Source organism: Peromyscus leucopus, chromosome 15 (assembly GCF_004664715.2).
Source record: "Peromyscus leucopus breed LL Stock chromosome 15, UCI_PerLeu_2.1, whole genome shotgun sequence".
NCBI classification, from domain to species: domain Eukaryota; kingdom Metazoa; phylum Chordata; class Mammalia; order Rodentia; family Cricetidae; genus Peromyscus; species Peromyscus leucopus.
The window spans coordinates 23,142,901-23,431,258 of record NC_051076.1 but is presented as its reverse complement, the minus strand read 5'-3'; the positions used below and the strand labels follow the sequence as shown (position 1 = coordinate 23,431,258).

Sequence of the window (288,358 nt, the reverse complement as noted above, 5' to 3'; positions counted from 1 at the left end):
TCCAGAGCCATTTGTATTTCCAGGTGAATTTTAAGATTTATTTTTCCATTTCTGTGAAGAATGGCGTGAAGATTTTGATTAGAATTGCATTGACTCTATAGACTGCTCTTGATAGGATGGTCACTTTAACAATATTAATTCTTCCAATCCATGAATATAGACAATCTTTCCATCTTCCAGTGTCTTCCTTGAGTTTTCTTTTTCTGAGTTTAAAATTATTTATTGTTGAAGTCTCACATTTCCTTGGGTAGGTTCACTTCAACATATTTCATTTTGTTTTGGTTTTTTGAGGGTACCATGAAAGACAGTCACTATATTAAACAAGCGAGAGAGAGTAGATAGTGTAGCTGGAGGGCTTCTCTCCAGGTTCCCCAAGCCCCGCAGTCCCACAATCCACTTATAAAATAATCACTCAGACGCTTATATCACTTATAAACTGTATGGCCGTGGCAGGCTTCTTGCTAACTGTTCTTTTATCTTAAATTAACCCATTTTTATAAATCTATACCTTGCCACGTGGCTGGTGGCTTACCGGCGTCTCTACATGCTCTTCTCCTGGCGGTGGCTGCAGTGTCTCTCCCCCAGCCTTCCGCTTCCCAGAATTCTCCTCTCTCCTTGTCCCACCTACCTCCTGCCTGGTCATTGGCCATCAGTGTTTTATTTATATAGAACAATATCCACAGCACTTCTCCTTTTTTCTTTTTTTTAAAAAGGAAGGTTTTAACTTTAACATGGTAAAATTACATATAACAAAACAATTACCGAGCAAGAATTATAGTTACAATATTAAAGAAGATGTCCTATCTATCTTATATTTGTGAGTTTAAGGTTTTATATCTAACTTATCTTTTATCATAACTGAGGAAATTACAACTATCTAGTTTTCAACCACATCAAAGACCTGAGAAGGAACATAATGGTACCTGAGAAATGGTAGACGGATGCAAGCAACTTCGGGAATCTTGCAAGAGTAGACCAAGACAGCTGGCAGCCTGGACAGTCACCTGATGTTTCTCAGCATTGTTGGTGCATTCAAATTGGCTACAGGCCTAGAGTATCTGACAGACCATTTTCAGAAGCAGGAATTCTGAGAGACCATCTTACCCTGTCTTGGCAGAGTACAGTGGTCGCTTTCCTTGTGTCCCGCTTGTCCAGAAAGGACAGCATTGCATTTGTACTGTCAGCCGTCAAGGCAAGGGCAGTTCTTTGCCCAGTAGGCCATTTTATGCCAAAAAGACAAACTTCCAAATGGAAATGTCTTAGAAGCCCAACATTCTCTCGGGATCAAATTGGTGCAGCCAGGAGCAATTGTGTCTCACGTCAACAGAATTCTAAGTTATTTAAATGCCATATTCTCCAGGTCTATGAAGTGTTTGAAGATTACCTATCTATCTGAAATATATCTATGTATACCTAGAAGACTTAACTAACATGGCTACAAATATGATTATCATAGATGACTGATTATTAATCTATTTTTAATCATCCATTACAATTTTAAATGAGTTAAACATAATACCTCAAACAAGAATAGAAATATATATATACAGTATAACAAAATTAACTTTAAGTTTGTATTAATAAACTAAAATTTTTACCAATGTAAAACATTTTAAACATAAACTAAAATCTATACCAATGTAAAACATTTTAAACAAGTTGTTCTTTAAAAGTAGGTTCATTAATCTACCCTTTTATCTTATCATCTCCATATCCTCCTATATATCTATATTATATCCCCTTTTCTTTTTTAGAAAGAGATCACATTTATAATCAACCTGTTTTAAATAAAAATATTGGTTTCTCTCTGTCCCACACCAGAGGGCTCTTCTGATTTGGGACACAAGAATCTCTTAACCATTTTTTTTTAAAGCAATATGTCTGGGTTTAGAGGGGGAGTGAGCCAATTCCACCTCTAAAGCCAGCTTGGTATATTTGGGAATTTGGGCGTAGCATGTCTTACTACTTCCTGCTGGAGGGGGGCGCTGTATCTTATGGGGATGTAAAGAAAATTTTAGACCTATGGGGTAGTCCGTGAGGCTGTATTGTTTGAACCAGTTGCCTTGAAACCGCTCTGGATGTTGGATCATCTGGGCCATGGTGTCATCGGAGACCTTTCAGGGGGTCTTGGCTGGTGAAACCTGATGTATCTTAATCTGGAACAAATCCATAGCCTCTGGCTTTCTGTGGAAACAAAAGCAGAACCTCTTTTCCAAAGCAACATATCCTTAAATCCAAATTTTGAAGTCAAGTTACCTTTAAAATATACATATTGGTTTAATTCAACATCTTTTTTGATCAAATGTTTTTTTGCAGTTAAAAATACCAAAGACAACACAATCCAGATTGTCTGTGTAATATTCATCTTTACGTGTCTTTTTACATTAATTTTTTGTCTCTTTCAAGCCTACGTGTATTTTACACACATTGTAAACGATGTTATCTGAATCAGTCTTTTTGTGAGCCTATTGCTTTAAACTGCATCCTTCTAAGCCTGAAACAGCGCTGTGGCTGCTGGCTCCGCCCACTTCAGCTTCCCAACATGGCAGTGGTACGTTTTCCGCCAGCTCTGGGAGTCATCAAGTCTCAGAAATAGTGGGTCTAAGCTTTTATCAAAGCAGCATGTAGCCCAGAAACCTTTTTTTAAAAAAAATACTAGTAAAGACTAAATCTACTACACAGCATAATGTGCCTCTGGCAGACCCCTCATTCTCGCCATACTGCCGGTCAAACGCACTCGCCAGGAACCCGCCAGTGTTCAAACCTGCGTTTTGCGGCGTCTAGCTGCTCATATGAGACAAGAAGCAGGAACCTGGTTTTGGCTCTGTTTAGAATTGGTTATTAAATATTCTCAGGTTTAAGGTGGAAACTCGAGCCGTTGGGCGCCATTTGTAGCCAGAGTTTTCCAGCCTTGCCCACAGTCAGGACAAATCTCTGCCACCCGCCAATCCCACAGCCGCTCAGACCCAACCAAGTAAACACAGAGACTTATATTGCTTTCAAACTGTATGGCCGTGGCAGGCTTCTTGCTAACTGTGCCCACAGCTCAAATCAGTCCATTTCCATAAATCTATTCCTTTAAGTAATCCATTTCTACAAATCTATACCTCGCCACGTGGCTGGTGGCTTATCAGCGTCTTCACATACTGCTGGTCATGGCGGCGGCTGCAGTGTCTCTGGTCATGGCGGCGGCTGCAGCCTCTCTGGTCATTGTGGCGGCTGCAGCAAGTCCTTCTGCCTTCCTGGACCTTTTATTTCTCCTCTCTGCTAGTCCCGCCTATCTTTCCTGCCTAGCCACGGCCGATCAGGTTTTATTTATTAACCAATCAGAACAACTTGACATACAGACCATCCCCCAGCACAGCCAAGTGCAGACCATCTCAAACACCTGCACTCAGGCCCATGGTCCTAATCATCCTCTATGCGGACCTGCTGGGTAATGCCACAAGGAACCCAAGAGGGGCTCCCACAGGACATACAGAACATCCCACAGCACTTCACTTCAACATATTTCATTTTGTTTTGGTTTTTGAGGCTACCATGAAAGACAGTCACTATATTAAACAAGCGAGAGAGAGTAGATAGCCTTTACTTGTTCCTGATTTTAATGTGAATGCTTAAAATTCTCCGTTTAGATTCACATCAGCTGTAGCTTTGTCATGTGTGTGTGTGTGTGTGTGTGTGTGTGTGTGTGTGTGTGTGTGTGTGTGTGTGTATGAGTGTGTGGGTAGCCTTTATGTTAAGATATGTTCCCTTCATCCCTATCCTTTCCTGGCATCTTTTTGTGAAGGGATGTTGAATTTTTCAATAATCTTTTCTACATCTATTGAGATTATTTTTGAGATATGGTCTTGCTAGCCTGGAATGCACTCTGTGGCCCAGGTCAGCTTCACGTACATTCCTCCCTGCCCCTGCCTCCCAAGGGCTGGGATCACAGGTGTGTGCTGCAATACTCACTTACAGGCAATTCTCATAACTTATGCCAAACAGGATTCACAATAAGGAGTTTGGTTTTCTTTTCATTTAAAAAATTTAAATTTTATTGATATCATTACTATTGTGGTTGTTAAAAAAGGGGGGCAGTGTTAGGGCACAAACATGCTATGGAGGTCAGAGGTCAACTATCAGGAGTTGGTTCTCTCCTTCCACCATGTTCCAGCAACAAGTCAGCTCAGGTCCTCAGGCCTGCTCTGCAACTACTCTCATACACTGAACCATCTCACCAGCGAGCTTTCTTGGCAGCGTGATTAGTTGCATCATGGATTCAAAGCTAAGATTATTAAACAATAGCTTGCAGGTGATTAAGTATATTTCTTCTTACCTAAGGTGCTGTTTCTCTTCCCTAAATCCTTAAAGAAAGCAGAATCTAACTAAATAATTTTTCCTATTGACACCAATAATTTAGTTCATGCATTTAAGAGTTAAGGAAAGTCATGAACCGTGGAGTTCACACATTCAATCTGCAAGGGCGGAAAGTAACTGGAGAGGATGAGGTCATCAGACAAAAATGAGGACATCTCTTTAGAGATGCTTGTTGCCGTGTTGTGTGTGGTGATGCGACAAAACAGAAGATAGCCCACGTTCCTCCAAACTTTCTTTGAAATTGTAAACATAGCCAGGCATAGTGGCTCAGGCACCTAATGCCAGTCCTCAAGTGGTTGAGACAATAGGATTGCTGTGAGTGGTAGGCCAGCCTGGACTGCACAGAGTAAGACCTGTCTCAGAGAGAGAGAAGAATGTGAAGGAATGCAGGGAAGGAGGGAGGGAGGAAGGGAGGGAGGGAGGGAGCAAAAAAAGGAAGGAAAAGGGAAGGAAGAATTACTACAAGACCCCATCTCGTGAGCTACTGCCACTCACACTTAGAATTAGTCCTCTCTCCTCAAACAACCCTTTCTGGAAACACCCACATAGACATGCCCAGAAATGTGTCCCCTTGGCCATTCCAAATGCAGCTAAGTGACTAATGAAAATTAACTATCACGGGGTGCTATGGGAAATGTCTCTCTGGGAACCAGGGTTTGTTTTAGTCTGCTCTGGCACACAGTGTACTGAGCTCTGATAGCCTCAGCGTCATCCAAACCCAGCTGCACCCTTGCATACAGCTACACATGTGCATTATGGTTGATTTGTCTCTTAAGGGAGAGAAAACTGACCTTCTGACATGTGAAATTCTAGTCTTCGGGGATAGCCAACAAGAAGATTCTTCACATAAGAACCACCTGAAGGCACAAATGGGTGAGGAAAACTGTCCTGGAGTGTGTTTGACATAAGACCCTGGTTTGAGCAGTGGAAGTATTATGTTTAGTTATCTTCTCCGAAGTGGCAGGCTCTCAGGATAGGGAAAAGCTGAGCTGGTTTGAATGATGTTTTAGTGATGGCCAGGCTTTGAACACACGGAATGGGGTAGGGGTGGGGTTGTGCCGCATGGCTTCCATGTGCTGCTCACCACTGCCTGTTGTGTGTTCTTGTCCTTGGTGATGGGTCTGCACTTCATTTGTGAAGTAACATCTGAGTTTAATAAATGTCTGTGTTCCCCCAAACACAAAGAGCATCACTCATGGACATGTTTATGCCTTGAAATAGAGTGAAGGAACAGAGGGAAAATGAACAGAAAAGGAAGAAAGGGCCCTGGGCTACAGGACAGGGACAGAAGACCTACAGCTCCTCTCTTGTACCCAGCAGACAAATGTTACCTAGACTTTTTCCCACCTGTATAGTTCTCACATTCACAGCACAGGAGTATGTTAGTGCTGGTGTCTTAGAAATTTTTACTACATTTGATAATTTTTAACATAAGGAAGGGGAGAAAGAAAGGGAGGGAACTCTAGCTTATTGCTACAAGTATTTATTGAATGGTGCTTGTGCTGTGTGCTGTGCTCATAGGTTCACTAAATCACATATAAATTCAATGAATATGTGCTGTACCCTTAGTATGTGGTACAGAGCATTCCTCGTATGGGAAACAGTAGGTAACAGAACAAAGTCCCTGTTCTTACGGTGGGGCCATGTAGTCAGTTGCCACCCATTGTTCACAGTGTTGCATGTTGGAATAGATGAGATGCCCAGGTTCCTCCCAGACCTTGGGCTTCCTCACTTCTGCATATTGTGAATCAGAGGTTGAGTATTGTCCTAGTTAGGGTTTCTATTGCTATGAAGAGACACCATGACCACACCAGCTCTCATAAAGGAAAACATTTCATTGGGTGGGGTGTCTTACAGTTTTAGAGTTTCAGTCCATTATCATCGTGGCGGCACATGGAGGCATGCGGGCACACATGGTGCTAGAGAAGGAACTGAGAGTTCTACATCTTGATCTGCAGGCAACAGGAAGTGAACCGAGTTCCACATTGGGCATAGTTTGAGCATAGAAGACCTCAAAGCCCACCCCAACATTGACATACTTCCTCCAATGAGGCCATACCTACCCCCAACAAGGCCACACCTCCTAATAGTGCCACTCCCTATGAGCTTATGGGGGGGGCAATTACATTCAAACTAGCACAGGTATTGAAGGGACAAAGGTCTACTTAATCTTAACCTCTAGTACCTTTAGGAGCAAGCTACCCTTCCCAACCATTTAACCCACCAAGAGGGCTGTAAGCATTGAACTCTACATTGAAGAGTAAATAAACTTTCACTATATTAACCCTTGAAAGTAAACATTTGTTCATTATAACAGCTACTGACCTAGAGCCACCAAACTGACTAACACCTACTGAGACAGGGCAATGTCTTGGTGACTTATATTAGCAGCTTCCTGTTTCAAAAAAAAAAATCTTTCCTGAACACACTCCCTTCCTTGCATATTGGTTTCAGTGCACTCTTTCATAAGCTCATATTTCCTTTACTGGTTGTGTATTTTTAAATTAGACATGCATTTTTGTCTCCACTGAAATGTGAGAACCTTGGGGGAAAGTTACAATTTGTTCTTGTCTTTCTGGAATTTAGGATTGAGCTGACACACTTAAGTATAAAAGAAGAACATTTCCTCACAAAATCATATATATATATATATATATATATATATATATATATATATATCATGACAATATATTTTAGATTACATATGGCTAATTGTATATATTTGAAAATTTAGAAATAAGTCCCTTACTCTGAAAATTGGGAAATGTTGTATTAGAGCACAACAGGGAAGTAGTCATTGTTTGAGGAATTTTTTATTTATATTACATCTTTACTTCCTTATTTGGGGTGCTTAGATGTGAGTGTGTATGATGTAGCCACAGCATACATGTGGAGGTCAGAGGACAATTTGAGAGTGTCAGTCTTCCCCTTCTACCATGTGGGTCCTAGAGATCAAACTCAAGTTGTTAGGCTTGGTGCCATCTCACTGCCCCCACCCCTGAACATTTTTGTAAACATAAAACTCACAATAAGCCTTTGAGGGAAAGATTGAAAAAGCATTATATAGGATTCACCAATTTGTCCAGTTAAGAACATACATTTTTCAATAAGAATCATTGTATTTCCAAACAACCACTTAGAGAAAATTCTTGGGCTGTGGGAGGTTTCTGAAGCAGCTAAAACTCATCTTTTGATGCATATGCTGACAGTCACTGTGAGGAAGTTATGCTACCTCCTTGGCGGTGTTTTCTCTTCCATGAAAGCAGCTGTAACTCACTAAACAGCAGATGTAGAGGCTCATGGCACTCAGAAGGGACTCAATGAACATAAAAGCTTTTCATTCATTCATTTACCTAGAATGTAAATTAGGGATATCTGTAACACTTATCAGTCTAGATTTCAGTCATCTCTTTGTTGTGTTGATTTAAATGATGCTTCTTAATATGAGCACATCTCTTTGTGTAAGCTTTCATTTATATATGTCATGGTCCACATATTTGCATGGCAGCAATTTGAGCCGAAATGGAGCTATTATATGCAAAACCTCATGTATATGAGTCATCACAATTTGTTATATCCTATTGGTCAGTTTGTGCTACATAAGATGAATAATTTAGTAGTATAACAAAATATGTTTTTATATAACTTATGATTCTGTGGATCCCAGATGAGCCAGCTCTCTATCTAAGGTACATTAGTAGCTAACGAGACATCTTGGTTTATGTGTCTCATCATCTGCCAAGTTATCTGAGCTTCTTTCTCATAGAAGCCTGGGTCCCCAATTGAGCAAGTTCAATGTGCACATGCATTTCAATGCTTTCTTTGTACAATGTTTGCTAATATCCCATTAGTGCACACATCATTCAGGTCAACCCTGATTCAAGAAATAGATGCATGGATTCCATGTCTTTAGGAAGTGGGGAAGACTGGCTCCTTTCTTCTCTACCACACACAGCCATCAAGAAAGGCAGCGATAGGCCAGGTCACCCCCCCAGCCCTTTAACCCACCAAAAAGCTATAAGCCTTTTAAACTCTAAAGTGAAGAGTAAATAACTTTTTACTACATTAACCCCTGAAAGTTAAACATTTGTTTATTACAACAGCTACCAATCCGGAGTCACCACACTCACTAGCACCTACCCAGGCAGGGTGATGCTTTGATGACTTAGAGAGAGATTGCATGGTTGTACTACCATTGACCCATAGTTCGAAGCCCCATAGAGCAATCCATTGCCCGGTGTACACTGCATACATTGGAGGTCCTGTGGGTCTGAGAAGGTGGCTTTTGTGTCATGGCTTATTATGGGAGTGCTCTGAAAGGGTGTCTGTAAGAAGATGGGTACAGGATGGGGCAGATGCAGCAGCTGAGCAAGGATGAGACTTCAGTTGAAGCTTAGCCTGTCTGAGACATAGAAACCACACCACAGGGTCCTCCTGGATGGAAGCCATGGTGCCAGGCTTCTCTTCTTGCTGCATCACTGCATCCATCAGCCATAGACAGGGCAGGATGGTGCTTTATTTCTCAGGTATGTCCCAGTGAATCTGTCCAACTCCAGACACAGTGGTTCTATCGAACTGAAGAGAACCCTGATGAAGGCAACTAATGTAAACCTGTCAATCTTTTTTAAGCTTCAAATGTGCCTGCCTTGCCTGAAGAATGGGTTCCTCCTCTTGGACATGTTCACACTAAATGCCAGTCTTGGAAGCTTTCCACTGTGGTCTTTTTACTGAGATGAGATCCCTGGAGGGAACTGCATATACCACTCGAGACAGCTTTTGTTTTTGCAAGCTGTTTTCTGGTGTGGATGAAAGATTCTCTCAGCCTCTAATATTGCCTTGTATTTTTCATGAAGCTGCCAAATTTTTCTTTTGAAATTCTCATTTACTGTGGAGACGTATTTGATCGGTATAATGAAAATTTAAACATGCACTTACAAGTCAGCATGTGCTAGAAATGCTCTTTTCTGGATGACCACATCAGTGAGTGGAGAGCTTGGTGGAGCAGAAGCATGAAGGTCATGGTCTCTACTGACTGACTTTATGGTAAGGAGAGGGAGTAAACTAGAGAGATGAAGCAACTGCCACATGGAGAACACTTTCAGGCAAACACTGGGGTATTTTTTTTTTTTTTGCAATGTTTTCACCCCCTGAATACTTTGACAACTAAGAGCCAGGAGGTGGAAGGGGAGACCGTGGGCTTGGCAGGAGGCCTTCAAGATGATTAAACACCAAGACTCTCCTTAAGTGACGTGCTGGCCAGAGTAATAGCAGCTCTAAATATGAGGACCATCAGAGGGACACAGACCACTTGAACACAGAAAGTAACCTCAGGTCACTCCCATTCAGAGTCCAAGTTCTCTATGCCCTTAATGTCTCCATGCATCTCAGCTTGATTCACTTGGAATGCAGAAGTAAGAAGTGGTGGCCCAAAGGGTCCCGGTGAGAGAATAAACCACTGTTCTACAGTGTGAACGTGTTGACAGGACAGAAGTTGGTGCTAGAGGCGCAGTGTTACACAGACACCTTCAAACAAGGAAGAAGCTTTGACACTGGGTAGTGGCTAGTGGGTGGAAATGTTTGAAAACACATGCTAGAAAAAAACCTGGATTGTCATGCATAAGGCAGTGGGACATGGCTACAGACAGAACCAAACTCTTCAAAGAAACTGTCAGAGAAGTTGTCATCAGAATGTTGATATAAATAGAGACTGAAAATGATACTTTTTGAGATCTTAGGAGGAAATGGGGACTGTCTTACTGGAAACTAAAAAAAGAGGTTATTCTTATTACAAAGTGGCAAAGAATCTGACTGAATCAGATGTGTGTTCTAGTGCTTTATTGTAATCAGAATTTGAGTGATGAAGTAGGATGCTCAATGGTTAAATGTGGTGGTATTGTGTTCCCCAAAATATTGTGCACCCTAATAAACTTATCTGGGGTCAGAGAACAGAACAGTCACTAGATACAGAGGTCAGAAAATGGTAGCACACACCTTTAATCCTAGCATTCCAGAGGCAGAGATCCATCTAGATCTCTGTGAGTTTCAAGGCCACACTGGAAACAGCCAGGCATGGTAATAAGAGCCCTTAATACCAGGAAGTGATGGCAGGAAGCAGAAAGGTATAAAAGGCATGAAAACCAGGAACTAGTTGGTTAAGCTTTTAGGCTTTTGAGCAGCACAGTTCAGCTGAGATCCATTTGGATGAGGACTCAGAAGCTTCCAGTCTAAAGAGATAGAATCAGCTGAGGAACTGGCAAGGTGAGGTGGCTGCGGCTTGTTCTGCTTCTCTGATCTTCCATCATTCACCCCAATACCTGGCTTCAGGTTTGTTTTTTATTAATAAGACCTGTTAAGATTTGTGCTACAGTTAAGGGTACTGGCTTCTCTTGCACAGGATCCAGGTCCAGTTCCCAGCACCCACATCAGGCAGCTCATAGCTACCTGTATCTCTAGTTGCAGGGATTCCAATGCCTCTAGCTTCTAAAGGCACCTGTACTCGTGTGCACATATGCCCCACCAAACACACACATATTCATGTAACTCCTCTCTATGGCAATTTCTAGTGGATCCATGGAAACAGGTCACCATTGGAAGTCTCCATTGGATAAAAGCCAACAGAGCCAAAAGTCCAGGAATACCTCAGAGAGACCTCCCACAGACCATGCTTAGTGGAGAGGTTGGGGCAAAGAAACCAACACAATCTAGGCCCTCAGAGTCAGCAGCTTACAGTGGTAGCTCAGGATGAGCCAGAGACCTAGACTCCAACCTGAGAAAAATATAATATATGCTGCACTCAGCAAAGCCTTAGGGAGAGTTTCCCTGGAGCCATGGAGCCCCAGCCCCAAGGTAGCTGGAAGACCAGGCATGGAGTCAATGATTACTTGAGATTTCAATGTCATTTCATTTATTGGAAGTTAGACTTAGTTGAGACTGGTTACTCCCCCCTTTTCTTTTCTGTGGTTTCCATTTGGAATGACTGTGTTTATCACTTACCAGGATATTTTAGAAAGCACATAGATTTCTTGCTATCAGACTCACACAGCTGGAAGAATGTTGTATAACTACTTCCCCTGAACTGAAACATTCTCTCCTGGAGAAAGTAGGGCAATTCCTAAGTTAGGGAGCTAACAAAACTTAGAAGAGCCAGGAGGTCACGACACTTAGGAAGCTGAGGATGCTCAGAAAGTTTTAAGGCTGGCCAGACCCTTCTTTATGATTTCATGAGAAATGGATACTCTCTGGAGTGGAGGCGAATCGTCAGCTAGGCAGCCTGCACACTGGGCAGGAAGCTCCAGGAATGCAGCTTCTCTGAGTCATCACCCAGGCTAGGGTGGGCTTGTTGGTGATGCAATTTATTTTGAGCCACCCATGTGTAGCACAAATCCTAATTGGTCTTAATAAAAAAAATTAAAAACAAACAAACAAAAAACGCAATGCAATATCGGGGTAAATGCTGAAAAATTAGAGAGACAAAGGAGCAAGCCACAGCCACCTCTTATCTCACCAACTCCTCAGCCTGAAAAGGGGGCTGAGCTCCTGTCTCTCTGCCTGCCTTATCACTTCCTCTCTCTGCCCAGCCACATCACTTCCTGTCTCCACCTCCCTAGTGCTGGGATTAAAGGTGTGAGCTTCCACCACCTGGCTCTGTTTCTCTTTTAAACTGGATCAATCTCCTGTAGCCCATGGTGGCCTTGATCTCCTGATCTTTCTGCTTCCTCCTCCCAAGAGCTGGGGTTAAAAGTGTATGCCACTACTGCCTAGCATCGATGGTTAACTAGTGACTAGCTTCTCACTCTGATTTCCAAATAAGCTTTATTTGTTAGAGCACAAACAAAATAGCACCACACCCATGTTCCTGAATGCAAACCCAATAAACAAGTGGTTTCTCTAACCTAGACATGAGTAAACTTGTTTCTTTAGTCTTTTATCAATGTCCTATCTGAAGTGAGCAGACATTTTTTTCAAATCACACTTCAGGTTGTGTGTGTGTGTGTGTGTGTGTGTGTGTGTGTGTGTGTGTGATCTAGATGAGACATGAGACTCTGCACTTAGATTTTAAAAATTGATGCTGGTATCCCCTTTGGTGATGGAGTAGATGAATTTCCTGTATGAGAAGAACATGAATTTTAGAAATCCAAGGGTAAAATAGTTTAAATGTAAAAGGTGCCATCTTGGGAGAAGGCACAGCTCCCACTAGAACTTAATACCAACACCTTGAACTTCCCGTCATTCAGAACCATAAGAAATCAGTTTATGTTCTTTATAAATGACCCAGTCTCAAGTATTTTGTTAGCATCACATTGGAACTAAGACAATTTTGGGGAGGGGGCATCCATTCTTCTTGTTGTCCCGTTCTGCTATGTCTCTATGGTTCTGCTATGACTTTCATAACTCCAGGTGGATTTTCTGGGATGATTCCTGAGAAGTTCTTCACTCTGACAAAGGAAGTAGAACAGACCACTAAGTTAGTATTAAACCAACTGGGAGAGCCATGAAAGCTCATGCAGAGGTACCAAGGGGTATGAGATCATCTGAGAGTTTTTGTTTTATTTTGTTTTGCTCTTAATTATTGGAAATATTGTTTGATTTTTCAGGACTACTAAGTTTGCAGAAGGGATTTGTGTACACAAGTTGTCATTTGGTATTCAGAGTGACTCAGAGCTTTCTTAAGGACACATATATACATACATACATACATACATACATACATACATACATACATACATACATGCACACACATGCATTGCTGGCCCACTCCTGGACAGAGCATAGATTGCATTTCCTGACTTTTTTTGTTTTATTAAAGTTATTTTGGTTTATAAATCCTCAAGTCTTGATGTTCTGAGCTGCAGGGAGGTCCAGGGAACATTATGACTCTTATGTCATCTCTAAGTCTCTTTATCCCTCCCCTATAACCCAGGAAGAACATCTACTAACTCTTCCTATCTGCAGTTGGTGGGCATCTCTAGTCATAACCTTCTCTCTACCCTACTGACTTCAGCCATACCATACGTGACTGCTTTTCACTAGGGCAGTAAATCTAATTAATTGTATTTAGTTGTGGAAAAATTTTTTGGTGTGCTTGTGGTGGGGGAACTTCCCCTATAAAAGAGAAAATGCATTCAGAAAAATGTTAATTATGACTTCTCTCAAAATACAAAAGATGATCCATGCTTTCTAGCTCCCTTCTTTCCTTTGTTGATGGAGGTATGAGAATCCTAATGTGGTTGGGTGGTCTTAATTTCTAGTTTAATAGGATCATTGCCACATTGCCTCAGGGAAGCTTGTGTTCCTCAGAATGAATGTCTTTAGGTCAGTAGAGCACAGGGTCATAGGGACAAGAAACATAAAATGTCAAGCTACATGGAGACACCATCTGGTGCCTCCACTTTTCTCCCAGAAGAAAATTGGAGCTCAAATAGCTTGTATTGAGTAAGGTGAGGGTATCTGATCAGACTTTTTTGTTTTCCTGTCTCCCTACAGATGACAAAGAAGTGGTTCATTCGTGCTAGTTTTATTAATTTAGAATTATTTAAGCCTCCTTTAGAAGCCAGGCCAAGGAGAGTGCTAGTAGATAGTAACTAGCTATAATATGAAGGGTAAATAAAGTCTGAACTGAACTGAAATCAAAGACCCACCATTTCCTGGAGTATATCTCAGGTACAGATTTCTCAGTCTCTTCAGCCTTTGGGTAGTGCTTTGGAACATCATAAGAGTGTTGCAGGATCTAGTCCAACATTCTTCATGAAATGCCTTACACAGAATGGGGGCACAGCAATCTCTTTGTGGGCTTGTTTCCATGCCTCTGCCATTGTCCTTCATTGGACAAAGTAAGAAGTATGTCCCCTGGGAATTGAATCCTTGAGCAGCCAGGGAGTCTTCCATTTTCTGGATATCTTGCCTTATGCCTGGCAAGCTGTACTGATTAAAAGTTCTAACAGAGGAAGAAAAAACTAATTTGGAAGGAGTAATCAAAACTCTCCATAGTCCAAAAGAGATGATTTCCCGGTTGTGCTGAGAACCAATAAACCTCCATCCTGAAGACAAAAGTAATTTAATGAAATGATACAAGGTTTCTCTGGAGAGGGATACTTCACAAAGCTCAGTGGTCACAGCTGTGCTGTGGAGCCAAACTACCCTGGATCTGTGCCAACCAAGGAAAGACTTCCAGTATATTCTGTTAAAGAAAATCACTTTGTTTCAAGTCTTAACATACTAAGGTTGGCAGTGTTTGCCAAGGAAATAGAATATATTCACAGGTGCATTATGTATTGAATATTATGTGTCCAATGTATCACTATCAATAGAACATATGTGTAATATACATTATATAATATATATTATTTATGGGGGTCAAGAGGTGAAGAAAGGGAGGGAGAGATGAAGGTAGAGAGAATGGAGGAACAAAAACAGATGGCACACACATTTACAGGAATTGGCTCACATGATCATGGAGGCCAAGAAGTCCCACAATCTCCGATCTTCAAGGTAGAGGAACAGGAAAGCCAGTCATGCAATTTATCCTGAATTCTGAGAGCCAAGAATTGAAATGGTAATAGTGTAAGCCATGATCTGAGTCCAAGATCCGAAGACCGTTTCTGGACACATGTCCCCTTTCCAAGAGGAAAGAGAGAAACTCAATCTTCTGTGTTGTTGTTCTTTGCAGGTCTTACTGGAGTTGAGTGATGTCAACTCACATTGCTAAGGGAGATTATCTTTCTCAGGCCCACTGACTCACACTACATACACACCAAGTGAAATGTTTGGTCAAATACCTCGTCACCTCTTACCCAATCAACAGATACTGTTAGTTATAAGTCCAACCCTTATCAACCAGACACCCATACACCTCCTCTTAAAACACATTTTATCTTGAAACAAAGACCGTAACAAGTTCATAATGCTACCCAACAGAAAACAGCTTCCCTGTGCAAAACTAAAAGTGTACTCATCCCTTCCTCAGAAAAGTAGAGAAAGTCCTTGAATGGTGTTTACTTTCCTCCTGATACTTAAATACTATGCTCAAAAATTCACTATATTTAAATACTGATGGGAAGTTTAAATATCTTTTGTTATGTGATAAAGGAATAAGAAATGAAAAAAGCAAAGATGCTTACTTAATATATGTGTACAAATGATTATAATCAGTAAAGAGATGCTGATGACGATGACAATTACAATCGTCATCTCATCAATGTAACTGGTCATTTATTATCATGTACTTCTGATATCATTTTATGTTCCTCAGGAATGTATAGTAGTTTGAATGTAATTGGCCCCCATAAGCCCATAGGAAGTGGCACTATTAGGAAGTGTGGCTTTATTGGAGTGTATATGGCCTTGTTAGAGGAAGTGTGCCACTGTGGGGGTGGGCTTTGAGGGTTCCTATGCCTAGGATACCACCCAGTGTCTCAGTTGACTTCCTGTTGCCTGCAAGATATAGGACTCTCAGATATTCCTCCAGCACCACATCTGCCTGCAGGCCACCATGCTCTCTGCCATGATGATAATGGACTGAACCTCTGAAACTATAAGCAAGCCCCCTCAACTAAATATTTTCCTTATAAGAGTTGCCATGGTCATGGTATCTTTACATAGCAATAGAAATCCACACTAAGAATGCCTAGGCATCTTAGAAAGCACTTTATAGATATTTGAGAAACTTCTCCATGTGAATTGCTGTCTTTAGGACATCCTTGGGTCTGATTACATATACATTGCTTCTATATGAAAACAGCATATTTATGTGCACACCCAACTTAATGGCCTGGATAAAACAGCATTTAGCTCATAATAGTCATCTCAGTTTCCATGCTGAAGTGGTTCTATGTGGTTCATCTTTCAGTCACTACTAAGGCTTCATAGCAGGCAAAGAATTGCCTCTCAAATGAAGAGATGTTTGGAGACAAAGACAGAACCTTTCTCCAAAATCTTCAAGGTCTATGCTTTGACTCATTGTACAGGTCTGTCACAGACTCCAAACAGCTTCTCTTCATCCACTTTTCCTTTAGTTACCACTGTATCTGTTTGGTCATATGGTTCAAGTGGTAGAATAATGTATGGAGTTGCCTGGCCTATGACATAGTAGTAATTGGTCTAGGCTCTGCTCAAAACTGGAAGCTTTTGGGGTCACTCACTCAAAAGTAAAACTTCAAAGAATACATGGCCTCTGAAATCCAAAGGCTGCCTAGATGTTGTGCCTCTTTCCTGTTTGCAGCAGGGGGCGCAACACTGGTCATTCACCTCAGAAGGAGCATCTTGGCATGTCCCAGGCAACTGAGCACACAGAAATTTTGCAGAAAGCCAAACCCCTATAGATTTATCTCCTATAACTTTTCCAGTAAGTTTAAAGTAGTTGCAAATCTCGTTCACTGTGCTTAATCAGCACATGACCAATGTAATGGATTAGTGTGATGTCTTGCAGAAGAGAAAAGTCATTGAGGTTCTTGAAACATAAGAGTTGGGGAGGTAGCTCAGCAGGAGTGTTTGCTTAGCATGTGTAGGGACCTGGATTCTACCCATCCAAACGTGGAGGGCAGGGATAGAAGGAAGGGAATGGAGAAGAAACGAAAAAGAACAAAAAGAGACTCTGGGCTGGGAAGCTGCAGAAGGCAACTGCTCCCCTTATTGGTTGTCACCTTAAGAGCTCATTTTCTGTCTCCTGCATTTTCTTAGCGGCCCTTGGAGACTCTTGGGAAGGATGCACGGTGTCTAACTTTCATTCCTTTTGCGGTGACAAACTGTTCCAACAAAAGCAACTTAAGAGAAGGAGGGTTTGTCTGGCTCATAGTTCCAGATTCCAGTCCCTCTCCCCACCTAAAGGGTTCCGACTCCTCTGAATTCCCCTCCTCCAACAGAGACAGATCTTTACATCTCAATTTCCATTATTAAAATAATCTCCCACAGATATGCCCATAGGTAAACCTAATCTTGAGAGCCCCTCACTGAGACTCCTTTTCCAGGTGATTCTAAATTATGTCAAGCTGGCAGTTAAAAGTAGTCATCACACATAGGTCGTTGCTCAGTTTGAATGACATCAAGCCTCTAGCTTCCTATCATGCCACACTTACAGATACCACCATTCTGGCCACTTTACTAGGCCACATTTGATTACCAGCCATGAACCACTGAAGGGTCAGAGTGGAAAACTATGGTGACAAGCACAACTAAATTTGTAAACAGGGAAACATTTTATATTGCTTATTTTAAAGTGAACTCTCAGAACAATGGGTGGCAAGAAAGAGGAGGGACTGTATGAGCCAGAGATGTTGAGACCATGATTGGAAAAAGCACAGGGACAAATAGCCAAACTAATGGAAACATATAAACTATGAACCAACAGCTGAGGAGCCCCCAACTGGATGAAGCCCTCTGGATAAGTGAGACAGTCGATTAGCTTGAACTGTTTGGGAGGCCTCCAGGCAGTGGGACCAGGACCTGTCCTTAGTGCATGAGTTGGCTGTTTGGAACCTGGGGCCTATGCAAGGACACTTTGCTCAGCCTGGGTGAAGGGAGGAGGGACTGGTCCTGCCTCAACTGAATCTACCAGACTGAGCTGAATCCCCAGGGGAGTCCTTGCCCTGGAGGAGATGGGAATGGGGGATGGGTTGGGGGTAGGTCGGGGGGGTGGCGTGGGAGGAGGAAGGACAGGGGAATCCGTGGCTGATATAAAAATTAAATTATAAAATAAAAAGAGAAATAATAAATACTAATTATGGAGGGTATCTAGTCCCCATATAAGAGGACAATCAGATAAACTCTAGGGGGAAAAAATCAGTCTGTGCTAAAGAGGCACATGTGGTGGGGGGAGTCAGTAATTCTTCAATGGAAGCAAGAGATGTTCTCTGTGGAGAGAGGCCAAGCTTGAAGAAAATTTCAGGCTCATCAATTCACAAAAATACAATCATTCTAGCCCCAATTTATCCAGCAATCCACAAAACCTAAGGTGAAAGTACTGAGAGACCTCGGTGACCACACTAGACGCCGAGGATTTAAGGCGGGTACAGCTGAGCAAGAGGCATTAGGGCAGGCTCTTAGAGGAACTCCATAAGGTGATTTTCTAGAATCTTCCAATTACAATGTGTTTCTGGGCAAGTTACCAAGACACCATGAGCCTTGGCTTTCCCTCGGCACAGTCCATAAGAGGGAATCATCTTGAAGAGTTGACTCACCAACATTAAGTTCACGGATGTCCAAGGCATTCTCTGAGAGTTTATAGAGAAGGGATTTGAATTTCTATTTTCATTTTTTAAAATTATCCTCTAATATTTCTGTGTGTGTGTGTGTGTGTGTGTTTTAATGCATTTGATATTTAGTATCAATATACAAAAGTACACAGATAGTTTAAGAATGCTGGAGCTAAATGCCATAGAAAGCATTAGCTGGAAAGTCTGAGAAGAAAGAGCAGCGTCTGAGGTTCTGATCCACCATATTGTGGTTGCCTGAACCCAGGAAAGTGCCTCACATTCACTGTGTGGATTCCGTGGATAATAATAGCATAAGATTCCTGCAAAGATCAAGTGACTGCTTAGCATGCTGCCTGGCAAGACATGTGTGTGATACAGATAATGGCTTGTATTACTTTTCAGAGAAAGGGAGATTAATTTTTTTTTCTTGCCAAACTTTGTAAAAAAGTATTTCCTTGGTGTGCTTTAAAGTATTATTTTTTAACTGCTTATTGAAAAATGTCATTACCCCCCTCCTCCAGGGCTAGAAGATGAGAATGTTTCAATCTACACATATGGAACCCTTTTTCCTTCCTTTACAGCATAAAGTCAGCCTGGGAGAGCTGGGAAAAGGCATCCAGGGAAACCGGATGTTACCTGGGTAGCCGCTGTGACCTCTCTGAAGCATTCTGTTAACCTGCTTCAGCGTTAGCATTTTCAAACTAAGACCAGAGCTCTCCAAGCTTCTTAGCCTTTAGAACTAGACTAAACGTTTGAGGTTGTTTGTTCATGTGCAGCCACGCTTTGAAGAACACAAGATTTATGCATTTAATAAGAGCCACAGAACGGTGTGATTTGGTGCCAAACGAGGTTTAGGAACTAGGGCTGCCTCCCACAGCAAGCTATTCAGAGGGAAGAAAGTATAAACAACTTAATTCCAACTTTCTTTGGGTCTATAAATTATTTACAGCTGAGATCATCATTTTTTTTAACTTTAGTAATATATCACTCTGGTTGGCAGAACACCGAATAAAATGAGGAACATATTCTGAGTTCCTTCTTTGAATCATCTCCACTCCTGTCATTCGATGACCCACAGGAAGTGTGACAAAGTAGGACTTAAGAGTCTGTGACTTAGATAGCAGATGGCTACACTTGATGATGGGAGGTGGGCGTTAGAGAACAGCCTCTCCATTAAGTCTGAGACTGAAAGGGAAAACTCAGTGACAATCACCATGCCTGCTATCCTCTCATCTTACAGGGCGTGAATGTCCTCACTATGACCAAAACCCTGTGGTTTGTTAACAGTGTGAAAAATAGTAGCAGTCAATAGTCACCTCTCATCAAAAAGACCAGCCTCCACGTATGACTTAGACAAGATTCTGGATAATGTCAGTGTACCTATGACAAAATCAGACAGGGCCTTCTCCCGGGTCTCAACGCTTGTGTCCCCCAGTGTTTGTATGCTGAAAATTCTAATCTCCATGGTGATGACTGTAGCTAGAGTTTTCCTGCCTTGCCCACAGTCAGGACAAATCTCTATCACCCGCCAGTCCCACAGCTGCTCAGACCCGACCAAGTAAACACAGAGACTTATATTGCTTACAAACTGTATGGCCGTGGCAGGCTTCTTGCTAACTGTTCTTATATCTTAAATTAATCCATTTTCATAAATCTATACCTTGCCATGTGGTTTGTGGCTTACCGGCGTCTTCACATGCTTCTTGTCATGGAAGGTGGATGGAGATGACTGTTTTAAGGTGCTGAACCTTTGGGAGTGATTAGAACAAGAAGGTAGATAATGGAGTTAGTCACTTATAATATCAACACAAAGATGCTCAGTTGACCTTCTACCATGCAATGTTCCAGGAGAAAGGTGCTACTTGTGAGGCAGGAAGTAGGGCCCCACTAAACACCTAGTCCACCAGTGCCTTGATCTTGGATTTCTAGCCCCAAAACTATGAGTGATAAATTACTGTTGCCTGTAAGCCACATACTCCCCACTCTGTTGTATCAGCCTAACAAAGTGAAACAACTCTTCCAATTCTAATTCTTTGGTCATCACTGAGTGATCTGGGCAAAGCTCCTACTAAGCCAACTTGATAAAACTTCTCTCCTTTCCCCCAGGTCACAGATCTTTCCTAAGATGAAGCACATATCAAAATGCAAAACTTCCTGTTCACATCACCGTGAGCTAGCTCATGCCACTTGTATATATACCATCCACTCAGATTCCTCACTTCTCCCCAGTGAGGAAAACTTTCTGCCCCAGACACTTGCAGACTTTACAGAGAATCTCCGGGAAGTCATAGTGCCCCTTTCCTTTTGCAATGGTCCTTATGAATTTAATTTCTCTCCATCTAAGTCCAGATTTCCTTTTTCAGTTGCATGGAGAAATTGTACTTTTTTAACCTACTCCTGATGCCTTAAGTGTTTATTTTTTTTTCTTGAACTTATCTCTTAAAGACATATCCATATATCAAAATACATATCATATCCATATATCAAAATACATATCAAGTTCACACTTGGTGCTAGAGATAAATAAATGTTTCCACTCTGCAGAAGATGAGATAAGATATAAATAAGAAACAAGTATCAAATGATATAAAGTACTGTGTAGAAAAATGAGGTGAACTACAAGTAGGAAGATTGTGAGATACATGTTATTTAGGGTATTCAAGAAATATCATAAGTGACCATGTGGCTGGTATACATCAAAAAGAGGACATCTGATCCCCTAGACTTACAGGTGTTTGTGAGCCATGCAACACAGTTACTGGGTCTCAGAGTTAAGTCTTCTGAGTTTGAACAGTATGTGCTCGTAACCACTGAATCATCTCTCCAGCCCCTACCTACAGGTGCTTATCAGTTCCTCAGAAAAGCATTTCCTTGTTTCAGGGTCTCATTATGTAGCCCAAGCTGGCTTTGAACTTTCCATCCTCGTAGCTCAACTTCATAAGTGTTAGGGGTAACAAATATAAACAAAGTTTATTTGAAAACAGATATAACTGAAACTTATCATATCCCTTTGTCCTAGTATTTTGGGGAATCTCAATTTGTCTTTATCTGCTTGATTTTAAGTTTTTCAAAACTTATTTTGAAATACATTTATCTAATAAATCTTTACTGTTGTGGAATATTTAACTAGGCAAAATGTGTTACATTTGTATATGCTACAGAGTATTAATTTAACTGTGTAAAAGTGTGTTACATTTGTTTATGTTGCATTTGTTTAATAATGTAAGGATGTGCGTTTTAATTATGTCACAATGTGTTGCATTTGTTTCACCTTGTCTGCCCTACAGCACCTAACTGGTCTAACAAAAAGCTGAATGGCCAATAGCTAGGCAGGAGAGGATAGGCAGGGCTGGTGGGCAAAGAGAATAAATAGGAAGAGGATTCTAGGGAAAGAGAGAAGGAGAGAATGAGGGAGGAAGAGCGGGTCACGTCTGGGGCCAGAAGCCAGGCAGCTGCCAGACAGACAGACACCAGAAGCAGTGAAAATAAGATATACAGAAGGAAAAAAAAAGTAAAAATCCATGAGGCAAAAGGTAGATAAAGAAAAACAGGTTAATTTAAGTTAAAAAGAGCTAGTCAGAAATAAGCCTAAGTTAAGTCAAGCATTCAAAACTAGTAAGTCTCTGTGTCATGATTTGGGAGCTGGTTGGTAGTCCAAAAGAAAAAGCCTGGTGTGCTTTACCCTTCATTTTAATATGTTATTTTCCTTATTATAATTACATTCCTTATAAACACTGGGGTGCAGATTAGGGATTTTTTTATTTATAATCAATGTAAAAAGTTTTCATTTTCTCAAAATTTTAATCTATTTATACTGTCACCATATTTAGTTCATGCCAGTTGTGACTGTTTGTTTTAATTGTCAACATGATACAACTTGGAATTGCCTAGGATGAGAGTGGGGGCTTGATTACATTTACTGAGGAACAAAGATCAACCCACAGTGGGCAACACCCTTCCCTAGACAGGCAATCCCTGACTGTTAAGTGTAGAGAAGGTTCTGTTGGGAACAGGCAAAGAGCACCTTGTCCTAAGTACTACCAAATTGACTCCAGACTCCATTTTACCTGTAGGGTGAAACAAAGTTCAGGTTCCCAAGCCCTACGGAAGCTGAGAACCTTCCATTAGCTGACCCACCTCCTCCTTAAACCATAGAAATATTCGTTATACATCTTTAGTTCTCTAGAAACATCATGGCTGGCCTAACAACAGAAGGAACAAATGAATCTGATTGGCTGGATTGAAAAGCTTGTGTTGTACGTTGGTTGGCAATGATGGACCATTCAAGGAAGCCCCTAATCTCTAAATCCTGATTGGTAAAAACCGCAACTGTAACTTAGCAACAAATGTTTGTAAACGTAAATACTTGCTTCAACTGACATTTGGGGGTCACAGTTCAGCTCTGGAGTCTGTTCTGTGGCCCCCATGGATCAATACCCTTCCCTTCCTCCCTTCTTTTGTACTGCCCTGCGTTAAACCTTGCTTTGAGGTAACCTCTTGTGTCTGCTTGGGTTAATTCAGAGCCTCAGACCACAACATTTTGGTGCATTGTCTGGGAATCTCAATGCCTGCCCACGAGAGCCTACAAGGCTGATTTGGCAGTACGTGTACCCTCCTGAGGTAAACCAACCTTTCTGGCTTCTGGCTTCTGGTTTCCGGTGGTGCCTATCTGGACCCAAAGGAGAAACTGGATGCTCTTAGGGTCAGAGGATGGGAGACATCCGGTTTCCTCCTTGGTTCCCATTGGAGGAACATCTGGTTATGGTTTTGCATCTCCCCTAAGTGTCTTTGTGTTGTCCTGTCAGTCTGTCCCTTACTGTCAGCTTTGTTTTTTGGTTTCACTTTTCTATGTCTGTCTCTGTCTTGTTTCGTACTTTGAGATCATAGGACAAGCTTCTTCAGCTTCCTCTATTCCCCTAGACCTTGTCTTACAACATTTCAAGGATTTCCAAGAGAAGGCCAACAGTTCAGGAGACTCAGTCTTCCCAAGGATGAAGCCTCATCTGCCTCTTGGGTGGGTTGATGGAGTGGCAGATGTCTGGGTCCCACTGGCAGGACATCCAGTTCTCTCCCATCTCCTCTCTCATTCTATTGGTTGTCCTTGGTGTGCCAGTCTGTCCATGTGTGTCAGTTTGTCGTTTTGTTTAGTTGCTTAATTGTTGCTGTGTTTCATATTTGAAAAGGAAAGAAGAAATATGTGGCTTCTTCGGAGAAACTGTCTCTGCTATTGGAGCTCTGCACAGACAGCTCTTTAAGCTGAGCATCATCGCTGCCCAGAGCTGCAACCTGAAATAATTCAATGACAGTGTGTGGTTGCAGAATGCAGTACTTGGGTTTGTGGACAGCTTTCTCTGGTGCTGTGAGGATTGGAGCCAGTGGGTAGCATGGCACCCCTCCTTGAAATTACAGCTGGAGAAAATAAGAAAAGTTTTGTTTGAATGCATGAAAATGGCCACTGCACATCTGTGACTGGTCTTGAATGTATGAGTTTACTGTGTTCTGTGTGTCTTGGTTACAGCTCAGCTGTTACTGTTGCAGCCAGCCACCTGGGCACAGAATTTATCTCTGGGCATTCTGGCCATTGGAACTAATGTAATAGGGATTCAAATGTCAATTGGATATGGATAATATTAAAGTTGTTTTGTGCTGTTCTGCTTTATTTAAAGGCTGGCTCTAGAATTAGTTTATGGCCCACTATTTTTCAGACCCAGACTTGTTTTTAATGTCTCTGTGTCTGGGATCAAAAATTGGTGGGCATGAACAAGAGCAGAATAGCTAAGGAATTATTGGTTTGTAAATTTATTGGGCATGGCTAACAATCTGTAATATTTGTAACAAAAGAAAGTTAACTCAAAACTTTAACACAGGGTTAATAAGCAAAAGTTTACATAGGTAATCTTAAAGCAAAGGCCTAATCCATCAATGTCTATAATTCTGGACAAACACTCAAATGTGTTCACCTTGCTTTTTAAACCCTTTAATTCTGCTTCTGACTAACGTTTTGTCAACTAAAATATGTCAACCCCCAAAACATGGTTTTTATGCTTAATGTCTCACCCCGAGAAAGGCTCAAGACTACACTGGAATCTCAAACACCCAATGTGGTTAACTGGCCAACTAAAGCCAGTGCCCCAGGTAAGCACCAGAAACCGGGATATTTCTATGTTGTGATAGAGTAAGACAGTGATTTAAACAGTCTGGCAAAGGACTGGTAGCAGTTTCTCAACCTCGAAACCATTTGGGGATCAAAAGACCTTTTGACAGGAATAGCCTAGGGTCTCCAGTATGTTAGACGTTTGCATTGCAATTCATAACAATACACCACACAAAAAAAAACAAAAAACATTTGCTTAAAAAATGTCTCTCCTTACTTAAAGTTTATTCAAACTTTAAAAAAAAAAAACTGGTTTAAAGATATATATCTAACCTCTTTGTTTTTCCTAGCATTGCTAAGCTGTAGTTATTTGGGTAAACTGAGTTGTACAGGAAACTGTTGTGTTCTAAAATGGTACACTATATATATATATATATATATATATAAAAGGACTGGAGAAATTCCAAGTCTTTTTGTAGACTATATTTATGAGTTAAAAGTCTTATCTTGATGCCAGAAAGAGCTTCAGCTCAGAAATTTTCATTTTTAAGGCTAACTTATTGTAAACTACTAAAGATGATTAAGCCTTGAGATGTTCTGAGCTATACTTATAAGTCATGCTAAGTACTAATGCAGTCAAGTGCAGGAAAACTTTATCTAGCCTCTTATATGTTTTCAGAGTATAGCCTAAAACAAATAACTAAAAACAAACAAGGCTTGTTAGGATAAAGTCCTTAGACTGTCAGAGATTTGCTGAAGATGGCATTTAAGATATTTAAACTCATTTGACAGACAGAGATCCTAGCAATGACTCCCAAGGGCTCCAAGAAGACAATGGACACAGCAATGGGCAACTCCACCTGGACTATGGTAATGCTAACCAGCTGACCACTGGGCAAGCTTGCCCCAACACCTCACCTTCTGCCAAAGCTCAGCCCAAACTGTGGACAAGCAAAACACTGGAGAGTTGATTTTCCCCATTTTGCCTAGACAAGGTGAGGCCAATCTCCCCATATTCCTCCTCCCCAGGAAAGCCTCTCATCCTCTGGGCCTGGCAGCCAAGACTGCTGTCCTGATGACTCTGTCCTCATTGCCATGGAGACCACGGGAGCCTGGGATATGTGTCTAGGTAAAGGACTATGAACTAGCCTATGTTAGTTTGGTTAATCCTTCTCAGATCTCTGACATTGACAGCTAAGGTAACTGTAGCTTTGTTAGCTGGGAAACAGCAGACAATCAGCTCCCTCTCTCAAGGCTGCAGTGATCTTGTTGGTTCATTAGTCAGTTCATCAGTTAGTTAAGCTACTAGGTCTCTTGTGAAGAAAAGGCAGGCGGGTTTGCCTTGCTCACAAGCTTCATATTAAAGAATAAACAGGTTTCAGATGTTAACTTTTTATTAAAGGAACATGCCTTGCAATGGCAGTTCTCAATGATTACTACTCCTGTCCTTGGTAAAATATATTTCCTAATGATGTTGAGGGAGAGGGTAATAATAATCAAATTGGTTTGTATATAAAACATCAAATGCTAGTAAGTATAATACACAGAAAATAGAAAAGAAAAGAAAATTCCACAGAGAACTGGAATTGGCTTGGTCTAGCTACCCTGAGAGGCATGGATCATAGGTTTTCCTGGCTGTGTTTCTCTGTAGGTTCCCTTAGTAGTCAAAGAAGCATGAAAATTTGACAGGACAATTGGTCTTAGACATGAATCTTATACACCCTGTATGGTTTGCAAACTTCACTAAAGTATATCGTTACACTGAGATTTCAGAGGTTTAGAGTTTTAACATTAATAAAGGGAGTTTGGATAAACTGATAAGAGCACTGAGCACTCACTGTTCAGTCATAAGCTCAAGATTTTAAATGTCCTTTGGTTGTTTTCTAAGTAGAGACTTAAAGATATTTTTCATCAGGCTAACCCAAAGCCATAGCTTTTGCTATGTCTCCAAGCTGTTTTACAGACACTTGACTGTTTTGTTTTGTTTTGTTTTGTTTTTTACAAATATGGATTTCAGTAAATGAAAATGCTACTATATCTAGAACTTTTATCTCCTTTGGTAAACTAAAAATTCATGCAAGCTTCAGGGAGTCAAAAAGCTCTTAAGACTTGAACCCACCTGTCACAGGTCAAACAGACTCCAGATAAATAAAAGTTCCAAATATAAAGTTTTCTTTTAAGCTCCTAAATTTTAACTTCTGTTCTTAGTCTATATTTGTCTCAGCAGATTTAACAGACATCATCTCAGGAGCACCTGTGGACTGCAAACTGCTGAGCTCTGGACTTGCTGAAAGCTGATGTGAACCAGTCCAGCCCATGTGATTGTTCCCTGTCCCTGCACCTGGATCAGCTAATCAGACGCTTCTGATAAAATGTCCCATCACCCAGTCTTTGATTAGCCTTTCAGCATTCCTGGGCCCTGACACCCCAATTTCAGCTGGAAGACAGTACATTGCTCCCTGTCCCTTTAACAGGCTAAAAATGCTAAGTCAAAGGCAAATTCTCTTTGGGGAAAACCTGTTGCTTACATGTCAATCATTCTGGGACAGTCCAGCAAAAGTAAAACAAAATGTGTTGGATAGGGAGAAACAAAGGAGACATTAACTAAATTAACACTAGAGACTGGTGAGGACTGGACGACATTCCTTCCCTTTGCATCCTCCAGGTCAGAAATACCCCTTACATGGAGGGTATGGTCCCCTATGAGATAATGTTTGGGAGTTCCCCTCCAATCTGCTCAAGACTCAGGTCTGATTTATTTGCTGAAATATCTAATTTTGCCTTACTCCAGTTAGTACAGATGTTACAAAGGACTCAGGATGGACTGTTTACTCCAGTCAGGACAGATGTTACAAAGGACTCAGGATGGATGATGTGCCACCTGTTAAACCTCATGACTACCAACCGGGAGTCCTAGTCTGGGTGAAGCATCATCGAAAGGAGACTCTGTGTCCCCACTGGAAAGGCCCTTGCATTATAATCCTGACCACTTCCACCACTGTCAAAGTTGATGGCATTTGTTCCTGGATACATCACACCCACATGAAACCTGTCCTGACAAAAGCTGGGCACAGATGCTGGAAGATGGACAGTTCAGCAGGACCAGCACAACCCACTAAAGATAAGACTGATCAAAGGCTGGTCCCTGTCCTTTTTCCCCCTCTGTCTGTTGGTTTTAATCCCCTCTTGGGTGGCCCCGAACTAATCAATCTAAAGTTTATGAATAGGAGTTGAGAACCACACAAACAGGTTCAAAGGAAGCAGAGGGGTTCTGACACACCCATCCAGCACCACCTGTTTTTAAGATCAATATTTCCACTCTAGGGCCTGGATTAGGTAACAATGTCACATTTGCCACAATAGGGGTACCAGACTAATCTCACTGGCATAGATGTGGACAACAAGAATTTGAAAAGTCTTTACGGAGTACTTTATGAATGCCCTGCTGAGCCTGGCTTTACCTATGAGGCTAGAAGTGAATACTATTGTCATCATTAGGGTTGCAAAGCATGCGATAAGTTCCACCTAGAAAACTCTTGGAAAGGAGGGCACACTTGGGTCTCAGACAGTAACAAACTGGCCCAGACTCAGGAATAGTGTCTGTAACCCAAACACGATTGATTACCATGGTTGATCACCCTATTGACTTCTCTAGCTAGACCTTTTGTGTTGTTCTTTTGGCCCTCTTTATTGGGCCTTGTGCAATAAATGTTTTAATCAGGCTCATCCAAGGTAGAATAGACTCCATTAAATTAGTAATTTAAAAAAACCATCATGATCCATTGCATACTTTGTTCAAGATCGTATAGGTACTGTCAAGCTTGATTCTAAGGGCATGGTAACAGTCCTTATTTGAGCCCCTAGACAAAGATTCATCTCAGTGGTTACAAAGACAAGGGGGAATGTTGGAAACAGGCAAAAAGCACCTTGTCCTAAGTACTGACATTTGGACTCCAGGCTCCATTTTACTTGTAAGGTGAAACAAAGCTCAGGTTTCCAAACCTTAGGAGAGCTGGGATCCTTCCAATAGCTGACCCACCTCCTCCTTAAATCATGGAAATTGTAGCTGAAGTTTTTCCTGTGCTCTCCTGGCACCAAGGACCCTGCAGCCACTTATTAAATAATTACTCAGAAGCTTATATTAATTAAAACTACTCGGCCATTAGCTCAGACTTATTACTGACTAGCTCTTACACTTAAATTAACCCATAATTCTTATTTATGTTTAGCCACGTGGCTTGGTACCTTTGCTCAATTCTGCCTTCACATCTTGTTTCCTCTGTGTCTGACTGGCCACTCCTGACTCTTCCCAGAATTCTCTTCTCTGCTTGTCCCATGCATACTTCCTGCCTGGCTACTGGCCAATCAACATTTTATTTATTAACCAATCAGAGCAACACATTCACAGCATACAGAGCGATATCTACAGCAGGAAACAGTCGTTATGCATCTTTAGTTCTCTAGAAACATCATGGCTGGCCTAACAACAGAAGGAACAAATGAATCTGATTGGCTGGATTGAAAAGCTTTTGTTGTACGTTGGTTGACAATGATGGAACATTCAAGGAAGCCCCTAATCTCTAAATCCTGATTGGTGAAAATTGTTACTGTAACTTGGCAACAAATGTTTGTAAATTTTGTGATTAAAGACTTGCTTCAACTGACCTTTGGGGTCACAGTTTAGCTCTGGAGTCTGTTCTGTGGCCCCGATGGATCAGTACCCTCTCCTTGCCCCCTTCTTTTGTACTGCCCTGCATTAAACCTTGCCTTGAGGTAACCTCTTGTGTCTGCTTAGGTTGATTCAGACACTTGACCACAACAGTTCTGAGCACAAGCAAGTATGCATTCCCTCTCTTTCTGTTCCAAGCAGCAGACGTGATGAGCTGCTTCAACCTCTTGCCTGGTCCTTCCTATATGGACTGTAACCTGGGATTGAAAACCAGATCAAACCTTTCCCTTCAAAGTTACCTTTGTTGGGGTATTTTAATCAAAGCAAAAGAAATGAAGCCAGGATGCAAATTATTGCCCCTGGGTATCAATATTATTTTTCTATTTTTTTTTTTTTGTACTTTATGGAGTGTGCTTTGAAACCTGATTTCCATTATGTAGTTTTCTCTAATTCCATCAGAGATCAAATGTTAACTTGATTTCTCCTCATTATTTACAACTTAGAAATCAGTAACTTCTACTCTGTGCCCTGACCTAACTAAGCCTCTTTGTCATGGCCATCATTTATGTTTATCCCCATATAATCCACTGCATCCTTAAAACTGTCTTCACTACACAGTATTTACTATAATGCATGCAGGCAGGGGGTCAGAATATTGTTAAGAATTAAATTCCCTTTCCCATTCAAGCAGGAAGTCCATTTCTGAGGAAGCAGGTTTGCTTATTTCTGAGTGATCCAACTACTTGTGTCTGTACCCTATTTTGTAGGCCCCATGAAACATGATTGAACTGTGAAACTCGTGTATTCTGTCCAAATCCTACCGCTGAGGACAGAGAAAAAAGTGTTCAAAGCTTCTTCTTGCCAGCAGTTAGTTCTTAAACTTCATAACCTGACAGAGGAGCTCAGCAGGGCATTTTGCTCATGTACTTCCACAATACTCTAAACCTCTCAAAAATCACTGAGAGCGCCCCTCCAGCCCCAAAGGTAAGTTAGGGATGGCGTTTGTCTGTGGTTTTCAGGTACTTAGAAGTTATATTGGTATATATGTCAATAGAAATTTGGAAGGTAGATCACCAATGCCAATCCTTCATGTAGCTATCATGCCCAGAAGGAATTTCTTTATATTATACTCAGGACTGGGCATGTTAGAAAAACAATCAGAAAAAAACAATTCTGGTGGCCAACTTGTTTGTTCATGTTCAGCAAACGTATTGAATGCCCTTATTAAATTGGTTATGGTGGCTGCGGGTACACAAATATCCAGACATGTTGTTCAATTTCTCTAATTCTGCAAATCTAAGTGGATAGAAATGGATTTGGACTGGGTAGGTAATAGAGAAGAAGGGGGAAAAATCGATCCAGATAGTGTGGCTTAGACAAGAGGATCTAGAGTTCAAGATCAGCCTATGTTCCACAGAGGGGCCATCTCAAAGAAACAAGCCAAAGAGAAGAGAAAAACAGAGGCTGGAGAGGTGGTGCAGAGGACCGGAGTGGAGTTCCTAGCACCCACATCAGGCCACTTACAAGTGCCTGTGGCTCTAGCACCAGGTATTCTTTGTGGTTTCTTCAAGCACTTGAACATGCACATACCGACACCCGTGCACATGCACATGTTAAAAAAAACAATCATCTCTTTAAAAGAAGAGAAAAAGAGCATGAACTTAAGATGAACTTAAATTACCAGGAAGCAAAAGGTCTGAGTGTAAAAATAATGACTTTTCTTCATTTCTATTGTCCTTCATAAAGCAAGATACAAATAAGCATGAGATTTATTTAAGAGTCATAGCAAGAGTAACCTGAAGGGCCTGGAGAGATGACACAATGGCTGTCACAGAGGACCTGAGTTCCATTCCCAGCACCCACACCAGACAGCACAACACCTGGATCTCCAGCTCCAGGGCATCCTATGGCCTCTGCTGCCTCCCTAGGTACCTGCACTCACACACATGCACATAATTTAAAAATAAAAGTAAGTCTTTTCCTTTTTAAAAAAAGAGTAAGCTGAAGAACAAAAAAAGAAAATCTGTACATCTGTTCTCACATTCTGATCCTGAAGCAATGATTGGCCTTCATGTCTCCAGCATGTAAAATCAAGTGCCAGTTTCGGTCTCATGCTGTTCACGGCGATTCATCAAGGCAGAAGTAGATGCATTTAAATTGCCCTAAATTTCCCCTTCTAGTTGCCTATTCATTACGTTACTCATCTTCATCTTTTTTGCCAGAACTGTGGGGAGACAGTTCTCAGCAAAGTAAACAACAGTGGGTGTCATTTAGACAGCTGTGAGGTGTCAGTGGAGGGTGACGTGGCTGACTTACACAGCTAGCTATCTCTGGCCATGTCAGTCAGAGATCTGGGCATTATTCAAAGCTAGACGAAGGCCCTTACGAAGTTAACCCGAACAAACAACCAATCCCTGCGATGATAAAATGCATAATTATCAGTGATAAGTTATATAACTGCATTATTGACAACGCACCCATGCAGGCAAGAGGCAGAGCTTCTGGGCCTTTCATTGGGTTTGCTAATGTGCTCACAGATGGTAACTATGGGAAACATAAAACCCAGAGAAATTGGCTCTCAGAGAGACTCACTGGCTTGTAGCTGTAGCATGTTGCTGTATTAGCAGAGTCTTTCAGGCAGGGGGGGGAGGGGGGAGTATTTGGAAGGGTAGAGTTCATCGTCCAAGGGGGCTTTAGGTACCAGCAGTCATTGTAGTCTACCAACTTGTCTGCAGACTCAAGTGCCTGGAGCAGGGGGCCCAGAGGATCAGCAAACAGTGGGTACCAGGGGCGGAATAGGAGCGCAGAAGGTATTGGGGAGGCGTGGGGGTGAGCCAGCAGATGGAGGGTTGGAAAATGACTTGGAGGTTTAGCTAATTTCCCCTCGTTCCTAAGAATAATTCAAAAGCAAATCCAATTTAAATCTGAAGCATTTTATTTTTGAAAACTAAGAAGTCTTTCGTTTCTATTCATATGAAAGTCCGAGGTGGTGCCAGATATACACAACGTGGGACTGCAGACCCGGAGTTCTATGCGTGAGCTGCTGCTGTCTCAGTAAGCTTGGCTGGGACATGTTTTGCTCACAATTACTAATGCTGAAATTTCCATTGGAAACAGCCCAGGTGCTTCACAGAGAGAAAAGAGCAATTTCATTTCTGTTACCCTGACACTTCCTTTGCCCTAGTCTAACAAGGTGGCCTAGATTCAAGTGTTGAGTTGGCTGTGAACCTTAAGGAGCATCCAACTTCTACCATTTTATGGATGACAAAACTTGGGATCAAAGAAGTTAATGAACGTGGCCAAGGTCAATACCTACTTAATATAGAGCCAAGACTAGAACTCTGATCTCTTATATCCTTGACTTGTGCTCTTTGAGTTGGGAAGGAATGTTTTCTTCCAGGACATTATAAAGATGTCATGTTGCACCGAGTTCCACAACATATGCTTTATGTACAACTAAGTAAAAGAAAAAAGGTCACCAGACAAAAAAAATGTCAGTGACTAAATGTTGCATTTGGTTTTAGGGAAACAAAAATATTCTTTATGACATCTTAGAGCTGAATTTAAAAAAATACAATAGGCAAAATCAGGTATATTCGGGGTAGTATGGTACTAAACTGGCTCCAAAGACTTAATGATACACTCATGCATCAGTGTGTCACTCAACCCTCATCAGAGAAGCTTCTTCTTGTAGTAGATGCTGATTAACCCAGAGACCCACAACTGGTCAACATGAAGAGAATAAGAAACCACAGAGTGCACAGCCCCAAGTGAGACATCTATAACATACCTACCCCCAAGGGTTATCAGGGAAGGGGAAGCCAGAAGAGTACAAGAGCCAGAAGCAATGGGTGACTACAATGGAAACTGTTCCCCAGACAACAGGACAGATGCACACATGGACTCACAGAGATTGTGACAGCACACAGAAGACCTGTGTAAGCTTAACTCAGACGAAATCCCATCGTGAAAGAGGCAAGAAGTCCCACCACTAGCTGAGGGGCTATTGACTTGTGATAGCCACTAGGAAAGAGAGAGTCTGCTTCCTTTAAGGCTTAATCCCTGCTATGTCAACTAGACTCCAGGAGTTGGCTCCACACCCCATAATATTTGGGCAACACAAAATGCACTCCATGGGCAGAGAAGAAGGATCAGGAGGAGGAGGAAGAGGAAGAAACAAGGTTGCCTGGATAAAGAGGGGCAGATGGGTCTCAGAGGACATTCAGGGTGTGTGAATATGGCCAAACTACATTGTATGAAATTCTAAAAGAATGAATTAAAACATTATTGAAAAATGAAATAAGAACAAAAACATTTCTAACACTAATTTCTAAGGTTCCCTAGATGGTTTTCAAGCTGGGAATGCAGGGGCTTTGGAGGAGACTTACGACTGGACCATGGCCATAGTAGAAGGCAATATGAATCCTTCACACACAGACACTGACAACTTCTTTGGAGACATCAGCCAGAAAAGGCAAAATGTCTTCAGGCTCCAGGGGTGAACTCAAGGGGACAGGATGACTCCCTAAATGGCATAGCAGACCCATAGCCAAGTCCACAAATAAACTTTCATTTCTCCTAAAATCAGGGGGAAAAAATCAGCCTTTAGATTGTTAAAAGCAAAATCTAGAAGGCCACTGGAAAAACAGAGTTTAGAATGACAATAATTACTCAATCAAGTTACTCATTGCTAACCCCAAACCACCTTGTTATCAACTGTAGTGACCTGATGTTAACCAGTCATGTCTCCACTACCCCCTCTCCCTGACCCCTTTAAAGGAAAGTAACTTGGAAATAGCCAGTCTGGTTTTTGGTTCTGTTTCTGCTCTGCCAGCCTTTCTCTAGCCTTAAAGCCAGAAACTAGGGGCACTGGCACACATATGCTATTTTATGGCAAAAAGTATTGCTGTATTCTAGAATGGAAAATAAAGCCAGTTGGAATCTTTACAAACCCAGAAACATCAGTGTCTAAATTGTAGATGTAACCATCCGTCTTATTAAAATAAGAAACACAGAACCAATGTAAAAGAGAAAGCCGAGAGGTCAGAGCTCAGAGCTAAAATCTAACCTCCTGCAGTGCTCCTACCTCCCCGAAAGAGAGCTACTTCCTGTGTGTATGTCTTTAAATAGTCTTTCTGTTCTGCCTTCTCATTGGTTGTAATCCCAAACACGTGAGTTCCTCGTCACTGCCTGTAAGTACCGCCCTCCAGATCTTAAAGGCGTATGTCTCCAATCCTGGCTGTATCCCTGAACACACAGAGATTACCTAGCTCTTCTACCAAGTGCTGGGATTAAAGGCGTACGCCACCACCACCATGCTCTTGCTATGGCTCTAATAGCTCTGACCCCCAGGCAACTTTATTTAGTAACATACAATGAAAATCACATTTCAGTACAAATAAAATACCACCATACTAAATAAGTCAGATGATCAGAGGAGAGGATTCCATTCTTACTCTAACACGATGTCAAGAACCATATGAAGCCAAGTGTGTCTGCCCCACAAACCCCCAGCCCCAACAATGAGGGAACTGAGAGGCCAACAGTTGTTCAGTCCACAATGTTGGGTACCCCAACTGTCCCAACCTGAAATAAGACCTGGAGAACCACTGGTCCTCTGTACACACTGGATGTCCAGAGAATCTGGTTCTCATATCAGCAAAGGAATTAGTAGCATCAACGGGGATGGTTGAGTGAGCAGAGCAGAAACCAGGTATCTTCCTTCTCCTATGTTCTTTTTGAATCTGGGCTGCTGCTAGACGGTTCCACCCACATGGTGGCTGGGTTTTCCCAGATAAATTAAGATAATCAGAGTCTTCCATGGATATTCCCATAGGCCAACCTGATGGAGGCAATTCTGAAATTGAGGCTCCTCACTCAGGTGATTCTATGTTGTGGCAAGGTGACATTTAAACCAACAATCACAATAGCTTATTTCTTTTTTTTCTCACTGTGTAATATTCCATTGTATGGATGCACCACATTTGTTTATTCTACTGAAGGACAGTGGTTAGTAAAAGCATTGAGCATCTCCAATTTTTTGTTTATTCATTAAGTTCATGCAAACCTCATGTGCAAGTTTTTGCATAGACATGTATCTAATTCACTGTTGAAAAGTTAAAGAATGCAACTGCTCAATCATATGATGGCAATGTTCAGTTTTATAGGAACCGCCAGCATCTCAGATCTTTGCCCTTCTCACGGATGGGCATGTATCTGTTTGTTTCATGTTGCAACTCCTTCATGATGACATTGTGGAGAGGTACAAGTAGTTTTCTTCAGAATTGGAGATTTATAATAGAAAAAAAAAGCAATCTCTAAATAGGGAAGTATATTCCAGGGCTGTCTGAATTGTAAGTTGGCCTGGATCAGAACTTCGCAGGCAGCAAATGTCTTCTTGTGACCAGCCAGTTGAGTGACAGTCCTTCCAGCTTTATCTACTTGTTTCATGGCAGTCAGAAGCAATAAAAATATTTTATAATTATCAGGCAATTTATACAAAAGATGGATTTAAAATTGTGGTTGGATATAAACATACCATTTCATAGTGTGTATCCTCATGGCACATCTGAAAAAGGCCAAAGCAGTATCTGCCAGTTTCTTGGAAAGTAATCAAAACTGATTGACAGAAATGGTTAATTTTTAAACTAAATTAAATAACTGACTGTCACAGGCAAGTGCCATCAGGTCCAATTTAGAGTCTATACAGTGTGTGTGTGTGTGTGTGTGTGTGTGTGTGTGTGTGTGTGTGTGTATACATATACCACAATACGGATGTTGAGGTCAGAGGACAACTTTTAGAAATAGGTCCTTTCTTTCCACCATGTGGGTCCTGAGAATTGAACTCAGGTTGTCAGGCCTAGAGGCAGCTGCCTTTATCCTCTGAGCTATCACTCCAGCCCATATACTTCTCAGTCCACTTGAAACTAATAATTTATAGTGAAATTGTAGGGGTGGTTGTCTGTACTTTATCCCTGAAGAACTGCCCCAGTAGGCAGCAGATAACTGCTATGTACCTGCCTCCCTAGCCCCAGGGCATGGCCAAGACAGGGATCCCTTAAGACCTGGGATGTGACATGCATACACACTCTTGATTACCTCATGGCTTGGATGCTGGATGCTCGTGCTGCAATCAAGGCAGAGTTCTCTAGAGAACCGCATTGGACCATGCCCCACCCCTCCTGAATCCCATGACCAACACCTTTATGCTTGTTGTGAGTTAACCCAGAATAAATCCCTTTGATTATCAGATAGTTTCTGTGGAATTTCCTCTTTATCTTCCAAAAATGGGGAGATGGGCAGTGCTTGAGGGGTAATGCATAGACAACCAGCCCTACATGAAATAGCATTCACATAAGATTATATCATAATCCATCATAATGTTCACTTAAACATTTGGACCTCCTGTACACAGATGTGGAGGTGATGTCATCCTTTATTTCACAGATCAAGGAGCATATACTCACATTTCCTCTTTTCTACTACCACCTTGTAGGGATGTGGTTTAGTTTTTGTACATTTCCTGACTCTAAAGCAAAATTAAGGACACATCGTTTATTTCTCAGGGTACTTCAAATACTTATGAATCAAAATATTGTGTCAAATCTATGTATGTATTAGTATATGTACATATCTGTATACATATACTAATATATATATATATATGTATGTATGTATGTATATATTTGAGATTATTCCAAGTCTTAATAAAAATCAATTTAAGATGACTCTGGTTTCTAAAGGAGAAAAGTAAAGGAACCAAATTTACAATAGATACACAAGTGTCTAATCTTTTCTTGTTTTCTTAATCTTTAGAAAAATGATGGGAGTCCTGACTCACAGGCTGAGGCTGCTGTTGCTTCTGCTCCAGCTGTTTCTACCCTCCATCTGGGACAAGCTCTGGATTCTAACCAGAGTCCCAGAGACTCTCCTGAAGCTGTGCACTGCCTGCATACTCTGTAAACCTGGGGTTCTCCTCTTTGACCAACTCCTCCAGACTCAGACACCTTGGAGCTGTTGGGGTGGGGACCTCCATCTTTACCTTTCCAAGCACCAGGCCCTGAGCTCCTCTCCTTATGAACATCCAGGGTTCGCTTTTCTATACATCTAGATCTTGAAAAATAATCATCTATTTAGGATTTAAGATGGCTCATTCCCATTTTTCTGTGTTTCTTTATTAGGCTACAACTCACAAATAAGACTGTTATAACTCATTGGGCTGGTTAGTTTTAATTGTCAACCTGACATAGTCTAGATCTAGGAATAGAGCCTCCAAGAGAGGCTCAGAATGGCCTGTGAACACATCTATGGTGGATTGTCTTGATTTGCATTAACTGTAGGAAAGACCCAGCCTAAACGTGGGCTGCGGCATTCCCTGGGTTTGTTCTGGGCATGCGGTCTTTGATTCTCTCTCTTTCTGACCGTGAGTGTAACAAGCTGCTTTGAGTGCCTGCCTTGACTTCCCCACACTATTAGACTGACCTGTAATTGTAAGACAAATAAACCCTATCTCCCTAAGTTGTCTTTGTCAGGGTGTTTTATCACAGGAACAGAAATGACATGAGGCATTTACTGAAATCAAAGAGAGGCCAGAGCTTGATAGCACAAAGCTATCTACACTTTCTTGACAATGAAAAATACATGTAGTTGGGTTCTCATAGTCACCTTTTGATGTAACCTTATGGACTAACCATGGTGGTTCCAGTGTCCTTATGAATTTTTACACGGTCGGTAACACCTTTGCTATTGTAACTACTACTACCAACTCTTGTCTATTATCAGCAACAGCACTTTTTTAAAAGCTAAGGATAGGGATAGTGTGCACAAGGTCCTAGATTCCACCTGAGAAATGCACAAGATAAAAATAAATCAGAAGCCCAACGCAACATGGCTACCAAATATTCAACACTGCTCCACCATAACAGCATTAAAAGACACTAGTAGGCCCAAAAGTATATGGATGGAAAGAGTATCATGCAAAGAGTAAGAATGCTAACTTTAATAAAATGATTACTGTGAGCAACAAATGAGATCTACTTGCCATGTTTGCATACAATTCTTTTGTGTAGATTTTTCAGCAATATGTCACATGTTACTAATGACAGTCCTGTTACGAGTCTGCTGATCCTGGGTCTGTCTCCTCCATGTGAAAATCCACAGGTGAGAGCTCTCTTTCACCTCTGATGAGGGACCAGACCGGACCGCCTTTAGACTGCTCTGGCTTTAAGCTCCTGTTGTGTACAAGAGGACATTGGGCCTCCTGTCCATTCACAGTACTTAGTCCTCCTGTAGAATAATAGCCCTAGTCCTCATTCACCATTCTTATGGAAAGAAAATTGAATTATGAAACTACAGTGTCGAAATTGTATATCCCTACAGCCAAAACACTCTATTTGCTTGAGCTTGGCCTTATAACAGGGCAGCTGAGTATTAGGAAACCTGGGAATAAATAAATAAATAAGTGTTGAAAGATGTGAGCAACGATTCCAAGCTTGTGATTCAGCAGTGTTCTCCCAGTGTGCAGCTTTTATCCCATATCCTGCCCCTCCACCACCTCCCCTTCCACCACTAACCATAGGAATGATTTTCTGACTAGGACTGGTGGCACCATAGTGTTCTAGGGACAGAGTGACAGTCTGGTGACTCATCAGCCACTAGAAGAAAAATATTCAAGAAATGCAACATCATCGACATTAGAAATATTTCAATACTGTGAATCTCTTCCTAAAAATAAGGACAACAAAATAACTTTATTCACTGACAAAAAGCCACACATCCAAGCAACTGTGATAGAGTATAATTATTCAAAGAATCATCATGATTACTCATAAAAAAATAAATAATTTTAAAAATCCTTAACATTTGCCAACCATTTTTTCTTGTCAAAACACATTGTCTCTTGTGGGGTTCAGACCCTCAATTTGCCCAATTACCCTCCATAAATGTTCTCTTTGGTGGCTGAAACACACAATACCATTCAGATTCTAAAAGCTATGGGAACAACATTTGAGAAGCAGATAAATAGATTTCAAAGGCGATTTTACTTAAGATTTGTGAGAGAAGAAGAAAGTTGGGGGGGTATCTGGGAGCAGGGTCATCTGAGGACTTGGGCCTGTTCTGAGGAAGCAGCAGGTTCTGTGCAGAGCAGGCACGCTGGATGAATGGCAGAGACCATCACACAGGCAGCTGCTCACCTTCCTCTACTCCATGTTTCTTTCCCTTCGTCTCTTCTCCTTCAAAACAGTCCACATTTCTCTTAGATCTTTTCCTCCGGTTCCCTCCCCCTCTGCCTCCTTTTCCCATGTTTTCTGTGTGCATGCTGGCTTTCTGAGATCTAGTCTCCTAAGGTAAATGTGTTGTAGACCCCGCAAAATATGGGTGCCTATCCCTTTCTACTATGTGCCTAAAACATTAATTGTAAGATGCAATTAATTCCATAAAATCTTACTCCAAGTTGGACAGAGACTATTGACACTGAGTGGGAAATCATCCATATCTGCACTGTGATGCTTCTCATGCACCCTCTCCTGGATTGGGTTTTTCTTCCTATAATGAGCCTTCTCTGACACCCTGCTAGTTGCTCAGCCACCATCTGCCCCAATACCATAGCCATACTTTTTGCTTTTTTGCCTGACAACAACAACATCTTATGACCTTGACCTTCTGCCATCCAACTGTGTCCAGTTCCCCTAGGACACTGCTAAGGGTGAAGCTAATGTGATTGCTTAGTATAAGCCAAGACACTGATCATTGAACAGATACTCTCTGTTTTATCAGGGCTTTGTAAACTTTTGTTGTTGTTGTTGTGGTACAGCTACTGCTCTGGTTTGAATGGTAAATGTCCTCCAAAGGTTCATGTATTGAAGGACTAATCTCAAGTGGCACTGTTGTGAGGTAGTGGAACCTTTAGGAGGTGGAGCCTTCAGGGAATTCCTCAAATTATCAGGGAGATAGCCTTAAATGGGGTTGTAGACTATGAGACCCTGTCTCTTTTCTCCTCTACTATTTCTTATAAATGATTTTATAAATGTACTAGTTCTTTGATTTTCATACAATATATTTGGGTCACATTTACTCCCAACTCCTCCCCTTAATCCTCCTCTGCTTTTATTCCTGGCCATGAGTCACATGGTTTTGCATTACGAAACACACCCACCTTGACAAGCCACCAAAAGCCCAAAACAAACACCTAACTGTGCGAGAAAATAACCTTTTCTTTTAGTAAGTTAGCCATCTCGGGTATTTCGTTATAGCAACAGAACGTTAACGAAGACAAACACTTTACCTCTTCCTTGAATAGAGGCTCCAAACCCCTTCATACTGCACCTCTATGTGTCAGGCAATGGGTCAGGTTTTGCACAGGTAGAGGTAGACAATGCACTACCGTACCCATGCTTGGGGTTTTCATAGGCAGAGTTGTTTTGTTTCCATCTATTTTGTCTGAGGCAGGTTTCATACTGTAGCCCCACTCAGTAGTCAAGTTGGCCTCAAGCTCATGGGGATCCTCCTGCCTCGGTCTTGCAAGCGCTGGGACTATAGTGAGAGACCCTCTGCCGGGCTCATGGGTACCTATCTCTTGAGTATCCTAATGTGAGTCATCAAGCCAGCACACTAGATTGGCTATCTCTGAACCCGTGCTATTACTCCACATAGAAGAGAGGTACATCCTTTCTGTCATGTTACGGACTATAGACAATTTTGTATTAAAGAACTCTCTTCTGCGGCTTATTCCTGAACAAACAATAAGCATGTGGGTTCTGCTGCCATTTAGCAGAAAACAATAAAGCTAGCTTTACAAAGGTCAGCCTTCTCCCAGTGGCCACAGGACAAGCAAGTAGCTGTGTTGAATCTGGATGGAAGTTTGGACACCAAGTGTAGCACTGTTCACTCCACCACTGGTGCCGTCTCACTGTGTCAACCAGCCCCCTTAGATAGGCCACCTATCTAAGATTATCAGGATGTGCACATGTCTTCAGTGTCTTAGAGCATGCATTCATGGTGAGAAGAATAGATGCAGAATGGAGGCTTTCAGATATTATTGTTGCAATAGTCTCATGCTAAGACTACATCATCCTTGCTGCAGAAAGCTTACTGGCTAGTATCATCTAGCTAGCATCCTACATGTCGTTTACCTCCCTTGTTCTTTAAGGTCCCATAAGTCCTCCCCACAAATGTCAGCATAGCTCTGGAGTTTGCCTGAGGTCAGTCTTTTCCAATCTGGCTCTTTATCTTGAGGTACAGTGACATTCATCACTCTCCTCCCTCAGATGTCAGCTTGTTGACAAGATCCTCAGCCCACCAGCTTGCCTTCTTTGACATCATTCCTTACATTCAAGAAATCAAGCCGGGCGGTGGTGGCACATGCCTTTAATCCCAGCACTCGGGAGGCAGAGCCAGGCGGATCTCTGTGAGTTCGAGGCCAGCCTGGGCTGCCAAGTGAGTTCTAGGAAAAGGCGCAAAGTTACACAGAGAAACCCTGTCTCGAAAAACCAAAAAAAAAAAAAAAAAAAAAAAAAAAAAAAAAAAAAAAAAAAAAAAAAAGAAAGAAAGAAAAGAAATCAAGAGTTGATGTAGCATGAAAACGTTATGTGAAGTTGTATAAATGAGGCTACACTGGTGCTGTGCATATCGCTCTGTATAAATAAAACACTGATTGGCCAGTGGCCAGGCAGGAAGTATAGGCGGGACAAACAGAGAAGAGAATTCTGGGAAGCAGAAGGCTGAGGAAGGGAGACACTGCCAGCTAATACCATGACAAGCAGCATGTGAAGACACCGGTAAGCCATGAGCCACGTGGCAAGGTATAGATTTATAGAAATGAATTAATATAAGATATAAGAACAGTTAGCAAGAAGCCTGCCACAGCCATACAGTCTGTAAGCAATATAAGTCTCTGTGTGTTTACTTGGTTGGGTCTGAGCTGCTGCGGGACTGGTGGGTTAGAGAGACTTGTCCTGACTCTGGGCCAGGCAGGACCAGAAAAACTCTAGCTACACACTGGCCTCTCTGCATTGGCCTTTGGATTCTTTACTATTATTTATTGACAATATTAAATTTGTATGCAGTGTTGTGTGATTGCATTCACACCCCATGTTATTTATTAAGCGGCACAATGTTATTTATTAGGGGTGTTACTTATTAAGCAGCACTGTTTACAGTACGAGAGAAGCCATGAGGCACAACAAAACCCACTATAAGAGTTTATTAAGGGAAGGGGTGTGCATGGGCTTATGGAATGACCGTGCAGGAACAGAGACAAGGAATAGGTGGAAGCTGCTTTTATAGTTCACACACACACACACACACACACACACACACACACACACACACACATGCATATGGGCTTATGTAGCTATACCATGCATGCACATAGATTACGTGATCACACAGTGCACAGATTACATAGGACGTAAGGCCCTGGGATAACTAAGCATCTTGTTTGGCTACCGGACCATGCACACGTAGCTAGGGGAGTGACTAGGAATTCTAACATTCCCACTACCTTCTCTCATTCTCTCCTGCTAGCCAAGTCCCATCCTTTTCCTAGTCTCCCTCCCAGCCTCAGGTCCACCCTTTCCTGTTTACTTTTTAGATCCCACACAGGCATCCCAGCGGCTGTATGTTCGCCATTGTAGTGGACACGCCATACCCAAAAGACAGCACCCTACCACACTCCTCCCATCCTTCAGCTCCCGCAGTCCTCTGCCTCCTCTTCCATTATGTTCCCTGGCCCTCAGAAGGGGTAGCATAGATGTCTCAGTTGGGATCAAGCGCCAAGGGAGTACTTATTCTTAGTACTTTAGTCAGGATGTGTCATCAATTTGTTCATCACCCAAGGCCAAAAAGAGGCTTCTCTAACCAAGGCCAAGATCTGCACTACTCTCTAGGTATAAACATAAACATTTTGAAGGACGTTTAACTATATGTCCATCTGGCAAAACATCATTAGCAGCTTCCTCCGTAGGGCCTGTGACTTCTCTAGCCAAAGACTTTTGACCAACCAGGCATGTATTCCCTCCCATGGAGTGACCCTAAAATCCAATCAAGAAGCCACTGTTAGACCAGTGGGCACACTTATCCAGAAAAATTGTATTGTATTTTAAGACAAGCTTATATTGTGAAACCTAAGCTAGGAATTACTTTAATATCCTCCTGCCTCAGCCTCCAGAGTGATGGTATTAGCCATCATGCCCCATTATGTCTGGCAGGCTCTTCTTCTTTATGATCAGACACCCTCTAGTTCAAAAGCCTGTCATCTTTAATCATCTAGCCCATCTAAATAATCAGCCTATATAATTATAGCTTCAGCCATTTGGAACTTATCTGTGTGCACTCTCCGTAAAACACACCCAACCCGACGAGCAATAGATAAGCTAAGCTGTGGGCTATAAAGACTCCAGACTGCTACTGTGCTGTGGAGCCCTCTGACTCTGGAGTATGTAAGCCCCTTTCTTTTCAGCTGTCTGTCCTCTGGGAGTCTCTTTGATACCTCCTTCCCAAAGGGATAAATCCTGGACCTTAGACTAGACCACTTCTGCCTTGAACAAAGGTGTTGCATTGTATGTGCTTTGGGCGCCTTGTGCTCATGTATTTTATTTTTTCAATCAGCCCTTCGGGTCTCTCAATCCCTATAGAGTGATCTAAAGTTGTTCTAAGTTCTCTGGGAGATACATAGAATGTATACCTAATTCCATAAGCAAAGATATGAATTCAGTTTGTTATTGTCCATTTATAGGTGGCTTAGGAGTAAATATTATGTCACCTGATAGTATTAGGTGATAGTAGAACCACTGAGATTCAAGTGCTTCTTATTTTACAGTTATACAGCATATAATGGAGATGTGAACAAAATCCTACCAGTTGCCTTAATTAATCATCAGGTTTTCCACTAAAAGGTCATACTATACATCACAGAACCAGTTTTATTACATTATAAAAACAATGAGAAGTCATAAAGATACAGAATCTTGTGGCAGCTGAAAAGTGAGGAGGAAACACATGAGAGAGAGAGAGAGAGAGAGAGAGAGAGAGAGAGAGAGAGAGAGAGAGAGAGAACTAGAAGAGTTTGTCAAAAAATAAAAATACAACCTCTTACCTGAATGGCCAAATTCAGAGCAAACCAAGTGACAGAATAAGAAGTGAGTATTGAACCCAGGATAAAACAAGTTCACATCTATATTAGTTATGTCCTCACTGCCATGCCAAAATACTTGAAAAATCATCTTAAGAGCGGAAGGATTTATGTCAGCTCACAGTTGCAAGGGATACTGTCCATAATGGCAGGGGGGCATGGGCTGGAGCATGAGGTTCACACTGGAAAGCAGGGATGCTCAGCTCCCTTTCTCCTTTTTCTTCAGTCCAACACCTGAGCCCACGGGATGATGCAGCTCACATTCATGTATAACTCTTCCTTCCTCAGTTAAATCTCTCTAGAAAGATCCTCACAGATGATTTGTCTCCTAGGGGATTCTTAATCCCAGCAACTTGAGATTCAAGATTAACCAACACATTGTCCTTCCATAGTGTCATAAACAATAAACTAAAGAAGGTGATGCAGTTAGCTTCCATGGTCAACTTGACACAAGCTTAAAAGTCACCTGTGAAAAGGGGAACCCCAAGTGAAGAATTGCCTCTGTCAGACTGGCCTGCAGGTATATCTATGAAACACTTTCTTAGTTAGCAATTGATGTAGAAGGGACCCGTCCACTGTGGGCAGTACCATCCTCCAGGTTCCTGCCTTGATCTCTTTCCCTGGATTCCTTTGATGATGGACTGCAACCTGTAAGATAAAATGAACCCTGTCTTCCTCAAGCTGATTTTGGTCATGGTGTTTGTCACAGCAATAGGAAAGCAAGCTAAGGCATAATCAGTGGGGAAGGAAAACCGATCTTCCTTAGAATTCCATGTAACAAATTGTAAATGGAAAGTAAGAGGCATGGAATGGTTAACAAGCAGCTGACACTGCAGACAAGGTTCACTGATGGGTGAAAAACATGAGCGAAGGCTTGAGAACAGCTATGGTTTTGATGTCTTGTCCCAACATGCTTGCTAACTGCAAGAGAGAAATAGTCACTTCACAGTACGGAAACATGGCTGGTACCCTCTTGATTGAACATGAACACCACCCATGAGACACACCAGGACACTGTAGCCTTATTTCCATGGTATTCCTTTTGATTGGTTGTTGTATGACTGTTGCTTTTAAAACAGGGTCTCACTCTGTAGGACAGCCTGGCTTCTAACATGAAATTCTCTTTTCTAAGGCCTTTGAGAGATGATATCATAGGAGTGTGGCACCACACTCCAAGCAACACAACCGAGTGTATACGTTCTCTGCAACCAGAATGGTCAGAATCTATAGAATTTTCCAGAATGGGGGAGATTCTGTAAAACGATGGATCCACCCTCTGAATAAGCATCTAGTGACAGAAACAAGAAGCTGTGACAAACTGGAAGAGACAAAGGGCCATTTACAGCTAAATACAGTGTTGGGGGGCCTGGGTAGAACCCCAGAAAGGAGTTGGGAAAATACAGGAAGCTGGAGAGAAAGTCTGCAGTTTAGCTAACAATGTTGTACAGATGTTCATTTCTCAGCCTTCACTATTGTACTAGGGTTATGTAAGATGTCAGCGTGAGGGGAAGCTGGGTGACGATACAGAGGAGCCTTTCATCCTGGCCTCTTCCCTTTGCTGTGAGCCTAAAATAGGTGAAAAGAGAGAGAGGTTTAAAAAATAAATTACATAAAAATAGCTAGTGGTCAGTGAGGCAAACTCCCAGGGAGCTAGTGTCATGGCTGGGAAAACTGAATGGGATGAAGAGAGCTCGCAAGAAGTCTTTTGTCAAATTTTTCATGTTAAAAAAGAAAACAAAAGCAAGAGACTGAAAAGAAGCATGATTGAACCCAAAGCAACTGAGACCCAAACACCTTGGTCTCCCACTCTGGCTTTTCTGCCTAGGATGCTTATTCCTTTTCCAAAGTAACCACCAAGAAGCAAAGTGCCAAACATGGATATATGGGATGAAAGGATATTGCATGAACTATTTACTGTGTTCTGCCCTTTGTGACTGTAAGCAAGAAATGAATCTAGGGAAGAACGAAGAAAATGACATTTATTTGAAGACAATTGGGAGGTGCAATCCCAGAAAACAAAGATCCAAACAGGATTGACACGGGATCCAAGACTTACAGAATGGCAGCAGCTTCGAACCACAAGGGAGCTGGTAAACACCACGCATGTTCACTGGGAGTGATGACAAGTACCAGCAAAAGCTCAACTGTCAATGGGTGACAATGATCCTGAGAAGAGACTGTCTCCCTTCCCCTGCCCAAGGTTATTTGCTTTGACTTTAGAGAACATGTGCTAGGCAGTATGCCCTCCATTGGATGTGCTATAGATAACACCTCTGAAGCATGCTAATTATATTAGTCACCATTGCATCCTGATCACAAAATACCCAATGGAGCAACTGAAAAGGAGGAAGGCTTTATTTGAGCTCACAGTCTCAGAGGGTCTAGCTTACCGTAAGAAGGCATGGTAGAGTAGAATGCTTCATGCCCCAACAGTCCAAGAAGCAGAGAGTGTAAGGCATGACCTGAGGGTCAGGTACAACCTTCATGGTCTGTCTAGTGACCCAATTCTGCTAGCTTGGCCACTTTCTGAAGGTTCCACAGACTCTCAAAACAGCACCACCAACTGGGATTGAGTGTTGAAAACATGAGTCTCTGGTGGGCATTTCAGATGCAAACAGTAAAAGTAATGGATACCTAAGTTGTTTTCAGGAACACTGAGGCAGCTCAAGTTCACCCTTGAACTTGTACAGGTAACATCAGAGAATCCAACAGTACCCTCTTAGAGCATGCTGGTGCTGCCATTTTGTCATCACCTGTCCTGTGGAGAGCCTTTTGCTTTCACCTCTATAGACTACTTATGAGTTCATTTCTCCCATCAGTCACTGTCCTCTGTTTCCCTCCCACAAATATCCCCATCTTCCTTTTCTCATTGTTATGACCCAGAATCTGACAAGAAACAACTTCATGTTGGGAATCAACAAATTAGGATGAGGCCTCCCACCAGAGTCAACCAATCTAGAAACTCCTTCCCTAGTATGATGAGTTACATCTAAGTGATTCCATACCCAATCAAGTTAACCATCATAAGTCAGAAACATACATTAGGGAAAAGACAACCTCTTTAACAAACGGTGTTGGGAAATCTGAATAGCCACATGTAGAAGAATGAATCTGGAAGCATACCATTAACCTAGACAAAAGTCAGCTCAAAGACCTCAGTGCAGGACAAGAAACAACTGCAACTGATAGAGGAAAACATAGGTAAAATATTTCAAGACACAGGCACCATTAAAAACTTTCTAAAGACAACTTCAAATAGGATAAGAAATCATCTCAAGAATTAACCAATGGGATTTCAGGAAATTTAAATGCTTCTGCACAGCAAAAGAAACGATCACCAACATAAAGAGGCAGGCTGAAAAAGGGATAATTATTTGCTGACCGTACATCAGACAGGAGATTAATATCTAGAATATATAAAGACTGCAAAAATTAAACACCAAAAAAATTTTTAAATCATTTAATCAATACATGAGCTAATGGGCTAATAAACGGAATAGATAGTTCTCAAAAGAAGAAATACAGTCAATCAATATTTGAAAATTATTCAACATCCTATGAGAAAAATTAAAATTAAAACTACTTTTAGCACCAGTGAGATGGTCCAGTGGGCAAAGGTGCTTGTTGCCGAGGCTCAATGACCTCAAGGCTCTGAGTTCAAGCTCCAGAATCCAGATAACTGACTTCTGTGAGTTGTCCTCTATTCCACATGGCATGTGGACATATGTATGCATACACACATACAGAGAGAAAGAGAGAGAGAGAGAAAGAGAGAGAGAGAGAGAGAGAGAGAGAGAGAGAGAGAGAGAGAGAGAGGCAAGTGGTGGAGAAACACAAAATAAAGAATTCTGCTTTGAGATTCCATCTCACCTCAGTCAGAACAGTGCTAATCAAGAGAACACGTGACAACAAACTCCAGCAAGGGTGTGGACAAAGAGGAACCCCTATGTGTTGCTTCATCCTAACGGCTCCCTGGGCGGGGGTGGGGGGCCGTGTATGAGAAGGTACGGTGTCAATGACCCAGACACAGGGAGTCATTTGAAGGCAAACAGCAGACTCATTTATTCAAAAAACAGGGAAGGCCTTATATACCCTCCTCCCAGCACCCAGGCAGTGTCCCAATCTAGTGACATTGTGTGGCCGTCCCTCATTGGCTGGGCACAATTAGGAACTCTGACAGCACCTGTTGCTAGGCCCTCAGGCAGACTCCAGCTTGGCTCATAAGGAACTATGTTATGTGTATGCCTTGGCAACTGGTTTGAGCCAATTTCTTCAACCCCATGGGCCTATCCTACTACACTCACACACTGGCAAGAATTGGCTCACTCCCAATGGAAGTCAGTGTGGAGCTTCCTCAGAAAACAAAAAACAACAATAAAATCCCCACTACCATGTGACCCAGCTATACCACTCCTGGATATATACTCAAAGGACTCTAAATCAACATACCACAGAGATATTTCATAGGCCTGCTTATTGTTACACTATTCCCAAATACTAAAAAAAAAAAAAGTAACCAGCCTAGATGTCCATTTAACAAATGACTATATGGGACTCATTCATGATCTTTTTGGCCCCAAAGGGTTTTCATAGACACCTCTTTAGTTCCGTCATCCAAAGCACACACAGCTTGTCTAACAGGCACAGGCTGGCTCCACTATACACCTGCCACTGCCCTTGTCGGTCATCCCCTGGTCCTGGTATCTCTAATATGCTAAATGCTCCACAGCAACTGAGGCTGCACCTTCACTAATGTCTTCCAGGCTTCTCTGCCAGAAGTCCATTCCTGCCACACGGTGCCAAGCTTCATTTTCTTTCCATGACCCTTGAAATCCTGCAGCTTATATGACACCAAAATCAGTACTATGTGAGAGACTTTCATTTCTTATTTCCAAGTTTAGTTGCCAGGTTGGGCTGTGGCCTTGGCCTGCTCTGGTGCACAACTGCTATATGCTGCCTCTGAGGAAATACTCCCCAGAAGCCTTCACCTCAGTGATGCTGGTCTCTTACTCATCACAGCAGTTGACTCTTCAGTTCTGGTTAACCAGCATCTATTGTCCGGGCAAAGCAAAGATTTCACTTCTGTAGCCTCTTAACCCAAAATTCCGAATCACATCTGATAATCTCGCGTCTCTCAGAAACCCCACGAGCCAGTCCTCTGCCGCCAGCACTGCTCTCAGAATTCTCTTCCCATGTTTTCAGCACAGCTTATTTGGGTCTGAGCATTCTGGCTTTTCCAGACCAAAGCTCCAAAGTCTTCCAGCTTTCTCTACAAAACCACCCAGGGCATAGGTCCATCAGAGCCATGCTCACTCTGCTAACAATTTCTGTTCGAGTTTGCCTTCCTGTTGCTGTGATAAAACATTCTGGTTAAAACCAACTTGGGAGGGATAGGATTTATTTCAGCTTACAGGTTGCAGCCCATCATCACAGGAAGCCAGGGCAGGAACTCAAAGCTGGAACTAGAGGCAGAAACTGAAGCAGAGACCATGGAGGAAGGCTGCTTACTGGCTTCCCCACAGGGTCATACTTAGTTACCTTTCTTCTATAGCCCTGACCCATCTGTCTGGAGGTGGTATTGCCCAAAGTGGGCTGGGCCCTTCTGCATCAACTAGCAATCAAGAAAATGTCCCCACAGACTCATCCACAAGTCAATCTGATGAAGGCAATTCTCCAAGTAAAGTTCCCTCTTCCCAAGTTAACAACTGACTTAGTCATCGTGGGGGGGGGGGAGTAATGGAGTAAATATAACATAAGAGGAGAAGCAGGGATAATTTGGGGGGGGTGAGGGACAGGGGAGTGGAATAAATAGAATGAAAGTATAACGGCATATGCATGAAAATACAGTAATGAAACTCTTAGTGTGCTAATTTAAAATTTAATTTATAACATATAAAAGATGTTACAACACATAAACCTGTCTGCGCTATGGTGCTCATCTTAATCTCACTCTCTTAAAATCTGTGAAGAAGTATTTGCAGTTTCACCTATTTCTCTTCAGAGAGTTTAGAAAATGGAGGCACAGTATTTGTGCTGGGTATTTCATAGATACATACAAACTCGGGAACATAAGTACAAAATGTGTATTGGCAGCTGTGCAAAGGGTAAGGAGGTGGGTTATAGACAGAGCAGTGCCCAGGCCAGTCTACCAGTCTCCTGTCTTCCTCAGCATCTAGAAGCCGGCACCCAATGCCATCTCTTCTCCATCTCTGCATCTTTCCCTTCAGTGGTTACCTCCCATCTTCCTTCTGGTTCGTTGCCTGTTCTCCTTTGAGCTTCAACCCCTCACTTCTAAGTCAATATGATAGAGCCCAAGTTATTGAAAATTATTTATAGCTCTCAAGAACCCCACTTCCTAAATTCCTTCCTCACCTGACGGAGGCCAGACTAAGCATGCTCCACTTCAGGCTCTTAAACAGTCCTGCATGAATACAAAGCAGTGACACAGGAAAACATCTCTTCACTTCATCCTCGGGATACAGGGCTTTCCCTTCTACACTGATGGGTGATATTAGACGCTCATATAGCAGGCAGGAGGGAACAAGCAGCTTGGAGCCCCTTAGTCTTTGGGGAAAACCCAGGATCAGGGTAAAAATCTCAGCAGTTCACAGTGGTTTCAGCTGCCTGTACTCACACAATGCCTTGTGATCACCCCTTTTAAAGCTTAAAACAAAACCAACATTCAATCGCTTCCTCCTCCTGCTCATCTTGATTCCAGACAAAAGTTCTGTTAGGTTAACCCGACAATTCAATGAATTTATTCCAAGAAGTTGAATCATTTGGGCTTACCAGTTTTAATCTTTTCTTTAAAACAATTACACTGGACTCCCCGGCTTCTCCCCATCATTTCAGACCAGATAGTAGAAGAGGAAGAAAGGGACACACCATGTAGGAGCGTGGTTATTAATAGGTGTAGGCCTGAAGTCTCCAGTGTTTGTGATTTCTCTATTTTTTTTTTATGCCAGCCAGACTAAATATCTAAGAAATGAGTAAGTCTTACTGTCTGTGAATTCCTTCACAGACAGCTCCAGAGGGACCTGTTAATTTCAGTCCTCTGATTTTCCTCCTTTGACATGTTTTGCTCAAGAAAACCCTCTACCAAAAGTGGAACAAGGTGCCAGGTATCTGTAATCTCAGTACTCAGGATACTGCGACAGGAGAATCATACCTTTGAGGCCAGCTTGAGCTCCAAAGCAAGACACAGCTGAAGAAAAAAGTGAACAGCAAACAGCCAAGAATGGAAAGGAAGGGCAAGTTTGTCCATGTTTGTCCACAGGTGTCAAGGGACTGTCTACTTCTCTATCCTAAGCCTGGCAGTTTTGCAAGACTTTGACCCTGTTTGTGCTGTTGTTTTGGTTTTTTGATTTTTTTTTTTCTTTTTTTAAAGACAGGGTCTCACTATGCGGTCCTGGCAGGCCGACTTCATGGAGATCCTTCTTCCCTTTGCCTGAGTGCTGTGATTAAAGGCCACCATTCGCCATCTGCCTATCTTTACTGGGAATAGGATCTTTCCTATTAGCCCCATGGAGGAGGGGAGGGAGAGAGGAATGGAAACCTAACTGAATAGTCTGAGGACTGGAAAATGCCCTTGGAGGGGGCTCTCCTGTGCATCGTGTTCACAATCTCTCTGGCTTCAACCAACTAGATTCCTTCCACAGTTGTGACACCCAAAGTCTCTGGACTTTGCTAGATGTCTCCAGAGGACAAGTTTCCCAGTGGAAACATAAAGTTAACCTTCAATTTGAGCATCCAACAGAGAATTCTAAAAAGCCTTTTTCTATGACATCACCCTGTACTATTTTGCTTTGGCACCATCAGAGATGACTGTCAATTCAAAGGATTCCTTGGCCTGTAATATGCTGGGCTGAATCAGTCATACAAATGCTATTTGAGAGGCTGGGAACCTGATGTGTTGTTATCGGTATTACCTAAGCGGTCTCTAGACAAGCCCACTAATGACAACCTGCTAAGGTAGACATCAACATCTGAACAAATATGTCACAAAGATTAAGTCTCACAACTACCAGTTATTTGCAAGTTTGGTTGTTGTTATACAATCCAATTGATTTTTATTAATTTCAAAACATTCCTTAGAAGAAGGAACTAAGAGAAATCACACCCTATCCTAAAGCAAGCTGTAGAAGTATTATAGCATCACCATTTAACTATCGCTGGCAAAGACAGAACTAGAGGTAACAAAGTATCTCAGTGGTAAAGCCTGCCTAACACGCTTGAGACGCCAGGGTGAATGTCCCCCCCCACACACACACCACATCACTCATATGGACTAAGAAGTACATCCTTACAATTTCTGCAGTTATATAAGAAAAAGTTTGAAACTCTTTATAATAAAAGTGCCAAGGGCTGGAAACATACCTTGGCTGTAAAAAGCACTGGCTGTTCTTCCAGAGGAGCTGGGTTCACTTCCCAGCACTACACAGTGGCTCATAACCATCTGTAACTCCAGTCCCAGGAAATCAAATGCCCTCTTCTGGCCTCTGGGCACTAAGCATGCACATGATACACAGACATACATGCAGGGAAAATACCCAGACACATAAAAATTAAAAAAAAAAAAAGTGTAATGTGATTCAGCCTTAACAAATTAGAATTCAGCAAGCTGTGGTCCGTCCTGTAGTCCTAGCCCAGGAGACCAAGAAAGGAGACTTGCAAGGTCATCACCTGCCAGGACTACACAGGCAGTTCAAGGAAACTGGGCAACGCCATGAGGCCTGGTCTCAAAAAGGAAGGCTAGGGATAGAACTCAATGGGAGAGTGCCCAGCATGAGTAAGGACCTGGGTCCCACCTCCAGTACCATCGGAAAAATAAATTCATCTTCCTTAACATTTTTAGATTAGTTTTAATTACTCATTTCTTCTATATAAGCAATATAACTTTAAACTGCCAGAGGAGTTGGTGGTATAATTACTTTCCCAACAACAAATTTTAAGGGATTCTTAGCCCAAGCATACCAGTCTTTATATATGTATTATAGCATGTACATGGTTTTAATTAATCCTCTCTCTCTCTCTCTCTCTCTCTCTCTCTCTCTCTCTCTCTCTCTCTCTCTCTCTCTCTCGCACACACACAATTAAAAACACAGTCTTATTTTTTAAATTTCATACAAGTTTACTTTAATATAAATTTATTTAAGTCACTTTGGACCCAGCATGTCCTTGGGTTTCACCCACTCATCAAACTGCTCTGCTGTGAGATAGCCAAGTTCAATGGCCGTTTCCTTTAAGGTTGACCCTTTCTTGTGGGCTGTCTTGGCGATCTTTGCTGCTTTGTCATACCCTGAAGAAAAGACACACAGCATAAACATTAGTAGTGAAATTTTTCTAAAACAAAAGGCAGCCATCATTGTTTACTGATACTGATGCTACAGACCTCTTAATGATGTATTCTATTTTAAACTATGTAAGAATGACCATGCCAATAACTGTCATGTCTTCTATAGAATACAACCTTGATGTTCTTAGGAAACAGACTGAAGCATACCTCATTTTATCCAAGATTTGTTGCTATGTTGAAGTGGACCAACAATCAAAAGAGAACATAAAATATTGAAAATAAAGTACCATGGTATAAAAATCCACATTTGGGTACATTGTGTGTGTCTTCGTGGCGTGCACACACACACACACACACACACACCACACAGGGGTTCTCTATGTAGCCCTGCCTGTCCTGGAAGTCACTCTGCAGATTAGGCTGGCCTCGAACTCATAGAGATTGCCTGCCTCTGTCTCCTGAGTGCTAAGATTAAAAGCGTGTGCCACCATGCCTGACCATATTTATCTTTCTAAGGAAGCATGAACATTTAAATGTCACAGGCCTGCAGAACAGACAGCCTTGTAACAGACAGCTGTGAGGACTGTCCCTGGAGGGAGAGCTAGGGAGTCCTTGTTGAGGCAGGAGCAGCTAGACTGAGAGGGTGCCATTCCCTGACATCTGTTTAGATGTTACAGGATGAAAAGGGGAAAGTTTTAGCAGAAATATGTATTTGGACAAAGGAACCCAGGCAACCCAGTGCACTGTAATCCTGGCATCCAGGAGATGACAGTGAGTCTCAGCCCCTGCCTGAAAACAAAACAAAAGATCACCGGCACTGGTTTACTTCAGCCATCTGCTTTTGAAATAAAGGTGGCAGTTCTCAAGGTTGTTTTGACCTTAAAAACTGGCAGTTTTAAAAAGACAGAAGGCAAAGCAAGGACAATGAAGTCAGTGAGGGAAGACAGAAATAAAACTTCCAGTCAGAACTATGACCATAGCAGGGGAGCATGTGAGGCAATGGAATAACCAGGGGTAAAGCGGTGCATGTCTGGACACAGCCACGAGTGAACCGGGCCTGCCTGACTTCATTCTCAGATGAACTAGGAGTGCTCACTGAGCTGACAAGGTTGTGGAGTAACCAGAAAGAACATGCACATTCAATGCTTGGATCAACCTGTTTCTGTGCTCGTTATGTGAATGAGGCCTAAAACATGAGCATCTCTGCTCACCAGCACAAAGCACTGTTAGCCATCCATTAGCTTCTCGCATCGCAAGACCCTTGAGAGCCCTGACCAGGACTCACTCAGCCAGCTGGTGAGGTGGTACTTGGTGAGCTCATGAGGCACACCTGCCAGAGATGCTGCCCATCCTCACAGGTGGATCTGTCCTCAGAGTCCAGGAAAGCTTCCCAGACATTCTGCTCAGACAAGACCTCTTACCTAAAAGTGTCGGAGTGTCTGTCGCATGAGCCTTTGGGATCACTTTGCACCTTTCCAGGTGAATATTGGTATATAACAATTTTAAATGAGTCAAACCATTTTACCAACTTTATAAAATGAGGAAAGCACAAATAAAATCTGCCCCAAAAGGTCAGGATTATAGAACATTCTAAAGTGGGAACTACGTCATACCACATAACTGCACCACTCATTCAAAAACAGACCAAAGCCATCTATCTGCTCGGCAGAACGAACATAACGCAGTGACTGCCTCAACCTGTGGAAACCGGAGCAAACGCCTATGGGCTGGGCAATGGCAGTCAGCCTGCGACCTAAGTCTGTATAAAAACAGTTACAATCTGGAAAAAATGAGGAACCCAAGGGTTAATTTCAGAAAAAGTATTCAGTTTTCTCCCCTTTCCCTATAAGCATCAAATATTTTGCCATTCTCTTTTAATTAGTAATATTGCATATCTGAATTGGATAAAACAATATCCAAGTATTACATAGTATCTAGAAAAGGGAAACAATAAGTGGATCCATTTGCTGTTGGTAATCCGGCAGTGCCACCTAGTGACATTGCCAACAGCGGGTCGTAGAGACAACCTTCCCCAACTGCATGCAGCACCCAGCATTTGAGTCCATCAACACCAGATAAGGGCTAGTGGGAGAGCTTCGTGTGTAACGGTGCTCTGCCAAGATGGGGGGCCGAGTTCTGTCCCACAGACGCACGTGGTGGAGGGAGAGAGCTGACCCCTGCAACTCTTCTCTGACGTCTGCGTGCATCCCATGAGACAGATGGACACACAGACAGACACACAGATAGACAAAGATACTCATGTGCACACACACACACACACACACACACACACACACACACACACACACAGAGGAATGTAAAAGGTTTTTTTGTTTTTGTTTTTAATTTTTTTAAGGAGAGTTTAAAGCCATCCTAAGCCTTATACCTGTAACCCTGTCCTAAAAACAAGTCACTTGAAACTTTTGGGACCAGCAAAATGGTTCAGCAGCAAAAGGCCCTTGCTACCAAAACTGCTAACCATACATAGTTCCAGCCCCAGGATCGACACAATTAAAAGGAAAAACCCAACACACACATGTACACTATGGCACACATGCACACATACAAACACACACACACACACACACACACACACACACACACACACGCACAATCTTTGTTTTTAATTTAAGGCCTTTTGGTGTTTTGTTTTGTTTTTTACTTTTTATTATTATTATTATTATTATTATTATTTTTTTTTTTTTTTTTTTTTTTTTTTTTTTTTTTGGTTTTTCGAGACAGGGTTTCTCTGTGCAGTTTTGTGCCTTTCCTGGAACTCACTTGGTAGACCAGGCTGGCCTCGAACTCACAAGAGATCCGCCTGCCTCTGCCTCCCGAGTGCTGGGACTAAAGGCGCCACCACCGCCCGGCTGTTTTTTACTTTTTAATGCTGTTTTCAAAATGGCATTATCCTCCAAACTCACCTATATGAGGATTAAGAGCTGTCACCAACATTAAAGACTCATTCATTAGCTTGTTGATCCTCTCTGTGTTGGCCTGGATCCCCACCACACAGTTTTCCGTGAAAGACACTGAAGCATCCCCCAGCAGCCTGGCTGAGTGTAATACATTCTTAATCTGTCAGAGAAACAGAGAAGATGAAGGAAAGAGAATCATTTCTCAGCCTCAGTTTCTTTTGTTTCGCTTTTGTCCAATGACATGTGTTATTTGATGTTCCATGATGGATATTCAATAACCATACATCACTCCTACAAACTCTGCAGTATATACCCAAGAAGACAAGTGAAAAAGTCACTGAGAACACAAAGTTACAAATCTAAAAATGATAGAAAAGACATAAGTGTGAGTAATTAACACAAGACAACCCATGATGGATAACTAACACACGATAGGCCTCAGTGAGTGACTAACACAGGATAACTCATGGTGGATAACAAGACAGTCCATGGAGAATAACTAATGCAAGATAGCCCACAACAGATAACTAACACAAGATAGGCCATGGTGGATAACTAACACAAGAGGCCCATAAGGGATAACTAACAAAAAATAATATAACCAATGACTGATAACTAACACAAGAGAGGCCACAGTGAACATGCAAAACAGGTGAAGTGTGTTGTATCCACAATCCAGCAGGAGTCCTACTAGACACAGATGAAGTGGAGAGCCTAAGATGGATGAAGATTCATCCCTGCAGGGGAAAGAGGTGCAGAGGTGTAGAGGCCTGAGACAGTTGCTAAATGTAGGATTCTCTGGTTTTATGCTTAATGGAACAAACATTGCAGGACTGTTTTAAAGTAACATCACACGATGCTTCAGATCATATACAGCCAACTGGTACTTAACTGTTACTTCTTTTGAGCAACACTTCTCATATATACCTAACACCCCAGGAAGATCTGAAAGCTATACTTCCACCAATGGACTCTAACAGAAGCTAGACATTAAAGCTTCATTTGATCCTAACGACTTAATTGTAAGTTAAATATCATCTTGATTTTCTAATTAAAGCCCAACTTTTTTCTTCTTCTTCTCAATTAGGTCTATCCCTGCCCATAATGTTCTCCCATCTCTCAGGAAGATGTAGCAGTTTTACTCTATGCGATGGAAAGACTGTGTCTACCAAACTCATTTTTTTTCCTTCTTCATTTTTATAAAGGAATAAGATGGCATTACTTTTAAGACATAGTAAATTATTAAAAATCTAGCAATAAACAATTGTTATACATCTGTACATGTCAGGCAGCTGGTATTAACTGTTGGAAAGATGGCCTTGATGCAAAAGTATATAGATCTGAAGTTCACTTTGGCCTGTCTTTTATTTACCAGTCCCAACCAAAAAACCTCATTATGTTTATTGTTTTACTGTGAACACCTAAAACTATGTGATCCAAAGTGAAACTTAAATGAATATACTAGTAATAGTCATCTGCATATTCTTATCAATTAAGACTTTATGCCACAAACCAGTAAGAAATAAGCCTCTAGTGTATTTCAGATTCAGCACTGTACAAATACAAATGAAGGACCTAATGGTGACACAGCACAGCCGTCTGAAGCTCAGGAATCTGCACACAGGATGCATGACACCATCTTGTTCCATTTTTGGATTATTGAAGGAAAAAGGAGAAGTTCGGAGGACAGTTTCTGAGGTACATGGACAAGGCAAAAGGAAATTAAAGAAAGCCTTGTTGGAGACAGAAAGTCTTGAAGAAATGAAGAGACGGTCAACATGTCATCCTAAGAGAAAGGGGGATGTCCACTAGAAGGTCACTAATGACGGAGAACCATGCAAGCAATGTGAAAGGGCTGAGGCTGGACCACAATGATCAAGCCTAAAGCAAAGTGACAATGGCTGTCTTTCCCATCCAAACCTAAGGAAGGCACAAAGCAGCAGGCTGAGCAGGAGACAGGGCTGTAAGGAAGGCATACTTTTTAAGCTAAGCAGACCTGAACTGATTTCTAGCTACTAGCATTCACAGTGGGAGGGGACAAAGGAACACCCTCCACCCAGAAGCTTCTCCAGTCCTACCCAGCGCCTCATGGTCCCACAGACGCTTATAAAATAATCACTCAGAGGCTTATATTAATCACCAACTGTATGGCCTATGGCAGGCTTCTTGCTAGCTAGCTCATTCATCTTAAATTAACCCATAACTATTAATCTATATATCACCACGTGTTCTGTGGCTTTACCTGTGGTCTATTACATGTTGTTCCTTGGACAGCAGTTTGGCGTCTCCCCCCTCCTTCTCCTCTCACTATCTCTCTTAGATTTTCCTGCCTGGCTCCATCCTGCCCTGCCATAGGCCAATGCAGCTTTATTTATCAACCAATCAGAGCAACACATATTCAGTGCACAGAAAGACAGCCTACAGCACTGTCTTACTTCCAGACTTCTACTTAAAAGCGCAAACAATCAAATCACTTGAGCTGAGTAAGACTGAATCCCAATATCCCAAGTTATTCCAGTAACACTTCAGTGCATTGATTTGCAGTTGCTACATACACCACATACTACCACCTAATGTGGAAGCTCCAGAAATTTTCAGGAAAGACAAGAGCACTGGCAATTAGTCTTCAATCAAAAACTGCTAAAAATCAAAATGAAAGCTTACCATCATTGGTTTAAAAACGTTCAACTCAAAATGTCCATTGCTGCCTCCAACAGTAACAGCAACATGATTCCCCATGACTTGGGCTGCAACCATGGTCATCGCTTCACATTGAGTAGGGTTCACCTTTCCTTTGAGAAAACAGTGCAGAATCTCATCAAATATGCTCATGGTTTCCCATATCACTTAAGACTGTTTTTTTTTTTTTTGGTTTTTTCGAGACAGGGTTTCTCTGTGTAGCTTTGCGCCTCTCCTGGAACTCACTTGGTAGACCAGGCTGGCCTCGAACTCACAGAGATCCGCCTGGCTCTGCCTCCCAAGTGCTGGGATTAAAGGCGTGCGCCACCACCACCCGGCAAGACTGTTTTTATATCAAAGAAAGAAATGTAATATTATTAAATAAAGACATAAAATAAAAGAAAGCTGACGCACAGGCTTCTAGTCACTCAGGAGGCTGAGGCAGGAAGATTCCAAGTTCAAGGACTACCTGAGTCAAGGCCAGACTAGGCAAGATCTCTTAATAAGATCTTGACTCAAAACATAACAAGAATTCTAGGGCTACACCTTAAAGATAGAATACTTGCCTAACATAAGGGAGGCCCTAGGTTCAACCCCCCAATATCATAGACACACAACAGTATCAGAGAAAGAGGGACACACAGCCACAGAGAATGAAAACTGATGGAAACACATGGTTTTCCATCTTTAAAGCTTTTGTTCCTATGTAGGCATTTAGGCAACAAGGCATAGAATGCACAATTAAAAAGACAAAGACCCCACCTCCAAGACAGTGGCAGCCAAGAAAAGCACTGGCAACTCCAATAAATAAGGGGTCCACACAGAGAAGGGCGTGCTGCCATGCAGCGCTGGGCGAGATGCTAGGCTGGAACTCTATATGCCACCCAGGTCCCCAGGGCTCTAGCTCCACGGTGCCTCTTTTTTTTTTTTTTTTGGTTTTTCGACACAGGGTTTCTCTGTGTAGCTTTGCGCCTTTCCTGGGACTCACTTGGTAGCCCAGGCTGGCCTCGAACTCACAGAGATCCGCCTGGCTCTGCCTCCCGAGTGCTGGGATTAAAGGCGTGCGCCACCACCGCCCGGCAACACAGTGCCTCTTTAATAAGCCCAAATCCAAGCCACACACAGCAGACTGCTCTATCCAGTGTCAGGGAATGCACTGGAGGACTGTCCCTTTGTCTATGACATTCTTCCCTTTGTTTTTATTCAGGAAACAGGTTTTTGCTTTAGTTGCCCAGTGAGGCCTAAAATATTGTTTGTAGCCCAGGTTGGCCTTGAACTCATAATCTTCCTGCCTCGGCCTCCTAAGTGCCAGGATTAACCACATGCATCACCACAGCTGGCACTATTTCTCTTTTTAACAATTATTTTGAATTAGCAATCAACTAAACCTGTATGTCATTTTTCAACACAAAGTATTACAAATCGAGATCTTTTGGTCTATGTACACATATACAGTTAAAGGTCTAAGGAAAGCATTTTCTATATAGTAAACTATTAAAAGTTACTTTGTCAGTTTCAGTACAACTCAACTGGCCTCCAGAGAGTCTGTGAATCTTGACTCTGTTATACAACATACTGCCACCTCAACTTTTCTATCCACTAAGTGATTAACAAGTGTTCTTGGTCTCTACCAGGTCACCAGTAAAATGCTGAATGGTTAGAGTCCAGTATCAAGACATTTCTCCAAATAAAGTCAACTCATTAGTCACTCCCTTAAATGTCTCTTTGCCCAACTACATTCGCCTCCCAGATTCCAGTGTCTGTCATTTCTATTTAACAGGCCAGAACCTGAGGCAAAGATGATGTGAGGACTTTGGTAGGGGGCTCATATTTATTCAACCCAGCCTGACTGTTTAACTCTGTTGTTCTCTTGGCTTCAGAATGAGGATTCAACTATCACGCAGGCTCCAGTATGAGAACCTCAACATGCCCCTAACTCAAGTCATTTTCTTGGCTTGGTAAGTCATATTCCTACAAGTTCTGCAATGATCCACATAAATACTGTGGAATAAGTGCTCCTCACATGTCCCCATCACTTCAGGTGGCAGTCAGTGAAAAGGCATGTTCTGTGATTGAGAGTCCCTAGGATCTAGTAAATTCCAGCTCTAGAATTCATCAGCTATGGGCTCACCTGGCATGATGCTGCTCCCTGGTTCATTCTCAGGCAAGATCAGCTCTCCTAGACCTGACCGAGGCCCGGAACCCAGGAAGCGGATATCATTGGCTATCTTCATCAGGCTGCAGGCGGTCGTGTTCATGGCCCCACTAAGCTCCACCAGAGCATCGTGGGCAGCCAGGGCTTCAAACTTATTGGGGGCAGTGACAAAAGGCAAGCCTGAAGGAAGGAAAGAGTTCTGAGGGTGAACAGGGAAAAGTAAACACACCTGCCAACCTGAAGAAGGTAAACAAAGTCCAGCATACACAAGGCGAATTGGAACAGAGGGCTGGGAGTACAATTCAGTGACAATGATCGCCTAGCACGTGCAAAGTGCTGGCTGAGTTTAAGTCCCAGGACTACAGACATCTAGAACTCAATAATAAATAAATAAATGTAAATTTTCACTTGAGGAGAATGCTTAAGAGTCAATCTGTGTCAACACTCCTTTAAGATATCCCAAAGGGCTTAACATGACTCTAACATGTGAAGGAAGCCAGACTACTTTCAAGTAACAATGAGAACTGTGAAATTTACTCTAGTTTTTGTCCACACTCGGATCTTACATAATTTTTTAAAATCTCTTTGTCTACCCCAGTCTGTTCTACTAGAGAGAATAGGGAACACAGATAAGCTATGGTCTCAGTCCATCCATCCCACAAGCAAAGATTCTAAAGTCTGTGTACTCTAAATCCTAACACGGTTCCTTTGTATTAGAACATGATTTTCAAAAACAAACAAAGTCAGCTGGAGGATAAGCAACTATGTGCTCAGCCATGGAAAGCACATCTATATCACCTCTACCCCAAGGTTCAAAACATCTCAGAAGAAAAGGCAGGAAGAATGAAGAGCTGGAAGATGGGGAGGAGCGCTGTGAACTGCTGTCCTCTGGACGTGGACGTGAACGTGAACACACATCAGCGGTGGGTGTCTCACAGATCAAGTCAGTTAGAAACCCTGCACGGAGCACCCCACCCCACATGAGGAGCTATCGCAGCACTTGGCTGCTGGAGGAAGGAAAGCCACTGTTCTTTGGGGGATGGCTACCAGGGCAGCACCAACTGAACTTGGGGATACACTCAGAGAGAGCGAGGGGGGACGGGACCTGAAAGTTGGGAGGGAGACATATTTGGGGGGGGGGGTCTGAGAGATGGGGGCTAAATATGGTCAAGATACATTATATACATTTATGAAATTTTAAAAATTTTACATGCCTTTAACCCAACACTCAGGAAGCAGAGACAGGTGGATCTCTGTGAGTTCGAGGGCAGCCTGGGCTACAAAGTGAGTTCCAGGACAGCCAAGACTGTTACACAGAGAAACCCTGTCTCAAAAATAATAAATAAATAAATGAATGAATAAACAAATAAACAAACAAATAAATAAATAAGAAACGAATATTTTAAAAACTCACCTACTGGCCTGTGGTATGTATTATATAGTTACCACTACCCTAACCTTCTGGTAACAACTGCATCTTAATCGGTTTTCTGGACATGACAAGTTGGTTCTAATAACAATAATAACAGTAATTATTATTCAGATTATAGCACTTTTCTGGTGAGAAGACAGCATTTAAAGATATTAAGGCAAAGAAATACCACAGTGTGACATAAAAAACACTAAGCTTATGGCAGTTATCATCTGGTAAGTTTCCCAATAGTAACTGTTTTGGCTTTTGAAAACTGTTCTTAAAATGGCTTTGAAGGGGAAGGACCGACAAGTACCAGACTGCACACAAAGCCAGCACGGAAACGTAACTGCATGCCCTTGAACTCCTATACGGAAGACTCTAGAAAGTAAAATGCACTTGATCGACTTCGGAAATGGACACGTTTAACAGGAGCACGTTGCTCCTGCATTTCAGGAGAATGCAGCCTAGAAGCATCTAGCCAGTGCGTAAGCTGGCATAAGACAACGAGCAGTGACGCGTGCGGCCCCCACCTGTCAGGGCGGCCACCTTTGCAGCCACCTTCTCTGCGAAGCCGACCCTGGTGTTTAACCCCGTCCCGACAGCCGTGCCTCCAGCAGCGAGCTCGTAGATTCTCGGCATGGCAGCTTTTATTCTTGCCATTGCATACTGGACTTGCTGGACGTAACCACTGAATTCCTGAGAAAGACAATCACAGTAAGAACAAACCTACTAACAGCATACCACTTCCTCTAATGGCGTCAAACAGGAGCTTTTTAAATGCACTTCAGATTATTAAATTACATGCTACTCAATGTTAATTCATTCACACAATGAAGTAAGAGAAAGGAAGAAGGGATACAAATCTACAAGGCAGGACAACGCAAATAAAAACATGCAGCTGAGTCTGTTCATAACTTAATGTTTTAACAGTCCAAGAAAAGAGCTATGAAATAAACCGTTAAGAACAGTTGCACTACATTAAACTACTGCTCTACCTACTATCCACCCAATGAACTGATCCCCCCGCCCAATACTGAATATTCTCCAAAGAAAAAAGAAACTGAAAATATTTTCTATACAATTTCACCTGAAAGACCTGAGAGGGAACCCAAGGGGCTCCTTTACAGGGACCTGAGAGTGAAGCAACTCATTCAACAGCCTGAGGGGGTCGCAGTGGGACAGGCTCATAGCGTCACTGTACAGTGTAACTCTGCTACAGCGTAGTATGTATTACAGTGTAATTCCGTCACACTGCTTCCCACACTACAACACTTTAAAGCAACCCCAATCTATCTATCATGTTTTGATCACTGTGAACCATTAATAATTATGTAGAGACAAAAACATCATGCCCTTTGTGTTTTATAATGGGTCTTATCTGGGTAAACCAAGATATACACATAAACTAAATCTTTTCTTTTACCTGAAAATACTGAAAAACTGAATACTTTATATTATGATTAGGGTTTGTAGTAGTTTGAATACAATTGGCCCCCAAAGCGCATAGGGGGTGGCACTACTAGGAGGTATGGCTTGAGAGTGGGTGTGGCCTTGTTGGGGGAAGTGTGTCACTGTGGAGGCAGGCTCTGAGGTCTCACGTATGTTCAAGCCATGCTCAGTGTCCCAAACTACTTCCTGCTGCCTGCGGATCAAGATGTAGTTCCTCCCCCACTCTCAGCTCCTGCTCCAGCACTGTGTCTGCCTATAGGCCATCATGTCCCACCATAATGATAATGGACTGAACCTCTAAAACTGTAAACCACCCAATGAAATGTTTTCCTTTATCAGAGCTACCATGTTCATGGAGTCTCTTCACAGCAATAGAAACCCTAATTAAGACAGGGTTTCATTATATTCTAAAGAAAACATTCTCAAAGGTAGACCTAATTCATGAAACTGCAACCTTTTCTCATTCTCTTCCCATCTCCCCATCTCTCCCACAACCCCACATGACATATATACATCAGCAGTATGCACTTAGAAAATGGATATTGAAAACTGCAAAAACTCAAAAGACAATTCTAATCAAAGCAAATATACATGTTTCTCATAAAGTAAAGAAAAGGAAATAGAATTGCTGTCATGATAAAAGTGTGATGATGTCATATAGGAGACAAAGTCATGGCGCAAACGGATTTTTAACGTAGTGGCTTTCAACATGCAACATATCAAAAGGAAAGTAAAAATTAGAAACCAGGGGAAACAGACTAAAATGCAGATATTGTTCCTCCTTAGAAATTACACACAGAACTAAGGGCTAAGGATATGAATAAAATGCCCAAAGAAGCAATTTAATCCAGTGGGTCCAATTTCATCTCGTCATTCGTTTTTAGCTAAGCCTTTGAAGTGTTCCTCATTCCTTCTGTAAAAATTTTGCTAGATAATGAAGCTTTATTTATTATTTGCCACAGAACAACTGAGAATCCGTCCAAGTAGGCAGCAATCAAGTCCCCACCCTCACCCAGTTTTCATGAGACTCTTACTTGGTAATCATCAGTTGATATTGGCAATGGATGGCTATCTCTTGACACCTAAACTATATAAACTCTGCCTCCCAAACTGGAGTGTGAGTTGAGACAAAAGTATTTCATGAATTTCCTTTTGTTTCTTTGCAATGCACATTACTAGCTCTCCCTTCAGCTGCTGATACAGAGACAGAAAAATATTCTCTGCTATCCTGAAGAGTAATATCTCTTCCAATGTAGTCAAAATAATTGTAAAAGGGAAGATCAGCCTCACTTAATTACTTTTTAAAACTCCGTTGTAGTTAAATAACTTCTTAATTTAGAGCCAGACAGATGAAGCATCATGACAATGGAGTGAGAAGATGTGTACCAGACATGGCTCTAGATACTCTTTGTTAACCAATTCGCTACAGCCTCACAGCCATGCATTCTCTTCACTTTACAACCCAGAACACTGAGGCACGGAGAGCTAAATAACTTCCCTGCAGTCATATAACTGGTCAAAGCAAAACTTGAACCCAGTGGTCCAACTGAGTCCAGCTCACCGCCAGCACGCTCTCATCTCATGTGGGCACTACTAAAAGGTGCCAACTGGTTAATTCAGAAAATCAATACTGACCTTGGTTGTTATAAACTTGGCCTCTACTTTAAAGGCAATTTTGAGGGAAAACACTGACAACTGGTATCAATCCCTAAACTGAACAAAATGAGTCAAACTCCTGTACCTGCCCAAGAGTAAGTGGAACAGCGTCCTGCGTGTGCGTTCTCCCAATTTTGATGACCTGCATAAACTCTTTGGACTTGGCACTGAGCGCATCGTGCAGCTTCTGTAGTCCTGGTAACAAGACCTCATGAACTTCCACGGCAGCGGCGATGTGCATTGCTGTGGGAAAGGTGTCATTTGAGCTCTGTGGGGAATTTTTAAAAGAAACGGAAGGTGTTAACTCGGAAATAGGACTTCACAGCCCAGCATACACAGTCCATGGGGTAAATAATAGGGCAGTTGGTGAAGTGAAAAGCCATCTGGCTTCTGTAAGGAACATACTCAGTACTCTCACATACAAGTGCACTTGACATACTTATTATAACTAGGCATCTAAATCCACTATACATTACAAGTGCTCCCTAAGAAAAGACAGTAGACCCAGGGGTTAAAAAGCACATGTGAAGGGAGTAATGTGTCCTAGAATGCAGCCATTCTTTCATAAAACATTTACTTAGTAAACTTGAGAAAAATCCTGTGAGGCAGAAAGCCAAAATAAGCCAAGCTGTCAAGGAGATAATGTGACCTGCAAAATATTTAGAACTTGTGGAACTGACAACCAGGTGCGCACACTCAGTACACAGCTGTCCTCGTACTTGTAAGGTATGATGTAATTTTAAAATACTTATTCACTATTCAGATATTTCAATTGGTTTTTTTAAGGCAACCATCAAAGCACTTATACAGTTCAGTGAACAGTACAATGGCCACTTATCCACCTCCCCCTAAATCTAACCAGAAATCCAGCAATGTGCATCAGTGTTGTGGCAGCTGCTTCCTCATCCTGTTACACCATTCTGAAGCAGAATTCAGACTATAAACCACATTTAATAAAGCCATACTTAGAGGCAATACTGAGTTTGAAAAGCACTTTATAAAATGAATTATATAAAAGCTTTGCTTTTGCTGAGGGCGGAGGGCAGATTTGAGACAGGGTTTCTCTGTGTAACAGTCCCGGCTGTCCTGGAACTCACTCTGTAGACCAGGCTCACAGAGAACTACCTGCCTCTGCCTCCCAAGTGCTGAAATTAAAAGTGTGTACCACCAATGCCTAGCTTTTTTGGTTTTTCAAGTTTCTCTGAGTAGCCCTAGGACTCGCTCTATAGACCACGCTAGACTTGAACTCAGAGATCTTCCTGCCTCCGCTTCGCCAGTGCTGGGATTAAAGAAATGCACTACCACGTTGCTTAAGAATACATTAGACCTAGCACCCAGGCCCTTGCTTCTTAAAAAAAAAAAAAAAGAAGAAGAAGAAGAAGACCTTTTCCACGGGCTGGAGCAAGGAAAATACGTGATAATGGGCTTGGTTATCTCAGTGGGCTTAGATATCTTACCATGGCAACACGTAAGGGTGTGGGTTCAGAGAAAAACAGAATAGCATGCCTAAAGGACCCAAAAGCCAGCTGAACAGGGCCCCCAAACTCAGGCAAACTTAATAATATAAATTATTAAGTTTAAGGAGGAGACAGGTTGTGGATACATGGCCTGTAACCGTAGCAGTGCCTTCACTTGGTGTGCAGACAGAGCTGGGGGCTGCTAGAGGGACTGGCTGTCCCAGACACGAGAGAGACCCTTACTGCGACCTGTCGAGTACTCGATGGCAGCCTGACTTGCCGTGGTGATGTTATGCTTCATCACTGGTTGTAAGGTGACGCTGCTAGGTGTCATCACCGTTACATTGTGTTTGTTTCCATGTGTATTTGTCACTCTTTGCCCCCATTTCTGGCAGGACACTGGAGTACCAGTTAGAGGAGAGGTAGAGGAAATTTGTGGGTATGTGTTAGATTCCCCGCAGAAGTTGCCGGAGATGCCTTGAGACTGGAAATACGAAGCTGTTGTCAGTGGGTCTTACCCAGTGACCACTGTGGTTGGTTGTCGTTTTGTTTTATCGTGTGTTTTAGTTGTCTGCAGTGCTGGGGATGGAACCCCAGGCCTCAGCGTGCCAGGCAGCCGTTCTACTGCTGAGCCCACTGCCATGGTGTCTGAGTGATTTTCAGTTTTTCTTCTGTTCACATTTGTTAATGGGAGTTTTTCTCTGAAGCACTTTTGTTCTCCCGTTTTTTATTTCTTAGTCATGTTTAGCACTAAATTCACAGTGGCTTGCTATTCCTTTGGTCATAACCCTGTATTTTATTATTTATATTATTAAGTTTGCCTGAGTTTGGGGGCCCTGTTCAGCTGGCTTTTGGGTCCTTTAGGCATGCTATTCTGTTTTTCTCTGAACCCACACCCTTACGTGTTGCCATGGTAAGATATCTAAGCCCACTGAGATAACCAAGCCCATTATCACGTATTTTCCTTGCTCCAGCCCGTGGAAGTGGTCTTTTTTTTTTTTTTTTTTTTTTTTTTTAAGAAGCAAGGGCCTGGGTGCTAGGTTCCTTTTGGGAACCCTAAACTCAGTGGAAAACACTCAGTGGAAAACTGGGGAAATCCTAAAAGAAGTCTGTTTAAGAGTACTGTGCCCAGAGCAACTTCTTTGTTCCAGTAACTGAAGCCAGTTATAAGAGACATCAGCATTACAGGAAGGTAGCAAGCGAGCAAACTATCTTTACAAATTGATTTTGAAATAAAGAATGTTCTAAATAAATGAAACAATGAAAATATATTTATACACTAAGCCAAGATGTCCTAACAGTGATTGTTTTGTGAAGTTTGAAACCAGCCATGATTCCTGGAAGAAATAAAAGTCTTCTCTAGAAAGAACACAAGCTGGACAAACTTTCCTCGTCAGACAATCACCTACTTGTCTCCAAGCACATCTCCCATACGCATCTCAGTCTGTCCCGACAGAGCAGAGCATGCACCCACCTGGCTCTTATTAACATGATCGTTGGGGTGCACAGGCTTCTTGCTGCCAAGTTCACCTCCTAACATCTCAATTGCTCTATTGCTAATGACTTCATTTACGTTCATGTTTGTCTGGGTTCCTGATCCAGTCTGCCACACCACCAGAGGAAAGTGGTCGTTTAGTTTACCTTCAGCTACCTGCAGGAAAGAAAACATTAACAGTAAGTCTTTTTAAAACAAGGAATACTGGGTATTTGTTTAGCTGTTAAAATGACCATGATGGAGTAAAGTTCTGCTTACAGAATTATTTTAAAGATGTCAGTTTCATATGCCGAATGGCTTGCTAATGATTTCAAGACAGTTTAGGGGCAGCTGTAATACAATCCTGATATCTGTGGCATCACTTTTTCTAGTTACAGTTACTTTGACACACCACACTTTACACATTCTGAATGATGACAACTCATGGCTTCAAACAGAAACTGAAGGAAAGCCATTCTCTTGTTTTCTTCCCTTTACGTGGAGTCTGGGAATCAACAGGTCTTTGGGCTCGTGTGGCAGGAATCTTTACCCACTAGGCCACCTCACTGGCCCAGCGAGACTTTTAAATTCTCAACTTATGTGACAGCTTTTAAATTGTAGGCTTCCTAAAATAATGACTATTTAACTTCACTACAAAACACCTCAGAAGATCAGAATGTATTTCAGCTCCATTAACCTGAATAACTGGCTCCTTTTCCAGGTCTATGAACGTCACCAGTCACCTGCCCCGAGAACTCTGAGAACAAAGGGAAGTGTAACTCCATCACAGGTCCAGTACTGCTCCACGTGCCTGCCAGCACCTGCCTCCCTCTCCCCTGCACAGCGTGCTCATGACGGCCCTCAGCAACTGTGGACTCCACCTTCATGCATCCAACCAATCACAGGATGAAGACATCCTCTGGGAACTGTTTAAACGCTGCAGTTGTACCCTTACACAGCATTTACAGTCTCGCTATTACAAGTAAGTGAGAAACAAGACATATGACAGGCATGTGCAGGCTTTATCACATATTTTACAAAAGGAACTTAAGCATCTGTGGATTCTACTACCCAATCTGGGGGGGGGGGGGATAGGGAAACACATTTTCTGTCTACTTTCTTCTTCTCATCAAAATCAAGACCCTAAGATGTTCAGACTCTGTTCTATGCCCATCTTTAAGCACTAATTTCTATTGCTGATACCATAACCAGGGTAGCTACCTTACACACACAGCTGTAGTGATGAAAGCCCTTCCTTTCCATCATCACAAACACTGTAAGGCGACACTGTAAACAATGTGTCAACTCACCTCTGCCCACTTCTTAAGACAATGCTTAAGGAGATTATATTCTTGACAGGTACAACCAAATAATCAACTAGTTTAAAAGGAATCATTTATATATGAGATAAAAACCTAAACTTCAAACCATCTGTTTATTTTTTCCATTTATTTATTTATATTTTATGTGCACTGGTGTTTTGCCTATGTCCCCTGAAACTAGAGTTAGACAGCTGTGAGCTGCCATGTGGGTGCTGGGAACTGAACCTGGGTCTTCTGGAAGAGCAGTCAGTGCTCTTAACTACTGAGCCATCTCTCCAGCCCCCTCCCCCCTTTTTTAAAAAAACTATATAAATCACCAAAGAGATTTAATAAGATGCAAAATTTCCTAGAAGTGTCATTGCAAGATGATTTGAGCACTGTATTAAATCCTCACTGAATAATACTGCCACCCTACCCTGAAATTCATTAACCTGAGACTTCAGAGTGCCCCTTCCTGCAGGCAGAGCTTCCTGTCACACAGTGGACCTCAGGACTTTGATGCCATTGTGTAAGCACGCTTATCACCTCCTACCTCATCTGCCGCCTTCATTATTGCGCTAGCAATCTTTGGATCAAGACCATAATCCTGGTTTACTTCAGCAGCAGCTCGCTTCAAGATGCCAAAAGCTTTAATGACTGGGATCTAAAATTAATCAGAAAAATATCTTAAATTTGCAATTTTAGATAAGCATGACAATTTGTTATTTTATGCAAATGCAGAAACAGTACCAATACTATCACCCTCAATTTTATAAAACAGAGGAAATTACCTAAGTGAATAATGAACCAACAAAATCTCAAGGCTTGTCTATATGTATACATATTTATAACCAAAACACACACAAGCACACAGAAATGTTCCTATAAGGACAATGTCGATAATAACTGTGCTTCATGAATGTATACTGTAAAGTATGCGTCTATTTTACATGGTATGCATTAAAGTAAGTATATTCAACCATCTCTCCTAACAGATGCTGCATCATCATTCTATATCTGACTTCAAAACAACCATAGAAGAGATGAGCATGGCTGGTGCGCACCTGGAATTATAGCACATGGAAGGCCAGGAGGGGAAATCGTGGCCAGCCTGGGCTACACAGTGAAGAGGTAAAGGAGAGGGGAGAGAAATAGATGAGTGGGAAGATTAAGAAGAAGGGAAGTTGAGTACTGAAATAAAAATGTTTGCCAACTGTGAAATCCTGACAAAAAAACCCAAACCACCAAACCTTTAAATTGCCCATTTTGGTTGTCAACTTCATCACATCTGGAATCATCTAAAACCTAAGCAGGTGGGTATACTGTGGAGGATTTTCTTGGTGGATCATTTGAGGTCAGAAGACCTACACTAAATCTGCACTACACCTTTTAGTAGCAGACCATGTGAAAAGACATGGAAGAAGAAAGCTTCTGCTTTTTGCCTGTTTGCTCTTGCTCTTACTGGCAAGTTCATCTATCCTGATGCTGAGGTGATCCTTCATTGGTTATTAGAACCTACTTCTTCAGGATTCCAACACAGACCGAGGTCTAGCAGCTCTTGAGGGATTCCCTGGGACCCAGCAGCAGATTGCAACTGCCGAGACATCCAGTGTTGTGAATGGAACAACTACCGGATCCTTTGCCTTTACATCGGGAGTCAGCTATCGTTGCCTACTCATATCACAGCCTGTAAGCCAGTCTAATAAATCACACACACACACACACACACACACACACACACACACACGCACGCACGCACGCACGCGCACACACACACACACACACACACACACACATACACACACACTTCTGTTCCTTTAGAGAACGCTGACTAGTGCAGTCCATTAGCAAATTATTTAATTATAGCAGCTAAAAATCCAAAGTAATCAAAGCTTTGGCTGAAAGTAATAGCATTCAAAAACTTTAATAGGTTCCTGGCATCTTAATGAGTGAGAACTTACTACTTAGAAAGCTAGTTTTCTCGTAACTTTAACTTTATAAAGTATTTATAACGTACCATGATTCTAAGCCACCCTCCCCACAAAGCCACTTACTGGCATACGCTCTGTCGCACCTCCGATTTTAAAGTTCATCGTAGATCTCACGGTCTGGGCGCCATAATACTTATCAGTTGGGACCTTCAGTTCACCAAAGGTGTCATATTCTATACGGAAGGAATTTTGACTTGCCTAAAGACAGGGATAAGACATTATTTTAGCTTGGAAAGAAATCCAGGATCAAAGCAAACAAAATCCTGATCAGCTGTAAAAAGAAAAAAATTTAATAAGTATTAAAAAAAAAAAAACAGTCCATCATGTTACTCTATTCCTTACTTTCACTTTTCTTTAAAAAAATTGACATCCATATTTACAAATTCAGGTATTAAAGAAAGCTTATATAATTAACATACTGCAAACATAGAAAATCTTTGAAATAAAAAAAAAAGTGTGCCTATTACTAGTCGAGATTTGACCAATTCAGACCTCACTTAAAACTTATTTTACTTGAAACTTTTGAAAAGTATAAAACACTTTGAGATTGTTAAGTTTACTTAAGCAAAGCTAAAATTTAGCATAACGGTCACTGCGCCTGAGACAGCAGCTGTGTCGCCTCTACAAGCCAGCCTTTCCCACCTGTAAACTAAGGGCATCTGCAGAGGACAGATGCTAAGTGACTTCTTCATCTTCTAGGGCAGTGCAAGCACTTCAGAACCTGAGGAAAGCTACGGAGCCTCTCTAGAAACATGAGCATGAATGCATGCATGCAAGGCTTCTGTGACTCAGGAGCCCACATCCTGAAGGTAAATAGTCACACAGAGTAAGAGCAGGGACCCAAGGCTCCTGTTTCTGGAGAAGCTGGGATTCTATCAAGTGCATCAACTTAAATTAATAAAAAAAATTTAGCAGCTACTCAACAAATAATTTAAAGTGAAATATTCTAATATAAAACTTATACAATATTGAACAGTAAGTGATAAATGTTTAATACCTGAATAATCTTAGCAGAATATTCCTGAAATATTAAGAGATCTCTACCTTTTTGGGGAGGAAGGGCTAGTTAAAATATAATTACATCATTTTCCCCCCTCAAGAAATATTTTATAACCTATAAAAATCTAAAAACTTTAAATTTACACAATATATTCATTGAAGAGACTTCAAAGTGACACTCAGAACTTTAATATATGCATATTGTATGGCCAAGGACATGGTTAAGTTAGAGTACAGATGTCCCGCATCCACATAAAAGCCTGGTGGGGCAGCACATGCCTGTCACATCAGCCCTGGAGAACAGAGCCAGGGAGACCCTTGAGGCCCACTGGCTTGTCAGTCTAACACAAATGCAGGTTCAGTGAGACACCCTTTCTTGTATTTTTTGGTTGTGAATCTAGCCTTTAATAGCTGAGCCATCTCTCCAGGCCAAGACACCCTTTCTTTCTTTTTTTTTTTTTTAAATATTTTATTTTATTTTTTATTTTACAATACTATTCAGTTCTACATAATAGTCACAGATTCCCTTGTTCTCTCCCTTCCTGCCCCCCTCCCCTTCCCCCCAGCCCACCCCCCATTCCCACTTCCTCCAGATCAAGGTCTCCCCCGAGGACTGAGATGGACCTGATAGACTCAGTCCAGGCAGGTCCAGTCCCCTCCTCCCAGATTGAGCCAAGCGTCCCTAGGTTTCAAACAGTCAACTCATGCAACGAGCCCAGGACCTGATACCACTGCCTAGATGCCTCCCAAACAGATCAAGCCAATCGACTGTCTCACCTATTCAGAGGGCCTGATCCAGTTGGGGGCCCCTCAGCCTTTGGTTCATAGTTCATGTGTTTCCATTCATTTGGTTATTTGTCCCTGTGCTTTATCCAACCTTGGTTTCAACAACTCATATAAACCCTCCTCTTTCTCACTAATTAGACTCCCAGCGCTCCACCCGGGGCCTAGCCGTGGATGTCTGCATCCAGATTCCTCAGTCCTTGGATGGGGTTTATGGCACAACCATTAGGGTGTTTGGCCATCCCATCACCAGAGTAGGTCAGTCCCGGCTGTCTATCGACCACTGCCAGCAGTCTTTTGTGGGGGTATCTTTGTGGATTTCTGTGGGCCTCTTTAGCTCTTTATTTCTTCCTTTTCTCATGTGGTCTTCATTTACCATGGTCCAAGACACCCTTTCTTAAGAGGTATGGTGCAGAGCAATAGAGTATGCCTGTTGTCAATCTCTGATCTTTGCACAAGAAAGTGTGCATACATACACACAAAACAATATGCATTCTACATTATTATAACTAAATATAATTAGATGGTTTCAATTTTTTTAACCCCCAAGTAATTGCTTTAGTACACAGTCAACTGACAAGGAAAAGTTAATTTGTGGTTTTCTCCTAAGACTAGAAAGAGTCACAAAACATTTTAAATTATAAAGGCTTAATTTAAGACATGAAGAAAAAAATTATCATCACCTACCCAGGCCCTAAACATGTAGATATACAGGGACTGACATTGGCCAGTAGGAAGCAGCATTTAATACTTTATATGTATGCCTCATTTGATCTTACAGGGATCTCAGGAGTCCAAAATTAAAGGAGACACAAAAAAATCAACAACCAGCAAATCACCCCAACCACAAGGTAGTGGATCTGGACTGACACTGTGGTGTGTCAGTCTCCGAAAGCTGTGTAAACTCTTGTCTATCAACACTCCCTGAAGCGAAGGAAAAGACAGCAATTCCCAGGCAGCCCCAAGTCCTCAAGTGCCACCCTGTCATGTTACAATACACTCTAGAACAAATAGCAGATGGTACTGCTATTTGTTCAAACAAACAACAACCAGCCCTTCTTTTCTGTTCTTTCTTTCTTTTTTCTTTTTGTAAAAGCAAAGTCTTTATTCATGCTCCGGTCTCGATCCCTCTGTCTGTCCAACGCAGTGGTGAAAGCAGAGAGCCCTGAGCCCAGGCAGGGTGGGATTTTTATCATAGCAGAAGTTGAGGTGAGGGGATTTCCAGGGTTCAGGACCCTGATTGGCTGACAATTGTCCTGGGGTATCTGTAAAACAAAAATAGGTGTGTGCTAGACTCAAGGACATCTGGCCACCTAATGGTTGGAATGTTAGGTATTTTCTCATCCCTGGGTGGATCCCTGGATGGGGTCAGCTTGAGGCTTTTCCTGAATCTGGATGTTGCCTGCCAGTAAGCCTGTCACAGAAGCTGTGTCTAGGCCCCTAAGCCTGTCATGGCTGCTGTGTGGTCAAGCTATTTTGGGGCCCCTTCACATTTCCCACTTCATAAGTACCAATGACAGGACCCAATCATGGGTCCTGCCTGTTCATAGGTTCAAGGGGATGGTATTGAGACCTAAGAACCATTAGCTGAACAGTATTGACCCGCTCTCGAATGAAGACAATCAGTCTATTAATAAGGCAAGGGCCAAGTGTAAGCAAAAGAAGCAAAATCATTAAGCCTGCCCTTCTTTTCTTCCTTACCTTCTTAGATAGTACCAGGATGTGGGGCCCCAAGGGAGGCCAACTCTCATCTCTAGTTTATGAAATTATGTTTCAGGTTTTAAATTTTTATGATCGCCTTCTGTGTTCAAAATTACTAAAATTTCATCATTAAATAACCATAATGTACCTCCTAAATGGGCTACTGTAATATATGGAATAAAAAAAAATATACTTGACAAGATTCCTTTTAGTCGTGTTCTTCAGCTTTAAATCTTAAAAAAAGAAAATTAATTCAAATCGAGTTTAATTCCTTAGGGGGGAAACTTAACAGCTGAGCACTTGCCTAGCATGTGGGAAACCACAGGTCCAAGCAACAGCACCACAAATGTAGAGGAAGAGATGGAGGGACATCCTAGGATTTTGATACCCACATTTTAAAATTAAAGTGCTGAAAAGTGAACTGGTGCTAAAATCCCAATCTCAGCAGCCACTTCAAAGCATACCCAGTGAATAACCACAGCAAACACTGCCGCATCTCAGTTAGCACACAACAAACTCTTCCAAAAGCTACCTCCAACCTTTAACCTCAGATGTGGGGGTTAATACAGTCCACCTGACAGGGTCTAGAATCACCAGTAAGACAAGCCTCTGGGCCTATCCATGAGGATCACCTAGACTAGGGTAACCGAAATGGGAAGGACCTATCTTAGCAGTGTGCAGTACCTCTATGTGAGTGGTACCATCCTATGCACTGGAGTGGATTTCCATTACCAAGTGCTCAGCCCTGAAATCATGCACACAGAAGCAGCACTACACTGTGGGTTTTGTATTTGTATATTTAGGCATATATATATATATATATATATATATATATATATATATATATGTGTGTGTGTGTGTGTGTGTGTATGTGTGTGTGTATATATATGTGTGTGTGTGTGTATATATACATATATATACACACACACACACATATATATATATCATGGTAGTTTGAGCAAAATGCCCCCATATTCTCATTCTCGGGCATTTGAATGTTTGGTCCCCAGATGATGACCCTGACTGGGTAGGCTCAGGAGGTATGGCCTTGCTGGAAGAAGTGTGTCATCGGGGAGCTTAAAGACAAGTGCCATTTTGAGTTTGCTCTCTCTGCTTCCAAATCAAACTCTTCCTTCTATAATTTTCCTTGGTTATGGTATTTTATCATAACAGAAAAGTAACTAAGACACACACGCGCACACTAACCAACCACTATAGAAACAGAGGCCTTGACTTTGAGATGGAACAAGAGGGTGAGTACATGGGAAGGGTTGAGAGGGAGGCAAAGGAACGGGAAAATTAAGCAATTACATTTTAATTTAAAAAATAAAACATAAAATAATTTTAAAGGGATAAAGCAAGCTGAGTACCAGCATCTCTCTCTCTCTCTGCTTCCTGATTGTGCACCCAGTGGGACCAGTTACCTCAGGCGCCTGCTGCCATGCCTGCCCTACGGTGCTATATACACTGCACCCCTAAAACATGACTCGCATCTTCCTTCCTGAAGCTACACAGCAGGGACTCTGGCCCTCTGAGCCATCTCTGCAGCACCCCCCCCCCACACACACACACACTTAATCTTCGCCAAGGGCCTCTAAATTCCAAGCACATACGTACCATCTTATTTACAAGGCCCCAAAGAAGGCAGTCAACAATGCGTCATGCCTCCACATGACGCACTTCAGGTGAACTTTGGGGTGTTCTTTTAAATCACTGGCAACTCAGGGCTTCCAGGGTTATGTGAATTTCTCAACACCAGAGAACAACTTTTAACCAAATCAACAGGCTTGCTGGAAATGACAAGAGGGTTAAAGGGCAAATGACCTTGGAACTACGGAAAAAGAAAACTATCTTGATTCTATTTTCTGACGTCACAACCCTAAGAGCAAAGAAGTGCTACGTTTTCACATTTGCCAGGATAGATTCACTCCACTTTTCCATTCCCCAACCAAACTTTAAAACAAAAAGAAACGGTCTTCTTTAGGAAATTTTTTAAATGCATTCAAACCACCAAAGCAGAGTTCCAGGAACTCAAAGCAGCCTGGACTTTGTAGTTTTTCAGGATTTATGGTATTGCATGTATACGCAATGTGTGTGTGTGTGTGTGTGTGTGTGTGTGTGTGTGTGTGTGTGTGTGTGTGTGTGCAAGCATGTACATGTGTGTATGCACGCATGTGTCAAGGCCAGAAGAGTGTGTTGCAGATCCAGAGTTGGAGTCACAGGTGGTGAGCCACCTGACACAGGTACTGAGATCACACTCCGGTCTTCTGCTCTCCACTGGAGCCATCTCCCCAAGCCCCAGACTTTGTGGCTTTCGGTACAGAGCTGTCATTCAAGTTTCTTTTAGTCAAAAAAAAAAAAAAAAAAATCTTGGCCCTTTCAAGTACACTAGAGGAGGTATATTTAATGAGCACAGTGTTACATAGTATTTTCCCAAGTTCAGTCTTGCTGCGCCTCTGTAATTATCTCAATTTTACACGTGGAAACCGGGGCACAAAGACAACCCACCTCAAAGCCTCTATGGGATTTGAATCACTTCACACAGCAAAACTTGCGAGTGGTCTTCCTCACTATTCACATTCTCAGGCCTTTTCGAACAACACACATTCACATTCAACGCTTTCTAAAGCACTCTAAACAGCAAATGGACTTAATGAAGCATGTCATACTTTGGGCTTGGCCCTTTAAGTTCCTTAGCTGTCTTTCCAACAAAATATTGATTCGGCTACAGTTTGGCCCTATCCAATCTCATGAGGCATGCTTCAGAGTTCTTATGTTCATATTTCCCTAGTTATGGATTCCAGAGTTTTACGAAAGTTTTGAGGGGAAAACACGTGTAATCTCACAAGCTGAGTACTCAAAATTCTTAGGTAAAGCCTTCAGTTCAGAAGACACATCGGCTCCATCCACCTCGAGAGCCTGAAAGCAGGAGAGCGCACCTTGCAAGAACAGAGTTGAGGGGTCCCCAGCCTAGCGAGGCACTCTGTCAGTGCCAGGCCAGCCAGGGCGTGCTACCTGGGCAAGGAGGGGGGCTGCCCCTTTTCCCGTGCCCTCCTCCACCCCCGCACTTTCTGCATCCCTGCATCCTAATCCGTACCCGCAACTCCGGCATCCTTGCATCCTAACTCGTCCCCTCTTCCCTTGCAACCCCGCATCCTCCCCCATGCACGCACAGTCCCAGAAGTGTCCAGGGCCGAGGGACTCTGCAAGCTCAGGCGTGGGGCACATCTGCCCTGACGCCCATCCTGCCCAACAGGAGCGCATCCCTCACCGGAGCCCGCAGCCCCAGCACACCCGGCTGGAGGCGGCGCCCGGGAGCGGAGGGTAAGAGTGCGCGCGGGCGCTGAGCCCAGGCCCGGCCCGGCCCGCGGGGACACCCGGGACATGCTGACATGAAGGTCACCCCGGCGAGGCCCAGCCCGAGATGCTCGCTCACCATCCGCGCGACGTTTGGGGCACACCGCCGGAGGGTGCCTGCTTCCTCTGAGACGGCAGCACCGGCGGACGGGGTCCGCAGGAGGCGACGCGAGCGGGCGAGGAGTCGGAGTGCTCGGTACATGGTGCTGCGGAAGGTGGGAGGAAAGCGGAGCCTAAGCCACGCCCCCTGGAGACGTCAGAGCCCGACCGCTCTCATGCCCAATCAAACGCCTCAGCCTGAGCTTGTGGGGCGGTCCTAACCATGACTGGCCAATAATAACTTAGGGGGTGGGTTGACTTCCCTGGGCGTGCAGTGAGGCTGTTTGAAGTCCTCAGGTTTATGGGAAACTAGTGAGGAAGGAATTATGGGAAAAGAGATGAGATGGGCGGGCCTATCTTTCCGCAATATTTTTAAGCGGGGCTGCTAGGAGGCGGGATTTCTAGCTGGTGGCGCCTGTGACACTAGGTCTGTGCAATAGCTTAGAATGAACATGTTATCAAGTTATTATTTATCATGCAACCACCCATGATATGAATCTGTTTCTTTCAAATCCTGCCTTCCTAGAAGTTTTAGAAAGTGCCGCGAACTTTAGACAAGGAAGTAGTTATTTATTGTCCCACCACTTAAGGTTGCTTTTGATGATTATGTTGGAGTCAATTTTCCTCTGTCTTTTAACATGTGCTCCGATAACGTTTTTTAATGTGTCCACAGTCTTTGGATGTTCTTTGTGGTCACTGGTTAATGTATACGCTTTTAGGCTAAGAAAAGCATATTGATTTAATGATGACGAGTGATATAAAATTGCATCTGAGCCATCACTTTAACCATTTTAATCTCTTCTTTTAGCTTTCTATTGCAGAGCCAGAGGACAGTTTAAAGAGAAAGTTTTTCGGGGTATGGTGGCTCCAATGTATAATCCAGGTATTCTACAAACCACTGTAGGGAGGTGTTGAATTCGAGAACAACCTGGGCTTCATAGTGAGCCTGCCATGAACCTGAATGGTAGCATTGGCTTGCAATCTCAACACTTCAGAAATGGGGGTAGGAAGTACAGTAGTTCAGGGTCATCCTTAGCTACACAGTGAGTTTGAGGCCAGCCTGGGATGCAGGACACCCTGTCTCAAAATAAGACACATGAAATAAAATAAGTAAGAATGAGACTAATAATTGAGCTAAAATCAAAATGCTTAAACCAGTATCAATTTTTCAGACCTCAGTATCAGTCTCTTTCCTCTCTCAACTAATGGTTGAGAAATTTCTAGAATATTTGATGAAAAGGTGAAACCAAGTTTGCCTTAAAAGTTAGGCTAGAAAAACCAAAGCATTAGGATAAAGTCTAGTCATATAAAGTAGTGAACCTCCTACCCAAGTGTTTAAACTTTCACCATTAAAGGGCAGCAACAAGTTAATTGTGAAGACAGTGGAGTGTGTGTGTGTGTGTGTGTGTGTGTGTGTGTGTGTGTGTGTGTTATGAGTTTGAGAGGAATTTGTTTAGAGGCATGGATCAGAGTTCATAGGGCACTTGCTGAAGTTTTCAGGTTCATGTGTCTCAGAAGGAATTGAAGCAGAGACAAATGGATAGTGATAGAAATATAGACTGTTTAGAAAGAGAAGGGGAAGACACTTTCCAAAGTGGGGGTGGGCTACAGAGCTGGGACAGGTTCCCCAGTCTCTTTATAGGCCCTTTACATGATGCTCATGTACATGCTCTGATTTTTACATGCAGCCTGCAGTGAGTGGCGTGTGTGTGTGTGTGTGTGTGTGTGTGTGTGTGTGTGTGTGTGTGTAGGGGGAACTCCAGGGTTCCAGTTAAATGAAAAAAAAAAAAAGAAATAAAAGGAGAACATGACTACTTCTAATGGAAGCCTAGATCCGAGGAAGATGTGTAGGGTAGGGTCAAGGTGAGAAGTACTGGGAGGAGTCAAAGGTACTGAGGGATGCTGGGAGAGCTGGCCAGTATCTACTTTGATATGTAAATAAGCACCTCAGCCATTTGTCAGGGTTTCTGAAACATAGCACCAGTCTTCTTCTGCTATTAGTTTATTTTACCTGTGATCTTGAGTCTCTTTCTCCTTGTTCTACTCTCCTGCTACAAAATAACAAACATTTATCATTCCCGTCATTGCCTCGGAAATGGTAACATTGTGTTTGTTCCATACCCTTAATGAAATAGAAGATACTTTCCTAAACTTGAATGGCATTTTCTTCTCCACCTTCCCAGAGGCTCTCATTTTCTTACAACCTGTCTTTCCAGTTCATCAGTGTATGTTGCTTTAGTCACTAAAACACAAGCAACGGTTTTACAACTTCATTTCAGGCCTGGTATGATGGTGCACCCTTTAGTCCCTACACTAGGTAGGCAAAGGCTTGTGTATTTCTGTGTATTAAATGCTACTATGATCTACACAGTCAGTTCTAGGACAATCAGAGCTATATAATGAGACTCTATCTCAAAAAAAAAAAAAATGTCATTTGGAGCCCAACATCAGGCAACGTAGATCCACATAGAACCTGAAAAAGTGTTTAAAAAGTTCCAAACACACAAAAATGGAGTCAAACGCAGCATCTTGGTAACCACCTTTTCTCAGGTAAGCTCTGTCTTATGATATATTGTGTGGGGGGGAGGGGTGTTGAGGTTATGCTTTTATTTCCTCAGGAAATGAGAGGGTATGGATTCATTCCAGGTTGATACGGATCAAGTTCGATCAAGGAAGACCCCCTCAAAATCCTGACTATGAACAGAGATAAACCTAAAAAAAAAAAAAAAAAAAAAAAAAAAAACTACAAGACATGTTATGTATATTTTACCTGCTCAAATATAAAACAAAAAATCATCTTTAACTGACTTTTGCACACCACATATTATGGTGACATTTTATTTGTACTGATTATATTTGTATGTTAATAAATAAAGTTGCCTGGGGGTCAGAGCTAATAGCAAGCCATAGCAGAAGCTGAGCAGTGGTGGTGCACACCTTTAATCCCAGCTTTTGGGAGGCATTGCTAAGCAGATCTCTGTGTGTTCAAGGATACAGCCAACATGGAGACACATGCCTTTAATCTCAATACCAACCATAGAAGCCCTGAAGGTCTGTACAGACAGGCAGTGACGAGGAGGTCATGTGGTTGGGTTTACAACCAATGAGAAGGCAGAATAGAAAGTCAATAAAAAGAACAAACACACAGGATGTAGGTCTCTTGCTGAGGAGGACAGCAGCGGCAGTGAAGGGTAAGGTTTTTTAGCTCTTAACTCTGTCCTCTTGGGCTTTCATCTCTGCATTGGCTCTGTGTTTCTTATTAACAAGACGGTTACATCTACAATATATTCCATACTTGTAATGTATGTTACCTTTGAAAATTTATGTATTTTCAGAACAAAGGGACCAAACACCAGTGAAAATGGATGGCCCAAATGATCCAGCATCTCAGAATGCCTATGTTGCAGTTTGTGAATTCTACATCCAGAACAGCTTCAAGGCTGCTGGCTGAGATAATCCAGCCTCACAAAATACTCCATTCAATACCTAACAATTACCCTGATTTTTCTCAATGTTCTCCAAAAGATACCAGTGCCCATAGACAACAGGAAGTAGTCTAGAGAAGGACATCCACATTCCCAAGAGGTGGAGTATCGCTGGGTTTTGGTTATTCAATGAATTATAAATGTTCGTCATTGTTTAGGGGGTTAATTACAAGTTGTTATTAGACATAGTTAAAAAATAAAAGAATTAAATTCAAAGATCTCTTTCTAAAGGAAAAAAGGGGGATATATAAATGATAGGATAAAAGGGTAGGTTTTTTGAATCTACTTTTAAACAAAAAAAACTATTAATCTCAAAATATTTTACACTGGTATGGATTTTAGTTCATTGATACAAATTTAAAGTTAATTCTGCTATACTGTATGTGTGTTTCTACTCTGGGGTATTGTGCTTATACAGCTCATTTAAAAATATAATGTATAATTAAGAAATACAGGTTAGTAGTTAGTCACCTATAATAGTCAAACTTATAGTTATATTAGGTATATTTTCAAGGTTAAACAGATATATTTAGCTAGAGAGATGGTCTTCAAAAACTTCAAACACCTACAGAATATGGCATTTAAAATGTTTAGTAACAAAAAGTCTTTTCTTGACAGTGAGATATATCAGCTCCTGACAGCACCAATTTACTTCAAAAGAGGATGATGAACATCAAAGAACCTCCATATGGAGTTTGCTTTCTTTATGGCAAAAGCTAACCATTTAGACAAAGAAACTACCCTTGTCTCAATTGCTGGCAGTATACTACTGTCCAAACTGGACCAGCAAGATGCAAAAAAAGCAACTGACAGACCTTGCCAAGATAAGGTAGGACAGTCCTTCAAAGTCCCCTGCTTCTCAGAAATGTCTGTCAGATATACCAGGCCTATAAGCCAAAGTTGGATGCCCCAACATTACAGAAGAACCTAGGGTGGTTGTCCAGGCAGCCAGATGTCCCTAACATTAGGTAACATTTCACCCTTCTGGGATCTTTGAGGGAGTTGAAGACTAGATAGTCATAGTTAAAGTTTTCCTTAGTTATGATAAAAGGTAAATTTGGTATAAAACTTTAGACTCACAAGGTAAGATAAATAATAGAATATTTTCTCTAAATTTGCCAAATACAAATAGACTAACAATTTATTTTTGTTACATATAATTTTACTATATTCAAGTTAAAACCTTCCTTTTATATTAGACAAAAAGGGGGAAATGCTGTGGAACAATTTTTTGTACAATATGAATATGTATTAATAAAAAGCTGATTGGTCAATGACTAAGCAGGATTTTTCGAGGCAGAGAGAATTCTGGAAAGAAGGGTGGAGGCTGAGAAGTTGCCAGGAGACAAAGAGGGAACAAAACATGCTGGAGGACAGGTAAAGCCATAAGCCATGTGGCAATATGTAGATTAATGGAAATGGGTTAATTTAAGTTGTTGTTGTTGTTTTTAATGATGGGAACAAAAATATATCTAAAAGCGAAGCTTCTGGAAGAACCATTTGTTCTTCCCTGTCTTGTATCTTTCCTCAAACTTGACCTTGGCCTCCCGCCTGGCCTTGTGTTTCAGGGCTGGGTCCCTAAAGACATCCTTGTTGACAACTGTTTTGTCCAAGGGGATGTCCACAGAGTACCTTGTGGACATGAGGTGATTGTAGTTATAAACTTTCACAAAGGACTTGATCTTTGACCTCTTGGCGATTTTCTTCTTGCCCATGGCAGCTGTCACTTTTCGGGGATAGCAGTCAATTCCAGCCACCAGGGCATGGCTGTAAGGGCGGTCTGAGGTGCCATCATCAATGTTCTTCACGATGACGGCTTTGCATCCAGAGTAGCGTCCAGCCAGGACCAGCACCACTTTCCCAGGTTTCATGAACTTTCCCATGTTGACAGCAAGGAGCCAGGACCCAGCAGCTAAGTTTTAAGAACTAGTTAGTAACAAGTTTGAGCTATCAGCTGAGCATTTATAATTAATATTAAGTCTCTGTGGTTATATGGGAGCAGCTTCCAAAACACAGAGAAACTCCACCTACAGTCATTTTAAAGCCTGTTTCTGAAATAGAATCCTGTGTTGGGAATGTAACCATGATCTTTTTAATTTAATAATATTCTATTTCATGAATTTAAAAATTTATTTACATTTTTAAATGTCATTTTGGGTTTGGGTTTTAGTGCTACAGCACACACATGTAGGACAATTTGTGGGAATGGATTCTCTCCCTCCACTACATGGATACAGGGAATGAACTCGGGTCTCTTGGCTGAGTGGCAAGTGCATTTACCTATCGAGCTGTCTCCAGGATCCAAGGATGTCAATTCCTATTACTGTGTGTTATTTTAAGTTCTTTTTAAGGTTGGTGTTTGTACAAATTTCATCTGATTAGAGTTGTCATTTTGTTTTTGTTTGCTTGTTTCATTTCTTTTTCAAGCATATCTCCAGTTCCTACAGCCCAGTTTAACTTTTTGAAATCCCCCATGATGAGCTTTGTATGAGTGGGTTGTTTAACATTACCTATGGCACATAAAATATTCCAGAATTTTTCTTTTTATAGTTTTCATTTTGTTGAAATACTGTATAGCCCAGGCTGGCCCTAATTCACAATCTTGTTGCCTCAATGTTTCCAGGGCTGGGATTACAGGTGCCTGTCATTTAAAATGTATTACTTCATTATGTAGAACTGAATAGTATTGTAAAATAAATAAATAAAAGGAAAAAAATAAAATAAAAATAAAATGTATTACTTCATTAAACACTGAGAGCAACTTTATGAGATAGTACCTACTATGGCCCATTTTGCAAAGAGAACATTCATATCCAAGAACTCCCAACTATTAACTTTTAATTTTATTTATTAATGAAAGTAATTTCTACTTGTAACAGCAATATAAAATGCCACTTTAGCTAAGTAAAATGTATAGGAACATAAATAAACAGGAACAAAAAGTGCAGCATGTAGGGAAGGCAGAATAGAAGTGATTGGAATGTGGGAAACAGTGGCTTAGTTAATTGTTGTCAATAAAGAAAATATATTTAAAGCCTTTTCATTAATGGTTGGCACTGTACATCTTTATTTTAGGGTGCAACCTTATAATCTGTGTAAAATAATGTTTTTGCATTGCTTAGAGTTATATTTTTTTAAACTCTGAACTTGTCTGATTATAGTGACCTGTTTTGTTCTCATTGACACTTGCTGATTTTTTTGTGTTTCTGATTTATTCACACTCTGCTCTTTATGGGATATGACCTTTGTCTTGCTTTAAGAGACAAGTGCAAGCCTAGCGGTTTTCCCTTCTACTCTAAATCTCAGCTCCCAGCTGACAGAATTGATCGCACTGTTCAAATCTGGTCAAATCATCCCGGGGCTTGGATAACAGTTAGCGGTAAAACACATGCACAAGAGCTGGAGTTCCAATCTAGCAGTGAGGCAAGAGACTGAGCAGAGGAGAGACCGCTTCCTCTTTTAAATAAAGATCTTGAGATGTAAATACACCACCTAGCTTGGGTGGTTAGGAGGGAGATTTTATTTTGTTTTGGTTTTTGAAACCTTGTTAAAAAAATACAACTTACAGGCTGTACATATAAGAAAATTCTATAGAAAGTTTATAAGATAGAAACATAAAATTCTCCCAAGAATTAGAGCAAATACTGAAAGATAAGAAAAACAGTATGGATGTGTTCATAAGATTAGCAGTCTGGTACGGTAAACATTAAATACGGGATATATGGGAATAAAGTTGGAGAAAACCTTTACACCAATAAATTCAATAAATTCTCCATTGAGGCTGGAGAGACGGCTCAGTGGTTAAGGACACATGCTGCTCCTGCAGAGGACCAAGTTCGGTTCCCAGCATCTGTGCAGAGTGCTCACAACCACCTGTGGCTCCAGTTCCAAGGGATCCTGTGCCATCTTCAGAACTCTGAAGATACATGTACTGCCATATGCGTGCCTCCCTCATATACACACATAATTTTAAAATACAGATACATCTTTTTGGGTTTTTTTTTTTTAAGAGAAGAGAATTCCATTGATCTAGAAACTATGAACAAGTCAGAGCAAAGAGCAAAACATGTTAACAAGAAATGTTGGAGCTCCAAGGACAAAGACAAGAGCCCAGAATCTCACAGGGAAGAGCATAGTACCAAACTCTGTACCAAGAATCTGAAATACATCAAGGTTTCTGAACGTGGCAACAATGAGAAAGTAATAATACGACAATGAAAAGTAACAAACCAGAGCTATGTGACAAAACCCAGATGGATCTTAAGAAGTGTAACACTGAGTAGAAGAAGAAAGCTACGAAACAATACAGGGCTGAGGATAAAGTCAGGGGTAACTAAAGAGCTTAGCATGCATGGGGCCCTAGGTTCAGTTCCCAGTGATGAAACTTACACACACGTGCACACATCACACACACACACACACACACAAATTATGTGTTCATTTATAGTCAACTTTAAAAAGAAAGAGATACAAAGTCAGACTTTTTCTAAGATGCACATATGATGGTACAGATTGTACAGCCCAAAACAGGAAGATGTCGCTGGCACAGTGGCCCCCCGGAAAGGGAGTGAGGGGCCTGGGGCAGCAGACTTCTGACAAGCTGGCAATATTTTCCTTCCGGAATTCCACGATAGGCACATGCTGTGCAGGAAGTTATCACACATTTGTGCTTGAGTGCTTTCCTTGTTTGGATAATATCCTTAATTTTTAAAGAGCTTCTCTAAAGATACGTTTCTCTCTATATTGATACTAAAGAACTCTTGAGTTATACGTTGTTAATTGAAAGGAAATAAATGGGGTGGAAAGAGGTGTGAAATTTGCTAACATTTATATTGAAAAGGAAAGGAAGAAGGAGAAAGGGGGAAGTGAGGTCAGGTGAGGAAGTAGGGAAGGAAAAAGAGGGGGAAGGGAAGGAGAAAGGAAAAGATGGAGGGAAAGACATAAGAGCTTGGAGAGGAGCAGGGTAATCCACACAGCAAAACCACTGCTAAATGCTTGTCTCTGGACAAAAGAACGAGGCTCCCAAGGAGACAGAATTCATAGAATTGCCCTTCCCTGTGTGTCCTTGCTGCATCTTTAACTTCAGGCCCTGTGGTATATTACCTACTATAAATACTCAGGAGTTTTCTGGCAACTATAACGTACTCACCTAGAGGGGGCGCTATCGAGTGGTGTTTCCTTCCAGTCCCTACCCAAGGCAATGACCCTCTGAATTCTTTGCGTTCTCACCAAAAATTGAGAAAGAAATAAATCTTCATCTATGCTTTCATTTCACTTTATACCGCAATGCCTCCTAGAAAGAAGTACAACTCACTAACAGCACCCCACTCCCCACTAAGAAGAAGTAAAGAAGTCAAAAAGTCAAAAGTGTGACCAGGTACCCCGAAACCAGACCCGAGTCTAGAGATGCTGCTGTGTGTTCACCATCTTTCCCATGGCAAAGCACAAGCTAGATTCTAAAGTCCTGTGCTAAAATAACAACAACAACAAAGAGAAAATGTGGCCAGTCGGTTACACATCTACAAATCCTGCTCAGGAAACTATTAAAACGGCAGGCAGAAAGTGTTTCCCAGCAGAGACAGTTAAAGGCAACCAGTCCACAAAGACCTTTGGGCCAGATTCCTGGTTTATCTCAGTAGCAGGGATAAGTTGTGAATCCAGATCACCTCACTGTCTCTGAGAAGTGGAAGATGCTTCAGAACCTCAGACAACACACATTTCATTTTACTGTATTTCGAATGAAAATGAAACTAACACATGTAGAAAAAAGAAGAAGAAAAGCCCCAAGACTGCTATTTTTTTTTTTTAAAGTGTCTTGTATGTGGCTAGGTTTTTCAAATTTTGGCCATGGCCATGAATTGTCTCCGAGAAGAGCAGAGCTGATTGGACTTTGGGCTTCTAACGAGTTAAACACCGTCAAAGGAAGTGAGCTTTGACCAAGACTTGCTGCTGGCTCACACAGGCCCCGGACTCCTGGCAATAAAAAGATCAAAACAGCAGCATGTAGAACACAGAGTTCTAACCTGGACAGAGGTGTTCAAGCAGCTATGGCCTCATCTGACGCTCAAGGGCAAAGAGTGGCTGTTATCGGAGGTGGCTTGGTAAGACAGTCGGGACTTGAATTGCTCTCCGGGTGTTTTTTATTTAATATTATCTCACGAATGATTTTTCATCATACGTAGATTGTTGATTCTAATCGTTAAACCTTTTAATGTTTAAATACAACTATTACAAATATGGCATTGCTTTTTATTACAATTATTAACATAATAATTGCTGATATTGCCATATATGCATATCCATGTACTAATCATGTCTATCTACCCTTATACCCTCTTCCTTCCCTCACACCTCCTTCTCAGTCTCTTATATTTTTAGGTCTTCTTTCTCCCTTCTTGTGTGTGTGTGTATGTTTCCATAAGTGACAAAATACACAGTACTTGTCTTTATGTATTTATATTATTTTATTTATCCTGATGTCCTCCAAATCCACCCTTTTTTACTAAAATGACCCAATACATATTCTTGTTTTAAAATAACAGGATTTTCATTCTTCTTTATGGCTAAATCTACTCCATTGTGTATGTGTACCATATTCTCTTCCTCCATTCATTCACTGACAGCCATCTCAGCAATAAATAGGGCAATAGCATTTGTTTTAAATTGTTCTTTCCGGAAAAGGTACTTTATATCCACTAAGTATAAGGGTGTCTGCTTTCTTTTGTTGTTTTGGTTTAGTATTTCATTAAAAAAAAAAAAGATAAAACAAATTAAACTTGATTTTGCTCCCAAACATGGCTATGTGCCTTAGGCCATTTTAATAAAAACATTTTGCCCCATGCTGGTTAATAAAATAATTCAGTACTCTCTAATGAGAAGAAAATGGTCAAGACACATGAAATTAATAGTTTTTAAAACCTATCAGATACTCACTAGCTATTCAAATAGATGAGAAATAACACATTTGCTAACCCAAATGACTTAGCAGTTTCCATGTGGTGGTATGGTGAGTGAGCCCCTTATTTTTACCCCAGCAGGTGAGGTTACACGGGCATCACTCAAACCTAGCAAGATGTAAGATAGTGCTATTTTTTTTGCCCCCAAAGGGAGGAAGGAGTGTGACTATGTGCTATATTTTTATAGCCAAAACCAGTTCTCTCCCCCTGCCCCCCAAAAACTGCATTTTTCCAGCAGAATAAAAATATTCCAATTAATAAAAACCATCACACAGAGCTCCTTAAAATTAAAAATAGAACCTCTCTAAAATTCAGCTACACTACTTCTCCATTTATACCTAAAATAATCAAGTCAGCCCTCTGTAGAGATACCAGTATGCACATGTTTACTGCTACAGTACTCCCAGCAGCTAGGTTACAGACTCAGTCTAGGTACCCCCCACCACAAAATGAGTGGATAAGGAAAATGTTACACACACACACACACACACACACACACACACACACACACACACACACATGGGTATTATTCTCCCATAAAAATAATAAAATTGTGTTGCTTTCAGGAAAAATGGATATAAAAGGCCCTTTTATATAGCTGATTCTAAATTTTTAAATGCCTATAAATGAGCAGTTCCAATTGCCCACATCTATAATCCTAGGACTTGGCAGGCTGAGACAGGGAAGCAGAGTGAGACTGAGGCCTAGGTGGGATACACAGTAAGATCCCATGTCTCAACAAGGCCAAGCAAAACCAAGCCTTCTGGGAGATCATTGTGTACTGTGGTCCTCAGGCTTCAGGCCGGGCCTCTCTCTAACTCTTTCCTATCAACTCGTTGAACAAAACGAGAATGTATGTATTCCTGGTATTTGAGGCACTATGGTTAAAGGAGCGGGCATTCTGGGGAGGAGAAAGGCAATAAAGAAGGAAACAAGACAGCAGTGGGCTGCAAGAATAATGCAAACAGGGCAATGCTTGCGGAGGGTCTTGGCAGTTTCTGTGTGCAGTGGCGTCAAGGACAAGATGGGTCCAGACACCTCCATGAGATGCAAAGCTGCCATGGCCAGTGCTTACAGCATCTTAGGAGATCAGGGAAGAAGACTGCATTTTACTCAAAGTTGCATTGTGTTTGAAGGCCTTGGGGGGATTTCAGTAAGGTCAAACTATGATTCTGAAAGAGCCTTCATGCTGGGCATGGTAGTGCATGCTGGTAATCAACACTGGGAAGCTGAGGAAGGATGAAAAGTTCCAGGCAAGTCTGGACTTTATAACAAGTCCCTATCTCAAAACAAACAAACATCCTTGGGCTTCTTATGGAGAATATTTAGGGAGATTAGGAGGAGACAAGACCAGTTAGAACGCTGCTGTCTATCCATGAATTACTCAAGGGTAGTAGCAATGATGGCTCTTTAAGCATCTCAGAAATGCACAGTGGGAGGGAACAACTCCACATATAATTGCAGAAGATGCAAAAGTGTGCTAGTTTTCTGTGGATTTCTCCCCGGATATCACTCAAACTCTCCATCCGCTGTGAAATCGCTTCCCACACATGCCCTGAAGCTCCTCAGCTGTCATCCCTGAGATTGTTTCTGCCAGTGATTTCCAAACTCAAAACGCTGTTGATGCTACATTGGTTTCCAGTGTTACTGCTGCTCAGTGACCTGGAGATTTTACAGCACAGCCAGTGTAAACTCAGCCTAGAGAGTGTGTACAGCCCAGGGGCACAGCAGTGTCTGCCGCTAGCTCAGGCAATCCTGCTTTCTTCGGTTTCTTCGGTTTCTACTTCCCTCAGTTTCTTCCTCTTGGGTTAAAACTAAACCCTGAATGTTGAACTCAACTCTTCTGCCTTTTTTTTTTCTTTTGCACTCCTCACACAGAGATCTCTACATTATTCTCCACATGGTCCTTCCTACTGCCCAAATCAGGTCACTTGGAACATCCCTAACTCACAGAACCCAGCAAAGCTCATGTAGCTTGGGTCAAGGTCTTTATAGTGTGCCGTTTGGGTCAAGTCCATCGTTTCTGCAAACGCTGCTGATATGTCCATGTAGAGGACTTGCTGTTAGCCTTCCTTAGGGCTCTTATTTTAATAATACCAAAATCTCGATTCAGTTTTGTACTGATATCTTAAATTATTTTTTTGCAAAGAAATGAATTCCCTTTGTGACATTTTCGTACCATGTATTTCATTACACTTTTGCTCATTCTTCACACGGTTCCCTCCCTGCCCTCCCTCCTTGCCTCTTGTGGGCCTCCCTTCTCCCCACAGAGAGCTCCCCTTCTGTTCTCATGGCATGCATCCCATTACCCCACTGCTCCCCCCTCTTTAGACCTCTTCCTCCCCCCTCACCGTTACCCTCCTACCCTCATGCCCCCTCCACACTTAGTTAAATCTGTATTTCGTATAGGAGAGGAAACATCTTTGTCTTTATGATCCTGCTTACTCCACTTAATAGAATCATCTCCAACTCCATCTGTTCTCCTGTAAATGTTCTAATTTTATTTGTCTTTACAGTTAACTAAAATTCCACTGTGTACATGGACTGCAATTTACTTTCATTTGTAGTTTTAGTTTTTTGACAGTTTCTTTGACAGTATAAAATGCATACTTCTTACTCTCTCTTCCCAACTCTTTCTAATCTCCCTCCTACCTCCCTCCTCCATACCTGTCTCCCAGATTCCTAACTTTTGGTTTGGGTTTTTTTTTGTTTTGTTTTGTTTTGGTTTTGGTTTTTTGAGACAGGGTTTCTCTGTGTAGCTTTGCGCCTTTCCTGGAACTCACTTGGTAGCCCAGGCTGGCCTCAAACTCACAGAGATCCGCCTGCCTCTGCCTCCCAAGTGCTGGTATTAAAGGCATGCGCCACCACCTCCCGGCTTGGTTTGGTTTTGTGACCCATTTAGTTTAACCAGGGCCCTCTGTGTGGCCATTCATTTTCCTTCCCACTCTTTAGGCTCCGAGATTTCTCTCTGTCATTCCATTCCTGGGATATCTTTCAGCAGGTGGAATGGACTTTGATGGGCTGTGGAAGTCTATCTTCCTTTGTTGAGGGGGTCAAGGGACACTTTTGATGTTTCTGTGAACCTTCCTGCATCTTTTGAGGCTCTGGTTTCCTCAAAGAAGTTTCAGCTCTCATGTTCTCTGACTGTATCTCTCCAGCAGTCTTGGTGGGTTTTTGAAGTACTTCACAGAAGCCAGTCTTGCCTACATGCAAGGAATTTATTCCTCACACTTAATTTGCTACCTGCTTCTCATTGTAGGCTCTCAGTGCAGTGCTCTCAAACAACTGCAGAGTTAGTTCATAAATGTCCATGTCCCTGGGAGAGACGGCCCTCATGAAGTCTGTGCCCGATTGCTTCCTTCCTCCGCCCTCCTTCCTATGGTCAGGAATCCAGCTGTGCCTTTACGGAGTTGTGGGAGGCTTGGAGTGGTTTATGCATCACGTTTCTGTCTATCTCTTCTTGTCTTCTTAGTTACTTCACCACCTAACAGCCTAAGATGCTGCTGACAGTTATTCCAAATTATGCACTTTCGACAGAAAGTGAGAAGAGGTAACACATTCAGAGTGTAGAGTCCTCATCCCCAGCACAGAATCAGCCCTTGCAGCTGGGCACATATGCCAAGGTTTTCCTCTTAGCTTCATTTGAACCTCACTTATACAGAATAGGAATTCTCATAGTCTTTGATCTACTGCTGTTACTGAACTTAAAGAAGGCTCCTAGCTTTTGTGTTGTTGATAGTTTACTGTTAATAATAAGCACTTCTGAGCTCATTACTCAACACGAGAATCAATATATTCCAGTGACTATCACTGACTTCCTCACCCACTAAAACACTGCCGTGAATACTTTCCTTTTAATTAATATTTTTATCACATCCATACCATATGATCATATGTACATTAATAAATATAAACATATTTTAATTATATATATACATATACCCATGGCTTTGTCTCTATTATCCTTTTTGTAAGAAGGTTACACAGTATGAATCATCTGTAACTCACTCTTCACTTATATTTTTGTGTAAATACACCAGAATTCATTTGTTCGTTCCTTTGTAATGGCCATTTTGGGATGCTAGCAGAGTATTTATTCATTTGATTATGAAAAGGTCTTCTCTAAATATTCTAACACGTGTCCCCTCCTTTGCAGAAAAAAAAAAAAGCCAAAACTATGTTTACAACTACACCACTTAATCTTGAATTAAGCCGATTGTTGTGTTCTTCTTTTCTTTTCTTTTCCATTATTGGGGAATGAATTCAGAGTTCTGCACGTGCTAGACAAAGGTAGTATCCCCAGTCACCTTTTGATACTGAGACAGGCTGTTCCTAAGTTGCACAGGCAGGTCTTAACTCAAGACCCTCCTGCCTCAGATGAATTATAGGCTTGCATAATCAGGCCTGGATGGTCTGACTGATCTTGCCTTTGGTCTTCTTGGACAGTGACTACAACCAAGTCAGTTTAATGAATGGAGTAGTATATCCATCCATACACAATAGTGCGTTTTTTTCACCAAAATGTCCATGTATGTACAGAACCAGACGAAGACATGAAAAAAGTTGGTTTTGATTTCTAGGTTGGAGCATTGAATGCATGCTTTCTTGCAAAGAGGAATTTTCAAGTTGATGTGTATGAAGCTAGAGAAGGTGAGTTGGTAATGGAAAATGAGGAAGGGTTTCCAATTGCACCATCTATTTCTTTGGATGTTCTGAATAAAAGAAGTCTTAATAAAAGAAATTTAAGATATAAGAACTATTAGAATAATTTTAAAACCTCAGTGATCTAAATTTAATTGAATACTAATTGACACCTGGTATTTTCTTTAGATGCATTAATGAGTCTTTTAATTTTACTCTGAATTGAACAATTGTTCAAATGCAAGGATTTGTTCACTCCTTAGCCACATTTGAGGAAGTGCGTGCATCACAGAGTCTGCTTCCTGTTTTTAGATATTCGAGTGGCTGAGTTTACACGTGGAAGAAGCATTAACTTGGCCCTTTCTTATAGAGGACGGCAGGCCTTGAAGGCCATTGGTCTGGAAGATCAGGTACATAGTTGATGCAATTTTCTTTCTTTAAAAAAAAGTGTGTGTGTGTGTGTGTGTGTGTGTGTGTGTGTGTGTGTGAGAGAGAGAGAGAGAGAGAGAGAGAGAGAGAGAGAGAGAGAGAGGTAGACCTATGTGTTCACGTATGTGTTGGGTGAGCATGCCCACACTAGTACCCGCAAAGGCCAAAAGAACATGTTGGGTGTCCTGTTCTGCCGTTCTCTACCTTTTCCCCTTGGGCCAGGGTCTTTCACTGACCCCTGAGCTGGCCCCTCGATATCCAAAGGCAGACCCTCATGCCTACACAATAAGCGTTCCTACCAAGCCAGTGCGATAGCCCTCGCAAGTTTTTTTGTGGAGATGAATATACTCGATGGTTTTCAACAATTCATGGCATTGATTTTACCCTGGTATGAAATGTTATTTGATACCAATGACCTGCATATGAAAATTCATTCGGCAAAGGCTTGGAAAATGACAGATTTGACAAGCTAGTGAACCTTTACCCCATGATGGGTGTGGAGACATGGGGACTGGGGGAGTCACAGACATGACACTACAGTCCCATCTGGTATCAGGTTTCACACTGGGCTCTTACAGGAAAGCGGGTCTCCGATTGGGCAGGTCGGGTTTGCTCTAGTTTCCTTTCAGGCACTATGATGAAACACTCTGATCAAAAGCAAACTAGGAGAGGCAAAGGTTTTTTCCGTCTCACAGGTTACAGTTCTTCATTGAGGGAAGTCAGAGAAGGAACTTGAAGGCATGACTGCTTGCTATCATCGCATGCAACATTACCTCTAGCCAAGGAACTCATAGCCAAGGAATACAACAGAAAGCATGGAGGATTACATTTTTCTCCTCACAGTGACCCTTCTCATAGTCAGAAGAAAATCACTTAGCCCCCAACTCAGTACCTCTAACGTCTAACCACTCCCCAAAGTCTGTGATAGCGAGTTTAAACCAGATAAACATTCATTTTTTTTCCAAATTAAAGAAACACTGCTTGAGAGCAAAGTAGCCACTGAGCGACATTAGGCTTCCTGGGTCCCTTTAAAGGTTTAACTGAAAAATCCCATTTATATTCACATCTACTTGATTCTCGTGGTGGTAGGTCACAGCAATGGAAATGGTTGTTTCTGGTTCTTCTCAGGTTGTCTCCAAAGGTGTGCCCATGAGAGCGAGAATGATCCACTCTCTCTCAGGAAAGAAGTCTGCAATTCCCTATGGGAATAAGTCTCAGGTAGGTTCACACTGGAGGCAGCAGATTGCACATCAATTCTAACTGAGCCCGATGCCTGCCATGGGCCACTTGCAGATACTCCAGCCTCAGTCTAGATGCCAGGAACACATACACTGGTTAGTTAGTTCATAGATGTTCAAACCAGGGCCCAAGCAATAACGCCCATGAGAAACACTGAGCTACTCCTATCAATCTCGTCATGAGGCCATTTCTTGTTCTGCACGTGGATCCCGCTGCCCAGCTGTTTGGGATGCCAGCTGCTTCCCTTTCAATTAGAAAGAATTACCACGTTATTTGTTGTTGAGTATCATGTACGAGGACAACTCTGGGGCATAGTCCATTGCTGTTGCCTTCCCCTCAATGGCCCTCTTGCCCTGGATTTGCTTATAATAGGATGTATAGAACGAACCAGAAATGCTTTCAGTACTTTCTAATTCCCAAAACAACAGAGGCCAGATGGTAATGTAGTTTTTGAAAGCAAATCCATTACCCTGCTCTGTGTTTTCCTCATCTTTTACGTGCTGACATTCATAACTGGGAGAAAATGTATTTGCATCTAATTATACCCTTTGAGTTTAGAAATAAATTTGAGAGAGAATGAAGGCCCCAAACATCCATCAACAAGAGGGGAATTCCCAGTTTGCTTTATTTTTGTGGAGCCATGCCTTATGAGGCACAGAGCCTGAGTAAGGTTTACATTCTCCTGAAGGACGAGGGACAGTCATTTGTTTCATGGGGAAGAGATATCAGTAGAATAAGACAAGAGAAGGTTCACTGTGTGGTACGGTCAGGAAATGGAAGAGTGGTTTGAAGAAAGGGGGAAGTTGTAGCTTACAGGAAGGCTACAGAGAAAGCAAAAATTGAAGCACTCTGTAGAAATGCTAAATCAGTAGCAAAATAGAAGTACCCTAATCAAATGGAGGAAAGCTGAGCAAGACTTCATCTCTAAGACTTAAATCTGAAATGCAAAGTGCATTCATTTCAGAGGCTTGACAGAGAGGGCGTGTAAGTTCACTCTAGCACAGCATAAGTTACTGAACTTGAACGTAGCTGCCACGCTTTATAGAAGAGGAAACAGCCTGCAGGCTTGCATGAGATACATCAAGGCACAAATAAGGCAGCTTTCTTCTTAGGGGTGTGACATTCCCCTGGGCAGTCATGCTTACGGCCCCATTGCTCTCTGTCTCCGTGGTGAGTGACTCACAATATCATCTCATTCTTTTGTATCACCGTGGAGCAGCCTAAGGAAGCTGAGCTGTCCAACCAAGTTCACTCCAGGGCCCTGGCCAATCAGGTATCAGTGGGCAGAAGAAGATAGAGTTCAGATACCAGAGAAACTAGACGAGGGAGAGTGACTGGGACCAGAGGCCACGATTGCTTTCAACTGTTGTGGTGGGGATTGAGTCCCCCAGAGGGAGCAGGTGTGGGGGAGAGTTCCAATTTTGGAGTCTTCACTGCAATAGGGAGGAAGTGGCCCCTTTCCCACCACCACTCTTTCTCGGTTCTTACGAAGTGGGTAAAGGCTAAGTTTACAGCCACCCTCATCCTTCAGTTTCCGCATGACTGCATTGACATCTGTTGGGGTTCAGTCGAACGCAAAGGCCGCTTTGCCCTTTAAGAACCATCCGGTTGCTTTGAACCACTCAGTTGCCCTGCCTGAGGAAGTGCAGTCATCCTTGTGACCCCAAGATTTCTTCACATCTTCTTCATGACCACCTTCCTTTGGCCTCTGCAGCCTCTTGGCCCCTGGGTCCCCCTCACCCAGTATTAGCTGGCTACCACCAAGATCCAGACATGAAATCCACCCTTTGGTTAGTCTCTACTCATAAGCATCCTAAAAACAGCATATTTGGAGCTGTACCTACTGTGCAGCCTTGCGTTCAGATCCCCAGCATTCAGGCCGGAGAGAGGGCTCAGCAGTTAAGAGCACTTGCTACTGTTCCAGAGGACCTGAGTTCAGTTCCCAGCACCCACACTGGGGAGCTCACAACCACCTGTAACTCCAGCTTCATAGAATCTGTCACTCTCTCCTGACCTCCATGGGCACCTTTTTTCACTCATACAGTCACATGCATACACATAAATACAAATATATCCTCAGTGACCCAGCACCCATATATAAAGCCAGGCATATGCACACCTGTAATCTCTGTAATCCCAGTCCTGTGAGGTACAGAGACAGGGGGATGACTGGGTCTTGCTTGCTGCCAGCATAGCTCCAGGTTCAGTGAGAGATCCTGTCTCGGAGGAAGAAGACAGACAGACAGATAGACAGATAGACAGATAGAATAGATAGATAGATAGATAGATAGATAGATAGATAGATAGATAGATAGATAGATAGATACCTGGCACCCTCCTCTGGCCTCCATACCATACCATCAGACACATATATTACACACACATACACACACACACACACACACACTAAGAGAGAGACAGAGGGAGGGAGACAAGAAGAGAAGAAGGGAGAGTAGGGGAGGGGGAGGGAGAGAGAATGAATCTGCTGAAGAGCTCTGGGCCACAGATGAAGCACTTTGCATTAAGACACACAGTTTAGATATCCACAATGTGCAAAACTGACTTCCCAAACCCTCCCTGGCTGTTTGTCTCCTGGCTTTTTCCCCCATACCATGCACAGATGCTTTCTGGCTTTGTGGACATTCCCCTCTCCTTCCTAGACTGTCCTGGGAACTGTCAAGATACCGTGTGATACACAGAGGTGGTCAAAGCTCCCGGCAAACTCCTGAGCTTCTGTGTTCAAAGCTAAGCTACCTCGCTCCCTTAGAAAGAGGCTTTCCCTTGTTGTATTTGAAATGGTCTGCATTTAAACAATCACATTACATGCCTCCAAATAAACTCTCTAATGTGGCTTTTATCCTTGTGATTTTGGCATGACAGCCACTTAATATCTCTAGACTCCTTGACTCATATTAGCTCCTCAAGGGACCAGCCTTTTAGAACAGGTGTTGGAGGCATGTTCTGCGGCAGGAACAGCACTGACTCTTGCTGATGAGGCAATGCCATCCAGACTGCAGAAGTAAACGGTAGACATGTCCTGGTGCCCCATTGGGCAGGCAATGTCTATCGGTTCCCACAGCACACAAGCCCTGTAACTAACATCAAAAGTCTCCTTTCACCACATTAATTTAAATGAATATTTATAATTTCCTAACATCCTCTAGAATGTTTCCTTGCTGTGCTGGGAATGGAGCCCAGAACCTTGTGCAAGTTGAGCAAGTACTCTACCCTCGAGCCGTGGCCTCTGGCCTTTCACACTCAGAATACACACTTGGTTTCCACGGAAACACAGTGATTAGTGACACAGAAGTGCAGGAAACAGAACTATGAGGCAAAGAAGAGGTCTGTCTTCCTCCATCAGTGTTAGTCCTGTAGTGGTATTTGCTCTGCCCATGACCTAGGGCTGTGAGGCTTGGAGGAGGCGGTGCTTCTTGCCATCCTAGACTACCTCTTTTAAAAAGAGGAGAGAGAGGTCACGTGTTTCTGTCTTTTTTTTTTTTAATCCTGGCATGATTGGACACCAACGGTCTGGGAATTGAACCCAGGTGCTCTAAAACATGTCAGTGCTCTTAACTACCAAGCCATCCCTCTCCTCTTCACCTGAGATGATTACTCAGACATAGTGGATAGCCAATTGAAAATCTTTATTTCAGCTGGCTGGGACTACATCCAAGTGTCTGGGGACCTAGGTGCAGCCCCAAGTGTCCAGAACATGGAGTTATTTTTTTAAGGGCAGAGGCCTTATCCAGGCATCTTGCTCAGCATCTGCAGGGGTGGGGACCGGGGCTTCACAGAGTAAACAGTCTGAAGCAAGCACTTTTAACCAAAGCTAAGTGGTTGGCTGGAGGGAGGTTCTGCATAAACAGGCAGTGTTAACAAAGGCTAAGATAAGTTAGCCAGGACATCCTGACCTTTGCTTCCTAGATGGAGTTGGGTAGTTCTCCATGGGATTCCCCATCAAGGAGATCACATTCTAGTTTAATCTGGAAATGGCGTCAGCCGCAATCCAAGATGGAGGAGGCTCTGCATTGTCTCGCCCCATCACAATAGGAAGCAGCATCTCCCTAGCCACTGCCACTGTGATACCCCTGAGTTATTTTTATACCAAGTTTAGATTTGACTGCTAAGGTAAAATTTCTACCTCAAGATGAGAGCAAGAGCTGTAAGTGAGTATTTTCGTGTTAAAAACTGTGTGGTCTCCCATCATTTGGAAAAATGACGTGCTTTAAATATTTAACGAATTCTCTTTAAAACATAAGACTGTAGTATGATTTTCATGGTCCATGGTAAGTACTTTCGCTATAAAATAATTAATATTTAAACTTAACCTGGTGAGATGATGACTACGAGCAACCTAAGATGTATTATTATAGATCAGTTTTTATTTTACTTGATTTTTTTCTGCTTTTAAACTAAACTAAAAATAAAACATTTTAATTGATGCTTACAGTATTATGGTCCTGAGACACCATATGCACATTGCGTTCTAGGACGGTCAACCTGCTACATTTTACCACAAAGTCCAAAATAAGCAACAGACCGTAATGAGGGGTCGCCCCTGCCCCCACTGCCTGTTACCGTCACAGTTTTCTCTGACGTTAAGGCTTGGGAGGTAGATTTGGGGGGTGGGGTGGGGGGCAGTGCATTTGCTCTGATGTTATCAGTAGTGAAGCAATGTAACAACCATATTTAGAGAGCTCTAATGGAAATACAAAATTTACAATGTTAAAATTATGTTAATGGAACTGATATTTTCACTGTATGAGAAGGTTTTGATTTTTATAGTTCAAACTTTGAGAAAGCCTAAGATAAAAATTTGAATATTATATTAAGCATATTTGGTTAAAGTTTATTATCATTGCATTATTTTTTTGTTGTTGTTGTTTTGTTTGTTTGTTTTTCAAGACAATTTCTCTGTGTAGCTTTGGTGCCTTTCCTGGAACTCACTTGGTAACCCAGGCTGGCCTTGAACTCACAGAGATCCGCCTGGCTCTGCCTCTGAGTGCTGGGATTAAAGGCGTGTGCCACCACCGCCCGGCTTATCATTGTATTATTATGATGGTTGTTATTATTATTATTATTATCATACCACTTAGATAAATATTCTAAAACTAGTTTACAACCTTCTGCTAAATAGTGAAAATTTCTTCTTTCTAAGTAACTTAAAGTTATGTTTGACCATTTACCAGAAACAATGTCTACTTTGTTTTTCTTACAGTATATCCTTTCCATTAGCAGAGAAAAGTTAAACAAGGATCTACTGACTGGTAAGCCTAATGCTTTGGTTCACTCAGCTTGTCACATGACTTACTAGGGTTTGCTTGCTGTTCCTTTCTGTGGCTATAAAGAATAAGATTGTGTACGGTACAGAGAGCCCTTGAAAAGTGGTAGCAAAATTGCCACAGTGTCTCTTTTCATCTCATCAATTATCTAAATGAAAATAATTCATTCCTCAGACATTGTAATTCTACCACACACTGTCTGGTCAAGAACTCACAGTCCAGTGGGTCAACAGACATAAGCAGACAACTTGCCAAGTGCCCTATTAGAGGAGCATGTCAGGAAGATAAGATGTGAAGGCTTGGAGGAAGCTGCAACTTTGAACGCATTGCCATAGCCCCCAAGTGCCTAACCAAGGCTCTGGGCAAAGTCAGATAGCAGTGTGGTAAGGGGGAGGGTAGATTCACGTCTGTAGGAGAACAAATGTGTAGAGGAGACTGAGAAAGGATGCAAGATCTAGCTCTCAAGTTTGTACTCTGAGTAACTAAAAAGAATCGCCCATAAACTGAAGCTACCGGGCTGCAACTTCAGTGAACCGTAGCATCGCATCCCTGGTAACCTTTCACACCTCTGGTATCCTTTCAGTCCTCATTACATGTAACAGTAGACTATACCAGTTCAGTGATTATACTGAACAGATTCACTACCAGCAGAGCATATACCCCTTGAACATTTCTACTATCTTCTTTTTTTTTTATTTTAAAAACATTTACTTTTGAGATAATATAATTGCATCATTTCCTCCTTCCATTTCTTCCCTTCAAAACCTTCCATACACTCCTCTTTACTCCCTTTCAAATACATGGTCTCCTTGTTCATTAATTGTTGTGATATATATATATATATATATATATATATATATATATATATTCCTCAATATAACCTTTTCAGTCTGTGTAATGTTATTCATATGTTTATTTTCAGGGCTGACCATTTGGTGTTGGATAACCAATTGGTGTGCCCTCCCTGGTGTCTTAGGGTTTCTATTGCTGTGAAGAGACCCCATGACCACGACAACTTTTATAAAGGAAAACATTTCATTGGGGCTTACAGTTCAAATGTTTAGTCCACAATCATCATGGTGGGTAGCATGCAGGCAGACATGGTACTGGAAAAAGAGCTGAGACTTCTACATCTTGATCCACAGACAACAGAAACAACTGTGTGTCCCACACTGGGTGGAGCTTGAGCATAGACCTCAAAGCCCATCTCCACAGTGACACACTTCCTCCAACAAGGCCACACCTCCTAATAGTGCCACTGTCTATGGGCCAAGCATTCCAACACACAAGTCTATAGGGACCATTCCTATTCAAACCACCAAACCTGGGAAGGACAACTGATTGCTCCTGCTCTCAGCACTCCTTGCCTATAGTTCCATGTGTAGGGTTGGGGCCCCATGGTCTGTCCCCCATCCACCTCATTGTCGTCCTTGTTCAGCTCATCTTTAGGCAACTTTTATGGGTGTCACTTCCGACATTCCTAGGAGATCCAATCTCACAGCAAACTCCCTGGCCCTCTGGCTCTTACAGTCTCCCTGCCCCCTTCCACATTGTTCCCTGAGCATGAGGTGCAGGTGTGTTTTGTAGATACAGCCTTTGGAAGGGCTCCACAACTCTGCATTTTGATTGGTCGTGGTTTTCTGTAATGATCTTCATCCACTGCAAAGAGAAGTTTCTTTGATAAGGGTGAGAGCTGCACTTAATCTATGGGTATAAGGACAAATGTTTAGGAAGCAGTTAGGAATTAAGCTGTTTTACTAAAGTGGTAGTCATAGGCTCTCCTCCAAGATCCATGACTTGATTAGCCTTGGGTAGTTGACTAGGTTCTCAGTACCCACCATGGTTTCCCTCTTGTTGAGCGTCTGTTGTCTTTTTAACCAACCCTTCTTGATATATTCCAGAAGCCTCTGTCTTTTTAGCAAGTTAAATGTTCCATAGACTTACTTTTTCACCTCTGCTTATATTTGGAGCTGCCTTTCAGCGAGATGGTGGGTGGAGTGGGGACCATGTACTACACACATCCCTGCTCATCTTTAGAAAGAAGATAAACACCCAGCAGCTTTTTAAGACGGCAACCTCACAGACCTGTTTACAGCCTCTGAATTTACTAAGATAAAGAGAATAGCAAGTTGTTACTGAAGCACCAAGCACTGTAGCAAGTGCCTCACATGCACTGATTTCCACAAGCCTCCCAACAACCATGTGAGGCGGAATCAAGTGTACCTCAGCTTTACAAATGGCAAAATGAAAGCTTAGAACTCGGAGGTCTCACTATTACAATTGGTAGAATCTAGATATGAGCTTTAGTCTGTTTATTCCAAAGTCTCTGCTTTTTAATGACTTAATTTCTGCCTTTATTATTATATATGGAACATCAGCTAATAATAAAGAGCTGATATATACATACACACACACACACACACACACACATATATATATATATATAATTACAGTCTTGGTGTACATGACAGACATTTCCATACTGTTCTTCTTTGAGGATGTGCTTCACAGACTCCAAATTAATAAAGGACTGCATGTATCTCTCTCTCTCTCTCTCTCTCTCTCTCTCTCTCTCTCTCTCTCTCTCTCTCTGTGTGTGTGTGTGTGTGTGTGTGTGTGTGTATGTGTGTAAAGAGAGAGATACAGAATCTCTTAACCCGAGCATTGTTTGGCATATAAAGTTCTCGTTTCTTTGCAAAGCATGAAACATGTGATACATAGATTCCATATATTTGATTAACTATAAATACTTACTTTTCTCTAACTTAATCATCTCCCCTCCAGAAACATTGTAAGTGAACCCCATTCTCAGATGAACCCACATTTCATGAACAAACATTTCATGGTTTACTCTCCCATTCGATGTTTATAACAAGGAAAACAAGGTAGATGTGGTTGGGACATTCAATAACTCCTGTATCAAGACACTTTTAAAACTCTTTTCCTAAAAATAATTTTCAAGATCTTTATGTGACGATCTGCTCTGTGAACCTGTGGCACTGTCCAGTCTGGAACCACAAATGCCAAGCCGCATATATAATATTTTAATTGTGTGAACATAATTTTATTATAACCCAGTATAACAAAATGTATTTAAAAAAAGATACCCTAACTGTATCAGATGAACTCTGAATTCTGCAGTTATGTGACAAGGAAATTATCTTTTGTCTTTTCTCTTTTTTTCATTTCTCTTTTCAGAAATATATTATTAATCTTAGTAGAAATATATTACCATTTTCACTAGATTTTTTGTTGGTGGTGGGGAGGGATGGTTCATTTTCTTATTTCCTTTTAACTCCTTTTTCTTTTTTGAGACACAGTCTTACTACATAGCTCAAGCTGGCCTTGAACTCATGATCCTTGAACTCCTGCCTTAGCATTCCGAGTGATGAGATTAGATTATAGGCATGCACCACCACACCAAGCTCGACTGGTTCTACACTTGCTCAGTATCCAAGTGCCATGGCACCGGGAGCACCGTCAACCAGAAGCCAGGGGAGAAAGAAATAGCTATGCACAATGGAGGGAATGTTCTTAATGGCGGAATGTTTCTGCAGACAAATCAAGCTGGAAAGGCAGCTTTTGAAGAATGTGACAATCGTTTCTTCCCAAGGGCACAATCAGGAATGCTGGAGTTTGTACAATGCTACTAGTTGAATATTTTTAAAGTGACAGCAACCGTTTTTCTTTTGTCTGTATTGTTAAAAGTTATACTAGACTATCCACAAAACAGTTGCCAAATTAGCATTTTAACAAATCCATGTCATATTAAGAATAAGTATCTTGTTGGGTGGTGGTGGCACACACTAATCTTAGCACTAAGGAGGCAGAGGCAGATGGATCTCTGAGTTTGAGGACAGCCTGGTCTACAGAGTTCCAGGATAGACAGGGCTACAAAGAGAAACCCAACCCAAACCAAAATAATAATAATAATAAATTAGTAAATTAATAAAAAGAAAAGATAAAGCCATGCACCACCATGTCCTGCTTGACTTTAAAAAAAAAAAAAAAAAAGACTGGGCATCATGGTGAACACCTTTAATCCCAGTACTTGGGAGGCGGAGCCAGGTGATCTCTGAGTTCAAGGCCAGCCTGGTCTACAAAGTGAGTTCCAGGACAGCAAGGGCTACACAGAGAAATCCTGTCACAAAAGAAGCCAAAAAAGAAAAATAGAGACTAAGTATCTTTTCTGGCCTGATAGGTACACACATGAGAGCCCAGCATTCATGTGGTAGAAGCCAGATATTGTGAGCTGGAGGCTAACCTGGGGTACACAGTGAATTCAAGATTGTACTACATAGTGAGACCCTGTCACAAATAAACAGATCGGTTAGTTAAGTAGTCTCTCTCTACTGTTCACAGCAAATGATTAGCAGTTCAGTGTGACTAGGTGAAGCCACAGCTGGAACTCAGTTCTGTTTAACCTTCTGTTTCCTCCCTCAGCGGTGGAGTCCTACCCCAACGCAAAGGTGCACTTTGGCCACAAGCTGTGGAAATGCCGTCCCGAGGAAGGGGTGGTCACCGTGCTTGGGTAATCACCATTCAGGCTTTGGGCTTCAGAGGGCAAGGGCGGGAGTGGAGAACTCGACCCGCAAACTTTATTCTTTGGCTCTCCTGGAAGAGTTAAATGATTACTGAAGCGAAAATTCAAACAGGCTTCACAGCCAGGGCTTTTTGTTTGAGAACAGTCCACCATGCTTCCTGAGTATCCAGAACTGGTGATTCTCCTTCGTTTCCACGCCTGGGTGAACATCCTTTGCTCAGACTCTCTCCTCCTTGGAAATAGGGGGCCCTCCCCTGCCTTGTGTTTCCTGTCCTCTTTCATGGGGTGACATCTCGGCCTGTCCTTGACCAGCTCTATGTCCTTTAAAGTCCCACCCTCGGAATACCACATGTCAGTCACAGGTTACACGAGCATTTGTAAATTCACGTCTCCAGCGTTAGCATACGTGCCCAGGCCGCGGGCCTCACTCTTGGCCTCAGTGAGGTCCTGATCAATGATGTCCCAATCCCGGTACAGTTGCGTTATCTCAGATTCCTTCTCGTCTCTGTTGCCTCCCCGCCTCCCGGCATCCCTGTCTTCCCTGGGACTGTTTTGGCATAATCAGTCCCTTACGGTGTACTCTTGTCCCCTGTTTTCTCCCATTCAATCTGTCCGTTCTCGTCAGTATGTCTTTCTTTCTAGTCTCTTTCTTCCTGTGAGATGATGGTGTCCAACTCCTGTCCCCACACGTTGCCATTGCCTCCTGTGTGTCCCCCTTCCACTTCACGTGGAAAAGTCAGCTTTCTGAAACTGCCGCTCCTGAACCATCATCCTTCTAATGGAAGAAATAATGCAATGAATTTAAACTTCTGTCTTTATATCCAAAATTCTCCTTCCTTCCCCCTTTGCCCTTTGTGCGTTATACAAGCTAACCTCCTGTATCTAAGAATGCTTTAATCATGGGTACAACCAACCTCAGATCAAAAGTATCCAGTTTTGATTGCATCTCTAAGAAAACACAAAAGGGAAAGAAGTCATCTGTGCTGACCATGCAGAGACTTTTACTCTTGCCCTTGCTTCCTAATGATACAGCCACTCACACAGCATTTCTAGAGAGAAGTTAAAGCATCTGGGGGAGAGGGGTAGGACATTTCCAAATACTGTGCCATTTTACACAAGGAACTTGAGCATCTGCAGATTTGGATAGTCTAGAACCAATCCTGGAGGTCAACAAGGGACAAGTGTGCTCCATTTTTAAGCTTATTATCTGGTATCCTTTCCTCACACCAACCTTTTTTCCTCCAGCAAGCCCTGGTCACATCTCTGCAGATGCTCCTGAGTTCACTCACATACTTGGGACTTACAGATATGTTTACCTCTACACTTCGGGACTGCTTTCCCATTTTCTCAAGGTTGTCTTTCTTCAGTTCTGTCACACTTCTGGAGCAAGCATGTCTCTCTTTAGTATCAGGGCAGTGGTACATTGTTCTCATTCTCAAAAGCAAAACCATGTCTGGGACAAGCATCTTCATCTTAATTTTAAATCTGTTGAATTCAAGTTAGATTAAGCCAGGCTCTAAATTAGATGTGTAGAAGCAGGCTTTTTGAATTACCTCTAGAGTTTGCTTTTTACACCCAAGTAGAAATATATTGCCATTTTCACTAGATTTTTTTTTTTGTTGGTGGGGGGAACGGTTCATTCTGTTTTTCAGACCTGACCAAGTTCCCAGAGATGTCACTTATGACCTCATTGTAGGCTGTGATGGGGCCTATTCAACTGTCAGAGCTCACCTCATGAAGAAGCCTCGCTTTGACTACAGTCAGCAATACATCCCTCATGGGTACATGGAGTTGACAATCCCACCCAGGAATGGGGAGGTAGGTCTCTGTCCCCATCGCCCTTCCCCCACAGGTGCATCTAGGGAGAGCTAGTGGAGTAGACCAGCAATGTATTTCTGGAAAGAGATTTAAATTGTGGTTTTCTCATTCCCACATTGTTCCATTGCTAAACAATATGCTATGCCAGACGCAAGTAAGTGCTATGGAAATTTTCACATGAAATTATTTTGATAGAAGATTTTATGTTTAAAAACAAAACAAAACTACTTTACTCTGTCAAAATCAAACATAGAAACTTATTTTGGTAAAGGAAACATGAACAAACTTCCTCCTCGTCAAATTGTTCCACTCATTTCCCTGTGCCCGCTGTATGAGCGTCCTGACCTCACGGTTGGAGAGCTGATAACTGGATTCCAGGGTGAGATAGTTCTGTTGACAGGCCAGCCCTGATGTAAGGAAAACAGCACCCAATAAGGCAGCTGTGAGGTAATCATTTACGTTTCGGCCACATGTAATTATTAGTAATGATTAATAGTCTTTTAAAAGGTCTCATTTTTTCAAGCTACAGTGTCTTGAGACAAATGTGGCCCAAACACAAGGACATCTTAGCAAGCCCTCAAACAATCCTAGACAATGATTTTTTTTTTTACTTTTCTCTTCTAAGAGTATTTATTTATATATTTAAGCTTTTGGACATGTATTATGCACTCACCATATTCTTCTCCAGGACCCTCTGCCCTTTTTTCCTCTCCCACTTTGTCCCTTGCACAGTTTTACTTCTACTTTCTTGCCATATATATGCACGATTTTATGTATCTAAGTAAAATCTAGGAACCAAAAATGTGAGAAAACGTATGATCTTTGTGCAAAATCAGTTGAGTTCACTTCCTGGAACTTTCTGCACCTTTCCTTCCTCTCTTCTTTCTCTTTTTTTTTAATGTACAACTTGCCCTCCACCTCTGAAGTGTGGAGTAGGAAGAGAGACTGGATGCAAGGCCTTTGGGTATTATTAGGAAAATACGTTCTATTCTTTTCATTTCCTAAAGGTTTGTGAACTTAGCTTTACCTTAAAGCTTATATTTTATTTCCTTCTTTGAGATTTTTTTTTACATGTATACAATGACAACTCCACATCTCCTCTCAACACATACCCCCCCTCTGGCTTTGTCTCCTCTTCCTCCTCCTACTTTTATTCTTATTTTCATTATTTTTTCACACACTAAGTCCAGTTAGTGCTGCTCATATGTCTATGGATATGGAATCATCTACTGAAACACAGGAACCTTACGAGTGGCCCCACTCTCCAAGAAGAAAGATTCTCTCTCCTCTAGCGTTACCACTTGCCAGAATTCTACAGTAAGGCACAAAGCCTGAAAATCATCTCCCTTATCTATGCAGAAACTTAAGATGCCTTGATTTTGTGTAGCTCTTGTGTGAGGAGCTGTGAGTTCATGAGTGCAATAGCCATGCGTGTCCAGAAACACCGTCCCACGGCCCTCTTCAGCACCCGCCCAGTCTCACATTCTTTCCGCCTCTCCTTCCATGCTCCCTGACATAACGCAGAGCTGTTAGGGCACAATCAGAAAGCTATCCGGACCTATGTTTTGAGGGACTTCGAGTGAGAGGAACCAGAAGGCAGCTCCAAGCTGCCCTCAGACTGCCGTCCCACACAGGCCTCTCTCAAGAGTGCGGCTTGGTAATAAAGAAGCTAAGGTTTGACGGTTGTTTTCTAGGCTTGAGGACTGTTTGAGAACTACCACATGTTCTCAGTCGCACGCTGTTCTTGCCATGATACACAAGCCATCCTTTGTGCCAGTGAGAAAGACAGAACCCAAGTGTTGTCTCCTTCACTATCTTAATCGAGCTCTGACCTCTGATGCTGCCAACGTTGGGAAACCAAGTTAGCTTCTCTTGTTATTTTCCTCCTTGTCTTACTTACATTCTAGAGTTCTGAAAAGATGAGAGAGTGGTAGGAAAATACAATAGATGGCAGAAGAGACAGGCAGAGTATCCAGTCCACTCCCATCCAAGTGCTAGGTGCATCTCGATCTGGTTTAGCTGGTGAAGCTGTGCCAAAGCCCTGCCGGTTCCTGCTTAGTTCGCCTGTGCTCTGGTCTTCTGTACAAGGGTCTGTTTGCACTCTTTACATGTCAACCCGCTACTTCCCATACTTTCAGTCAGCACTGAAACACTCACACGTCCCACCTCTTACATTACTAAGGCTAAGCGACTTGGCTTTTCATGGGATCGGTACTTCTGTCCCTGTGCAATCTTTGAAATCAAACAGTTAGGCACTTGATTCTCTTCAGTGTCTGTGTTTTAGACTTTGTTTAGGGTTCTGGGGCAGAAGCAACAACAACAAATAAATACAAAACAGACAATGGAAGAACTGCAAAGTCAGGTGGATACAGACCCTTCTAAGACAGAGTGACTTTGCTACTTCATGACAAGGGGAGCCGGGAGACCGTTGTTCCTTCCATTTTGTTCTTACTACTTGAACTCAAGACATTTCTATCCGGTCTATAAAAGCACCAAGTGTAAAAATTATTGAAGACAATCCTACATACACAAACGTCTACGCACATGTGTGTTTTATATATTTTTTATGTGCGCATACATACATATGCATATCGACATGCATATTTATATGTATAGAAAGGCAGAGTGAAAGAGAAAGAATATCTTCTAGTATATTCTCAAATCTCAAAATAAATGGTCACAAAAAAACCTGCTTAAGTTTGAATGTATAAAGATAGAACCCAAAGTATCTTCTAAGACAGCATCTACTTCTTCACGTAGTAACACACATGCAATGCACCGTATCTATGGGAATGGTCTGGATTACTTCAGAAGCTGTGCAAAGCTGTGGTAGAGGTGAGTGACTTGCTAATTGAACGTGTGTTCTTTGTCCTACAGTATGCCATGGAACCTAATTTTCTTCATATCTGGCCCCGGAATGCCTTTATGATGATTGCCCTTCCCAATATGGTAATGTGCACATTCCTGCCAGCTACTGATATATCTATAACTGATATTTTTAGTTCTTACTTTTGTGTTGGTTGTTCATGTAACCTAGTTGATCTCATCATTATTTAATCTGTTTAATGATTTTGTCTTTGAAGCTTTGGGCTTCTGAGGAAAAACCAGAAGCAAGTTCAGTATTTACTTTCGAAAGGAGACTATACTGACGTGGATAATGAAGAGTTCCTATCTAGGGTGCTGTCATTGCAATCAGAGGCAGTCTAGGAGCAGGTGCCACAGTAAACCCAAAGAGATTTAGGTTGAGTATTAGAAAGCAATTCCAGTCTTTAAGGTCTGTGGGACATTGGGGTGCGTGTGTGTGTGTGTGTGTGTGTGTGTGTGTGTGTGTGTGTGTGTGTTGTGTGTGTGTGTGTGTGTGTGTGTGTGTGTGTGTGCTTTCGTTCGTCTCCAGGGTTTTTTCTTTATATCTCTAGCTAGCTATGTTCTATGGTAGTTGTTTTCTTCCTGTTGTTAGTTATTTAGCTGCGTTGTGTTCTTACCCTGCAAGGAAACGTCACGAAACACGACAGAATCCACTTATAAGAGTTTATTAGAATTAAAGGGATAGAGAGTGTGCAGGCCTGTGGGAGAGACACGTGCGTGGAGAGGAAGGACTGGGAAGCATGGCGCTCCACTTTTAAAACCGGCTGGGGGCGTGGCCAGGTCACGTCACTACTCCACGAGTGTGCATAGATCACATGGTCACGTTGCGCGCTTACGTGACCATGTAACGTCACGGACCCTGATCACGCGAGACCCCTTGGCCCGGAACTTGCTAGGCGGAGATGTCCGGGTCCGCCGTGTATCCTAGCTACGAGACGCCTTGATCCGGAAATGGCTAGGCGGAAGTGTCCGCCTGGTAAATGCGACCGTGTTGTAAACCCTTCATTCCCGACTCTTATTTTTTTAAAAAAAGAAAAAATTGTGGTTGACTGGGTACGGGGGCGACGTTTCTCTCAAAGACTGCTTCCAGCTGAATAGTGGGCGTTGGTTGGCTCTTGGGGTGGGGGTGAGGGGTATCTTGTGAAGTCCGGGGATGATGGTGGAGGTCCTGGAATGACGTTCTGCCGTCTCCTGGTTCTGCGGCTGTCCATCCATACTGTAGCTGGAGGCCTCCCGTTTAACAAGATACTGTTGACATAGAGAGAGCTTAGAGAGAAAGAATCATTATTATTTTATTTTGGAGTTGGCATTTGTCTGAGGTAGATTTGGCCTGCCCAGATAGAGGCATATGACATTTACCTGAGGTAGATCTGGTCTTAGTACTCTGCTTAATTTCTATCTGAGACAAGCCTCATTAGAGGTAGTTCATTTAAGGCACCTGTTTTCCTTAGGCAAGCCTTGCTGGAGGTAGTTTATTTAAGGCACCTGTTTCCCTTATTAGGTTAGCACTTGGGAAACACAGGTGATCAGTTGCTAAGTATTGAACAATGATAAATTATTGTATTACATTATTCCTTACCGCCTGGATATTTTTGATGGTCCTTTTGCCTCCGGCTCTGTGTGGCCCTGGTTGGAAAAGGAAGGGGTGGTACCTTATTCCTCTGGAATTGGCGACAAAGCAGAGGATCCTGATGTCCTCTGGAGCTTGAGAGTGAGAGGCCCTGTTTGTTTCACTGTATATGAAGAGAGATTTTTCTGGGATGGAGGTGAGATAAAAGGTTTTAGGTGAGACAGGTGGACCCAGTGAGGAAAGCATGAAGGGTTTACAACAGGGTCGCATTTACCAGGCACTTCCGCCTAGCCATTTCCGGATCAAGGCGTCTCGTAGCTAGGATACCCGGCAGACCCGGACATCTCCGCCTAGCAAGTTCCGGGCCAAGGGGTCTCGCGTGATCAGGGTCCGTGACGCTACATGACTACGTAAGCGCGCAACGTGACCATGTGATCTACGCACACTCGTGGAGTAGTGACGTGACCTGGCCACGCCCCCAGCCGGTTTTAAAAGTGGAGCGCCATGCTTCCCAGTCCCTCTTCTCCACGCACGTGTCTCTCCCACAGGCCTGCGCACTCTCTATCCCTGTATTTCTAATAAACTCTTATAAGCGGATTCTGTCGTGTTTCATGACGTTTCCTTGCAGGGTAAGAACACAGCGCAGCTAAATAACTAACACCTGTTGCTGTCTATCATAGCATCAAGACTTTTTTTTGTTTGTTTGTTTTTTTGAAACAGAATTTCTCTGTGTAGCTTTGGCTGAAACTCACTCTGTAGCCCAGGCTGGCCTTGAACTCACAGAGATCTGCTTGTCTCTGCCTCCTGAGTGCTGCATTAAAGGTGTGTGCCACCACAGGCAGCCTTGATCAATACTATCTTAAGGGGATCAATACTATCTTAAGGGCAGGAAAAAGAGGAGGAAAACAAATCACATGAAACCATCTATAAACAATCTAAGGACTGCAGTATTTACTTGGTGAACATGGACGGTTTACACAGCAGCAATACTCTGAGTGACCTGGGAAGCAAGGAGCACCTCTGAAACATGGTGGAGCAGCTTTCCTCCAGAAAAGAGGGGGACAAAGCTGGCTGGGATAGTCTCCAGGAGATCCTTAGTCCCAGCGATGGTCCTGTGGTTCAGGGGTCCACTCCTAGTGCCAGCATCACAGTCTTTTTCTTTTTTTCCGGAGCTGAGGACCGAACCCAGGGCCTTGTGTTTGCTAGGCAAGTGCTCTACCACTGAGCTAAATCCCCAACCCCACAGTCTCTCTCCTCTCACACCTCCTTGTTCTTCTCCTTCACAGGACAAATCTTTCACGTGCACCTTGTTCATGCCCTTCGAAGAGTTTGAAAAACTCCTGACAAGTGATGATGTGCTGGACTTCTTCCAGAGGAACTTTCCAGATGCTATCCCTCTGATGGGAGAGTGAGTCTCAGCCAGAAACTGTACCTTCAATTCTTTGGGTTGAGTTATTCCAAATCCAAACAAAACTGTTCCAACTTTTCTTGAAAATTGCTCTTAAAATGCACTGCTGTAAACGAACATTAAAGCCAAAGTCTAAGTGGGCTCTCTGTTAGGAGTAGAGATTCTGGAACAGTCATGCCCAATTTGTCCCAGAAACACAAGCACCAGTGTCCCTAGGCTTTGCCCGGGCTCCTGGCCTTGGTGTGTGACACAGCAGATGCCTGTCTCAGGCCTGTCCCCTTCCTAGCTGTGTGCTGTCCCATGCTCAGGGCTCCTCGTGGTGAAATGCTGCTAAATGATATTGCCCACCTTGGACAGGTTGTTGCAGACTAAGTAAGGTCATCCTATACACTGTTCAGCCCAGGGCTCACACGGGTTGAGTTCTGCCCCACCAAAGCTCAGTGAGTTCGCTAGCTAGCTGGTTTATTATCTGCTCCTCATACGGCCCATGTCAGCATCACCCTGCACGTGGACTTTGCTGTATGTTCTCACTTAAGGACTCTGCTTCCTCCAAATACTACACACACACACACACACACACACACACACACACACACACACACCCTACAAAACAAACACCTAGCTCACTTGCCACTGCAGTGTCCTCTCCAGGGAGACCGAAGAGTGCTGTAGAAACAGTGCCACCTGTGTAGGCTGGCGGCAACAGAGATTAGAGGTGAGAGACCATTTCAACCGGCTCTGGAAGCTGAAATGTTCAAAGTCAAGGCACCAGAAGGTCTGTGGCTGGTGAGAGCTTCTTCCTGGCTCACAGAAGGCGCCTTCTGCTTGTGAGAACTTCTGTGACTGAAGGGACATGGATCTCCCTTGGGTCTTTTTCCTAAGGGCACAAATTGGATTCAATTTGGGCTCCATGCTCATGAGTGAATCACCTCCCAAGTTCCTGGCTGCAACTACCATCACGCTGAGGATTCAGATTTCACATATGAAACTTGGGGCACGTGAACAATCAGGCCAAAGAAGAGCAGGAGTTTTTGTTTTGCAGGCAGGGCCTCCCTGCTGTAACCCAAGCTGATGTGGAATCCATAATCCTTGTTCCTCAGCCTTTGGTGCTGAAAACACAGTCATGTGCCACCAGGCCTGGTTTACAGCCAGATTTCAACCCAGTCAGCCTCTTTCTTCCCAACATGTACCTCCGAGATGATAATCAAGGTGTCTTCCTGATGGTGGGGTTACAAAATCCACAGCTACCTGTGAAAAATGTAAAGTGCAGCCTCAGCCCGATGGGGCTTGCAAAGTGCCAACTGTCACGGGTTTTTGATCTATATAGAGAGATCTACAGCCCTCCACCCTTGAAAAGAACCTACCTGCACACCAAATTTAGATCCTGTGTAGTTTTAAATTGTTCCATGGCTATTTTTTACATCTGTAGACAGATTTAATATTTTTTTAAATTTTTTTTAAAAATTACATTTATGTATTTATTTATTTGTTGAAAGGGGCACACTGTGGCATATGAAGGTCAGAGGACAACTTGTGGCAGTTAGTTCTTGCTTTCCATCTTGTGATTCCTGGGGACTGAACTCAGGTCATCAGGCTCAGCAGCAAGGACCTTCACCTGCTGAGTCATCTTGCTGGCCTCAGACTTAACATTCTTGAGGACATGTAGTGTTTTCATATTTATAGTTTCTATGAAACCTCTGTTGATGTTTTATGAATATCAGGGTTTTCTTTGTGTTTACCCTAGACTTTGTGTTCAACAATATAGATGATGAGTTTACTTCAGTTCAACTGAAATCTTGTGCCCATTGGTCAACTTATTCCAACGTCCTCAGACATAATTTTGATTACTGTTATTCATTTCCCAAAACATAAAAATTCACATTAATCTCTATTTGCTGTGGTCTAGTAAAATATACTGTAACATTTGTTCAGCATTTATACAGGAGTCTAAAATATACTAGTGTGTTTAAAAACAGCCTCAAATATAATAATACATTTGAAAACAGTATGGTCTGTTTACATAATAATGCTTTTATGACATGATATACAGACATTTCAAATTATTAAAATACTGCCAGATTTATCCTTTTGTATGAGATTAACTTTACCAAAAACAATGATAATTAGAACTGTGGAATTGTGTGTATATACATGTTTGTGTTTTAAGTGCACATGTATGTATATATGTCCATGTGGGGGCAGTCTAATGTAAATATACCCACACATACATGCATGTTTCTGGAGACCAGAGGCTGATATTTAGCGGTCTTCCTCAGTTACTCTCCACAATAATTTTAGAGACAGGGTCTCTCACTGAACCTAGAGCTTCTTGATTGGCTAGACTGACTTGCCAGCAAGGTATATACATGGGGCCTGATAGATAGGCAGTCTAGCCACTCACTAGTCAAATACTGTTCTGGTGATTGAAATATATTCCAAGTAAAAGTAGCTTGTGAATTTTTTCTACAGAGCATTGACAAACATCTTGGCTCATAAGAACACAAGAAAATATTGATTGAAGAACAGGGAATAAATGCTCAAATTCTGGCAGTAGAATGATGGTCAGTCAGCCCCAGAGGTCTTCCTATCTCTGTTTCCCACCCAGAGCTGGGATTATAGACACACACTACAGGCACGCTCTGTGTCTTACATGAGTGCCACCATACTTGACTTTTACATGGGAATTAAGGCTCTGAACTCAGGTCCTCATGCTTGCACGGCCAGGCTTTGCCAAATTAGCCTTCTCTGTAGCCTAGAATAGCAGAATTTATTTCTAAAAGAAACCATTTTCTCTTTTCTTCTTTCCCTGGTTCTGGGGATTGAACCCAGGACCTTGTATATGTTAGACGAGCATTATCCCACTGAACTACATCGCCCTCCTTTGTTTGCTGTTTTACTTCTGCATTCTTAGTTTGTTTGTTTGTTTGTTTGTTTGTTTTTCATCAAAATACCATGGCAATGAAGCCAATAAATCTGTAAGAACTTAGCAGTGGTTGTCCCCAATTAATCTGTTCATGTTCTGATTGCTTTTTTCCAAAGGCAAGCCCTCATGAGAGACTTCTTCCTACTGCCTGCCCAGCCCATGATCTCAGTGAAGTGTTCCCCCTTCCACCTGAAGTCACACTGTGTGCTGATGGGAGATGCAGCTCATGCCATTGTCCCATTTTTTGGGCAAGGAATGAATGCGGTGAGTTCTCTTCCTGTGGGAAAGTTCCTGGAACATTCCGAAGTCTGTCTCAAATAGTAAATCCTAAATAGAAGTGCTGTCTAAACCATCCCTGCACAGTCCCAAGAACATAACCATTTTGCTCACCACTCCCATTGCTCAGTTAGACTCACTTCAACTCCATCGAGGATCCAGATTATTTGATACAATATCCCAGTCTAGAGAAAAGCACAACATATGATAAGGCATCCTGCTTTCTTGAGAACTATGTCTACAGCCTAATGTGGAAACTTGGCTAATATGATTGGCAGGCTTAAGTAAAACTACAAACTGATTAGATGTTGAATACTACTACTTTCATGGAAATTTTGGCATTCTGGTTAGAATGAAATTTTTTAAATATAGTGATCCTGTATTAAATGTTAATATCAAAAATCTTATTAACTTCTTGCATGTATATACATGTACATGTGATAATAGTTTAATAATCACTAGTCATATTTTTCTTTGATGATAGGACTATATTCTGTGGGAGTCCAGCTCCTACCTTTTCAAGGGTTCCTATAAGGAGGAAAGAGGGATAAGAAAATATTAGATAGAAAGATAGTGAAGAAGAGAAAGACAAAAACACTTCAGGAGGACCTGGGTCAATACCCAATGGCCTTTTCCATTTATTCAAAAGGGCTTTTTATAACAATGCCAAGAGGTGGGGCAAAAGACCCCCTCCTTTCTAGATTGAAACACACTGCACAGCCAAGTGTAGACCCTTCCAAACACCTGGTAACCATGTTCGTAGTGAAATCATGCCATTATGCAGCCCTGCTGGGTAAAGCAAGCTCAGATTCTCAAACCTTGAGTAATTTGGGCCTCCACAAATTCCCCCTTCTTAATATTTTAAAGGGCCCCTCAGACCTCTCAGATAGACTGTGCCTGTCTTAGGTCATCTTCTTCATTAATCTGCCTTACCCATCATGGAGATACACTTTCTGTCTAGTGTACTCTGTCTTAGGTTGGCAGCTAGCAAGAAGGACTTACCCATCTCTGACTACCAGCCTCTAGCAGGAGAAAGCACAGAGCTTAATTCTATGCAGCTCTGACTCAGGTCCCTACTAAGAGCTTGCAAATAGATGGAACAACCACAGCAATACTCCTGCTACCTCAGGCTGCTACATCTCTCAGTGAAGGAGTAAAGGATGACCAAGACGGAATGTCCTCTTTGAATGGGTCTAGGATGTCTATAGCAGCCTCAGCTACACCAACACCTTTTTTAAATCAATAAACTCTTGATGCAACAACATCAACTAAATCTGTAAACTCCTGATGCATCCATATCAAACCTAAAGACTCTCTTAGCTGCTGTAAAACTCTTCAAAAGGCTTTCTGCTCAGCTAGTAGGAATCAGAAACCATCTCTTAAAGGAGCCATGCACTGGTTTGCTGCTAACAACCAGAAGTAGTGTGGCTCTGGGCTCCATTTCATTCCAGCTTTCACAGTCTCAGTCCTTGAATACCAAATAGTGACAAAACCTTGATCCCAAACTCCTTCTCAGCAGTCTGGGGGACTCCTTAGTCTCCTTCTTTCCCCAGACTGCAGGAGAACATCAGTGGATCAAGATGATTCAGCTGCTCTCACTCCAACTCCTCTAGGGGAATACCAGCAGCTATGGTGTCGTCAGAGCTGACATTCCTCTGTTCCACACACCGCACCAAGTGCTTAGGCAGCCATCGAAGTTCATTTTCATCTTGTGAAAAAACTCAAACATGCCCTCAACCCCATATTAAAACAGGGTCGGGACCATTCCATAATCCCTAGCAAGGATCTTTCCCTTTCACCTGAGCAAAAGTCACTTGGGTGCCATTGTGCCAAAATCTATCTGCGGCAGATTGCTCAGGGACATCCACATTAAAAAAATTCAGAACAAAAAGAACATGGTTCAATGCATTATGTGGTGACTGACGGTACAATTCCCTCCTCTTAATTTTTTGAAGCTTCATCTTGAGACTGCCATGAGCTCTCCTAACAATGCCTTGTCCTTGAGGATTATAAGGAATACTTGTTTTGTGTTCAATTTGCCATCAGAAACAATATTGCTGAAATGCTTTACTACTATATCCAGAACATTATTAATTTTAATAATTTTTGGTATCCCCATATAGGAGGAACATTCTAGGCAATGAACAATTACATACTTTGGTAGCTTCTCCAGATTGTGCACTGGCCATTAAAAATCCTGAATAAGTGTCAGTGGTCACGTATACATATTTTAATTTGCCAAATTCCCAATATGAGTGACATCCATTTGCCATAAATGATTAGTAAGAAGACCTTGAGGGTTTACCCCCAAGTGAGGTACAGGAAAATACTTTGGACAAACCCCACATTGTTTAACTATCTGTTGAGCAACTTCCCTGGTAAGATTGAATTGCTTTCTTAGACTTACTATTTTGATGATGAAAAGCTTGTGACTGTTGAGCTAATTCTACTTGGGATAAGGCAATCATCCATGTTAATTTGTCAGCTGATACATTACTGTCGACTAAAGGGCCAAGAAGTTGGAATGATCTCTAATGTGACCCACAAAGCATGGTAGCTCTCTTTGGTGAATAGCGTCTTAAATTTGTTGGAACAGCATCCTAACCTGATTGTTAACCAGTCCCAATGCATGGAACAATTTCTATAACTTGAAGAGCTCTATAAATATAATGACTATCTATATATAAATTAAATGAACTATCTACAAGAAATTGAAAAATTGTAATCACTGTTCTCAATTCCACTATCTGTGCTGAAGCTGGGGTTGTTTGTACTTTGTAGCTTTTACCATCAATAACATAAGCAGCCCTCCCATTGGAGGAACCATCAGTAAAAACTAGCATAGCATCTCTTACAAGATCTTTCATCATAACCTTAGGAAATACAAAGGAATGCATTTGGGTGAACTGCAACAATTGATCAGCTGGAAACTGATTATCAATTTGACCTAAAAACTGAGAAAAGGCAATTGCCCAAGAATCATTATTTTGCAAAAGCCAATTTGTTGTTTCGTAAAAGGAACACTAATCACACTTAGTTCTTTACCAATATAATATCTAGATTCAATCCTGCTTTTCTGTACCAAACAAGCTACAGCTTCATAATATAGATTTAATGCCTTAACTGGTGAAACAGGAAGATGTAACCATAAAAGAGGACTGTTTTGTCATAACACTGATGTAGGAATATGTCTCATGGTCAAAATATATACATGCCAAGGTAGATCATAATTAATATAACGTACTTGCTGATTTTGAATAGCACTCTCAATATGTAAAAGAGCCTGTCTACCTTTTTCAGTTAACTTTCTGGGCGAATTAGGATCACTATCTCCTTTTAAAATATCATTTAAAGGTTCCAAATCACCAGTAGATATTTTTAAACAAGGTTGCAACCATTGAGTGTCCCCTAATAACTTTTGAAAATCATTCAAAGTTTTTAACCCGTCCTTTCTTATTTCCAATTTTTGAAGCTTTAATTCCTTAAGGTATAACATATATCTTAGAAACGGAAAAGGTGGCTGTCTTTGCACATTCTCTGGAGCAATAATTAACCCTGCAGGGGTAAGGCAGTGCTGAAGCTGTCCAAAGGTGTCAAGCAAAGTTTCTTTGTCTTTTTGCACATGCAAAATATGATCCATATAATGAATGATATAAACTTGCTGAAGTTGATCTCTAAACTTTTGGATAGCTTGAGCCACAAACTTCTGACACAATGTTGGGCTATTGACCATTCCCTGGGGTAAAACCTCCCTGACATCTTTTCATGGGCTCTTTAAAATTAATTGATGGAATGCTAAATGCAAATCTTTGACAATCTTGGGGAGCCAAAGAGATGATATACAAACAATCCTTTAAATCCAAAATAACTTTATAAGTATCTTTTGGTATGGCTGTAGGGGTAGGCAATCCAGGCTTCAAAAGTCTCATTGGCTGTATGGTTTCATTAATTTTCCTTAACAGGATTGTCAGATTTCCAAGTTATAGGATTTGCATGGAGTACAGGGTGCTATATGATCCTTCCTAAAAATACTCTAATCCAGCCGGGTAGTGGTGGCGCACGCCTTTAATCCCAGCACTCGGGAGGCAGAGGCAGGCGGATCTCTGTGAGTTCGAGGCCAGCCTGGGCTACCAAGTGAGCTCCAGGAAAGGCGCAAAGCTACACAGAGAAACCCTGTCTCGAAAAAACAAAAACAAAAACAAACAAACAAACAAAAAAAACAAAAATACTCTAATCCATCCCTATTAGCCCTTTCTTTAGAGAGCAAAGGTGACATTTGACCCTCACTATTTTTTACTAACTCCCGGTCAGGAACCTTTGTTCAGTGACAACTGTTTTGGGGCTATATAAGTATACTTCCATATGGCTCAAAACAACTCAACCCCGCTAATTTACAGGCAAGTGCGGGACAATGTATGGCTGAAAGGTTTCTTCATGACCTTCCTCATCTCTCCAGGAGAGTTCATGGCTGCTCTGCTCAGGAATCTGAGTTTGACCAATCCCTTTCAGCTGTGTGATAGTTTCCATCTTTGGCCACATGGAAGGCCATTGACCAGCAGTTATAACTGACAAATCCACACCAGTGTCTAGAAAACCTGAGAAACTTTTTCTGTTTATAATCAAAGTGAGTTCTCGATGCTGTGGACCTATGGCTCATAGCCAATAGAAATCTGACAAACCAAATCCAGCCTCTCCTCTTTTATCCCTTTTAACAGGATTTCTTGTTGCACCTGAAGAAGTAAAATTAACTGTGCAAGTCTCTGGCCTGTCTTTATTACAGAAATTCCCTTAGGTGAGTGAGTCATCACCTTAAATTCTCCAGTGTAATCAGCATCAATTACTCCAGGAGCAACAAAGATTCCCTGCATGGTAGTACTACTTCTTCCCTACAGTGCCTTCCAGCAAAGGCCCATAAACACCAGTAGGGAGGGCTTGCACCCCCATTTCAGGAGTCAAAACCATATAGATAGAAGAGCTGAGATCTAATCCAGCACTACCTTGGGTTGCTCTGTAGAGGTCCTGAATGTATTTCTTTGCTGGGACTGCAGAATTACCCCATAAATCTACTCTGTTAGGGCCTGGGGCTGGCCCCTCCATCCATTTCCCTGGAAAGGATTCCCCTGGGTATCCATTCTTGATAGACATTTATAGCCCAATGCATCCTTCTTTTGCATCTCAGGAACAACCCAGGTTTCTTATTTGCCCTTAAGCTTTTTCCCCTTTCAGGACACCTTTTGACTTGGTGTCCCATCTGGCTACACCCAAAGCAGCTTCCTGGTGGTCCAAGAGCTCTTTCTTGTCTTGAATCATAATTTCTTTGCTAGTAAAGAACATCCTTGCTTGTTTTTCCCTGTAATGCTGCAGCCATGACTATTCCCTGATTATATAGGGGCCCTATACATGAGCAAAGTCTAATATAGTCAGAGATGTTTCCTTTCTCTCTAAAAGGTCTCAAAGCAACTTGATAAGTGGCATTAGCATTTTCATAGACAAACTGTATAACAAGGAAAAGTCCAGCTTCTGAATCCCCAGTTAACCTGCCTGCTGTCTGCATTAGCCTAGAGACAAAGCCCTGAAACAATTCATCAGGCCCTTGCCTTATCTTTGATAAACCCTCAGTCTGTCTTCCAGATGACGGAAGCTTATTCCAGGCCTTTTCGACAGCTGCATTAACCTGAGCATACACTGCCACATCAAAATTTAACTGTTGACCTATCTCCCGATAAAGACCTTCTCTGGCAAGTATATCAAAAGTAATGGGAATTTGTTGGACCCAATTTATTTTAGTTGTGGCCTGACGTTGCTCCACAAACTAACTTTTCCAAAGCAAATAATATCTGCCTGACAAGCAAGCCCTGGCCATCTGTTTCCAGTCCCCAGGAGGCAAGGCTTCTAGAGCTAGGCTTTCTAACAAAGCTTGCATAAACAGGGTGGTCAAGCCATATTGACTGCATGCTATTTTTAATTCCTTACATTGTTTAAAAGGAATTGGAACATGCACTCACATGATATTATCCTGGGCATCTTGCTGCTCAATTACGGAGAACATTTGAAATCCTTGCACCCTCTCCCCTCTGCTAGCTGCTTCTCTAATACTGGCTTGAAGGGGAGATTGCTGGACTAGCCACAAGGGTTTGCCATGTTCTGGGAAGCTTTTGCACCCGGGCAATTATGGGCAACTTTTCCCTTCTGATAGATGACCCCCCCAGATGAGTCTAATTCTGCCACTACAGAAGGAAGATGAGTACCCTTCTGAGAAGGAAAGACCTGAAGAGCCCCCAATTTTTGAGAAAGAGAAATTACTAAGTCCATCAAGCCCTTCACTTCCTCCCTTGTCTCATCTCAAGACTTCTGTTCCATAAACTCGGCTTCATGGCCAAGAGGGGACTGACCCTGATTGAATGATTTTTTAAAAGCATTCCCATCTGGTGGCAGCTCTGGTGGAGTGGAAGGTTTTGTTTCATCTGTGTCTGTCTCAGGGAAAATTCCCCTGCCACTCAGGACTCAGATCCAAACTGTCCAGAACTAGTGCCCACAAGCCAAAAGCTTCCACTGGGATCTTTTCTGTCCCGTGTTCCTCATAATGTTGTTGCATTTCAATTCCAATCCTCCCCCATGAATCTGTGTCCAGAGTCCCATAGTCAGAAAACCAAGGACACTGTTCCTCTATAAAAATAAAGAACGTTAACTTTTAGCTGCTCTGCTATATATATAATTTTACTCCTGAAGAATAGAATACCACTGCTTAATCCTTAATTCGTAACCACACATGTCCAACTGCTTCCATGGTTGCCCCTACTCTCTTTTCCTTGTCTCCTCTACACCCAAGTCCCAAGTTCTGGCATCATCTGTGGGAGCCCGCTCCCACCATTTCAAGGGTTCCTATGAGGAGGAGAGAGGGATACGAAAATATTAGATCGAAAGATAGTGAAGAGGAGAATGACAAAAACACAGGATAGTTTCAGGAAGATCTGGGTCAATACCCAGTGGCCTTTTCTGTTTATTCAAAGGAGCTTTTCATAATAATTCCAAAAGGCAGGGCAAAAGACCTCCCCCTTGCCAGATCAAAGCATACTGCACAGCCAAGTATAGACCCTTCCAAACACCTAGTAACCATGGTCAAATCATCCCCTTATGCAGCCCTGCTGGGTAAAGCAAGCTCAGATTCCAGTCCCTGAGTAATTTGGGCCTCCACAATATTCCAATTAAAAGTAGCTTGTGACTTTCCTACAAAGCAATTTCAAGCACTTGTTTCATAAGGACATAAGTAAACATCAGTTATAGCATTGTGGATAAATGCCCACGTTCTGGAAATAGTTCAAATCTTGCCTCAGGGATTCATTACACAATGTGTTTTTCGTAACTTACCTGATATCCGCCTTTCACCTCTAACACTACAATTTTACTAATGTCTACCCCAATACTTGCAGAGAAAAAACAAATTATTTTAAGTGAAGATGTATAACTGTTGTCTTTGCCTTATATGTCATCTCTTACGTCAAAGTTCCTATACCATAAAGAATTTGCAGATATTTGTTGAAGAATACATTTGCTACTTTAAATGCAATCACTATAATTGATATGAAAATTATATTTTATGTATTTTTACATTGTCTCTAAAACTGTAGTTTGAATTTGTAGATAATGGAACTTGGGGTTCTTATTCATTTAGTATCACCTTAGTAATTTTTCAAGTTCTTTGTATTCAAAATCTGTTTTAAATTTGAGTTATAGGAACTAAATTAATTTGATCCTATCATTAATTTTTTTTTAGCAATAATGGAGATTGAACCTAAGGCCTCATGCATGGTGGGCACAGTCCTCAACCACTAAGCTATATGCTCAGATCAATAAATCATTCTATACATGAATCTTACAGATCTGACTAATTTACAACTAACTCATGGTAGAGACATGTAACTGTTAGTCTTAAAGGAGCATTGGGATCCACCAAAATCACAGATATATGTAATTTTTTGTTGTTCATTTTCAAATCATTATAATCATTGAAGATATCAATGAGGCAGAGACAGCATGAGGGTCCAGGAGCTGGTCTTTGTAGCATGATTAGACATAAGATGGGAACCTGTCTGTTACATTAAAGATCCCCAGTCTATGTACTATACTGGCCAATACTAGTTCTCTTTATAATTGCTATGAAGTATTTCATTATTTATGCCTTATTCTTACCCATTTTTCTTGTTTCAGGGCTTTGAAGACTGCTTGGTATTTGATGAGTTAATGGACAAATTCAATAACAATCTTAGTAAGTATACTTTCTCAGGAGGATGTACACTAGCCAGATGATCAGTTGTGGGCCGACTTATAATCCTGGCACTCTAATAATGTCTCTGCCATAGTCATTGCCCATTCCAGAGAGTGACCACCCATAGAGGGTAACCTAGAATTCATGGAGGAAAGTGCTGGTCATCTTTCCATTACTATAACAATACTTGGGATAATCAACTTAGAAAAGGTTTACTGTGACATTTACCAGACTTCTTCTTTTGAGCCACCAACCAGCTCCCGAATCATGACACAGTGACTTATTATTAGTTATGACACGTTTAGCTTAGGCACATTTCTGGCTAGCTCTTTTAACTTACATTAGCCTGTTTCTCTTTATCTACCTTTTGCCTTGGGGCTTCTTATCTTTCTTACTTCTGTATATCTTACTTTCACTGCTTCTCTGTGTCTGGCTGACTGACGTCTGTCTGGCTTCTTGCCACACGCATGTCCCTCATTCTCTCCTCCTCCTTCTCTCGTTCTTCCTTCTTCTTTTCTCCTGAGCCTCGATTTCTCCTACTATTTATTCTCTCTGCTGCTAGCCCCGCCTGTCCTTTCTCTGCCTAGTTATTAGCCATTCGGCTCCTTATTAATCAAGTGCCTTAGGCAGGCAAAGTGAAAAGAATGCAACACATCTTGACATTGATAGACAAGTGCAACATAAACAAAAGTAACACACGTGGACACAGTTGAAGTAATATTCTGCAGCATACACAAATGTAATACATCTTTGCCTACTTAAAATAATATTCTACACCAGTGGCTCTCAGTTTTAGAAGTTCTAGTCTATGATCAGTTGGCCCCTTGCTCTAGGCCTGTGGAGAGGAAACATCGTGGTGTGGAGCCAGAAGCAGAGAAAAAGTCACTCACCTCCTGATCTGGAAGTGATAGAGAAAGACAGGGAGACCTAGGACCCACAGCCCCCTCTAAGGGCACACCTCCAGTGACTCAAGGACCTCTTGGTAGGCCTCATGCCTGTAAGGTCCTACCACTTCCCAGTAGCAGTGACCCACTGACAGATAAAAGTTCAGAGCAGCAGCAGATCTCTGTGCACCTTTCTCTGCCTTCCAGCTCTGGTGGTCCACCTTTGCCTACAGCCTTCACAGCACACCCCCAGACACACTCAAGCTCTCAAAGAAACACACACACACACAAAGAGTTAAAGCGGAGGGTTGAGCATCATTTAAAGTTGCCATATGAACCTGTGCAGTTACTTGTTGCTGTAACTAGAGAAGCAACTTGAGGAGGAAAAGGTTTGCGTTGGTTTATAGTTCGAGGGCCGTGGTTCATGGCACAGGGAAGGCATGGAGGCAGAAGTGTGAGTCACATCCTCAGTCAGGAGGCAAAGAATTGCTGGTGCTTGTTCCACTTTCTCCTTTTTATTCATTCTGGGACACCAGCCCATCGGATTAATGCTGCACACACTAAGGGTGGGTCTTTCCTCTTCGGTTCTACCTCTCTGGCATCATCCCTGTAGACACATGTCCGGAGATGTGTTTCCATGGTAATTCTAAATCCAATCAAGTTCTCAATATAGATTAACCATCACAAATTTTTTCCATTTGGGAAATAAGGGAAATGATGATTTAAACAACCAATATCCTAATATTAGTTTTATTCTAACCTTTATTTGATCACAACAGGAAATACTCAATGGACATTGCTCAATTACTATAGGTTGTTGTTATCAATAGTTTTATAAGATTAAAATTTTGCAAGGGGAAACACTGCTTAGTTTGACCTAGCTGGAGACCAGCAGTTTTAAAAAATTTTTATTTTGCTTTGTTAAAAGATTTATTTATATGTCTGTGTGTGAGTGTATAGCATGTGTGCACAGGTGCTCTCAGAGGTCAGAAGATGGCATTAGATCTTCTAAGCCAGAGTTACAGGTAGTTGTGAGCCACCCAAGGTGGGTGCTAGGAACAGAGCTCAGGTCCTTTGAAAGAGCAGCCAATGCACTTAACCACTGAGCCATCTCTCCCACATATTTTCTGTATATTATTTTAAACACATATATGTTTTATTTAATTTTGATTTCTAGGTGTGTGCCTTCCTGAATTCTCAAGATTTAGGATTCCAGATGACCATGCAATTTCAGACCTGTCTATGTACAATTACATAGAGGTGAGAAAAGTTTGGCTCCATTCCACGAGACAGTTCATCAATAGATTAGAAAGAAGGCTTTTTCTTTTCCTTTGCTCCAGCCCTGTCTCATACATGCTGCATAAGAATATGTGTGGACAAAAGCACACATGTACACACACAGTAGACACATGCAAGTATGCACATGTACACATACACACCCAACACACACAACATTTCTTAAAATAGGTGGATTGCTACGATGTAGCCAATGACAAAGACTCATCATTTCTACCTGATTTCAGAAGCACTTTGAAAAGAGCAGAGATAGCAAAACATCTAAAATTTCACAGGTCCAAATTTCAGACATTTAGTGGGTAGCCATATTCTATTCTCAAAATATGAATTTGAGATACATTAAAATAATTGTGAAATCTTAGAAATATTGAATGGCTTTTCTTTTTCTTTTTCTTTCTTTCTTCCCTTCCTTCTTTCTTTCTTGAGAAAGGGTTTCTCTGTGTAATAGCCCTGGCTGTCCTAGAACTCTGTAGACCAGAGGGGCCTTGAACTCAGAGATCCACCTGCCCCAGCCTCCTGAATGCTGGGATTAAAGGCCTGAATGACTTTTTCTTAACAGAATATTCTGAGTATTTAGAATACCATGGAATAAAAACAGTATATAATACCAAAGAAATTCTTGATCAGAAAAATGAGTACTATTAAGACTTACACTCCATTTTAAGCCAGTCATGTCAAAGTCTCATGACAAATGATTGTTATTATTGCTTTAAAATAGGGGAATGGAAAAGTTTACACAACAAACAAGGGAAATAGTGACCATTCCCACTTCTCTTGAAGACAAAAATAATGTTGGCTTCAACTTGAGCATAGTTTTAACAATACACAATTGAGTTCTAGAAGATAATGGAAGACTTTGTTGATATACATTGCCTGACTCCAAAAGTAGGTCATGGGCTGGGAGATGACTCTGGGTGAGGACACTTGTTGCTCAAGCCTGAGGGTCTGAGTTCTAATCCCCAGGATGCATGTAAAAAGCTGGAGTGGCCATGCCCTTGGAGCTCCAGAGTAGTGAGAGCCTTGCTTGCTATCAGAATAATTCCAAGTTCAATGACAGACTCTACCTCGATGGAATAAGGAGGAGAGTGACAGAGCAGGTGTTGGTTGATTTTGCTCTTTTGGGAGTGCCCACCACCCAGCTCCCAAATGAATCACACATGGAGGCTTATTCTTACTTATGACTTCCCAGCCTTAGCTTGGCTTGTTTCTTGCTAGCTTTTCTTAACTTTAAATTATCCCGTCTACCTTGTGCCTCTGGGCTTTTTCCTTTTCTTACTTCTGTATATCTTACTTCCACTGTTACTCTGTAGCTGGCTATGTGGCTGTGTGGCTGGCCTGTTACACCCTCCTCTCCTTCTCCTCCATGCTCCTTCCCCTCCTCCTCCCATATTTCTCCCTCCATATATTCTCTCAGCCTGCCAGCCCCGCCTATCCTTTATCCTACCTCACTGTTGGCTGTTCAGCTTGTTATTAGACCATCAGGTGTTTTAGACAGGCACAGTAGCACAGCTTCACAAAGTTAAACAAATGCAACATAAAAGAATGCAACTCATCTTTCCATCATTAAAGCAAATGTTCCACAGTATAAACAAATATACCACATCTTGAAATAATATTCTACAACAATCAGGACTCCTTTCTGGTCTCTGCATGCATGTGCACATAGAAGTGTGCATACCTGTGCACATATACCACACACATTCAACACACACACACACACACACACACACACACACACATACACACACACACTAAAAGCCAGTTTAATATAACACAGGGCAACAGTAATCAATCAAACCTTTGAACTTACAGGTCATTCAAAATTCTGGTTAAATATATCTTTCGCTGAAACAGAATTTTTTATATTGAAATTGTCTTCTGGGGAAAAGACTAGATTTTGTATGTTTTCAAGGCAATGTCTTGTACTCCTGAAATTTCTTAAGGGCACTTGGGGATGACTATTATGGAAATGGGATTCTATTTGACTCTTGTGTTAGCATCCATTGTTGGGACAACTGTGAATGAAGACTAGTAGAAAACTGTAGTCAGGAAAGAGAGCTGCTTCCTTTAAGGTACTCTTTTTAAAACTCCTGTCATTGCAGATGCGAGCACATGTCAACTCTAGGTGGTTCCTGCTTCAAAGACTCCTGAATAAACTTCTTCATGCTATTATGCCATCTACCTTTATCCCTCTCTATACCATGGTAAGGATTGTATTAAAGACTTTGCCTCGTTTTCTCTCTGTGTAGCTATTAAAGAATGCACTACATGCTTTTAAATCTCCCTGCAGGTCGCCTTCACCAGAATAAGATACCACGAGGCGGTGCTGCGCTGGCATTGGCAACAAAAGGTTGGAAGAATTTGACCATTGCAAACTGTGATGTGTTGAAGTGTCATGTAGTTTCATGCTCATATTTATTTCAAGGAAATACAGATGGGACAGGACAGAGACATTATGCTTGTCTTCCAAGTAAAACCTGCCCTGAGTCTACAGAGTACAGAGCACACACTCTGCATGGTGAAGGAAAAAAAAAAGCAAAGAGAAATTTGAAGAGGAAAATGAGGCTGATATTTCTCAGCTTTTTATTTTGTATTAGCATTGTGAGTCACTCTTGACTTTTGCATTATGTGGTATCTTTGTGGGTTTAACTTGTAAAATCACACAGAACTGTGTCACTTATAACATACTATCCAGTGGAATGTAGTGATGCGTTCATTTTGAGAAGCTGACCCAGGGGTGCCATTAAATGCAATTCAGATTCCTGACTACTTTGGGAATTTTATAACTTCATTTGTGGATAGTTTATTGGGTGCATATATACTGAGCCAGATACTTTAGTGGACAAGATGTAGTGCCAATCCTACCTGTGGCTCAGGAACTAATAGGAAAGGTGGGCAAATATGGCGGGGAAATGCCTCATGAACTACTGCAAGGAGAATATGAGTGTAGGCTAGGTAATGAAGGCTGAAGATGCACTAGCCAGGAGGCCCAGGGTGAAGAGTGGCCAGCTGGAAGCTGGAGAGGTAAGGAGGGCTTTCAGTATCCTGCTCAAACAGGAAGAAAACCGGTCTATGGAAAGCTGTGAGACCTAAGAAGGCTTAAACACCCAGGCTAGGATTTTAGGTCAGTGACTTTGCTGTGTAGAGAATGGGTTGGAAAGAATGAAGATCTACCTGTAAGCTCTGCCTCCATAAAGATGAATAAAATAGGGGCTGGGAAGATTTGTTCTGTGGGTAAAATTCTTTTTTCACAGTCATGAGAGCCTATGATGAGACCCTGTTTGTAACTCTGTTCAAGGGTGAGGGTCGGGGTAGATTCCAGGGGCTTGATTGCCAAAACAGTGAGTTCCAAGTTCAGTGAGAGACTCTGTCTCAAAACAATAAAGTGGAGAGAGAGAAGGGGGAAACCACCTGACATTGATCTCTGGCCTCTACCATGTGTACACAAAAGTGCACCCCTACCTGTGTACACACAACACACATGCCTATACACCCAATAAAATAGTGTCCCTGACCTCAGTGATAAAAACATGCAAAGGAGAAAAGCTAAGCAGGCGGAGTGCACTGAAACAAGGGCGGAGACAGAACAGAGGTCAAGCAATCACATTGCTGCTTCAAGTTAAAAGCAACAGAGAGCTGCACACTTGTCTGTGATGTAGAAGACTCCTGTGCACTTGTCTGTGATAGAGAGAGATTTGCACACTCATCTGTGATGTAGGAAGACTCCTGTGCACTTGTCTGTGATATATAGAGAGAATTGCACACTCATTTGTGATGTAGAAAACTCCCATGTACTTGTCTGTGATATATAGAGAGAATTGCACACTCATCTGTGATGTAGAAGACTCCTGTGTACTTGTCTGTGATATAGGGGGAGAATTGCACACTTGTCTGGGATGTAGGAAGACACCTGTGCACTTGTCTGTGATATATAGGGGGAGAGTTGCACACTTATCTGTTATGTAGGAAGGAAGTTTATCTCAAGATTCAACCTCTGGCTAAACGGTTTTGGATGTTTGCCATCCTTGCAGGTGATAAACAAAGGACTCTTCGGCCTTGGATCCCTGATAGCCATTGGCAGTGCCTACCTACTTGTGCAGCACATGCCCCCGAGACCTCTGGGATTCTTGAGAAGGCTGCCATGGACTGGAACCACGGGATACTGGAATAGGAGCATAGGTGTCTTCTGGCAAGTTCCATGGAGTCACTAGGAAAAATTCCCCATTTCACCAACCAAAGCATCAAAGTTCCGGGTAGCAGATGCTTGACTGCTCTCCAAAATCAAGGACCAGATGCATGTTTCCATTGGCACATTTAATTCACTACTGGAAAATAATTGTTAGCATATAACCAAGTTCCATGTAGAAATTCTGTGTGTTTGTCAGCCGAACAAGAGGAGATGCCGTTGCTGTTCTTGTGGTGTTTCCATCCCTTTGCATGCTTGGGCCGGGTCAATTTAAATTAAAATTGCAATAACCAAGGTCTCTTTCACTTCTCAAAAACAAGTTTTCTTATATGGGACATTATAGGAGCAACAACATTCCGGACTGAAAACCACAGCCTGCCTGGTATACTTCTTCCTCTTTGTAGCAGTCGATGAGGTTTGCCTAACCACAGGTTCAGAGCACTTGTTAGAATTGGGTGTGAATGAAAGGCAGGATGTTCCAAAGAGTTCCAGGATGAATTTGTTTCCCAGTCTCCAGGTACCAGAATTATTACCTTTTGAAGAAAGGCCTATTAATGGTATATTAAGTGAAGAATAAGAAAGGGTTGTTATTAGTAAATGAAATATATCCAAGAGTGAAAAGGAGATGGGAAGGCTGTCTTGCAGAAGCATGGAGACATAGTTCATTCCATTTCAGACACACAGAAGTGATGCCTTGAACATCACACTGTGACAGTTGACATCATCTTCAAAGTGCAGTGTGGAGACTCTTTGGTTCTTTCTTCAGTGGGCTGACTGGTACACTTGGAAATTCTTTTCAAACATGGTTAATTTTGAAAGCTACAGTACTAGATTTTTTTTTTTTGAGACAAGGTTTCTCTGTGTAGTTTTGGTGCCTATCCTGGATCTCACAAACTCAGGCAGCCTGGCCCTGCCTCCCGAGTGCTGGGATTAAAGGCGTGTGCCACCACCGCCCAGCCTACAATACTAGTTTCATAGGTAATAAAGACTGAGGTAATAAAGATAAAACCCTTTGCATTTTTCATATTGTCAAAGACATCCTTGAGTCCTAATAATCGAGGCTTGGTGTGTAGGGAAAGAAAAGTATTGTTTTCAGAAAGGGGACATAGCTCTGTGGTAGAGAGCTTACCTAGCGTGACCAGGGCTCTGGGTTAGATTCCCTAGAACTGCAAAAATAAACCAACAGTACAATTGTTCCTTTTATTTCTTAAGTTTGTTGGCTGCAGTTACTATAACATTGTCAAAAGGGAGCAAACTGAAGTTGAGAAGCATGTGTATTTCACATGTACATGGGAGACGCCCAGAAAATGAGCTGGCTTAGGGGCTGGAGAGATGGCTCAGCTGTTAGTGTATATTCTACTCTTGCAGAGGCTTCTAGTTCTGTTCTCAGCACCCATGTCAGGCAGCTTGCAACTGCCCCTAATTTCATGCCTCTGGCTTCCTCTGGCTCCTGTACCCATGTGCACATAACCACACACAGACTGCCCCCCATAATTAAAAAAATCTTTAGAGACCATAATTTCTAGAAGTAGCAAGGAGATGCATGGAAGGGATTAGAGGGAGGAAAGAGAAGGGAGGAAATGATGTAATTTTATTTTAAGTTAAAAACATATATAAAAGGGAGGAATCTGTGTGATACACAATGTCGTGAGGAAACAGCTTAAATAAAAATCTAGTACATTAAAAAAAAAACATTTAAAAAAGAAAGTAAGCTTCTGTAGAAAGCCCTGATTTACGTCATCTTCACCAAAAAGTAAAGCTAGAGGGACATGATAGGACAAAGGAGCGGGATTGGAACCCCTGGGACAGCAAGCCTTGAGTCACCTGGGCAAGTCGGGGGAGGCTTCTCTTCTATTGTCTCTTCTCAGTGACTTTCCACTCAAGGCAACCCCACAAAATGGAGCATATTTGGGGGCAGGGTGTGCTGTTCTCCTCCAGGTATGAACAACGACACGTGGGAAGATGCTCTCCTCACTAACGTGGCCCATCCGATACCCGGGATCCTCCTGATAAGCAATGAAAATTTCAAAACACATTGTATGGAGCTGGTGAGAAGGCCGAGTGAGAAAAGGCGCTTGCTGCCAAGCCTGGTGACCTTAGTTCGATCCCTGGGACGCACATGGTGGAAGGAGAGAACTGTTTCCCACAAGTTGTCCTCTGAGTTCCACGTGCACAATATGATGTGAGTGTGTACATGCACACACACATATACAATAAATAAATAAATGTGCCAAAATTTAAATAATAGTGCATGGTATCAACACACTAAAATGTTTATTTTCATCCCTCTCTGAATGTAACTTGGTTTACTGGGAACTCCTCAGCAGGGGTTTTGACAAAATAGTGGGAAATTATTAAAAGGAAAGGAGACTTTGTCAAACCTATTTCTGAAATGACTTGATGGAGGTATCACTCTGTCTTTACCACCCTTTTTTCTATGCACATTCTCCACTGTGGTATCATCAAACCATCGACATGATCAACACGAGTCTCTGTTTTTCTATGATGCTTCTTACAGTACCTTCTGGAACTTGCTTTCTTAATCTGACTGCCTTGTCGGTCACACTACACACATGACAACAGCCTTTGGTTTTCAGAGAAAAGTAGGGATTGATTTATTACCTCCTTAATAAACTGAATTGGTCAAACACACAGCATGACACAGAATAGGACCCAAGGCCATAACATACCCCAGCTGTCCCGGCCATTGCACACACGTGTATGAGACAGTCATTTATACAGTGAACTAGGTTTGAGAAACAGAATGTATAATGTGCTTTGGCAAATATGGTCATTCGAAGGTTACATCCTGGCATGGTAGACGATGGTGCCAAACGCTCACTTTGTGCCACCAGGAGTTTCTCGTGTGATAAAGCACCCATTGAATGAAAATAATTTGTCTTGCTCAGTCGCTTCTGGAACACAGACAGCCTATGGGTAATTCGGATTTCCGGGTCGGCCACGAGGTTCTGCGGTTACTATACCGAATGGGGACTCCAGGGCCGTCCTGAGAGTAGACGTTGTGTGACAGATACAAGACGCGTCTTCCAGTCTTACAAAGGACGGACTTGGATGACATTGGCCTTGGATGCATTGCTTCGGTCACTGTCGTCCATGGACGGGGACTCATCACTGGTGATGATGAAAATGATGGAGGAGGAGTTGAAGGTCACTTTCTTCTTTGGCCTGTCCCCATCTTTCTGTGACATCACGATGGGCCTGATCTGCATTTCGCTCTCCGCCGCCGCTGGGAGGTTTTTAGCAGGCCGCTGGCATCTCAGCAGTCGGCAGCACAGGAGCTGTAGCAGGGATCTCCGAAACTGCAGGGGAAAATGGAGCAATAAAGCCAATTACTGAGTGAATACCTGGCCTTTAATCCGAAGTACAATTCAAGACAACTGGTTGAGATTTTAATCTATCTCTCCCTCCTCTGTGTGTGTGTAGGGGGGGGTGGTGGAGGGGTGTCTGTGCATGTTGAGGCCAAGGCCAATCTCAGGTGGCACATACTTTGTCTTTTGAGACATGGACCTGAGGCTTGCCTCTTAGGCCAGGCTTGCTAGCCAGTGAATCCCAGTGACCCATATAATCTTCTCAGTGCTGGACTACAAACACACACCGCCACACCCGGCTTTTTATGTATGTGCTGAAGATTGAACTCAGGTCCTCACGCTTGCCATCTCCCCAGCCCCACCCACCCACTTTCTTCATTAGATGGCATGGGATGGAGTTATACAGTAATGCTCAGATCTACCAAGGTCCCCCATTGACTTTTAGGTCTTCTATTTACTATAATTCTTACTAACCAGATTAAAAAAAATATTCTAATCCTTTGTGGTCTCCATGGTTTCAATGTATGTAAACCGTCTTGGAGGGCAGTTTTACCTCTGGGTTTAAGGAATTCAGTCATTAAATACTCGGTGTGCAGCCCTTGAGTGACAGCCACTGGGCTGAGATCTCAAGACACTACTCACAGCAGACAAGGGGTTCTTCCATGTTTCTGAGACCCTCTTGGGTTTCCCCTCTGCTCTCCCCCTTCTGCAAGAGCCTGAGTGGCCAAGGATCAAATTGAGGACCATCACAATGTGCAGGGGACATCCACTGAAAACACCCTGACATGAGTAAATGCACTATCTGCAGTCTCTGGCCTCACACTAAACATTGCTTCTTTGTCAGCATGCTGAAATTCTGAGCTGTTTGCCAAGTATTAAGTCTCCCATGGCCAACAGAGCATACCGATTCGAAATCAACTTATTACCCTTTCTGTTTACTGCAGGAGCTTTCCCAGGTCTGAAAACATTAATAAAGAGACACATTGACTTCTGTGTTCTTTAGTGTCCCCACCAACTATATGCAGGGCACATTTAGCTTACATCAATCTTTTAGAATACACATTCGGTTATGTATTTAGCAAGCCATCATTTTACAAGTCAAGTTCAGTGCTCGAGATACATTGCTGTCAGAGTTGAGTAAAGTCTGTAAGCCAGGACATGTCTCCTCACATCCAGCTCCTTATGGGAAGAACCACTGCCTTATTTGTTTCTGCCAGTTTGTTATATTATATAGGATTATTGTTTAAAGTGTGTTACTAAAAATAGGAACTATCAGGACCAGTGGGGAGCTCATCAGAAATGTAGAGTAGCAGAAACTCACTCATTGTGAATCAGAATAGACACTTTAAAACTATACTTTCAGAGCTGGTGAATTCAAACTCAAGTTTAGAAGCCTTGATTCATAATTCATCAGCTAAGAGAAAGGCACCAACAAATGACTTTTGGTGAAAGCATTTAAATTTTGTCTACTGTGCCAGTGGTCTTTCATTTCATAATCCATAAATAAAGTATGGGATAGAGTTAGTGTCTAGTTTGTGGAGGTTTTAAAGATAATGGGTAGAACCTTCATAGTATAGTAATTTTTAGTTATTATTTGAGTCATAACTATTACTAGTAGTATATCCAAACTATTTTCTGGTAAACTAAATATTAATTAATATTACCTAACAAATACTGTACATATAGCAGTAGATCTTGGGCCTGCTTTTCGCCTTTGGAAATATTCTACATTTCTTCTTGAATCTGCTTTTTTATTTCTTTCTTAAAAGATCTTTCATTATTTATTTGTGTGTGTGTGTGTGTGTGTGTGTGTGTGTGTAAATACATGTATGTTGATACCTGCAGAAGCTAGAAGAGGATGCTGGGTCCCCTAGAGCCAAAGTCATAGGCAGTTGTGAAGCACCTGACATGGATGCTAGGACTCCAATTTTAAACCACTGGAAGAGTAGCAGGCACTCTTAACCTCTGAGCCATCTCCCCAGCACACTTATACAAAATTCTTAACTTGGGGTTTTTGTTTTGTTTTATCCTGGACACTGTTCTAAGTTGTCACACCACATAACATCTATTTCTATTTATTCCCTGGGGTGAAAGTCAGTCAATTCCAGAGCTTACCTTTCTGATCATGAAGATATAGATAACTGGATTGTACACAGTGCTCGATTTAGCAAAGAGATAAGAAACGATAGACACTGTTGGAGTGACCAGGTGTCCATAACCATTAACCACCAAGAAACGGGTCACAATATAAGGCATCCAGCAGGTGAGAAAGACAAAGACCATGGAAAAGCACATTTTGGCCACTTTCTTTTCATATTTTAAAATCTTGATCACTTGAATTGTCTGAAGATCTTCAACACAGCGTAGCTGCAGGAAGTAAAGAAAGGACGGAACTAAAAAAAAAGGATCCCTTTTCTTTTTAAACAGATAAGCAGCCACCATCGTTTGTCCTGCCTTCATGGAAAACGACATGCACAAGACCACAGGAGACTGACTGACCTCTGACCTGAAGCTGGGCCTAGCCTTTATCCCTTGGGGCTTCAGTTCCCTCAACTAAAACCTACTGTGGTTGAGTTATATAGCTTCTGAGGATATTTTACAGTGTATGTGTGTGTGTGTGAGAGACAGAGACAGAGAGACAGAGAGAGAGAAAGACAGACAGAGACAAAGAGAGAGGCAGAGACAGACAGACAGATGAGAGAGAGAGATGCGGGGAGGGAATGTGGATGGGCACATGCATCCCACAGCACATGTGTGGAGCTCAAAGGATAACCCCAGTGTAGGTCCCCATCTTCCACCTTGCCTGAGATGACACTGGGTTTCTCTGACCTGCGAGAGAGTCTAGAGACTCTCCTGCCTCTGCCTCTCATCTTGCTCTAGGATCGCTGGTGTTACAGACACACATCACTGCACTCTACCTGGCTTTACAGAGATTCTGGGGATTCAGAATCAGGTCCTCACACTTGAACAGCAATTGCTTTACCAACTGAGCCATCTCACAAGCTCCCTTCAATGGTTTCTTAATGCTTTTCTAACTTACTTCATAAGGATAAAAATACATTGTTTTATCTAGCTCTTCAAGTCCCTAAAACACAGCCTGGAAGGCTTGTGGTCAGATGGAAACAATCTCTTCATGATTGAGGAAACCGTTTTATCCAGAGCACTGATTTATAAATTCTCCAGCCAGAGAACAGACTCATGCCATGCCAGACACGCTACAGAGAGAAGCCTACAGCTTGAGATGCAGACAAATGATCCGCATGGAGTTCTCTGCTAAGGTGATAAGCTCAAGCCAAGTCTCATTCTTAGTTCCTTCCTGTCTTCAGTCCTTCCCTCTGATCTGCTCTGCTTGTAACTTCCCCCCAACAGTCACTGATCAGTCACATATGTATAAAACCCTAGCGGACACACAGCAGTTAGGAGATGGCACACGGCTGAAGTCAACGCTGCCCTCCTGCTGTGCCTCCTGCAACAGGCACTGCAGCCTCTTCCTGCCTGGTTCCCACAGGAAGCCTGCTGGTGTGTGTTCCGGTCCTTTACAGCTCTACCAGTCTCTGGTAAGTAGGTTGATGTGATCCTGAAATGAATATAACTATGGACATTGTAACTTTCCCCCTCAGAATCCTTCACTTTGGAGGGTGCTGCCTAATGTAAGGTTGGTATTGTCTATCTGCATTTTGCTCGTTTCTTCTGGGTTTACAGGGTGGTGTACAGAGAGCAAATGCCATCCCCCACTGATCTGATCGGGGATTGATTCACACTACAAAGTTCTACCAAATGTTAAGTCTTTCAACCTTGGGTAAGTAAGTAACTGATTATATAGGGAGAGTTTGATTCTTTTCACATCAAATAATGGATGTAGGCATGGTTTGGAGAGGAACATCTGCAGCTTTCAACTCACCATTCGAACAGAATACAGAATATGACCGTAGCAATGGGCTATGATGCCCATGGGCACCACCAGGCAGCCAAGAAACAAGAAGAGCACAAAGGAGGAGTCGTTGGCATTCTTGGATTTCCAGTCCACTGTACATCCCAGTCCATGGACGTCTAGAATGTACCTGTTCCAGCCCAGGAGAGGCGCTCCTGCCCATGCCAAGGAGTAGAGCCAGATATAGGTAATGGCCCTCCAGGCCCAGGAAAAATTGATCACTCTGGAATGCACCACACGGATGTAACGTTCATAGGCCAGCACAGTGAGGGTGGTAATGGAAACAAACCCTGCAAGAAGAGAAAGAAAAAAAGTGTGGAGCAGGGAGAAATCACAGGAAAACCTCATGTCCCATCAGAAACACTAGACAGAGAATCTGGGGCCAATGGGATGCCCGAGAAACGGCAAGAGATCCGGAGTGATAACAAACCAGGCTCCCCAGGAAAAATCAACTGGAAACATATTTACCTATAAAAGAAAATGTAGAATAGAAATGGCGTGTAGACTGTAGGACAAAGTCCCTAAAGTCAGCCCTGCACCAAATGATGCAGCTTCTGCACACAATTCTGCCAAAGAGCAAGAGTTGAGCAAAATAGGTGGCGCCAGCATTCACCTCTTCTCCCTGCTTCAGGGCCTGCCGTGGTGACACGTGACAGCGGACCGGCCTGGACAGGAGTTGCTCTTTCTCGCCACACCTTCCACACCCCCCAATAGCCCTTCTTCCTTCCCAAATGTTTCACCAAGTGTTTTGCCACAGTTACATCAAAGGAAATGCCGCAGCCTATGAGCAGACCTGGAGGAGAGTTCGCCTGGCTAGGGGACTGGCTAGCCCCGGGCTGCCCCAGGGAGGCAGCTCCCAGAGGGAAGGAAAAGGAGACTGGTCTTCCCAGAAGCAGGGTGAAGGTGTGTGGAGCCTGTTAAGAGTTCAGGGGACCGGCCCCAGCCCTCTCACTCTGCCTTTCTGCATGGCTGCCAGAGATGAAGACAATCTCTGTAAGCCCTGGATTTTTGTTTTCATAAAACTGAAGATCTGTTCACATCATAAAATTTTGTGATTCTGTTGTTAGGAAAGTGGGGAATCAAGAGACACCTGGCACAGGAATCGGGCAACACAGTTAATATTTGTTTGAAACATGTGCTTCGTGTACATAGGGTAGAGGGCAGCATTGCTCTGTGTCTGACATTTATGGCATTAGTAAGAATTACTGAATAAATAACTGAATGTTTACTATCTACTGACCAAAAGAAGCCTGGGTTCTCGAATACAAAATGAGGAAATAACCCTAGAGAGCAGTGATCAAAAGCAAGTGGAAGACCTCAATTCAAATTACAGCAAGGAATTCTGGGGGCAAATTAGATGTGCTGTTTCAGAAATCTAATTTTATAATTTTAGTCTGTTAAAATTTACAGCATAAATGATATACCCTTTATTTTCCAAGAAAGACATCTAGAAACCTAGTTAATGCCTAACAAGTTGATGTTCAAAATACAGGTGACTCCATAGAGCTTACAAATAGTATTATCAAATATAATGGCATTTAATTTTATAGTTAACTTCAAATGCTAAATTCTGACCTTTAATTTGCCATTAGTTTGCATTGTGTATTGTTTCATTCTCCACAGACAAGGAAACTTAGTACAGAGAATCCCACTGTTGTAAACTCTAAGTCTCAACGTATCTTAGAGATGAATAAGTGAGTTTTTAGGGACAAGGCAGCACGCTGGCAGAGTGAGTGGGTACAGGCCCACAATTATTTTCATGGGTAACTCATTCATTCTGTTACTGACCATCTACTGCCTCCCTACATGTCAATCACGGTGCTAGTGTAGGCAAGTCCCGTAGATCGCAGTGCCTTGCAGAATTTAAAGCCCAACTGGAAGTCTGAGAAAACGTTCGACAAGTCAATTAGTGAAGGGCAATGGAAAGGTCGGGAAGCTCAAGATCAGAAGAGGGAGGGGACACTGGGCAGGATGCAGCAGTACTGCCAGGGTGACAGGAAAGAACCGCAGTGTGAAACGTCACCTTGGTGATAAGCCAGGGCATTGGAAGTTGGTGGGTTTCCTTTTTAGCTTATTTAGGTAAAGGGGCTTTCTAATGTCAATACGGTTTTGTTGTTTGTGGTCGCATGCTGTGTCTTAGCAAGCACGGTAAGTTTCAAGTGTTTGATTTCAGTCGCCAACATTCAGTACCATTCCAGGCTAAGGCTGACTCGCGGTGGGTGGGACAGGAGCAAGCCCTGCCTTCCTCAGACCCTCCTGGACAGAACATATGGATAAATGAACAGTAGCTGTAGTCTGACTGGTCTTTCAGGGTGACCCACTTGAAATGATGTAAACTATAGCCCCCTGATGACATTAGCAGTCCCTCCACCACTTCTGTGGGTTCTGAGTAAGAACTATTTACTGGAGACTGGGAAGGTGGGTCAGTTAGCAGACTGTTTCCCATGCAAGCATGAGGACTTGAGTTTGATTCCCAGGACCTACATAAAAAGCTAGGCATAGTGGCAATGGAGCTAGTCATGGATTCCCGGAGCTTACAAGCTACTGTGCGTAGCCTACTTGGTGAACTTCAGGCCAGTGAGAGAGCCTATCTCACAAAATAGGTAAACAACAGAGTTGACAGTGGATGTCAACATCTGACCTACACATACATGCACACACACTCAAACACATACATTCTCTCTCACACAGATTACACATGCTCTATTCTACTTAATTCCTAGAGCATTCCTCAGGAGGATGAGGATGGATGGATGGGCTGTCTTGTCTCTGCTTCCCAGCCATTTCAGCAGATCATCAGGTGCTGAGTCTCAGTATTTCAAGTAGTAACATGCATTAAGAACAACACGGAAGCCGGGCGGTGGTGGCGCACGCCTTTAATCCCAGCACTCGGGAGGCAGAGCCAGGCGGATCTCTGTGAGTTCGAGGCCAGCCTGGGCTACCAAGTGAGTTCCAGGAAAGGCGCAAAGCTACACAGAGAAACCCTGTCTCGAAAAACCAAAAAAAAAAAGAACAACACGGAATGCAAAAGAAGTGCCCACTAGCAAGTAGGCATCAGCTTTGCATCAGGCTTGTGACCATCACTCTACATACAATGTGTCACTTTTTTGAAACAAGAACTCGGTGGCTCAGAAGAGTTATCGACTACTGTAGGTTGTTGCTGGAGGGCTTCTCTCCAGGTTCCACCAAGCCCCCAGTCCCACAGTCCACGTATAAAATAATCACTCAGGCGCTTATATTACTTATAAACTGTATGGCCGTGGCAGGCTTCTTGCTAACTGTTCTTATATCTTATATTTTTGGTTGTGAGCCTAGCCTTTAACGGCTGAGCCATCTCTCCAGCCCCTGTTCTTATATCTTAAATTAACCCATTTCTATAAATCTATACCTTGCCATGTTGCTTGTGGCTTACAGGTGTCTTTACATGCTGCTTGTCCTGGCGGTGGCTGCAGTGTCTCTCTCCCCTTCTTCCTGTTTCCCCATTTCTCCTCTCTCCTTGTCCCGCCTATACTTCCTGTCTGGTCACTGGCCATCAGTGTTTTATTTATATAGAGCGATATCCACAGCACTTCCCCTTTTCTTTTTTTTTTAAAAAGGAAGGTTTTAACTTTAACATGGTAAAATTACATATAACAAAACAATTATCGAGCAAGAATTACAGTTACAATATTAAAGAAGATGTCCTATCTATCTTATATTTGTGAGTTTAAGGTTTTATATCTAACTTATATTTTATCATAACTGAGGAAATTATAACTATCTAGTCTTTAACCTCCCCCTCTAAACCCAGACATATTTTTTAAAAAAATGGTTAAGAGATTCTTGTGTCCCAAATCAGAAGAGCCCTCTGGTGTGGGACAGAGAAAAACCAATATTTTTATTTTAAACAGGTTGATTATAAATGTGATCTCTTTCTAAAAAAGAAAAGGGGATATGATATAGATATACAGGATATAGAGATGATAAGAAAAAGAGTAGATTAATGAACCTACTTTTAAAGAACAACAACTTGTTTAAAATGTTTTACATTGGTATAGATTTTAGTTTATGTTTAAAATGTTTTACATTGGTATAAATTTTAGTTTATTGATACGAACTTGAAGTTAATTTTGTTATACTGTATATATATTTCTATTCTTGTTTCAGGTATTATGTTTATGTAACTCATTTAAAATTGTAATGGATAATTGAAAAATAGATTAATAATTAGTAATCTATGATAATCATATTTGTAGCCATGTTAGTTAAGTCTTCTAGGTATACATAGATATATTTCAGATAGATAGGTAATCTTCAAACACTTCATAGACCTAGAGAATATGACATTTAAATAACTTAGAATTCTGTTGACATGAGACACAATTGCTCCTGGCTGCACCAATTTGATCCCGAGAGAATGTTGGGCTTCTAAGACATTTCCATTTGGAAGTTTGTCTTTTTGGCACAAAATGGCCTACTGGGCAAAGAACTGCCCTTGCCTTGATGGCTGACAGTATAAATGCAATGCTATCCTTTCTGGACAAGCAGGACACAAGGAAAGCAACCACTGTACTCTGCCAAGACAGGGTAAGATGGTCTTTCAGAATTCCTGCTTCTGAAAATGGCCTGTCAGATACTCTAGGCCTGTAGCCAATTTGAATGCACCAACAATGCTGAGAAACATTAGGTAACTGTCCAGGCTGCCAGCTGTCTTGGTCTACTCTTGCAAGATTCTCGAAAGTTGCTTGCATCCATCTACCATTTCTCAGGTACCATTATGTTCCTTCTCAGGTCTTTGATGGGATTGAAGACTAGCAGTTATAGTTACAACTTAGTATATATAATATCTTAGATAGAACATATTAAGTATTAGATTCAGGTTCTTTAGGATAAGACACCTTTTGGAATGATCTTTGTAACATGCCGTTTACCTATGCTCTATACTTCTCTGGATTTTAGTATGTGTTTCTTGCTTGATATTATTTGCATTGGTTGTAGTTCCATCTTATCTAGGTCATTATCCCTTATTATTCCTGGATAATATTTGATAACCATTCCTTTGTATATAGTCTTGTATTAGTTTAGAACCTTCTTATTTAGACAAAAAGGGGGAGATGTAGTGGGTAGCCATTCCAGCTTGGATCTGGAAGTTCCAACCCCCATTGAGACTCTGGCAACTGTCTCGCCTATGAGGTGGGGCCAGGAGAGGTGCCTAGAGACCCGAGAGCTGGATGGGTGAGCGCTCTCTCTATGCCGGGACCCTGAACGGTGGAGGTGGACTGAGCAGAGCTCCAGAGAACATTGCTGCGATACACCTTCCCCAGACCCTGCGACCTACCTATCCCTTAATTTGTGAGTTACATCATTAAATAAATATCCTTTTAACTACGTGGAGTGGCCTTAATAATTTCACCAATAGTAGGTAGCAGAGACTATTTTGAGAATCCAATTCTGACCTCAAAACTATTATTTTGTCCTTAATATGTATTTTCTCTCATGTGTACTATCAGGAAAGGGGACTGTTTTCAGGAGGAGAATGGAGTCCAGTACGAGTGGGGAAGGCCAAGAGAGGATAAAAGGCATACGACCAAAGCACAATCATATACATGTATGAACTGGCATCACTAGTCCCTTTAAGAAAACCTGTATTGTACCAACAAAATTATACATGAGAGCCCCCAATGTCCATTTTACAAAAAGGTTTTTGGCTCCATTTTGGGTGTAAGCAGAAACAGGATGACTGCACCTGTTGTACAGTAAGACACCACCTGCCATTCACCACCTCCTGTCCAGCACTGTCCACAAGAAACAGACTGATACATAACATTCCAAACAGTAAAACAGTCCCACCTATAAACTTACCAAAGAAGGCTGGGAACATGAGCACGTGGGTTTATTAAAATACCAGAAAACCGCTGAGGGTTCATAAAACATGCTAGACCAACAAAGTGTGCAGCACCCTCACCTAGACCCTGTAAAGAGGACATGGCACTGTGAGGGCCACACTGACCTGTCATGGGACTGTCCATCATGGGATGGACAGACAGAGAACTCCTGTCTTAGTGCTTCAGTCCAGCTGAGTTCCCCATTACTTGACACTGGTCTACTCAAATTGCTGTCTGTCTGTCCATCCATGGACTGGTTTCAGGTATGTCCTCTGAGTGAACTTTTAGGGGAAAATCCCCATTTACCATATATATGATACCTATATATGAACTGGTATGTTGAATTCCGGTTAATTAGGCTTGGTAGCAAGTGCTTTTACCCTCTGAGTCATCTGACTGGTCTTTAGTAGTAATCTGTAATGATACTCATTTCTTTTCGTATTTTCATCTACATTTTAAATCATCCTGTGTTGTGGTCCTGGAGGCTCCCTTCTTCCTCACTGGCCACATTCCCCAGTCAGACTGACTTTTGGTTGAGAAGGGGAAGGAACAGGCCTTTGTAAAGTGGGAGAAGGGGGGCAAAGGAAGTAGCGCCTGAGGGACTGGAAGCTCACCAGGGGAGAAGGCAAAGGAACAGAGAACTGAGAAGTAGGTACTTGGAAACAAGTGCCATGCAGGCCCTGGAAGGTCTGTGTACCTTTAGACTCCGAAGACAGCGCTCAACCAAGGCAACTGCTCACACCATGCCTACATTGCCAGCTGCTGGGAACTGGCAGCTGTGATCAATGCTGACAACAGTCTCTTAGTGTGGAGGGGGCAGCTGTGCAAACAATTGCTGGAGCGAGGTAAGTGCTGAACAACTGAGCCTGGGTCCTGGCAAGGGAAGGGAGGCGGGGCTTACTGTACCTGGGAAATACTGGGATGGGCTAGAAGAGAAGCGGAGTTTGACTAGATGAATATGAAGAGTGTATGAGTTGATGCAAATGTGGATAGAAAGCAGACACAGCTAAGGGCTGGGGAGGTGAATCTGTAGGTAAAGTGCTTGCTGCTCAAGTGTCAGGAACTGAGTTCTGATCCCTACGACCCACATAAAAGCGGGTTCAGTAACACAGTCTGCCATGCCAGCTCTTCTGTGGTGAGATGGGAGGTACAGACAAGAACCTCTGGAAGCGTGTAGGCCAGCTGGCTTGGCACAGGAAATGCTGAACAGGAGACCCTGTCACAAAGGTGGAAGGCAAGGACCTACACCTGAGGTTGGCTTCTGCTACGTGTGCACCCATACTCACACACAAGAACGCACACATACACAAATACATACACACCCCATACACACGGAAAATTGAAAATATATAAACATGAGATGCAAGAATGTTAATTCTCTGCATCCGCTTGAGTCAAACAGTTCTTTGAAATACAGCTTGATTACACATTCACTTACAGTGTTTACCAGTTTAACCAACAAGCATATAATATACACACAGCATGCCAGGTACTGTGCTAGGCAATAAAATAAAAATTATAAATAGTTATGAAATGATGTGATAAATTTTATAATAAAGAAATATGTTTGAGGCCACAGTCCTATATTAAAGCCCAGCTTATTTTCATAATTATCCATTTGACCCCATGACAATTTACATATCTGGTAAAAAACAAAATGATGTCTGTGTGTGTGTGTGTGTGTGTGTGTGTGTGGGTATGTATGTGTGTGTGTATGTGTGTGTGTGTGTATGTGTGTGTGTGTGTGTTTGCATGTCAATTAGAAGATGAATGGATTTGGTGAAGTGGTAATGCATGAAGTATTTTTGTATGCTTGAGAGTAAAATTGCTTCGGGTTGGTGCAGAGTGAGCAGAAGGTACAGAAATGGAGAGTGCCCTTTGGTTTTGATACATGCGAAGTCAAATTCACACGAACCAAGCTATTTCTGACTTTGGCCACTAGATGGTCACATCGAGTAGCATATTTCTAGATCGGTTGTCTAGACTGGATAAGCAATTTTGAAACAAACAGAATAAATGCTTAGAGCAGTACTGTCCGCTCCGAGGGCCAGATGTTTGTATCTGTTCGAAGGGTTGGTGTGGCAGCGCCTGTCACTCGAAGCAACACACACCCACCTCAAGGAAAGTAGTAGGAGAAACTCCTTGGTGGAGTAGGAAGAGGGATAGGAGACCTTCCTGGGAAACTGACATCTTAACTCGGTGGGGCCCGGGGGCGGGACCTCCTGATCCTATACAGGAAGAGGTGAGGCTGAGCTCTGCCCATCTGCAAACAGCAATGGAAAGGAAGCGAATTGAAACCAAGTCCGCTTTGTAAAGGACTTTGTAAACAAATGTGATTCTGTTCCTTCTATGGAAAATGTAAACAAAACGTGCTGCCTTTTAGATCATAGGGTTGAGAAGGACAAAACCCCATTACGTTTTATTTTAAGAGGCTACTGCAGAAATTAAAAAATTCCACCAGGATCAGCACTTCTCTTGACAGCAAGGTTGCACTTAGTTGCCTAGCAACTGTGTCGCTTTAAACGTGAGGTGGAGATCTGACCACTCCAAATGAGGCACAGGGTCTCTTTATGTTAGGATTAAAAGCCCAGTGGGCTGTCTGCTGGGTGTGCTTCCCTGCTTGGGTAAGCACCCTTCTGAAGTAAAACTGTTTGCCTTGCAAGAACACTTTGGGTCATGTGATCATTTTAGTGAGACCCCAGTTTAGTTTCTTACAATTAGTAGCCTCTACTCATATTTGAACATTAAGGAATAGAAGTACATTTGATATGTTTGAAAGCGCTTATTTGATGTATTAAGTAGGGCGGCTGTTCTTTGACACTCTGTTTATGGTGTCTATTTGTTGCAGAAGCTTCCAAACTCCCCTCCACTAAAAGTGTCAATTCCAATCCATGAGCAGAGGTTTGGACTACTTACAGTGTGTCAGGGATGCTCCTGAGCAGCCTCTTGGGTGGTTTCATTTTCCTCTCAACACCATGACACATATAGAAAGTACTGTCACCATTGCTGTTTATAAGAAGGAAACTAAAGCAAAATGACAAAGCATTTGACCAGCCTCATGCCCTGAGAAACTACAGAGCCAATGTTCAAATCCCACAGCTTGCTTCCAAAGTCCAAGCTTGGGGATCCTCAGCATTTTTCTGTAAGTGAAGTAGACTGTGCAGAAAGGAGATTTAATCTGCTCACTGCTGACTACCTATGTTCCATCACTGTGTTTATCTTCAGCATCAAAAGAGGTCATTTTGTAAGCTCAGCATTTTCCAAGCTGTTGGAATGATCAGTTTTCATTTAAGCAACAGAGGCACTTCTCCAAAACACCAAAATGACAGTTGTTTTTTGGTTTACCTCTTTTAGGTTAAAAAAAAAAAAATGTTCTAGTGCATGATCTCCTTTTCAAGTTTTTTTCCCACTCTTTCTCAAATTCCATTTTCAACTCTTTCTTCTAAAGCACAAATCTTTCTGGATAGTATACAAGATCCAGTTCCAAAAATTAGAAAGCACAGCATAAAAGAACTCTTTAAAATGTTTAAAAAATGCCAAAACCAAACATATACTTCCAGGGCTAAAGAAACAACTCAGTGGTTAAGAGTCGTTATTGCAGAGGACCCAGGTTCAGTTTCTAGCACCCACTTTGTGGCTCACAGCTATCTAGAACTCCTGTTCCAGGGGACCTGACATCGTCATCCGACCTCTAAGGGCACCAGGCACACACATGGTGTGTATGCATATATGCAGGTAAAAAAAACCTCACCCAAATAAAATAAAAATTTGTATTAAAAAAAAAAAGCTATTTCAGATAAGTACCTTGAGCGGATCTATTGCTCGCTGCCTGGTAGAAACATAGGCAGTCTGTGCCCGGAGTGACTTAAGATCTGGGAGCTGCCTGTGGAAGCCATCTCCCCAGAGAATCACTCAGCCAGACAGTGCTCATGCGTTGGTCGCTGGCTCCCTTCTCACAGTTCAAACATCTGCTGCTGTTTGGGTTCTTGTTCACGCGGCCCCTCACTAGCATTGCCTGTGGTTTTGTACATTAAACATGGTAATTTTTTAAAGGAAGGCGGGATAGGTAATTGCTGATGCAGCTGGTAAAACACAGGGTGTGGACACCCTAGGCTCCCTGTGGCAGCCTGGAAGGCACACCACGATGTCTCTTTCCATGATCTCATCCACTATTTTGGTCTTCTGACAGCAGCTCTCTGACCCCTTCGGCATCTGGCTTAGCTCTTTGTCTTTCTGCAGCCCCACTTGGACAGACACCCGAATTTTAGACTATTTACCTCTTTCCAGGTGACTGTTAATCAGGGCAACCGTAGCGGAAAGATCTCCAATAGAACCCACTCTGTACTTAGATCCTGCTTCTCAGAGGACACCCAACTCAAGGTGGAGAATGTGCTGAATGTGTGTCGAGTCTGAGGTCACAGGATCTTGCTTGAATGAGAACCCAGATCATCTAGCTGCTGATCCAGGGCCTTTTCTGGATTGTTTTCCTAGAAAGATCTGCCCAAAGTAAGTTACTGTGATCAAGAGGTAAGCTGAAGAAGGTCTTTTGAAATCCAGGAAAATAAACCTACTTATGAATGAACTGTGGATAGTGCTGTGGTGGCTTTCCCAGTGCAATGCATCTAGTTTCCAAGTGTATTCCAGCATGCTAGATTACTAATCTGGTGCCAAGGGAACAAAATCTGAGATAGACCAAATGAGCAAATTAAAAATATTAGGGAAGCCTTAAGGTGTCGCTCAGTGGTAGGGCTCTTGCCTAGCATGTGCCTAGCATACCAAAAGAAGTAAAAAGCATAAGGGAATCTGAGATGTACCTTATTATATTTCCATTCCGTCACTTTATAATTTACAAACCTCTCAAGAGAGCCAGGTTGTAGAGCAGATGGTAGCAGCACTGTTTTAAGTGACTTTCTATTATCATGCTATGACTCAACTGGAGAGTACCCAACTAGTCTGAGGGAGCAGGCCATTTTTCTAAGAACAATGAGCTGAAGATGAGTATGCATGTTAGTAATTAATCAACTAGAAAATATAAGCTGCCCAGGATCGTAAAAGGAAAATGGGGAGAAGATAAGAAACCTGTGGGATATGTTAAAGGAAGACAGTGATATATAGGCTGGGGAGTAAAATACAGGAATAAACCGTCTAGCGCTTAAAGAATTAATTTGTCAGGTAACTGTGTGGGACGTTTACCATGAAATCCATCTTGGTGACTGGGGGTGGGGGTGGGGAGGGATTTGGGATAGGCAAGAAGATCATTTCCTCCAAAGTCCTAGTCACTCTGAGTCTCCAGTGGCAAAGGGAGGAAGACAAACAGAAAAACGGGTGGTTCAGGAGGGAGCTTTAAAATCATTTTGTCCAAGGGCACAAAACAAAGCTGGTTTTGGAGCCACTCAGCTTTCAAGCTCCTCTTGCTCACCGCTGTTCATCTTTCCTTTTCCATGCGCGGCTTCAGGCCTCAGAGGAGCAGCCTTTCCTTGGCCGGAACCGTGTCTCCACCCTCCAGTCCTTCCTATAGCTAGTGTGCCTCTCCCAGGAGGCGGTCTCAAATGCTGACCCCAACACTTAGCCCAGGCAAACGTGTAAAAGGTTCCTTTGATGATTTCAACTGACTTTCAGACCAACTGATCCAGGTTGCTTTGGATAAATGTCAAATCTCCCTTAGGGTAATCTCATGGGATTTTTGCTCATTTTCCAAGATTTCTACCACAGGCCCACTCATAAGGCAGACAGGCAAGGGCACAGAATCTTTCTGTATTGCCCCTACACCAGAATGACTGTGACAAGCTTCTGTGCCATCTGCCCCCAGCCATTTCTGTACTCAACTTTTCTGTCCCAGCTCCTGAATTGTTTCTATCACAGTTCTCACCACCTGCAGAATGGCCACGGTACCTCCATGGCCTGTTGTCTGGGCAGTGCCCTCACTGGAGACATAGTGTAGGAGCTTAGCATTCTACAGAATGATTGTTCAAGAGGCTTTTACATACATGGCAGGTCATCAGCTGTTTTCTTTTCTCATTGAGTCATATTGTTTTGCTTACCTCTGGATTTTGATGGGGTTAGGGGGCTTTTTCATCCTAAGAATCATTCTGCATCTTTAAAAATAAAAGTGTATTTTCAGTACAGAGAACACATGTACATATATGTGTGCATATATGCACATATATCTATCATCTATCTATCTGGAAGATGGGCTCAAGTGGGTATAATTCAAAGGACAGTTGGGGGTGGTGACTGCCAGCTGCTGGGAATGATCCAGGAGGGAAGCAATGGCCAAAGAAGCTCTGTATTTCTTTGTGGTAGTGAGTTCAGTTTTGCAGCCTCACAGGGGGGTGGGGGATCGTAACAGATATAGCATGAGTGATGCCTTGGGACGCGGCAGTGGTGCTCAGTGTCACAGCCTCTAGGACTTAGTCTTTGGGAATGTGAACTATCAGGAAAAACAGCTGAGGGAGGTAGGAGTCGGGGTCCTTAAGAACTGTCAGTTAAAGCATGGGCGTGGGGGGTAAGGACAGGGCTCAAAAGAGTTGGAAACTGTTCACGAGGGGAGGCTGCAGAGGGCACAGTGAATAGGTCATCAGTACTGGACAAGAACCAGAAATACACAGGCCATACAGAGATGAGCTGTGGAGGCTATCCTTGTGGCAACCTTGGCAGAGACATGAGCTATGGCAAGATGAGCTTCTGGAATAGAGGGTTTGCCCAGTGTGGATCCTGAAGGGTTTGCCAGTGTGTATTTCTATATTGTTTTCTCCTTCTAATTTTACACTGTGGACCTTTGCATCTTTTCCAGCTTCTCCTTCATCTGACAGTGATGCAAGGAGAGACAATTTAACACCAATCAAGTTCTGTATTCTCCACTTTTTGTGTGATCTTGAATGGGTTAACTGTGTGGAACTGTTATCCCCTTAACTATTAATAAAATGGAGTTAATGATGCTATCTAGAGGCCCCACATAACTGGAATGAAAATTGAATTCATTAGTACTCACAAAGCACTTATAATACCACCTTGCCAGTAGCATTTAAGACAGTGTGTTGGGAGACATGTTATAATCCATCTAGCTCTATTTTTACATATATCAATAAAGCTTTAAGACAAATTGCTAGTAACGTTATAAGAGCAAGAGCACAAAATGTGAAAGTTTCTATACACTTTACTAAAACAGCCACCAGAAATAAAATTCCCAGTAACCTATCAGATATTCATGTTATTCCTCCTTATATGGCAAAGTATACAACCTGCCTCTAACCACTCCATGATCTCTGGAAACCTACTGATCCTCAACACCAGAGAGGTGCCTGGTAATTTTTAAAAAACTTCTCATTAGTTTCACACCTACCCTTCGGGCTAAGTCTATCAGTGGAGTCTCATGAATGGGCATATCCAACACTAAAACATTACTGAATCTCTACAATGTCAACACTGGACCAGGCTCTTACTGAAATCCTCCTTGGTTGATATATTCCTCTCCTGTACTATTTGTGTGTCATGTTTCCTTCTCTGATAAGGAAAAGTAGATGGATTGTGATGTGTAACTGGAAATCCAAAGTGGCACAGTCTCCAGGCATGGGTGCCCAATAGAAAATAAATATGAGCCCTATAGTCTGGCTCTGAAATAATGTCATCAGGACAGTGTGCCTCCCTTCCTATCACAGGCTGGGTTCTGTGAGAACCTACTCTGGGACAGTTATAAGATACTGGCCATCCTTGCCTCAAATCCTTGCGCTTTCAACAAGCCTATGAAGGGAAAATAGACTTGAAAATCTTAACAACCTAGAACTAATGGAAGGGTGGGAGCTCATGTGAAGTCAAACAAGGACTTCATTTCTACCATGCTTCTGGCAGGGAATGCTTTCCCTCATCCCAAGGAAATCCTTCTCATCCTTCAGGTGCAGGTCAAATGCCTTCTCATTTGTGAAGCATTCCAAGGTCTCCCTCCAAGTGGATCTCATTTGTGAAGCATTCCAAGATCTCCCTCCAAGTGGATCTCATTTGTGAAGCATTCCAAGATCTCCCTCCAAGTGGATCTCATTTGTGAAGCATTCCAAGATCTCCCTCCAAGTGGATCTCATTTGTGAAGCATTCCAAGATCTCCCTCTTGTGCATTCATTGATCTAGGTCTATTTCTCCAGTCAGTCATACAGCCTAATATAATCTAGTGGCTAATGTGTGACAGTGTCAGCCCCAATAGACCAAGAGCTGCACTGCTTACCTTTCAGTGATGCTGGGAGTTGATGAACAGTCTATTTTATCCCCATGTAGAAACATCAGTGTTTATCATCACAGAGCTGCTTTAAAAAAAATAATATGTGGAGATAAGAAGAGTTCTTGGAATGTATGCAGTTCCTGGTACCCTCGGACTGGATCTGGCACTTCTCTGAAGACAGGGCATCTTTCAGTCACAGCGTGAGTTATGGTATCAGATGGGCAGAGTTTGGAGCATACTCCTGACCCCCTCCCACTTAGCAGCTGTGTGATGGTCGTCAAATTCCTTGCCTTCAAAGTGTTTTCCTTTCTGCAAAATGAGGCCAATAAAAGCACCTACCCTGGGTGGGCCAAGGATTGATTGACAAAAGATAACAAGAACTTACAGGAGCACCTGGGATACATACAGTAAGTGCCCAGTGTTCACTGTCATCCAGACTCCTAAAACTCCTGTAACTGGGATAACCAGCCAGTGAGTGATGGTTGGCTTGGAACCTCTGCATCCAGCTGTGGTCCAGGCTCAAGGGTCTTCTCTGTGTAGAACACATACTCCATCACAATTAGTTATCTCCTACAGTTAACGCCTTCTATTAACTGCCAATCTGCAGCACTGTCTCAACACCTGGTGAACCACTGTCAAAGCAACTGCAGTTCCATTATGGGCAACTTATTTAATTTTCTGATGGCTCCTCTTAAACTCACAGGATGCTGTCAGATGCATATAATGAGAACTTTCACACAATGCCCTTCCAAAGAGCATTTGAAATATGCTATTTGTATATTAGTTTGGGAGTAGTTTATTCTGTAGCACATGAAAAAAAAAATCCTCATTTCTAATTGTCTTGGAATTATTCTATTCCTTGGAAATATTTTTAAAAACCCATGGAACTTCTAATTCATATTTGATGATTAGAGGAGGGTGGGGAGTAATAACTGATCCTCTAAAATTGGTTGCATGATCCGAAATTTCTAAAAGGAAGCCACTGTTGGCTCATAATGGGAGATAGTTGGGTACAGGGGATAGTCATGAAGCAGCCCAGTGCAAATACTAGGATTCCCGCTGATAATGACAGGCTACAAAGAACAAGTGACCTAGTTAGACATCCCGAGGACAACAGGCAGCTGTCGGGACACAGAAAAATGAGGTTCACCAGGATAGTCATCCGTCCTGGGCTCCTCGATCTTGGCAGCAGTGATGTCTGTGCTGGGTAAACTCGCTGGGAGGGGGCCACCTTGAGCATTTCATGAGGACAGCACCGTTACCTCAGTCTTGCTACACATTACGTGCTGGTAGCTTCCCCTTTCCCATTTTAACAAAAGCTCCCAACATCCCCTAATGCCTCCTGGAGGGCAGATGTCTTGAGAACCACTGCCCTAATGGTAGAAGATAAATAAAAATACTAATGGAACACCTTAAAATTAAAATTTGTACTGTCTTAATAATGGTCTTATTGGTTCATTCTAGGTGGATTCTAAAATAGGAAAATTCATAATTGCTGATTGCCTGAAAGTAAGGTTCCTGGATCTTCAGCAAGACATTCTGTGACATTTCCTCTTTATAATGTGTAAGGTCTGAGATTTATTCAAAAGGTTTAACTATATATAAGCTTACAAACATAAAGATGCTAACTTACAAACAACATTTTAACTAGGTTAGCATAATTGTATCTATGAGATGAATACAGGAACAAGCCAATCTCAAAAGATAGAGGGCTCGGGAATTTTAATTATACAAGATTCAGCAAAAATAAGTGAAGTGGGACATGGTGGTACACACCTGTCATCTCAGAACTTGCAAGGTGGAGGGTCACATGTTACAAATCATTCTTAGCTACATAGCAAGTTCAAGGTAGCCTAGGCTATAAGACCTTGCCTCAAAGAGCCAAAACCAAGTCATACCCTGGTATGAAACCTCTTGTGCGGATGTCTCCAAGGATTCTTTCCTGTAAACTATAAAATTCTTGGAGATGCCATGACTTTCTGACTGAACTACAACACCTACCTTCCTGACACCTGTCAATCATACCCTTGGCCATTCTTCCTCTTGTGGGTATGCCTCTGAAGTAGTTATAAGGAGTGTCTAAAGGAATATATATATATATATATATATATATATATATATATATATATTTACAGTAAATGCTAAAATCACAGGACAACAGTAAGAATAATTTATGTAGTGCTTTTGACAGCAATATCAAGATAAAAAAGTTTCATATGTGTGCACAATTAACTTCCCTGTCCCTTTAACCCTGATCAGTCTGCTTTAATTGCACAAATTTGAATTCATAGGATATTTGCTAGGAAGTCAAGTTCTCAGAGCCATCACTTTTCAGGTCATGATTTTTACGTTTTGCATATGCATGTGGAACAATCTACTCTATTCAGATACAGGGCAAGCAGAACCACAGCATCTTAAGAGATGCTGGTGCATCTAGAATGCTAAGTAGGAGTCCAGGCATATCACATAGATCTCAGGTCTCATATAGACATAGATTTGCCCTTCCTTACCTTACAGTGGTACCCCGAAGGAACAAGTCAGTGTCCTATGCACACTGTAGTAAAATGCTGTTCCAGTGCCCATGAAATAATCAAGTTGGGTCACCCATGAACTGCATGAGTACATCTTACACAAATCTGGAGATACTGCTCCCCCTGTTAAAACATGAATGCATTCTTTCATTGGTGAAAAATGAAACACCTCATTCTAATACAGGTTTTTTTTTTAAAGGGGGGGGGAGCTGAGGATGTGGCTCAGTTGGAGAAAGCTTTCCGTCAAATGCAATGACAACCTGGGTTCAGTTTCCAGCACCCCCACAAATTAGGTGTGGTGGCACACACCTGCAATCTCAGTAGAGGCAGGAGGATCAGAAGTTCTTCATTTGAACTCAGCAAGTTCAAAGACAACCTGGATATATGAAATCTTGTCTCAAAAACAAAACCAGTCAAAATAAAATAAAAATAGAAGGTTAAAAAGACTGCTGAGATGGTTCAGTGGATAAGGGGCCTGACCAACAAGCTCAGGGACCTCATTTCAATCCCTGGAAACTTCAAGGGAGAGACAAGTTGACCTCTGACTTCCACCAAGTGTACTGTAGCAGCCTCCACCCCAGATAAATACAGAAATGTGAATTAAGGCCAAGTATGGACATAAAAGCCAGTGGAACAGGACTTCAACTACAGCCACCACAAAAGGCAAGAGAACTGGACCCAAACAGGGCACTGTCTCTGGTACTTTGAACGCTTCACACTCCACTTCTGTCATTGGGCTGTTCACACTTGCACCTCCCTCAACGCGCGGGACCTTGGGCTTTGGGCTCAGTGTCTTGTACTTCCTCTTCCCCACGCAGGACACAGAGCTGAAAATGTTAGCTAAGATGGATTTCAGTAACTGTTGACTGGCCCAGCTTCTAGTCTTTAAGCAGCTTGTTTCCAACTCTGCAACTCAAAAGTGCTTGCACCCTCTTAAAGAAATACCATGAAAAAAAAAAGTTTGAATGTTCTTATAAATCGTCACTCTAAAAAGAAAAGCTTACAAAATCAAATTGGGGAAAAAATGTCATACATCACAAGTTCTTAGTTTTCAGATCAAGGGTAAGGATGGTGGGTATAAAATGTTCTAATGCTTGTTAGTGGGAAGGACACCTTACCTTAGGGTAAGCATTCCAGCAGGCTTCTCAGGTAGAGAACGTGTCCTGTTTGCTTTTGTTATTTCTGACCCTAAACTGACTGATGCCAACTCATTTACATTAGGAGTTGAGCTGCTGCTTGTTGGGTTACATTCAGATTACTCAGGCTGACTGTAGAAAGTACTGGCCTGTGTCCTCAGTCCCTAGGTGTATCCTCACAAAGGGCTCCTCACAACTGCTCAGTGGACACCTTGAACTGACCTCATCTCCACGGCTCTCGGACTTTATCTCCACAGTAATGGATGACTTCAGATTTGGATTACTATGTAATTCTCACTCTCTCTCTGTCTCTTGAGACAGGATGTCTACATAGCCCTGGATGGTTTGTTATGTAGTCTAGGCTGGCCTCAAACTTATAGCAATTCTCCTACCTCAGCATGCCAAGGTTTGGGATTACAGGCATGCGCCATCATGCTGGGCCATGGAAGATCTTCACACTGATGAACTGGAATGCATCTACTGTTTCCATAATTAGTTCTTAAAGTCAGACAACTGAGAAAAGATACAGAAGATAAAAGTCCATCTTCATCAAAAGTTTCTTCTTATGAAGTCCTGCAAAAATTTTCAGCCACACATTTTTGGAGATTAGCTTTTACTTTAACAGTTAGAAATGTATTTTTTTTAATTTAAAGGAAAATTTATATGTTTTCAAGAAATCAGTATTTTTTTATCAATCAAGTAAACCATTTCACCAATTAATCTTTTATTTTTATTGTACACATCAATATTTTACAGAAACAGAGATTAAGTATTAACCTGCAATTACATGCCTTCTAATTCCTTCCAGTGTAGAAATCTAAATTTTTATACAAATGTAACCAGCACACAACAATTTGTTGTAAACTAACATCTTTTTGACTCTCAAACTGTTTATATACAATCTTACATATGCCATTTAATTCTCTGTAAGGTTACTATAGCACTAGCAACACACCAAAATGTATCTATTTCTTATTCAGCAGGTTTTTAAAAAAAGTACAAACGGAATTGCTAAAACAATTTTTAGAAGTTGCTTTATTGATTTGTCCATTCTGAGTATTTTCCTGGGCATGTACCACTCAAAGCAATGTCAAAAACATCAGTTCTAGAGATCTGGTTAATCTCTTAACTAGTTCTTCAAAATGACCACGAATACATGCTGCTGCTGTATGAAGACTTATGCATTGAAAATCCACTTAATGGTAGGGACTCAGTCAAAGTTGCTTTAATTTCTATTATAATGCACATTAATTTGAGGATCAAGGAATTTATTTTTATTTCTTTTTCCCCATTTGCAACCTATCAATTTATACTCTGCACAAGAAGAGTAGAAAGTCTAAAGAATTTGCACCCACTAAAATAAATAAATACATAAACAAGCCCAGCAGTGGTGGTACATGCACTTTAATCCCAGCACTCAGGAATTCGAGGTCAGCCTGGTCTACAAAGCAAGTTCCAAGACAGCCAGGGATACATACAGAAACTCTGTCTTGAAAAACCAAAAAATAAAATACAATAATAAATTTAAAAAAAAAGACCCCAGCAATAGAAACTGCTTTTTTATTCCACCTTCTCTCCTTGTTTTGTATCTATTTTTGCATTTTAATTTTAGTTGATCTACCTTGTCACTGTTCACCTGCCAGAACATTCCTTGGAATCGTTAAATGAGGTAAAAACTATACTTATTACTTTTATGCTTAACATTTTAATTAACAAATAAACTGCATTATTGGATGGAAAGTGGCCATAGAAACCTTTCTCCAAACTGATCCAGTCTTCCTAAGAGTGGCTTCCAAATACTTCTTTCCAGATAGCTGGTCAGTCTGAACTTCCCTGAAATCAGCACCACAGAACATTTAGACGGGTTGTATATCATGCCTTAAGGACTTGAAGGACAAAGCCCCATATTTTTCCCCTCTAAAACGGAAGCTGCCTTTCCTTGATTACTTTCCTGTGTCATTTATCACAATTCTCTTAAATTACAGAAAGTATAAGGTTGACATCACAAATGATATTGTAATAAATATCAGTTACACACAAATGTCACATGCTGGCATTACTTTGGATATGGGTTCTTATGCAATTCTGCAAAGAAGAATAATACTTATTATTTCTATTTCATAGATGGTAAATGGAAGTTCAAAGTGACTGCCTTGAGATCAGACAACTAGTAATAAATGTGAGGTCTCCCTGTGTTTATATTATTTCCTTCAAGACATCTCTAATGATCGCATATCGTATTTTAAATTTAGCTCCTTCATTAAACCTTCTATTTAAGAATCTTTCTTAAATTACTATAGCTACAAACATTTTATAAAGATGCTCATATATATTAATATCAATACTTTTAAAAATTCCATCACTATTAGAATCTAGAAATGAGATTTCAAAAAACTATGTATCTTGCAACTTGTGAAATTATCTTCTGTTCATAGTATATTTATATGGTAATACAGGTTTAGTGAGTTATAAAGCCATGGAAATAGAATATATTTGCACTGTATTTCTTTCTACATCTTTACTTTGTATTTTTATTCCAGTGACAATTTTTCAGCCATATACAGATAAAATTAGTACCAAAGCTGTTCATTTCTGTTTAAGAAATGGTTCATACATGCTTTCCCAATATAAATTCAAGTTAAGTTTTTAAGTAGTTGCTTATCATGTTATGAAAAGCTCACAAAATCATTAGTAAATATGATTAAACCAAATGAAAATGTTCAGTTAGTGCAGTTAATAGTATGGGTTCTTATCACTTGTTCTGTCCATGTTGATGTATGGCTACTCGGTTGAACACAAGCCTTCTCATCCTGAGTCACTGTAAGTAATCGTTTCTATTGGCTGTTACCTCTTTGGTCAACATTTTACTCTACAGCTTTCATCTAGCCAGAGTGAAAGATTTTGTCTGACTTTTAGTATGGAGCCCTAATTGAGTCAAAATATAATTAGTGAAAGGCAGCATTTATAATTTTACTTCTTAAACCCCTGAAAACCCCCAAGAAGCCCACTCTAACTTGTTAGAAATGAGATCACGTCCCTTGTATTTTTTTAAACACATTTTGCTTGCCTGCCTCACTTCCACTTACTGTTTTATGCTGATTTAAAGTAATACATTCACTTCCTTCTTTAGAAAAAAGCAACGAAACCCCTGCTTTGGCCTAGCCTAATCCTGATTGCCATTACATTCAGCTGTCTCTGGAACTTCTGTGCCTCTTTTTAACATCTTTTGAATAGACTGTGGTTCTGACAAACTTGATGAGGTGGGTCTGCAATACTTACTCCCTTCCATTTTACCTGTCTTAGAATTGTTTTCTCTTAATTGCTACTTTTAGGTCATTTCAGGAATTTCAGTTGTTCGGCTGTATTTAACCCTTAAGATCTACCCAGTATTATGGGTTTATCATATTACAAACAGCACCACCAAGACCAATGGATGGCTCTCTATTCTCAGCACAGGCACTGATTTACATGTCTCGTCTCACTTTCCTCACTACAGGGCAGTAGGAGGATATTCAGAGCACCCTTCAGTCTCCTAACACATTGCGCCTCTTCTCACAGTAAAGGGCTTTCACTGCTGAGGTGCAGCAGGTGGTTCTGGAGGGAAAGCTTCCCATTCTCCGGCTTACAGACATGTAGTAGAGGAGATGCACTCTGTCAGTTACCAGTGCTTACTAAAGTAGTACAGCCAACCAGGTGTCACGCTTCACCCTGAGAACCCTAGACAGGGAAGTCTGTAACTTTAAAGGCATCTAGAATCCCACGTTAAGATACACTACTACTTCCCCTTGGGAAATCCTTTCTGGAAATTTCCAAACACCTATCCTGAAGTACCTTTTTCTAGGGTAATTTATTAATTTATGTTAGCCTGAGTTAATTGTTAGTTCTTTTAAATGTCAGTGTCAGCTCTATAGAAATTTTCTGAATAAATTTTGTCTTTTTAATTTTCTTTATAATATACTTCTTTTTCTGGTGGGCGTGGGGAGGTTATTCTGTTTTGAAATGAGTCTCAACACTATAGTCCAGACTGGCCTGGACTTTACAGCAATCCTCTTGTCTCAATCTCCTCAATGATAGGATTGTGTGAGTAAGCCACCATGCCCAGATTGCAATGTATCTCTAATATATGAGCTGCTTCAACTACTAAGGGGCACTCACTCTTTTTGTGAAGGAGCAGGCTAGGGTAGTCTCACTGCCTCCTTTGTTACGAAGGTCAAGTAGGTGAAATCACATGTAAATATCAACCCCAAGACACAGGATCATGCATGGCCTAGTGTGTCTAACAGACAGTTGTGTTTTTATCACATTAGCACTTGTATTTGCTGCTACTCCTACTATCAGCTCTATGTGTTTATGTACTATATAAAAACCTCAGACAGTTTCTGATATATGTGCTCCTCTGTGCAACCGAGGTGGCAGCAACAGTAGTAGCTGCAGCAGGAACTAAAATAGTTCTTGGATATTAATTTTGTGTAGACAAAGATACAATCTGAACACAGGCGCAAGTGTGATATTACCTTAAGGTAAGCAAGGTTGCTAATGTGGGACCCAAAAGTTAAAAAAAAAAAAAAAAAAGCTAATGACATTCAAAGATTCTGGATTCCTGGAGCCAATTCTGAAACAAAGAAGCTGAGTCACCAACAAATCAGATGCTGACAGATTAGCAGAGCTATTCGATACCCAGTGTCTCAGTGTTGAAGCCAAGTAAACAGCGCTTATCACAAATGGCAGCTGTCTTTTAAATGACAATATTTTGAAGCAAGGATGAAAATACTTCCAGTCTGTTTTCATTTCAAAAGTGTTCTGGGCTCTACAAGTTCTTGCTGTCCTTAGGGTGTCTAGCTTGGTGGTTAAGTGTATTACTGCCTCCAGGAGTGTCTGGTTGCTAACCCTCACCTTCAAAGATAATGTCTTCCGGATTTGGTGGAGGAGGGCAGAACTCTTCGCTGGGAAAGATCTCCTGGAAGAGTGTTTCTGCTTGCTTGACAGCATGCTCATTCCCCAGTCCACAGTCCGGCCCAGAGCAGGTATACACATTGGAAGGTAAGCCACAGTATGAGCTTCGGCTAACTCCTGAGGAATCTCTCATATTAAAATAGAGAGCCCACAAGAGTCTTGGTTTTCTGAGTTCTTCCTTGTCTGCTTCTGCTTCTGCTTCTGCAAAAGGAATGAATAACTGCTTCACCACTGGTTCCAAGTCTTCTCTGGCTGTTTTTGAAGAGAAACAGGTCAGGTGGACCAGATAGCTGCCTTTCATGCACGTCATGGTTGATGAGCATAGCTCCATGACCCGAATGGAACCAGTTCCTGGCTCTAGTGGAGGCACTATCAGGATGGAAATCTGCTGGTCTGAGTCCGTCTTCAGGATGGACTCATCTGTGATGAGCACAGCTCTCGAGATCTGCTTATACTGCACATTTAAACATGTGTCCTTAGAAAGGTAACTGTCCTCCACAATAAAATAGCTGGCACTTATTCTCTGACCAAAGTGGTCTATGATTCCTTTACATCTCCGAGAGTCTTTATCAACTATGAGGCATTGTACTTGATGGCGAAGACAATAGATTCCACCAAAAACCGCGCACATCCTGCAGAAACACTGAGGAATTTCTCCTTGGCCATATAAAGGAAATATAAAAGGAGTGTTGCCAAACCGTCCAAGACACTGAAGGAAGTTTTTTGTTGCTTTAAGGCCATCTAATGTAGTGCAGGATGACTCTGATGTCATTGCAATTGAGTGTAGTATGAAATGCTGGAGGTTGGGTGTTAATTTTTTAGTTTTTAGGTATTCAGAAAATGAACATTGTTGGAAATCTTGGTATTCGTCAGAATGTTGCTCATAGTCTAAACAGAATGTGAGGAATTTCATTAGCTTTCTCTTTTCAACCATGGTGAGCTCTTTACTATTAAAAACATCTGCTCTGGAGCAAGGCACCTGTTCTACCTTCCCTTCCCGGAACGCAAGGATCCTAGTGACATTCTTAAATTCTGCATAACGACTAACGTTTGATTTGATTAGAAGATCAATCAATGATCCTTGAGAATACAGCAGCTTTGATACCAAGTCAATATTAAATCTCCGGCTCTCCTTAATCATTTGAGGGTAAGTAATCCTGTTTCTCTTTGGTTGCTCTGTGTTGTCTTCTAGGTCAAGCTTGTCTTCATCTTGATCTCCATCCAAAACTGTATGGACACGAATTTCATCTCCACAGTACTTCTCTTTCTCCAGTGAGTCCTCTGTATCAGCTGGGGACGGTGAAGGCTCTCTATCACTTCTCTCTTCATAGCTTGCACAGTATGCTGAGTGCCTTTCCTTGGGCAAGCCTGCAGAATCCATCGAGTCAGCCTGGGTAGCAGATGCCTCTGGGGAAGGACTTTTCTGCAGAGCATCGGTCTCTTGAGTGCTGTCCCCAACATCTTGACTAGCATAGCAGAAGACTTCTATGTGCTGAATAGTTTCATCCTTCTTGCAAAGAGCGATGACTTCTTCTGTTTCATGGATCAGGCCTTGCCATGAGGCAGTCACGTCTTCCTTGCTGTCATGGTTCTGTTGATAGTCTTTCAGCCAGGACAGCAAACCTGTAAAGCTGAAACTTGCCCAATTCCCTCCATAGTAACTTCTTGAGTCAACATGCAGAACTCTCTGTCCACTTCTCGAACATGCGGCTGCAAGAATGGACTCAGGCAAACCTGTCCCTATTATAACCACATCAAACTCTGAGGGAAGCTTGTCTGCCATCCTAGGAGCTGAAGCTTCAGGTCACAGCTGATGAAAGAACTCCGTATGGATCTAGGTAGAGGGCTCCTCTGAAGTATTTATGCTGTAATAAAATCTCTACTTGTGATCTTCATTCAGAAACACTGAGTTTGCAAGTCCTAAGCTGTTTAACTGTTACAATTTTTAAACATTAAAAACAAGTCAGTAGCATGGAAAACATGATAAAGTGCATGTAATCATATCTGAGAATACTCAAACGGATGAGTCCTTTCATTTCTGCATTTCACCTTAGCGGTAAATGTTATCATGCATCACATAAGCATTTGAGACTGGAACTCTTCTCTGAAAGAAGAAAATTCAAGAAAAGAACACAATTGTAAATAATATAAAAGCAATTTCATGCAACAGCAGTCTCAATCCACTGAAGCCTGACTTGTTAACGTGGATACAAACCTCTACCCAAAGCAAGTCATTAAATGCTTTCCCACAGGTCTTCTGAGTTCTTGAAAATGAACAAAGGATACCTTATATATCCTCCCCCAAAGCCAGGCATTACTATCATGAAACACAGACACAATATCCCACAAAAAAAAATTTAAAAAATCAAAATTATACAATTATTTGATTGTTAATAAAAATATTTGGACAATACTGTGAGCTTAGACTAAAAGAAATATGTGGCTTTATTGTATTTATGGAAACATACTATGTAGAGTGATCACGTCAACATAATGGTGGATATTGCTGCAGTCAGGAATGTCTGTATGTAATCGCAGACAGCTGCATAGAAGATTTTTACATCCTTAACTATCCCAAGGATCCAGCAGTAGATACATGAGACATCCAGATATTACAATAGAATTAATTCAAAAACTGGCCTTTAAAATATGCAGGTACATAAAAGAACAGGCCTGAGGGGAAATAGTTTTGTAACATTTTCTGTATTCAAGAGCATGTGTAAGTTAAAATAAGGAAGTGTCCTGTATTAAAACATTTTAACATAAATAACATCTATTCATAACATCTAAGTAAGGAAATATTTCCATTTTGCCAAACTGTCTCTACAACCATGAATCTCTTTCTAAACATGCTCTTTTCATTTCTCAAGAAATAATAGAGACTCTCCTGTACCCTTCCACCACAGGCTGGCTATATCCCTGCGAGGCTGGGTGTGGCTGGAGGCTGCTTCCCTTGGACATACTCACCTGGAAGTCTGCAGGCTAACATAACCCACTTACACACCCCATTGCCAGCCTTTTATTGCTCATCAAGCACAGCAGCAGTCAGTGTTCCTTGGCCTCTCTATTTTTCACTACCGTTAAATCTGCTGACATCTAGATGCAGGTTCACCTAAGAGAATGATTATTCTGATATCTGTAAAACAAGCCATCCAACTGCAATTAACGTGAACTTCACTAGGTCGCTGGCCTGATGTGTCAGTTTAACTGAAACGGTCATCCTAACAAGCCCAGCTAGTAGAAACCTCTGACCAAGATCATCAGGGATTCTACTTGTTTTTAGCCTTCTCTGAGAAGCTAGGACCAGAGCTCAGAATGAAGCAATGGCCTGGTCTACTTGTACATGTATGTGAGAGTATGTGAATTACTTACTCGCCCTTCTTATAGCAGGGGGTAAAGAGGGAGACAGAACCTCTGAGGACATCTAAAGTGTAAGCATGTAGTCACTTCCTCTAGGCATAGAAGGAAACAAGGCTGAGGCTGGCAGTGGGGGGCAGGGGGCAGTTATAAGCAGTAAGTATAGATACTTTCTAACCTATAGATGTCAAAGGAGTCTTCAAAAATACAAAGCAAATGGGATAGAGGATCTTAAACATAGTCAGCTTAACAGTGGGTAACAAAGATGGGAAAACTGGCAGCCTGGGAGAGTGAATGACTTGGAAATGGCAGTTGATGAAGAAGCCAAGGGCCCACCTTGTGCCCACAGACCAGTGGTGCAGCCTCACCAAAGCTCTGGAGCAGGCAGCTAGCTACTTCTAGCATTTAAAAATTTCCTCTCCTTTAGTACTCAGGATTGGTTAGTTCTGGCTTGGAGATGGAAAGGGAAGTGTCTTCCCCTTTCTCTGTCCTTAACCCTCCTCAAGAAGCATACTCAGGGAGAAGAAACTAGCTTTGTGAAGAGCATGGGGAGCGCTGCAGGAACCTCGCTCTAGTGTCAGGAGTTAACTGATTTCCAGTCCTCTAACCCCAGAAGATCTACCTCAGCCGTTAGGATGGGAATAAATGCTCTGAGTGAAGGAGCCCTTGAGTAAAACACCAGGGGGGGGGATGCTTCTGGGGGTTTTAAAGCATTTCTTTCGATGGTGATGGCTCCCAGCAGTGGGGGGGGAGAAAGGACACTGGAAGATAAAGCTGGCAGAGCAAGAGGGGGAGAAACAGGGTGGATGCTGGAAAACCCTTATTTTAAAAAAACAGAAACACCTCAACCCATTCTTGTTTTCCCACTCCCACTTGAACACCACAGCAGAAAAAGAACTTTCATGTCTGTGAACAAACACCTGTCGCCTACCCCAGGGATTCTGCGAGCTAGTCTGATTGACATACATCATCTTCTTTAAAGATGAATCCTCCTAAAACACCCTCCCAACCAACCTTTTTTTTAGTAAACACAGAGAGTAATTACATAGTCAACCTACATTACCATTCACATCCTCTTACAGCCCCTTCTCAAGTTTTAGTATTTTTGTATAAAGGGAACCCTTGATTAATGTTTACCAGGGTAAGAGACTAAGAAAGTATCCGAATTATCAATTGGTGAAATAAATAAAACCATAACTCCAAAATCTTGTTTTCTTTAAAACTTAAAGAAAAGGAATCATGACAAATAACATGAGATTTAGATTTGCCACACATAAGTTGGCAAATAAAAATATCCATGATATTACATAGACGTTTTTCTCTAAGAGCTGCCAAGATAAAGACAGCATTAAATTACCAGTGTGTTTCAATGTTTGAAAAAAGGGACTTTAAGACTTAAGAAATACCCATTTCTATTTTAAATATCTGTACAAACAAAATTCTTAGGACACACACACACACACACACACACACACACACACACACACACACACACACACCAGTCTTTCCCAAGCTTAGAATACTGAGTTAGTCAAGCTCCAACCTGTCAATTCTCAATATAAATCTTCAGGAAATCAACAAGTTCTACTTTAATTAAACGGACTGGCTACCCAGCTAATGATTTATTCACACCAGTGAGTTGGAGTTCTGAGCCACTTCTAACCTCTGGTGTGACAGAACCTATGTAGAGGAAACAATTAAAAATGTCATACCGTCTCCCTAGGAAGCATTCAACGGTTTATAATTGCTAGCTAATGAAAGGGGAGGGGGATACACCGTCATTTAGGCTTCTACGTGTCACTTTGAGACACAAATCCTAAATATATATGATTGAATCTCTCCGTGCCCCCTTCTCCACTTTTCGGGAGTTGGCTTTTCCTTGCATCTCTTGCCTCTACAGGCCTTCATTTCTCTCCCCCTTGTGTAAAGACCATTGTGAAATGCCCTGTTGAGCTACAGTAGGAAGTAAAATCAGAACAGAAATGAGAGGATATAAGCTGGCCAGCGGCAGGGAGACTTTCTGAACTGCTGCAGCTGCATTGGGAGCTGGGGGTGACGACCGGTTAGAAGGACCCCGAGGAGGAGGGAAACGGGGAGTTGGGAGATGAAGAGCGGCTGGAAGGGAGGATCCCGGGGATGAGAGAGACCAGGAGTTAGGGGTGATAACTGGCTAGAAGGGAGGATCCCGGGGAGGACGAAAGCCCAGAGCAGATGTACCCAAGGAAAGTTGGGAAGCGAGGAGGACGCGTCCCGGGCAACTCACCGAAGAGGCTGCCGCTAAACCCGTCCCACGCGCAGCCCACAGCGTCCCACACCCAGCCGTTCCGCAGGCACGACGCGAAGGTGAAGGTGACTCCGAACAGGGACACCAGCAGGTCGCCCAGGCTGAGGTTGACCAGGAAGAGGTGGGTGGGCGTGCGCAGCCGCGGGAACTTGGAGTAGAGCAACAGCACCAGCAGGTTGCCGCCGACGCCCAGCAGCGCGAGGCCGCCGAGCAGCAGTGCCAGGCGCTCGTACGCCGTAGGGCTGAAGAGCGGCGCGGGGCTCCGCGTGCCCGCCGGCGCTGCGCCCTCGGCGTCCGCCCCGTCCTCCCAGTAGCCCTGGCCGCCGCTGCGGTTCCCCGAGTACATGGCCCGAAGCCGGCGGGCCGTGCGGGCGAGGGCTCGGTGAGCGGGGCGGCCCGCGGCGCGGCGAAGCGGGTGGGGCTCGCGCTCAGCCGGCCGCTAAGGCCATTGTGCCCCGGTGCCGCGCCGGGCCCGCCCAGCCCGCGCGCACCCGAGGCCCCGCCCTCCAGTGATAAGGCCCCGCCCCCACCACATGAAGCCCCGCCCTCCCAGCGCTCTTGCGATCCCGCCCTTCCGCGTGAGGCCTGCGTCCTTACCAGAAAGCACTTGCGGTCCCTCCCACTGGACCGCCCTGGAAGCCACGCCCTCCTGGCCTAGGGCTCCACCCAGACGGCCACCTTCTTGACCCCGCCCTCTTAAGGCTCTTCTGAAGGCCGGCGTGCAGCTCCTCCTTGCCGGAACACCCTGGGACCCCGCCCCGTGGCTCGCACCCTTAGCCCTGCCCCCGGTATATGGCCCCGCCCCCAGGACCCATCTAACTCCGCCCCTGTGTTGTGGCCCCGCCCTGCTGTCCTGGCGGTCCGCCCCTTCCCCTCCCACTTCCCAGGGCCGTCCCCGCCCAGCGTAGGAGAGTCCCAGGGTCCAGCCAGCTCTTTCTCTGCCTTCTTCACCCCTAAACCATTTTGGAAGCTGGAAGAGAAGGTACAGAAGAAAGGGAAATAAATTCCTATAGGGAGGTAAATTGGCCTTAGCGGGTTCCATTTCCCCTCAATTGGCTCGAAAGCATCATAGCCATTCACCGGTTCAGTCACTCACCCTTGCACACATTCATTCATAAATATTTATGAACGCCTGCGCTTAACTCTGTTGAGTGTGCTGAATGAAATACTCCGAGTTAGACATCTCCCTTTCTTGGGAAGCTATAATAACACCCACTGCACCTCATGCACCCAATAGAGAACTAAACACTGAAATGTGCGAGGTAGGGCGCCAGCCAAACGATTACAAACAAGGAAACTGAGGTAAAAGAAAAGAAAAAACCAAAAACAAACAAACAAAAAAAAAAAACAACAGGCTGTGACTTAACTACTCTGGAGCTGGAAGATATGTCCTAGGGTTTATGACAGTATGCTGAGATGGCAAGAGGTGGGACACCTGCCACTCTCGGAGCTCAAGGATAAGGAAGAAAATAGCATTGGAGTGGCATCCTACTCCAGCCCTTCCTGTTTTGCTGTGCTGTAAGGGGTACCCTGAAGCCCGCTGAAGCGCTTCACTGGAGGTGACCTCTTGAGCAGTGCCCCTGAGGCTTCAATCTAAATCTAGCAGGTATAGAGGGGATATATTTAGAACAGCACGCATTTTCCACTGGACCTTTCCCCGGCAGCAGTGAAAATATAGTGCAAGTCAAATATAGATTGTGAATGCGATACACTTCTTTCGGGCTGCTTTCTCTGTTTCTGCTGCAGTCCCTGATAACTACCCACAGGAGGAAGATGTTCTGAGCTGCACCTGAAGCTGTCAAGGGCACTAATGACTGGGCTGTGGACGCTAAATTGAGGTGCACGAGTGTTCACCCCTCCCACTTGTGGTAGATTCAGTGCACCTCCAAATTCTCCAAGAATCGGCTAGACGGATAGACAGCTAGCTCCATACCTTACCGCAGTGAACACTAGCCAAGAGAGAGTGTGCTCTGTCCTCAAAATCTTTTTTTTTTTTTTTTTTTTTTTTTGGTTTTTTGAGACAGGGTTTCTCTGTGTAGCTTTGCGCCTTTCCTGGAACTCACTTGGTAGCCCAGGCTGGCCTCGAACTCACAGAGATCCGCCTGCCTCTGCCTCCCGAGTGCTGGGATTCAAGGCGTGAGCCACCACTGCCCGGATTGTCCTCAAAATCTTGATCGTATCTTTAAGGCTACTAACCTGGTGTCAGCATCTATGACAAAAACCTTTGAACTCACCTGCCCTGAAAAACGTTGTAAATTTTGTATTTTAGACTTTTATGATCATTTAACGAGTTCTTTTTAATCCACTGTGTTTTCATCATAGTAAGTTTTCATCATGTACGGTAACATTTCAATGTTAGTTGAATGAAGGAAGAAAAGACTCCTGGTTTTTTTTTTTCCCCCCAAAGCATTCATTTTTTGGCAAAGTCTTTTTCTCATAGAGCTCACTTTCTAGTGGTGTTGGGAGAGAAGATAATAATAATCAAATTGGCTCATATTTAAGATGTCAGATGCCATAAATGATAAGGCAGGGAAAATTGAACTGTATGAACACATTTGCCCCTTTGGAGGGACCCAAGCCCACCTTGGCACATATGTCCTATTCATACAGTTCAATGCAGAGCTGTCTAAAAAGGGCACATTTCTTTTCTCTTTCCTAATTTATCTGCCTTATGAAAATTCCCCATAGTAATGTATCCTTTAATATTTGGTCCCTATCTGGTGACACTTTTATAAGAGCTTATGGAATCTTTGGACATGGGTCCCAAGATAAATCAGGCAGTATTCCCCAATAGAACATCTCCAAAGTGACCCAGCCAGGCCTTGCTAGTCAAGCCTTGTCTGGTCAATCAGGGCTCTGCACTGTTAAGGATTCAAGTGCGGCCACAGGCATCAGATGACAACACTCATTCTTCCCTGGGGGGGTTCTTCATTGCCTTATTCCTGGAGCTGGTTTTGGCCATGCTGCTACCCTGCCCTCATCCTCCTTAGTTGTCGTTTTTTGTTTTTGTTGTTTTCAGCTTGACACAAGCTCGAGTCTTCTGGGAACAAGGAACATCCATTGAGAAAATACTTCCACTATATTGGCCTCTAGAAAAACCTGTGGAACATTTTTATTATTATTATTCATGATGGATGTGGGAGTGTAGCTGAAAGTTTTCCAGGTCCCATCTGGCTCCCGTGGCCTCCCAGTCCCACAGCTGCTCAGACCCAAATGAACACACAGAGGCTTCTATTAATTACGAACTGTATGGCCCACTGGCTGAGGCTTCTCGCTAGCTAGATCTTACATCTTAGATTAACCCATTTCCATAAGTCTATACTTTGCCACATGGCTCATGGCTTACTGGTGTCTTTACATATTGCTTCTCATGGCAGCAGCTGGCAGCGACTCCCCAACTCTCCTTTCTTCTCTCACTATCTCTCTTGGATTTTTTTTCCGCTTGTCTCCATCCTGCTCTGCCATAGGCCAAAACAGCTTTATTTATCGACCAATCAGAGTGACATATATTCACAGCATACAGAAAGACATTCCCCCATCACTTCCCATTTTCTTTCTAAACAAAAGGAAGGTTTTAACTTTAACCTAGTAAAATTACATATATCAAGCAAAAATTACAGTTACAATATCTAGTCTATTTGTATTTGGCAAAATTAAAGAAGATATCCTATATTTGTGAGTCTAAGGTTTCATATCTTACTTATCTCTTATCATAACCAAGGAAAACCATAATTATAACTATCTAGTTTTCAAATATATCAAAGACCTCAGAAGGATACAGTATTATCTAAGTAAACACAAAGAGCATTGTAAGCAACTTCCAAAATTTCTGGAATGGCAGAGACAGCTGCCTGCCTAGACAGTCATCCAAAGTTCCTCTGCAATGTGGGGGTGTTCATCTTCAGCCTATAGGCCTAGAGTCTCTTGGTCACTTATGTCCTGTAGAATATCTGGCAGTCTCCTCTGCAAAGCAGGAACCTAAAGAACCATCTCGTCTTGCAAAGTTCAATGGTCACCTTCCTATGGGTCCTGCATGTCCAGTTTATACAACATACTGTCAATCAATGCAAGGGCATTTTTCCCCCAGTGGCTAACTTTTGCCATGAAGAAGATAAACTCCATATGGAATGTCTTGCCCATCATCTTCCTTGAAGTAACTGGTGCTGCCAGGAGCACATGTGTCTCATTGTCCAGAAAAGTAAGTTTTTTAAACATTTCAAATGCCATATTCTGTCGGTCTTTGAAGTGTTTGAAGATTACCTATCTAATTGAATTATATCTATGTATACCTAGAAAATTTAACATGACTATAAGTTTGACTATCATAGAAGACTATTAATCTATATTTCTTAATTATCCATTACAATTTCAAATGAGCTGCACAAACATAATACCTTAAACAAGAGTAGAAATATACATACAGTATAACAAAATTAACTTTAAATTTGTTGTCAATAAACTGAAATTCATAGCATTGTAAAACATTTCAAACAAGTTGTTGCTCTTTAAAAGTAGATTCAATAACCTACCTTTTCATCCTATCATATCTATACTATTCCCTTTTCTTCTTTAGAAAGAGATTGGTTTTATAATCAACCCCCTTTAAATAAAAATAAACATATATAAACAATATTTGGGCATAGATTCTCATACTACTTCCTGCTGGTTGTGGGTGCTGGTAATCTTATGGGGATCCTGAGAAAATTAAGATTAAAATAAAGAAAATAAAATTATAAAATAAATTATTGTCAAGTCCTCACTAGAGTAGTCTATAATGCTATATTGTCTGAGCCAGTTGTCTTGAAGCTGATTTTGGATGTTGGATCATCTGGAGACCTGTCAGGGCGTTTTCCTTGATCAAACCATATGAGCCTGGAAGCAATGGGAGGATCCAGTTTTGAGTTATATAAGAAAATATACAAAACAACGCACAAAGAGCAAGCCACTAAGCAGCCTTCTTCCATGGATTCTGCTTCAGTTCCTGCCTCCAGGTTCCTGCATTGAGTTCCTGCCCTGACTTCCTTCAATGATGAACTGTGATGTGGAAGTCTAAGATGAATTAAACCCTTTCTTCCCCAAGTTGTTATGGTATTTTATCATAACAAATATCCTTCCAGCATGTAAGAATGAATAGAAAATGCCCCATATAAGACATGGGCATTTACTAGGTACTGACTCTTCTGGAGCCTTACATTGATCCCAGTCTTCAGAACAATAAGAAATGAAGTACTGATTCTTACAAATTACTCAGTGTGACAGCAGGAATGGACTAAGACCAATGCAACAGAAAATATAACATCTAATATAGTGAGCAACAGTTTAACTTTAGAACATTTTTTTTTAATTCATATGTTCATGTTTGTGCAGGTGCCCATGGAAGACAGAAGGTGGCATTGGATTCCCTGGAGCTGGAATTATAGGCAGTTGTGAGCTACCTGGTGTTGAGTTCTGGTCCTCTGGAAGAAAGTATCTATTCTTAACTACTCCCACCAATAATGTCTTAGTATCACCCAATAATCTTGGCAGCATTCTGATTTCTAACCATTTCATAAGATTTGTAATGTTTTAACTTGATTGTAGGAAACCTAACTACAGTCCACATACCTTCTGAACTTCTGCCATTCCTTGCTTGGATTATTAAAAAACACAACCATATGGTGATATTTTATTTGTGCTGAAATGTGGTTTTATTTGTATGTTAATAAAGTTGCCTAGAAATCAGAGCTAAGAGCAAGCCATTTAGCAGAAGTCCGGCAGTGGTGGCACACACCCTTAATCCGATCACAAGGCAACAACCTGAACCTTTTATCTCAGTATGAACCATAGAGACCTGGAGGTCTGTATAGACAGGCAGTGATGAGGAAGTCATGTGGTTGGGTTTAGAACCAATGAGAAGGCAGAACAGAAAGGCAATAAAAAGAGAGGACACAGGAAAAAGGTCTCTCTCTCAGGGGAAGAACAGCAGTGAGTGGTGATCTTAGCTCTTGGCTACCGCTTGATCTCTGGGCTTTTAACTCTTTATTTGTCTCTGCGTTTCTTATTTAATAAGACCGTTTAGAATTACATCTACATGACCACTCATTGGCCTCTTGGCTTCTCTCACTTCCCCTTTCTTGGTTTATTTTTCACAAATATCTAGAAGAACCCTTTTCACGTACAAGTCAGAACATGGCAGTGCTCTGCTCAAGATCTTTCCATGTCTCTCAGAGAAAAAGCCCAAGTCTTTATAATAACTCTGTGGTCTTCCTGGATCTGGCCACCACCCTGTGGATCTCTTTCTCTTCCTACACACCTTTTTGCTGCTGGAGTCTTTGTTTTTTCCTGGTGGGTCAAGTACATGCTAATGTCAGGACATGATTCCTGTGGTTCCCTGGAACCCTCTTGCCATTTAACCACATGGCTTGCTACTTTCCCTGCAGGATTCTGCCAAATATCTTTTTGCTAGTATAATTTCTTTTCCCTGGGCTCCCTTGTACACCCCAGTGTATACACCTTTACTCTGTCTTCAGAGCATTTATCACTTTCTGACATATTATGTATGTGCCTGTTTTCTCCATTAGGTTGTAAGTTCAAGACACTATTTTGCTCACTATGGAATCATTACTGCCTAAAACATCCCCTAGCATAAATTAGGTGTTCTATAAGTACTTGCTGAATGAATGGGCGGGTGAATATAAGAATGCATGGATGAGAATTGTAGGAAAGATGGGTCCTTGGATGTTGCCAAATAGTATTTTGAGAGCTTTAAAGGAGAAAACGAAGAAAGAATAAACAGTGAGGAGATTCTCTATGTAACGTGTTTTTAGAGATTTATTCCCCTAATAGCTCATAGTCCAAGATGGATGCCAAGGATAGTCACCTGGTACTCGAAACAGAAGTGCCCCCTAATGTCATTTGTTTCCATTCTGAACTCAGAATTTCACAAGATGATTTAAAAGATAGACTACCGAGGAATAGAGACGTCATCCATCTCATCTAAACTTCCATAAGTTAACTGGTGATGAGCAGACCAAAAGGATGCTTATAAAAAGTTGGAGAGCTATCTCAGTTGATAAAGTATTTCTGCATTGGGGGCTGGAGAGATGGCTCAGAGGTTAAGAGCACTGCTTGCTCTTCCAAAGGTCCTGAGTTCAATTCCCAGCAACCACATGGTGGCTCACAACCACCTATAATGAGATCTGGTGCCCTCTTCTGGCCTGCAGGGATACACACAGGCAGAATACTGTATACATAATAAATAAATAAATCTTAAAAAAAAAAAAAAAAAAAAAGTATTTGCTGCACAAGCATAAGGACCTGAGTGGAGATCCCCAGAGCCCACATAAAAAGATAGGCACAGTGGGATAGACACCTGTAATACTAATGCTGGGCATGCAGTGCCAGGTGAATCCTTAAGGCTTGTTGGCCAGCCAGTACAGTGAATACAGCTCCAGGTTCAGGGAGAGATCCTAAGTCAAAAATTAAGGTGGAGAGTGATTAAGGAAAATGTCCAGCATCATCCTTAGGCCTCTTTGTCCACACATACCAGCAAACACATCCACAGCAGCAAACACACACACACACACACACACACACACACACACACACACACACACACACACACATGGAGAGGGGGAAGGGAGGGAGATTGGAAAACTTGAGTCAGAAGTAAACAGTTGGAGTTGGTGGAATTAGATGAATTAGACGTCTTGAAGGAAAAGACAGTCGGAAAACCTCCTCTCCTTCAACTGACTCCTCTTGAAAAACTCTCCCCACAAGGATGCCATCCTCACCCATGGCTCCTTTTAGTATTTTCATTCGAGGTAAATGAATACAGAGAAAAGAAACATTTTTATTCTCCACAACTTCTAAAAATATCTTTATTTGTGCCAAATAAGACAGGTGATGAAATACATTTTCATCCTCACAAGTTAGAATTTCCATATCCAGGAGAACTGTAGGAACAAGTGTGAACTTTATCTTATCTAACACCATGAGGGAGACAGGAGTTTGCAAGTGAGAGGAGACATTCATTCCGAGGAAAGTCATTGGTCTTTACCCATCCATCTTCTCAATGCACACACACACACACACACACACACACACACACACACACACACCCTGCAGGAGGTGGATTTCAGTCTGCTGCAGGACTTACAGAGATACTGTGATGTAATTAGGTCCACATGAAGGAAAATGCTCACATTATGAGGTCAGGGACCCTCACTAACCGCTCTGTCTCTCTGAAATGCAGCAGTCCTCAGCTTTCCTTCTGCTAACATCCTAGGGGCAACTCTTACTCCTTATTCCCATGGAATGGGAATTTAAAATCAAAGGAATGAGACCTAGGGCAAAAGTTGAGACAGCAGAGTGGCATTGTAAAAACTAGAAGCTTTTCCACATTGGCAAATAATTCGCAGTATTATTTCCGTGCAGAAATAAGAGAGTCCTTATGTTTGTATGGATTCCATAGAAGACAAGGAGTTCAGCCTTGCACTGCAGATTAACAATTTCAAAGCAGCCTTGGTGGAGTTCAATAAATTGGTTGAACAGACAACAGCCCAAAAAAAGGATGAAAGAGCAGGCTTGTTTATCCCAAAAGAAGGTAAGATGGATGATTACAAGGAAGTCCATCTGGAGCTGCTGATTAGAACTGGGAGATACTTTAGGTCATCAGAGAAAAGCAGTCTGGTTTAAAAGTTAAGACACTGAATGGGGGGCAGGGGCCTGAATTCTTTCTCTGTCTCTAACATATCTAGCTGCATTTGAAGAAGCCTTTTCTATCTATCTGTAATATAGAAAAGTGGATTAAATGGCATTAAGGGGTTCTTCTGCAGATACTATCAGTGACTGGCTGACCGGAGACTCTGTATAGCATAGTGACCACATGGGAGGCCTTCTGTGTCTCTGTGTTTCCCAGCTTTTGGGCACTGTAATAAAATGCCCTAAATAATCAAAAAGAAAAAAGATTTTGAAGGTTCCCATATAGTCATATGGCCTACTACTGTGAGGTACTGGTAAGAGTATCTTATGATGGGACCATGTAATGTAAGTACATCTATGACAGCTAAGAGAGACAGGAAGAAACCAGGGTCCCAATAGCTCCTTCAAAGGTGTATACCAAATAACCTTAACTTCCTTCCACTAGCCCTACCTTCAAAAGGTTCCTTCTCTACCCAATAATGTTAAAGTATGTTGACCAAGCTTTTAGTACAAATGAGTCTTTGGGGACTATATTTCCAAGCCAAGGTAGACACCCTCTCACCTCTTTATCTGAGAGCATCATGAGACCTTAAGGACTTTTCTAGACAACTCAAAGTTTCCTGTTTCACTATGATCTCACTGTCTGGGACACTCTGTAGGCAGGAGTGATTTGAATGTGCTGAAGGAAGGGGAATATGGAGGATGTAGTCTTTCAGGAGTTTTAGAAGAAGGTTAAAGTTTAAAGTGTGTCCTAGCCAAGGGGAGCAGTAGGATATGTAGTTGGAGTGTTAAGACAGCATTGAAGAGTAAAGCTACATAACAGTAAAATGAATCCAACAGAATACGTCTAGGTGGTGTAATAAAAGGAGAAGGACCCATATACCAACTACATAGACAGCTTGTAGGTGCTGGGCTGTACAGTCATATGTAATTTGTAATTGAAACTCTCAACTGTTCAGACTCAAACAGGTATTGCTTGAACAGTATTTGCTAACCTGCAGGTCAGTTGAATAAGCATAAGTTCATTTGATTTGTGTGACAATATGAACAGATAATATTATTGTTCAGTCTGCTTTGCTTGGGAAGACAATGGGAGGTAGAGAGGGGTCAGTCACTTGCCCATGTCACTTAAATGTCTGGAGGGCTCAGTCGTTTTAGGATGTTCTCCAGATCTCCAGTCTTGGCTGGGCCCTCTAAACTGCTCAACAAAGCTTTCATTCCCTGCAGGCAGCTTGCTTTTCCTCTTGCTATAATTGATTCTCCAAACTCTCATCATGGTTCTGAATCCTTGATGGGATTTCTGCTCCTCTCAGCCGAGTTTCCTATCACAGGAGAAAGCCAGGTACAAAGCCTGGAATCTGCTCACTCTCCCTTTTTTGCTAGTCCATGCTTCCCAAAGCCACACCCATCCTCCCCTCCTCTCCACCACTATCAAATCGCTGCAACAATCTCAAAAATCTCTCTTCCCACTGGCTTTGTCCTTTGAATCTAAAAATAAACCCTGGCACTGTGTCCTTGACTGTCTCTTCCCTTATGCTATCACTCTATGTCCCCTTTTTGCTTTTTTTGCTAAATTTCCCCCAGCATCTCTGCCTCTTTCCTCATCTACTCCAGCCTTGCTTCCTTCATTTTGCTGAAAATATATTCAGTACCTAGTATGGCTGCCAAATCCAGTACATTGGGTTTCTTTTCTTTATCTTCTTTAAGACAGGCTCTCACTATATAGCCCAGGCTAGCCTGGAACTCAATATCCTTTCATCTCAGCCTCCACAGTGCTGGGGATTCTAGGTGTGCACCACCATGTCTGGCTTCGTTTCCCCCTTTTTGCATCAAACATGCCCATTTCACCTCAGCATTAACACTGGGCTCTGCCTCTGCTGTGAGAAGCGCCTCTTCCTCCTGCCGTGTGTCTCCTTGCCACTCTCTTCTGCCTTTGTACGTTTCTCATTCTGCCTTTTCTTCTTTCTTTCTGAGTTTTTGCCTAGTATGTTCTTGCCCAAGTCTTAGGGCATGAATGCTGGCTGCCCAGTCTCCTAAGCTGTGTATCTTATTATCTCTGAGTACGTCATGATAGGTCTCTCAGGCAGGTTATTACAGCACCTACTGTAAGTCTTCCTGACAAAGACTTATTCCTTCCTGTATATTTCTACAGAGGTTTTGCCTTTAAGAACAAAAAAAAAAAAACCAAATGAGTCTGTCATAATCCTGACTTACTAACCCATCTTTAAAATCCATACGGATTGACTCGGTGTGCAGAGCTAATCACCAGTCATGCCTCAATCGACCTTTCCAGTGTCAGCTTCTGGCACCTTCAATCCTGTCAGACCCTTTCCAGCATTTCTAAATAGGTCACCATTTTAAAACTTGTTTCCTTATTTACTTTGTGAACTGAAACCTCAGCAAGTGAAGTGCATCCTCACTCCTGAACTGAATTTCTCAAAGAAAGCAAAAAGGCAAATCTATGCTATAAATTCCACAAGACTGGGTGACTGGCTTGCTGACCACCCACCTTGGAGTCAGCGTCTTTCCATCTAAGCCTGCAGCAGAGCTCTGCCCACTTTGATATTCCCACCCATGTGTTTGAAAAATGCCTTGATTTATGACTTTCTTTTGTTCTGTGACTATGAAAGTTGACTGCTTCCACATTGGAATGTGTTATTTAGGGCAACTTGAATCAGATCCCAGGCTATGGTCACCCATACCTAGCTGAAAACAAACTTTTATTCCCTTTGGGATAAGAGCTATGATTTACAGCAACAGTTATCAAATTGTTTCTTTTGCTGTACTTTTAATGACTAATATTATATATGTCATTCTCCCAATTTGAACAGCTCTCCAGGCTCTATTTTCTTTTTCAAGAAAACAGAGTGCTCTCTCTCTGCCAACACACCCAAACTTCCCCCAAGCAAAGCCATCCTCAGCATTCTTACTGCATTTATTGCTGTAAGCAGGAGTCTGCCTGCTTTATTTAGCTTGCTGACATTGATATGTACTCCCTCCTTGACCATTGGCCTGTAAGTGTTCCAAAGGTTTTGCAAAGGTAAGGCCAGCTCAGAACCTGGTGTCAGGAGGTGTGCCTTAAACATGCGTTAAACAAACAAGTTAGCCTTGCTTTCCTCCCAAAGCTTGAAAACCCAGATCTGGGGTGCAAAGTTCCTTCCTCTGGGGTTCTTAAGATTAGATCAAAAACGAATCACCTAGACAAGGGCCTTCTGTGTCTGAGGGACAAGGTCTAAGGATTGAGGAGATGGAAAAGATGTAACCCTAACTTGCACCAAATATGTTTGCATTTATTAATAGATATTGGAAGATAAGGGTTAACTCTTTACTAAGTTAAGAATGTTTCAATGAAGAGGTGTCTGCCTCCAAAGGAGGCGAAGTAGACAGACTACAGAGATTTGTCCTGGTTACATTACTCTTAGATCTCCCCAATGACCTAATATAATTTAGATCATCCCATGACCTAGTCCCACCCCTGCTCCCCATCCAGGTGCATTTAAGATAGAATATGTGTCTTTAAAATAATTACTTAATCTGGTCACAGGAGATGGCCAGTTCAGGCTATGTATCTGCTATTGTTAGGAGCCTTAGCTGAGGTCATCCTTGAAGATTCCTAGGAGATTCCCTTGTGCCAAAGTTTTTACCTGACCCCCCAAATGCCCCCTCTTTCCAGTAGTCTCTTTTAGTACTCTCCTGCTCTGTCTTCCCCCCAACTTGACCACTCATGTTCCCACTCACCCCTGCCCCCAGGCCACTCACTAAATCTCTTCTATTTCCCCTTCCCAGGGAGATTCAGACATCCCCCTAAGAACTCTCCTTGTTACCTCGTCTCTCTGGGTCTGTGGACAGTAGCATAGTTCCCCTTTACTTTAGAGCTAATATCTACTTATGAGTGAGTACATACATACCAAGTTTGTCTTTCTTGGTCTGGGTTACCTCACTCAGGATGATTTCTTTCTAGTTCCATCCATTTGCCTTCAAATTTCCTGGCATCTTTGTTTTTAACAGCTGAATAATACTCCATTGTATAAATGTACCACAATTTCTTTATCCATTCCGTGGTAGAGGGACATCTAAGTTGTTTCTATGTTCTGACTATTACAATAAAGCTGCTATGAGTCTTACTCATATTATTTAATATAGGTATCTCTCTCTCTCTCTCTCTCTGGTCTGGAAATGTCAGTAAACATTGCCTATATAGTTTTTCACTTTATGTCCAATGTTTAGCTAAGTGCAGACACATAATTAAGCTACACTATTACTCAATATATATTTTTGTTAGTTAAATAAGGTAACAGAATTTTGTCTATATAGTTTGATGAATCCGGTTATTTAATTCTTTCTTGATTTGAGATTTAGTAATCCCACCCAAATGTATCAATAAACTTTGTAAAAATCAAGATTCAAGTAATGGTGTGTGTGTGGACGTGTGTGTGTGTGTGTGTGTGTGTGTCTGTCTGTCTGTCTTTCTGTCTGTCTGTGCTCATTTACATAATATCAGATAACCAATAATTGCTCTGTGCCCAGATCTAAGATAAATTCTAAGAAAGATTCCAACTGGTAAATGTGTTCACAGTAAGAAAAAAGTAATATTTTTAACTTTGTATTCATGCACAGGATTTCTAAAATAGCTGAAACAGAAGAGAATCCTGAATACCAAAATAAAAAATGATTTATTTTGGTTAAATAATATTCTAGCCAAGGCCTAGTTATTTTCCCAAAGACAAGATCTTTAAGGTACCATTGCAGTTGGTTTTATAAGCTGAGATGAGACCATAGGGTGGAAAATGTACATGAAGTGTGAAGCTCTGCCCTTGGAATGTGATGGAAATGTTACTGCATTTTCCCCGCTGCAGAGGCAATCGATTACGAGAAGTTTTATGCCACAGTGCAGCAGCTCTTTGGCCCTGAAGTGAAAAATCAAGATGTGAAGTGTTTTTACAGGAAACTCTGCAACAACCCTGATGCATCTTTCGACTGGTGTGAGGTACTTGCTTGGCGTGCACATAATTTGGAGCCCAGGTCTTATTTGACTTTGTCCAGAACAAGCAATTAAAACAGTGTTCCTCTCACCAAAGCAAAATATACAAAGTGTACACAGATTATTACTGTATCTACAGCCATTAAGACTTAGCCATAGCCCACAAGAATGTGGAGAAAACAGCCAACTAATTAACCATAGTATCCATGAATACTTTCTTTCTTTGTTTTTAGACAGAGTCTCACTATGTAGCCCCAGCTGACCTAGCACTCACTATGTAGACCTGGCTGGCCTTGAACTCATAGAGGGTTTCCTGCCTCTGGCTCCCGAGTGCTGAGATTAAAAGGCTTGCATGGCCATGCTTGGTCTCAATGAGTAACTTTTCAGTCTTTTAAATGAATCCAGCAACTTGAACTGTCAGTGCCATTTAACAACAATCAAGATTTTAAGTGCTTCTGTTGCATCTGACGGTGAAACATTTCTTTCCAGTGGCATCAGTAGTATTTGTACATTTCCAGGGTGTTCAAATCATCGGCATAAAGAGGTTGGTTTAATTGGTCTCTTCTGTCAGGTCTTGAAATGTTTTCTGACTGGCAGAATATTGATGCAAAAAATTACAAACAGGCAAGTAATTAAAACATCTGGCTCACTCTCAGCAATGAGTAGATATCCTAGAGAGGAGGAAATATGATGGTTTCGAGTATTTGACTCTCACATTTAACAAAGTTACCAGAGTTGTTGGCATCAAAGCCTGGCTTCTAGCAGCCCCAAGAAGCTATGGTCAGCTACCCATCCCCAACATGTCAATTGAAGAGAAAGTTGCTTATGAAAATCAGAGAAAGGAGCTTTATTCACAGTGGCCACTCTAGAAAGAGGGCTAAAGGGGTCCAGTGATTCCCCCCAAGTCTGTGGGGGCACTGATAAGAAGTTTAAGTCTCCAAAGAAGGCGAGAGGGACTTATAACGAAGCAGTTCTAATCAAGGTATGGTCCAGCCTTCTACTGTCTAAGCCCCATCTGTCCTGTGAGGTAGTCCAACAAGTTGTTAGAACTGTGGAATCTCTTCCTGGGAGGCAGGTGCCTATGGTTGGCACCAGGGGTCCAGCTTTTCCCTGTCCCCAGAATAGGATTCCTGGGAAATTTCTCTCTTCATGACCAATTGTTTCAACAGTCTGATAGCCGAAGGGAGGGCCACAAGTGTCCCTTTTGACTGTCTCCTCTCCTGCCAAGGCAGTTGCAACAATCAGACAGACATGTATAAATGGAATTTTGATGAATGCCAGACTTAGGAAAGATCTGTCTTGTGTTTAACTACATATAGACCATCAAAAAATTGACCATATGTTTTGTTTTAAAAAGCAGATCAATAACCCAATGAAATAAAATTTAGAAGCTTATAATATAAGACAGTGCAAATCCCAAAACCAGCCAAAGCAAAAATTACTATTAAACTTTAGGAAAAAATACAAGCAAAAAGCTTCTATAACTCTTTAGAGAATATAATTCCTATGAATATTTTACTAATATGCTAAAAACTGAACAGCTATCCAAATCATTTTATGAGGCTAAAATAGCAGAGTTGAACAAAGAAACCAAAAGGCAAATATTGCTTATGAACAGAAATGCTAAAGTGTTAGATAACATTTAAAAGTTAATTTTAGCCAGGCGGTGGTGGCACACGCCTTTAATCCCAGCACTTGGGAGGCACAGGCAGGAGGATCTCTATGAGTTCGAGGCTAGCCTGGTCTACAAAGTGAGTTCCAGGAAAGGTGCAAAGCTACACAGAGAAACCCTGTCTCGAAAAACAAAAAATAAATGAAAAACAAACAAACAACAACAACAACAAAAAGTTAATTCCAGGAGTACACTAAAAAATTTTTAAGTAGAAAAGTGGGGATGGTTTAATATTAGAAAAGTCACAGATATCTTTTAATTATTTAAGGGGGGAAACAATGTCTTAATAGAGGACAACAAAACTGAAGTTAAGGCCACAACTGGACACATGCAGATTTTATAGTCGGTTCATTGGGCACAGCCAGGCCCAGTCACATGCACACACTACAGGAGCTCCTGACATACACTAGTGACAGACACATGAGCCTTGACAGACAGCTAATGGTCTATGAACCTTCACTATTTACTACCTGGCCCCCTTCTCTGAAGGTTGCTGACTCCTAATCTTTAAGATTAAATACATTAAAAAGGAAGACAATAATTGATAATAAAAAAAATCCAGTAGCTGCCCCTACTTTTAAAAGAATTACAAAACAGAGTAAAAATTAAAGAGAATTAACTGAAAAAGGAGCTTTTTTAAATTTTTCTTTCTTTTTCTCCCCCTTGTGTGTCTAGAACAAATGACTATACATTTAGCAATTTAAAAAGTCATATATTATGTCGTAGTTTCCATTGACAAGGAGTCTGGGAAATGGTCCTGGGAAATCCCCAAAGTCTCCTAAAGCTGCAGTCAGCAGTTAGCTAGGCTGTGGTCTCATTTGGAGGACCCTCTAGGAAAGAATGAATGTAAGTTTGCAGGTTGTTGACAGGATTTACACCTTTGCTGTCTAAACAAACTATACCCCAACATTCCAGTAACTGAGTTTCAATGCATCTTACTTCTTTTTTCCTCATTCTTATAAATACTCTTGACCTATTAAGCAAAGGTTGAACAGACTTCAGGTACTCAACCAGGCTTAGAAGGCTTAGGCAGAACCAGACAGCTACATTAAAACATTCAAAAAACACTAGTGAGAAAATTTGTATCTATCCTTAATGACCATGTAACAAATTGTACAGATTGGGAGACTTTCCCACAGACTATTCCGGAATACCTACAAAGCTTGGCTCCCTACAGTCTTAGCTAACTACAGTCTAATGCAAAGATTCTGTCATGCTGTAAATTCCCAAAGTATGTTCAGTTTTCTTTCTTTTCTTTTTTTTTTAAGAATTGAAATATAAATTTAACTTAGTTCTTTGCTCAGCTGTGACATCAAGAGGTCTCTTGCTTTTTCTGTTGTTTGTAAGTAAAAACTCTGTCCTTGATGATCAGGAACAATTAGTTCTTTTTCTATGTTGACATTCTCTGTGCTGTCCAGTAGAAATATGAGGGGTGAGAAGATTCAATGAGTAAAGTACCCCCCTAGGCAAGCACTGGGCCCTGAGTTTATATCCCCAGAATATACTTTGACATCGTGATTCCAACTGAGACAGTTCAGACATGTCCAACCTTTTGACATGTAGAGACAACGTTATCATCTATAAAGCTTAGGGCAAGATGGGGTTACAAAACACGACAGGAAAATTCTCATTGTCGAAGTAAGTGTACAGTTTTGTGTGGGGCTGCATTTATAGCTATCATTGGTTGCATACAGCTACATGCAGAGGTTGATATACCTAGAGAATATATGAAAATACACAATCTAGCAGCAAATAGAAATGGAAAGGAATGCAAACCGCACCATAAAGCTCAAGGATCAAAAGGGAAGAATTCTGATTGTTAAGTTCCCCTCCCCTCTCTTTCTTCTCCTCTCTCACCTCCCCTCTCCACCTCTCCTTTTCCTGGGAACAACATTGCAGAGGCCACACTGTTGACTTTTTCATCCTGTGTTTGTGGCCAAGTTTCCAAGATGTCTTGGAATTGGAGATTTAATTTTTTTTGTAAAGATTTCAGCTTCATTAACTGAATTTTGTGCAGTGATGTTCTATCTTTCTATAGCCCACTATGCATTATTGTTGATATTGCTAAAATTATAGTGAATTCAGCTCAGGATACATTGAATGAAACTTCAAAGCACCTTTCATATATTACCAAGGACAAGAGACCCAGTCCACTGAGCACAGGTGGGCTGAGGTGTGCATATGCTCTCTGCCTGGATGGTTCTGGCACAACCACATACCTACATCAGGACATTCAGAATAAGAATGGGAAACACTGGGCTCATCTTCAGTGAGTGTACAATATAATAAAACTGCATGAGAGCTCTGATAGGAAAGATACCATCTGGGAAATGAATCCTTAGATGCTCTAGACCTGCATGTTGAATAGCTGCCCTTTGCCACACGGGACTGTCAAATGTTGGAAGTGTGATTTGTCTGAGTTAAGATGTACTGTAAGTGTAAAATACATACAATTTCAAAAGCATTGTACAAAAAGATGCAAAGCATGTCACAGTGACTTTTGATATTGATTATATGTTGAAATTATGTTTTCAACATGCTGAGTTAAATAAAATACACTAATGAAGTTGATTTAATTTTTGCTCTATGTTTCATGCAGCTACTGTAAGATTATATTTCTATTGGACATCACAAAAAAAATGTCAAAATAGGAACAGAATGAATTAATTCTTCCTGACTACCAAGGTCAGGCTTTTACTAGCAAACAATGGAAAGATGAAGAAACCTTGTCCAGCCACATGTTAGAAAACTCCAACTTTGTGTTTTGGGGCAGCACCTTGTTTTTTATGTAATTTTTATGAATTCTTTGAAAACTATATGCAATGTAGTTTGATCATATTCACACCTCCCCCAAATTCTCCCAGATCCACTCCCACCTCCCCGAGTCTCTGAAACTAAGCACCTAAAACAATATCAACAGACTTCTTCAAGGGCATACATTTTTTTAAATATATTAGCATGAAGCATCTGTTTTACATTTTTACTGACCAACACCACTGTCTTAGTAATACAGCTTCAAATCACATACTGTAAAGAGACCCAGGACTCTTTGGTTCCATACATGCCGAGTGATAAGACATAGTGCTAGCTGGTAGAAATTGAGAGTCTTTAAGTGTAATGGAGTGTGATTGTAAAATAAATCAGCATTTTCTTTTCAGTTGTGTAGAGGAGGAATTTGAGTCTCCTTTTCTGTGACATCTGCCCCTTCTGGTCTTACAATCTTCTTACATTCCCAAAATCTCTTCTCATTTTCTTAAATCCCAGGTTCCCATTTAATCCTCACAACAGATCTACATGCAGGTTGTAGAAAACCACACTCCTGCCATAGTGAGGTTGAGAACAGAGAAACCCAGACCGGTATCTGACTTATCTAAAGCCACATAGAAAGTGGGCTTTGGCCTCCGTTTGCCAATTCCAGATGTCATTATCCTTTCCCATCTTTTGGGCTCCTATAAACCTTATAGCTTTGACAGACCAGCCTGTGAGCAGCCTCTAATGTACTTGATGCATGCGGAAGTTGGCTGACGCTCGAGGAATCTCTGCAGGATGCTCAGCCTTCATTGCACTACCTTTTTCTCAGCAACCGTGTGAGTCACCACCCCTCAAGGGGTGTTGCTATTCGGAGTACTGCAACCTAATCTTTCTGGGCTTCTGATCTGTCATCTGTAAAACAGAAATTCAATATTAACCAATGAAGATTCACTTTATTTCAATACTGATTACCTGGTTTTTATAAAGTGTCTTTCAGTTAATAATCATTGATCAAGCCATATGAGTTGGATTCATTCTTCAAAAATCAGGCAAAATTGCACAATCTGATTCCAAAATATAAATCTTTTTGTCACAGCAATGCTATAAAAAAAAAAAGTTACAATTTCTTTTTCTGAGGTTTAGATGCAAGTGCACTTGGAGACTTTTACATTATTAGACTAGTAAAATCTTAGAACTAGTGGAAACATAATCTAGGTCTGTCCCTGCAATATATGATGAGAGAAACTAGATGTAAAGAAATGTGAACAGTGGGATTGCCTTACACATACGAAGCTAATCAGTGAAAAGACCTGGTCTACATTTTAAACACCACCACGTTAGTCTGTGTTGCTAGCAGGCAGCTGTTGTAGTTTGTATATGAAATGTCTTGATCCCACAGGGTGGGACTGTTTGGAAGGTCGTGGACTTCCGGGAGGAAGGGAGTCTCTGAAGCAGGGGTGGGGGGTGGGGGTGGTCTTGTGTTTTTCAGCTGTTGTGCCCAGATCGTGACCCCCAGAGAGACCACCAAAGACGAGCATGCCGGAATGCAAAAGCAAGGTTTAATTCTGGATATCCAAAAGCAATACAAGCCTAGGCAGGGACTTTGTCCAATACATCCAACGCAGTGGAGGCTGGAGGAAGCGTCCACCTGTCTGCAAGCTCAGTTTTTAAAGGGAAAAGTCACAAGGTTACATCATTTAGGGGTGCTAGTACGGGTACAATTCTGATTGGCTCGCTTCTAGGGACTTCTAAAATTACTTCTAAGGGAGTGGTTGCCCGCCACCATTTCTCATTGGCTGCCCTCAGGTGGGGGCATTTCTGTGGTCAGTTACCCTGGACATTCCATAGTCTGGCAGGCATTACCTCGTGACTATCTTGTGACTCTGTACTTTTACACTTCCTGGTTTCTGGAATCTGAACTGACTGGTTTCAGTAACTAATGGCCCATTCCCAAAAGGAGAAATCTTAGGCCTTAGTTTTAGGGTGAAAGCATTTTGGTCTTATTTCTAAGATGGCTCCTTTTGGTCTCACACAGCCTAGCTCAGCTTCTTGTTTAGTCTCTGTGTTTCTGAGTTTGGATGCAAGGTGACCAGCTGGCTTGGTGCTCTTAGCACCAGCTTCCCTGCCCACTGCTGGTCTCCCTCACCATAACTGACTATCCACTGCTGGAGACGTAAGACGGCGGAACAAGCCCCCTCTCTCTTCAGTGGCTTCCCCGGAATATTTTATCACAACGACAGGAAAGGAAACCAAGAGAGGAACACAGAAACAGACTTTTAGGAGCACACTGTGAACTAATTCAAACTCCAGTCATAATATACCACATAGGATGCCAATCATGCCCTCCACGGTAAACTTAAAGTGAACTATTATAAAGTTAAAATTGTATTTTGCTAACTTCAAAATGTTAAAAGAATGTTCTAGAGTAGATTAAAAAATAAGCTACATGCAAGTTTTTATTTGACCTACCTGCTTTTCATTTTCTCCATATGTTCTACACTGAACATATGTTCCTTAAGTAATCAAAATTTTTTTGAATTGCTGGAAGTATGGGGAATCGCTGGAAATTGCATTGTTAAAAGAATATTAATGTTGTTCGTTATAATATATTTGATAGTCATAAAGTACTCAGGCCGGCAATATGCTTAAATCGTGTTACAATTTCTAGCTTGAAATTTAAATTTTCAAGAAAGCAACTAGAGATTCTTGAGGCTACTGTTTATCATAAGATGACAAGAGAAGTTTCCCTTTGATCATAAAATTTTCTCCTTGAAACATAACCTTTCAAAATCAGCTTTGCCACCTCTTCTTATTACCTACTATAGCAAAAAATTTTCCTGAATAATTTTCAATTATTTGATGCACTTGGTTTCCTTGAGAAGTTATTAAGCAATGTGATAAAGTGTTTGTTATAAGTGAAAGAAGCAAAATCAATCAGCTTTTAAAAATTTTTATTAGCATATATTAATAATACATAATGGATTTCATTATGACATTTCCCACATTTGTATAGTATATTTAGATCATATTCACTCTACCATTACTGTCTCTTGCTCCTTCCCACTTTCTGTAATCCCTATCTTCTGTTCAATGGGTCACCTTTCTACTTCTTGCATATCTTGTCAAAATTGGTAATTTTGGCAGGAGTAGATGTAGCATGTACACCCACATGGCTATGACTCCAAGGGATATGTATGATAAAATGCATGACTGACATGTCTGCTCAGACAGCAACAGTGCTTACTGGATGATTTTTAACTGGCAAGGAGTTAGATGAACCTAAGTTCTATTTCCTATACTGTTCCCAGAAACCTAGGGCCCCATTCCTCACATGTTGACATCAACTGAGTTTCTATCCGGCGCTTGGTATAATCCAAGTACATTATATTCCTTCTGATTACTAAGAAATATAATCAACCACATCCTCATATCCTGGTGATCATTTTCCAGATGGGGAAATTTCAGGCACAGATAACTCCTGACACTGGCTTGGGATCATGTGACTAGCTGACAATAGAATGAGGATTTGAACCCCTGTCCAAGTCCCGAAGTGTGTAATTCTGCCTGCAGGGGGGCATTGCTGCCACACCTCTTTACACATCTCTTCTCAGACACTGATCAGACACACTGTCACCATCTCCACGATGATTCTGCAGAAATGAGAAATCAGGGTGAATGGCTGTGTGTAAACTATTTGTGGTTACTGTAAACATGGAGCCTGGTTCAGAGTTAGCAGGACTGTGTAGAATTCTCCTACCTCGAGAAACACTGGAACTTCTTAACAGGGAGCTGAGGAATCATGGTCCCCATTGTCATTTCACTTTCTGACCTGTACATTATCATTTCACACTACTCTCTTAGGTTACACGGACTGCCAAACATTTATTAATTGTGCTGGAGTGCTTATAAAATAAGGGTGTATAAAAGTGCCCTCCTTCCCAAGAGTCCTGGTTCCCAGTTGTACAATCAGTCACCATCCTAGGTAATTGTGAAGGGAATTTGCTGATGGCTTTAAGGGACTAACCAGTGAAACTTAATATGGGGACATTATCCTAGATTATCTAAGTGCTTCAAAGTCCTTCAAAACAAGATAGGGAGGGGAAGGATCCCAAACAGGAAAGTGACTTGGGACTCTGCTGCTGATGCTGACAAGGGTGGACTTAGGTCTTGGACTGAATGGAAATCCCTGGAATCTGGGCAGTGTCAGCCGACAGGAAACAGGCAGATCAACCTCATGCAGACAAGGCTGAATGATTGAAAACTGATTCTTCCTGAAGACTCCAGTAAACACACATTTCTACATCTCTTCGATTTGAGCCTGCTGAGACCCATTAAAATCTATGAAACTACAGGTTTACAAAGAGGCTTTTAAAGTCAGGTTTGTGACCATTTGTTTTGGTAGCATTAGGAAAAAAAAAAGGTAATGCGGGAGGGTAGGTGGTGGGGCTGCGGAGATGGCTCCCTGGGTAAAGTGCTTTCTGCCCAAGCATGAAGACTTGAGCTCAGAGTCTGCAGCATCCACACCGAAGTCAGCACAGCCGCAGAGCATGCAGTCAGCCCAGCTGCAGAACGTGCAATCAGCCCAGCTGCAGAGCATGCAGTCAGCCCAGCCGCAGAGCATGCAGTCAGCCCAGCCGCAGAGCATGCAGTCAGCCCAGCCGCAGAGGATGCAATCAGCCCAGCCGCAGAGCATGCAGTCAGCCCAGCCGCAGAGGATGCAATCAGCCCAGCCACAGAGGATGCAGTCAGCCCAGCCGCAGAGCATGCAGTCAGCCCAGCTGCAGAGCATGCAGTCAGCCCAGTGCTGGCAGAAGCAGGTGGATCCCCACAGCTCTTTGTCCAGAGCTGGATGGGTGAGCTCCAGCCTCAGTAAGAGATGCTGTCTCAGAAAATAGAGCTAGAGAAAGACACCGATAATGACAAGCACATGCATGTACACACACACACACACACACACACACACACACACACACACACTTCAAAATTCCTAATTTCTTTGAAAATTCTCATTAATGGGTAAGAAAACTTATTTCTGCTCATTAATAAGTTAATAGGAGTTATTTTGTTGCTGGTGGCTTTTGAGATAGACTTTTCCTGTGTTATCCAGGCTGGCTTCAAACTGGTCTCAAACATCTTACCTCAACCTTTCAATAACTGAGCTTACAGGTTTGTGTGTCACTGTGCCTGGCTTACAGATGCTAACATTTTTCAAGGGCCTCTGATTTTGGAACTTCCATAATTTGATAATTTATTTGAAAAGATCACTTTTAATACTCATAATATCTTCTTATAGCAAGGTAGCTGATTTTCAATCAACACTGGGAAGTGGGCAGCTAATCAAAGAATCTAAAATCCTTTATATTCTGAAACTTCCCTCTGCCAGGATGAAAAATCTGACCCAGTAAGATTGATAGAGGATGGTTAGGAATAGTCATTCATGGCGAATGTGCATAGCTGAGGCCCTGTCCGACGAAGGTTGACTTCATTTTCGAACAAGGGTAAGATGGTAATTGAGTGTTCATTCTGAACAAGGACACCAACTTGGTGCATGGTTGCTCCACGGAAAAGATGTCAGTCTCCCCCTGGAAATCACTCATCATCAGTGAAAAGGGTGTTGAATGTCAGAGTGTCCCTTACTCCCAGGGGACTCTCTACTCTGACATCGGAAAACAAGGTGCATTTCAGCTCCCTTAGACTTTGAATCCAGCCGATGCAGAAGCTGTTGTTACTTGACAGCCAGCTCTGAGGCACTGTTTGTGTTTATTCTGTTTGCGATTTTAGATCTTTGGCTATTTCTCCTCTGAAGAAGATCCTCTTACTTCGCAGCTGGATGAAGAAAATTTGGTTTTCCTTGTGTCCAGAAAACAGAGAATTGTGATTTCAGGTGACTTTTGCATTTCCTTTCCCAGTTAGTATGAATTTTAATAGTTTTTCTCAAAACTGAGCGCCAGGAACATACTATTTCCGAAGAATCACCTTTTATTTCATGTCCTCGCTCAGTTCCACATCAGTATCAGCTTGGGTTCAGTTTCCAGAGAAACTATCTGCAGTTGAAACTGGAAGGTCACCCTCACTCTGAAAGATGCTACCAAATGTGAGCGTGGAAAGAAGTCAGCGTGTGAAGAGGCTCAGACCTCTGGTTAAGTCTCCATGATAACATCATATTGTTACATGTCCCAGTGGCACCAGAAGGAACTGTGTGTCTTTACAATGTTCTCAAAGAGTTCCCAAGTGAAGCTCCTCCCAACCTGCTAGCCTTGATTCTTCTGCAGACAGTTTCTCTGAAACTGAGTTTGAGCAGGTCATGGACAGGCATTAGCTCATCACAGGACCTTCCCAGTTTCTAGGTGTCATCTTTTTTTTTTTTTGTTGTTGTTGTTGTTCTCAAATTTGACCCTGGGACTTGGGTGCTCCCATCCTTCTGCACCCTTGACACTGGGTTTTCTTGCCTGTTCGTTCACCCAGGGTGGGAAATGATCAGAAGAGATCAAACCTAGAGCCTCTTCCTGTCTCTTAGCATTGCACTCCATGTTCTGAGATGAAGGGAGGACTCGAGGTTGAGTCTGGTGTTCCTTTAACAAATGCACCTCGGAGTGGGGATGCAACTCAATTGAAACAGCATCTACGGTGCGGGTCAGGGACCTGAATGCTGGAGACACTGCAGTGAAGAAAGGGACATACCTCCCCTCCCCAGCCTCATCTGATATTTGCTCTTATGTGTCCCCCTGCTAAATGGAATACAGAGTCTGTTCATGTCCGTTCTTCTCTAAGTGTTTGCAATGATAAAAAAATCGCATCACCATAAGCAGACCATGGTGGTATACACCTGTAATCCCAGCACCGGGAACATTAATGCAGGAGGAAAGCCTGGGCTACACACTAAACTAAAATCCAAGCAAACAAAAGTTAACTCACCCTGAGAAGGATTGTGTATACAGCTTTGTCCTTCTGCCTGTGGGTGGGCACAGAAACATCAAAGTACCTAGTGCTATTTCCCCAGATACGCAAAATGTTTTTAGAAGTCTTAAAATAGCATTAAAGCAGTTTGATTATTTTATAATGGAAAGCCTGAGATAGTGTTGGGACTTCAGTCTGTGTCTACCACGATGGTGATAGTGACACTTCAAAGAAAAGACTGCTAAGAGATGTGAAAAACCTCAAAGGAGAAATGATTCCAAATGATGTTTAGAAAACCCATTCTCTGTGAAATGTGCCCATAGTGGAGTGTGTGTGTGTGTGTGTGTGTGTGTGTGTGTGTGTGTGTGTGTGTGCTCGCGTGTGTGCGCTCACACTGTGAGGGGTGTGGGTGGGTGTCAGAGTGTAGAGTTGCAAGTTGTTTTGGAACTCATGCACCATATTTAGCTGAAATATTCTATAGTCATATTATATCTCTAAGGATAATTAAAAACCAAGCAGGAGTTGTAGGGTTTTGTTTTTCTTTAATGGCTTTATTCTAAGTTTTAAGTAATTCAGGGCTTCTAGTAAAATGTTGGCTGCCTTCTTTTTCTTCCTTTTTCTTGTTTTAGACCAATAACAAATGAATTTTAGAACCTCTGGAAGTTGACACTAATCACATGCTTTTGACAGGCAGTAGAAGACGAGATGTGATCAAATGCATTGTGAAGGTCCCACAGTTGGATTTATTGATAACGGCATCTCAGAAAGGATTGATAACAGTCTTTAACAGTCAGGTAATTTGAAATCTTGCCCTCTCCCTCCCCTTTTCTCTTCCTGTGTTTTATTTATGCATTATCCAGATGCTTCAGAAAACACAACAACATTTCAGTATTATTTATATAAACAAACAAACAAACAAAACCGAGAATCACTGAGCCCTGATATGATTGCTGAAGTTTGATTGCCGCATTTGGTATTGTTTCTCAAGAGTGTCATAGTGAATCATGTGGCATCCACCATGTAAAGTGTTGATCTGGATAATTTCCCAGATAAAACTTTAAACACATGCCAGCCAAGTAATAGAAGATGTGATGAGGACAGTGGGCTTGGTGTAGATGAAATGTCTAAGGTGTCTCTGGCTTTCTATGGTGTTGAATAAGGAACTTCATGGGCCTCGTGTCTTCACATTGGGATAAAGGGATAATATGATGATCAGATTCAATGATGAATCAGAAACATGAATATTTCAAAACAATGTGTGGTGGTGTGTCCTATGTTCTTATGTGAAAAGAAGAGATGCATTCTTGCTCTTAAATACACAGAGTAAAGATTCAAAGCTCATTTTTAACTGAAGACAACGATGGGCTCTTACTGTGTAAGAAAACGGTAATCGATGTAATCATTTCCAAAGTTAGTTTTAGTCCTTCAGTAACATTCAACTTGGGAGTTCTCCAGAAGGATCACAGCTAGGGCAAGGAGATTGTTAGGGAAGAGCCATGTGGGTACCCGACATGGGGCATGTGGCCAAAGTCTGTGGCTTTGGGCATGTGGCCAGAGTCTGGGGTTCTGGGGTTTGTGGCCAGAGTCTGTGGCTCTGGGGTTTGTGGCCAGAGTCTGTGGCTCTGGGGTTTGTGCACAGAGTCTGCTGTCTGGCTTACTACAGACATGGCTGGGTGTGGTATTTAATGTCTCCAGGTCCCAGACCTCATCCAGAGCAATGGACTTTTCCTCCCCACATAGCTGTGGGGTTAAATGAGTGAATACATCTAATGCACCAGCCTGTGAGCACCCAGAAAATTCTTGCAATTAATATGGTGAGAAAAAAAAATCAGAGATCTGGCTTCTTTTTACACAAAACCCTTCTCCACCTCCCCCCCCAACAACATTCATTCCCTTCTCAATATAGACCTTTATATCTCCAAAGATCTGACTAAGATGGGATCTATAAAACAGGGTAGGAGGAAAATGATTGACATTGTAAAGGAGCCTCTGATTGTGGTGGGGAAGTGAAATTTCATCCTCTGAGATGCTTCACAGACACCCCAGACAAAACAAACAACACCACAGAGAAATTTAGTGTTTAGCACATGGAAATTCACAAACACACAGAAAGTCACCTCGGTTTCTTATAAAATAATGTGACAGGATCCTAAAACAGAAAGAAAGAAGATAAATAATAGGAGTGGAGAGAAAAGATTGCTTTAAAGTCATGGTAGGATTTGATACACTAGAAACAAATAATATTGTGCATGTGACATTCCTTAAGCATGGATGGTTAATTATGAGAGGAAACCCTGTGAATCCCTGTGTAGGTCACAGTGATCACTTTTTAAAAGCAGTCATTAATAACTCCAAATATCTTTTAATTGATAAACACATAATACAGACTTTACCTAAGGAAAAATGAATAAAGGTAAGGCTTCTCTTGGTGATAATAGACTGGAAATATTATTATTATTATTATTATTATTATTATTATTATTATTATTTTGTTTTTTTGAGACAGGGTTTCTCTGTGTAGCTTTGCGCCTTTCCTGGAGCTCACTTGGTAGCCCAGGCTGGCCTCGAACTCACTGTGATCTGCCTGGCTCTGCCTCCCGAGTGCTGGCATTAAAGGCGTGCGCCACCACGCCCGGCCAGACTGGAAATATTATTAATAACGATTCTTGCAAAAGGGTGATGAAGAAAGGAAGAGAACTTTTGAGTTCTAGCTGAAGTTGCATACAGGAGAGTAGCTTAGTTTCTTTTCCTGTGGCGGTAACAAAATACCCGACAAAAGCCACTTAAGAAAGGAGGGGTTTCCCCTGGCTCACAGTTGACCTGCAGGCCATCCCAATACTCAAGTCAAGGCAGCAGGAACTTGAAGCAGTTGGTAACACCCGTCAGGTGTCAGAAGAGAACAATGGATGCTGCTGAGCAACTTGCTTTTGCAATTTTCTATAGACCAGGATCCCTGCTGGGGACTTGTCCTGCCCAGGGAGTGGTAAAGATGGGTCTTCACACATCAGTTAACCTCATCAAGACAATCCCTCATGGACATCCTTGAAGGAGGCAAACCTTCATCTAGATAGATCATCTCTCTCAGTGGTGCCCATCTCCTAGGAGATTCTACGAGTTGAGGATGCTAACCGCCACAGGAAGTAAAAGAGGAAACCACAGTGCTCTATCCTGCTATTAAGCACGTCCCTATCCGGAAATAAGACCCTGAAAAGGAAGGCCTCTTGGCACTCTTCTGATGAAAGACAGTCTGTGGCTTCCATGAAAGACAATCCCAGAGCTCTCCCTGGCCTACTTTTTTGTTCCTATAACCCATTCCTTCAAGGGAACCATTTACCAAGACCATCTGAAAGTGCAGAAGAATCTTCATCACTGGGCTACCTCAGCTGCTTGCCATCATCTTGGTGGCAGTCATCATGTGCCCAAGGGGTGAGAGACACTGCTACCTACTAGTTCTCTGCACAGGACTCATCTATGACCCTTAGCCCAGTGCCCAGGACACCATTAACGGATGCTTCTGTAGAGGGCCACTAGACCAAATGTTTTAAATATATCAAGTATCTTAGAGAAGTCTCTCAGACGAAGCATGCTGTGGTTTTCTACATTGTCCCTCTGCTGCTATTGCTCTAATTAGCACTCTGGGAGCTACTCTTGTCTTTGCTGTGTTATTTTGCATTTCTAACTTTTGATAACAAATGTTGCTCTGAATAGCTAAAATAAAAAAGGTTTTTTGCATGTGGAAGGAACAAAATAATAATAATAATAATAATAATAATAATAATAATAATAATAATAATATGAAGAGGAGAATCATCATGGCTAAGCACCAACCATAGAGGTGGAAGTCTTGTTCCCTGCAAGCCGAGTTGTGTTACTTCAGGGAGTTAGGTGAATCTGAGGAAAAAGTCAGGAGAAAATTCTCTCAGCAGGTAAGATGACAAGTGGGAGCAAACCAGAGGGATTGTGTGTAGCCACAGCTTTCTTATTCTTACTGAAGATTCTAACTCGATTTCATCTTTACTCACAGATGAGAGTTCAGACCAGCACCAATGTTACAGTAAGTACATTAAAAGATTCTGAAGTAAGTTGAGGTTAGGGCTGCAGTGATGGTTCTTCCACAGTTCCTCAAAAAGTCTCAATGAAGTGCCTGCTTAAACAGGCTCTGCATGTGAAGGGTTGGAAAGATGGCTGGGGTGCTGGGGGTGGGTGTAGGGGGAACATGATCACTATGTAAGTATGAGGTCTTGAGTTTGAATCCCCAGGACACCTGTAAGTGTGTATCTGTTACCCCATGCTTATATGAGGATAAGATGGGAGGTGGAAACAGGAAAAATCTAGATAGCTTTCAGGTCAACTAGGCTGGTATATGCAATGTCAAATAAGAGACTGTCTCTCCAACAAGAGGGAAGGTCAGGGCTGACACCCGAGGCTGTCCTATGTCCTCCACATGTACATCAGGACACACACACACACACACACACACACACAAACACACAAACACACACACACACACCCTACTCAAAGGTTTGTGAAATTTTTTAAATATAATACTTGAAGATTGTGGATTTTACATTCATTTACTAGGCTCAAAATTAAGCCTTGAATAATAGCAAAGACCCAAGTGTTACTTCCTGGAGTTCAGTTATCCGCAGAGAATTGCTGGGAAACTAGTTACTTCTTCAAACTTTAATTAAAAGCTTCTGAGTTTTAATTAAACATTGTTTTAAAAAATTGACACCCCAAGTTATGGTAATCTGAGAACATTTTCAGCTTGAAAAGTGCCATAAAAATTTGAGTGCAATTTTGTCATTCTTATTGCATGAGATGAAAAGCTATGGTTTTCTGAGATGAGGTGGTTTGTTTTCTGAGCCACTCCCAACCTTCGCCCTGCAGATTTATGAGAGATGGGAGAATGCTGGAGATTTGGGATTTTTGTTTTGTTTTGTTTTGTTTTATCTCTGTTTGCATGTATGCCATGAATTCACTAAACTACCAAGAGATGACACACTACCCGATAAAGGAGCCCGGTTCTTGTTAAACTTCTCCGCCTCCATTTCTGTAATGGAACAAACCCATTGGATTCTTGGTGGGTTTAGGGAAGATTCACGTGCACACAAGTTTCTGACACTCCAGGCAATCCAGGCTGCCGTTTCCGCTTGATGCTGTTAAAACTTCCAGGCTTGAGTTCAGACCCAAGAAAGACCAGTAGGCCTCAGATTATGATCAGCTAGATCACTGATCACTAAGGGTTTTTCTAGATGAAAGGGTTAGCAGGCAGCAGGGTGGAGCACTTGCTTAATCAGAGCCCTGGTTCTAGCTGCGCATGTAAATAAATGGTCTCACTGATGCGAATGGTTCAAATGCTCGCCCAGCTGTCCAGCTCTTCTAAGGAGAAATTCCCACACTAACTCAGTCTCCAGCTAGCGGTCCTGAGAAACAAGGCAGATTGGAGGGAACCTTTTCCTTTCCTTGTGCCACTCCAAGGAGATGCAATGTAGGCTCCGCTGCCACGTGGGATTTCTAATGTCAGTAACCTACTTCCTGCTATCCAGCACCTCGAGGTAGAGAGAAAAGCATTGTGATTCCCAATCCCCTCTATCTTCTGGTACTGGAGTCTAAACCTAGGGCCTGGTGCATGCTGGCAAGTGGTCTACCACTTGGGCGTTATCCTTAGCCTTAAAGCCTCCAACTCTATGCTTTTCTGTCAGGATACCTCCTGGATTACGGGCTGCGATTACTTGGGCCAGCTAAAGCGAATCGTGGCCACTACAGAGAGGACCATTATCGTCTGGGATTATAAAGCTCAAGGGAACAGCCAGGTACTATGCCAAGAGAGATGGTACAAAGAAACGAGACTACGCGTTCAATCCTTATAAGGATAGGAGCCCAGCCACTGTGTAATGATTACCTGCTAGACCGCGAGAGAGTTACTAAGTAACCACTTTAGATGGAGTTCAGCATCAATACCTGGTAATGAAAGCGGAATGCGGTTTTCTTTTAGTGTTTCATTCCGGTCTCGTTTTGCTTTCAGTTTTGAGAGGGAAAAGGTAATTCTTTCAGTTTCTGCTGTTGCTACTGGATTTTAGTATTAGGTTATTTTCTGAGATTGAGCAGCCGTCTCCCCACACCACTCAGTCTGCTCTTGACTGGTACTCATCCCTCCTGCCACCACATCAAACTGGTCTGCTCTTTTATATCCTTCTAGAAATCTAAGCATCATCTTTTCCGTTACGCTTGTCATCACATACAGAGCCTTTCTCCCCAGCCCAGCATGCTCAGGAAAAGCATACTTTATAAAGTCTCAGAGGATTGCAGCCGACTCAGAAGCCCATGTCTCAGAATGCTGAATCCCAGGCCCTGGACTCTGTGCTCTCTTGTTTGGGCTCTCCTGTTTGCACACTTGATTTTTAACTCAGAGGAGCCTCTTCTTTATCTCTAGGCCCTCCTGATTCCCTCCTTCCTGCCTGCACCCCAGGTGGGACATCTGGGCACCAAGGCCACCTTTGCCCCCTGCTGGCTTCCAGCTGTAACCTTCAACTTGGAAAGACATTGCTGCCTTTCCCGGCTGGGGAGACGCAAACCACAGGACATCATCACAGAACAGAACCTGAAAGTTCAGCTGGGCTGTCTGTGGTTCCTGATAACCTTCTTCATGGCCTCGCCAGCTTGTCCTCACCAGCTTGTCCTCACATTTCTCACAGTGCTCCACCATTTCCCTATTCTCCTCAGGTCCGCTCTCTCTTGCTGGATCCTCGCTTCCTCTGCTCGCTTCTCTTCTCCCCTCCCCTTCCTTCCCTCCCTCTCTCCCTCTCAAACACCCATGTATCTAACACCCTCATCTCCTGTCTTGCAGAGAGACAAGGCTCCACAGTTTCTCCCCCTCTCTACCCTTTTTACACCAATCTAATCTGGACCTCCTTCCCCTCTACTTCCTCTTTATCTTTCCCCCAGTTTAGGTCCCAGATCAAAGGTCACCCCCCATCCTACCCTACTACCACCTCTGCCCATGGAACATAAAGGGGCCTCATCTGTCCACAGCTCTGGCCTAATATGTGCTCCATCTTACTCTGTCTTCCCTTCATGCAGGGTAGCTTCCACGGAGTGGGAAGCTTTGTGGAGGAGCTCATCTAGCACAGCCATGCCTGGAGCAATGTTTGGGACCCGGTTCGTGCTCACTGCTCATTAGCTGGTGGCTCAGGGAACCTCTAACTATATCAACTCTCACTCATTCTAAGGAAATGTAGAGTCCCATCTCCAGTGTCACACACACACACACACACACACACACACACACACACACACTCCAAAAATTTGAACCTACTTTTCTTCTATCTTAGGACAATGAGTTCTGGAAAACCACAATAGCTGCCTAGCTTAGGGAACCCCTTTAATTGTACAGAGTCGGCTTACAAGTCCTTGTTGGATATTTATGGATAAACTCGGATGTTAGAATACTTTTCTCCTGATAATTCTGTATAAAATTCAAGAGCGTTGCCTAGCGTGGATGAGACTCTTGGAGTTCAACCTCCAGGATTCCATAAACCAGGCATGGTGATAACATACCTGGAACCCCAGCACTTGGGAGGGAGAGATATGGGGGTGGGGAGTATCAGGGGTTTAAGATTTCTCTAGAACACTTAGGGAGTTTGAGGCCAGCTCAGTATTTCTATACAAAGTCAAGAGAAGGCATTCGCCATTGCAACTCCTAAGATCCCATATTCACCCAGCTGCAGAGAGTACTCCTTCCTTTTCCAAGGAACAGCCAAAACACTGAGCTGGGCTCACAGCTGTGACTTTTCTTTGGTTAATTTTTGCCTAGATTTTTCAAATTCCTGTATCACTGTTGGATCAAAAATGAGAAACAGCACAGAAAAAACATTAATAATGAAGAATTTTTTTTTCTTTATATGTTCTCCAACACCCCCCTCCGTGTGTGTGTGTGTGTGTGTGTGTGTGTGTGTGTGTGTGTGTGTGACACTAGAGATGGAACTCGGCACTTCATGCATGCTGAACAGGTGCTCTGCTACTGCTACTGAGTTAAAACCCCAACAGTGTGGGTCAGTTAGCGCGTAACTAATTCACAACATTCCTATGCTTCCAGGAGCACTATTTTGTCATCAAGCCCATGGACCACTGCCTGCTGTGTGTGTGCGTGGTGCCCCTCCCTGACCAGCTCTGCAGGGATGACATCCTCCTGGGGGATGATGGTGGGTTTGTGAACAGGTTCACTGTAAACAGCGATGACTTCGGATTAAGGCAGGCAAAAACAAAGAAGAAATTACAATCCCAGGTCCTAGACTCTAAGAACTTTAAAAGGTAAGGACATCACATGAATAATACTCCCTTTGTTCTAACAATTATGGATGGACATTGTTCAGTTCTATAAACAAACAGTGAAATGAGATGCAAAGCCCACAGTACTTCTGAGAATCAAAGCAATGTCTAATCTAGCTTTGGAGATACACACCTGTCATCCCAGTCTCTGGGAGGGAAAGGCAGAGGAATTATGAGTTTGAGGCTAGCCTAGACTATGTATGGAATTCCAGGCTAGCATGCGCTACATAGCAAGACTGTCTTTCAGTAAATTTAAAAACAAAAGAAGGTATGCTTCTCGTCTCAAGAAACTTCCAAGACAATAAGGAAAGCATAATTAGCAACTGACATTCCATTTAAGTGTCATTGGCCGTTAAAATCTGTAAGTATGTGATAGATTGAGATAAACTAAAAAGTGACACCATGAAATAAACTACAAAATATATACTTTTGTGTATTTATGACTACATCCTGGCAATTAAATAAGAAAGTTTCTAAACATAAAAGCAATAGATTTTTAAAGAAAATGATTTGATAGATTTGACTCTCTGCCAAATTGTTTTTCAAACCTTAAAAGAATAAATTTAAAAAGTAAAATGGCCTGCAATAAATGTACCAATATGAGAGACAAGGAGTTGGTACTCCTTAAGAGATCTCAGAGTTCAATTTAAAAACAAAAATTCGAGCCGGGCGGTGGTGGCACACACCTTTAATCCCAGCACTCAGGAGGCAGAGCCAGGCAGATCTCTGTGAGTTCGAGGCCAGCCTGGGCTACCAAGTGAGCTCTAGGAAAGGCACAAAACTACACAGAGAAACCCAGTCTCAAAAAATCAAAAAAAAAAAAAAATTCTCCTGGGCTGAAGAGATGGCTCAGTAGTTAGGAGCCATCTAAGTACATCTAGTACTGCTCTTGCAGAGGACCATGATCAGTTTGCCAGTATCTGTGTTGGACAGCTCACAAATGCTTGTAATTTCAGCTCCAGAGGACCTGACGCCCTCTTCTGGCCTCAGTTGGCACTTGCACTCACATGCACCTACACAAAGACACACACATTATTATTTTAGTACTTATTTATTTGTACTGTGTGTACACACAAATCACCTGTTCATGACCATTCCTCAGCAAAATTGTTGCTGCGTTGAATTAAGATTAGCCCTGTTGCTGGAACTCTAAGAATAATAAAGTCAGGAAGACTGCTCCATTTCCTGCCTTCTCTATCTAGGCTGTGTTGTGTAGTCCCTGTGTGGCATGCTGCCCTGTACGCTATGGGCCCCTTATTTCAGTCAAGATAGGCCCAGATAATAGAACCTTTTCCCCCCTAAGAGGTGGGCCACTTGTCAGAAAGGTCCGTGGTCCAGTGTCTGTTCCTCCTCCCATTAGATAGATATATCAGATTGAGAATGGGGGATGGGGAGTGGGAGGGATTTGAGGATTCTAGATATAGTTGAATAAATGTGATCCTACCACTTCCTGAGGAGGATAATTTACACAGAGACAGTCATCATGTCATCTGTTTAAATCTTTTAAGACTCAAGTGTAGACACAGGATGAGTGTTGAGGCATTTTCTTGCACCAAGAGATCCTAAAACCTGCTAGAAGGAAAAATTATAAGATGAGAAGGATAGTAAAATTTCATAACCACCTTAAAAGTGGGCCGGGCGGTGGTGGCGCACACCTTTAATCCCAGCACTCGGGAGGCAGAGCCAGGTGGATCTCTGTGAGTTCGAGGCCAGCCTGGGCTACCAGGAAAGGCACAAAGCTACACAGAGAAACCCTGTCTCAAAAAACCAAAAAAAAAAAAAAAAAAAAAAAAAAGTTGACATTCTCAGAATTTGTTCATTTTGAGTCAGTAAAGATGTGGCCAGAAGACACTGATAGGCCGGGCGGTGGTGGAGCACGCCTTTAATCCTAGCACTCAGGAGGCAGAGGCAAGCAGATCTCTTGTGAGTTCAAGGTAAAGTGAGTTACAGGAAAGGCACAAAGCTACACAGAGAAGCCCTGTCTCGAAAAATAAAAACAAAAACAAAAGAAAACACCGATAGATGGAACATTGTATACATTAGAGAATTAGCCGATATCAAGAGTTCAAAATTAAACAAAATCTGGGATGGGAAAACACAAAAGTCTCTCTTCTATTGTGCCCCCTTCCAAGCTGCACAACATTGATACCCGGAGTTACAAATGTGTCTGTCGTCCTAGTAGAGGCCATGTGATACCCAGAATCTTATGCCAGTCATATGTGAATGCTTAGAATTCTTTCATTAAAGTAAGGATAAGATGGCCAATATTACACTGAGATCCTTCTAGATTCCTCTTTTCTCATTAGTTTCTTGCTTTTTTTTTTTTTTTCTTTCTTGTCACTGTAACAAAATATCTGGGAAATTCCCTTAAGGAAGGAAGGGTATTTTTCATCTCTGGGCTTAGAAGGGATACGGTCCATCATGACGAGGCATGCATGGTGGCGGGATTGTGAGCTTGTCACACGTCTGTGGAATGGTGTCCCCCACATTCATGGTGGTTCCTCCTTCTTCAGCGAAACACCTTTTCACAGCATGTCTGGTGTGGTGCATAGGGCTACAGTGTACCTGCAGACATATCGTAGTTCAGAGTTACAATTTGATTCAAACCTAATGAAATGCTGAATAGAGAAAAAGTGTGTGTATCTAACATAACAACACCCCCCCCCCATTTCATTGCCAGCGTTAAAAGGAAGCTGCATAATGATTGGGTTATGAAAATCAGATACATTCCAGCTCTCAATTGCTTTGGATCCTGCTCCTTGGACAGTGTCCATTCATTAGTTTTGGAATCCTTGAAGAGACTTGAGGACAATATGTAAGTACAATAGTGTATCTACATGAGCATTCTGGGATTCTCAGAATTTTTACAATGATAAGTCCATCACAACCTTATAATGTTCAGAGTGGCTTTCAGAAATATCAGAAGTTAGCTGTTCCCTTAATTTGGCAGGGCTAATTAGACTTTTGTGGAAAATGAAAGTCAGTCATATAAATCTAAATATGATATGCCCTCTTCACAGCAGTTGTACCCATTGGTTATTTGCTAGGGCCTGGGGGTATAGCTCAGAGCTGGAGCACATGCCTGACATTTGTGAGACCCTGGGTTCCCTTCCCAGCACTACAAAGAATTGTTTACTGGTCTAATACATTGTAATAAGTCAATAGACCTGTATCTATATGTTAAGCATTATTTTATTGGTAAAAGTTTATACTTCAGAACCATTTTAGGTAGCCAGCAAACTATGCTTTTAATCTGTACATAACCAATCATATATTATCTATCATAACACACCAGCTGGTGTCCTTATAGAACTGTGAATTGGAGTAATATCTGACTCATTTTCATTCTGGTAAAATATTTCCTAATAACTAGCTATGACATTTGAATTTTTAAAGTCTTTAAGATATTTGCTACAACAGATAAACTTCAAAAACATTATAAGGGACAGAGCTGGATAAGAATTATGTATATTGTGTAACTCTGTTTATTTGACATGCCTCAAGGGACAGATTTCTAGAGACAAAATGTAGATCCCTGGTTGTCTCAGGCTGATGACAGGAGAGGAAATCTCAAACAGGCACATGGGAAATTTCTAAGGTACAGAAACTTGTCTTAGTCAGGGTTTCTACTGCTATGAAGAAACATCACAACCAAACCCAAGTTGCAGTGGGAAGGGTTTATTGAATCTTACAGCTTGCATCCATCATCCAGGAAAGCAGTGATAGGAACCTGGAGGCAGAAACCGATGCAGAGGCCATGGAAGAATACTGGTTACTGGTTTGTTCCATATAGCTTGCTCAGCCTGCTTTCTTATGCAACCACAGGACCACTTGCTACATCAATAACTAAAATAAGAAAATGTCCCACAGACTGGGAGTTAGGCAGACTCCCCAATAGACAGCCAGATAGAGAAAGGTGTTTTTACTATGTGAACATATCATATAATTTTCACAGGTATATAACATACGATGCACCTGTGTTGAATAAGTTTTATACTGGCTAGTTTCATGTCAACTTGACACAAGTTAGAATCATTTGGGAAGGGCAAACCTCAACTGAGAAAATGCCCTGATATGATGGGCCTGTGAGTAAGTCTGTGGGACACTTCCTTCCTTCCTTCCTTCCTTCCTTCCTTCCTTCCTTCCTTCCTTCCTTCCTTCCTTCCTTCCACAGTTGGAGAAAGGCTTTTATTAGGGGTGTTTCTTCAGCCCTAATTTTTAAATTTGTGAGTTTGAGCAATGTCTGCCTAATATTCAATCCAATTAAATATTTCCTAATAACTTATAAGCAAGGAAGAACAACACACACACACACACACACACACACACACACACACACACACACGCACGCACGCACGCACACACACACTTTCCCAGAAATCATGAAAGCAAAAGAGTAGCATGAAATATTTATTGCTGAGAAGAGAAAAGCAAAACTATCCAAATAAAAACAACCAGCCTGGAATTCTGTGCCCTTTACTTTTAAAATCACTCTTCAAATATCAAGAACTCCAAGTGTAGTAGGAGGCATTTCTGCAATCCCAGCACTTTTGGTAGGAGGATCAGTAGTTCAAAGTGATGCTTGGCTACCAGCCAACTTTAGGTCAAGCTGGGATACAGGAGACCTTAGCTGATAGATAGATAGATAGATAGATAGATAGATAGATAGATAGATAGATAGATAGATAGATAGATAGATAGAATTAAAACTTTCTCAGACAAACAAAAGTAAAAGGAATTTGTTGTGAGCAGGCCTGCTTACCAGGAATCCTATGAGAGGTTCTTCAAAGCAAGGACATGACCTGGATGAGAAATTCGTGTACATAAGAGGGAAAAGAATGAAAAGAAGAAAAAAAAGAAGGTTAAAAAAAACTTTATTTTCTTCATTTAAATTGATGTTATCAATCAACATCTGTTACCACATCTTTGTCAATGACATCTTTGTGCATGTGCACATAGATATGCTTGTGCATAAGTTACACAACAATGGGAGCAATAAATAAGGGATTAGAGAGGAAATTATATTGTTTTGTTATTATAAATCACTTATACTTCCGCAAATCCGTAGACTTTGTATGTCACAAACTCCAGGGCAACCTTAGGAAGAAGAGGAAGGATGGTTAGGAAATAGTTGATATTCAAAGAAACAAAACAAAAATCATAAACCTTAATGATGAGAAATGAGCCAGACACAGAAGTGCAAACATTCATAAATACAGAAATTAAACTAAACAAAGATCAAAAGCATAAAAAGTGCAAACACATAAGATGCTCAGTGAACACAAACAAACAAAAAGGTAGAAAAAGAATGGAAGACAAGAATAGGAACGAACTATAAAGGCAATGAATAGAAAGTAATTAACATAATAGATACAAATCTAATATCAGCAATCACTTCAACTGTCAATATTAAATGCCACAGCTAAGAGATGGATATTATCTGATGATAAAAAACAAGAACCAAATATATGTTGCTTACAAGAAACACCTTCCTAATATATGTGCTTAATATATGTGTATGTATTAATAAATATAAATAAATAAAATTAACATACACATAATAGGTGGAAAAGGCAAGTCAAAAAACAAAATACAAACAAAAACATTCTCTAAGCTAAATTTAAGTAAAGGAAAAAGGATTAGAAATTTAATAGAACAGACTATCATATCTCTCAGATGACTGATGACCTTACATTTTCTGTAAAAAAAAGAATTGTAGACTTCATGAAAGACTCACATTTTGTATTTATTACTTAGAAGCTAAATTTTTTTTATTTTGGTCTATAAAGTTATCACACTGAGAAATGAATTTAAAAGCTTCATGGCATGTTAAAAATAATTTCACTCCCTGACACTGGCTCAAGTTCCACAAATGTCATTTATATGATGCAATTAATTATAGAGTTTTATTTAGTTTCTGTAACATAATTAATTGCTAATGAGTGCCTGCTGGTGTTTTACAAAAGTACATTTCGGAAACACAAACTAATTAAGAAATAGGTGCAGCTATATATTCAATTTGATTTTATCCTATTCTGACAATTCATAGCATGGCCACAGCATGGGGAACAACCAGGGCTGTGCATTGTGAGGCATATGTGCCTCGACCCACAGGACTTGGGTCCTGGGACCCTGGCTAAAGGTTGCGAGGGAGTGAAGACAGGACCAGCATACAGGCACATGTACAACAAAGTTGGGATCAAGTAGGCTTCTCTAATATTACCACCACAGTCTGGAACCTTAGCACATTTATTTTTACAGCCCACGAAGAGGGATTCGCTAGTCTTGGTAGGGGGGTCTCTGTAGATGAGCAGTCTTAGGCTGTATACATCCAGGAGGAGGAGGCTGCTTTTGCTAGTTTTGCACACACTGATCATTCATAAATATTCATATATGGACTCCCAAGAAAAGCTTTGCCACTTCTTTTTATTCTGGGCCATATGTGTAATGGATTTGCCCATTTCCCATGGGCCAATTGGTCTTGGAATCCTCAACAAGCCATGCCTGTGTCAAAATGCACATTCACTCACTACACTCATTCAAGATTTCCTTCTCTCACTACGCACATGGAACCGTAACAGGCCCTTGTGGTCCTGTGGAAGATCTACTTGACATCATCTAGTTTTCATTTCCATGGAGAGCAAATTTGGAGCCACAATGGTGATATTGCTTATAATTACAGGACTCTTCAAGGATAATTATAGCAAGTGATGTAGTAGCCAGAGGCATGCAGTGATCCTATAGGGTGGTCCTTAATTCAGAAACATAGCCATCGTCCAACAAGTATTTAGTCAACTTGTTTAAGTCATGACCTTTGCCTCTAACTACTTAAGATCTAAGTGAAAATCCAACTATGGACATGAGATCCAGGGTATTCTATAGAACTAGCTCTCATCAGCTGAGAGTTCAAGAATTTAGCAAGCCTTTGTCAAATACTGCCATGGCTAAATGTTAAATGATGCAAATTCACAACCCAATTATATTGAAAACAAAGGTAAAACATATCCCAAATCCAATCTATTGCCTCCCATTTATTTTACTATAATTTACAATTAACTTCTTGATATTTTTTCCAACTCTAGAAAATACAAATACTATACAATGATATATACTTCTGTATCTTTTACCAACTAGTGCGCAAGGCTATCCCATTGGTAGTGTGGAATTAGCCATGGTGGGAGCAAAATATTTTAGGGAGACCTGCAAACACTAGTAAGGATTAGCTCTGTCCTAACTTTGACCCCAGGTGTAAAGTAAATGTTTACCAGCACACAGGCACACCAGCACATAGGTAGATAACCATCAACGCCAAGCAGTGTGTTCAGGACAAGGGCATGGTTTAGGAATACACACAAAAGTTCAGAAATGGAAATGATAAGTGCTAGATTTCTGCAAGGCCCAGGGAGGTAAGATATCTTCCAGCATGAACTAGAATGAAATAATGAATAGATGAATATATATATATATACACACATATATATACATATATATATATACACACATATATATATACATATATATATATCTCCATAATTTTATCAACAAGAAAAGTTACAGCAGCCTAAACAAATTGGATCTAAAGTGATGAGCTACCCCATTACTTCCTTCTTAAAGAACATCTTTAGGATATTCTGAATATATAGGGTTGTTCCCTGTTGTCAGTGAGAACAGGATATCGTAGAAATAAAATACTTCACATTCTAGTTCCATTTCTGTTGCAGTGACAAACATCCTGAGCAAGAGCAACTCTCTGTATTCCCATGTAGAGAAGCCCTGTAAATTGTGAGAGAGCTAGAATCTGAGACTCAAAGCTATGGGAAGACCAGAGAGAGAGAGAGAGAGAGAGAGAGAGAGAGAGAGAGAGAGAGAGAGAGAGAGAGAGAGAGAGAGAGAGAAGGGGAGGGGAGGGGAGGGGAGGGGAGGGGAGGGGAGGGGAGAGAAGAAGAAGAAGAAGAAGAAGAAGAAGAAGAAGAAGAAGAAGAAGAAGAAGAAGAAGAAGAAAAAGAAAAGAAAAGAAAAGAAAAGAAAAGAGAGGAGAGAGAGGAGAAAGAAGAGAGAGAGGAGAGAGAGAAAATCACTTTTTAAGGTCACCCTATCCTCAAATTAGAGAATGGGTTAGAAAAGGGCAGGTGGAAAATGGAAGATCAACTGAGAAAGATATGGAAAATTAAAAAAAAAAAAAAGATAAGGATTTGATTTTAACCAGTGGAAGGAGGTAAGGAGAGAGAACAGCTTTTTTTTTTTTTTCATCATTTTTCAGAACTGATAACCCACGGGATAAAAGGAATAAATGGGAGAGATCTGTTTTATTTTCTAAAGCCTTAACATTTACTGTATGTCTCTTATAGACCGTGCCCAACTGCAAGCACTAATGATACCAAAAACACTGCAGGCTATCGCTTGCTGGTGCCTTTGGTCACCCCACAGGTGGGAGGTAAGTCCCTATTGCTGAAGACACTGTGCAGTTCAGAAACGGAGCCCAGATGCCTCTGAACTAGAACTGACCAGAAAGCTTCCTCCCTGAGGAATAGCTTTCAGGGTGCCAGCAGGTGCTGTGCAAGCTTCCAAAGGAGAGAAGCAACTAACATTCTTACCCAGCTACAATACCTGTGAACTACAACAATGACCAGCATGGTCCTATAACCCTAAGAGTGCAATAGTACTGTGACAGTAACCACAGCTCTTTAACTTCAAAGTCACTCAAAGTCACTCAACAGGAACAAACACGCCCAGTACTGGAAACCCAGCTAAAATACCCAGGGCTAGCAAAGTCATAGATCTTGGAGAAGAACCACCTTACTAAGCCAGCAAAACTTCTAACTTCTAAATATTTGTCCTTATACCCACAGATAGGTGTAGTTCTCACCTTTCATCAAGGAAAAAGTTCTTTTTGCAACAAACAGAAATCATTACAGAAAAAAAAATCACAGCCAATCAAATGCTGAGTTGTGGAACCCAGTCCCAATGGATATATCTATAAAACAACTCTCACACCTAAGGCTCAGGGAACATTGCAGAAGAGGATGCAGAATGATTAAGAGCCAGAGGATCAGAAAATTTCCTGTGAGATTGTATCTCCTAGGAATGTCAGAACCCATGAAGCCTCACCAACATGGCTGCCTAAACATGAGCCAAACAAGAAAGAAACCAATAAACATGTCAAAGTTGAAGGAGGAAAGCCCATGAGGCCTCAAGCCTATACAAAGAGCTAAAGGCAGCTAAAGGATGCTGAGAATAGGAGAAATAGTACTCCTTGGGGACAAGGACATCAATTGGTTATCCAATACCAAATGCTCAGGTCCAAAAACAAACAGACAAATAACATTGTACAGACTGAACAGGTTATATTTAGAAATGTTTGTGTATATATATAAAAATGTATGTAATGACAATTAGTGTAAAAATAGCCAATGAATTTGAAAAACGAGGGAGAGGGTTATATGGAGAGGGTTTGGAGGAAGGAGAGAAAAGGGAGAAATGATCAGATTATATTATAATCTCAAAAAATAAAAGAAATACTTAAAAAAGACTAATTCTGTTATGGAGTTCATGCTCTTGTGGGAAAGACAGACAATAAACAAACAATATGAATTAAGTGAAATGAAGTAGCATTCGGGGTGGAGGGTAGTGGGAGGCAGTGTTTTGATAGGAGGGTCAGGAGAGGCTATTCATAGGAGATCATTGCTTAAGCAGAGATCTTTATTAATGGAGGACTGGCTTTTACAAAGATCCAGAGACAGAGGGTCTTTTGTCTCAGATGTTGATGCTTTGTCAGAGAAAATATGACCATATAGCTAGCAGGATTCCAAGCAAAATTAGTAGTGTGTTTTGTGTGTGGCACAGGAGTATGTGGAAACCTTATGAAAAGAGTTGATTTCATAATATTTTCACATTCTTATTTTATTTTTTTACCCTCATTTTCCACTCCATTCACACATACACACACACACACACACACACACACACACACACACACACACACAAACACAAACACAATCTGTTGTAGGAAACTTAAATTCCTATGCTGCATAATATCCCACAGACCTGGTCCTTAAAAGCCACAAACAGATGATCTGGAAGGTTTCACCCTCCAACTACCTGGTGCATTGTGGTGTTTGCTGCAAAGAATGTCTATTTCACAATAGTCAGGAGTCTGTCTTCCAGATAAATCCTGGACTTCCCACTACTTAATGTCTCTCTTGGAATTTGGTAGATAGTTATTACGTCTCTGCTGATTACAGCTAGAATCAGGAGTCAGGGAGATAAAAATACTGACAACCTCAGCAAACAGTGCTCCTTGATCCATCCGGTGCTCCAGGAACCTCTCAGCTGCTTACTCTTCTCTTTCTCTCTCTCTCTCCTGGGCCACTCTTTCTAAATCTAGAAGCTGAAGAGGTTTCTCAAGTGATACTTGTGATCCTGTTTTCCTGGACGACCATGGCCCCTGCGGAGCCATCATAAGAACACAGTTGGTTTCCTCCATTCCTAATGCACAATGTTCCTATTTCCGCAATTTCCTATAATGAGTCTTCAGACGAAACCGTATTTATACAAATACATAATTGGTCAGCTGTTAAAATAGGAGCCAGCACATCTCCCAAAAAGGCAGGAAAGGAAACTCTCCAGAAATTTTAATTTCAGAAATGATTAGCATAAAATTTTGTGCAGACTTTTCAGAATTAGAGCTATGTACCAGGAAGCTGGTGAATGCCTGCAATTAATTGCCACATAGCATGCTATCGTGTTGTAGCATACAAGCTGAGCCTCTAACTCGGTCACAGCTTGACAGTGTCCCACAGGTGAGCAAGCAACTGCTTAGCCTTACCTTTTCTTAGTTGCTCGACTTAGAGGCAGAATATTACAGTGGAGAGAGGACAGCGGCATTCCATGAATTTGCTATGGAGTGGGACAATACCAGTTTCTGTCCCCGCAACTAGCCTATGACTATTTGTACAACTTAGCCTCAGTTTTCCCATCCATGAATGAGAATAAAGATGTTTACAGACTTTATAAGTGTTTACATTTAAATGAACTGTTGTGAAGTGCCTGGTCTGGTGCCTGGAGCTCTGCGTACTCAATAGACTTACATTCCTTTTTCTTGTTAACCTAAGAACTGAGGTACTAAAAAAAAAAAAAAAAAAAAAAACATTTTTTAAAAGATAAAATTGAATACTATCATAGCCCTGCATGGATCTGGGCTTCATATTCCCATATCTCAAGCATGAATCAGAAAATAATGGCCCAAGGGCCAAATGAAGTGGGCCAGCAGTGTCTGTAGCATCAGGAAACTAAGAATGATTTTTAAATTTTTAAATCTTCAGTCTCTTTTCCATTGCTGTCGTAAGAGATCAGTCAATATAAGAGAAAAATGGATTATCATGGCTCGCAAGGTTCAAACTTTCAGTCCCTGATGACTTGACCCTGTCACTTCTGCTGCCACACCGTGGTGTCAGGGTTTGTGCGGGAAGGAGGTGCATGGTGGGGTAAACTGTTCACTGACCTCATGGCAGTCATGACGCAAAGCAAGGAAGAGATTTAGACACCCCAACCTCAGGTATTAGGCCTTGCCTTTTAAAGACTCCACTACCTCTCAATGTACCATATCTTAGGGCTAAGTCTTCAGCCCATGGACTTTTGGGAAACCACCCTAACTAAAACAGGGAACACAGAGATTCTGTGGCTCGGTGAATATTCTGCCATTGCTTATCATAGTCACTATGGACCAATAATAGATTTATAAGCAATTTAGAAATGAGCCCATTAAACATAATCTATTTCTAAGCTGCAATGAACAGTCCGCGTCTAATTTTGTCTTCCAGGCCTGTCAGAGAATTTGCCATGCCTAGAGGAGCCAACACTTTTTGCTACTGCGTGAAGGCGAACGTAATTGTGACTGGAGGTAAGAGGACAGCTCCCGTCAGAGATAACTCTGGGTTTCTCACAGGACTCTCTCTGTGGTTTATGTCCAGCAATAACTTTCTAGAATAATTTAAACGTTGTCTATTCCTTTCACTTCAAGCTTCTGGGTGTGACGGCCCACTTTAACAAGCCTTCCTTCAAGGCTAGTGAAGTCATGAATCCTTGAGCAGAACCTACAACCACTATTTCTCTAAAACAACATAATCTCTAAACTACACCCTAAACATTTGTCCTCATACTAATAGACAGGATTAGTCCTCACTCCTCCTCAAGGAAATTCTCTTTGCAAAAGATGAGGCCCATTGCAGAAAACTACAAAGTCAAAACAACAGAGTTGTGGAGCCCTGTGTCAGTGGACAGATCTATATAACAGCCCCACACCTAAGCTTGGAGAACATTGAGGAAGAGGGGGTGGAAAGGTTGTAAGACCCAGAGGACCAGGGAGGTTGCTGTGAGATGTGTCTCTTAGTAATGCCAGAAGCTACACCCATAAAGCCTCACCAACATGACTGCCTCGACATGAACAAGGACAAGAATAGACATGCCAGAGGGTGCAAGGGGAAGCTCACAAGGCCTCAACCCTACACAGAGAACTACAGCCAACTAGGGAATGCGGGGAGTGGGAGAAATCATCTTCTCTAGAGATGATCACACCAACTGGTCTCCAATACCAAATGGTCAGTCCCCTAAAATCGAGATGAGTAACATTACTTAGACTGAGCAGGTTTTAGTTATAAATATACATGTGTAGACATATATGCATGTAACAACAATTAGTGAAAAAAAAGAGACCATGAATTTGAAAGACAACAAAAAGAGGTATATGAGAAGGTCTGGAGGGAGGAAAGTGAAGGGAGAAATGATGTAATTATATCATAATCTCAAAAATTGATGAAAAAAGTCTTCCTTAACCCAAGAATATGTGAAATGAATTTTCCTCCGCTTTGCTGTTGTGTTTCACAATTTGCCTTTACAGCCTTAACCTCACATAGAATGCATTTTTTTTCTATGTGAAACCATGCGCTCCCCAATTTGAAAGGAGTCCTGGGGCTTCTGTAAGCAGAACAACACTTGTACACTGTCCTTGAGAGAGAGCTTCAATCTATCCACATCCCCAGAAGGTGTCTATGATCAGAAAGGTCAGTGCCAGTAGGCAGCAATGACAGTAGAGGCAGGACCAGAACCTTGAAGAACACCGACCTGCAAGGGATAGTAAGGTAGAAGATGGGCAAGGGGAAGGGAGATAACACGGAAAGCTCCATGGAGAGGAGGAGGACAGGACTATCCTTATGGACGCAGACCTCTTGGCTCTACTGTGACTATGAGTCCAGGCTGTGGAGTCAGGCTGGGTGTAAATTCACTAGTGGGCTATGCGGTGGGCAGTTACTTACCCCCTTAAAGCTTCAATCCCGGGCTGGAGAGATGGCTCAGAGGTTAAGAGCACTGACTGCTCTTCCAGAGGTCCCGAGGTCAATTCCCAGCAACCACATGGTGGCTCACAACCATCTATAATGAGATCTGGTGCCCTCTTCTGGTCTGCAGAAATACATACAAGCAGAACACTGTATACATAATAAATAAATAAATCTTTAAAAAAAAAAACTGATCATATTATATATATAAAAAAAAAAGCTTCAATCCCAGGAGTCTTTGAGTAGAGTTAGTGATACTATTTGCTTATAGGGCTAATTATAATATTCAAATCAGTCCAAGGACAAGAGGTGGTAATTCATGCCAGTAATCCCAGCACTCAGGAGGCAGAAGCTGGAGGAGCAGGGGTTTAAGGATATCCTGTGCTAAAAAGACCCTGTCTCAAAGTAATTCAAATAAGGCGCTTAGCAGAGTGTCCCACAGCAAAGCATGTGATAGTCACTTGCTGCTGATAACATATGTGCATTTCATATGGCGGATTTTAGAAATAAGACAATGAATGCATCCCTAGAACTAATAGGTTCTCAATAAGTGCTAGTTTCGGGGGCCAATGAAATGACTCAGTGAATAAGGGAAGTCTGTGGAAAGCCTGACCACCTGAGTTCAATCCCAGAAGCCACATGATGGAAGAAGAGAACTGACTTCCAGAAGTTGTCCTCTGACCTCCACATGTACACTATGATACTTGTGCCCACACACATAGACACTCAAAAAATTTAAATAAAAAAAAATAGATTTAAAAATAAATGTTAGCCCAATCCATTACAATTCATAAGCAAAATCAATTTGGTAGTGGTTTTATTGAGATAAAACTCTTGAGGCATCTGTACTACTGAGTATAAACATCTATATACTTTGTGGTGGTTTGAATGAAAATGGCCCCCATAGGCTCACAGGGAGTGGCACTATCAGGAGGTGTGGCCTTACTGGAAGATGTGGTCACTGGGAGCAGGCTTTGAGGTTTCAGATGCTCTAGCCAGGCCAGTGTCACTCTTTTCCTGCAGCCTGTGGATGCAGATGTAGAACTCTCAGCTACCTCTCCAGCACCATGTCTGCCCATGTGCCACCATGCTTCCCACCATGATGATAATGGACTAAACTTCTGAACTATAAGCCAGCCCCAATTAAATGCTTTTCTTTATGACAGTTGCCATGGTCATGGTGTCTCTTCACAGCAATGAAACCCTAAGGCATTCTTATTTCAGTGCTTGGAAATCATTGAAAAGGTAAAAGCTCATTTTTCTCAAGTTCACTGTGTATTTTATATTTAAATTTATATTCCACTTTTAGCCTTCCAAAATACTTTTTTTTAATTAGCTTATTATTCATATACTACTTTTAAAAAATTACAGAGTGTTCTATTGGACAGGAAACTCAACAAAATAGTTAGAAGAGCTAGGTTTAGTGATAGCCAGGCCAGCAGTAACTAGTATAATTTTTTTTTCTTTTTTTTTGGTTTTTCGAGACAGGGTTTCTCTGTGTAGTTTTGCGCCTTTCCTGGAACTCTCTTTGGAGACCAGGCTGGCCTCGAACTCACAGAGATCCACCTGCCTCTGCCTCCCGAGTGCTGGGATTAAAGGTGTGCGCCACCACCGCCCGGCGTAACTAGTATAATTTTCAACAATCATTTGCTCTTTCTCTGTTATTTTCCATATCTGGCAAAATCAGGAATTTGAACTGTAAGCATTCCAAGAGCCCTCTGATCTAAAATACTGTTGTTATAGTTTTCAAAGACATTCTGAGGGAATGTCCTTGTAAACTCTGGAACTCAGTTTGTTACCAAATATTACTGGAGATTATATATATAGCTTTGTATAGAATAAAGATTTTATATAGAACAAAGAATCTGTGGCTCCAATATTGTGGCAATTCAACTAAAGGCATTAAAAAAAGAAAGCAAGACACACAGAGGAGATGTCTGCAGACCAGCGTGTGAACCAGAAGCATGCTCCCTGACACTTAGTGGTGATTATAAGAACACACAGCAATCTGATTCTCTCAACCATTGTCTCATTACAAGGGCCACTAACAGGGCCCCTGCCGAGGCCTACATCACACACAGGAACAAATGCTAGACCTAGGTACTTTCTAGAAAGAAAATTGCATCATGACTTCTTAACCTCTGTAGCCTCTTCCTGAGTTGGTAACTGTCTTGGCTTCTCATCTTTGGTAGAAATGGGTATACTTCCAAGCCTAGAGGACCAGCCACAAGGAAGTGGAGGGCCTCCAGCGACAATCACATTGTCTGGTAGACATGTGATGTTGAGCATACAGTGTTCATCTGAATTCCATTAATTGACAAAATACCTGAAGCGATTATTTTAAATTTCAGGTCATGCTTTCAGAAGTTTCAGTCCCTGGTGATTTGGCTCTGTTACTGTAGGCCTATGAAGAGGTAGAAGTATCCAGTTTACTATGAAGCAGAGAGAAAACAGGAAGGGCCATGTTCCTAGTATCTCTTCCAAAGGCATTCCCTTAACGACCTCATTTCTTCCTACTCAGCCCCTCCTCCCAAAGCGTTCACCAGTTCTCAATAGCAGTACAAACTGCCCTCAAGAGGAACATTCCAGATCCAAACTAAAGCAATGTCTAAGAATCAGACTAGATTCTGCCCCATCAAGGCATGTCTGCAGCCAGATAAAAATATTAGCCTTGCATCCTATCAAGCACAAACCCTTGACTGAGCAGTATTCAAGTAGCTGGCGAAAGGAGCTGACTTCTAAAACATGAATGACACATTAATCTTAACCACCTCTTTGTGCTCACACCAAAAAGAAAGCAAACCTTTATGGAGATCAGTTTTAGACTTCTTTGTAAGCTTAGCTTTGTAATCAATTCTAGGGAAAAATATTTTGGGAAAGTTCCAGGAATCACATGATTTTAGTGTTGTAGATAAAGGCATTGACACCATTAACCTCAGTGTTATTCATAGTATAAAATCCTCAACTACAGCTCAGAAATACGACAAATTAGGGGGGTTGAGCTCTCATGAAAACCAGCAAATGTCAAGCAGCATGACTGACAAGCAGCTAGCGCTTTCCAGCATGCATGACTTAATGAATTTCCCCCAGATGTGGAGACTCTAATGGTAGAGAATGCAAATTCTCAGTAACCGCCAGCATCCCCTCCTTGGGACAATACCCTTGTTGATGAGTGGCTCAGCTGTGAGCCTCGACATTGTATGTGCTGCTGCTGGCTCCACACGTACAAGGGCTGTTTTGCTCCCCACAGCTGCCTGTGTTGAGTGTACTAGGACAGTTGATGAGCTTGGGAAAAACAAGCTCTTCAGGAAACAAACAAACAACACGTAAAACAAACAAATACACCCCCCCCCCCAGACTGGGTGTTTACGGGTTGGTGGTGGTGCACACCTTTAATCCGAGAGGCGGAGGCAGGTGGAGCTCCATGAGTTCGAGGCCAGCCTGGTCTACAGAGCAAATTCCATGATAGCCCAGGCTACACAGAGAAATCCGGCTCAAAAATCAATCTAACAAAACAGACAACAACAAAAAAGAACTCATGACTGGGAACTTACAAAAACCAACAAAAATAACAAAACAAAACCCTTTATATTTTCTAAGCATTATTTATTGACTACCACATTTTTTTAACACAATATTATCTTCATTTATTATTTTAAGAATTAAGCACCTCATTTGGATGTTCTGAGCATAAAAACCCAGGTCTCCATGATAGATGAGGACATCATGGGAATAGAAAGAGGCAGGGTTCTGGGGAGGCTCTCAGGAATCCACAAGGTTGACCCCCACCTTGGTCTGCTGGCAGTGGTCCAGAGGGTGCCTGGACTGGTCTACTCTGGTGACCAGCCTAGCAAATAACCTAGCTGTCATCATAGAGCCTTTGTCCAGTGACTGATGGAGGCAGATGCAGAGATCCACGGCCAGGCTGAGCTCTGGGAATCCAATTGATGAGAGAGGAGAGATACTGCAGGCAAGGGATGTCAAGATCATGATGGGAGGACATGCAGAGATGACTGGCCACACTAGTGGAAGCCCATGAACTGAGGACTGGTGGCTGTGGAGGTCCCGTGGCTATGGACTAGGCCCTCTGGATACAGAAGGCAGTTGTTTGGCTTGAACTCTTTGGGGGGCACCCAGGCAGGGGGATTGGGATCTGTCCCTGGTCTATGGGCAGGATTCTGGAATCCGGTGCCTGTGGTGTGACACCTTGCACAGCTTTGGTGCAGTGGGAAGGGGCTTGGACCTGCCTAGGGTCAGTGTGCTGGGCTTTGCTGACTCCCCATGGGAGACCTTGATTTGGGGGATGTGGGGATGCAGGGTGGCTTGGGAAAGAGGGCTGGGGTGGGAGGAGGGAGGAAAGGGGATCTGTGGATAGTATGTGGAGTGAGTAGAAAATGTCTTAATAAAGAAAAATGAAAAAAAAAAAACAGGTCTCCCACCTATGATAACTCGGGAGCACTACATGAATTTTTTTTTCCATGATACATTCAACAAATATCTTTATGCAACTGTTAAGGACAAGGAGCTAGGGACTGACCGACCCATCAGACTGTGATCCTAACCTTCAAGAATTCAAAATCTAATAACAGAAGTAAGACAATTCCAGTCAGCTCTAATGCAAAGCAGAAATGATAGTGATGAAGCTAATGCAGGAATAAGTGAAGCACTGTTTATCTCAAGAGCTCAGGATCTTGTGGCCTCACATGGCCTTTCTGCTCAATTCTGGTGGCATCACACACTGTATGAGGACTCTGTTGGCATCTACAGAAGCAGTAGAGCCTGCTCTGGAGGAAGACGAGGAAGACTGTTTCTCCACAGTGCACACAGGCAAAATCCCGGTCAAGAGGCTGGCATGAAAACAATCGAATGTGTTGCAGTGTGATCAATGAACAACTAATACTTTTCACCATGCATAATTGTCTGAATTGTTGTCATTAACGAAGACTCTATTAGTAAAAAAAGTTCAAATTCTCAATAACTGCAAATATCTCAATAACTGCAAACATTGCCCCAGGGCAGTATTCTTGTTGCCTGGTGACTCCGCCGTGAGCCTTGCTACATGTACAGCATGCACTGTTGGTGACTCAGGCAGAAGTTCCCTGCTGTGCTCTTCTTCATGGAGAGCCTCAACTCCCCTGGGAGTAGTAACACCCACTTCAGGGATGTCGCCGTCAGTGTTATCATTATGTGTGGGCCAGAGGGGCAGATTTCTGAACATGCCTAGTAATATCATACTTCTTGGCTGTTGCTGGTGAAAGGCAAAGAGGGAGAAATAACTGAATTATTGGAATTATTACTTTGAAGCATGTGACCGAACCCCTGAAGGCTTCCTCGTTGCTATAACAATGTTAGCTTGCTCTCTACTCTCACCCAAGTAACCTTGCCTTCCCAGAGCTCACTCACACTCATAAAATGGGGCTGAACTGAATCTTGAAGGTCATCATTTTACACAGGAGCTCCACAAGGTGTGCAGCTAGTCAGCTGGTGGAGCTGAGGGTGAATCAGCTGTCTTTGCCTCCAGCCTTGTTTTCTCTTTTCTGGACCACGGTGATCCTGTGCATCAGGGCGCTCTCCCACACCATCCTCTGTGATCTGAGCCAGCTCATTTCATCAAAAGTGCTGCACTGGGACTGAGTGACGCACAGCCAAGAGGAGTTTGCTAAAAGAAAGAAAAGTCTGTCTTTGATGAGTAGCTTTATTTAAATCCTGCCTTAGAAAAAGGGAACGAGAGAGAGAGAGAGAGAGAGAGAGAGAGAGAGAGAGAGGAGAGAGAGGAGGAGAGGAAAGAGAATGAGTAACACAACAGGGAATCAACAACTTATGAACCACAATTTATAATATAAATGGTATAAATAATACATTATATTTAATATTATGATTTCATTATTTGTATTTGAGCTTGTCTATGAATACTTTCTCTCTAAATAGTTCATGCTTGCCTTAAGGCTGTATTAGATTATAAACACTTCACATCAGGAACCATACTTTACGTGTCCGTTAGAAGCTTCTTCCAAACTCTCCAAACATTTTGTAGAATGCATTATACAAAGCAGGGACTTAGAATAATCATAGTAGTGGTTGTATCGTCCAGTGAACAGTCAGGATCTGTTCGGTTAGATATGTGTGAACTTGTTTATTCTCACAAGAAAACTATAGTATGAGTTCATTGAACTAGTAGAGCCAGAAACTTGGTTATAGAGCTAATAAGTGATATACCAGATTTCAGATTGAAACACTTCAGAGTACTCACTCAGCAAGCAACAACTGTGTACCTGTTATTTGTCAAGAATCACCACAAATGATCAATCCAAGGCTCATCACACAAACAACAGATAGACAGGTATAGGGCTAGTGCTGCAGAAGGCTGAGGCCAGGGGAGCATGGGAAAAGAACCTTCATCAGGGACCAGGAAAGGAGACTAGGGGAAGCACAGAGAGGAATCCAGAATTCAGTCCAAAAGCACATGGACTTTGGGTCGGATGGCTCATTAGGTAAAGGCACTTGCCTCCAAGCCTGCCAAATCTGAGTTCAACCCCTGGGACCCACATAATGGAAGGTGGGAACCAATTCTTACAAGTTGTCCTCTGACCACAACACAACACATAGGGTATGTGGTACACCCATACCCCATCCCACATACACACATGTATATGCAAAATAAATAAATACAAATTTTATAATTTTAAGTAGATATTAGGGAAGAATGATATCTAGAATCTTTGTATCCTCAAAAATCTAGCAAATTTCCATGCAGGTAGGAAAGTTTCAATCTTGCTCTTAATATTTAAATTTAAGAAATTCCTGGTAATCTACCTTCAAATAATGTGTTACAGCATTAATAATTGAGCTATCAAAACAAAATACCATGCATTAAATAACTTAGACTACAAAATTTCATTATCTTATAGTTCTGGAGGCTTCGGGTCCAAGACCAAAGCTTCAACATGGTCACCTCCTATTAAGGGCTTTCTTTGTGCTGTGTAGGTGGCCTCCTCATGTGGTAGGGAGATGAGAAGCAAGCTACCTGACTCCTTTTCTTATGAGGACGCCATCCTTATGACCTTATTTAAAGTTAACTATCTCCCCAAGGCCTTATCCCCAAGCACCCACACATTGATGCTTATGGCCTCAACCAGATTGAGAGGGCACAATCTAGTCCCCAGCAAGCAAGAGCCATCTGAGTCCTCATTTTTCAGCCTTCTCATACTACTCCAAGATGTGAGCACCTAAATGACGTAATTGACCTTCACAAAGGGACTAGACAAACAATCAACCAAGGGTCCATTCTCAGGAGATGCATGTCCTCCCCACCCTTATCCCTTGGCAGTTCAACCTCTGAGCTGTGACTCCTCATAGCAACCAATGTGAGCAGCCCAATAACTACTTGATGAGCTCTCCCTGTGTGTTACCTGGTAGGACACCACTGTAAGTCAGAAGAGAATTCTGCCTCAAATAGGAGCCTACTAGATTATTTATTATAAATTAATAGTGAATGATTTATGAAGAGGGATTGTATATTGACAGGGCACTCAGTCTTGTTTTGTTTTGTTTTTAACTATGGAGGTATTCTGGTATATCCTTGAAGAATGGATTGGGAGAGAATGAAAAGGGTAGAGAAAATACTACAGTCCTTTTCCTTGGGGTCCAACAAGATAATAGAATTATTGGAGCATCTGAATCTATCACATTTGGCTAACCTATGAATATCTAGCTTCCAAGTCACCCAGTTGTACCCTGTACATAACTGGCCTTTTTATCAGGGATCTGTCTACTTATACAAAAGTATCTAAGCATATAAAGGCAAGTCGGTCCTGTGGGTGGCAAAATGCATGCTAGCAGATTAAGCAAAATAATTAAGTTAAATTTAGGATCTATGTATAACTGTCCCTCAGTTATGAGAACCTGATTAGAAGGTAAAAAGGAGAGCATGGCACCCAAAGGTTCTCCTCTGACTTCTTCAAACACCCAGAGGCTTGTGTGCACCCATACTGTGAAAACACAAGCATACACTTATAGATCACACACACACACACACATGCACACATATGCAGAAGCTGGCTATCTTTGCTCCACATGCACAACTTCTCTTCTTGGGCTATCTTCCCCAGACTCCTAGCACTTAGGAGTGGTCAGGTACTAACTTTTAGTGAATGAACTACAAGAGCCAAGATTTAAAATGACTAAGAAGAAAGATATTTTCATTGTTTGTGTCATATGTATATGGAATTTATTTGTTATAAGCAGCCTTTATTATTTGCACAAATGCACAGCTATAATTTATTTGTGTTTTTAAAAAAAGTAAGTTGTGCAATGATTTTTAAAATATAGATTTTTTTTAAGATATTTGATTTTCTATTTCACAGATAATTCATTAAATATCATCCTGGAAGCTGAATCATAAAAATATTACAGAATTTCAAGATAATAGTCAAGAAATTATATGATCCAACATCCTTGTATTACAAGAAACAAACTCCTCAGGATTCAATGATTTAAAGTATTAAATTATTCAGCTTAGTGACTTAGATAGGATGCGTTTGGAATAATATATCAGAAAGCAGAAAGAAGAGGTTTGGGGAATGGCTCCATGTAGGAGTGCTTGCTGCAGAAGCAAGGGCACCTGGATTTGCTCCCCAGCACTCATGCAAAGCAAAATGAAGTATCATTTCAGCTGCATTAAATACTTTAAATCACAGCATCCTCATGATGGTCAGACTGATAAAGCCAATGTCCTTATGGTTGGTAGAAGCACTTTGGAAAGCAACTTGGCAATGTGTCTTAAAGACATAAACATGACTTAACATAATGTTTCCACTTTTGGAAACTCACTGTTGGCAACTAATCTAAGAAACAAAAGTGAACACACAGATGGGCTGTTCCTTACAGCATTGCTGAATAAAATAAAACAGAAAATGCAAAGTCAGAGAACAGTATGTCATAGATGATGGTTAAGAAATTATGAACTATCAATGGAAAGGTATTCAACTATGAAAAAACAATGGTATTCCATCAATTCTTACAACATGGACATCATGCTGATGATATAAGGCACACACAGAAAGACAAATACTACATGTTCTCTTTCTATGTGATCTTAAGTCGATCTTGTAGAAGAAAGTAGTATAGCAGTTACCAGAGCCCGGGCAGGGGTTAGGGGAGAGAGGGATTCGAAGAGATGGTGGATGGTTAGAAGCACACAGTTGGGAAGAAGGAATTCCTTCCAACATTCTGCAGTTTAATGACGGGATAACTGTGGTTGAAGCAATCAATTGACTAATTCACCATACCTAGTAGACAGGATTACAATGTTCCCATCACAGAGAAACACATTTCTGGGATAAAAGGTATTATCCTGATCTAACTATCATATACTGTATAAAAGTGTTGAAACTGTTACAACACATACTACAAATACATGCAGTTACAGTGTCAGTCAATGCTCTCCAGGCTCAGTGAGAGACCCTGCTTCAAAAAACAAGGTGGAGCACACTTGCGGAAGATACCTGAACTTGACCTCTGCCATTCATTCATATTCTCTCTCTCTCTCTCTCTCTCTCTCTCTCTCTCTCTCTCTCTCTCTCTCTCTCTCTCTCTCATACACACACACACACACACACACACACACACACACACACAAATAAACTGCAAAAAAAATGTTAACAAGTGATTTCCTGTAGGGAATGAAACTAGAAATTGGAGCATAGGGGGGCAGGCTGGGAGAAAGTTTTATTTATTTATTTATTTGTTTGTTTGTTTTACAAAAATGTCACCCTTCTATACTGTTTCACTATGAATCCAGATTATTTTAGCAATTGAAAGACAAAAATCTATGCCATGATAGTAGTTACATATAAATGTCTTGTGCTTGTGGTTCTGCTGCAGGAAAAAGGGAAATGGAAAAATATAAGGCGGATGATTTGTTCATGCTGGATATTATGAGCAATTTGCCTCTTCCCTTGATTTCTTTTATTATTACAATGTTTGCATAATTTAAGGCTGTATAAACAAAAGGCCAGCTGCCTGAAATATGTTTTGGAAGTAAATAAAGTATAAATAATGTATTAATGCATGACAGAGTAGGGAAGTATTGAATCAAGAAAAGTACTCATGAAATATTTATGGGAATTCACATTTGTATGTGAAGATACGTTCATCACAGACAGATCCAAAACAAGGCTAATGCCTTACAAGTCAGTCACAGACGAAATGCCTCTGGGGAGCTGTGGGCTGTGGTTTGCTAGAAAAAAGACAAGGATTGTCTGTCTCGTTCTTTCTTTTCTTTTTCTTTCTTTCTTTCTTTCTTTCTTTCTTTCTTTCTTTCTTTCTTTCTTTCTTTCTTTCTTTCTTTCCTTCTCTCTCTCTCTCTCTCTTTCTTTCTTTCTTTCTTGCTTTTCTTTCTTAATAATCTACTGAACTCACTGAATGAGAGATGCTTTCTGTGATGGTGAATTTTTATCATCCAGTTGCCACAGCCTAGAATGAAAAGATCTCAGTGAGGGGCTACCTAGTTCCCATTGGCCTGTGGGCATGCCTATGATGATTGTCTTGGTTGTGTTCATTGATGCGGGAAAATCCAGCCTGAAAGTGAGTCACATCATTCCCTACCGTGAAGAGTAGAGACTGCTAGATGAGCAATAAGCAGGCATGCATTCATTTTTCTCTGCTCTTGATGGTGGGTGTGTTGTGACTGCTTGTTTTAAATTCCTGCTGCCTTTACACTCCTGCTCTGATGGACTGGAACCTGAAATCGTGAGTTAAAATGAACCCTTTCTCTCCTAAGTTACTTTTGGCCAAGGTGTTTTTATTACAGCAACAGCAATAAAAATGGGGAGACTTTTTAACTTTTGAGCACTTGAGAATGCAAGGCCTCTGTCACTGTCGTCCTTTCTAGGAGATGATAAAGTCCTCCGGCTGTGGCACCCCAATATCAGCACTAAACCAGTTGGGAAGCTGGTGGGGCACATGTTCAGCATCACAGAGATCGTAAGCAACGAGAAAGAGCAACACGTCATCAGCCTTTCCTCCGCAAAGGTAACAAGAAGAAAACAGTAGAACCAAAAGGAAACTGCTCTTCAAGTCAACTAGAGGGAGGCCTAGCACATGTCTGCATACACACATGCGCACATGCACACATACACACTTGCATGCATACATACATGCATGATTTTTCTCTGGAGTAACTGATGGCTGCTGAGAAAAATGATGTCAGGATAGAGAAGAACAGCCATTGCACTGTTCCTTTTGACCACAGCATGAGACAGGACATGTTGAAAGACAGGTATAAAACTTCATATTGGGAAGAAAGATGGTATTTTCCTCTGTAGTAAAAGACCAGAGGCTCCCAATCTAGATAAGATCATCATCATTAAGGAAAGAAAAAAACAAGGACTTCCGTGTTTTTCTTTGGTATGAAACTGATTTAAATATTCTGGCTAAAGTAATACAGAAAGAAAAAATAAGTTATAAATGTCAGAAATGAGAATCTTGAATATTTGCAATACATTTGAAAAAAACTTATTTGTTTGATTGAATACAATTTATTTGAAAGTTTTAGGAATAGTTCAATAAGGATGGTTAGTTATAATAACAATTTTGTGTATCACCTCTGAGATTCACTGCTACCTCCTCCCTCCCAACTTTCTTCCTTCCTTCCTTCCTTCCTTCCTTCCTTCCTTCCTTCCTTTCTTTCTTTCTTTCTTTTCTTTCTTTCTTTCTTTCTTTCTTTCTTCCTTCCTTCCTTCCTTCCTTCCTTCCTTTGTCTTTCTTTCTTTTTTCTTTCTTTCTTTCTTTCTTTCTTTCTTTCTTTCTTTCTTTCTTTCTTTCTTTCTTTCTTTCTTTCTTTCTCTCTTTTTCTTGTTTTTCTTTCTTAATAATCTACTGAGTTCACCCTGTGCTGACCATATACTCCTAGGTATAGAACCAACCACTAGAGCCTGGTTGACCTACCAGGGATACACCCTTAAAACAAAACAAAACAAAAAACTCACTCCCTCTCCTAAAAGCCCAACTGTCAGATTTTCTGCTAGGAGTGGGGATTTATGAGCCCCTTCCGCAAGTATTTGATGTTTAAATGATGTGTGTGCTGATATCTTCACCTCATTTTTTTACTTGCCAATTATCACAAAGAGGGAAAAAAATGTGAGAACAAGACAACAAAATTAGCAAGTCTTGTTCCACATTGCTAACTTTTTTTTTTATATATATCAACTTACTGGTAACAACTAAATAAGCATATTTTGCATTGAATTCCCTATAAGGACAATGTCAAATACTTACCATCCATTTGTAGTACAGCTGTACATAATCCATTTGTACTTAATTTACACATACCCCAGTTCTCAAATGTACCATCTGTCCATGATAATGAGTCTCAAAAGGGTTTCATCACCTCACACATGTCCAGGCTCCTTGCAATGTAAAATCATGTAATCCATTGAGTCAGCATCATTTGGTTCAGAAATTAACTTCTTGTGGCCATTGGGTAAAGTTTAGAAGTGCAGGTCAAATCCCAAACTCCCTTAATATATGATAGACTAATCTGTTCCTAAATTGCTCACTCCATCTAAATGACACTGTTTCTAAAGATGGGCTCTAATGATGATGTTTTCACTATGTCTCCGTTTTCATGTTTCCATTTAAAGAGTACTTATGGTGCAACATAATGACACATCTCTTCCCTATTATCCATTTGAGCTTTGCTGTAGTCAGCAGCAGAGATATTGATAGCACTTTCATTGGTCATTACACTTGAGTGAAGTGCCTCTCCCAGTTCCCCAGTCACTGTGTGTTCATGGATTATGAATATCTTGTTAGTGTTGCACCTTTTCAGACTAGGATGTTCTCTTGTCTATGAATATAACACCAACTCCTAAAACTCAGATATCTCACTCTACTCATTTTATGACAAACACTCATCAAAGTGGGCGGGGGGTGGGGGAAGAAGTATTAATACCTTTGGCTAATAGCAACTGACATGAAGCTTGCCGGAAGAAAAGCCAGAAGCCATTGCTGAATCTGAACATGCACCCCTTGGTGAACAGAATGCTCAAATTTTTAATTTCCTTTATCATTACTTATTAGTTGTTCCTTACAGAGGGTTTTGGGCAAAGCCTTCTCTTGTCCTTTTCTATAATGTTTTGTGGCTATCGACTTTAGCTCCTCCCCACACCTTATTCTCAAAGTTAATCAACTTCATAATTTAGTGTTTTTCCCAATGCCAAAATGATCCTTTTTTTTTAATTCTTACACTCCCAATTTGTTTGAAAAAAAATCAGCATTTTAACTCTTCCTGTTACAAGACTGTGAATTTTTTTGGAATTTATGTTCACTTGTGCATATGCAAGATTTAATTATGACTTGTAAATATTCCATTCTGTCACCCCAAGACTTGTTTAGTGAAAGTGGAAATCTTGTATGCTTGTCCCTTATACCAACGCAGCCTCTTTCTGAAACGGTTTGTCCTTGTTTTCTTCCTAAGCCTCCCCAGGGCTGACTGACTTTAGGTAGACTCTCCCAAGCTTTGACACCAACACCTTCACTCAAACACTGCCAGCCTGTGCTTGGAACAGCAAGCTCTCATAAAATCTCTTCAGTATCACTGCTCTTTTCTCTCAAAGGCACTAGCATATTACAAACATCTAAGAATGGCATCTTTATGCATCTGTGTCATTATATTTTTGTCTCATTTATTTCTTCTACCTTTCTGTCCCCACGGCTGGTTCCTTCTCTTCAGACAGCCTTCCCTTCAGTTATTTTCTCTAATTCCAACTTCCCTTAACATTTCTTCCTCCTTCCTCATGACCTCCTTTCTTGTTTGATGACTTGCATACACACACATAAATACGCATTCTCAATTTAAAGTCTAGTTTCCGTATAAGAGGAGATATGAAGTACTTTTTCTTTTTGAGTCTGGCTTATTTCACTTAACGTGATTTCCAGTTGCATCTATTTTCTTGTGATTATTATAACTTCATTTTTCTTGATGGTGGTACAAAATTCTATTGTGTATATGTAGCACATTTTCTTTGTCCATTCATCTCTTAATAGACACCTTGATTAGTTCTGTTTCCTGGGCATCTTGAATAATGGAGGAAAATCTAGTGACTAAAGATTAATCCTTAAGCAACGCTTTGCAGCCAGTTACTCATGAATATAAAAAACATTGGAACTAAGAGCCAAGTTGAAACAGAGCACCTGTGTGCTCACATTGTAAATCACATTTCACTGCAAGTTTATAAGATGATAATTCACTTGAAGACTTAACTGTCCCAAGTGAGAACAATGGTGTATAAATTGGTGAATTCTGCTCATTTCCCAGGTCTTCCGGGTGTGGGATATACAGACTCTATCAGTATTGCAAGTCTTCCATGACAGTCAAGGAGGGCCAGGAGACATGCAGATTTATTCTATGGTGTATGATGCCAACCATGGCATGCTCATTACAGGTATGTGTACCTAAAGCATGATAAATTAATTTCATGTCTTTTACATTTAAAAAAAGATAGCTCTTGAGCATTTACTGTGAAAACACACAAAAAGAAAAGAAAATGACTAACCATGGTTTATGACAATATAAATACTTATTTCAATTTCTTATCGTATGTGAGTTGGTGAAATATGCAACCTCTTTTTTATTAAAATACCAGGTCAGTTCTATAAAATGATGAGCCCAGGTGAGGCAAAAAGGGATGAGAAAGCTACCACTATGTCTAGGGCTCTGGTTTGCTTCTTGGATGCAATTAATTGGTACTTTCATAGGGTGGTGATCCTAGCATGCACCAGCATGAACTTGTTTTCTGATGCAAGACAGTTCTGGTAAGAAGTTGGTCACTCTGTAAGATGGGTACAGACCTTCTCAACTGCCTTTGCTTCCAGACAAAGAGCAGTAGAGAGAGAGGCCAGAACCCAGGAAGATAGGTCCTAAATACAATGCATTGGTTGCCAAATTGTTTTATGGGTTTTTGTTTCTCTCCCCCTCCCCCTCTCTCTTTGACAGATACACTAAAAAGACAAAGAACCTTGTTAAGCATGTGGGTTGGCTACTGTTCACATATACAGTTTTCAGCATTTAGGAGATAAATGGTTATATTAATAGCAGCTCTGCCCTCTGGAACACTAAGCCAGAATTGCCTTTCCTAAGCATATTACCACTGACCACCTGCTCTGAGTTCCTGGGGGATTAATTAAGGCAGGGAAGTGATTGGTGCTATCTCTGTTAGGGAACATAATTATTTTTAATTTTGTGTTGTTTATTTTTCCTGGGTTAGAAGAGAACCATCACTTCATGCTCAATAAATAATTTTCCACCCTATAAAATAGAACTTAGTTTCAGTTGTGAATGCCTGTCCTCTATCTGACCTCCTCTGAAATGAACATTTTAATGACTATACACAAATGTCACCTCTTAATACCCAAACTTGCCTGCTTGATTATTTGGTTCAATTTCCATCCCAATTATCATCAGAGTAAGGAAGGGCTAAAATACCCAGACAATGAAGAAGAAGGAGAATAGAAAAGCCAAGAATTCTGTCCACTTTTATACACTTTTGGTGGTGTTCCTATTTACAAAAGTACTGAGCTCTGTATATTGCCTGATCATTAAAAGTACAGCCCTCACATCCTCACTCAGACACACATGTAGGCAATGCACATAAAATAAATTATTTTGAAAAGCACAGTCATCAACTTGACATCAGGATTTCGTCCAGTGCATTAATTTGTGCTTAGGCTCAAGTGACATCAGGTAGGGTAGTTTTATGAGCCACGTGGGCAGCAACACTGCACTCCATGCTTGGTGGAACACATTCTTCCTGCCAGTGCCATCAATACGCTGGTGATGATGACAACTATCTGCTGCCCTTTTCACTTTTCATTTCATCTGCATAGTCACCCTTGGAGGCAAGAATTCTTCACTGAAGTTTTATAAACAGCCAAGCCAAACCTCAGACAGTTGAACTAACTACTAAGATGCTGAAACAGACTCCTGAATCCTCATTTGTTCTTTTCCATACATTATTTCCATTACTATAATATAACTAGCCAAAAGGGTAGAAGAGTGTCAGTTCTTCCCCTGCAAATCCAGCTATGCTGACAATTAGTATCGTGTTTAAGGACTTATGGAGAAGCTCCCTGTGTGCCTTTGAGAGCCTGATGCCCATCCATCACATTTCCCAGCAGTGGTCTTTGGATTGAGTAGCATTACCTGATGAGCCATCTGAGTCCTTTACACATGAACAGGCTGTATCACAGAATCAAAACACTTTAGTAACAGCTGCTATGACTTTGAGAGCTTCTGTGGAATAATTTGACAAAGTCACTGCAGTGTCCACAGTGGCAAGTGGATGTCCACATCAATAAAGCTGGAAGAAGTCTCCTATTCTTAGAACTTCGGTTTTTGTTTCAACTACAGAATGTGCTGAGCTGTGGTGGCACAGGTCTTTAATCCCAACACTTGGGGAAGCAGAGTCAGGTGGATCTCTGAGTTCGAGGATAGTTCTAGTCTTAGAACAGAATGAGTTCTAAGAAAGCCAGGGCTACACATAGAAACCTTGTCTTGGAGAAAATAAATAAGTAAATAAAAACAAACTACAGAATGCTTTGATATGTTTACCAGTATTTCTAGATATTACACAAAACTAAAGCACACAAGATTCTCATTTTGTGATTTAAGTCCCACCCATAGGAAAATGCCCTGGCTATGCTAACTACATCTTTTATTATGGTGATTTGGAAATTACTTTTACTACTGATGTTGCAATCACTGACCTGCAATCATTCTCATTCATTATATTTAATCAGACCATGTTCACAGCATGTGTTATCATTTGTTGGCTTGAAGAACTCTCTGACTCAGTTTCAATCACCAGTACAAGCAGAAGGCTGGTGGACAGCATCATCAACATGCACACATTGGAGAGGCACACAGTAGGGAACAGGGAGCAGACAATAAAAACGAGGAAAACAGAGGTCAAAATGACCTGTGTTTGAAAAATAATGAAGTCTCCCATGAATGCTTTCCCCTGGGTAAATCACATTTGCAGTACTTGTCAGAAATGTTCTAGATTAGGCAACAGTATTCTCACCTTATTAAATGCTAAGGCACAGACCTTTTATACTCTAATCTCACTGGCCAGCTGGCTCCAAACCTAGTTGGTTGGATCAAATCTTCTGTGAAATTCCAGACTTCTGATAATGACAATTTAGGGATGAGATGCTTTTGCGAATTTTTTTTGATTTTTTTCTACTTCATTACATTTTTTAAGATATGATGTTTCTATGCAGCCCAGGTTGGCCCAGGACCCATGATCTTTCCGTTTCAATCTCTAAAGTGTGGGATTACAAGGATGCGTCATCAACCCAGCTTTGTGACATACTTCCTACTTTCCTTCCTTTCCAGGATCGAGTGTTATAGATATGTATCCTTTGACCAGGATGATACAGGACACAAAGCAGGTTCCTCACACTCACGAACGAGAAATCAATGTCATGCTTTACAACAAATACTTCCACCAGGTGCTCACTATCTGCTCAGAGTCTATAATCAAGGTAAGCGTGTAATGACTCCATAGACAGGAAAAGGCAGGGTATGTAAAATATTATCTTCTCATAGAAAATTTAACAACATTACATTTATATATTTATTTTGTATAGAAAGGAGTGTGTGTCTGTGGAGACCAGAGGACAACTTGTAGGTGTTGATTCCCTCCTTCTACCATGTGGGTTTCATGGATCAAACTCAGGTCTTTAGGCTCAGTTGCAAGCCAAATAGACATTTAAAAAGAAATGTATTAAGGAGAAAGAACTAGCCTGTATTTAAATTTCACTAGAGGTTGTATGCTAAGAAGGAACGGAAAGGCATTTATAGGCATGCACTGTAACTGTTACTGGTGCAGGTTATGTACCAAGACCATGAAGTCTATGATCTCCATTAAATCTCAGGCAAGGTCTTTGCAGATAGACAAAGGCTTCTCTTCTAGAGATGGCGAGGAAAGGGCTCAGAGTTAAGTGACCTGCCTCATAAAGGTGGGATATGAGCCTGAGTCTGACTGTGAGCAGCCATGGCCTTGGGCTGTGCTCTAGCCATGCCCACTGCTATGTTGAGTGGCATAGAACTTAGGCATGTCAACTATGCTTGTCATTACAACCACTGAAACCCATCTACCAGTGACACCTGGGGGCGTTTCCATCCTGTTAGTTTATGAATGCACTAAGCAGAGGCCTATGGACCTGTAGACAGCATCCCTCTGGGAAACCATCAAATTCCTCATATTTTAACCTTCTGTGGTCAGCTGCTGGATATTTTCTCAAGTTTGAATCCCCTGAACTTGGTTAATTATCAGAGGACTTTTTTATTTTCTGCTGCTACAAATAAAATAGACTAAAATAAACCCTGCCCTGCATTCACATAATAACGTGCTCTTAAGCATAGTCTGTCTTATCTTTGCCAATAGAAGATGGAGAGAAGTATCTAAGGGAATCTTTCTACACTATTAGATGGAGAGGGATTGGAGTTCAGACTCGGAGATGGGCAACTTCAAGACCCATTTATGCAGGGACCCACATCCCTCTCTCTCTCCTCTAAGGACATTGTCTACACACAACACTCAGAGACTGAGAACGTGGCCTCTGGGGCCAGACTTACTTCGTGTGCATCATGCCTCTGCTACTCCCCGGACAGTGGCCAGCATGCAGCCATGAGCCATTTCATCAGCTTCCACCCCCTCTTGCCTGGCTGTCCCAACTTTCCTTCTGCTCCCTGGGAGAAAAGCACACCTCTCTACCTCTGGTCCGCAGGATGTGCTGCCCCACCCCCAACAGCCCCAGTGCTCACAGCTGCTTCACTGACCAGAACATTTACACCTGAACTTGGTGCAGCCCCAATGTAGGAGAGATGCAGTTCATAGCTCTATGGGTCTGTCCTCTGCGTCAATGAGAGGGACTGATGATGAGCCATGATGTTTCTGGACTTTTCCCAGTACTGCCAGCCTGTTTCACAGATGGTCTGTCTCACTCTTACTGCAACCCCTTTCTCGGTCACTGTGTCTCATATCAGAGAACTATCTAAAATGACCAGGGAGCTCTTTCTTTATAATTCGCCCAATATTATGCTGTTCGCCACACTTTCGTCCCGTGACCCTTTCTGTCACTGAGGACTCAACTGAGCACTGTTAATTACTGTATTTCTACCCTGCTGCCACCTTCATTTCACTCTTATAGTAAGAATGGAATTTTTCCATTACTGTGACAAAATACCCAAGATAATCAACTTAAAAGGAGGAAATATTTGCTTTGGTGCTTGGCTTTGGAGGTTTCAGTTGCATGGTGGATTAGCCCAGTTACTTTGGGGCATTTGATGAGGCAATGCATTGTGGTAGGATGTGAGCTAGAACAAGATCCTCACCTCCTAGTAGTCAGGGAGTGAGAGAGAGGAAGGGAAGGGGCTGAGGGCTAGCATCCCTTCAGAAGCATGCCCTCAGTTTTGTCTAAAGTTTCCATGGGACTACAACCAGACGCCGCCTCAGCCACCTGATGCTCAGCAGACACATGCAGGGATAACACAGTCCCTAATAACAGGAGTCAACCTTCACAGCTTGCCTTTGAGCAAGCCAGCACTCAGGGCAGAGTTCTGGGGAAGGTGTTAGCTGGGTGTGTCAAATACTGGCTTGAAAATGGTAAAAAGGACTCTGCTCAGAAGTGAAGGGTAGATATATGGAATACCTGTGTTTTTTTTTCCTGTTGTTTTATTCTTCTGTAGGTATGGGAACTTGAGACTGGCCTCCAAATATACCAGATTCTGGACCCCCATGGCTTCAATATCGAACTAACCTGTGCAGCTATTGATGAGAGTGGATTTCTTTTTGCCACAGGAGCATATAATGGTGAGACGAGTGTTCAGAATGTGACATCTCCACCCTGGTGTCCTGAGAATTTGTTTAGGAGTCCCTAAGTTTAGGGGGTTTGAGGGTAAATGTGAACCCGGCTGACATATAGACAGTCCAGAGAGATAGCTATGCCTGGGTAAATATCAAGAGTCTTATTTCCTGGCCACTAATGTCTGGATAGTGATATGATAGACAAACCAGTAACTTGCATTCTGTTTACATGACTGCTGCAGCTATGTGCAAAAGCCTTCACATAATGCTACAGATGTATGAAAATACCATAATGAAACCCACCACTTTGTGTGCAAACTTCTAAAAAAAAAAGCCATAGAAACACAAACCAAAGCCTCAAATCATTAAGCACTGATACACTGGCACACAGAGTATCACCTACATTTTCGTGTGTCTGGCTACTTACAATGAGCTAATACATTAGGGAAAGCTACTTTACACTGTAGTTAGAAATGAAAAGACTTTTACAGGTACCACTGCATTTCAGCTTTTGGTGGAAAATAGCTGCATTGTGCTGACTCATTTTATCGGATGCCTTTTATGTGCTGTTAGCTAAGAGGCAGTCATTAGACTTGGGATCTCTTGCTGCTGCTATTGCTGTGTGTGTGTGTGTGTGTGTGTGTGTGTGTGTGTGTGTGTGTGTGCTGAGAATTGAACCTGGGGCTTTATACATGGTACCCATACATTCTACCTCTGAGCTACATTCCCAACCCCTAAAATATTTTTACTCATAGTATATTTGGGAACCACACAAAATATTCATCTAGCTTTGGTGCAGAATGCCTAGAGTTCTTCTGTAGTGGATATACGTCTATCCCTAGGCTCTATGATGGTACATCAAACTTGGGGGACTTTTGGGCTTGGATGTGACTGTGTTTCATATATCTTCCTCTGTGGAGCACTTGTGGGAACTAGAAAGCTGCACACTGCCTCACCTTCCCACCACATCTTGTTCTGAACACCTACCAAAGATCTCCTTGCTCTAGATGGAGTGACCAACTGTATGCACTATGCAGAATCTATTCATTCTGGGGGTATATTTGATAACTAAATACTTCCCCACAAACCAGGTGATGGGATGAGCGGGCACCCAATGTGAAAGTTGGATATGTTAAAATGTGAACAGAGGATAACCAGCAGGAATGCAATCATGAGTGCAGGATTAAGGTGAGGGAATGCATTGGCACACAATGCACAGAGACACAGTGTTCCTCCCTAAGGAGCAGTGCAGAGGCATGCAGCCTCGCCATGCCACAGGCACTCATCACATCCATATAAAAGTTACCAGTCCTTTTAGTCCATATATTGTTACTTACAAGTGTTCATTGCATTGAGTGGTTGTTCTGGTTTGAGGTCTCTGGTTTTTGCTACATCGTCAATACTGGCCCCTCACTGGGGCTCCTTTTGCACATCCTGTTGCTGTCCTGTGCCATGGAGGTCCTGTAACTTTGGGTCTGCAGGATGGGCCCCTTCATGTGCTCCAGCAGATCATAGATGGGGTGGATGATGGGAGGGGCCAACTCAGTTCTGGTTGGATGGGCCAACCTCAATCTCAGGGTGATTTGTGGGTTGGTCAGCCCACCAGCTCTCCTTCATCCTCAGCACCAGAGTGAGCTCTCCAGCATTGCCCCCAGCTAGTTCACCATATGTAGTAAGCAGCAAAGGGTTGGACTGATTCTTCTGGACTCACATAGCTCTTACCACTGTACAACATATACTGGGTAGTTCTTGCCACTGCAGGCAGGGTATCCAGGGTATAATTAATGTCTGGTGTTGGTAATGAGCAAATAATGATGGTGGTAGCCTGGCAGAGGGGCATGCAGTCAAATCATTGTGTGTCTAGCAGTACTGGTGTTGAGGACTGAGACGTGGAGATGGGATGCTGGGTTTATGGGAGAAGCGGGGATTTGAGTAGAGAGCTACACACTGCCCCACTTTCCCACCTCACCTTATTCTGAATGTTTACAAAAGATCTGCTTGCTCTAGGACAGAGAGTATGACCAACTGCATTCATTACCTAGAATATATTTATTCTGGGGTAGATTTTCAAATAAATACTTCCTCACAAGCTAGTTGATGGAATGAGTAGACATGAGTTTTCAGGCATAAAGATTAAGTGACTGCTAGGCCCCACCTCCTAAAGGTTCCATAAATAGTGTCAAGATGGAAACCAAACCTTCAACACTCAGGCCTTGGGGGAACATTTATCCAAACCAAAGCAGACATCCACCCTGGGCTGCTCACTTCTTTGATCAGCCTGTGGCAAATCAATCATGTAGGGCTACGGGGGGGAAACTCAGCTGCCAGTGTCCCCTGAGTTAAGAGCCAGGCTGTCTGCCTGCCATCTTACCTACAAAGCCCTTTCTCCATGCCCTCAGGAACAGCTAAGATCTGGGACTTTGGCAGTGGGCAGGAGATGAAAATGCTGACTGAAGGGAAAGACTGGGTAGAGGACGAACACGGGCTGCTGCGCCTGTTTTTCCTCAAGGCCCAGGTGAAGCACCAGCATCTTGTCCTTGCCTTGGAGCGCAATGGGACTGTCAAGCTGATCCAGGTTTGAATCTCACTTCCACACTTATTCTGCAGACGGTCTCCTTGAGGGAAATCCAGTGGTGATCCTCATTTCTCTGCCTCGCTCTGTGTCCCGCTCTTTCTCTGTTTCCATCTCTGTCTCTATATCTCTCTGCCTCTCTGTGTCTCTGTCTACCCCCACCTCTCTCTCATATTATGGTTTCAAGTAGCCCAGACTGACATTAAACTCTTGATTCTCCTGCCTCTACCTCCCTAGTGCATACACATCACCACACCCACTTGCTCAATTTATGTGATACTGGGAGTTGAGTGTAGGGTTTTAATCATATTAAGCAAGTAATCTACCAAATGAACTACATCTCCAGCTCTGCTTAAATCCTTTTGGCAGTCAGTTGAGGGTAGTGCTTAGCCACCAACTTTCCTGTGATGCTTATAACCAACTTTGCTCAAGTCCAAGCAAATGGCAGAAAGCTCAGCTGCCCAGGCCCAGCATCCTACGCATCACATTCTTGCTTTAGCATCATTCAGGATCCCTTAAAATGGGTGTCAGAAAGGTTGGACTGACATACATCTTCCACTGCTAACATTGCCCACTCCCTGCCTCGGCAATAATTCTCTGCTCCTCCAGAAGGCTCCCCAGCAGATTTTGTCCGTTATGGCCTTTAAAGCATTCAAAGATGCTCAAGTCACTTTTTCCATTCCTCACCAAAATGACTTGTTTATTTTAAGGTTAATGGTGCAATCTGCTCAGGGTTGTTTGAGGAGGTTGGAGATAGGCTAATTTATTTTCCCTGTGAATCTATTACCACCTAGGAATACTAATGCCTTCTTCAAATTTAAAAAGAAGCCAACATCATTTATCCTGCCTGTGTGGCCCTCACCCAGTCAGCTAGACCTCAAGGACTAACATTGCCTTTGTTGTTCTCCTCTGGAAGCTAGGACCGGAAAATAAGTCTTGAATAGGATTTCAGTGATGAAGTACAAACATCGACTGGGATGACTAATCTTTTTAGCTGAGAGAAAGGAAGGAGCATCTTCCACAGCTGGTAGATTCTTCCCTTGTTGTCTGCATACTTCAAAATGTGGCTGTAGAGGAAAGCCTTGGCAGCCCACATAAAACACAATGTCACTCACCTTCTGGAAGTTGCTGTAATCAATCATCGGAATGTCAGTAATCATAGATGCTCACTGTATTTGAAGGGCTGCAAAATGAACCCTGATTCTGGGTTTGGGATGCAGCTAGGTTGGTAGAGTGCTTGCCTTAAGCATGCATGCAGCTCTAGGTTTGATTTATAACATCACATGAACTGGGTATGATGGCACACACATCCTTGCACTTGGGATGTAGAAGCAGAAGATCAGAAGTTCAAGGTCTGACTGGGATATATGGGACCACCATATATCAAAAACGTCTTGAGTTCTGCCCTAGCCACTTCCACTTCAATTATTCTGGTCCTCTGTAAAGAACATTAGTCTAACCTTGGTAAGAATTGAACACCTCATTTTGTATCTGCATTCTTGCCCTGCCTGTAGTAGATATTCATTAAAGGTTGAAAGACTAAATTATTAAGAAATTTCTTGTAAAGCAGACAGTAGTAAATATATGAGGGGTATTTGGGGACTTTTAACACCTCCTATTTCACATTGAAGAACTGGCAACATACTACGCAAAGCAGATCAGAATTCCAGTGAAAGGGGAGACTGGAAGAGGACCACTAAGTCTACTGCTTCCTTCAGCCTCAGGATTTCTCACAGCTAACTGGAATCTCATCCTGGAGACTTATATCATGAGAGGCCACAGGATCCAAGCCCAGGCCAAACAACAGTTTTGAATCCTTGCTTTGTTGGAACCCCAAATCCCACGGATTGGTCACCAAAATTCTTCTTGACCCAATAAATGCTGACCAAAGAATTCTCCCCCATACACACAGAGACAAAGAGAGACAGAGAGACAGAGACAGAGAGAAACAGAGAGAGAGGAGATAAGAAAAATGGAAGCCTCAGAGCCGCACCTAGAATCCATTAAATGATGGCAGAGCTTTTATCTATTCACTAGTTGAAGAAAAAGGCCAAAGAAAATAGGAACCTCCCACCCACACCCAACTTAGATCACACTAGAACTAGGGATGCAGACACTGTCTTTCACTCCCCCAGCAGCCGTCTCTGCTCCACCACAGCCACGTTTCATTCTAGAAGGATCCCTAGTCTGTTAGCAAAAGGACCAGCCTTAAAATTTCGGGCTGTTATGCTCATACAAAAGTAAAATATGAACAATATCACTAACAATAGCAATTTAGAAAACAGAGCCATGTAGGATAAAGGATCATAATACAAAAGAAAATAAAAATGTAAGGTGCACCCCTCTCATCTCACATTCATGTGTGAATGTGATTGAGGGATGCTGTCTCAGTAAACAAGGTGGGAGAGCAATCAAAGATGATTCCTGACATTAACCTTGGGCTTCTACATGCTCATACACACATGGACACAAGCGTGCACACATACAAGCACAACATACACACGAAAATAGAAGAAATAAATAGATGAAAGGAGAAAGGCAACATCTTATTGTCTTGGTAAGGCTTTCTATTGCCTTGATAAAACACTTGGAAAAGAATCAACTTGAGGAAGAAAGGATTTATTCTATTTTAACTGTCTGTAGTCCATCATTGAAGGAAGTAAAGACAGGAACTCAAAGCATGAACTGATGCCGTGGCCATGGGAAAGTGCTGCTGACTGCCTTGCTCCTCATGGCTTGCTCAGCCTGATTTTTTTTAGCACCCATGAACACCAGCCCAGGGGTGGCACCACTCACGGTGTGTTTGGTCTTCCCCACATCAATCATCAGTAAAGAAAATGCCCTGCAGGCATGCCCACTGGTCAATCTGGTAGGGGCATTTTCTCAATGAAGTTTCCTCTTCTAAAAGGACTCCAGCTTGTGTCAATTTGACATAAAGCTAACCAACAGATATAGAGGTGGCTTAAGGCATGTACCTGTAGAGATAATAAGACTTCCATGACTAACAGCAGATTCGGGTTTCTGGTTACGATAAGGAATGAGAAGCAAATAAAATTATGTTTTGAGTAAAAAGGCAATGCTTGAGAGTTGATGATGTAGGATGATGGGGTACTAGTCTGTGTTTGCTTTATTTAAGAACAGCTCAAAGGAAATAATTCATTGAACTTTTTTTTTCACTTACTAAATTTCTTCTGCACAAGGGAAAAGAGGATGATCTCTTCCTTGCGGTGATATGGGAGCTACCTGATGCCATGCCTTACCTACAGTATGGGAGCCATATTGTACACCTGAAAATGTCAACGAAAGAGAGGGTGATGGCCATTCCTTTCCCAGATGTTGAGTTAATCGTCCAGAAAAGCTTTGTTCAACAAACTAATGTATGTTGTTTCTTTTTACAAAATACTTTCACTGACAGTTCCATACAATGTATTTTAATCATATTCACCCCAACTCCTCTTCTTAACTCCTTCTGGATCCACTCCTACCTTCCTATCCCTTAACTTTGTGTCTTTTTTTTTTTTAATTTAATAACTCATAGACTCCCAATCTGTGTTGTTCATGTACCTTTGGCTATGGGGCCATCTGCTGAAGCATGGTTGACATACTAGGAACCACACCCTTAAAGAAAATTGATCCCCCCCCCTCTTCCTGAGAATCTGTCAACTGTCCATTGATCCTTAATGGTGGGGGGGGGGCTTGTAAAGCACTCAATCCCTCTCCCACTCAGATTGGAGACTGAGCTGATCTTGTGTGGGCAACACCAGCTACCCTGAGTCCATGAGAGCAGTGGTACTGTCATGTCCAGAGGACACTTTCACTCCTGCCCTCCCTCATCTTTGGCCCTTATAATCTTTCTGCCTCCTTTCCCACAATGGTTCCCGAGCTTTGGAAAGGGGCTCTGAGATAGATGGCTAGGCACTCCATAGTCACCTACTCTCTGCAGTTTGACTAGTTGTTGACTAAGTGCCACTGTAACACAAATTGCTAAACGGTCTTATTAATAGAAAATCCAGATCCAGATATTGGGGTGAAAGTTGAAAGACCAGAGAAACTGAACAAGCCAGCCACATTCTTACCTCTATGAAACCCTCAGCCTCAAGAGAGTGAGTTCCTGTTTATTCATGCCTTATATACCTTTCTGTGCCCTGCCATCTTCCTTCCTTCCTAGTGCTGGGATTAAAGGCATGTGCCACCATGCCTGGCTCTGTTCCCAGTGTGGTCTTGAACTCACAGAGATCTGGATGGATCTCTGCCTCCCGAGTGCTAGGATGAAAGGCATGTGCTACCACTGCCTGACCTCTATATTTAATATAGTGGCTGGCTTTGTCCTCTGATCTCCAGGCAAGCTTTACTTGTTAGAGCACAAATAAAATACCGCCACATACTATCCACTGCACAAAGAAACTTTGCTGATGAGGTCTGAGGGCTGCACCAATCTGCGTGTAAGAAGATGTGAATTTAGAGGGCAGTTTGATGTTATCACTATTTAGCACAATAATAGTTACAGGTTCAACCCCCAGGGCCCTTGAACTCTCCAATCATACATGGGTTTTCTCCTGTGGAGTGGCCTTAAAAGTTGAGTTCTTTAATTTTTAACTTTTTACCTTTTGTCATTGAGAATTAAAAACATATACGAAACCACAAAAAATAGCACTTCTAGGCATTAAATTTGTTTTGTTTATAGCAAGGTTTCTTCATTCTTCATACACTCACCATCTATGGATATTAAAATGGATCTTTAACATCATAGTGTCTTTTCAGCCTTAACTATTTCAGTATATATTTCTAGGCATTAATTATTTTTAAAATAGCAATAACATTGTTTTATAGACATGTTTAACATGAAACATATAGAGATATCTAATATAAGATTACAAAATTTTTATATACTATACTATACTATTATATTATACTGTATTGTATTGTATTTATTATATCATATCATATCATATCATATTATTATAATGCATTTAGTCTTCAAGCCAGAGTTCCAATTTTCCTCAAAACTTCTTGATCTTTGTTTCAGCCAGGGCCACACAAGATCCATTTGATTGACAGATATATTAAATAGCTTTTAAAGTATAAATTTCTTTTCCTTCCTATGAATCTGTGTACTTAAGAAACTGGACATTATCATGTCCTACTCTGGAGTCTGTCTGTTGTACTCTACTGATGTCATGTAAGATCTTCCACACTTGCTGTGATCTGGGAGTTAAAAATGGTGAATTGTACACAAATTCAGCGCATTTCCTTTTTCCAGCCACATTGCTTCATAAATTTTACTTTTAAACAATTTTTATACAGCACGTATGTTCACACCTATGATCACCACAGTCAAGAGGCTGAAGCCTCAGGACTGCCATGAAATCCAGGCCAAACTAGCATACAGAGGGAGACACTCTTAAAATTTTTTTAATGATAATTGATATCTATTCTTTATATAAAATAATAGATTTTATAATGAGAACTTTATTTATTTAAGTACACCACATATTTGAACATATCCACTCCCCACTGCTTTTTCCCCTTTCCCTTTCTATTGGTTTCCTCCTCTTCATATCTTTTACTTCCATGATATATGTGTACACATATTAAATATATTACATAAATATATATTGCATATATTTGTGTACAGTACACAGATTTTTAGACAATTTCATTGGGCTAAATAATAGCATTTTCAATGGATATGACTAGGAAAGTTTTATCAGAAAATATATCACTCCTAACACTGATATTCCCAGTTCAAAGTTTAGAGTAACTGGCTTTTGCTACTTTTGTTTTATTTGATAACTCTTTTTCTGACAAATTCTTACATGTTTTAGCTGATCTTTATTTAATACACCTATGCAATATCTAGACTATCTTTTATTATGTTCTTGTATAGTATAGTTGCAGGAAAATAATAAAACCATCAGCAAGACGGTTGATGACACGGTTAAGATTTTCCTTCCTTTACTGTGCTTTTTGGGCTCAGGGTACATGTGACTTGGAATGTACCATAAAACTAGGTGCTTGGAAAGTACTTGAGACAATTCCTGTGCTACCAAGTCTGCATCCAGTTAGATGTACTTGTTGCACTTTTAATTTATCATTTATTAAATGATTATTTATTGATGTATGTGTATATATCTGTGTGTGGGCAGCTGTGGAGGTCAGAGAACAACTTTCGGTAGTCACGACTTTCCTTCCACCATGTAGGTCCCAGGAATTAAACTCAGGTCATTGATCAACTGAGGCATATTACTGGCCCTCATTTACTGGTTTTTTATTGTTTTTTCTTGTATTATGCAAAACATGCAACAGTTATAAAATAAAATCTACACAACCATTTCTATTCTGAGACACACACACAAAAAAGCCTATCCTAATTTTTTTCTTTCCCTACTACTTTGTTCTGTTACAGACCTGAATAGTTAAATTTTTGTTTCTAAGTTGCCAGTTTATGTCTGTGGTGTTATTTTTTAAGATTGTAATAAACAGTCATACTTAGTTCTCTCCCATTCTTTCTTAAGGAAAGAACAGAATGCTATACATATTTATGACTCTTCATTTAGCTCATTTAATAATATATCCTGAAAATAATTATGAGCTTCATATAGAAATCTTCAATTTTTCCTTTTCTAAAATTGATAACACACGCCGGACGGTGTTGGCGCACGTCTTTAATCCCAGCACTCGGGAGGCAGAGCCAGGCAGATCTCTGTGAGTTCGAGGCCAGCCTGGGCCACAGAGTGAGTTCCAGGAAAGGCGCAAAGCTACACAAAGAAACCCTGTCTCGACAAACCAAAAAAAAAAAAAAAATTGATAACACACCACACACACACACACACACACACACACACACACACACACACAATATAATCTATCACCTCAACCAGTTTACAGTGTGCATTTGGAGGCCTTAACTATTTAAATTGTTTTACAGCCACCTACCATCTCCAGGCATTTTTAAACTAAACGAATAAAAAGTTGGTTCTTTGAAAAGATAAAGATACACAAACCCCTAACTAGATTATCCAAAAGAAAGTGAGAGAAGAGCTAAATTAATAAAATTAGAACTGAACAGGGGATATTATAACAGACCTCAAAAAACTCAGAGGTTCATTAAGGAATGTTTTTAAAACATGTATTTCAAAAAAAGCTGGAAGATCTTTTTTTTTAATGAGTAAATACTAGACATGTGCCCTACCAAAATTAAATCAAGATGACCTACACAGATCCATAATTGGCAGTGAGATTAGAAAAGCCCAGGACTAGGTGGATTTACTGCTGAATTTTATTAAACCTTTAAGCACAAGCTAATATTAATATACAAATCCTTCCACAAAATTGATAGGAAAGGAACAAGTCAGAACTTATTCTATGAAGCCAGTATCACCCTGATACCAACATCAGATCACAGAAACAGAAAACCTTTGTCCAATTCCCTGACAAATGTAGTTGCAAAGATTCTTGTAAATCACATTGAAGAACAGATGGAGACAGTTATACACCATGACCAAGCTGGCTTCACAGCAGGGATACAAGGCTGATTCAATACACAAGTTAGTATGCACATGTAAAACAACACATAAATAAACTTAGGATAGAAATAAAATGATTCATACCAATAGACACAGAAAAGGCCTTTGAAAAGTCCAATAAACGCTTCATGATAAAAGCCCTGAATAAAACGAGTAATAGATGTAATATATTTCATAATGAACACTATGTCAAGTGGAGAAAGCCTAAAAAACATTTCTCTAAAATCAGGAGTGAGGCAAAAAAAAAATGCCTACTCTCATACCAACATTATTAAAAAAAAAAAAGTCATTGAAGTCTTGGAGTGTTGTGGGAATATCTCTGGAATAAGCAGTCTACACCAATGAGTGTAGAAGAGAGCCAAAGCGAGTGTAGCTCCTGCAAGGCTTTGATCCTAGGCCCAGTTTCTATTCTCACTTTATCCTCTAAAACCATAGGTGGGAAAGGCAAGAAAGCAGATTTTAAAGAAGCTACATGGCAGTCAGCAGATTCTTAAGGGCAAAACCCCATTGTTCCAACTATTTCTCCAGATCATTCTGTTTCAGGTAGCAAGTGAAGTCATACTTGGCAATTAGGCAGTACACACAGAGTTTTAAGTAAATCACTGTAGAAGACACACGTACTCACAGATAAGCAATGGAGAAACTGGGCATGTTCATCACCCAGGGTTGTCTCTTCAACAGAGGAATTGAATACCTGTTTTCCACCCAGAAGGCTGGGAGTGGATGTTGTTAATGACATGGTGACCTTTCCTATCTGTAGAGCCAGACCTCACTCCAACTCCCCAGAATGCTTATCCAAGACTCCCTATCCCTAGACCTTTATTTTTTAGCTTTGTTTCTCAGTCAATAGAACCCATCTTTAGGGGAGATGTCACATGTACTTTATAGCCTGCTGACCTATACGCTATCTCTGTCAGGGACCACATCAGATCCTAGGTCCTTACACTATAGAAACCATCTTCATGGTCACATGAACTTTGAGTTGAGTTTTGATGTAATTATGCCTCCTTGTGAACCAGGGATTGTATTACATCAGAAAACCACCTGGTGTTAGGCTCCAGAAGTTTCAACCCAACATTGGCTAAGTCATGCTTCTTCCTCACTCATTCCTTCTTGTCTCACTGAGTTCATTTCCCTGTTTGTTATAGAGCTTCCAGGGACCCCCACAAATCACTAAAAAATGAATAAATCAGTATCTAATAATTGGTCATTTCTACATTATTCTACTTCAATGAAAATAAGGCAAAAAAAGGAAAGAAAAGAAAGACAAAATGGAATGGAAGTAAAATACCTTCCATTTGCAGATGACATGGAAGATATTACCAGAAATCTCTGGCCTAGGGAAACACTTTCAGCAAAGCAGCAGGGTACAAAATCAACATAAAGCCTTCTACATAGTGATAATCAATCTGTTGACAAAGAAATCAGAGAAATATTCCAATTCACAGTAGATTTTAAAAAGTACTCAGAGACATATTATATGGAATTATCAAAGAATTACTTAAAGTATTTTTAAAATACCCAGAAATGACCAAGGAAGTGAAAGGTATCTACAACAAAAACTTTAAAACATTGAAGTAAATTGATAAACCTAGACAGAAAGATTTCCCATGTTTATGGACTGGCAAAATCCATACTGTAAAAATACATATAAAACTAAAAGCAATGCATATTCAATATAATCTCCATCAAAATCCAAGTACATTATTCACAGAATTTTATAAAAATATGAAAATGTTCCTAAAATTCACATGAAAGCACAAAAGATCCTCCTGTTTTAATTAGGGTTTCTATTGTTGTGAAGAGGCACCATGAACACAGCACCTCTTATAAAGGAAAAATATTTGATTAGGGTGGCTCATATTTTCAGAGGTTTAGTCCATTATCATCAGGGTGTAATACACTGGCATGCAGGCAGACATGATGCTGTGGAGAAGGAGCTGAGAGTCCTACATCTTGATATACAGGCAACAGGAAGTGGTCTGAGATACTGGGTGAGCCTTGAGCATATATGACACCTCAAAGCCCGCCTCCACAGTTCCTCAATTCCTCCAGTGAGACCACACCTACTCCAACAAGGCCACACCTCCTAACAGTGCCACTCCCGTTGGGGGACATTTTCTTTCAAACCATCATGGATTCCCAAACAGCCAAAACAATGCTAAGCAGAAAGAGCAATGCTGGAAGCATCAAACACTTGATCTCAAATTATACTACAATGTTGTTGTTTGCTTTTGGGTTTTTTTTGCTCTTTGGGGGGCCTACCACCCAGCTCCCAAATAAATACACACAGAGATGTATTCTTATGTATGAATGCCTGGCCTTAGCTTGGCTTGTTTCTTACCAGTTTTTCTTAACTTTAAATTATCCTGTCTATCTTTGGCCTCAGATCTTTTATCTTTCTCTATCTTGTATGCCTTTTTTTTTTCACTTCTTACTGTCTGACTGGGTGGCTGGGTGGCTGGCCCCTGAAGTCTTCCTCATTCCCCTCTTGTTCCTTGCTCTTTCTCCCTTTCTCCCAGATTTCTCTTTCTAAGTATTCTCTCTGCCTGGCAGCTCCAGCTATCCTTTCTTCTGCCTTGCTATTGGCCATTCAGCTCTTTATTAGTCCATCAGGTATTTTAGACAGGCAAAGTAACACAGCTTCACAGAGTTAAACAAATGTAACATAAAAGAATGCAACACATCTTTGCATCATTAAACAAATGTTCCACAGCATACACAAATGTAACACATTTTAAAATAATATTCTACAATACTACAAAGTCATAGTATCAAGAAGGGAATGGAACTAGCATGAAACATGTAGACCAATGGTCATAGGACCCAGAGATCTATGCAGCTATACTTACCCAATTTTTTTACAAAGGTGCCAAAAACACATATTGGGGAAAAGCCAGCCTGTTCGAATTGTGCTGGGAAACTTAATAGCTACATGAAGAAGAATGAAATTAGATCCATATCTCTCACCTTGCAAAAAAATCAAATGAAATACGGATCAAAAGTTTGAATATAAAATAAGAAATTATGAAACTAGTAGAGGAAAACAAATCCTGTGAAGTTTTCCTATATATTGACAAATCTCCTACATGGCAATTGTATAATTTTGCATTTTCATTACTACATAAGAGAGTGCATATTCCCCCACAGTCTTATCAAGCATTAAAAAACAATTTATATGGAAAAACACTTAATTTGGCATATTTTAGTGGCATTTTTGGTAAACTGTGAGTTTACTTTGCTGTTTATTCATGGGGTATTTGCTCTATCCTCTGTTCATTCATGAGGTACTTGTTATATCCTCTGCTTATTCATTGAACATTTGTTATATCCCCTGTTCATTCAAGGAGCATTTGTTACATCCTCTGTTCATTCAAGGGGCGTTTGTTATGTCCTCTATTTAAACCTGTTATCATTCCCTTTTTACATTGAACTTTTCCCATATATTAGGAACATGTATGTGTAAATCTTATTAGAAGGATTCACTTTTTCTGCCCAGTTAATGTATCATTATAGACCTTTTTGTTTTTTGGATTGATGTGTGTGTGTGTGTGTGTGTGTGTGTGTGTGTGTGTGTGTGTGTGTGTGTATTTGTTTTGCTTGGGTTTTCATCTGTTGTTTTGAGAAAGTGTTTCATTGTGCATCTCAAACTGCTCTTCCTCCCTTGATCTACCTAGAGCTCAATCACAGGCACAGTCCACCATGCCCATCTCTCATACACTTTAACTAGGTTTTTCAAAGTCAGCTCACCAAACTGCATCTTTTCTTTTCATGGGTTTGGATCTTTGCTTCTCACAGTGCTTGGGAAGCACCATTTGGTTAATCATGAATGTACCTGTTACCGTTACCTTGTTGTTCTAAAATACAAACAAGGAGCAGACATTGTCAGACTTTTTTCTTTCAGGATATTCTCTAAATTCCAAAATTGTAAGCAACCTAAAAGGAGGAGGCACCCTCATTTCCCAAAACACAGGAAAATAAATGTCTCTCCCAATCCTGGTCAGTTGGTAACTAGCAAGGGGAGACTTCTCCTGATCCTGGTGGGCTGGTAGCTAATGAGGGATTTCAGGGGTCTCAGTGCAGTCAGTCTCTGAATGGCGGTTTGTAATCCTGGCATTCAAGCTGAAACATCAGGGTCAGGAGTTTGAGACAAACCTGGTATTCTCTTCATCAATAGTTTATTATAAAATATTTGAAAAAATTATAAACACATATAAATGTCTCCCCTTAAATGTAACTACTATTTTGCAATGTTTACTTTATTATGGATCTATTTGTGTATCTACCCTCTACCAACCCTCAAGTTCACCTTATTTTAAAAAAATGTATTTCAGAGTATATTTCAGAAGTAGAAGCTGTAAATAGATGCTGCCTTGAATGCTTCAGTATATGAATCAGTAACTGGAGTCCACTGCTGCTTTACAGAGTTGTTTTTAGTGGAATTATTGAGGATTAGAAAGGAGAATTAGCAAGATACAATTGTAGTATTCAATGAACTTGATGAGAACTTTGTACAACCCAAATCTCTGTCAAGACAGAGACTATGACCATCACCTCAGGCACCCGCCATGTCAATACTTACCTGGTTCTCTTCAGCATAAATTTGTTGTCCACGTGTAACAACGGTGGCTCCTATTGTATTTGTATGTTGTTGCCCTCATTTAGCACAATGTTTCTGAGATATGACCATGTCATGATACATGTCAGCCCCATATCCCTTTACTACCACAGACTTGTTTAAAGATGCTTGAAATGTATGTGACCACTAAAACATGCATAACCACTAGGGCTCAGAGACTGTTCCAAATATTTCAGAAGTATCTATACATATTAAAATAGACACGTTGATAGAAATTGTCTTCAGAAAGTTATTTCTGTAACATGCTTGCAGGCACATATATACTTCATATGAGGATGAAGTACCAAGGTGTTTGGTTGAGAGTTAGGGCAGGGAAATAAGGAAGATATCATTTGTTTGCTATTGGCTTGTTTGATGCTTGTTCTTCAAAACATTTAGGCCTTTTGATTGTTCCAAATGTGTCTTCATTAACTTTATTAATATACTTTAATATTAGCTTGAAGTACCCCAGCTTCTCAGCCTTTTCAGAGACAAAATGGTCAGATACCAAAGCCTTCAAGAGGACTGCAGGTTATAGAAGGACCAGTGATATAACTGTAATGTAACTCACAAGAAAATGACAGGGCTTGTCTTACAGAATTTGAAAACGGTCTATCAGATCACTTTAATATAGAAAAGGTACTGTTTATCGCATATTGAAGCAAATGTTGCCATAGCACTGACTTGAATTGCATTGGTAGTTTCAATAAAAAGGTTTTATTGTTAGATTAAAGGGCTTTGAAATTAATACATACAATTCTTAACACTTCAGAGATGGAGTCGAGCCTACCTCTTCCAACTCTATTTGTCCTTGGAACTAGGTTTGGACATACGTATTCACTGTATCTGAAACATTGTATATAGTCAATAACCGCAGAAAGGTGAGTGCACAGTGAGTTGGCACCAAGGCACTTGTCAAGTAATTGCACAAGTGACAAAGAATTGAAAAATGATCACTTTAACTCAGATGATAAATTAGTGAAGTACAGAAGTGGGGCTGGAGAAATGACTACATGGATAAAGTGTTTGCTACACAAGTCTTACACATGTCCCCAACACAGTATTTTGAGATTGCTCAGAAATTAACACATCATCTAGGTACTTTAAATTCTCATACACATCTCAGATCACAGACACCATCTTTAATTTTGTATTCTAAGAACCTAAGATGCTCAACAAATATCTGAGGCAGGATAACTGCAAAGAAGCACATGTAACAATACATAGAAAAAAAAACTTCTATAAAGTTCTGTGCATTAGAAACTGGATAGGTGGACTAGCCAAGTGAAAGGCTAGCATGTCTGTGGTGCTAATGTGCACTGTTTTTTTTTTTTTTCGAAGAAGACTGAAGGGAACATTTAAAAAAAATGGAAATAGTCTAATGGGTGGTAAAGCAGAATAAGTCAAAGCTAAATCAAAAGGGGCCAGAATTAAAGATAATGTTTTTGTTGTTTCAGTGAATTACTCAAGCTAAATTTTCTAATGCTAAAGGCAGTGGGGGGGTGGTAATAAATTTCTTGCTCAATGACTTTGAACATACTATGACACTGTTTTAAGTTGATTACAATTACACTGTGCATGTATAGCATTTTAATTAGGCTGACTTTGCATTCCCACCAGTCTACATCTGTGTCCTTTGTTTTTAGAATCCTGCTGTCGATGTTGAGGTCAACTGCATTGATTTGTTTCAAACAGAGGGATATAATTTGATAGCATGTGGAACCTTAAATGGCATGATTATCTTATGGAATTTTATAACAGCTTCTGTTAAAGAAATGTAAGTGTTATCTTTGCCCTAAATAATAGGAGTTTAACTGCATAAGCATCTAAATAGCAAGTAATACCTTCAAGCAAGGATTTTCTTGGAGGTTATCTTCATAAGTACATTATGTGCTGAGAGTCTAAATTCCATAATTACACAAAAAAACCTTAAATATTCATATATCCGAAAGACTTCTCCTTTACATAAATATATGGTCTTTTCATGTTTAAATTTACTCCTTCAACAAATGGTTTTAATTTTTTTTATTTTATTTACCTGTGTGTATGTGGGTGTTTTGCCTGGTAGCAGGCAGAGACCAGAAGAAGACACTGAACACTTTGATGCTGGTGTTACAGTTGTGAGTCAGGCTGTGGATACTAGGAATCAAACCTGGGTCTTCTAGAAGAACAGCCAGTATTCTCAACCACTGAACCATCTCTCTATCCCCAACAAATATTTGAAATCTGTAATAACTTGACACACTAATATCCACAAGCTTTCAAGTACACATTTCCAATCATCTCTTAGCATTTCCCTTCAGATCACTACCTATTCACATCAAGCTGCACAATTCCTGACCTGCCCCTCTGTAGCTTGAGTTTTCCTGCCTTGCCCACAGTCAGGACAAATCTCTGTCACCCGCCAGTCCCACAGCCGCTCAGACCCAACCAAGTAAACACAGAGACTTATATTGCTTACAAACTGTATGGCCGTGGCAGGCTTCTTGCTAACTGTTCTTATAGCTTAAATTAATTCATTTCCATAAATCTATATCTTAAAGTAATCCATTTCTACAAATCTATACCTCGCCACGTGGCTGGTGGCTTATCGGCGTCTTCACATGCTGCTGGTCATGGCGGCGGCTGCAGCCAGTCCTTCTGCCTTCCTGTCCTTTTATTTCTCCTCTCTGTTAGTCCCGCCTATCCTTCCTGCCTAGCCACAGCCGATCAGGTTTTATTTATTGATCAATCAGAACAACTTGACATACAGACCATCCCCCAGCACAGCCAAGTGCAGACCATCTCAAACACCTGCACTCAGGCCCATGGTCCTAATCATCCTCTATATGGACCTGCTGGGTAACGCCACAAAGAACCCAAGAAGGGCTCCCACAGGACATACAGATCATCCCACAGCACCCCTCCATCAAACTTCTCCTCCCTCTCTATTCCTACTACCACCAACATCTACTCACTTGCCAGAGACAAACGATGATAGGCATTCTAGAAGCCTTTTCTTTCTCATTCACATCAGAGTATCCAATTTATTACATGATGACTCTAGCAAGGACCAATGTCGCAGGTGCATCCCGGATCTCAGCCAGTTCTGTTGAGATGTTCTGAATCATGACTGGAGTGTTTACTCTCCCCAGTTAACCATCTCTAAGTGTTCTTGCCATTTGTTTAAAGGAACTAGCATAATGTGTTATCTGTATGGCTGAACTGTAAATAATAAACTTTCTTGACTTGTGTTCTTGGAGGCGTGTACTGGGACCTTGTAGGGACACCCTCTGTCAAGGGGGCTTGTAAAATTAATTGCAGATACAAAATGGACAACAATCCTAATAAGCCAAAATAAAATCAAGTCTATCTTGGAGAAAAGGGGAGCAGGATGGAAAAAAAGGAAAAAGAGGACAGCACATAAGAACTCTCTACCTCTGGTCAGAGGGCATTATCTACTACTGGTCTACCTGGACCACACCCCTTTTCATCAAAAGTTGGCTCCACCCTAATGCTCAGTGCCTACCCTTGGGCTTTTCTTCTGCACTGTGTGCTTGTCATTTGATACCTATGTCTGCACACACTGGACAGTTCCTCACATTCTTATTAACAGCTCTCACACCGAAGGTGGCAGTTTCTGTCTGACTCACTGCTGAGAAGGAAAAGAAGATAGATGAAAAAGATCAGTGGTGATGCCACCATGAAAGGAGGGGGCAGCTGTCCTGAGCTATTTCCAATTTCAAGGTAGCAATCCTTCTTACTTAAGAACCAGGCATTTTGCCAAGGGATGCATGCAAAGCTAGTACTCAATAAAAGAAAGCAACTCTGGTGGATTATACGTCATGTCCGTTTTCCGAAGGCAGATGATTATTTTAAAACAGTAGGGTCCTGGGAGATAATTCAGTGGGGAAAGGACTTTACTGCAAACACAAGGACCTCAGTGTGATCCCTGAAACTAAGTATAAAAAGCCAGGTGTTGTGACACAGATTTATAACCTCAGCACTGCAGAAGTAGTGACAGGTGGATCCCTGGAGCTTGCTAGCAACCAGCCAGCCAAGCCTACTCAACAAGTTCTAGGTCAGTGAGAGATCCTACCTCAAAAACAATAGGTCCTGTACCAGGGGAGCAACACAGAGGTCATTCTTTGGTCACTACACATCTATATACACACATATTTAGAATCACTGGAGTCTTTTGGAAAAGAAAGACACAACATCCCAAAACTGTGTAAGGTAATATATTCCCAGCTTTATCAGTTATAAAACTAAAAATTATTCCTATATTTGTGATGGAGGTCCTTTCCACTATTTTATTTATTAGTTAACTTTATATGTATAGGTGTTTTGTCTGCATGTATATCTGTGCACCACCTGCATGTCTAGTGTCTAGAGAGGCCAGAAGAGGGTGTCAGATCCCCTGGAACTAGAGTTACAGACAGTTGTGAGCTGCCGTGTGTGTGTGTGTGTGTGTGTGTGTGTGTGTGTGTGTGTGTGCTTGAACCCAGGTCCACCAGTACTCAACCATTGAGACATCTCTCCAACCTGCCATTTCTTAATATACCTCATTTTGTCTGACTCCTTCCCCAGTCATAGAGAAAGAACCCTTCTCTCTCGAGAACACCATGATTTGGGGGTTCAAACTTAATAATGTTTCTTGCTAGTTAATAATCTGTTTCATAACTGATTGATGATCAAATATATCTAAAACCATTGAGCTTAAAAAAGTCATCATCCAATTTACAAGCTTCTTGTTTGGTCTTAGTCCCATCCGTACAAGACTCCTGCACCATTGTGTTAGTCTCCTTCCTGCTGCTGTGACAAATCCCTAAGATAATAAGAAAAAAAGTTTGTTTGGGCTCATGACTTCAGAGGTTCAAGTGATCTACAGACCCTGTTGCTTTGGGCCTGTGAGAAGTTATCACATCAGCGAAGTGATGAATGATAGAGCTTTTCATAGTGAGAAAGTTTTTTTTTTTTTTTTTAAAAAAAGGAAGAGGGTGCCTGATCTCTCTCAAGGATCTGCTTTCCAAAGAACTAAAAAACCTTCCACTACACCCCACCCTTAAAAGCTCAACACCTCCCAAGGGCACCGATCTGGGGAGCAAGCCTTTAAAATATAGGTCCTTGGAGGATGATTCAGATCCACATTCTAGCAATCACTCATCAGCTCAAATTAGCAGGTGTCATTTCTCTTAAAGGAAAGGGGCATGTTCTAAGAGGTCAGTTTGCCCTAAGGGATGCAAAGTGATAGTTAAGAGATATAGCACAGAGTGTAGTATAGGTATTGAGAGACTATTGTTCTGGTCTCACGACACTACCTGCAAAGTCCCATGGGATCTGGGTCCATGGAAGACTAGAGCAACAGGAGCAGGGTAATCTCTGGATTATCTGCTCTTGTTCACTCAGTTTTAAGATCCTGGGGCAAGGCACCACATTTCACTCAAATCTATCCTTCCATACTTTCAGAGTAAAATTCTGCTATTTAAACTGTATGATACTTCCAGATAGTCCCTCTACAGGATGAGACACTCTGACCTATAAGTAGGAAATCTGTCCAGTTAACTGGATTAAATACTTGTAGATCATCTGATGATGACGTGGTTCTACAAAGCCTTGATAACAAAGGCATATTTGGACTTTCACTTCATGTGCAATGATAACATTTTAAGTAACTAGAGCTGCATGGGAATTATGCAATGTGAAGCGAGTTTCATAGTTCGTGCCATTTACTAGGCAAGGACACGCTTGTTTTCAGATACCGGCCTGAGGACTGCTTCTCTACGGACCCTGACTTGGACCCCAAACGCTTTCGGATTAATGACATAATGTTCCTTTTCCGACCTCCTGACTGTGTAAGGTAACTCAGAGATTCTTGTCCAGTAGGGTTATCTGGAACCCAGGTACGTAATGTGAGCTACCCACATGCCAGCATCCAAGAAAGGACAACTGAAGGAAAATGTGTGTTGAGCTGACTCCTTTGCTTCAACGTTCCTTACTGTCACAGTATTGTGACATATTGGTGGGGTAGACCCTTACCATGTCCTTTCATTGTGTGGACCCTTACCATGTCCTTTCATTGTGTGAACCCTTACCATGTCCTTTCATTGTGTGAACCCTTACCATGTCCCCACACTGTGTAGACCCTTACCATGTCCCCACACTGTGTAGACCCTTACCATGTCCCCTCACTGTGTAGACCCTTTTCATGTCCCCACACTGTGTAGACCCTTACCATGTCCCCACACTGTGTAGACCCTTACCATGTCCCCTCACGGTGTAGACCTTTACCATGTCCCCACACTGTGTAGATCCTTACCATGTCCTTTCATTGTGTGGACCCTCACCATGTGTCCTCACTGTGTAGACCCTTATCATGTCCCCTCATTGTGTAGACCCTCACCATGTGTCCTCACTGTGTAGACCCTCACCATGTGTCCTCACTGTGTAGACCCTTATCATGTCCCCTCATTGTGTAGACCCTCACCATGTGTCCTCACTGTGTAGACCCTTACCATGTGTCCTCACTGTGTAGACCCTTACCATGTCCCCTCACTGTGTAGACCCTCACAATGTGTCCTCACTGTGTAGACCCTTACCATGTCCCCTCACTGTGTAGACCCTCACCATGTGTCCTCACTGTGTAGACCCTTACCATGTCCCCTCAATGTGTAGACCCTTACCATGTCCCCTCACTGTATAGACCCTTAGTATGTCCCCTCACCATGTAGATCCTTAGCATGTCACCCTCACATGTGCCTTTACCACAGAAGTGGAAATGGGAAATGCTCATTGGCTCTTACTTTTAGCTAAACCTAACACAGTCACCAAAAATGTGTAGCCAGTTTAGGTCTTGGAGGGAACAGCTGGAAAAGGCATTGGAAATTTCATATACTATACAGTGTAACTGGGCAACCTCCATCCATTCCTTCAAGAGCAGAGGGTTGTTTGTTAAATTTCTAATAAGTATTTTTTCCTATTTTCTACTTATATTTGCTTTAGGAGTCTGTACTTTTAAGCAACAATGCTAAACAAATCTCTAGAGGGAAATTAAATGTTTCTGTGCTATAGTTAGGCTTCACTCTTTGGTGAGTCAGAACCTAGCACCTTCCCTATACATTTTCTTATAATTATATCAAAACTCTTTGAAGAATATCATCAGGGTCTGTTCTTTTTACATAAGCTACTTTTCAGCCTATGGCCACAAAGCATAGAAGAGACAGGATCAGCCCAAAAGAAACAACAATAACAAACGAACAAACAAACAAAAACAAGCAAGAAATTAGCCGGGTGTGTGTGCAGCTGCTGCCATCCACCCCTGCATTTCAGTTTCTGAACCTCAATAGTTCAATCTAGTGTTAACAATGAGCCAGGCCAGGCCTGTGTTTCCTAGACCCAGGCAGCAGTGATACCCATTCAATGCTGAGGCTCCCCAGCATTCTCTGTAACACCACACTAGTGAGCATTCATTGCACTGGATGTAAGGTGTAGCTCACGTCATGAGTGGGTGCGATATTCTCAGGGATGAGAAGGAAATAACCACCTGAAACTGGAACAGAGCACACTGAGTTCTGTGGACTGTCTGAATCTTCCAGCCTGTGTCTCCTCCATCCCTGAACAGGAGATCAAGTCAGGATTCCATCTGCTCATCAACCCAGTGTGACTCAAGCAAGGGTCCGCAGAGCAGCAAGGTGAGTGCAAGGTAGAGATGGCATCTTCCTGTTACAAGCAGCGGCTCAGAAACAGTGGCTCTCGGCCCCTGTGTGTACATCTATGATGTATGTACATCTATGTGTACATGCGACTTGTTTGTTTTCCCTCAAAATCAACAACTACTTGCCGGGCGGTGGTGGCGCACGCCTTTAATCCCAGCACTCGGGAGGCAGAGCCAGGTGGATCTCTGTGAGTTCGAGGCCAGCCTGGGCTACCAAGTGAGTTCCAGGAAAGGCACAAAGCTACACAGAGAAACCCTGTCTCGAAACCCGCCCCCCCCCCCAAAAAAAAAATCAACAACTACATTGTTTTTCTTCATTTATTTTCAAGGTCTTCACATGTGTGACCAACCGACACATGACCATTAATAAATAAGTGTATTAATAAGTTACACCTACTGTTTTTATGCTTATAAGATAACCCAGTGATGTTGAGCTTCTCTTCTCTGTTATCATATTTCACATACGGTGTAATCAGACCACAGCCCATAATATAATGCAGTGGTCTGCTGTCTTCTCAGTTCTGATTGTACATATTTTTGCAGAGTGCTTTTCTAATCAGGATTTTACTAAGTCGAGAGGTACTCATACAAGAGGTATTTTGAAAGAACTAGTGCGGTAGAAAGAAAAGAACACGGGTGGATAGAAAAGCCAGCAGAGCCACGCCTCAGTCCAAGCCCTCTGTACTCTGTCCGACTTCTAGCCTTGTCACTAAGACCGAGGTTCTGTTTCCTTGTGGGTAAGATTGGGAAAATAAAGACCCCTGGTGTGGCTGTCCATAGAATTAGAGACAATGCACACCAAGAGTTGGGCGTGTACCGGGGGCAGAATCACAGTCACTAGTGCAAGCCACCAGGAACTGCCATTGTTTTCTAGCTCTTCTATTTATGACTATGAAAATGTCTGCACTACATTGACATTAGTACTTAGGCATGTCAACGCAGCTCTGCAGAAGCTGCCCATCTACTAGGTCTCATCCCCTTGTAATGTCATAGAAATGTTTTCTCTCTCTTCTCCATTTAGGGAAGTAAACAAAGTATACATGACACGGAGGTCAAAGGTCAGTATCAGCGCTCTTCTTTAGAACCAAGCAGCTGAGTCTTTTTTTTTTTTTTTTTTTTTTTTTTGCCTTTATGACACTGGGGATCAAGCCTGGGACCTCACACATGCTGGGCAGGCACTCTACCATGGAGCTACAGCCCAGACCAGCTGCTTTGTGACAGTAACTTTGTATGATAGGATATTCCTGATGTGCTCTTTCTGTAACTGAGTATTGAAGTGTTTGGGGGTCTTGGTAGTGTAATGCTGTGACCCCTTAATACAGTTCCTCATGATGTGGTGACCCCCAACTGTAAAATTATTTTGTTGCTACTTTGTAACTGTAATTTTGCTACTCTTATGAATCATAATGTAAATATCCGATAGGCAAGATATCTGATATGTGACCCCCTAAGGTTGGACTAATGTGAAGAATATTAAAATGATGCCTTTTAAAGGGCTCAATGGGAGTAAGAGGGGATGAGAAAAGTAATACATAGTAAATATGACTAATATATATGCTATACATGAGTGAAATTGTCATAATAAAACCTGTTATTATTGACAGTTGATATATGCTAATTTTAAAAGGATAGTGTGTCCAGAAACATTCTCAAGATGAACAAAAACAAATGATGCTTTTTATGCTAATTCTAGATGTTTAAAATCCAAAGTATGACTGAACTTTTTAGTCTCCAATGCATTTTGCTAAAACTTATGCTAGACTTATAAAACATCCTAGATGTTTTAAAACTTTCATAAGGCTAAAGCCACCACATACAGAATCTTCTAGAGGCTTTTACATTAGGAGCCCAAATAAGCCTTTTAGATTTTTTTCAGTGATCCAGGATTCCATTCTACAAAGGCCTTTCTATTTTCTTCCCTGTGAATTCTCTAAAGAAAAAAAAAATTGAGACAATCCTGTATTTCTCTTCCCACCCATCTCTTCTCTGGTGTTCCATTAAATTTGAAACCCCAAGGATTACAAATACCAGCAGAGCTTATGAGTTTCTCTCCCAGGTGAGCAAACAGACATGGTGGGAGAGCAGCAGCCAGTGAGCAGAAAACAGCCCACCCCCACTAGCTCCATGGAAACACAGCCTCCTATCCTGGTCACGGCACACGAGGATGGACATCTCCGCTTGTGGACGTTGGAGGTGATGAAGTTTGGGCTTGGCTGGTACTCAAAAGGAATGGGATGATAAAGAGGATAGTTGTGCCTTGCAGCCTTCTTCCACATGGCATCCAATTCAAACATTCCACTATTCTAGCCAAACAGATGGTCTTTCAGTTCGCTCACTGACTACTGCCAAACTACACTAGGCTGGTTTTACTACTCAAGGCATTAGTTCATCAAAACTGTTAAGAGTTTCAAATCTTTCAAGCTGAGCTGTAAATTCATGATAATATTCTATTGGATATTTAAATGAATGTCATCAGTAATGCATTCTATAAACGGAGGTAAGGGGCTTAGCCAATAAAGGACTGAAGACCTGAATTCAATGCCTAGAATCCACATTAAAAATCTGAGCATGGTAGAGCACTCTTATAAACCCAGTGCTGGTGAGGAAGGATCAGCAGATCCCTGGGGCTTGCTGGCATCTTAGTCTAGCTGGCAAGCTACAAGCCAGGGGGAGATCTTGTCCCAAAATAAGGTAAATGGTGTTCCTAAGGAGTGACACCCAAGGTTGTTCCCTGGCCTGCACACACACACACACACACACACACACACACACACACACCCCTACACATTCATATTTTCATGCCATAAAACAGACTGTAAGAATGCTGACACATGGGGCAGTGGTGGCGCTCGCCTTTAATCCCAGCACTGGGAGGCAGAGGCAGGTGGATCTCTGTGAGTTCGAGGCCAGCCTGGTCTACAAAGCAAGTTCCAGGAAAGGCACAAAGCTACACAGAGAAACCCTGTCTCGAAAATAAAAAATAAAAAAAAAAGTTGCCATAGTCATAGTGTCTCTTCACAGCAACAAAGAAGACTGACACATAGCTTATAAAATACTCTTTCGTTATCTTTATCTGTGTGTCTGTATGTTTATGTATGCCTGTGTGTGCATGTAGGTGCAAGCATGCCATAGCAATAATGAAAAAGTCAGAAGGAAACTTGTGAGAGTCACTTTTGCTACCATGTAGGTCCTAGGGATCAAATTTAGGTTGCCAGGCTTGGCAGCAAGCTCCTTTACTGGCAGAGCCCTAATATAAAACTTTAATGATATAAATTATTGAAAGATGGTATTGCATCACTTTGAGTGTTCTTAAATTTTTTTTTTACCATAAAAAGAGCAGCTTTAATTTACCAGGAGTTTTTGATGGAGGGTGGGCATCCCAAATTAAAAGTACAAATTAAGGAACACAAGATGGCTCAGTAGGTAAAAATCATTTGGGCACACAAGCCCCCAAACCCAAGTTCAATCCCAAGAAACCCATGTGTAGGTGGAAGAAGAGAGCCAGCTCCATAAATTGTCCTCTGACCTCCACACCTGTATCCCAACACACACACATGCACCCCAACACACACATACCCCAACACACACATACAACACACACACATGCACCCCAACACACACACATGCACCCCAACACACACACATACAACACACACATGCACTCCAACACACATACACATGCAAAACAACACACACCAACACACACACATGCAACACACACACATGTAACACACACACACACACACACACACGCAACACACACATTAATCATTTTATTTTTTAAAAAATTCAAAGTAGGAGAAGAGAACAGAAGAGGATGAAAGAGTTGTGAGTAGACCGCCCATTGTGACCCTGAAACTCTTAGAGACACAAGAATGTGTGAATGCTGTGATAAGGCTTCTCCTATGGAGAACCCAGGAGACGGCAACAGTGTTGTGTGATCCACACTGAGATCTGAGAACACAGAGCAGCAAGGCTGTCTGCCAGCTCAGTCCCAGTCTGCCCACGGCTTCTGGCTTCCTAGTGAAACCCCCGTCTTGAAAACACAAACTGCCTCCAAGATGATCTTGGAATAAAATGCCTTATCTGTGATGAATAAGAAACGACATATGATATCCAAGGAAAGTCTTTGAAAACAGCTGCTGACTCAAATTCTATTCTCAGTCTTCAGAGAGATAAATATATATGGAAGTCCTTCCAAGGGCTAGCTTATACCACTCCAAAACAGTTTATCTGGGTTTGAATCTCTTGCGATCCATTATTAATAATCAGAAATATGTTTTCCTGGCACGTAAGTATTCCTGTTGAAATATGCCTTGTAACCATGGAGTTACATTTGGCCCTGATGGGAATGCCTGTGTAAGGGGAGATCATGTAGTTGAGATCTCATGCAAGCAAGTGTGTGAAAAGACCCATGGATAACACCAAAGAAAGAGGAAATTAACCATCAGCGAATAGTCACCCATACTTTGAGTTATCCATACTATTCATTTCAAAGTAATAAGTCCTCATGGATAGCATCAAGTTATTTTCAGTACAGAATAGAAAATCCTGTTAAGTAGTAGAGCTGAAAATTGAGATGTCTCGGGTAGAGTGAAGTTCAACTTTAATATTGCGGTTTTATAGAATTTATTATAATGGAAGATGTGTTGTTTGCCTTTGTTCAGGGAAAGCTTCTGAAAGATATACTGCCCTTCACAAAGCACTCAGCCATTTCCCTGACGTCACTATACACTGACTCGTGCTGCCGGACACTGCTGGCCGGGAATGTGGGTAAGCCTTGTTCTGGCAGATCAAGCTGCATCTTATGAATCTATGGGATATAAAAATGGCTCCAAGAAACACACATGACGTTTACGGGGACAAATGAAAGTCTCCAAGAGGTATGCTCAAAGTGAGAAAGTTTGAGATTCAAGAACACAAAGCAGCAGCTTTTCTGCCTGCGGCATGTGTCCTCCCTTAGGGGTCCTCCAGGGCCTGGATTTGGAGTCCTTATCTAGGTAGTTCTTTGCATGGATGACATTTGCATACAGGTGAAATCACCCATGAATTTGTCCTTCATCTTACAGAGTGTTGTTCTTTTAGACATCCTCAAGACTTGCCTTAGACACTAAGACTCTGCTGGACCTCCTGGAGGCTGAGGCCCCAGGATCGTGAGATTGGACACTGCTGTGGACTGGTGCCTGGCATGTCCCAGGGTATCAGCTAATGCCAAATGGCTGCATACTCCTACTTCAGGCCAGGATCCAAGGCTCTATCCCCCCCACACAGGATCTGGGTCAAATAAATCTATTTTTTGTTTGCTTCTTTGAGACAGGGTCTTTCTATGTAGCATTGGTTGTCTTGGAACTGGCTATGTAGATCTGGTTACCCTTGAATTCATAGAAATTAGCCTGCCTCTGCCTTTTGAGTGCTGGGAATAAAGGTGTGTGCCACCATGGCCAGCCTACAGGTAATTTCTTTTTCTGAAATTATAGAAATTTTCTGATGGAATTTGGGGAATCTCTTTTGTATAGTACCATACCATCGATAAATAGGAAAAAGTTGGCTTATTTTGCTATTCATAGCCCTTTGATTTTCGTCTCTTGTCTTGTTGCTTTAGCTAAAACTTCAAGCATTATATTGGATAGAAATGCTTCAAGTGGACACCCTTGTCTTCTCGATCTTTATGGGGATGCTTTGAGTTTTTCTTCATTTAACATCATGGTGGTATTGATTTTTTTTTTATGTGTTAGCTTTTATTTTGTTGAGGCATGTTTTCCATCTCAAGTCTCTCCAGGGATTTTATCTTAAAGGAATGCTGTATTTTCCCCAAAGGCCTTTTCTGTATCACCTGAAATAATCATATGATTTCTGTCCTTGAATCTATTATGTAGTCCAATTTTGTTCATTGGCTACTCCCATTGAACCATCAATGTATCTCTGGAATGAAGCCAACTTGATCATATTAATGGTATTATGGATGTGCTCTTGAATTCAGTTTGCAAGTTTTTCTTTTCAAGAATTTTTTCTTCTATGTTCATCAAGGAAATTGGCCTATAATCCTCTTTTTTGTTGGATTTTTGTCTAGTTTGGTATCAAGGTAATCCCAGCTCATTAAAAAGAGCTTGAAGTGTTCTTTCCCCTTCTTTTATGGAACATTCTGGGCTAGTATTGCTATTAATTCTTTCTTTTTTTAATTGGAGATAGGATTTCATGTAGCCCAGGTTGGCCTCAAACTTACTATATAGCCAAGGATGACAGGGTGTAGCATGAATTGTTAGAAGGTCTTGTTAATAAAATCAAACCCAGCCAGGTATTGGAGTGAATGCTGGAAGATCAGAGAAGCAGAACAAGTCACAGCCACCTCGCCTTGCTAATTTCTCAGCTGATCCCACTTCCTCAGACTGGAAGCCTCTGTGTCCTTATCCAAATGGATCTCAGCTGAACTACTTCTTGAAAGCCTGAATGCTTGACCAGTCTGTAGTTCCTGGTCCTCACGACTTATATATTTTTCTGCTTTCTGCCCTCACTTCCTGGGATTAAAGACTCACTTCGTGGGATTAAAGGTGTGAGTCACCATGCCTGGCTGTTTCCAGTATGAATTTAAACTCACAGAGATCCAGGTAGATCTCTGTCTCTGGAATGCTAGAATTAAAGGCGTGAGTGCCATCATTTTCTAGCCTCTGTATCTAGTGGCTGTTCTGTTCTCTGACCCCAGATAAGTTTATTAGGGTGCACAATATTTTGGGAAACACAATACCACCACAACCTGGTACTTCTGGACATTGTGCCTCTACCTCCTGAGAACTAAGGTTACATCAGATGTACCAACACTCCCAGTTTTATGCAGTGCTGGGGATCAAACCCAGGATTTCTCCATGCTAGGCAAGCCCTCTACGAAGCTATATTCCCGGACTCCAAATTTCCTCTTTTATAACTGGTTTCTCAGATTCTATTCTGTCTACCAATACAAGTGCCTGAATCAAAATGACTTGTCATGCTGAGGACTGTTTGCTTAAAGAATATAATATCTAATTAAGGACTCTAATGTTTAATTTTTATACAGAAGGACACGTTATCCTTTGCAGTATTAGTTCCTTTTTGGATCCACCTCATGATGAAAAGGTATGAACTTTAGCTTTCCACTTAAATAAAGAAATCAGCTCATGTCTGTTGAACATTTTCCTAAAGCTCACACACAAATGATAGAAATGCAAGCGCCCCACTACACTCCAGGTACATATTCTACTATAATTTAAGCTACATGACCCCAGCCTTTGCTTGGGTGGATGCTGTCTTAAGACAGAGAAAGAACCTTTGGATGACCAAAAGCTCTTGAACAGCTCTGAAACAATATGAATCAGGAGAGTGCAGACTTTTAGCAAGTCTTTTTAAGAACAGATACAGGAAACTGAGTCAACAGTCTAAGAAATTATTCTCAACCCTGCTCAAGTCACAAGGAATAGGAGATGCACAGGGGAACTGCAAGCCTCCTAGGACTTTGGTCAAACAGATAACTGAGTACATGGCCCAGGGGAAATATGGTCTAATTGTGTCCATCAATGAGCAGAGAGAAACATACAGAGTGTGTTACTGCAGAACAAACTGTAGGAATGTCTTCTGAATCACCTTAGGGACTCTAAACTTTTAGAACAAATGTTAAAGATAGACCTTCTTTAGGTCTATCAGTTGACCCTCACACTGCTTTTGAAAGAGAATAAGCTATGCCTATCCTTTTTGCCAGTTCCTTACAGCAGATGCCTCTTACTCCATACCCCATGCAAAGAAGAATGTAGTCAATGTTTTCTCTAGATAAAATTTAAAAGTAAGAAAAGACTCTTGGCCTTCACCTTCCAGATCTGCTTTTCCTCTCTCCTAATGGACTTCGGTGTGTCTCCGAAGTATCAACCATCTACTAAAGTCCACAACAAAATAATAAAAATATGAGCTTCCTTCTCCAGTAGGGGTATGTACAGAGTAATAATCCTAAAAAATTGGAGTGGTTTTGGTACCTCGGTAAGCAAGAGAAAAACTAATCAGAGTAGAGACTCAATCACCATCTATCACACTCACTCATAAATGTAGCTCTTCAATGAAAAATGATTTTGCTTAAGGTTGTATTTTGATTCATTCCAAGAGATATGTCTTCTTGTTGTCATCTAGAAATTCAAGCAGCTGCTTTCCTGGCGTGCCCACTCTTTAGAAATTATTCAAGTGATCTATGTGGAAGACAAGCAGCTGGTGCTTACCGCCTCCATTGATGGCTCAGTGAGGTAAACCCAGATGGGTCCATCCTGGAATCTCGGGAATTTTAGCATGAGAGGAGTAAGATTTGATGCTAATGTTGATGTGTTTGGTTGCAACGCAGTGCTTTGGATCAATTCTTGACCATTTGGCTAAGATCAAATGTGTATGTATTTTAACAGCTTAATATAAGATACATCTTCTATCTGAGGACAACATATTAAATAGATTTGGGATCTGAAAGATGGGATTGGAGCTTGCGCCACCTATTCCATGTGTGGACCATGTGTCACAGCATCTCCATAAATGGTACACCCCTATCACGGGACTTCAGGAAAGGCATAGTCTTGGTACACTTATTGGAATAAATATATATGTAAACCAAAAAAGTTATACAAAACATCTTTGGGAAAACCATCACTGACTTGGATTCTTTTTGTACATCCAGGGAAATGAGATGCTATAGTCCTCTATGGAAAAACGGCAGAGACATGGGTCTCAGAATCATTTTTTTGTAATGTTTGCTCTTTCACAGACTCATTAAGAAATACTTCTTGTTAAAAAGTTCTGACAAATATTTGCAGTAGAATTGGGTTTTGTGGGATTATTTCGGAGAGTTGAACAGGATAGACTGCTCAGAGAACGAGACTCATACCTGGGGAAGGTCACAGAAGGTGGTTTAGGATCAAAAGTTTAAAAGGTAGTCATAGGAAAGAGTATGGAGCTAGGTGGAGTGGGGCGCACCAGCAGTTCCAGCTCTTTGAGGGATAAAGAAGCAGAAGGATCTCTTAGGCTCAGGAATTTTGAGCCAGACTGGGAAACCTTGTCAGAAAGAGAGAGGAAGGGGAGAGAAAAGGGAGAGGAATGAGGGAAGAGGGGAGAAAAGTGAGCAGAAGAGGGAGGAGAACGGAAATAATAGGAGAGGGGGACAAAAGAAATGAAGGATATAAAGACAGAAAGGAAGGAAGAGAGGGAGGGAGGAAGGGAGGGAGGGAGGGAGGGAGGTAAAGAGGATAAAGAAGGAGGCAAAGAGGGGGGAGGGAGGGGAGAGGACAGGTGAGGAGGGCAGGAAAGGGAAGGAAGAGGAAAGGAGGAAAGGAAAGAAAGGGGAAGAGGGAGAAGAAGAAGCAAGAGCAGAAAGGCTTGAAGAGACCCACCCAAACAAAGGTGACCCAATAGTGAGAGATGGGAGCAGCCTTGTTAGGTTACTGTGATTGACTTTTACACAGCCGGCTTACTTGAACTTAACTAATTCATTGTAATCAATGCTAAGCACATGGACCCAAAATACAAAATACTAAAAATACATACACATATATAAAGAAAAAGAAAGGAAATGTCATGACATTTCTGAAGACAAACTGCTGCCTACTTGAAATATTTTAAAATCGTGGCAATGAATTATGCCCTTGAAAGAATGGAGTTAGACAACATTAGGAGATCTAGAGAGGCTTCCAGTGAATCAGGGACCAGTCGAAATACACATGAAAAGGAAGGACTGTTTTATATTGTTATCAAGGTCCTTGAATGAAAATTCAACAGATCCTGGGTAACTCTCTGGGCTTGAGGAGGGAGGAAGTCAGTTGGGACACAGCTGTGCAGTCCCTAGGCATTGCTGTGGACCTGTATATTTACCTTTAATGTAGCCACTAGAGGGTTTTAGATTGGAAACAAGTGAGCCAGGCGGTGGTGGCGCACGCCTTTAATCCCAGCACTGGGAGGCAGAGGCAGGCGAATCTCTGTGAGTTCAAGGCTAGCCTGGTCTACAAAGTGAGTTCCAGGAAAGGCTCCAAAGCTACACAGAGGGACCCTGTCTCAAAAACGATTGGAAACAAGTGGCTTAAGATTGAAAGCCATGTGGCAGATCAAATCGAGAAGACATGAGCTTCAACTAAAGGAGGAAGTGAGGGTTCCATGTGGAGAATGGGACCTGCCACATGCAACCAGGGAAACCCTAAAGCCATTCCAGATAGAAGTCACTAGAAGAACCATAATACGGAAATCTCAAGATCAAGATGATTCTGTAGGAGAGGCAAATGGATAAAGCTATTTCTTATGTCAGAAAAAAAATGACCAGTTGCTTTATTTGTAAGGAAAAAAATGTATGACTAGCCGGGCGGTGGTGGCGCACGCCTTTAATCCCAGCACTCGGGAGGCAGAGTCAGGCGGATCTCTGTGAGTTCGAGGCCAGCCTGGGCTACCAAGGGAGTCCCAGGAAAGGCGCAAAGTTACACAGAGAAACCCTGTCTCTGAAAAAAAAAAAAAATGTATGACTATAAATGCCATTAATGACTTGGTTTTTACTTGGTCTTGTTTTCAGTCACCCATCAACAGAAATGTTTGATGAAGGTTGTAATGCATATAGTTGTGCACTCATGTGAGTGTGACTGCACATGTACACAGACTAACCACATAGGTATATATCAACTTTTGCTGCTATGAGCATTGCCCTCTTGTCTCAGTCTTTTTAGGCTGCTATAGCAAAGCACTTTAGAATGGGTTGTTTACAAACAAGAGAAATTTATTACTCATGGTTCTAGAGACTGGGATGTCCAAGATCATTTATCAGCACAGTGAACAGTTAGTGCTTATTCTCTGCTTCATAAATGTCATCTGCCTAACTCCTAACATGGTGTATGACCATCAGCCTTCCATCATTACAGCAAAGCACTTGATTATATTAACTTAGGGGTAGAAAGTTTTAAGCTCTTTGTGTGTGTGTGTGTGTGTGTGTGTGTGTGTGTGTGTGTGTGTGTGTGTGTGTGTGATGGGGGTGCACACATGCACTGTGGTATACATGCGGAAGTCAGAGGACAACTTCATGGAATCAGTTTTCTCCTTCCACTTTTCTGTGGGTTTAGACTCATGTCATCAGGCTTGAGCAACAAGTGCCTTTTCCCTCTGAGCCACATCAGGGCCCGCAGGGGATGTGTTATTTGGGCTCAGAGCATCAGAGACTTCACTCCTACGTGGCACAGCTTCGATGTTCCTAGGCCCGCAGCGGGACAGAGCCTCCTGATAGAGGGGCGTGGCGGAGGAAAGCTGCTCACTTTTTGGTGGCTGGGAAGTACACACAGAAAAGGACTATGCCATGACTTTCAAAGGCATGTCTGTGACCGGTCCACCTAAACCCCACTGCCTTATAACCCACTTAACTGTGAACTCATCCACTGAGGAGGTCAGCACCTACATGACTTCGATCGACTCTCCAGCGCCAGCACTTGCTGCTAAGCCTGAATTATCTGAATTTGGTCTTGGAAACCTACATGTTAGAGAGAAAACCAACTCCCACAACATGTCTGCTAACCTCCACACAAGCACCTGTTTATATACACCCAATAAATCAAGGAATATACAATTTTTAAAGGATGAAGGGCATGTGTAAGGATAACTTTCCTTGTCCTGTGATGCTCTGGGCAGCTTTGAAACTCTGTAGAGAGCGCCTTCTAGCATGGAGGACATCACCCTACAAGACCAACCAGTTTTGAACTTCTCAGTCTCAATACATCATGCAGTCAGTTATAGAAAGAAAAAAAATAGCCTAAGGCAGGAACTAATTCTGTTTAGGAAGGTGGACTCCTCATGACCTAAAGACTCCATCTCATGCCATCCTGTTAGGAATTAGGGTCCAACATGACTTTGTGGGGACACAGACATTTAGACTAATGTATTGTTGAAGCCAGTCGTCCTTGGCCTGGAGAAATTATTTTTATGATTCCTTTAAGTGGAGCACTCCCCAGATACTCAATTCATAGAGCTTGTCTCTATTAATAGCTGTCTCAAAGCGCTGCCGCCCTTGTAACTAAGCCACATCCTTTGGCTAATATATGCTACCACGTTCTCAAGAGGCAGGCACTCTAGCATTAGAAATCTTGTTTATGAAAAGATTAGGACTTGTCAATGAAAAGAAAAACATAATTGAGACTTAAGTCTGGGGCATAGGGCAGGAAATTGGAAACCTCCCGATGGCTCAGAGTCCATGTCTCAGGCCCAGGACATCAAGTGGGGTTATATTCACTTGGGACAGAGCCATGAGGAGTAGGAAACACTGTGAAGCAGGAAATCAAGTTGCTTTAGTATGGGCCTAGAACAGAATTCATTTAGCCTCTTAGCCTTCTTGATTTTCTGTTTAAAAAGCTTCTGTTATAAATGCTCTTAATAACTCTATTTCCTTATTGGTAACAGCTCTGGGAAGGCCGTGCGACTTCAGTAATGCTCTAAATTAAAATATAGGAGGTTTGTAACATGCTCATGTTAAATCTTCAGACAGTGTCAAGTATGAGACACCTCAGCTGGTTACCTCTGCTTCTGCCTCCCTCGCTAGCTACTTTCTCTGAGTGAGTCCACTATTCTGAATTGTGTAGAACCTATCCTCAGTCCCTTTAGGTTATTCTCCTTCTCAATCATTGAAGCAGATCCCGCGGTTAGTGTTGAAACCAAGACATAAAGAGATGTCTGTAATCCCAGGACCTGAGAGGCTAACACAGGAAGAACAGTATCTTATTATGTAACCTTGTCTAGCTTGTCTAGCCAAGAACTTCCTATAAATCTCTGGATGGTTAGACTAGGCTACATAGTGAGATCTGCTCTCAAAAAAAAAATCTAAATGAAAACAAAGACACAAAACAGCTCTCTGTAAGACACAGCACACATTCCTGCTAATGGTATTCTATATTAGTTAAGTCTCCTGGGCAAACTGGAGCTTCTTGGGGCAACAGATAGGGAAAAAATACAAATGGGTAAAGAATTTGTATTATTTATCATGCTTTACTAGAAGCATCCCCAGATCTTTTGTCTCATGAGTTCTATGGGTGATGATTTCCTAAGTAAACAGATGAAACACAGCCCACTGTAAGATCTACTTTAGCTCACAGACTCCCAGTGTGGGTTCTGGCCAGCTTGTGTTAGCAGGGTTGTTTGGAGAGAAGTGTCTTCCTTGTTTTCTAGCTTTGATCGGTGCAGATTGCTGGCACAAGTTCAAATTGGCTAATGCCAAAAAGTTACAGGTTAGAGCTCTAACTTATAAAAATGTTTACATGACAGGCTCAGAGTGTAGTCTGGTGCTTATCTGGTATGCCTGAAGCGCTGAGTTCAAAAATAGAGTCTTACATAATGATTAGCTCGGCAGCATTTGGGGGAAAGAGTCCTGAATGAACTTTACGATCCTTGGTAGACCAAAGCAGTTCGTGTGACCTATGACCTGTGATTAAGCTCACTTCTTCTGACCCCCTCCAGTTACTTCCCCTCCCTTCCTTGACTCTCCTTCAGGGTCTGGCATTCCAACAGCGGTCATTACTGTGGCTATTTCGGACAACGAAGAATGTTTGATTTAACTCAAACAACTGATGTCATTTTGCCTTGTGATGTTAATGAATATCCCATAGAGATAAAAGAAGAAAGCAAGTTCACAGAGAAGCAGCAGAAATATGAATATCCTCTGATATTTGACCGTGAAAGGTGAGAACATTCAGTTTCCTTTAAATGAACAGATAAGAATTACATTATTCCTATGTGGTGGCACTACAGTAGAATAGGGAATTCAAAATCAAAACTTTTCAATAATTGTGAAGCCCCATGCAAGAGAGAAATACGTAAGTAAAAACTGTTATTCAGTGCTGTAGTCCTGAGAACACCTCCATTTTGGCTAACATTACTTTATGCTTGGAGCCTTCAAGGTTCTTGCTGATGATTTAGGAAAACCAGTCAACCCGAGTACCCAGGAGCTCTAGGCTTGATAGCATGTGTCTGTAATCTCAGCAGAGGCAGAAGGATCAGTGAAAGTTCAAGGCCAGCCTGGGCTTTGTAACGAGTTTCAGGCCAGCCAGAGATGCATAATGAAACCCTACGTCAGAAGAACAACAACAATAAAAAAAAATAGACGTAATAGGGTTTATTAAAAGCTGAGGAAGGAGGAAACCACATGTAAAGGAGGAAAGGGGAGCCGTACTAATAGTCATCAAAAATACAATTAACATAGATTACTTTTTAAAGGAAGGAAGTAATAGTAAGCATTGCAGGAGAGACTGTTCCAAGGGTTTGTTTTGTTTTTTTGTTTGTTTATTTGTGTGTGTGTGTGTGTGTGTGTGTGTGTGTGTGTGTGTGTGTGTGTGTGAAAGCCTGGGGATGCTCAAAGGCACGGAGGAAGGGAAATGGAATGTAAGGAAGAAAGCATTTAACAGATGTCATCTCTTGCTTTTTGACTGGCCTTTGTCATAGCAGAAGAGACTGTTGTTCATCTGAGCTAAGCTTATACAGTAGACGTCTAAATGGCCAGCTTAAACAAACAAACAAACAAACAAACAAACAAAGACCCGCCGAGGCTGGTGATAATCCTGTAAATCAGAACTTGGAGAGCCAACAAGGATGATTCCCAAGCAGGAAGCCTCTGAGGGGTTGTCAAAGAGCAGTTCCTTTAGGAGAACCCTAAGTGAGTCAAAACCGGGAAAACCAGATGCCATCATTTAATACAAGAAATGCCAAAAATGCTGGAAATAAGAATTGAAGCTAAGAATGGAAACTACAGGACTCAAAAATATACAGCCAATGTGGGAAGAATTGGGAAGGTCTCTAGGTTACAGAAAAGCCCCACCAGATGGCTCAAGGTTTGCCAGGAAGGACCAATGGGAAAGAGCCTGGCTAAAGTATAAGAGATACACTTGTAGAACCAAGCCCGTCAAGACGTGGCCAAGTTCAGCAACGAGAGATGATTAGCCCTATCTTTGGGGTAACTTTCCAGACTCGAATATCCATGTACCTTGTATTAGTTACTCCACTTCCTGCTGTGACCAAATCCCTGGCAAAGGTAACTTAAGGAAGAGTTTGTTTTGGCCCAGGCTTCCAGGGTACAGTCTGTCTTGCCATGGAAGTCATGGCAACAGGAGCCTGAGGCAGTTGGTCCTGAAGCAGAGAGTGATGAATGTTGATTATCTCACTTTCCCTTTTGCATTCCATCAGGACCCCAGGCCATGGCATAATGCTGTCCACATTTAGAGCGTGCTTTCTCACCTCAATCAACCTAATCTTGGATAATCCATCACAGACAGGCCCAAAAGCTTATTTCTTGTGATGCTAGCTCCTGCTGAGCTGACAATATTAACTATCATGTATCTTAATACTTCAGATTCTGTATTCTAGTTTATGGATGTGAGTCTCCTTTACTCATGAGTCCTTTAAAGGACCATGGTCTTGCTTATGCATCTTTGTATCCCCAGTCCTTAGCTCAATGCCAGCATCCAAGAGGCACTCAAAAAAAAAATAGTTCTGAAAAACAACTGGTAGTGACTATTACAAACACAGGGGACAGGCCTAAGTGGTAGATACCAAGGCATCAAAGGGTCGTCGTGCCTTGGATAATTTAAATGTATGGTACGTGCTTACACTGTGTTGTTAAAAGATAAATTTGCTCGGTATAGCAAATTAAGCCATGTTCTATAGAATGACTCTGTTACATTACATTTGTTTATTTGTGTGGGGATGTGAAACAGAAAGCCCATGCCACAGCAAGTCTATGGAGATCAGAGGACAACAGGCAATCGTCGGTTCTCTCCTTTCACCGTGTGCATCCTGGGAATCAAACTCAGATCACCAGACTTGGCGTCTTCACCCAATGAACCATCTCTCTGGCCCCAGAACAATCCCATCTCAGGATATATTATTGATTGCTTTTTAAAAAGTGTTTCTAATGCTTAGCTATGGCTTTCTAAATATATATATATGTAAATAAGCTTTAACTGTAAAGGAAGCTTCCCAAGGTTACTCAAAAGTCAGGCCTTGAATTTATAAGACTTTCCCCTCATCCCTACTACGTAGGGCTCCCCGCAAATGACAATTGATGATTTTAATTACATGGACAATTCTGGCAGAGTAGAATTGCTGTAGTTTTCCCTCGAGGGAGATCTAGGGAGCAAAATGGAATAAGGATTAGGTAGCTAGTCAGTGTTGCTGGGACTGGCGCCATGAGAGTCAGGCAGTGTGGGGAGCAAAGGACACAAAGACAGGGTGGAGATTTGCTCACTTGGCAAGGAATGCAAGTTACAGCTATGTGCTTGACTTTTTTTTGTTGTATTTTTGTATGCAGATGGAAAAAAATGAGCTCAATGTCTTTGCTTTTCAAACGCACACCTCCCAAGCCTTTTGAAGTGCAACACGATTTTAAATTTTTCAAGTCTCTTTCTTCTCCGAAGGTAGCTAAAATAACAAAACTTACCTTTGCTTTTGAATTTTTGAATCCAAATATTCCCACTCCTGTAGCATGCTAGCTTTCTGTTGTTACTCTTGCAAACCAGCACAGGTATTTTTTCTTCTTTTGGAATAAACAATACAAAGCAATTATCTCACAGATTTGTAGGTTAAAAGGGAAAAAAAAAAAACTAAAATGAGAGCAGCGTGCTTGCCTATAATCCCAGCACTTGGGAGGTGGAAGAAGGAGGGTCAAGAGTTCAAGGCCATCCTCAGAGACCTGTGGAGTTCAAGGTCTGTCTGGGCTAGATGACAATTTGTGTATTTTTATTTTTTATTTTTTTAGACACTGAAATAAGTCTCATAGGATTGAAACTAAAGTGTAACCAGAGCTGTGTTTTTTTTAAGATACTGAGGTGGTTGGGGAACCCACATTCCTTAGTTTGTGTACCCTTCCTTCATCGTCAAAGTCAGAAATGCAGGTTCTCACTGAGCACATGGTTATGGGGGGCCCTGACTCAGTGGGGAAGGTTCTGTACTTTGAGGAGTCAAGTGATTACCTGGGGGCACCCAAGTAAGTCAGGAGAACCTCTCCCCTCAAAAGTAAAGTCCATTCACAGAACTCCCAGGTTGAGGGTGGGAAATAGGGTGTAGACATCACTAGTGTATATTCTGTATTCATGGGCACATTTTGTTTACAGGGCAGTCTGAGAAAAGTAAGCTGTTATTATTTAACCATACTAGAGGATGGATGTAGTGTGAGGTTGGCCAAAGGTCTGGGATTGATTAATTAATTAAAAATGTGTTTCCTCTGGCTCATCCACAAATAGAGCAAGCACACGTGTCTGGATTAATCTCTAGTCCACTACTGCCTCACTGTCTACCAAACACACTTACTGTCTTCCTGAGTTTTCTGTCCCTAATGTGTAGTTCATCTGGGATGCCCTCGACACAACCAGAATGTGTCTTCATCTGTCCGAACCCACACTGTCTTCAGAACACTCCTAGATGAACGCTGTTGGTATCTGGAATATGAAAAAAAAATGAGCAAAAAGAGAGTCCAAAAACTGCTTTAAAAACTTGGATATTTCACTAAAGAAAAAGTGCAGGCCAATAAGCACACAAAAGACACCTAACCTCTTGAGTACACAAGGAAATACACATCAATAGCATTGTGGGATTCCACTTTAGACCTCCCAGGGTCTAAATAAAGAGTCTGATGATACCAGAAGCACTAATCTTCTGGTAGCAGTCATATGAACTGGTAGAGAGTCATTGAGAATCAATGTGGCATTATCAGAAATGGTTGAAAATAGCCATGCCCTATTATGTACATTGGAGCTCAGGAGATGGGCAGCAGAATGCTAGGGTAGGAGGCTAGCTTGGTCTACATAGTGAGTTTTGGGCTGGCTCAGGCTATGAAGAGAGACTTGTCTCAAAAATCAACACACACACACACACACACACACACACAGAGAGAGAGAGAGAGAGAGAGAGAGAGAGAGAGAGAGAGAGAGAGAGAGAGGAGAGAGTAATCAAACCAAAGGTGAGGTGATAAATGAAATACTAAATAAATTGGTTAAAATCCTTAGAAAGGCTTTGTAGAGTCCTTGAAACAATTGAATATCCTAAATTTCTTCCCTTGCCTTCCTATCTTCCTACCTCATTGGTCCAATGAATGAAAAGACTTCAATGCCAGTTGAGTTGAGATAAGATTCACTTGGAGTCTCTGATTAAACTAGACAGCTTTCTGATAATTTCCTTTTGACATGTGGTTTACAAAACTAATAATATGATAGTCAAGTTTCCTTTGGGGTAGCTCCTTTCCCTAAATTTATCATCAACATAGAACTCAGCCTAAGATCTTGCATTAGTGGGTCAGGTTTTTGATTGGTATTTTGTAGCTAGAGTTTTCCTGCTAGAGTTTTCCTGCTTTGCCCACAGTCAGGACAAGTCTTTGTCACCCGCCAGTCCCACAGCCGCTCAGACCCAACCAAGTAAACACAGAGACTTATATTGAATACAAACTGTATGACCATGGCAGGCTTCTTGCTAACTGTTCTTATAGCTTAAATTAATCCATTTCCATAAATCTATACCTTGCCATGTGGTTGGTGGCTTACCGGTGTCTTCTCATGGTGCTTGTCATGGTGGCTGCTGGCAGTGACTCCTTCTGCCTTTCTGTTCTTTCTTTTCTCCTCTCTGTTAGTCCCGCCTATACTTCCTGCCTAGCCACTGGCCAATCAGTGTTTTATTTATTGACCAATCAGAGCAACAGATTTGATATACAGACTATCCCACAGCAGTATTTGGTGTCCAGAATGTGCCCTTTCTAGTAAATTATTGCATTGTTTTGTAGATTCGCCGGTATGCTTTGGAAGGTTTCATGACAGAAAACAGAGAGGCGGGGATTGTTTTTGGTTCTCTGCCTATATACAGGGTAAGTCAGAAGTTTCTATAAGTAGGGTGATAACAGGGCAATACGAAGTCTGACTTTTCATTGCTGACATAATCAGCCCAATGATGCTTCCATAAATGTACTGGGTCCCATCCTAGGCAAGTCTTGAGTTATGTATGTCAGTATCTTGAACTGCTCATCTCTGCCATTGCACATAAGAGTGATTTTGAGCTTTGACTAAGTGGTTTATACCTCCAGGATAAAATCCAAATGCCATAGAGTAGCATACAAACCTTCTATGATCTGGCTCTGCTAGACTTTTAGACCCTGTTTTCTACCACATTCTCCCTGTACTGTCGCTATATTCCAACAGGCTTGAGTATCACTAGATACTCCATCATGGTGCCTATGCTACTATCTGCTCAATAGTCATCAGATCTGTGTTCAAGTCTCCACCCCCAGATAACCAGTGTTAAGTAACTAATGAACAAAACCAAGAAATAACAAACCAAATATGTCACTTAATGTCAACACAGAGCTTCAACATTACTTATCTTTATCAGGACTTGTTTATTGTAGTAGATAACAAAGAACAATGATGCTGACAGTCGTCAAGAATTAACTGGGGAGGATGGTTCAGTCATTAAAGTATAAGGACTTCAGTTTGGATCCCCAGCACCCACGGAAAAAAACTGAACACAGTAGGGTGTATGTGTAAACCCATTCAGGGGAGCAGGATGGACAGGAGCAGAAATAGAAGATCCCTGGGGTTCTTGACCACCTAGTCCAGTTTAATTAGTGAGGTTGAGGATCAGTGAGAGACTAGAACTCAAAAAAAATAAAGGGGTGGGGCTGGGGAGATGTCTCAGTAGATAAAGCACTTGCCATACAAGCCCCAGGACCAGAGTGTTCAGATCATCAGAGCTTACATAAAAGCTGAGAAGTCAAGGCAGCTCACCTGTAATCCCAGTGCTTAGGAGGCAGAGGCCCCAGGGCATCTGCTAGGCAAGCTGGCTAGTTTGACCAGCCTGAACTGGCAAGCTCCAGTTTCCCTGCATCAGTAAATAAAACAGAAAGTGATCAGGAAGACAACTCATATCAGTCTTTGGCCCCCATAAGCATGAGTGCACACATATATCTGAACACTTACACACACACACACACACACACACACACACACACACACACACACACACACACTGAATTAACAATAAGGTAATATACACCTATATTCCCAGCACTAGGAAGGAAGAGGCAGAAGGGTGTAGAGTTCAAGGCCAGCAAGGGGCTGGAAAAAATGACTCAGTGTGGTTAAGAATACTCGCTGTTCTTCCAGAGACCTGGGTTCAATTCCCAGCATCTACATGGCTGCTCACAACTTCCAATAACTCCAGTTCCAGGGTATCCAACACTCTCTTCTATTGACTAAAGACACCAAGAACATGCATGGTACACAGACATACCTGCAGGCAAATAATCCAAGCACAAATTGTTTTTTTAATTTAAAAAAATAAAATAAGGCAAACCAAATTTACACAGGGAAAAAGACAGAGAGAACAATGGATGTTTGAAAGGGAGCGTGTACTTGAAGCAGATGGCCCTCTCCTGTGACACCCTCTCCTCGGGTTTACATTCCCAGAAGTGAACACTATAAATATGCTTAACTCAGTCTGTGGTTTACAGGTTCCGAGTCCCACGAGCCTAAGGTTTCTTCCACTCATTGGCTCTGAAGCGCAGAGAGATTCAGTAGAGGGTGTTCATGGGAGGAAGAAGGGCACTCATGTTCAACATGATAAAGTAAGTTATGTGCACCCCTCAGAGCACTCTAGTTCCATACACCCATACACCCCCCCCCACACATATGTATTTTGTTTTTAATTTTTTCTCTGCCCCCCCCCGCCCAAAAAATTCTGAGCCTACAATTATTTCAGTGTGTATTTTCATGGATATTCCAGATGTGTATGAGTTTAACTCAGTGAGATTAAAGTCATGTGTTTGTTGGGTAGAAGTGAGAGGAAAATCAAATACAGCCTGTGGGTCTGAACAAATGAGGCTATCCTGGTGATCACCAAATAAGTTCTTTGAGTGGCTATAGAAGCCAAACAATTGGATACTACATGGCTGTGCAGTGTTACTGTCCTCACTATGGAGTCTTACTGCAGCTATGGTGGCTGTGGGAGCCCTGGTATCAGTGAGCTTACCAGCAGTGGTGGTCCCATGCATTAATAGGAAATAACCGTGCAATTTTTCAAAATTAAATGTGTTCTTATAAAGGATTCTCTTAATTTTTTGCAATTGAATTAAAAGAAAATGTTAGGTCTATCTTGCATTTGGGCTATCTTAGCATTAATGAAGTGCTAAGCCCTAGATCTTTCCCTTCAAATTTCATGATCAGAGCTGATTCCAATATCCCTAGAAGTGTCCATGGGCCTGACTTAACCTGCACTCACTCATCTATCTCGTCATCAGCATGGATCTAGCATTAAGAGAAAGATGTAACGCAGTGTATGGCTTTTATTGTCCATTACTAACTCAGTAACTGATTACGGACACAGTGCCAACAAGACTAACCACTTTTAAAAGCTATTTTATTATATCAAGATGAAAAATGTCTTCATAATTTAGTTAGATTTTGCACTGAATGGAACTGTGGTTGAGTCCCATTAATTAGCCATGCTGTCAATTATTTGAGAAAGAGCTATTGGCAATAGAGGCATTTTCTATAAAAATGGATGGATGAAACAGCATGTTATAAGTAATCCAAAAGTAATAGGTAAAAAAAATTATCTGTGTTGGGTTTTACAATTCATATATTTAGTGTCCCATATTTTTATTCTTTACAATTTTATCTAATCTGATAGTAAATCCAAGCAAATAAAAAGCTTAGAAAAGAAGATGTCCATATAGGTCTTAAGAACCAGCATAATGGAATTAAAACTTAGTCATGGCTAGAAGGGCGTGGGTTGGTAACTCAGTGGTAGTTAACTATCATGCACAAGGCCCTGGGTTCAATCCCTAAGTGCCACAAAAATCAAACAAAGGGCCGGGTGTAGTGTGGTAGCACACAACTTTAATCCCAGAACTCAGGCAGAGGCAGGCAGGATCTCTGTGAGTTTAAGGCCAGCCTGGTCTACAGAGTTACAAGGATGTCAGGGTTATGTAGTGAGCCCTTGTCTCAAAAGACAGAGAGAGAGAGAGAGAGAGAGAGAGAGAGAGAGAGAGAGAGAGAGAGAGAAGAGAGAAGAGAGAAGAGAGAAGAGAGAAGAGAGAAGAGAGAAGAGAGAAGAGAGAAGAGAGAAGAGAGAAGAGAGAAGAGAGAAGAGAGAAGAGAGAAGAGAGAAGAGAGAAGAGAGAAGAGAAGAAGAGAAGAAGAGAAGAAGAGAAGAAGAGAAGAGAAGAGAAGAGAAGAGAAGAGAAGAGAAAAAGAAAGGAAGGGAGGAAGGGAGGGAGGGAGGGAGGAAGAGGGAGAGGGAGAGAGAGAGAGAGAGAGAGAGAGAGAGAGAGAGAGAGAGAGAGAAAGAAAGAGATCATCAAAAAAAAGTTGAAATGTGGAGAAAGCATAAGAATGTGAACTCTGTGGCATGTAACCCAGCTTCAAACTTATAGAAATGCCCAGTCACAGAGAAATGGTTCCACTGAAGACAGTATATATGCCAGCATGCTCCATACTTACCATTTCATTTTAAGTGAAAAAACTGTACTCAGTTGCTAAAGTGCTTGCCCTTCGAGCATGGGGACCTGAGTTTGGATGCTGAGCACCCACATAATAATTTGGGTGCAACGATGTATGTCTGTAATCTCAGTACTGGAGAGATGGAGACGAGATCGCTGGGACTACGGACCAGTCAGTGTAGCTAAGATGCTAAACTCCAAGAGCAGTGAGAAAAAATAAGACAGTGAGTGAGTGATTGAGCAAGACACCTGATGCTGACCTCTAGCGCACGCTCGCTAGAGCACACACACACACACACACACACACACACACACACACTTCAATCTGATGATACAATTGATAATTACAGCTAATTTTACCTTCAAATTAATGTGCCAAGTCTGAGGCTGTGCGCTTGGCATGCACTCTTGCATCTCTGCAACGGTGCATTATAATTAACACCCCCAATCTGCAGGTCCAGAAACTGAAGCATAGGGCATAAACAACTATCAAAGATTCCCAGAGAACCTGGTGACAGAGCTGGGATTTTAACCCAGAAGCTTGGCTTCAGAGCCTAACTGTTTAAATGTGAAGCAGTATAACTTGGAAGTACAGGAGCTTCTGGGATCTCTTGGTAGGACTAAACAACGACAGGCCCCTTGTCAGTTTTATTTTCCTCCCTACCCTCATCACCATCAGACTTCCTATCGTGCAGTAATTCTGCTTTTCTATGATGGCACCTTGGTTTTCCTTGAACACTCACTTCTCTTCATTGTCTATTCTGCTGGATTGTAAATCCCAAGGGTATACATTTGTCAGACTCACACCGAGAAGGAGCAAGAAGCTGATGAGCAGTGGGGTTTCTTAGTAGAAGACGGCAGAGAGGAGGACACCTGAGACATGGGGACACTCAGTCACTGGAGTGTGCAGGGACCTGAGCCTCCTAGCTTGTCTCAGGGAGAGAGGAGCAGAGACACAACCTGTTAGTACGGAGGCCTACAGGACCCTTGAAGAAGAGGCTGGGCCTCGGAGCTTTCTGTCTCTTTCCTCACCTTGTATGTCTCCTCTTCTCTTTTTGTGTGACAAAATTTTGTAACCAAATCCCAGAAATATCTCAGAAACATATGGTGTTCATCTAGTGTCTCTTATAAGTGATGATCAAATGTTGCTGACAAAAATGTGTCTAACTGTGTATCTATCTATCTATGAGTTATCATTTTTTTACTTGTGTGTGTATGCACATGCATGGCATGGCATATGTGCAGAGGTCAGAGGAGAGCCTGCAGGAGTCAGTTCCCACCTTCCACAGTGAGATCAGGAGAAAGAACTCACATTGTCAGGTCTGTGCAGAAAGTGCTGTCCGTAGTTGGGCCATCTCACTGTCCCAAGGTGTGCTTTTGGGATCTTGTCATGTAGCCCTGGCTAGCCTAGAATTTGTTATGTTCCAGGCTGGACTCATACTTGTGGTAGATCCTCCTGTCAACCCTTTCCAGCCAGGGTACATTGGTCCTAGAATGGAGAAGCACCCTATTAAGTAGCTGTGAAGCTCTTCCAGGACCCTTTGCGGGGGTCTTACCTCCTCCCTTCAACATTCTTCTGCCTGGAGACGCACAGGATTGTTGAAATCACTTCACTGCTTGTCTAAGAGGATGAAAACTCTTTAATGGTTCAAGTGGGGAAACCTGTCTTTAATGCTTTTATTTCCCTAATGAATGTCTCCTTTGTTCCACAGTCACGGAGGAAAAGCCTGAAAAGAAATCTAGTCCCACAAATAAATCTGGCTTCATCCTTCTTCCCAGTCATGCCCAAGTGAAGAGGAGCCTCAGAACTGGCTGTTGTACAGGAGGCCCGAAGTCAGGACAACATCCCCATCTGTATTTCCAGATGAGGCACCACCGGATGGTTACACATCCTTCTACCTCAGGCGATCCTGGTAATAAAGATTCCTCAATGGGGTTCTGGTGACCTCAGCCCTGACAACAAGCAAACAACAGCCTGCAGCCAGTTTTCCAACTTCCTTTACACATGGAGAAACACATAACAGATGGGCCGTCTCTCTCGTCATGGTCAACAACATGGCACAAAGAAACAAATGAAATCAGTAGCATAAATAGACCCGAGTGATATGGTTAGTGATGGTTAGTTCTTCATTTCCACCTGTTGTTCACCCTAATCCGTAGCCAGAATTAGAATGTGTGCAGTAAGAGGAAAATTGTGTGTGTCGTGCTGTGTGTACACAGAGAGGACTATCAGCATTGTTTCTTTGTCTAGATGAAGTTGAACCTAGGGGCCTGACGTGCGAGGCAAGTCAGCTCCATCCACAGCCATTTTCAGATAATGTCTCATTAGGTTGATCTGGGAGGTCTTTAATTTAAGGTTACTCTGCTTCATCCTCCAGATCTTCCAGGAAAATTGTTATAAAAAAAAAAAAAAAAGAAAAGAAAAGAAAAGAAAAACATCCCTAGCTGGCCCTTACTGTTTGTCTGCTTCAACGAGGGGAGTGTCACCTGGGAGATGCCTAACTACAAAAGCTGATTGATTGAAGAGAACATCAGTGACACAGAGAGGCTGAAATGTTGCCAGTCCAGAGCCAAATTATCTTGGGGACATCTCTAGCCCCCTGAGTAGCCATTTATTGTCCCCCTCTATGCATGAATCAATCAATGTCTGTTGTGACCATTAGGTAAACCCTTTGGAGTGTATCAACAAACTCCTAGTTTCTGCCAATCAAAGGGCCAAGAAAGCTGGCAGACAGCATGGAAGGCCTAAAGCCGAGTTTCCCCCAACATTGCTGCAACCTGCCTACCTGATGTACTGTCTGAGTTACTGTTCTAGTGCTGTGAAGAGAAACCATGACCAAAGCAGCTCTTACAGAAGGAGGCATTTAATTGATGTCTAACTTACAGTTTCAGAGTGTGGCAGGAAGCAGGGAGATAGGTGTGGCACTGGAGCCATAGCTGAGAGCTTTGCATCCGGATCCACAGGCGGCAGGCAGAGAGACACTAGGCCTCGCGTGGGCTTTTGAAACCTCAAAGTCCACTCCTATCAACACACCTCCTCCAACGAGGACACATTTACTCCATTTACTCCAACAAAACCACACCTCCTAATCCTTCTAAAAATTTCACCAGCTAGGATGAAATAGAGAGCTGTTTTTGCTCATCATGATGTGTACTCACCAATGGAGTTGAAAAGTGTGTTACGTTTATGACTTTCTTTGTTCTGTTACTATAAAAGTTCCTGAAATGGCTGCCTTGTTGGAACATGGTATTTGAAGAAGTCAGATTGTGTTCCTCAACAACGGTCACTTATACTTGGCTCTGGAATAAACTCCCTTATCCTTTGAGGTGAGGGCTGTGTCTTTTTTCAACAGACCAAATGCAGTGGGGTCTCCTGTCACTGATAATAAAGCCAAAACAAGCACAGTCAAGACATAAAGGAATGGGAAAGATTTGTGGGTGGCACCAGGCAAAGGAAAGCAAGGACCTCATCAAACTAAAGGATCCTGAGTGTGTTATTTAGGTAGCCTATATATTTTAGTAGGGGATGACCCAAGCCTGGGCAAACTCAAGAAAGCGTTACCTTCCTGAGCATGCTAATTTTAAGGTTAAAAGAAAAATCCAAGGGCTGGAGTGATGGCACAGTGGTTAAGAGCACCAACTGCTCTACCAGAGGAACCAGGTTCAACTCCCAGCACCCACATGGCAGCTAACAACTGTCTGTAACTCTAAGATCTGACACCCTCACACACACATACATGCATACACCAATGCACATAAAAAATATAGATAATAAATTGTTTTTTTTTTAAAAAAAAAAAAAAAAAGAAAAATCCAAGAAAAAAAATAGTAAATGCTATCTGGGTGCTAGGCTCAAGGTCATGGAAGCACCATTTGAAGGATTAAATTAAGATGGTGAACAAATGCCTCCAGGCATGCTCAGCTTGCAGCATCAATTTTGACCTGAACATAAAGGAAGAGACATTTAGAAGACAGGCCGATAGTCTGCCCATAACAGTGTCTGTCTTGCTTAGCAGCTAATAGAATGTTAGTCAGTAGATATACATGTTTTTTTAAAAAATATATGAAAGTATGACTGATAATGAATCAGATTTTAAGCATGAGCATGGGGGAAAGTATCAGAATTGAAACGTGAGAATTGGATAACCTGAGCTGCTTCGGGAAATGATTCGGAGCCTTGAGTAATATAAGTGTTGCCATGGTAACGACTGTTAGTCGACTTTCCCCAAAGCTTCACTCCACCACTTGGTTAAAGAAAAAAAAAAATCCCTTTTTAAACTCTGACTTCTTATTCTGTGAGAGAAGAATTATGGGGAATTCTGAAGCAACAATGACAAAATCTGAACAAAACATACTAGTAAGTAAATAGAGTAGTTCAATTAAAGAGAAAGCTAGTAAAAACCCTTTCCCACCCTTAATGAGGCTTTTCTCCAGGCACTGAGGTAAAGCCTCTACATCCCTCTAGGGCTCCATCTCGGTCATATCTCCATATATCTAATCCCGTGTGAAGGCCCTAGTGATGGTTTCAAGGCCCTCTCCTAATAAACTGCATTTTTCTGAAGGGAATTCTGTGTCAACTTCCTTTTCCCAAGCCAACCAATCCTGCTGTTTTCTTGTTACTTCTCTTATTATAACATGTAACGGCCACAAAATTGGGGGAATCATAGGGCTCTGAGAGATAAATATTAGTAGAAAGCAATGCAATTTTGTATGCATCCTAGAAAAAAATGCTAAAACAAAAAGTACAGAAGCAATCAAGTGAGACTGAAGGACACGGCATCCTTGTGCGGTACACAGGTGGATTGACATCAGCCAGTTTCTGCATAGAGCCGGAGGAGGAAAGACCAGAAAACAAAAGACTCCTGACATAAAACAAATGCCAGCCCAGCATTACCAATCACGAGAAAATATCCTTCAGTAAGGACAGCCAAATGTCAAATAAGGTTTTGACAAACAAAAATTGAGAGAACCAATGGGAATAGACACACACTAAAGAGGATACTGAAGAGGATGCTTTACGTGGAGGAAAATAGGTGGGCACTCAGAGATGGAGAACAGAGAAAAGAACCAGGATGGAAACCACGTCACTAACCCACAGGACACCAATGGGATGGAGCGGCGGCGGCGGTGGCGGCAGCAGCAGCAGCAGCAGCAGCGTTTAAAACAGGTAGAGGAAGGGGCTAGGGCTAGAGAGGCAGCTGTGTGGCTAAGAGCACATACTGCTCTTTCAGGGGACCCACGTGGTTCCCAGGACACACGTGGAGCAGCTCATGACCACCTATCACTCCAGCTCCAGGGCTATCTGATGCCCTTTACTGGCATTCACAGGCAGGGCACACATATGGAATGAACTCAAAACATGAACACACATACACACACACACACACAAAGTAGATTAAAAATAGAAAGGTAGGAAAGGGGTCATTATAATTTTTGAGGCTCTTGAATTGCCTGGAAGAAGGTGAGATGAACAATAATCATTTCAACTCTGATATGTCAGTAGCGTACGGGATAATCTCTGTGGAAGGCACTAGAAGAATAGCAACAACACATGACTATGGATAAGCACAGGAAGGAATTGAGAATAATAAAAATTACTTGCTTTAAAAACTAAGAGATGAGGGGGCTGGAGAGATGGCTCAGAGGTTAAGAGCACCGACTGCTCTTCCAGAGGTCCTGAGTTCAATTCCCAGCAACCACATGGTAGCTCACAACCATCTGTAATGAGATCTGGTGCCCTCTTCTGTATACATAATAAATAAATAAATCTTAAAAAAAAACAAAACTAAGAGATGAAAAGAATCATGAAAGGATTGGATAAATAGAAAGTACACAGCAGCTGTCAGATCTCAGAGCTTAGCTGAGTCTCCCCACTCCCCCACCCTGAAATCAGGACAAAGAACTGACAGAACACTCAGACTGGCATAAGGGTCAGGGAAGAGAAGCCCAGCCTCTCCTCCTTTAAGCTGTGAGTTTGTGATCCCACCAAGTGTCTGACTCTGTGCGTCTTGGCATGTAGTCCAGGCTAGACCACATGGTATGAAGCTTGCCTGCCCCCTGTTGGAACTTAGCAAAAGTCCTCTTTGTTCTGGGTATCTGAAAGCTTTCCTCTGGTCCCCAGCTGGCACGCTTCACTGTACTCCCCACCATGCCAGGCAGGGAAGCTATCTCCCCTAATGAATTAATGAGATTCCTCTTCCACCCTGGAGACCCATTCTCCCCAGTAAGGGTACCATAGACTAATAAAGCGCTTATGAAGGATGACCTCAAGTTAGCTTCTATGCAAAACCCTGCTGCCCTTTTTTAAGTTATAACAGTGACATTACAGACGTAAGCCTAAAGATACCAATAATTACCCAACTCTTCATAGACTGTATATTCAAACTGGTTTTTGGAATGCATAAAAGAAAACAAACTCCAACTATAAACGGTTACAGGAAGTATGTTTGTGGCAGTTTGAAAGAGAATTTCCCCCATAGGCTCAGATATTTGAACACTGGTCCCCAGGTTTGGGTGCTTTTTAAGGAGGTTGTGGAACCTTTCGGAGGTGGAGTTTTGTGAAGGAAGTTGTCGCTGGGGTCTGTCTTTGAGTGTGTGGAGACTCTCCCACTTGCCCATGGGCTGGAGGGATGCAGACTCACTTGCAGGAGGTCCTCAAACTTCCTTAGCTGATTACTGAAAGTGTAGTTCATCTAGTACAGTAGTAATCCAATAGAGTCACTCGTTAAGGAAGATGATTAAAAAAATCACATTACTTACAGCAGTCAATATGTCAAATAATTTGATAAGAAGAAAACATAAATGAGGAAAGAAATATAGATTCTAGGTTCATTATGTGATTCTAGACCTTATGTGATTCACCAAGGTCAACATAGAAATGGGTGCATGCTCCATCATAAACAAGACATCTCTTAGTGTGTCACTCGGGGTAAGAAAATGAATGAATCCTGTCTAGTGTGTAGATGACCAGTTTCCCTCATTGATCTATTCATAAAAGTAGAATTCAATCTCCATGATTCTGCCTATAGAGCTTTACAGATTGAGACAGCATAAGCTGTATTTTTATTTACATATGTCAAAGTGAAAAAAATTAAATAGCAAATAGCTTCTGGAAGAGAGGGAATTTATTACAGATTAATTATGTGGGTTTTTTTCTAGTACTGAGGATTTAACCCAGGCAAGCAAGCGTACCACACTATGCTATATCCTCTGCCTGACCGACTGACTAGAAAGGGGAATTAAATAACTTCCTGGGATGACTATAATATTTTTAATTGTAGTAGAATTTGGGCTATACAAGTATGTGTATATCTCAAAGTTGATATTTCTGTATACATTAAAATACTCCAGTTAATGTTATGCATATCAATATGATTATTAGTTTTCTTCAGACTTACTTTGAAATTCAATTTAAAAAGTAAGATAAACAGATGATTAGAGGAATAGGCTAGATGTGTGACAGATCAAGTCTGATAACATCATAATTGTAGACTCTAGGTGGTAGGTATGCAGGTGTTCATTATTAAAATCTTTCAATGTCACTTAATATTCCTTTTTTCCCATAATAAAAGCTGGGAGGCAAATCATTTCACCATAACATTTTAGGGAAAAAAATCAAAGTAACCTTATACAAATGCAAATGAATACTTATGCTCATAATTTTAAAGAATCAATTCTGGAAAGATCTTCTTTCTATGTATATCTAATATAGCTTTAAAACAAAAAAAAAAATCAGCCCAAATAATAATCACTTACATGTGGCTATAGGTAGCAATGTGGGCGGGGCCCAGCTGGGCATTTTCTGGGGCCTCACACTATGCAATGAGTGGCTGTGTGGTCTGGATGGCTTCCAACACCACCTGGTGTTTAGCATTGGCTTTTGTCTGGACCTCTTGTTTCTGTGTGGTCCCTCATCAGTAAAGAGTCTGGGTCATGATGGTTCACAGATGCTCTTAGGAATCTGAGAACAGAACATACAGTAGCCTTCTGTCCCTGCTGCCTTGCAAGTCAGGTCACAAGGCAAGCTCAGATTCAAAGGAATGGAGAAAGTCACCTGAGAGAGGAACCTGCACACAGACATAGGATACCTGTGTGGCTATTCTGTGAACTATCACACTCCTGGCTATGTTTTAGATATGGTTTCCACCCCCAAATTTTACGTGTTGAGAGACTAGTCCGACTGTGTGGTAGCATTGGTGTGATGGAGGTCTCTTAAGGTAAAGCCTATTTGAATTTTCCTTATTTTGTGAAAATCTCCCTCTGCATATGTTTTCTTGTAGTCAAGGGGGTCCGGACATTTCAGCAACTAAAATCATAAGCCAAATGAACCTCTCTTGATTTTTTTTAATAAAGTAACAAAGCTTCTGACATTTTGTGGTTACAATTCAAAATGAACTAAGACACTCCTTCAGCTGATCTTTCAATTCAGCCATCCCAATAAATCTCAGCATTTGAGAAAACTTGATTGGCAGGTGGACTACTAAATGGATATGCTATATAAAGTGCTGTGGAGCAGTCCTCTCATCCACAGTCTCTTACACCCTTGGTGACCACTAATCTGATCCCAGTTCTGCAGATTCACTGTCTCTGATGTTTCAGACAAAAGTAAAACAGATACTATGTGACTTCTATGTCTGGCTTTCACCTAGACTAGTGCTTTTATGTTTCAACCATGTCACAATATGTGTCAACACTGCCTTCTTCCTGTGTATATTTGATAATTACTTAGAAACCACTCATGTTGCTTTTTGTTTGTTTGTTGTTTTTTGTTTTTCAAGACAGGGTTTCTTTGTGTGGTTTTGGTGCCTGTCCTGGAGCTCACTCTGTAGACCAGGCTGGCCCACTTTGCTTTTGAGACGGAATCTCTCATTGGCCTAGAGCTCACTGAACGGGCGAGACTGCCTGACCATCGAGTCCCAGAAGCCCACCTCTCTCTACTCCTCCACTGCCAGGATTACAAAATGGATTCCTCCTCTCCATTTGGCTTTTTTGTGGGGGGTTCTGGGGATCAGTCTGAGGTCTTCACACTTACAAGGCAAGTGTTTTACTAACTGAACCATATGTCCCACCCAATTTTTCCCTTTTTTTTTTTTTTGGTTGCCTCCCGAGCCCTGGGATTAAAGGCGTGCACCACCACCGCCTGGCAATTCTTCCCTTTTAAATGTCTGAATAATTTGATTGCATAGGATGGATGGATGGATGGATGGATGTATGGATGGATGGATGGATGGATGGACAATATTAGCCAGGATGCTTTGGAATAAGGCATAAAGTGTATGCTTGCGTCACTATATGCCATACTTAATACACAGCTACAGCAGTTGGGCATGTAACACGAGGCTTTAATCCCAGCACTCTGGGATGCAGAAGCAGGCTGATCTCTATGAGTTCAAGACCATCCTGGTCTATAAAGTGAGTTTCAAGTCACCCATAGCTACACAGTGACCCTGTTTCAAAAAAAAAAAAAAAAGAAAAAGAAAAAACCCTACAAAACTAAACTAAAATAAATAACAAAGCTACAGCAGTTCACAGTATGGGATAATTCACATAAGAATACATAAATAGACTAGAGGATTGACTAGGAAGCATAGACAGCAGCCTTCACACGTGACTAGATGTTTGACTCTAGCACAGCATCGTAGCACAGAATAAAAAGGGTAACCTTTTCACTAAATAGTCCTGGGAGAGTTAGCTCTACTGAAAGTGTTTCCTTCCGTATATCATGCCTAGAAATCAATGTCATGGAGGCTGGAAGGATGGCTGTGCAATTAAGAGTGCTTGGTGCTCTATCAGAGGAACTGAGGTCAGTTCCCATCACCCACATCAGGCAACTCATAAATGCCCATAACTCCAGCTCCATAGGATCCAACACTCCCTTCTGACCTGCACAGGCACACACACACACACACACACACACACACACACACACACACAAATTAATCTTTTTAAAACCAGTGTCATGTAATTATAATTCTAAATATAAAAAGAAAAATATGGAGTGATTTTTAAATTAAAAAAAAAAAAAACTTTCTCCCTGAGCCCAGGGCAAGGGCTCTTAAATAACACACACACACACACACACACACACACACACACACACACACACAGCTGAGGATGTAGGTTAATGGTA

The 288,358-nt window shown here is 41.8% G+C and overlaps 6 protein-coding genes and 1 non-coding gene across 9 annotated transcripts; 3 read left to right on the top strand and 4 right to left on the bottom strand.

Annotated features, from left to right (window-relative positions):
- Nucleotides 1-53,551: 53,551 nt before the first annotated feature.
- Nucleotides 53,552-79,326, bottom strand: Fh (fumarate hydratase). Its single transcript, XM_028865539.2, has 10 exons — nucleotides 79,150-79,326; nucleotides 72,294-72,428; nucleotides 70,793-70,903; nucleotides 68,939-69,115; nucleotides 66,093-66,275; nucleotides 63,433-63,598; nucleotides 61,465-61,668; nucleotides 59,319-59,446; nucleotides 56,661-56,814; nucleotides 53,552-53,739 (listed from the first exon to the last, which is right to left on the bottom strand). The coding sequence occupies exons 1-10, from the start codon at nucleotides 79,270-79,272 to the stop codon at nucleotides 53,597-53,599; spliced, it is 1,524 nt and encodes a 507-aa protein (XP_028721372.1). The 5' UTR covers nucleotides 79,273-79,326; the 3' UTR covers nucleotides 53,552-53,596.
- Nucleotides 79,327-84,099: 4,773 nt separating this feature from the next.
- On the bottom strand, nucleotides 84,100-84,564 carry LOC114690722 (60S ribosomal protein L27-like). The gene has a single exon (XM_037211057.1). The coding sequence runs from the start codon at nucleotides 84,535-84,537 to the stop codon at nucleotides 84,127-84,129; it is 411 nt and encodes a 136-aa protein (XP_037066952.1). The 5' UTR covers nucleotides 84,538-84,564; the 3' UTR covers nucleotides 84,100-84,126.
- Nucleotides 84,565-88,454: 3,890 nt separating this feature from the next.
- Nucleotides 88,455-131,534, top strand: Kmo (kynurenine 3-monooxygenase). 2 transcript variants are annotated; one of them, XM_028865538.2, is made up of 15 exons: nucleotides 88,455-88,755; nucleotides 94,191-94,260; nucleotides 94,564-94,661; nucleotides 95,809-95,898; nucleotides 101,138-101,186; nucleotides 105,645-105,732; nucleotides 107,397-107,562; nucleotides 110,440-110,511; nucleotides 113,284-113,405; nucleotides 116,445-116,592; nucleotides 124,813-124,870; nucleotides 126,932-127,014; nucleotides 129,153-129,254; nucleotides 129,341-129,400; nucleotides 131,082-131,534. In XM_028865538.2, the coding sequence occupies exons 1-15, from the start codon at nucleotides 88,702-88,704 to the stop codon at nucleotides 131,259-131,261; spliced, it is 1,440 nt and encodes a 479-aa protein (XP_028721371.1). In that variant the 5' UTR covers nucleotides 88,455-88,701; the 3' UTR covers nucleotides 131,262-131,534. The 2 variants fall into 2 exon arrangements, with proteins under 2 accessions (XP_028721371.1, XP_037067098.1); XM_037211203.1 differs by lacking the exon at nucleotides 94,191-94,260 and having other exon boundaries at nucleotides 88,457-88,755.
- A 2,287-nt stretch (nucleotides 131,535-133,821) lies between these two features.
- Nucleotides 133,822-167,305, bottom strand: Opn3 (opsin 3). Of its 2 annotated transcripts, XM_028865537.1 has the most exons (4): nucleotides 166,810-167,305; nucleotides 138,467-138,786; nucleotides 136,681-136,932; nucleotides 133,822-134,556 (listed from the first exon to the last, which is right to left on the bottom strand). In XM_028865537.1, the coding sequence occupies exons 1-4, from the start codon at nucleotides 167,174-167,176 to the stop codon at nucleotides 134,290-134,292; spliced, it is 1,206 nt and encodes a 401-aa protein (XP_028721370.1). In that variant the 5' UTR covers nucleotides 167,177-167,305; the 3' UTR covers nucleotides 133,822-134,289. The 2 variants fall into 2 exon arrangements, with proteins under 2 accessions (XP_028721370.1, XP_037067097.1); XM_037211202.1 differs by lacking the exons at nucleotides 133,822-134,556; nucleotides 136,681-136,932; nucleotides 138,467-138,786 and adding an exon at nucleotides 163,209-163,293.
- On the bottom strand, nucleotides 157,766-163,242 carry Chml (CHM like Rab escort protein). The gene has a single exon (XM_028865536.2). The coding sequence runs from the start codon at nucleotides 162,970-162,972 to the stop codon at nucleotides 161,119-161,121; it is 1,854 nt and encodes a 617-aa protein (XP_028721369.1). The 5' UTR covers nucleotides 162,973-163,242; the 3' UTR covers nucleotides 157,766-161,118.
- A 7,749-nt stretch (nucleotides 167,306-175,054) lies between the features above and the next one.
- Nucleotides 175,055-280,341, top strand: Wdr64 (WD repeat domain 64). Its single transcript, XM_028865607.2, has 28 exons — nucleotides 175,055-175,414; nucleotides 180,369-180,499; nucleotides 190,698-190,800; nucleotides 192,504-192,607; nucleotides 195,838-195,867; nucleotides 197,519-197,629; nucleotides 199,912-200,126; nucleotides 202,825-202,959; nucleotides 211,964-212,043; nucleotides 224,367-224,506; nucleotides 227,793-227,919; nucleotides 230,871-231,019; nucleotides 233,229-233,352; nucleotides 235,746-235,921; nucleotides 239,119-239,295; nucleotides 249,709-249,839; nucleotides 253,800-253,901; nucleotides 255,663-255,732; nucleotides 256,777-256,813; nucleotides 257,812-257,948; nucleotides 260,423-260,528; nucleotides 262,804-262,862; nucleotides 263,901-264,010; nucleotides 269,250-269,438; nucleotides 272,059-272,164; nucleotides 274,519-274,599; nucleotides 276,241-276,354; nucleotides 279,942-280,341. Exons 1-28 carry the CDS (start codon nucleotides 175,270-175,272, stop codon nucleotides 280,020-280,022), a joined length of 3,270 nt encoding a protein of 1,089 aa, XP_028721440.1. The 5' UTR covers nucleotides 175,055-175,269; the 3' UTR covers nucleotides 280,023-280,341.
- On the top strand, nucleotides 264,114-264,301 carry LOC114690759. The gene has a single exon (XR_003734121.1). It is a non-coding gene; the product is annotated as a U2 spliceosomal RNA (small nuclear RNA).
- Nucleotides 280,342-288,358: the final 8,017 nt, after the last annotated feature.

Coding starts and splice junctions, on each gene's coding strand:
- Kmo (XM_028865538.2), top strand. CDS start 88,702: ATGGCCTCATCTGACGCTCAAGGGCAAAGAGTGGCTGTTATCGGAGGT. Junction 107,563..110,439: donor TCCCACCCAGGAATGGGGAG/GTAGGTCTCTGT, acceptor TTTGTCCTACAG/TATGCCATGGAACCTAATTT. Junction 129,401..131,081: donor GCTGGCATTGGCAACAAAAG/GTTGGAAGAATT, acceptor CCATCCTTGCAG/GTGATAAACAAAGGACTCTT.
- Wdr64 (XM_028865607.2), top strand. CDS start 175,270: ATGGATTCCATAGAAGACAAGGAGTTCAGCCTTGCACTGCAGATTAAC. Junction 249,840..253,799: donor ACAGCTTCTGTTAAAGAAAT/GTAAGTGTTATC, acceptor GCTTGTTTTCAG/ATACCGGCCTGAGGACTGCT. Junction 253,902..255,662: donor CGACCTCCTGACTGTGTAAG/GTAACTCAGAGA, acceptor ATCCCTGAACAG/GAGATCAAGTCAGGATTCCA.
- LOC114690722 (XM_037211057.1), bottom strand. CDS start 84,537: ATGGGAAAGTTCATGAAACCTGGGAAAGTGGTGCTGGTCCTGGCTGGA.
- Chml (XM_028865536.2), bottom strand. CDS start 162,972: ATGGCAGACAAGCTTCCCTCAGAGTTTGATGTGGTTATAATAGGGACA.
- Fh (XM_028865539.2), bottom strand. CDS start 79,272: ATGTACCGAGCACTCCGACTCCTCGCCCGCTCGCGTCGCCTCCTGCGG. Junction 56,815..59,318: donor ACGTTTTTAAACCAATGATG/GTAAGCTTTCAT, acceptor TTTCTCTGACAG/ATTAAGAATGTATTACACTC. Junction 53,740..56,660: donor AGCTCTTAATCCTCATATAG/GTGAGTTTGGAG, acceptor TCTTTTCTTCAG/GGTATGACAAAGCAGCAAAG.
- Opn3 (XM_028865537.1), bottom strand. CDS start 167,176: ATGTACTCGGGGAACCGCAGCGGCGGCCAGGGCTACTGGGAGGACGGG. Junction 138,787..166,809: donor GTTTAGCGGCAGCCTCTTCG/GTGAGTTGCCCG, acceptor CTCTTCTTGCAG/GGTTTGTTTCCATTACCACC. Junction 134,557..136,680: donor ATATCTTCATGATCAGAAAG/GTAAGCTCTGGA, acceptor TTTCCCCTGCAG/TTTCGGAGATCCCTGCTACA.